A 288,358-nucleotide genomic window follows, 5' to 3' on the forward strand; every position below is an offset into this window, starting at 1 on the left:
TCCTCAATAGAAATAGAAAATATGCTTTTCTGAAGAGTTTTATTTTCCAAATTTGATAGTCTGCTTTGTTTATCTAAGGAAGCATATATACATGGTAAGTTAGGTTATAACCTACTTTTGAACAAAGACACTGTACTAAATCAAGCCTAAGATTAGGCTGGATTTGTGTTTTGCAGACTACTTACATTTTCACAGTTTTAAAAAGCAGCCTTGAAGACTGTGAGATGCCAAAGAGCCTGTATACTAATTTTATTACAGACATTAAGTAGTTTGTCTAACCATATGTTTGAAATACAAGATAATTGCTCATAAGAGGAGAAATTAACCTCCTCTGTAAAGATGGCAAGTAAGCAGTAGCAGAAAAGGTGTTCATTGATCTGGCTGTATTCCAATATAATTTCCCATCACTCTATGGATAAGAACAAATTTGTGGCATCAGCCATACACAAGTAATTCAAACACCATTCCCATAGAAATGGAAAAAAGTTAGATAACTGTCATATCTATACAAATTTGTCTACTAGGGAGCTGCACTGTATTTTACATCACTCATTTGCTCTCAAATCTTTCATGAACATATGCTTGGAAAATCTGAGATACTAAGCAAGAGGAAAGGAGGAACTCAGGTGAACAACCCACAGACAGAATTTTCTCTGTGACTATGGTAGCTCAAGTCATATTTGGATAAAAATTTAATGCATGTATAAATACGTCATGGTAGGTTTGAGTCATAAAGATTCTCTTTGTCTTTTTAAGTGCAATCTTGAGAATGCTTTGGTTTAAAAACCAATAATACTATGCTATTTTAAATTACTCCCAGAAGTAACAGGCTATTCAACGTCAGTTTCAAGCTGACATTAAGAAACTGGCTATTTTCCAGTATTTCTGACCGCACAAGATCCAAACCTATCTGTGAATGTACCAACAAAATGATGCCTTCATGGATCACTATTGATGTGATGTACTCAATACTGCAAAGAAGGATGAAACGTCAAACCTAAATAATGTATACATTTTTAGGCTTTTTCAACAGAACAATTTATCTTGATTTTTGAATGGACTGTCTCCCCAAATAAATAAGAAAACACCACCCTCATTGTTCTATGAATTAAGAAATGAGGACTGTTTGCATCAGTAGCAATTAAGCTTAACCTTGATTAAATAATGTTATTCCCGGAACAGATACTGCTGACTTTCATCCTTCTAGAATAGCTGGGAAGATAATACAACTTCATTACAGAGAAAAATCTGTATCATGAAATTGCTTACTATTGCTTTCTAACAGGTGTACACTTATCAGGACAGGTGGGCAACAGCCCTGCAAAAATCTAATTTGTTCTTTCACTAAGAAAATGAAAATTTTTCATTACTTCTAACATTAATCTGAAGATACAAGTCTCGCCATGGCAAACAGATGACTAAGCAGCCACCATTTATCTTAATTAAAGTTCATCTTAATCAAGGTTCTCTCTGTGAGATATAATGCTACTTAAGACTAAAATTCTTAGCATAGTTGCATAGTTCCCAGAGGGAACATCTATCAAGCTAAATGCATATTACAGGTTAGTCCTGCTAAAATCATAAAGAAAGGAAACAAAGAAAGGCAAAAATTAATGAAAGCCAACATAGGTAGTTTCTTATCCATTGCTTAACTCCTTCAAATAGCTACTATGCTACATTACAAAGTCATTTTTTCCTCACTGATAAACATACAATATATTTTCAAGGCCTTTCCCAAATACATATTCCTAATTTAAATAAAATTATTGCTGAATTCTTCAAAGAATAAAGAACAGAATTTGATCCATCCTAAAGATTTTGGTAAAACTGGAATTTAAAAATTGCTTTGAAACATTACTTCTCCATTTATGTAGAAGTACATTCAAAAAGTAGGAAGCAAGGTCATACTGAAAGAGAAGATGTTTCACTTCTTACTAAGAAGTTCTTTCTTTCATCTGCTCTACTTTTAATCTATAAATTACCTGGTTTTAACTTCAGAACTTATGAATCCTGTACCAAGAAAAGAGTTTTTAGATGATCAGTAGATCCTTTTTCAGAAGGATGAAAACCAGCTTCATTTGTTCAAGAATTTGTTCAAGTTTCAGAACATCAGCTGCTTACTAAGGTAATAACAGGCAAGGGAAAATTATTATTTCCTATTCTACTTGTTAATTTTTTTTCTTTTGCCTTCATTCCAGAAATCAATTTAAACCATGGTACATCTGTAAGGTCACCCTTTTCAATGAACTGTGCAGCTCAGACAATAGAAAATTGTCCTTGGCTGCATGAGTCTACACCATGTACCTGGAGTACATTCTTGAGAAGTGTTCCTTTATTTTTAGGAACACTGGAAACAATGAAGAGAGGACGTCAGAGAAACACATTTTTCCTAGGGACAGGGATAGTTGGCAATTCAACAATGAAGAGCTCGCCAAACAGCCTGCCTGATTCTCAAGAGTTCAAAATAAAAGAAGCTGATGAGACTAGAGCAAGTAAATTCCCAAAAAGGTCAAAAGTTTCTCTTTCTCTAAAAGAGAAAGTAGATAAGATGAACACCTAAACATGTATCTGTAAGCAGTGGATGCCAAAAGAAAGATGACAATCAGAAAGCACCTACACCTCCAATAGAACATTTAGGGGCTCTCAGTAGGTTTTAAATTTTTCATTAATTAAGAATTGGAAACCAATCTTAAAACTATTGGAGAAGACTGGCAAAGATGAACATGAAAGACTACAGGAGCTGATACTGGAGTTACTGTCTAGAATAAAAAAGAAATTAAAAATGAGCAGATGACAGATTACTGGTGTGTAGACAATTATCCAGCACAAGACAATTGTAATTCAACCTGAAAAGGAACTTTCTATTAGAAAGGAAGCTCTGGGCCTAAGCAAATAGTGAAAAAAATACTAAAAATACTGAAACAAAAGGATACCTAAAACTGAAAGAAACACAGATACAGATTAAAATCAACCTTTGCAGCTACACCTGTTGGAATAAGAGCAAGCACATTCTAAATACTGGCCTGTGACCTCTTGTCATTACTAGAAACAAACAGGCAGCCCTACATTCTGCAATTTCCACTATATTACTGGGCTGGGGCTGCAATAGCAAGCAAAGAATAACGGGATAAATCCGACCTAAGTTAACCTATATACTTTCCAAAACTGTTTCTCTTTGAAGAAGGCACATATCTGGATTTATATTTAAAATTATATTTACTCAGATTTAGTCACTGATTTCCAGAAAGCAACTAACAGAGACACAGTACTGAAAGCTTCAGCAATTACAAGGATTTGCAGTTGCCATTGTCATTTCCTGTCACTCTTCCAGCATTGACCAACTGCTGCAGATACAATACCAGCTCAATATTAATTTCTGAAAGAATCATATTCCTCTACTGCCTTTTTTCCCCCTTTTCCCTTCATTTAGACTTTACAGACACAGTAGAGGAGCTAGTGTCTCTCATTGAACTGGCTGTTTATTTAAAGATCTGAAAAGAAAAAAATAAGAGCAGCCACTGCCTGTTTAGGATGAGAAGACAGATCAATACTAATTTTTTGGCACTAGAAAAATTAATACAGAAAAAATTATTTAATCAATTAATCCTGGACTTTCATTTCAAGAATAAAGGGAAAAGACTCAGAGGACTGGATATATCAGGATAAAAGTTTATGTTGTACTGTCCAGAAACCATTTATTTTTATTGTGAATCTGCATAGAAAGAGGTAAAATTTACATACTAACAGAATCCTCAAAACTGACAAAAATTATATTGCTGCTAATTACTACAAATAAATTAAATTAAAGAAGTGAAAAGAGGCAATATTTTATTACTGACTTAGGAGGCAAACCTCAAATTCACAGAGCTATGACTTTCAACATAAAAGTCATATCAGAAAGTTAATATTATATTGGGACAAATTCTTAGCAAACTTTTTGGATTAGCTGTGCCAAGGACAAGACTGCATAGATACTTTTCTGCCCTTCATTATATATTAAATAAATCATGAGGTTTTGGCACATTAGGTTGACTGACTTATTAAAAGGCATGCCATCAGGTTTTCCTCATGAATTCCTAAAGGTTATTGTGCTCAATTAAAATATTACTTCAGAATTAAAATAAATACAGTAGTAGCACAAATAATTTAAAATTAAGTATCTTCTTTAAACTTAAAAAAATTAATTTAAACCAACCAAAATGTTTAATTTTATTTCATTGCACTGGAATGAGGAAGTTACTGTGGCTGTAACTCAATAACATTGAAGCTTTGGGAAGCTGGCAGGACCTGGATTTGTCATGGGAAAAGCAGGCTTGGTGTTCAACTCTGTGATGCAAACTTAATTTTTACAGCAGGTAAGTGCTGCTATTGCTATGGGGAAGCATAAATAAAAGAGTTTACAAGTTACATGATTTGCAAGTCTTCTGAGGCCACAGTAAATATTAAAATAGAGACAGATTTCAGCTTTTTTATTGTTGGAGATATTGTAGCACTGCTTAGTCTGTAATAACTTCAGCAACTTTCCCCACAGAGGACACCATCCTATTACTCAATCTGACTCTCTACCACATCAGTATCCCTGAACTTGAATACATGGTCTGTTGCCTTGGCAGGGACTCATGAAGAATTTAAAGAGCTAGAAGCTAAACATTTTTTCCATGTTTAACATAGGTACTACTATGCAGTAATAGACAATAGCAATAAAAACTCTTAAATCCAAAAAATAAGAGTTGATCAAGTATAGTCAGCAAGCCCTCACCCCCTTCAGGTAAACTTTACCCTGCAGTGAAATTCACACCCATTAAAGTTGGTTGGTCCTTTATCCTTATTAGACTGGATAGAGGTGATAATCTGGTAGTGAATAGGATTTCTCTCCTGTTAACCTGGGTGCTGTGGTGTTCTGCTAATGTAAACCAGTTCTAAGACAATAACATCTAAACTTCACTTTGCAAGGCAAAGACTGGCAGCTGGAATTGCACCACCATATCAGTCTCATTCTCTGGGAGTAAAAATGATTTTCTGAATTAAAATATAGTGGAAGGATCCTGGACTCAGCAATTCCTAGCAAATGGTTTTTGTAATCAATCTCTTTGCTCATTGTAGAACAAACAAGTTCTGATTTCTGTAATACACTTCCAGACAATTAAGCTTTTGTTAATGCAGGTATGGGTATGGAAATATAAAAACATGCAAGTACACAAAAACCCCCAGTACTCAGAAGACAGGAGAGAAAAAATAGATTTTTTTAAAACTGTATTTCTTAGATTTCTTAAAATTTAATCAAATTATGCGGTTTCCTAACTTTATTATCCCTTGTTAAAACAGAGAATAATCACATTTGTATGGCAGTTCTCTTTTAATCAAAACTGTTTGTACTTTCATCTCCTTCTCAAACACCTTTTAATGTGTAATAAGTCCTCTACTCCACCTCAGTGTTTTTTCACAATTTTGCCAGCAAAAGTGAGTCACATAGAGCAGTAAATTCTAACCTTGTCTCTAAGCTCAGTCTTTCATTCACCAGCCTCCAACAAATCCTATAATCCTTGCCCCCACCTTATCCCTATCAAAAACAGTATTGGAGTTACTCACAATCTTTATCACAGAAAGGCTTTAATTATTCTTCCTCTCTAAGTGCTGGAATCAATTTTTTATTGTATAGAAAAAGAAATACACCGATCAGTGATCAAAATTTAACATAAGTGTGCCCAGGGCCTTTGCCCGGTTTTAGTTCAAACAGTCTACAAGTGCTGTAGTGAAGCTCTAGCTGGGTTTCACAGGTATTTTTCTATAAAAAGGTGAAACATTTGGTGATGGTGCAGCTGGCTTGAAATAGTCAGCCCCTAAAAATCATGACCCTGTTTCTACAAAATCAGAGGAATAAACAGGAAAAAAAAAAAAAAACGAAATCAAACTCAGACCATGTCCCTTTGTGACAGCTCTATTTTTTGTTACAGATTAGCCAGTTTGTGAACACAAAGAATGTCCTCAGTACAGTATTACTTAGTACTTTTAAACTTTTATGTGCAACATGTTAAGGCAGAGGTTTCTTTTTTTGCAGAACTGAAGACCAAGGATTTTTGTGCAACAGCATTTCAGCGCCTGGAAAACATTAAGATTTTTAGTCATGAATGTTGCTGAAACCTGTACACTACCTCACCGAAGTGGATCTATGCCTGTTTTCTAAGCCATAAAGAAAGTCTTCCAAAATCCACTGAAGCCATGGCTGCAGTACCATCACAGCCTGAGGTAACATGGCAATTGCAGACCTGGGCGCTTCCTCATCACAGATCTAGACTCAAATACCAAAAGCAGCATCCAAGAGGCTCTGAGCTCCTGCTACACTGTGCAAATTTTGGCAGAAGGTCTGAGCACTGTGTGGTTTTCTTAGGGTATTCCACTTGGATGAGTCTCTTTCATAATTTATATTAATGCTTAAGGCATGGAATGGCAGCAGTGAATCTGACTAAAGACAACTGAGACCTCAGCAGGGTGATAAGAAAGAAAATCCCTCTAGCAGCCAGAAAAAGATAGGACATATAACTATGCAAAGCCTGAAATCAGGTTTTAAAATTCTATACAAAAATGGTCTACCTTGAAAACAGAGCAGAAAGTGAGCATGAATTAAACTATTATTCTAATAGACCTTGGAAATATTTAATGGAAGCCATGGATAAACATTATTGTGAATCAGGATGCATTTTTAAAAAAAGCAATAAAACATTAGGAGATTATAAAAATGCAATTACAGCCAACCTTTTTGAGAGATTTTTCAATGTTATGAAACAGCATGATAATATTATTAAGCTTGGTTTTTTTAGACATTTTCAGAATATGTAATATCTTTTTCTTAAAAATGAACAGTGTCCTATTTAATCTAGGTTATTAAAATGTATCCTAAATAAGTTTTACATTGAATGTTTCCTATTTTTATATAGAAGATATATATAGGTAATGACATACCCAAGAACTGGAAAAAAAATGACAAAATGTGTCAGATCACATAAATTTGAAAAATCTGTGTTTTGAGCATGGAGTAGCAAACCTTTGATCACTGAAACCCAAAACTTAATGAAAAATTATATTTTGTTTCTGTCTATTAATTTAATTGAATGCTCTTTTTCCTCTAGAAAGAATATGAGGTTGGGCTTTTTTGTTTTCCCCCTGTTACTTGAATCAGGTCTTGTCAAGAACAACAGGTACATGGCAGTGGAAGATACAAGAGGAGATCCAGTGCTAAAAGTCTGACTGCTAAACTTCACCAGCTCAAGAAAAGACAGTGTGGATTAGCTTTAGAGATGCTAATCTTCCATTTGAACTGTGGCAAAATTTGTTCAAAACTTGAATCACTATTTAAAACTTTGTCTTTTAGAAGTAGAGAGCAGGGAATCGTGCCTGCTTCAAAGTAGTTTGAAAGGGTTAAAATATGAAATCTTAATTTAAATCATGTTACCATTACAAAAATTAAAAAAAATGTTGGAAAATTTTGTTCTGAATTTATTTTACTAATTTTCTATAAATGTTTTATTGCATTTCTTAGATGCACAACTATACCCCAAGAATTGCTTGCAGCATTGCCTTGTTACAATATAAATAAAATAGGATGTCTCCAAGATTTATAACAAATGTCTTAATGAGTATATCAAATCATAGAACAATATCTCTAGTTCTTTCAAGATAAAGTTGTATAGATCAGAAAGAAACTCCATTATAATCAGAGCTATTACTAGACTATGAAACAAAAGAACCAGCAGTTAGGCAGTAAAAAACTCCATTTGTTGCAGCTATTGATCTATTCCACACGTATCAGGTCTACTCTAATGTTACTGCTTTGCCAATAGAATGCCTAGACCAGCAGAAGATGAAGCTGCTGGAAACTTTCCACTTGTGGAAGAGGAAAAAGAACAAAAGTGTCATGTTGACCTAGATCACATGTAGCAGACACAGAAAAGCAAACAAACATGGTTTAAAATAAGCCTGCTGCCAGGGGAAAATATGAGACCACAACCCCAATCATTCTCTACCAAAATTGTGTCCCTGCTGAGTCTATTGTAAACTGGATGAACAATTAAATACAACGCGTCATGCTCTACTTACAAATTTGAAATCTTATTGAAAGCTTACTTTGTTTTTATGCCTTTGGTTTTGTTTTTTTTTTTTTACAAAAGATATATTGTAAGTTAAGAGGTAGATAGCTCTTGCAAATTGATTAATTTGGCCACCTGAAAGTTAAAGTTTATTTTTATAAAGAGGGAAAAAGAGCAAAAAAGAAGAGAGGAGAGAGGAGAGAGGAGGACTCATAACTAAAAAACATTAGTAACCTGAGGCCAGTGAAAAGACCCACTTCAGGGATATTGACTTTACTGAGTGTACAGTACTGACAACATAAAAATGACAACTGTGTATTTGCCAATTTATTTCCCACTGAAAACAAGCACCATCCTTAGCTTTCAAACTAAATCTGCCTTAGAATGTTCATGAAAATATTTCTGTCTGTTCAGCCATTTCTTACCTCCCATCCCATAAATTCTGATATTTGGTTCATTTCAATCAATTTCAAAAGGAGGCAGCAGGAGGACACGAATTACTGCAGCATATTTCCTAATGGAGTAGAGAGGCCTTAGGTTTTTTTTTTCCCCAGAAGGCATGTGATTCAGGTTCAATATTTTTATATTCTCTTGACCTTTCATTTAGCCAGTCACAAAACACAGCGCTAATTACACTGCACATGTTTTGGGACATTCACTGCCACTTACCATGGCAGCACTCAAAGAACAAGAGAAATGCAGGAGAGTATGATAACAGGGTCTGGAAAGGTAATGTTATGGGAGGGGGAGAGGTTTGTGAGAGACAGTTGTTTGCTGCAGTAGACATAAATACACACAAAGTATCAAAACCATTGTTTAAACAGAATACTGCACAGGTTGATGGCACCAATACAGTATCTACACCAGCTTCCCTTTGAAATTTTTCCAGTTCACTTCAATATAATTTATATTTTTAACAGAAAAAAAAAAAGGAGAAATATTAATTTCCTCTAAAATCTACCATAAATTTAGCTGATTGTGGAAATCTGGCTGTTGACAGGATCTGCTTTTCTTCAAGGATGACATTCTTTACCCATACGCAGTCATACAGGATTAGAAGTAAGCTTTTCTTATGTACGTCAAGAGACAGAGTTTGCTGGGGAGTTCCAATCTTCTGTCTAACCCTAGAGTGGCACATCTGCCATTTTATGGTATTTCTTCCCATCTGTGCCATAATGGTCGTAATCCAGAACAAAATGCAGCCATTACAACTTGCCCTTAATAGAGCTGATGCTTAATAGAGCTGACTTCCACCAGAAAAGTATGAGAGAAAGAAAAGCATTTCCTGATAAGAACAAAAGTCATCTTAAGGTGTCCAGCAATAACCATTACTCACATAATGTTACATAAATAAAATTCCCTGCAAAATACTCTTTGAAAACAATAAACTTTGCCTGCATTGCTTTCCCTTCTTTTCCCCTGTATCCTTGCCCCAGCTTGCAAAGCTGCTTCTCCACTAAATATATTTAATGTGCTCAGGAGCATCCTCAGGCACTGCCACTATCTTGGCACTAAACTGCTTTCTCTGTAAACTCTCTTATGCTTTAAGGGGAGGTGACTATTTCCAAACTGCTTTTTGGAAGCAGCCACTGTAAATGCACACCCTCATGTGGCACCTGAGAACCATCTGCAAGCCTGTGGGTCAAAACTGAGGCAAGACTGTTCCAACAATTTATCAACAGTCAAGTTCCAGTCCCTGGAACATTTCAGTTTTTAATTTCCTCTTGTTTATATAGCCCTAATTTTAAACAGCCTGGCTCAGGTCCACATTCTTATACAAAGACAAGTTTTATTCCTAAGTAGTTATGTTTAACCATTAAACAAATGCCTTGAGAAATACATTAAATAAATAAACTTGATGACAGCAGAAATGTCACAAATCCATTTTAAGTAAAAATCAATATACAAAGGGGAAATCTTTCATGCTGCCCTTTAATTTTCGTGTATTGCCTTAGACTTATGCTCTATAATTTCAGGAGAATTAATTTATTTTACTGGGGCCCTCCATTGTAGGCTTCATCCTACTGATGGCCTATTGATAAATAGCCACTCCTGAATACACCGTTTTACTAAAGTTACTGACTAATTGCAAGATGAAACACTATACTGCCAAGTGCCAATGTAATTTTTATAATTCAGTAGAGAAAGTTTAGGAAATGAATAGTATAATTACTAAATCTAGCTTTCCTACAGTTGGCTGGTGTACTAGCTTTAGAAAGCTGGAGCATTAAAGAGGTAGCAAGAGCTGAAAGTTGTGCTAGACTTCAGCTAGTCCTTTGGATAATTGAGAAACTTATTTCCTATTCAACAGAAAAAAGGAAGACTGATAGTCTTTGTCTTCCCTCCACTGTGGTTAGGAAAATTAAATAAACTAAACATAATAATGATCCCCTTTTCCATATAAAAATAATGTGTTGAGAGTTTCAGAAAGCTGAATTGTCAAATTATTTCAATATACAATAACAAAAAAAAAAATTATTCTGAAAAAATAAAAAGGTCATTTTTCAAATGGGAAAATAGACAAGATATAGAGCAAAAAATTAATTTTAGTATTTTTTTTACTAATTCCCCCCAATTTATCAAAAACTCTCAGATTCAAAGTTATGAATATTGTTAATCTATCAAATGCCATATATCAATAGTGTAGTAAAATATAAATAAATATTTGGGGGAAAATATGTGTTTTTTACATAATTGAAGAGTGAAAAAAATGAGATTATTGCATCCATGAACATTAAACTGCAGAAGAATAAACAAGGAAAATGCACAGTGCTTACAAATATACAACTTATATCTTTCATAAATACTAATACTCTAGTTAGAAAACCATATCATACATAAAATATTACTAAAATTTTCTAGATAATGATATAGGAAAATATTCTATTTTGAAACCGTATATTCCACTAGGACAATTCTAACAGTAGTTAGTCTCATCAAACTCCCCAAGCATGCAATCTTTTATATTGCTACTGGTACTGGTTAGCCTCAATACAAACTCACTATACAAATATTTTTTTCCTAGAAAATTAATATTCACCTCATTAAGTGCAAAGTCTGTTCATTCTCACTCAAGTTGTGGAACAATTGTTAGCTGAAGTCAATTAAGTTCATTCAGTGTGCAAAGAAGGATAATATATGCTTTTAAGATTTTGACAGACTATATCAATCTTTTTGGCTTAACCAATCTTGTCACTGATTTAAGATTTGCTGGAGTGTCTTGTATCTTCATCTTCTTACATTTCTTAAACTTTAGGAATAATAAGGATTTTCCTTTCATTATGTACAGAGCAAGGCATAAAGCAAATCAGAGGTTTTCTTGCCTTGTACTAACTACTCACATGTTTAAATTGATATTTGTGAATTCATTTTCCTAAAACCCAGGTCTCAACCATACAACATTCTTCTTTTTTAGAACAAGCCACAATGCCATAAATTTGTATGATATGCATCACATTAACCGCCAGGCCGTACATAAGGAAGACATTCTGGATCTGAGTGCGTCTGCTTTCTTTGGTAGGGAAAAGTATACCACATAAGAGGAAAAGGTGAAACAATTTGCATTACCAGAAAATCCCCACTCTGAATCCCAAAGTTAAACTTAAAAACCTGCAGATGATCCTATGTCATCACGTCTGCAAATGCAATGTCTTCAGAGACAAAGTCAAGATCACGGCTAAACACAAATTTCTCCTTGGAGATTTTTGTTTACATTGCACTTAGTGTCTACTTTGTGCTATCTAATAAATGGGAAAACAAAACAAAAAAATCAAACCTGAAGGCAAGAATAAAAGTATAAAAGAATATAGTATAGTTGATGAAGTATAGTATCACTTGCATAGACAAAAAAGAGAAGCTAATTTTAAAATTAATTTGAATCTGCTAAAACATCATTTTAATGTAACTGTGAAGAATACATTACAGAATCAGAGTTCTAGCTTTAAAAACAAAGACCAAAAAATTCAACCAAAAACTCCAAATCATTAAAACAAATATTTTACGTATAGGCACTTTTCATACTGCTTTCATTTGAGTCCAAGACAGAAAACCTAAATTCTAAGACTGTTTTAAAAATGGAACTGTGACAAAACAGGCAGCCTATATCAAAATCTTTGTGCTTAACATACTTTATTTTGTTTCTCTCTATTGATGCAACCAGACTCCACTATGCATTTCAGAAATGTTCCCATAGAAAACCATTTAAATTCTATACTCACAGTAAATTGCCACTATACCAAAATTTATACCTTTATGGTTAAACATTTAATCACATGTTTTTGGATGTTTTCTAGCAATGTTCAAAAACAATGCCATTCCATAAATATTTTACATACAACACTTGTATTCCAATAGATTTGGAGATGTATCTGCTGTCCTTACTGGCAATAAACTAGCTATAACTATAGCTAGAAATGCAAAGACTCCATTCTTCTTATCTTTTCACAAATAGAATCCTCAACCAAGTTCTGATTATAGAATCTAGCAATGTTGAGAGATGGAACTGTGAGGCAGCATCAGACTCAGATCCTTGCTGAATTTGATAAGTGAGAAAATAACTTGCAGATCTGAAATCTGAGAAAAAAAAATCATGAAATCACTCAGTTTTCCTCACATACTGCTGAGATAGAACCCCTTCATAGGAGAAATTTTAACATATTACTGCAAGCCAGCACAGAATTCAAGACAATTCCAAACCTGACATACACAAAGAATTAACATTTAACTTGTATTTACTGAGACATTCTAGGGGTGTTTTCTTTTGTTATAAAATTTTACATTAGTTTTTACGTATATTGACATACTAATAAAGTAGAAACAAGGTGTGTAAAAGTATGTTAATGCAAATACTTCAGAAATTGTTATTGTTTCAGTGATATTTCTTGCTGTGAAGCCCCTTGACACCAGCTCAAATTTCCTCCTCACATCAAGTATAAATACAGGAACCCTGAGCATACTGTATCTATCAAGCACAATCTGACATGCTGCCATTGATTTTCAGATGTCATATCAAAGCACCTTCTCCACTGTAACATGAGAGTTACAGAAGCCACAGTTCTGCAGTGAAAGTATATGAAGTAATCATTAAGTACATTTACAGCGAAACAGAAAAATATGTATAACTGATGAGTTTCAGTGACAGATGGATTTGCTACTACACAAGAAGGCAGGAGTTAATAGTTTGGAGTTATTAGTTTGTCATGTGATTGCACATATGCTTGAGCTTATGCTTAGACTAGCCTAACACTCTCTGTATTTGCAGTCTCAACCAAAGGATATTACTGTGGCTAGAAGACTAGAGTGGTTCAAAAACAACTGGACAGGGAGACAAAGCACAGTCTCCTAAAAAGGCAGAAGTCTGCTTTGGTTCCATAATAGTTGATCTACAAATCACTAGGTGCTGGGAGAGTTATTTAGGGTAGTATCATTGTATTCTTGTTGCCACAGGTATCTGCTATTAGCCAAAGGATACAAGCTAGATAAAGATTTGTCTGAATCAAAACTGTTGATCTTATGTTCTTGTTTTCTGAGGTTTGTTCCCTGAAAGCTCAACTGTAAGCCAAGTCCTCAGAGACTATGTATGCTATCCTTTGAATAGAAATTGTTCCAGAAAGTATAGTCTGGAAGCAGAAAATCTGCACAATTATCCTTGCTTTCAGAATTTAAAGCATTCACAACACATATTCACTGCACATATCTTCTTTTGATTCCAGAATTATTAATAGTATGCTTTAGTAAGTGTTTATTATATGATTAGAAATGCTATTTCATGCCCAGGCCATGAGCATGGCAATGTTAGAAGATCGGAAAATTATTCAGTGTAAGAGTTGCTTTTTGATGTTGGTTTTGCTTTTCCATAGAGAACTTAAGATTTGTTATAAGTATAGGGAAAAAAAAGGATTCCTTATTCTGTTTTACATAAATGATGCAGAGAGGAGGAACTTGAGCATTCAAATAGCAATATCTTAGGGTAGCAAAGCTGCCTATTTGACATGCTCTAGCTGTATGCTTAAAACTACAGAGAACAAGATAATCAACTCTCAGGAGCAACTAGAAGAATATACAGAAAGAATGACTGAGGTTCCTTCAGACACAGCAGAAAGCCATGGGCAATAATGTGTTCCATGCACTGGAATCAGAGATATGTGGGGTGGGAGAGAAAAGATCAAATATCAACACAAATATATAGACTACACATTTGACAGCATAAATGTATATTACAATGTTATATAAGTGTTCTACAGTCAGTGCAGAAAAGCTCCTGGAGATTATGGGATATTGATTCTGTGGTAAAGGAGATCAGGAAAATGGTTGGGCTTGATGAGCTTAAAGGTGATTTTTAACCTGATTCTATGGGTTTTTATGAAAAAATATTAGACAACTTTTAAAAAAGAAAAATCTTCCTACATATGCAGAAATTGTCCAACCAAGACTTCTCATCTAGAATGTTCAGGGAAAACAAACAAAAAGCCCAAAAACTTTCACTTCCTGTTCTAATACTGAAGTTGTACTTCACAACTTTGTCATGTCATTTCAGTACATGTTCTTTGAGGACAGAAATCTTTCCTTCATCTTCACTTCCCATGAAAAGCTACTTAAGCGCATTTCACTGAAATTGACAAAAAACCTGTAGGGAAGAAAAGAACATTTTCTGACAGCTCTTGAGCACTGCAAAAAGGTAAATATCATTAGTGAGACTGTGGAGGGAAACTGCACACAGTGAGAAGTATGTTTGATAAAAAGGAGGTACCTTTCAAAAAAATAAATTTGAATGCCCTATTTTTTAATAAAATTATGTCTCTTAAAGGAAACAAGAAATAAACTCAGGTCCTGAATTTTTTCAGGAGGTATTTACTTCCCCATTTTACTAAAGCATTAAAAAAAAACGCCTCCCCACAGTTTCAGTTAGTTCTCAGACATGCTGACACACATCATAATCTCAGAGTGTTCCCTGCACTAAAGCCTCAGTCATAGATTTTTGATTATGTCAGCTGACATTTTGAATAAACTTTCTACTTAAGTACTTCTTTTTAGAAAAGAGGAAAGGCAAGCGTTGATGTGATGGGAAATGACAGTTATAAAAAACCTGACTGCATATGGGGTAGTGGGGGCACCACGCAGGACTGTGGCATGTAAATCTGCTTGAGGAGTAACATGCAGCTGCTACATTACACTTTCTAGGAAAACACAAATGTAGTTAGGTATGAATGATCGAAAGGAAGCAGGAATTAGAAACTAAGCATTTTTCCAGAAAATATGCTACAGCATCACACTACAGAAATGCTATACACTGGAACTTGTGTCAGAAAAACAACAGGAATGAGTTTAAATAGAAATAGCAGGAGTGAGCTTAGAAGAAACAGACCCAGGCAGCAGTATGCTGTATTCTAATCTCAGCTAAACGCAATTAAGTACAGAATAACAGCTCTGTTGACCAATTTTCCCCTAGAAAACTGTCATGTCCCAGTCGCTCTGCATGGAACTTACACAGCTGATTCTTGTGTCACACTCATTTGTAGCTGAACCTGTATGGAGCCTTTTTCTCCATAATTCCACTTATATGACATGGTTTAACTCCAGACAGAAGTTAAGTACCCTGCAGCATTTCACTAACTCCCCCATCTCAGTGGGACAGGGAGGAGAACCAGAAAAATCCTCATGGGTAGGGATGCGAATAATTTCATACTACTCAGAAAAAGTAATAAAGATAATAGTGAAAAAAACAAACACCAAGAAGAACAAGTGATGCAAAATAAAATTGCAATAACAATTATACTTCATGAAAATTTTTAATGGTATCAGAGAAAAAAATCTTGAGATTTGATCTAGCATATTCTCTTTAATTTACTTGCTTTTTTGGCTCACTTTCTATGAGGCTAACATAACAGTATATTCTTTGTTTTGGATGCCATGATTTTCTATTACTTATTTTTGTTCTGTCCTTGATTTTGTAGCTCATTTTCCCCTAATTCTTGTTTTTGAGAAGTACAAGGAAATAGAGAACTCACTCAGACAATTCCCTATCCCCTCTCTCATGCACTAAGAGTTACTAGGAAATTGTTTCATGTGTGGCATAGCTCAGGTTCATTTTTACATGTTGGGGAGGGGGCATTAGAGCTACACAGTTTGATCTGTAAAACACCAGAGCATCCAACACTGACATAAGAGAAAATGCACTGCTTATTTCTTTTAGTAAATTTAGCATAAAGCTGTAACCATAATGTTCCCAAAACACTAGATGGAATAGAGATGGGGATTAAGGTGTTTATGCTGAATAAAATTATACAAAGTTCATAAAGCCCTAACCTATTACTATTCCCTAACCCATTATTGCTCCCCTTTCAAAAAATGGTATAGACTCTATCTTTAAATTACCATGATCTGGAGCACATCAGTTTATTTCCCGCTCACAATCACAGAATCACTCGGTAGGAAGAGACCTTCAAGATCATTAAATCCAATCCATGCCCTAAACACCTTAAATAAACCATGGCACCAAGTGCCATATCCAGGCACCACCTCCCCAGGAAGGCCATTATAATATTTTATCACTCGTCCTATGAAAAACTTCTTCCGAATATCCAACCTATATTTCCCCTGACACAGATTGACTCTATGTCCTCCCATTCTGACATTTGTTGCCTGGAGAAAGAGACTGACCCTCACCTGACTACAACCACCTTTCAGGGTGACAATGGCACATATTATATGGAAGCATTAGTGTTACAAATTTCCATGGATGTTTTCCATCCAAGAGCCAACTGTGCCCAGTGTGAATGGAAGACAGCATTCAGTGAAATGCTGCTGCTGAAGACTCTTAGTTACTTTCTCATTTTTATCTATATTTTATTTTGATACAGGAAGAAAAAACAAAGGGATTATATAGTTAAAAAAATAAAAGACAACCTTCAGATAGAGACCTTCAGAAGGTCTCTAACAAAACCTAGTGGAATTTATTTGTGCTTTCAGTTTCACCAGAGCACAATGTAAACAACATAGGAAGCACACAGCCAACTTTCAAATTAAATCCTACAATGAATAATTTATATTTTTAAACAAGGATTAAAAGCTCCATTCAGTTGCAGAATATCAGGGGTGGCTTTAATAATTTACGTGCTTTCCAAAGGTGAATAAAATGCCCTGCTGAACAAAAATCAAACCAATCTAAATATTTTCTTTGTTAAAACCACACTGTGATTGACAAAAGAAAGGGTCACTGTCATAAAATTGAATGCATATTCTGTGGGAGATAGGCAGAGGAATTCAATAATCTTCAAAGTAGAAATCTCTGTATGCAATTCCTACAATCTAACAAAGGAATACAGAAAAATAAAACCCATTATCAACAGAAAAAAATCTGCATATAATTTTTGACCTTTACCAAAAATCTTGAAGTCTACTATTTTTTGTATGTGTGTGCAGGAGACCAGATTATTCCCTCACAGCTATTGAAAAAAAAATCAGGTCAAACGTGTCCTGTATTACCAGGGTTGTGTCTGACCTTGCAGAAAGATGTTAAATATAAAAGATATAGAGTCTGTGAAGCACCATCACCTGGCTACAAAGAACACATTCTGATTTGAGAGGAACAATTTAAACTAGAGCCACCTCACTGGACATTCAGTAGGTAAACTGGCTGCCTTTGCTGTAATTCACAGCCTGTGTTCTTTGCAGTCCTAATAAATATTCTCCCACTATCTTTACCCTGAACATGTGTACCCTGCAAAAAGGGCAAGGAATATTGTACCTGATGAAATAGAGTCCACTACTCTGGAGAACTCAATTCAATCACATCATGAGTGATCTATATCTTTAATGCCAAGGCAGCATTAAGGTAAAATTTAATTCAAGACAAATGTCCAGTGCTGCAGACATAGTTCATAAATTAAATACACATTCTCCTTTGGTTTTCATTCCCCCATGAAGAAATAGTAAAGAAGATAGCGACTTTCCTCAAACATACAATAACAGAATAATTATTTGCAAGGGAATACTCTGGAGCAGACATTTGTAATTTTGGTTTAAGACTTTTGAGAACAGTCAAATATTCTTAATCTCTGCTCACTATAATACTGATACTAATTAGATCTCATATATATAATCTGAAACAATATATGAATGAAACATAGTTTAATTTTTAACCAAATGACATACTTTATAATAGACCATTGTAACAGAAAAAAATAATGGCAGGAAAAAATTATATAATTTCAAAAACAGGTGACAGTCAAGATCAAAGTGAGTCAAGCTCAAATCAAGTCAAAATAAAAAAAAATTAGGTTAAATAATAGTCATCTTCAACTTGAATCAACAGACAAGATAAATGAAGTAGAATTTTTAAAATGCAGAAATGAAAGGTGGAAAACAAGTTACTCAGGAGAGCACCAGTAAATGAACACAAATACATTGTGTCTAAGCCTGCTTCATGATAAATAACTTTCTCTGTTAAAAGACCTGGTTATGAAGCAGGAATAACTTGCAAGAAATCTCAGGTATAAAGACAATGACTTTTAAATAAGTAACAGGCAAAAAGTTGTCCGTTGCACCTCCGCTGCTAAGGCAAATGATCTTTAAATTTTGAACACAACACTGAAACCAAAAGTAATTTTTGAGGGTTCAGCTCAATAGTGTGATGGAACACCAAAAGTCCAGCAGAAAAGATACCTGTATGGCTCTTAGAGATCATTCTTGATCTTTCTAGAGTTCAGATTAATATACCTGCTGCTAATTACTTTGGAAGAATTTGTTCTCCTAGCTTGGTCTGGAGACAGGAAGGAGACAGAAAGATTTTGAAACATATTTTATTGCCTGTAGATAGATATACATTAATTTCACCAAAGAATTAAGGCCCCTATAGTTCTATTGCTTTACTGTTTTCCAGCTTTGTTTATTTTCCAAACAAGACTGCAGGAGAGTTATTTGTTAAATTAGCTGCCAAACTACTGAACTAAGCTCTTCTGAATGCTGTAGGCACCTGCAATTTTGCTTAGGCATGGAAATAATCTTAGGACTCAGTACTGCAATGTACTGAAGCACTTTGTTCCCACTCATCTTTATCAAGGTCTATAAAACCTTATAATTAGAAGAAATAGCACTTAATTCTCATATCCCCACACAGAGCTTTTCCTCAACTCTAAAACGGTGAATCAGCGTTATGAGAACTGATGAAGAAGTTCAAGTGTGAACAGCGGGACAGCAAAAAATCCTGCAGAGTGCACATTCAGGAAGTGACACAGGCAAAAAAAGATACTCCAAACATCTCCATATCACAGTGTTCAATAATGTTTGATAGGCAGAGGGGTTTTACCACTTTCCTTCCCTTGAGTTCACTTTATCCACTCTTACTCATGTGTCCGTTAAAACTTCCTCCTGAAGAGCAATTATTTTTAGACAAAAAGGTGTCTGCACCAATGCCAAGAAATTAAATTATAGAAGGATCAAAAATTTCAGTCATAGACAGAAAAAAATCTCACACAGAACTATTAGACATTTCATTTTGTATGAGTGTGTGCAACTTGCAGTCTTCCTCAAACAAAAATATCTTCTTATTTACTCTCCTTTTCCACAGAGGTCTTTATTAGACTACATTGCTCTCTACCCATTAAATTAGGATCCTATCTTGTGAACTATCAGATAGCTCCTTTTTTATGCTATCCCATTTTCCATTCATTTCAGGCCCATAATATAATAATTGCTGCAAGTTTTTGTGAAGACATCTTAAATAACATTTTTCAACTTTTATTCACACAAAAATAGTTAAAGGGTTTAATTAATTATACCACAAGTTGTAACATGTCATGATGAGCTGCAATTTCTAAGATGCATTGCATGGTATCCTCTACTAATCCTGATATTTTGAAGAAGATTCACATCTCTTGTGAATTAGTGGAATGTTATGCAAGTCAGTAAAACTATAATCATTTACATCTACTAATATATAAGACGCTAATTATGGGATGGGGAAACAAAAAAACTCTTTTTATTTCAGTTTAGGTAGCAGAGCCCATTGTATCTTAAACATACCAAGAAATCTTAGCTTTCCACATTCTTACCATAATAAGTTTCTGGCTGTCCAGAATTCTTAAAACATAGAAATATTCTGTGAGAACAGTTGTATTACCGTTGTTTTCAACTGGATGAGAAAGGTCAAGCAGCATTCAGAAGTAATGCATTCACTAGTATAAAAAAGATAGATGAGGGTGGTCAGACCGAGGGGAGACAAATTGTTCAATATGCTTTCAGAATCCTCTACTGTGTGGTCAGAGCACAGCACCACTACCATGTCTTTCAAATACACTAATTTCATTGTGGAAAAATCTGACTGCTGTCTTGAAAATGGCAAAGTAGGAGGCAGATAAAGCTCAGATGTTTCCACCCAGTCCAAAATTTTGTTGAAAAACTTAATTAAGCCTGTCCTACTAGACTGCAATTATTTTGAGTAGTCAATCTCCTGTCTGGATCATTTTCAGCTCAATTTATGTAATATTTGCTTAAGTAAAAAGCTCTCATTTCTCCAGGAAAAGTATTCCTGTTTCGATTTATAAGAATTTTTATTATTGTTTTTAATATAATACCATGGTCAGCCTTTTTTTTTTTTCTTACTATAATGATATACACAGACTGTTAAATGAAAATGGAAGGGAAAACCTATTCTGCAAAGATCATTGATTCCAGTAAAATCTACAGAAAATTGCAGAAGACAAAATATCCTTCCAAGAATATTCTCACAGGGCATTTGTCCAACTTTTCCTTCAGCTCTGAGCTGTGAACAAGCACGGGCAAAGCTGCCATGGGACAACTCGTTTTAGAAGACAGGCTGACCTCCTGCAGTAACTCTGAAAATTCACCATATTTATCAAATGGTGATAGCAAAAAAAGAATTTCAAATTTATGTTGGCATATGTAATGCCATTTCTATTTCTAAAAGGCCATTCTGATCCAATAGGGAGAAAAAAGATACACAACTGGATCCATTTATCAGATTTTATCTAAAAGATACACATGAAAAACTGCTCACAGACAAATTACAAACAATAAATTTAAAAAAAAAAAGCACCCTGTAAATTAATCTTTGTGAGTTACAAGCAAATGCATCATTGCTCAAGCTGATGGTTATCACATACAAATCCTTAGGCCCACAAGGACAGAGAAGGCATTTATTCAGGAACTGGGCAACTTCCAAGCATGCACATCAGAGAGTTTGCTACAGAGAGGAAATAGCAGCACTGAAAATTGCTCCATTTGTGAACAACTGTCAACAAAGCGGGAAAAAACACAGGTGAACAAGGAAAATGTGCTTGTTACTTTAAAGTTTACCAAGGAAGCAGATACTAATGACCTGGCATTGCTGAAGCCATCCTCTTCCTTTCTCACTACATTTCTCATGCCTAACTTATTTTCAGGAGATTAATGAACATTAAGGTGAATATTGCCATAAGATTCATGAATGTACAAGGAGAAAAGAGAGTACATGAATTTACAGAAGAGAATACAAAGGTACTTAGTGTAAATACTGCCATTTCCCTCATGCCTTAAGTTGCTGTGTTGAGCTGGGTGGAGAGAGAAGAGGGATGCCTCTGTGTCATGCACCTCGTGTGCCTGTGGGGCCTGTCCCAGAGCAGACAGGGCATGATTCCAGTAGTCTCATTGTCTCTCTCTTTCCTACTTCCTAGTCTACTCACCTCCTCCTGGAGCTCTGCCACTAAATGGAGGAGTTCCTGTACCTGGGTGCAGCTCCCACAGCTCCGATTACTGCCGCCGTCCCTACCGGCATAGGAGCAAGGCCACCCTACAGCCTGGCACCTGGCTGTCAGCTTGTCCCACTGAAGCTTTCTCCTGGCATCTGCATCAGCCATGGTGCATGCAGAGCTTAGAGAGGCCATGACTTTCTGCTGGATCAAGCCCACTGTTCCCTGGTCAGGCTGGCTGGCAGAGCTGCAGGTCTGTCCTGCACACCCTGCTGCACAAACTGCCCCACCATCTCCTGTTTGTGATACCCCTGGCTGCTGATGCTCCCTAAGGGCTTCTGTCAGGTGTGGAAGTGGGGCTTGGTCACTGCTGCTTCTTTTCATCCTCAGAAGGCTGCACCTCAAATAGTCTGGTTTTGGGTACTTCACCACAAGCCAGACATTGAAGTGCTGAAGTGTGTCCAGGAAAGATCCTCCAAAATATTTTCAAAGCTCAATGAAGCTGGTGAAAGGTCTAGAGAAGGAACTCAAGCACATGAAATACTACAAGAGGAATATCAGTCTACCTTGCTTGTAACTAACATTAAAATCAACTTGAGTCAGAACAATCGATATATATTCTGATGGCCAGAATTTGTTTCACTTTCATTCACCATTGGTTTTCAAATGCATATGGTAAAGTGCTGAACACTGAAAGGTAAAATCTGGGAATATAGAGTAGCTTTGTGCATTTTACTGGAGCTGAGAACCTATATATTTTATTCTGCTTTACAATTTAATGGGGAAAACATAGACCATACTTTGAAAAGCAATAAGGGAGATATCTGAATCAGAGATTTTTTTTCTTTATCCCATAAGTGCTATTTTGAGGACCATGATGGCATTTCAATTTTTCCATGAAATATTTACCAAATGTATTTGATTTTTTTTAAACTTTGTTAAAGACCAAGTTCCCCAAAGCCTGTACTGTTATGGATGCAATTAGTCATCATTATAATAATTACACAAGACAATTTAGTAAAAATAATAGAATCTGGCCCATGTTTTTTAGTGATAAGTGTAATTTTTATCTCAAGCTAATTTACATGAGAACAATTTGCAAACAAATATATGTATCATCAAGTATTCAACAGATTTGCATGCAAATGATCCCACTTAAGGGCTACCAGCTTTATGACCTGAGGCTGCTCTACTGCAAAAATATTTTGCCAGAGTCCAAAGAACAGGCAAATAACTAGTTTATCTCTCTTATTACAATGAGAATAATTAATGAAGATAACACAGGCTGCCATGAAAAGAACAGGAACACCTTTGAAGACAGTAACAGGAAAGAAGACTGCTGAAGAACGAATACTTGCTTCACAGTAGCATGTGATCAACACAAAAACAGTTACATTTAGTTATACCAACAGGAACCACCAGATCCTAGTGTTTCCCAGCTAATACCCAAACACTGGAGATGTGAGTTAATACTTTTAGTTCTTTATATAAAAGAAATTCAATAATGTAAATAAAGAGGGACTTTCAAAGCTGTTACCAAACAGTATTTTTTTAATGGTATAACATTTCAGCATAGGCTTCTCATGCTGAAGTTCACTAAGAAAACTTCTTTTGGAGCATTGCTTTACTCTTACTGCTTCACCGAGGTGAAATGAAAGAGAAATTTTAATTTATCACAAGCTGTCTTGTATCTTTAATCTCATGTTAACCTAGATCTCTCCTAGGCTCTCATCTTCCATTAACCTCATCAGCCTTTATCAGCATTTCAAATATCTTAACTTTCAGAAATACTGAGACAAGATTTCGGATAAGAATCTTCTGGTAAAGTGTTTCAAGTCTTGTGTGTTATCAGATGTTCCTGATGAGGAAAAATATTAAGGCCACTGTACTTGCTTACATAATTTCCCCAAGATGTTTGAATGCCACTTGAAGCAATTTGCACTCTGTATTTCCCACCCACTAAATCTTTTGATCCCTTTCAATATCCTAGGGAGGACAGGCCACGAATTTCAGACCATTTACCTGAAAATAAAAGTGTATGTTGCTGACTTGCATATTATTTGTACATTTTCCTTCTAGTCAATCACACCAAAATTATTTCTTTCTCTTGACAGCTACTTTTGGAAAGGCATTTGACATCAACATGCATCTGAAATCCTCTAGGGGAACGATAATGTTATAAATAAAGGATCAAGAAAGGAAACATATGCACCAGTATGTTATACATTTGTTGCTCTATAGATTAAATCTTTGATTTTCAACTGGCATGACGGAAATGGTAACTCATTGAAGATACACATGATTTAATTTAGAGCATAAGAGAGTCCCAAAGGGTAGGAAAACTTAAGACACAATTCCAGTTAGTTAAAATATAATCTCACCATGGAAAATTGCTTTTTAAATTACTTCTTTCTTTCTTTCTCATAATGAGCATCCAGCCCAGAAGTACACTTTCTTTTCTTACTATTAATGTCAGCTTTTGTTTCTGATTTTGGAGTGATTTTTTGTTACTCTGCTAAATTTTGTGATGTAAAGCCTTTATCATTTAGGCCACACAAGTTCCTTTTTTAATCTGTCATTCTGAAACTCTTTTGAGTTTACCTGAATAAAACTTAAGAATAGACTTTAGGATCATACATACTGAATGTGCTCTATGTTCCTTTAAAAAAGAAAAACATAATGTTCAATGAAGAAAACATAATGTTCAATGAAGGAAAACAAATGTTCAATGCAAATATAGCTGTAAAAATATTCTCAAAAAAAAAAAACTTCTCAAAAATTTTTCACATATTTTAAAGGCAAATGTAAAAAGGAGGCAAAGTGACAGACCCCCCCCCCAGAAAAATCCTACATTTAGTATATTTCTACAAATGCCTATGGCTTATATAACAGTGCTGCAGCATCCTGATAGTCTTTGTTATATCCCATAAATGCCAAAATCTATCTATTTACCAGAGGTAAAGTGTCACCATACCACTGATATTTATTCCTTGGGTATCACAATTTTAATGAGAACAGATGAATAAGAGCACGAAACCTGCTTGGCCAGTGAATGTCTGGGCAGAATTTTAAAACCTGGCTTGCTTAGCATTGTTGAACAATCATCATACTGCACTGCTTAAAACTGGTGGCAAAAGTTCTGTTCGGCTCCTAACAGCAAGTTTGCAGCAACATCCTGACTTGTTACAAACTGTTCCAGCTAATTGCTTTACAAATCAGGTTTATTTTTTGAGACTGACTGTATGATATCAATAAACAAACTGTAGAAATGAGAGTAAATATGTGAATTCTACAGGTTGCCGGCCATGGTGGACCTCATGCTTTAACTATTCCTTTAGTTCTGCCATAAGAAATAGTAAAATAGAGCACAGTACTGAGATGCATATATCTTGGATGTACCACCAAGGTTAAGTCAGTCTATGCACTACATCAAAACTCTCCCATTAGAAAAAAAATTAAGTGTGTCATTGTCCTAGAAGATCTCTTTCTGACAAGAATAATTGTCTGAGGGTCAGTAAGGTGAAGTGCCAAGTCTTGTACTTGAGTCACAACAACCCTGTGATCTTTGGGGCAGAGCTGCCTAATGAAAAAGGACCTGGAGGTGCTGGTTGGCACTGGCTGAACATGAGCCAGTGAGCGTCCAGCTGGCCAAGAAGGCCAATGGTATCCTGGCTTGGATCAGCAGTAGTGCGGCCAGGGTAGGGATCATCCCCCTGTAATCAGCATTAATGATCATCCTCCTATACTCTGCCTTGAATCCTGAGTTCACTTCTGGGCCCCTCACTACAAGAAAGACATTGAGATGCTGGAGCAATTCCAGAGAAGGGCAGTGGAGGTGGTGAAGGCTCTGGAGCACAAGTATGATGAAGAGGATCTGTGGGAGCTGTCTTGTTTAGGCAAAGGAAATGAGGTTCAGAGGAGACCTTATCACTTTCTATAACTGCCTGAAAGGAGGGTGTAGCCAGTGGGGGACATCTTCTCTCTTCTCTCTATTGGTCTCTTCTTTCAAGAAACAGGACAAGAGGAAATGGCCTCAGGTTGCACCAGGAAAGGTCTGGGCTGGATATTAGGAAAAAATTCTCTATGGAAAGGCTGCCTGGGGAAACGGTTGAGTTGCCACCCCATAAAATATGTATAGTTGTGGTGCATAGGAACATGGTTTAGAGGTGAACATGGTAGTTCTGGTTTAATTGCTGCACTCGAGGTCTTTTCCAAACTAAATGATTCTATGACTGATTCTATCTGGCTTTCAAAAATGCAGTCTTCAGCATCCTAGGCCTAACTTGCAAAGGGGTATCCATGGATTTGACAATGCAATATTACTGCTAGCTGAGAATCATTTCAGCCTTATTGTATGGGAACAAGACATGGGATTTCTGAAGTATATTGTTTTCCTGTAAATTACCTCAAAAACCTTCAAAGGCATCATTCTAAGCAACAGTGAGTTCCCGAGACCCAGTTCTGGCAGTACCTCCATAGTAACAGTACTTCCCATATGTTGCAATAGGCAAACCAGCTCTGTGGCATAGAATATTTTTCTTGAATTTCCAACTTTTACTGCAGGGGTTAACATGAAACAGGTATTATCCAATTATATTGTGAATAATTGATAACATTTTTATCAATATTCTTTTAAGAAACTGTAAGAATTTTTTGAAAACAGTCAAATTTAGCTGGGCTCTCCCCCCAGCTTATGAAAAATAAATGTTTCTCAAAAGCATTATTTTTCTGCAAAAAGACAGTGTAGCATTCTACAGTTGATTCTTTTTTTGGTAAGCAAAGTACTGCCATAATATACTTATTTTTTTTCTTTTATTTTAATCACAAGACTTTTATACATTTGCTTACCTGTTACACAGATTATTCTTGTGTAAAACTTGCTTGTGCACTACAAGGCTCAAGAGGGGAAAGTTTCTTATCATAAATGGATTGCACAGATGGATTTCAACAGAAATGGAGACTGTAAATATTTTACCAGTTCTGGTTTAGTGCTCACTCTAAGTGTGCTCTAGGAAAAGGAGGTTACAGCAGCTCTGGACTGGTATGGTCTCCAGACTACTCATTCCCTTAAAGAACATCCAAGTGGAAGGGCAGGATGCACTGCAAGGATTACTTCCATCCAGCCTCCAACACACTGTCAGAAGGATGTTGTCTGTTGCATATCTAGGCCCCTGAGAATAAAATCAATGATGCAGAGAAATGGTAACTTATACAGGGATGAAAATGCTAAACATGGAGCTCACAAAGGAATTGCAATTTTCTTCTAAATTCTGCCTAGAGAAAGAAAAATCTCACACATTTTTTCAGATTGAAGCACTAGCAGAGGCCCACTAGGGAAAGGTTCAACCTGCGTGACTAATGCAGCAACCTAGTAAAGTGGCTAACTAGTGAGCTGGAATATGATAGCTGTCATCTATAGTGGTAGGATAATCCTGAAAGACAATACGAAACTGCAGTCAATGTTTTTCTAAAAGGAGATAAAAAAACTAATTGTGCAGAAGATATTTAAATTACTACACAAACAGGTTTTTTTTATCTAAGTGTTTCTACCTCTAAGGAAGACTTATTGAGAGATTGGTATAGTTATAGAATTTACGGAGTACCACGGGGAAAAAAAACCAAAACAACCCAGAGCAGCAAAGGAACACAAGCTCTTTGAAAAAAAATATAGGAAACAGGAACCAATGGCTGAATGATAAAATAGGAAAGAATGGAAATGCTATGAAGCTATGTCAGGAAAAGTTCAGACTAGACTTTAGGAAAAGGTTCTTCCCTGAGAGGATGATTGGTCACTGGAATAGGTTCCCGAAGGAACTAGTCATGACACCAAACCTATCAGAGTTCAAGGAGTGTCTGGATGGTGCTTTTAGTCATACACTTTTGTAGATAGTCCTCTGAGAAGCAAGGAGGACAATACTTATGGGTCCCTTCTAACTCAAGATATTAATGATTCTATGAAATTAGGCAGGTAGTTTTTATCATAATGATTAGATTCTGATAGAAATAAGATGCTGTTGGCAGTGGAATAATCCGTATTCTCTATGTCCTCTCATTTAGAGGAGATACATACGTAGAGAGTTATGAACCACATAGAATAAGTCAACAGAAACTGTCAGCATGAATCCAGCATTATACAGTGATTCTGGCAGCTTTAAAGGTCTTATCCTTAAAAAATAAGTAATGTAATTTTTATATACTTATGGCTCAAACATTGAACCTTTCTTAAAATTTCCCTTCCTCAGATTTATAGATGAAATCATTCTTTTCTGGGTTTATTACTTTCTATATCTCAGCACAATCAAGAGAAAATTCATAACTTATGTTCTGGTCAGTCTTGGTTTTGAAATAGTTAAAAATACCAAGAAAGTTAGATTGCATTTATGATACTGTTTTAAAGGAAATTAATTCTTTCAACCCATATCCTCAGCTACCAAGGTAGTGCATATCAATTTAATATGATTGCTATCAGTTAGTTACAGAAAATAAGAACACTCAACTCGACACTCAGGTAACTTCACAGAAATGTATATAAATAGCAACACAAATAAGCTCAACAGCATGTTCAATTTTCCACCAGTTCTGACCATGTGGAAGAACAGTAACCTTTAACTTATAACATCAAAGGAACCATCTATTTAAGAATGACTGAAACCAGAGATTAACCTACCTGGTTTAAGTTAATCCATTCCTCAAAAATGTTCATTTCTTTTGAAACACAGCAGAGGAGGTTCTTTTTTATTCTTTATAGCTTGGGAGTTCAAACTCAGAGTGGTTTGTTTCCCACTTCCTCTTTAGAAATTGCCACAGCTCCCCGCTAGTGGAAGCTTTCTTAAATACAAAATCCACTAATATGCAGTAACACGTTCAGTCCTTCCTAGTAAAGATATTCAAGTTCCTGTAGAAAACCTAAGGATTAGCTGAATCTGGGTAAATACAGAAGACTACGAAAGTCTAACATCCTCCTCTGCTTATTCGTCAGACATGCATAGGTGGATGGGAAGATTGAGGTGTCTGGATCAAATTTTATTACTTGTTAAGACTGGTTCAGAAAGACTTTTTTCCACAAGTGTGCTAATTGCCACAAAGTTAGCCATTATCTTTTGAAACAGTGAACTGGTCTCAAATTTCTCTCAGCAGCTCTTGACCCATTCTACCTAAGGTGGAGTTCTCTATGTATGGTTGTAGCCTCCCTCAGTGACCAAGCAGATATCCAGCACGTAACCTTCACCCTAACCATCTCTATTTTAAATCTAAAACACATACTATTTTGCGGTATACGTGCATGTCTCCAGAAAAATGATGTGAAAAGCTTCTTAGAGAATCTGGGATTAGGCTGTTGATGGAACTAAAACCCCTAAATTAATAAATTACCTCCCACGTCTATAGAACCCAGAATTTAAATATCTGCCTAGATATCTGACTAGAGTAGCCACAGTTGACCCCAATCACCTCTACACTTTCACATATATTCACTCAAAGACCTTATAGATGTTTTTCCCAAATGAGCTCTAATTTTCCCAAATTAGCTCTAATTTCCTGTACCAAATCAGGAATTTCTTTCTAATTGAATGACATGTCCAGTGAATTTCACACCAGACATCTGCCTGCCCACAATCTGCAAAGAAATAGCATCCATCACATTCAGCATTTCTTCATTCAATCAGTCTTTTCCATGAGTGTCCAGCCTCAAAACATTTGCACAGATTTACTTTTACACATCACATTATTTTCATTGTAAACTCTGAGGATGATCAGTGTCTGATATTTTATTATCAACATACTATTTAGAGATCAATGCTGCTTGTTAAAATTACAGCACAGGCAACTTCAGTTTAGAACTAGCCTAAGACTAGGCACAACTAAATCACAGCTGATGATCTCGCTAGGAAAGTAAATACCAGTACACATAAACTATATGGACTTCAAATTTCATAACATTTCCCAGCTTCTTTTCTAATTTTTAAAATCTCTCCTCAGTTTTGAGACTTCTACCAATTTTTCATAAAGCTTTTACCATTTTTATCATTATTCAATAAACAGAAACAAGCTTATCTATCCACCCAGTGTGATAATCACAGTTCTTCACTGAGCACACAAATTTGTTGAACTAAAGAATATTATAGCAGCACTGAAAAACAAACAAGTATTTCTTTAATAAAAAGTAGTACCAAAAAGGCAGTCAGCTTGAGTAAAAACTGACTAGGATGAAGCAAAGGACTAAAAATGATAGAAAGGATGAAGTAATGCACAAAAAAACTAGAGCACACTGATGTGAAGATGCCATGTTTTGCAAGTCTTGTCTGTGTATGCCAAAGGAGATGGGGCAGAGGAGTAGACCAATAGAGGGCAGAGTATATGTTTTATATTTTTCACATTTAGCTCCTTAGGTTATTTACTCTTTTTACATGTTTTCCAGTTGCAATATTTTAAAAGTTTGCAGTGCTTTTAAATTAATAGAAAAAAAAAAGGTAAAAAAAGTAATATTTATACAAAATAGAAGAAATAGGACACACAGTTGTCAAACAGTGTATTAAAATTTTGTTGACCAAATTACCTTTTGCCTGCCATACATCTTTTTTTTCACTTCTAAATGGTCAGCATACTAATAAATACAATCCCGACATACCATGAGGTTGAAGTTCCATTTTCTGTATATAGCACGCCCCTTTGTACATACTTATTATCTAAGTATGTATTTTACATAGTGTATTTAGAGTAACCTGGGAAAAAGAAGATGAAATAAGAATTTAAAATCTACAGTAAAATTGCTGAAGCCATTCTCACTTAGGAAAGATTTTAAGGCACAGCAGGTTTATACTTCACAACTTTCAACATGAGCTGAAACAACTTAGATGTGAGTGCAACTCTGGAAATCTTGTGAAAACTTCAGTGCAGAACAGTCAGAAAGCAAAGAAAGTGTTAGATTGCATAAGAGGTGAGACTAACACTAAACACACTAAAACTCCATTATATAAATTAATGAAACTGAAAGTCTATGAAAATTTGGTTCAGCTTGATTACCTGGTCTCTAAATGGTAAGAGTAGAAATAGAATAGTTCCAAAGAACACCCATGAGCCTGGTTAGAGCACGGACAAGGTGCAAGCAATGCTGCCAACACATGCTGCAGCCCATCTGTTCTCTGCTGCCCATCCCAGGGTAGTATGGGAGCTGTTGGTGCAGGGCAGGCTGGAAGCATCTGGCTTCCTGCTCCCTGCAGAGCTGCAGGTCCATGTGGATTGCATTGAGTATTCTGGCCACTGGTGAGAGCAAGACTTTTTAGGATACCTCAGGACCAACTTAGCCCAAACCTATTATCCATACAACAGGGAAAAGGTGAGTGATACAGGTGATTGATGAACAGATTAGAAGAGATATTCAATTGTATCTATTTCTCACAGGAATATGAGAGAAACTCACTGCTATATGGGAGGAATAAGAAGACCGATCACACCAAGAAAATAGCCAAAGCCTATATCAATCTGAAACTACCAAAAGAGATAAAGAATAATAGGCAAGACTTTTCTAAGTTCCTCAATGGCAGAAGGAAAGATAAGGCAAATGTGAACCCATTACTCATTGGGGCAGGAAATCTTATATGACAAGAGATAAGGGTGAGGTATTCACTGCCTTCCTTTACTCTGTTTTCACTGGTAAATCTTGATCTCAGTCATCCTCCAAGCAGAATCTGAAGGAGTGAAGTTGTACCCAGAGTAGAGGAAGAAAGAGTTATGGATTATTTCATTGCCCTGTACATATACAAGTTTTTGGAATTGATGTTTATGGAGTTGGTTGTGTAACTGTGACACTGTTCTCTATCATCATGGCAATCATCACAGGTTCCTGATGGCTGGAAAAAAAGACCAATGACATCCATCTTCAAAATGGCAAGGAGGATTCAGGAACATACACATTGGTCAGCCTTGCCTTGTGCCCCAGAAAGGTTACGGAGCGATTTCCCCTAGAAGCTATTTCTTAAAATAAGAGACAAGAAGGTGACTAGGAGCAATGAGAACTATTTGCTAAGGGCAAATCACATCTGCCTAACTCCATTGCTATCTAAGATGAGATGGATGGCCATGTGTCTAGGAACAGGGCAGTGAATACCATGTACCTTGATTTTATCAAGTCCTTTGATACAGCCTCCTATAGTCCACCTATCACTAATTCAGTGAGATATGAGTGGGATAAATAAACACGGTAGTTGGAAACCTGAACTGCCAGACTCAAAAGTTATTGTCAGTGTTTCAAAGCTCAGATTATACCTAGTAAAAAAAGAGAGAATTAAGAACTTGACCATGACTGTGACATTAGTTCTCAAAAAAGATGAAGGAGACAGTCATCCATTGAAAAAGGAGATCATATTTCTTAATTTATATGAAGAGATAACAGTATATTAAAGAAATCTTAAATAGCATCTAACATGAGTTTCCTACAAGGGAATGTTTGAATAAAAGAAAAAAATATCACTCAAATGGCAAAGATAAGACAAACAGAAGGATACAGTTGAAAAATAGTTTGAATTTGAAGTGATATTCTAAACAGAGGAAAATTATATTCAAATATTTCAAAATATTTCAGCAAAGCACTAAGCCTTTTATTGTTACCATTTGATTTTTCTGTAAAGAAACACAACCATACAATACTCAAAGTTTACAGTTAAAGTAAATTGTGATTTTTCATCATTTTTCTGCTCTTTGAAGAAAATAACAGTGATTTCCTCCTCTGGAAGTTCTAATGATCCTAAATACCCCATTTTCTGGTGCATTTTTTTGTGATGGTTGAACTCTACACTAGTAAACTAAATGTGCTCTAGTCAAAGAGAAGTACCATTTTTTTTTAGAAAACAAGAAAAGCATATTCAAGGAGACAGAATGAGTAGTAAAAATGTAATTATTAACAATGTTCCTGAGTGTGAAAGGAAATGAACATATTAGATAAACTCCACTGTAAAACTCAGATTATATATAAAGCAATGATGTGTAAGGGTATGTCACCTCTGACTAATGTCATGTCTACATGATGTCAAAAAGCAATCTTCTCCACCTTCAACTAATTCATAGAAGAAAAAGTTCATTTCAGTTTCAAATACCTGGAACTCCTCTCCAGAATTTTCAATTTCCATTTGGATATCTCTCAGTCAGATAATTACATAAAACTAGACAATTTGGGAGAAGAAAACAGTTATTCATCGTGACAGTGAGTGACAAGTGACATCTTTCTTTTCTTATTGTAATCATTTGTTGCTAGCTGGCTTATTGTTATTTCGCTTCTTTATGTTTGTTATTTTATCATCTGCATTTTTTTGACATCAGAACACTCATCTTGGAGTTTATTTTCCAGTTTCTTGAATACACTTTTATCCTGTTCCAAGGAGTTCTTTATTTACTCTCCCTCACTTCTAGATCTATTTGAACAGTTAATGCATTTGTCATGTAATTATTTTTTTGTGGTTTTGTTTTCTATGTTTTTCTTACTGTGCTGAATGTTTTAGTTCAGGACAGTATTTGAGACAAAGTTTACAGAACAAGTAAAGTGGTTTGCACTGTAATTTTAATCTAGTTAAGTGTAAAATTGTATCTACAGTAAAACCAAAGGGGGGGAAATGAAGATACTGGATGGCAGAATAACAGAGTTTAGGGGGAAAAAATCAGCAGGGTGAGTGAAATCAAGTGTAATGAAATGGCAGAGAGGAAACAGCAGAGAGAAACTGAAATGTGTATAATGAGATTAAAGTGTGCCCAAAGGATGTGGAATGCATAACATACAGCAATAAAATGAGGAGTTTAAAAAGCCAATATGGCCAAAGAGGGAAAATAAGAAAAAATAACAAGGCACACAGTAAGGAAAAGCAATACAGATAGAAGCTCACTGAAATTAGGTACGAAAATATTTGTGTGGTCACCTTCACCCACAGGTTTTGATAATATTGAAAACATCAAGTACAGAGAAAGATTTGAAGGAAAAGAAGGAGAAGCTGTGGATACTAAAACTAATTCAAAAACAATCCTGCAGTGTAAGACAGCTGTACTGAAAATAGATTAAGCATAACTATTTCAAGGGAATGATCTAAGAAATCTGAAGGATCTTCATTTTTCCTGTCTACACATGTTCCTATTGCCCATTAAACAACAGGGTCTGAGAAAACTACAGACATTCAGGGCAACAGCAATCAATGCAGTAGGCCTTGGGCTTGAACTGGAAGTGAAAAAACAAAAACCTTATTCTGTGAACAACAGTAATTTCTGGCATTTAAAAAACTACATTTTTTCAAAATTTGGAGTGAGATAGGTAAACACAAATTTTGAGCATATTTCTGTAAGAGAGAAAATCCCAGTTAGGATATTTATTTTTAACTTGCAGATTTAAAGAAGTGGCAATGTTCAAATAAATAATTCTTTGAACAGTTGGGATTGTTTTGATTTTAAGTTTTTCAACATCAAAATTTTCAACATCAAGTATTTTCCATATTAATCCACTGTACTGTGAAGAATGTTTTGCTTGTTATCTGCACCACCGAATGGGCTGGTCCTCTTATAGGTGTGGTGCAGATTGTTGCTGAGGAAGAAATTTTCTCCTCATAAGGGAGCTACAATATTCAGAAAATATAATGGCAAATCTTGATCTACAAACTCTTAGAGAGACTGACAATTCAAATAAGTTTTGAAACTACATTTTACTAGACATTAAAAAATTGTTATTTCAAATGATTTTTTTTTATAAAAAGCTAGCAGAAATCAGCAAAATTTATTTATTTTAGTTATAGAAAATACAATATTATTTTGGGGAAAAAAAGTAAGATTTTTCAATTTTACTGAAGAGTATTTTCTCTTATAAACCAATTCTGAAATATTAACTTCACAAATACTATCACAATTAAAAAGCACACAATAAAAACCCACCCTACCTCCCCAAAAAATATGGTTTCCATCTGAAAAATACAAAAAATAGTCTGTCTATTATACTATGTATCATTACCTTCCTCTTCACTTCTTTCTCTTTACCTCTCTGGCTTTCTCAGTATGAATTTAGTTCAAGTTACACTACACTGGTGACTCACACATATATTCTCACAATTTAAAGGCTTCTAATTGATCCTGTAGCCTTTATAACTAAGGATGATGGGTTTCTGGAAAGGTAGTTCAGAAAATCTAGGTTGTGATCCAACAGTAAATTGTCTTTTGAGAATCTGTTTATGAGTCTAGAGGAAACCTAAGCAGATTAACTGAATAAGTCAGATTGCTGAAGTTGAACAGGTCAACAGTGTTTTGTTTTCCTTGTGCAGTCACCTATCAGACAAGCAGCTAATCAGTAAACTTCCAGGAACACATATTTTATGCTAGAAGGTATGCATCAAGCCATCAATATAGCTGTGAGTTAGACATAACAGGTTGAGACAAGATTTAGTAATTTTTTTCAAATAATGAAATAAGATCTATTCAGACATAAGAATAATGAAGTACTGAAGCAAGTGATTGGTAGTAAGAGAAGTTTGGGTTTAGTAGGATCCTGATTCATACATTTTTCCTGACTGAACACTGTCAGAATGAGACAACTGAGCTACTTGACCTAAGAGGAAAGCTAAGAAGGAAAATGGAAAAAAAAACCACAATAAAATTAGAGCACAAGAGAAAAAGGACTAAATAGTTTGAAGATTTATAGTTCAAGTAATATCTGTTTCTGGAAATAATTTATCACTCTTGCTACCAGCAAGAAACTTTACAAGAATATCTGTACCTCTCCAGTCATGAGATTCTTGTAGAGTAAAGCAACTCAGATAATGGCATAGTCCCTGCCACTCTTTTCTGGCACTATAGCACCATTGTCTAGAAAGGGAACTTGACCCTTAGCTACCTAGAACTATCACCCAGAATACTTCAGAGGTAATTTAACAAAATTAACCTGGAAAATGTCCCCAGGGGAGGAAAATAGGGGTTTTTTTTGTAATTTTAAACAAAACAGAAATATGATTTTAGCAATACTGATTTGGGAAGGGGGGAAGTGGAAAAAGCTAAACTAAACTAAAAGCTAAACTAAATTTTTAAAGCTTAGATTGAAACAAGCTGTTTTTTAGGCTTACTACTAATTCTCAATTTTATGCCTGTTACTTATTATTTAAATGAACCTGATTGAAGACTGAGTTTCAAAGTTAGCTGATCATTAAATAAACTGGTTGTTACCCAAGTTGCTCTCCAACCTCCACATTTCTCAGCAAACCCTCTCAAGACATTTAAACATAGATTTCTTTGATGCAGAATAATCAAAAGTCAATCAAGGATATGACCACATACTTTGTTTTCTTCCTTTTATGCTATCAGTTAGGTCATCAGGGCAGCAAGTTGATCATTTTTGTTTTGATGATTTGGGATTTTCATCATAAAGGAGCATAGAGGCATTCCAAGCTGAAAACTGTCTATTTTAAAAAAGGTACAAGAATCCAGGTAGCTAAGTAATAAATGCATCTTTACCAATTGCACACTGATAGTGTTCAGAGTATTATTTAAAACAGCAGAAAAGGCAGAAATAAACAAAGATTCAAAAGTTGATCTCATATAAGATATATAACTCTATATAACTCTAAAACATGCTATGATAGTGAACAAAATTGATTGTGATAAATCAAATACAAGATCAGCAATGACAAAAATAAGCAGTCACTATAAACATTGCCTCTAATATGTTAGTAAGCTGGTATGATCATAAGCATGAATATTTCTCATGTTTAGTTGCACATCTCTCTGATGTGGAGAGACGTCTAGGATGTTAGTATATCTAGGAGATACTAGACATACTAAAGGCAATGGGAGTAACATGTCCAAGGCACAGACTTCGTCATTCCATCACATTTCCTTACTACTGAGTCTTTCACTAGTTCATTGATACTCTGATATATAACTAATTACACTCAGAATTTGTTCTGACTAAAATAGTGTAAATGTTGTGAGCTTTTCCTACTAAAATGAGAGATGGTGTTCAGCTCTCGTGATCTAAAAACTTTTGAAAACAAAAATTTTATAACCAGACCCTCCGCCCCCCAACAAAACCCAAAAAAACCACCCAAAAAACAAAAAACCCAAACAAAACCCAAAAACTAACAACAGCAAAAAAGCCCCCACAAACCAAAAAAATCCAAATATCTATTCTTAACAAAGAAAATTATGATGAAGAAAAAAAGTCAAGTTGATGCCACAGAGACTAAAAAAACTTTTAGGATTTTTAGTACTGTCAAATCACATATGTTCTTTTCCATTTCACTCAGTTGTGCTTCTATCTGAGTTGACAGAGCCTCACTTTTACATCTGCCAGAGGTATTGCTATTGTAAGTTTATCTAGAACATACTACGCCATATCCTAGTTGCCTGTCTTACACTTTGAATTCATGTTGCCTTAAGCAGAACACAAACCTGATCTAAGAATGGCAAAGAATAAAAAATCCAAAGCAAACCCAACCAAAAAAAAACTGTATTACTTTGATCCTCAGCTGCCAGTATTGCAACCCGAACTTTTAGTTCTGCATTCTCCAGTTAATGTCCATAAATTCTACACAGGAATCTGGAAGCACTGAGAGATACAAAAAAGGAACCATGAAACAAGTTTCCATTTAATCCACAAACAAGAGATTCATCACCCAAAATTAATGTTGATTTATGTATGACTAAAGTCTGATTGCAGGGGGGAAGAAAATGTGAAAGCAGGCACCAGAATGGAAACTGATATATCTAGTAAACACTATTCTGGATCCCTTTATGTAGAGAATTGATTTTAGGTGTTTTATTTCCAAACACCCCTGAAGAAGTGGACAACAGATTTGTTAGATAAATTAATTAATACAAATAACTATGGTCATTCAGCTGAGCACAGAATAATAATCTATAAATTTAAGAGAAAAGCGTCAAGAGTTTGGTCTTGCAGTTCATATTAGAACTCTTAAGACTGGTAAAGTAGTTCAACATTAGCCAGGACAAGATTTCTGCTCCTATGGAAGGCAGGCTGAAGAGAGCATGAACAGCAGTATGCATAGCTATTACAAAAAAATAAAAAAGTAAAAAGGCAAGACATGTACATGTAGCATGTGGACCTTGTCTAATATAACAATAAACAGCATAGTTAGAGAAATATTTGATGATGTGAAAAGTTGAATTCCTGTTGGAAAATTGGGAAAACATGAGAAGAAGCACTGAATGTGTTAAACCGGTATCAATATGCTTTTATATCTGAGGGAAAAGATGTGCTGTTTTGTTAAGATGTGTTAGTCTGTTAGTTGTTCCAAAGTCCAAAAGAGGTTAGGTTCATACATTTTGTCAGCAGAATGACAGACAAAGCATGTGCTCTAAACTTGTACATGGGAATGTACTTTGGAAAGGGCAACTTAACCTACTTGTACACACAGAGGCGGATAACTAATTCAGAGCCTTTTCACAGGAGAGATTCAAAAGTCCATGTGGACATTAGAAAGTGGCTGTTTAGCTGAAATAGACTGAGACAGGTCTTGAGAACAATACAAAGTTATCAACATTATCTGAAGTAAACACCTCAACAGTCTACAAACTCATTCATTACCTATGTCTATCAGAGTACATTATCACAAAGAAAAAAATGCTACTCCCAGACTCAGTGTTGAAATTACATATTTCTATCTGTATGTTGGAGAACTGGTTTTGTCATTAAAGACATAACAAGGAACAAGTTTACCAGAATAATAATTCTCGGTCATGTCTCTGTGTCATGTCATTTTTAATTTTTTTTTTTAATGCATGTGTCCGTGTGTTTGTGAAAAGAGCACCAATGCAGACAACATTGATGTACATTGAGTTTGTGTGATTTTTCTACTGATCAGTGTAAGTAGCTGTGTCCAGAAACAAGGTTTTGAAACAATCACTGAAATTATTTCTCTTTTATGATTTATTGGGTTAAACTGCCTTTATTATTAGGAAGTAAATAACTGTGAATTTACTAGGCACACAGCAAATTGGTTTACATAATTTTGTTTTATTAAAAAAGGCTATCTTGTACTAAACCAAGGTTGGATTTACCATTCCATCAGACTTACTGCAGAACACAAAGATGACTGGAACAAAGCTACAAAGATGACTTCCTGACTGGAAGACAAGGGAGAAGGAGAGGTGTGATATTTTCATTTATCTGGAGTCATGTAATCATGTCCAGTTATAAATCTATTGTCAGTTCCACTGATCAATAATGGGAAGCAATAAGCACCACTAGTCTCCAGCTTGACACTGATGAATGGTATAACCAAGAATGGGATAAATCTCCTGATAACAGCATCTAGATTCAAAGAAGTCATCCATCTTCTTCTTTCTTCCTCCTGTCCTTCATCCCAAGCACTTATTGCTCTAAATGAGTACTACTGCTTTTCTTCCCCGTCTCAAGATGTGCTTAGCCCTAATTTTGCTTCAGTGCTTTCTTGCACATATGCATCTTCCTATGCAACTCACTAATTACTCCATTCTTCTATAGCAATTTCTAAAATTAATAGCAAGAGATTTAAGTACATAAGTATTTCTGTTTCACTACAACAAAATTCAGAAGAGAACAACAATAACAAACTTTGATCATGCAGCAAACATACCTTTTCATGAATAAAAACCTAGCAATTTTTAAGGCTAGCTGCTGAAAAACTTCTTTTATTTTTCCTGGAAGAAGTCCTAGATTTATACACATGTGCATATATGGGACTGTACATTTATTCTATGTATTTATTTAATTTCATGTAGCTTTAACTTTAGGTTCTCAAGTCCACAGGAACAACATGGTTCACTACTGTAGCATTAACTTATGTCAGTGTGACCAAGAAAACTGAGTTTGGTTTGCACATTTATGCAGCACAGATGGAATCTATTAATCCAACATACTGTAGAAATATTGTGTTGAATTTCTTTTTGTTTTTAAGCTAATATAGTTACTATTAGTGCACATCCTGCTGGATTTTACAAAGACGCTTCACAGAAAGAATTGAGGTACCTTGAGAGTGGAAAATATTAATTCTGCCCAATTTCACCTAGCATAATATCTAAATTCTTATTTATTTGTGTAAAAACTTTTAAGCCAGAAGTTAAATAATGCAGAATTTTCATGGGATTTGCAGAATTTGATTATGATACACAGTATTATTGGAACGCAGGAATATTTTTCTGTTGAAATGCAATTTTGTGCAAACAAATGCCTAAAGATTGAAGTCAGGTGTCTATAAAACAGAAGAGCCTATTCATATCACAGAAAAAATATAAATTCAAAACATGATTTTGCTCTCAGTAATTTGGGTTGAGTTTTCTTATTTGATCTCAATATAATTATTTTTAAAAACCCTAGATTAATATTTAGAATTTTTTTTACTGGTTTTAGTTCAAAACAAAGCAGTAAAACCACATTGATGTAAAATCACAGAATTTTCTTCAACTATAATGGATTAGAAAACTGTATTCTCCAGATGACCTGGAGAGGTGCCATCTCACAAGGAAGGACAAACACACCCTGGATTAATAAGGGACAAAGTAATATTACAAGAGTATTACATAATACTACAAGACTATGTGTAGTCTTTCATTGTTAGCTTATGAAGTGAATCGTGTAAGTATAGATTCATTTCATGCCATCTCCTTGAAATTGCAATGTTACTTTGCAATTTATCTCACATTTGTTGAACATGAACACCCAGGAAACTTTCACAATGACACCCTCTGAAATTTCCATTGATCATTGCTATACTCAAAAATTCTTCTAAAGTACTACAGTTGTCCTAAATGGACCTTGTAGGAAAGGGGGAAAATGTATTATATTACAATAGCCTATTATTGTGGCTACTACCTGCTTAAAGAAAGGGTACTATTAACTAAAGCCTTCAGTCAGATTTAAAATGCACAATCATGCCCTAGATAAGCTTACCAAATTTCAACACAGCTGTACATAGCTCAGTGTTTTTAACATATCAAATAGACTTTAATTCTGTGGCTATATACCACTAACACACAGATCATTTTCTGGCCAATCTGCATTTTATATCACCTAATTATCCATTCAACCAATGAAAGAGAGCTGTCAATCAATTTCAGAGTAGACTAGATATGCAACTGGAGACAACCAAAGCAAAATTAAGATTTTCAGGACAGATGTTATACCTCTAAAGTCTTGTACAAAAGATAATGACAGGAAAAATTCATCTAGAGATGTTAAAAGTTCAGATAAGTCTTGTTCAATAGTCATGATGGCAATGAATAGAAGTGCAAAGATGACACAAATGTGCGAAAAAATATATGCATGTTTGCTGCTTCTTTCTTTTTTTCTTTAATTTTTGGCCTCTTCCTCACCTTATCTTTTTATATGAGAAATTTGAAGTACTAAATACCAAATCTATAACCATCCTTCAATACAGCCTGGAAAAGTGAATTAATTTGCTAGCAATATATTTCTCAGAAATCATGGCACTGTCATGAAATACTGCTTTCTAAATCCATTTTTAAAATGTTGCTACACTTCCCCACCTACCTTTAATTCTTTTATGCAGTGCTCTGGTGCAATAGCAATTATTTCTCCAGCTTTCTCACCTGTATTCTCTAAGTTTCAGGGAGGTATTTTGCATTTCCTTCGGACAGTCAGACAGGGAATAACATTGCAAAAAGCAACATTACTATGTGCCTTTTCTTACTGTAACACTCAAACAATATGAGCCCATTGATATACGGTCAAATTTACCTTGCTGTTTAATGTTAGAAGTCAGCTGATTAAAGACATAAGAAGGCACATTACTTACTGTTATGCAAATAGATACATCGGTAGTATCTTGATTACTATACAGAGTTGAAGGAAAACACTGTGGCACTCTATTTTCATTTTAAAAACATCCTTATTTTGTATTTTATATTCTTTGTATTTATGTAATTAGTAGTACTAACTAGTAGGAAAATTCAGCACTTTGGTAAAGGGGTGTAAAGCCACTCTTGTGGACACTGGGACTTTTATCCACTGGGTCAGGTTGGGACTGAAGAGCCTGGCAGGCTCTCTTTCATCCACAACACACCAAGGTGCTGATTTTCCCCGAGCACTGCTTGTTGAAGCAGTCTGTTCTGTCTTGCAATGCTAACAACACCCACCTGGCAGACCTGTCTTTCCAAGGGCACCAGAGTTGAGAACAGCCCTGGGAGAGATGTGGGGAGAAGCTCTCATCAAAACTTTGACCAGAAACTCTCCAAAGCACCCCTTTTCCAGTCCATGAGATGCTTGGTGCAAAGAGGGAAGAGGCCAATTAGTCCTATGGACGAGGTTCTGCAGGGCTCCCTTCAGAGTTCTTGGAGCTCCTCATCCTCTAGCCATCTCTTCAAAGACTGGGGGTCTCCTGTCTGTTCGCTGACATATTCTTTAGCCTAAACCAAGGTCTCATGCCTCAGGATGTGCTTACAGGACATGATTCCCTCCCAATGGATTGGCTGAATTCCAGTGAAATTTCTCTGGGAAATCTGGAGCTTACCCAATCTGTTTATTTGGATCACATTGCTTTGCAGACCATGGGTGGCATTCATTTCCTTAGTGGGAGCTGAGGACATGAGATGACCTTGTTTGTAAACTGGCCTCTTTCTCTCCATGCAAAGCTTTGATCTTTGCCTTCTCCTGATTGATACTGCCACTGTCATGTTATCCCTGTCCTACAGTCTTCAGTGTCTCTCTCACAGCTCCTACTAGAGTGACACAGTACTAAAGAAACCACCAACGTTTAGATACCTAGCTTCTGCACCACCTCATCAAAATGCAATTGCACAGCTGATGAGGAAGCTGAAATTAAGGTCAAGATCTCCAATTTCTTGAGATGGAATCCTTCCAAAAGTTCCCAAAAGAGGACTAGTGGAATTTCTTCTTGAGAGCAAAGGCTGAGGTCAGACATACTTCAGTGGGTAAAGAAATCCTGGTGGGATTGTGGGTGTATGGGTCTTGTCAAGATATAGGTAAACAGAATCAGAAAGCACTGATCAACCCACAAAGGCAGAATATAAATATAATTATTTAGAACATCTTTCTTATGTTAGATAAAATGCACTGATTATAAAGTAGTACATCCACCAGTATCAGATCTCCGAAGTCATGTGGAATGGTGACTATTTTGGCAAAAAGAGCTAGGGAGTCCAGCTTTCCATTATTAGTTCAAAATTGCAACCTATGATTTTAATTAATCCTAAATAAATCCTGGACTTGTCCTATTTGACTTACAGGATTTGGAAATATAAAACACCTTTTCAAATAATCCCTTAGTTAAAGCACATACAGAAATAAAGAAAGTCCAGACTCAACACACCACAGGTGTCAAGCTACTTCATGAAGTAAATATGAATATTAGTTCGAAATCTAAGAATAGTATATTTGTAACACAAACATCCAACCTAAAATATGCAGCCTTCACATACTACATCCCAGTAGTTGTCACTTAACATATCACTTTTTCATGGAATAAGATCAAATATCTTGCAAAGGTTCAGTACTACGGTTGAAATGCAAAACCACACGTATACAAAACTGCAGCGTTTCTAAAAAGAATATTACAGTTTAAGATCCTATTAACTTGAAGAATTTCATGCCTAGAGTCAAATAATAAAAATAAGTAAACACCAAAAAAAAGTCAAAAACTCCAAAGCAAAAACACACACACCATACTACTACCTTCAAGAAAAAGAAACCACAAACTCCAAACATTTGTCTATGCAAAGCTTCTTACTACAGCATTTAAGTACTTAGCCAAAATCACTATAAGCTTAATTCATTACTTCTCTCAGTTCTACTTCATTCCTTTTGTGTCACTGCTTTTATAAAATTGTATAATTTTGTATATGTACAATTTTTTTTCTGAATTTATTTTTTTTTCTCATGTACCAAATACTGTACTCACCCTATTTCTCTTTTGTTAATCCCTTAATGCACTATGGCTGTATTCTGTCTTCTCTTTTCCTCTCACTATAACCTAAAGTCTGAGCTCAACAGATGTTAATGTCTTCAAACTCAAACTAGTTTTTTGCCTAATTTCTCATTTCTTCCTTAATTTTTTTAATGAAATGTAATGGAAGCATTTTAATGGAGTTCAAGAGCTCAGGCTAATGAACAGTTATGAACAATTCATAACTGCTCTTCCTGAAGACAAACCATAAAAGAAGTTTTTCTTCAGATTTTCAGTTTTGTGAGTGCCTGAGGATAGCAAAGGACAGTGGGGAGAGCTATAAAGGGAATAAAATGTATTCCCTATTATTATAATGTTTCTTTCTGCTAATTAAATTCACCCAGGGGTAAAGATCTTCCAAAACCATTGCATCTTAAACTCTTCCATACATTGCATAACCATAATGCACCTTGGAACCCCAAATTCCCTCCTGTTTGTACCAACACACCCTCATTTACTCATATACTTACTGTGGATTTTACTGTCTATTTGGAAGAAACCTAGTCCTAAAGAGCTGATAAACTTTTGAAAAAGATTAAAGCAAAAAGTCAGAATCCAGGTTTCTATACAGCCTACTTAAAATACAAAGCAGTTGATCATTTGAAGTTTTTTAAACAAAGCAGAGTTGCTTCCTACACTAAATTCACTTTTAAAAGTAAAAATCAACTAAAAAAAAAATAAATATCCATTTAAAAAGGTCCCATTTTTCCTCTCTGGATTGCTTATTCAGTATTTCTGATGACATTTAAAAACTAACAATTTTGAGTATTCAATAGCTGGCTTTCTCAATATGCAATGTTAGTTGAGCTACATAACAAAATGCAACAGAAGAGAGGGATTTGTAAGAAGAAAATTTATAAAATGCTGAAGTAAAAGTTTTCCCTTAAGTCCTGTTATTGGTATATATGTCAGAGTATGGTACAAGTTAATGCAATTCCCACCTTGTATTGCCTCCAAAATGAATTATAGTGTTGTATCTTTCCTCGATTAACATGGGAAATAACTCCTTTTAACTGAGCAGAATTTAGCCTTGAAGAAAAGGGTCACACTGTCTTCTTAATTAGCCATTTCTTGAAAGCAGTAAGTATAGATAACATTCAGTCTTATGTCTCAAAAAAATCATTGAAACTGCAATTATACTACAGAAAAAAGCATTTTTATTAAATAAAAATTAGCTGAAAATTATCAATAATGAGTCTTCCATCTCCATGAAACTCTCATACTATCACAAACACAGGTGAGAGTATTTTCCCATCCATATTTCTTTTCATTACCGATGTTAAATTTTTATTATGAAGCAGCAGGGAAAAGGATGCATGGGGGGAGGGAAATCAGTCACCATCTTTTCATTCAATTGAAATGATGAGAAAAGAAAGACAATTTATCTTAACTAATCAAATTCCTGCCTCCTGAAAGTAATACAGATGTTCTTCAACCAGAAGAAAACATTCTCTCCTTTGTTAAAGAGTAAAAGCAAGTGATAGAAGACAATCATATATTTTATTAGCCATATCATGCTTAGCATGAAGTTCTTAGACTCGGCTAAGACTGATAGGAAAAAAAAAAAAAGAGATCCCAAGCAAAAAACAAACAAGGGACAAAGAAAATGGCATATTGATATTCCAGCAGTTTCATACCTAATACCAAAGAGAGACCTTAAGACAGATGGATAAAACAAAGCAGAAAAATACATATGGCTATTCTGAAAGCAAGTGAAGTATCTGCACTTAGCAGTAAATAAAGAATTTTGATTCAGTCAAGACTTAGGAAGGTATCTAGCCCAGAGCAGTCCTTACTCTGCAGTCTAAGAGCTCTTACAGACATAAAGACAAATATATGGGAACTGGGAGGGAAGTAAAGAGACCTGCAACCACCTCCTGACTGATGACAAAGATGAAGATGAAAAACAGCTTTTACTTGGAGAACTCTCAAAAAAAATATTGTTTCTAGAATATCAAGTTTTTGAAATAGAAAGTGCTGAAAATGTCATGATTTCCCTACCTTTTTAGACCCAAGTAATTTCCAGTGGCATGTTTATAATAAAAAACCTAAGGTTTTCTTCAAGTTCTTCCCTTCTTCTGGCTCTTTCTGATAGACTGTTGTGGGGAGAAAACACCAATTGGCCTTACTGGAATCTAGTGATTTTAGTGCTGTCCTATGATGCCAGAGAGAAGTCAGTGCTCTTGTTCCAAAAATGGCTGAAGCAGGGAGTTTCAGACTTCCCCACATTTCATGCCTTTCGTATTATTTAAAGGAAATCAATTACAAAACACTTCTGTTTCTGTAGAAGTGCTCAAAGCACCTAAAATCCTTCATCTATAATACATTGTTGTAAAAAAGAAAAACATCAGGTCAAGTAGAACCTTGCATCTCAGTATCTTCAGATATCTTTCAACATCTTCTGGGACAAGCTGGAGCCTGGCCCTTCTATTTTACCACATTATTGAGTACCTTTTGTGATCTTCAATCTAGCCACAGCAGATTAAACTTGTCAATTAGTCTGACCCTTCACTTGCCCTTCAGCCACTTTGGAACACTAGGCTTAAGAAACTCAGTATTAAAATATATTGTTAAATGAGTATCATTAATCTTTATCGTAAAAGAACAAGAAAAGGCTTCAGCACTCTGTTCTTTTCTGTAATGGGGTAGGAAACTAGTAGCAACAGGCTCAGGATATTATATACAATCTGTAGGATTTTTTATGTTCTTTTTTGGCTTAAGCTCAAGCTGTTGCTTCTTACTATAACTTTAGTTGCATATCTTCATGCATTCAAGCTATTTTATTATCAACAGCTCTGTAGCCTTTTAATATCTAGGAATATTCATGTTATCTTCTAGTCTTTAAGCTCTATTAACTGCTTTTTTATTCAGGCTTATGCTTTTAGTTTAGTATTTTAGAGTTGAACCCCAGAGAGAGTTATACCTATTTTACCTTTTTGATTTGTGATTTTTTTGCCTTCTGTTACAACAGCAACCATGCAGACAGATCAAAATGAAGTTAGGTATTCATGCCAATGTGCAAAATTATACACAAGTCCCAGGTATGACCAAAAATACCTTTTGATGTCTGTTGACTTCTTGCTCCTTTGCCATTTGTTGAAATAATCATTGCATTGTGCATTCTAGCTTCCCATATCACACCAAGACTGCTAGTGAAATTTATATTTTAAATGAAATACTTATTTATGTCACTTCAGTAACCTTTAAAATTCTGAAGTAACATGGTAACTACTGTGAAGCAGCATCTGAGATTTCTGAATGGCAAAGTACCATACTTTTTGAATCATAGCAGATCAGTTTCTTTACTGGAATCTGAAAAACACAGATCAAGATGTTCAAATTCACTCTGCTGCTGGGCTTTGTTATCTCACAACAGAGATAACAAGCAATAAATTTAAACATATCCTTTATGTATGATGTCCTAAAAGCATAAATATTGTCCATTTATTTGTCTGTGTGATTCCATTTTTCTCTCCTGGTTCCAAAAATGAAAAAAAAATCCCCCAAAAATATGAAGACTAACATGCCAAGAAAGAATCCCAAGAAAATAGGAACCTCTTTCCCCCATCAATTTCAGAGTGAGAGGACAAGTTAGAACCAGAGTAGCAATGAATGTGAACATTTCACGAGGATAAGGACATTTTTCATTACACAGTTTCTGATATACCACATATCAAGTTCTTAAAATTCAAAGCTGTTCAGATTGTATTCCATCCAATGTACTTGTTGGTTGTATTTCTTGGGTATGTAATTTACTTGACAGGCAGAGTTTAAATGCTTTAAAATAAACCATTGTACCAAGAACAGATGCAGTGTAGTAACAGAGCTTGAAGTTTAACTTAGCTTTAAAATGCAACCGATTTGTTAGGATGAAATCTTTAGAAATGAACCCTAAAATCTGTAAGTAGAAGAATCCATTTGCATTACCTTTTTTTCCCCTCACTGAACCACTCAAACCTTTTCCATTATTCATGTGCAGAGACTCCTGTAGCTTATTATCTGTAGTGTAGAAGACTTGGCCTGCTGCTGTGAGTGCAGCACCTATGGCTAATCTATATCAGGGGTAGGCACTGATGAAAACCTCAGTCAGCAAAAGATTCTGCTGAATACATCAAAAGAGATTAAAATATTACACTGTCTTTTTATGCCTACTTATCCCATCCTCTATTTCTTCTTATATATTAGGTAATCTAAAGTGGGTTTTGTTATGTTTGTTGTTTTATTTTTTATTTCACAGGTACTTTAAAAATAACTCCGTATCCTCCAAACTCTGTGATGAAGGTTGCCTCACTTAAATGAAAGTTGCACAAATACATTCTTAAAATTGTGCACTAGTCAAACATGAGTTTGATTCTTCTAAATCAGATAAACACCCTAACACACATTAGAAGTCTACTATTTCACACTGAAAATGGCATATCCCATTCCACATTTCAAATATTCCAACACAATAGTTATGTGAAACAGTTGATAGTTAAAATAAACAAATTAGAACATATTAATTTTGAAACTGCAAAGCAAAAATAAAAAATGAAAATAGAGTCAAGGTGATGACAAAAATTTTCCTTGACTATTTTGTTATCTCACAACAGAGATACAGAAGCAATAAGGTTAAATATAATCCTGGTTAAGTGGCATAAGTTTGGATACCAACTGGAAAAAAGACTGCAGTATCAATTAAACCTCCAATTTCTTTAATAAATACTTCATGCTCTAAAACATTTCCTTCTCCTTCTTGACTTGCTGAGAAAGGCTTTATAATTTTTTTATGTGTGTATTTCAGTTGAGTTGACAATGATTTTCAAGGTTACCTATTTCTCTTCTATTGATTAAGCAACCACTCAATTTTATTGCTAGATGAAGTTGTGAGGATTTGTATGCTTTTATTTTTTCTAATCACAAAATCTTGATCCTTATAGACAACTTTTTTTAAAAATTCTATGTAAGGTCCGAAAACTTAAGCAGACAGGAAACAGACCAGTATTTTCAAGTACCAAGTAATAACTTGTGAGGAAAGAGTCAGCGATCAATTTGTAACACAAACAGGTGGAAGCCATACAGAAATGAACAAAGTTGATTATATGCAAAGGTTCCTAGTCTCTTGTGGCCAAGCCTCTGGATTAAATATAAAACCTCAGAGGGAGTGATGTATTCTCTAAGAAAATAAAACCAAAGAAATTTCCCCATCCATTTTGTGGAATAATGTGTCATTTCTAGCAACAACCTGAGAAAGACAGAATTCCTTACCCTGCTGGAACAGATTTCTAGTTTACACAATGAAATTAGTAAATACACCAGCATACAGGAATGAACTCCTTATTTCCAGTTAAGCATACAAAATCCTGTATGAAGTTTAATCCTCTCAACTAATAATCATACTGGCCATAAAGCCTAACACATGCTTTATGAGGAACTCTTATTTATCTTGTTGATCCCATATAGCAAGTCTTTCTCGTACTGAGAAGGTGCAAATGTGTTCTACATTGTACCTTGCACTTTTCTTTGCCTTGCCTCATATCACTACCTGAAGAGCTCAGCAACTTAGTTGCTGAGTTCAAGGCATTGAACTCAGCAAGAGTTCAAGACACAACAAGACATTGCCATCCATTCTTTTCCTTCTTTTATGTTACATTCTGTCACTGACTATATATATAGTAAAACACATGTTCAGACCCAAATATTTAAAACTAGTTATGGATACAGAAAAAAAATCTGTTGGTTCTTAGACAAATACTTGAAATGATGCCTTAGTGAAATCAATATTGCTCTACAAGAGGCATAAGAAACCTGAAAACGATCACATCCCAGTCTCAAGCCAGAAATTGATCAAGACCTTTTACTCTTTTTTGTCAGTAATGGTGGTCTACAAGAGCTAAGCTATGCATCATTCATCTAATGGAAAAGGAGTTTTTCAAATCAACATGGGTACACTGCTTTTTTGAGATATCACCCTTATAACCTATTAATTTTTCTTTAGCAGTACGAAGTACTAAGCTGGTCTTTAATTAAGAAGTACTCAGTTAAAAAGGATACATGAAGGAACCCCAGAAATAGTCAATAAATATTTTATTTAAAGGAATTACATTTTTGTTACTAGAGCTCAAGTTTCTACAGAACTGATATAACAAAATAATTTGTAAAATGTGCTCAAGATATTCATATGTCTGTGCATTCACACTTCACAGCAGTGCTACAATGAAGTAAAATATAGGGATTCTCCAAGCTACTACCAGACAGAGGAAGACTTGAATTTTATCCAGGACAAGTCTGAAGTACTGATGTGTGCTTTCAAAACCATCTGTACTTTTTAACTTAAAATATGCATCTTTATCTATCTATACATAGTTTATCTGTACCGTTAACTAGCACTTCCTTTCAGAGGACTTGAAGGCAACTACTGTTGGCTAGCAAAGAATGTCAGTGAGAAAAACATTGGTAGATTCTGAATTCACTGCTGCGTGCATTTAGGTTTTTTTGCAAATGATGTAATTTTCTAGCTTGAGAGAGCACATCTAGTTCACTCTGTCATTGTTGGTAGTTCCAAAAACAGTACCTGTAATGTCAAGGGAATGAGACATGTAGGATGCTGAGATGAATTTAAAATCTAACAAAGTCTAAACTGGATCCTAGCTATCTTTCATAACCTAACACAGCCTAGGATGGAATCACATTGTATATTTTCATGTCACAGAATAAGCTAAAGTTGGAAGGGATCCAGAAATACCAGTGAGTCTAACTCTCTGCCTGGGACAGTACCATCCCCAAGAGTTACAACATGTGCCTAAGAGTATTGTCCAAACCCTTCTGTCCTTCTCCTTCCCTCAACGTATCCCCACCCCCCACATCAAGACACTGGTTTATGTCATATCAGCTAAAGAGTAGTGTACTACCCATTTTCAAAAATTTTAATAATCCTGTAATATCTTTTTCTTTCTTTTTCATCTGTTTCTCTTAAGGATCAAGCACAGTAAAAAAAAACTCCAAAACACTTCAAGAAAGGAGCTAGACGGTTTGCTCTTTCCCAGTTCATCAAACAAATCAAGAACTGAAGATCATGTACCTGTGATTGAAAATAAGATTTTAACAAGCAGGGAAATGAATTATTCATTTTCAATGTGATCTTTGGACTGGTGTCCCCTGGTTCTTCTCAAACTCACTACTTCAGAAGAATTACTCTGAAGAGATTTCACATGACACAAAGATTCCTTTGTACTTGTCAGAGAGGCAAGGTGGCCGCCCATCAACAATATGGCTTCAGGTTGATTTTCCTTCTCCTTTTCAGAGTCCATTTCCCTCTCCTGAATACTGATGAGGACCGATATCTGCTGTGTTTCTCTGACTTTTAACAGAATGAAAAAAAATCAGCTTTGTGAAGGCATTGACTAGAAACTCTTTGAGACAGGACTATGTGACCCATCTAAGACTGAAAGAATTTTCTGCCTCCCCACATCCCTTTTCTGTATTGACCCTCAAAATTGGTATGAATAAGATATATTTCTGTCCTTCCCAGAAACATTTTGTATACAACATTTGTGAAAAGAGCAACAAGATATCAATTTTTTTTTTATTATAAAGCCCTCTTCTTATCATTGCAATATAAGTGGAAAGCAAAGTCAAAATAATATTTAATGGAGCATAAATTACAGATGTCAAATTTAATACTTTTAAAAAGCAAAGTTCTTGGACATCAAGATATACTGAGATTTCAAAATACGCCCTTGACATGTGTCTGTATTATTCCTATGTGAGCATCAGTTGTTTTTTTCAGAAGGAAATATACTTTGGCAAGTAATTCTTCTGCTTATTTTTAAAATTATATATCTAAAAAAGGCCTTATATTTAATCTTCAGATCAGTAACAAGGTCATCTAGGAACCCAGAATTACCTGTTTTTTTATCAAATGTGCAATGTTTTGTGCTAATCACTATCAGAATGATAATACCTAGAAGAGGCTGTATTAACTGATATTTTCTATTTAGGATAGCAACAAGATCTGGGGTAAGAACAACTGGAGGAAAGGCAGGCTTTTCTTTTGTGAACAAAAGCTTTCCAGTATTCCCATCATTGGCTCAACACAAGGAGGAAAGGCATGGAGATTCCACCCCCCCACCCGGCATTGATTTAAGGGTTTTACCTAGCATATCAGAAGAAATCCATGCCAGAAAAGATTTCACTGGGAAAGAACCCATCTCTCCTGGAGCAAGTATTTACTTTTTCTAAAAAACTAGAAGTTTTGGGAAAACTGAGCTCACAGAAATCAAAAGGGAAATGACTCTGTGTTTAATAAGAGCTAGAACATCTGACTGGGGAAAGAATCAGGAATCTGTTTGAACAGGCATGTTCCTTCATTGCTTGTTAGTATCAGAGAGAGCTTACCCTGAAAAGTTAGCCACTGAAGGAGACAAAAAACTATTAAGGCATAACAGATCATGCATCATTTAAAATTTTATATATTAGGCAGGATTTCATAATTATTTTGATTATTAAAAAAGCACAATTCCACACTACAGCAATACAGAATCCACATTTGTTGAGCATTTAAAGGATAGCTTGGAGCAAATAACAGTATAAACAAAAATATCTGTACTCCTACACACATTTCACACAAGACCTTGAAATTAAATCAGCTGAGACACCATAAGGTCAGGTATTCTGTATACTGAAAATCTCTATAAATTGAAAGCACAGCTTAATACAAAGCTGAAATTATGATACTAGAAATAACGAAGTTATTATACCAGAAATTATGCACGATCAGATTCACTCTACAAGTATAAAATTAAGCATAAATATTTTCAGAGATTTTAAATTCTCTGAACAGAAAGCTTCATTCTAATATAGTTATATTATTGAAAGTTATACTCCTAAAGAGTAATTCATACAGGCAAACACTTCTACCTCAAACACCTGTGGTACTTGGAATTATTAATATGATAACTCCTATCCATTTCCAGATTTATACAGAGAGGAAAACACAACAATTATGGAGGGCAGGGAGAAAGCAGGGTACTAGAGGTAGGGCTATCAAAAAGTGTAATTTTACTATTTCTTCTCTGCACAAAATAAACACTCCCCTCTATCCCCAAGAGACAATTTACTTGTCAGCAGTGAAGTGACAAGAATGATCTGTTGGTTTGCCTTCAGTCAGTCTTTGTTCTTTACTACACACTAGATTTTCCTAAAAAAAAACCCCAAACCCAAGCAAACATCCCCAAAACACCATGCCCCTCAAAAACCGAACAAAATACCTAAAAAACAAAAAAAAAATCTACCAAAACCCCCCAAAGAAAACAAACAAAAAACTGAAAAGAAAAAAAAAACCAAAACAAAACAACACAAAAACAAATAAAAGGCCTACTAAGACAAGCATTAAAATAAATGTCCATGGTTTTCACAATACCATCTATATAAAATATACACACAGGCATATGGGCATTTATTTCTTCCACAGCACTTTTTGAGAAGGTGATCAAAAGAAATCAATGCAGATTTGCAATTCATAGAAACTGTTAATATGTAACAGTACAAATAAACTGTCCAGCATCTTGCACACATCTTCAAGTAACACATCTGAGTGGGAGCACATATCAGCCTTTGAAATGGAATTGATTAGACAGTGCTTGTTCCTCTAGTCCCTAGAGGACTACAGACCTATTTCTACATCAGTAAATTCAGTGGGAGCTTTCTTGCTGACACAAAAACTCAAATTGGGACACTGTAGCCTACAGTGTGACTCCAGGAAAGTTGAGAGATACAGATAGTATTTTAGCTACTGCTCTTACTAGTCAAGAGCTATTATACCAGGAGACATCCTAGTCCAGAAAGGCACATCAATATCAATTGCTCTCCCGTTTTCTTTTTCTTCAGGGTAGACTTTGTTGTTTTACAAAGGACTCTTGGCAATTTACCATTCACTAAATCTAACCTCAAGCCAATTTGGTGAGGAAGAAGGACAAGAGGCAGAAGAATAAGTATTAGACAAGGGCCCAAGTTGGAACAATTCAAATTATTATGGTGGGTTGAGACATTGGCTACATGAGGACTTGGGAAGTTGGTATGAACCAGTTGTGGAGAAAGACTGCAGGAGCCACATTATGCTGGGTGTATGGATGTGAATGCTGGGTAAACTCTGTCCCCTGTATTTCATGTCCTATCTAATGCCCTGAAGAAGTGAAACAACTACTCTGCTATTTTGTTTTCTTAGGTTTTTTTCCTTCTCTTTCTCCAGAGGAAAGACAATTACATTCAAATATAATGTCATATAAAAATACCCAAATTTAGTAATGCAATACTGAGTAATACAACTCTGCTCTTAAGCCAATCAAGAAGGTTTTGCCTCACCTGTGTGTTGATATCTAAAATGACCCCAAAAGTCACTCATCCTAAATTAAAGTGTACTAGTTAAGGAGTGGACATGCAATGTGAGATGCTCCTCACCTGGGCTATCAAATCCAGAGTCACAGCAGGAGAAAGAATACAGGCAGTGCTATGCTGTTCCATTAAAGAGGATGGAATACTATTTTAAGTGAAAGGCAATGTTAAGTTTTTTGCAAGCAGAACATAAAGGCAGAATGAAACAACAGCTCATACAGCTGTCCTCACAGCCCTTCAGTCAGGCTCTGTCTTGAGTCAAGGTCTGTGTCTTTCCTGGTCTTATTCTGTGCGTCATCCTTGTCAGCACTGCCTTGACCTCTTGTTTCTGAGACTGTGGAACAGAGGGTTCAGCATGAGAATCATCAAGATATAGATCACAGTCGCCACTCTCATCCACTAAGAAATGTGATCTAGGATGCACATAAATAAAGATAATAGTCCTGAAGAACAGGGTGATCATGGTCAGGTGAGAAGCATATGTGCTGAAAGCTTTCAGCCAGCCATCAACAGATTAGATGACAGCAAGGTTGATTATCAGCAGTTGATGACTAAATTAAGGAGATAAAGACAATGTAATAGTGTTCAGGATGCTGAGCACAAAGAAGAAAGTGGAAAGCACTAGCTTGCTACTGAGACCTTAAGCAAGAGCAAAACGTTCCTGTGGGGATACTACAGAAGTGGCAGATCACACTGGTGGCATGTTCCCCAGCACTGCTCATTCCCATGCACACAGTTCCACTGGAAGCACAAGTCCCTTATCACCACTCCTAGGGCTCTGTAATCTTGCTGCTCCTTAGGCTGTTCCTGCCTGCATCACTGGTGCCCACAAACAACAAAAGTGGTTAATGGATACTTGGAGAAATTTGAAGATTCTGCTTGAAAATAGCTTTTGAAATCAAACACTGAATTAACTTTTTAGCACTTAGGTTTTACACCTAATAAACACTAAGAATGAAAATAGTAACTGCACTTCCCTGACCATGTAATTTTTCTTAAAAACTACCTTAAAAACCCCACAATTAGTTTTCACTGCTATTAATCTGAACCACCCTTTAGTCCTTCCAAATAACTGACATTGTTTTATGTCGTTTGCTCAATGTTCTTTCCATCATTGTGAAGAGATTGGTAATCACTAAATAGTCAGAGGTTGCATCAGGGTCAGGGCCTGTGAGCAACCTGGTCTAATGGGAGGTGTCCCTGCCATGGCAAGGAATTGAAACAAGATGATCCTAAAGGTTCTTTCTAATACAAGCTGGTTTATGACTGAAAGCTTTTTGAAGAGTAATAACAACCCGGGTTAAGGAATAACCTCCATCACAATTTTCTAACATTTATTTTCCAACAGATAAGTAATGGAATATACACTGTGTGCTGTTATACCATGGTCAATCGAGCACCCCAAAAAAACACAGGTAACTGTGAATTCATACAGTTAACAGTAGATTTTCACCAAATATATTTAGTTCAGGTTTGTATTTTTTTAAGATGGCAAATATCTTCTACTAGGAAACATAAGCAGAATATAAATACCTGTGTTCAAGATATATTCTTAAATATACTTTTTAAAATTCCTCATATGTTTTTCCTATCTTTTGAATGTATATTAATAAAATGTAATTATACTCTGGGAGAAATATAGAGTTATTCTGATGGATCATAGATAGGGTTAGGCAATTCCAGTCTGATCTGGAGTTAATACCAGCAAGAAATGCAAAGGGAAATAGGAAAATATTCTAGAAATACATAAGCAGCCAAAGGAAGGGCATGGAAAAGACTAAGATACTCAAAGTCTTATTGGCCTGTCTCTACTACTAAAATAAACTTTCAGGAATCTGAGGCCTTGGAGACCAGTGAGAAAGTATGGAACATTCTTTGAATGTAATTTATGCCTAGAAGAACATATCCTAAAGCATTGTGCGAGGAGAAATCCTCTGAAAAACTCAAGACCACTTTGTTTTCACTCTAGGCATTTTGAAAGAGTTATATCTAATGCCTCCATTGTAATTTAATTGTTAAATAAATAAATTTAAAAGTTTATTTGTTGTATTATTCTTCACTAGTGAGGAAAAGAATCCTGTTTGTCAGTAGGGAAAATATCTATAAGGCTCTCTAGATGTAAATCAGTGGTTAAAATAAAAGGATGTATTTTATTAGAATGCTTTCTATTTATCTTAGGTAAACCAGAAGTGGAGAGAACAGAAATGTGAGTGATTCTGGCACAGCTGCTGCACCCACTCAATGCCTTTGAAAAGTGGATGCAAAATGCTCAAGGAACTTCTCCACAGACCTCAGTTAACTTCTATGTGGTGTCTTACATACTGAGACATACTGAGAGAAGTTCCAAAAAGCAGTAACACTCAAAAAAGGGTTAGAGATTTTACGTATAACAAAAACATCTATAAATGCAAGTTAAGATATATATACCAATTATTTGAGAAAGCTCCTTAAAAGGCAACTTTATGCTCTTGAAAGGTAGTTATATTATTTCCAGTATCAAATTAAATAATTTTCTCTGAAACAGTAACTACTCCTAAGCAAAGAAGGGTAGTCCTACTCTCATTGTGGCTTATTCCCCTAATTGATAGGATTCATCTGGATTTACAGCTACAAGAGGGAAATAGCTCATCTGGTGCAGAGAACAGAACTATAACTATGGATTTATCAATTTATGTAACTGAAAAGGATTATAAGTGTCAATATAACATAATGGTAGCACCAGTACCTTTTCTTCCAGTATCAGTCCTCTAAGATATCTTATAAATATATCATACATTAGTGTAAAATAAAATCTGTGAGGTCTTTGTTAGCTTTAATAGTTGATATTTACATCTATATTTGCACTTAGAGATGCCGCATCTGAAGTATGAAGAAAAGACCTAAAGTTAGAAGCTTACACATAGTATTTCCTTCAAGATTCCTACACCAATAATGTCAAAAATGAAGCATGAGTAAGTGCATATTAAACATTTATTTTTTAGTTTCCCCTTTAATTCTTCAGATGTATTCAGACACAATAGTCAGAGCCTATCCAAACATATTTTACTGAAGGGAATGCAGTAAGCTATGTTTCTTAGCTGCAATATCAGAGAACTTTGCGGAAAGTAATTAAGCAGCAAGTTATTGCAGGGCACTGGCTAGGATGGGCTGGAATTTCTCATCATTTTTGAAGAAGGGAGTCATGCAAAGGAAAAAATAAACTAAATCTAAGACTCAGATGAAAAGTGTTTGTGCAACTTTGATTCACAGAAATGTTCAAAAACATTATTTTCATTCTATGGTGGAAAGAATAGTAATGGCAAGACTTTGCAAGTTAACACAGATACATTCACTGTCCTTAGGCAGGGAGACAGACAGAAGTCAAAGCCTGGGGGAGCTTGAACTTTCTCCTCCCACATCCTCTCAATCTCTGGTTCCAAAAGGGGAGTGGAAGGAGATTCCCTTTTAGGAAAACACTAGATCATAGAAATAATGTTTAAAAATAGAAAAAACCACAAAGTTATTAATTTAAGTTCATAAATAAAGAACAAAGAAACTCTAATAGGAAATTAAAGATAATTTACATCTAATAATTCTATAGGAACATATGACCAGCTTTATCTAATAGCAGAGAAGTGTTAATAAAACAGGTTGGATTTTTTTTCCCCTTGAAGTGTGCTGTAAATAAGCAGCAGCATTCCTACAGCTGAGAGGAGAATTAAGCATGAATTATTTATACTTCCTGGAATAGACTTAGATTCTTTTAGACATTCAGTGAGTTTTGCAGTCAAGATGCAATCTTTCAATAATTCAAATGTCATCAGAAAAGAATAAGAAGTTGTGTTTGGAAACATCATAGTAAATAAGTTTGAAGAGTTGAAAATATACAATGCAAGGACAAAAAGTCATTGTTTAGCTAGTGTTTTAATTAAATTGTTTATATTATTAAGTTGACTATGAGCTACAAAAGAAGGGATTTTTAAATGATGCTGTCCTGTGGAGGAGTAGGATGAGCTAGCAACATTTATGAGTGTCAGACAGAGATGTCCTGAATGTAAATGTTAATACTGAGAGAATAAAACCAACATCACTGAATTTGTGCAGATCGCCTTTTTGACTTCAATTTGAACTAGCTCAAGACACATTTTTTTGAAGTTATATGTTGTTTTTAAAAGCTCAGAAAGGTTAACTATTAAGCTGTTACTGTGAAGTCTGAGTATATGAAATTATTTACTGATTTTATCCAGTAAATAGCAATTTTTTTTTTTTTTGCTAACATGGTAATTCCTGATCATACTTTGCTATTTTCAGTAATCCTCAATCTTCCCTTTAACAAGTGTGACTTTGAGGTCGAATTGTACTATACTTTCTTTAAGAGGAGTTCAAGATACCTTATGTGTTCTTACTCTAAAGATGACTCATGTCTCAGGAAAAGTGAAACAAGAGCACTCTAAATAACAAAGACGAGAACTCATTGATGAAGCAGATAAAAATGTCCTCTCTGCCCAGTATTGCTTAGGACCCTTTTTTCCAGTTCTATTTTCTTGTGTTGATACCTTCAGCAGCTCTCATGATTGAATTCTGAGTCCTCCTGAATCCCTATAAAAGTTTTATTTCTTCTGTCCTGTAGCAGCTTAGCTCTTGGTCTGCCCAGAAGCCTGTGTCTGTCTGCACTGCTCCTGTGCTTGCCTGTTTGCTCTATCCCCCTCTGGATGCTCAAATCTACACTTGAAAAATTTCCCTGTCTTAGCACTCACAGCTAAGAGGATCCTTCTAAAAGACCAGAGTCAAAATAGGAGAATAGCAAAAGCAGCCTCATTCATTCTAAAGGTATAGTTACTGTTTTTCAAAAATAACTACAAAAAACCATGCAGAAGCCCATTGAACAAGGTGATGAGTCATCCATTTGCTACACATGCACTTTTATAATCACATTTAATGACAATTGACCTTTATGTATTTCTGTCACATATATATTATATATAGAAATAGGAACTCTGAAAATTATCAAACTGCACCACTGCACAGAAAGAAGAATAGTCCAACCAGGCATCGCTCTCCATATCCTCCCATTCCAGTTAGCAGGACTGGGGTCTTTGGGATAGATCCAGGGTACAAATAGATTGCTGCTGAAATGATGGTCAGGGTCATATTTTATCAACCCAGAACAGAATAGGGAAGTTTGTCTTTTTATTTTTGGTCCATTTATACTTAAATGATATCCTTATTTCCTTTACTCTTGTACTTCATTTAAGTGGCTGATGCTGTAAAAGTTTTTCAGTCTCAGTGGTAACACAGTACTTCCAAGTGGCAGACACAGAGTGGGCACATTATAGTGGTTGTTTTTTACCTCTGCCTCAGGCATCATTAGCAGGAGTGAACATCTGCTGGGTTCCAGAAATAGTAATTCTTACAAGCCCATCTCTCACAAGACTACAGAATGTCTAAAAGGTTTTTAGAGAGATTCAGCTGACAGCACCAGTTACTGCAAAGTGTTTTATCTAATCAGAGACCCTTGATTTCTGGTCTGCTATACTGGTAGGGGGTGGGAGGAGAATCTGATTCAAAACTAGCTTGCCAACAGAACTGCTAGAAGTGCCTCTGAGCAATGAGTTGCACACACAAACTCACACACATTTTCACAAATAAAGGCTAGAAAACACAGTTCATTCCTCACGTAAACTGTTAGTCATGTCCATTTTCACCTCAGCTGAGAATATGCTTTGGTAAGCCCTGAGCCAAAGGACTCTGAGTGCAACACAGAGCTGTGTGCCAGGAAAGGAACTAAATAGTGGCATTGAAAAGCAGGCAACTTGTGTCAGATGTGTTTGCTTTGGGTAATCTTTCTGTCCTTGCACACCAAGGTCCTTTGAATTTCATGTGTTAGTTTTTTATTCCCCCAATCTATTTTTTCCTTCAAAAATAAACCACTGATGTAACTGCAATAAGAGCAAATTCTACAAAACATGGAGGAATTTCAACCCAATACTTTTTTTCCTTAACGGAGTAAAAGTAAATTGAAATATGTTAAAATAAATTATCACGCAGACCTCAGGTATAGGGAGTGCTAAATGGGAACATTAACTGAATACTGACAGCTTGAAAAAATATTCATTACATGGTGTCACAACAGTTTCTGGAGCACAGAATAGTGGAAAGATATACACTAATAATATCCCAAGGTCCTTGTAACCTCCTGCTGGTATAGGGCAGATTTCATCAACAGATGCAGAGAGCAGTTATTAGGAGACTAGGCCTTAATGCAGAAATAACAAAGAAAGACTTCTGCTTTTCTTCAGGAAAAATTTGTGTTAAAAGGCTAGAGCAAAAGAGAAATTACAGAGAGCATACACACAAGTACTCCAACATAGAGGAAAAAGTGACATCTCAAGTTTTGCCAGAGACAGCAGTTTATTTCAAACTTTCTTGTGAAAAGTGATGTAATCTGAACAACATGTGCAGTGTTCCAATTCCTCTTTGCTCACATGTAGATATATGCCACACCTCTAAAGGTACACATTTCAGCATGGTCAGGTACCTAAATGCATCTTCCTCCATCAGAAAAACCATCAGGATTTTGCTTACAATATTAAGTCCCACAAGAATGCACCACACAACATTCTTTTAGGGCAGCCTCCAAACCTGATTTTTGCCAAGTCTAAAAGTCTAAACTCAGCCAGTTGATCTGAATTTCAGGTTCTTTCTGTTCTTATGTCGGACTATGATCTTAAAGATCTTTTTCTAACCTGAATTATTCTGTTTTTTGTTTTTTGTTTTTTTTTTTTGCCTAAATCTTAAATGTTACTGTTTTAGAGTAATTTTTCCTCAAGAAAATAGATTTAGAGAAAAAACTAAACAAAAAATAAAACCCAAAATTTATCAGATTTTTTTTTGTGAATTAGGCACACCTCTGTAAATATAAGCTTTGAAGACAAAGTATTTGATGTCTGACAGTTGTGGTTTTTTTAAAAATGTTGTTATACAATTTATTTGTATCTTTGACTCCTTTCATTATTTCTGTGTGCCCAAGATATTTACAGAAAGGATCACACCAAAAATAACTTGAATAACAGTTAAGTGGGTAAAAGTCTTCCAGAAGTACATTTCTTTAAGTATTAGAAAAGCTTCTCTCTTCTGTAGTAAATGAAATGCAGTTACTTTCAGACCAAATTTCATAAAAGGATAGGCACCATTTTTCATTTCCCCTAAAGGATGAGAGTAGGAAGAAAGTGGGGGAAAGACAAAGCCATTTAATAGAACATAACAACAAAGACCAAGGATGAGAGGTTGTGTTTGAAGGGTACTTCAAAATATTGAAATGCACAGCAAAAATAGGCATTTGAGCAAACATAAGCATTTCTGCAGAACTCACTGTAAGATCATTCCTATGTGTTGATCAAGAATATTAATTAGTCAAAAGCCTTACTGAGGCTGTCTAGGCAGTTATTTAATTTTCAATAAAATTTGCTATAAGAAGCATTTCTGTATTTCTTATTTTTGGAGTTCTTACTTTTGTTCTGTTGGATAGTAGCATGGAAACAACTTATTTTTGTTAGAAGCTTATTCTTTACCTGGAGCCATAACATTTCCACAGAAAAATTACAATGATGTCACGGAGGCAAATCAAAAGAAGTAATTCTGCTTAAAAGCTGGTGATTACAGGGTTGTTCTAAAAGTGAGAAACAGGAGGACTCTAAATTATTGTTTCAGAATGGAGTTTCCCATATCTTAATTTTCTTTAAAATAAAAACCACTTTGGAATGTTAGCATTCTCTCCTTTGTTCTGTATACACACCTAACCTATAGTATTACTATAGCACTACATATAGCACTGCATAGCCCCTTTAATTCCTACAGATTTATGAGGCAGTGAAGCCCACCAGCTCACTTTTATCCATGTTACTGAAAATAAACCCCTCTGAATAGGACTTCAATACCTTCCTGTAACAGGAGCACAGACTCAACAGCTACTGACCGTTTCTTCAAGGTTGCTCAGGAGAATTCAGCAACTGAGTGGTGAGCAAAGAGCAACATAATACTGAGTCTAAACAGTACAATCATGACAAATAACAAAGGAAATCACAGAGACAAAGAAAATAATACTGCTGGTCTTTTGAAATTCCATTGTTTAAAACTATTTTGTTTTATAAGCCAATGTTCATGACATAGCTATTAGAACAGGGAGGAATTATGCCTGAAGTCAGATGGCTTCACAAGTACTCCTTTAGCCTCTCCAAAGCAACCGAGAACAGCTGCAGTAGACATGTTTAAGAGGGCTAGGACAAGAGCTAGTGAATAAAGGAAAGGGAAATTATTGAAAACTGCAACATAAATATTGCAATGGTAGATTTCTAGAACAAAGAAAGCTGAAAAGGATGAATAGGACCTCCACAGCACAAGAGATTTCATCTAGGTCAGAAGAAGATAGCAAACTTTGAGATATAAGCAGACACCTTAGAATCACTGAGGTTCAAATTGTAATCTGTACTTGTTCCACAAAAGTAGCATTGTGAGCCTCTAAAGAATTCCTTTTATGAACAAAACTTGGAGATCAAGTAATGCTTTTCATCTTACTAGATCACATCCACCACAACATCAAGCTAATAAAGGTACCTCGAATATATAAAACAAAACAATTTGGCAAGCATGGCAAAAACTCAAAACTAAGCTTATTTTAGAGTCTATTCATATGTTTAAATCAAAGGTGTGTGTTTGCATATTAATAAACTCACAAAAATCATATCCAGAGGGTGCCGGAATATTCAAATTAGGCTATCCTTATGGCTATCTGGAAATATTCAGAGATTCAGAGTAAAGAGAATCTTGGAGGGAAAATCTTATGGAGAACTGCATCCTCTCTTCTGAAAGATTCTTAGTATTTTTGAAGTATTTCAAGATTATGCTCTACCCCATCTCTTTCTTTTTCTTCTCCACATTCTTACAGCAAACCATTAGGCAAAAAAACCCAAAACAGGAAAAAAAAAAAAACACAACAAAAAAACCCCAACCAAACAAAAAACCACAAAACAGAATTAATCAAGATTTGGAAGTTGTCTTGGTTGAGAGAAAGTGTGGAGCTGAGCACTGTGTGAGCATGACAGAGTTGTTGTTCTAAACCATGCACCTTATCATAAGGAAGGAGTATTTTGGGGAGAAAAAGACAGATGCTACTCTTGAAATGTGAGATCTTATTTGAAGTTTAATTTCTGGCTGGTGTTAAAACCAGCACAGAAGTGAATATCTTCTGTCCCCTGGAGTCAATATACTTAAAATATAACAACTTACCTTTCTATTGACTCAGTCTTAATAAGCAAAATAACACTCAAACCACAAATTTAAAGCATCAGGTACCTCTGAGCCCCTTCTCCAATACCACCAAGCTATATTCAGCCTTCTTACAATAATGGCAACAGGTTTTATATGATCTAGATGATATAGAGATGTCTAGATGTGTTCATCTTTCTTCTAACAAGAATACTGAATAAAGTACAATACCCTATCTTTATGGATGGCTATGTCTGTATTTAAGGGGAAAATATAAGTAAGCAGTAACATAAAAGAGTTGTGAAAACATCACCTTATAGCATTTCTTATTGTACTGCAAGTTATGAGAAGTGGATAAACAAGGGCTAAATGGGATCCAGTCCCATTTCCTACACTGCAGGGAAGTTAGCAGGCAGCATAAGGCAAATTGCCCTAGTCATAGGTCATCTTTCATGTTTATAGAGCACTTTCCTTGTGAGTAATCACAGAGTGAATCATGAATGTTATAAACAAATTACATTAACATGCACAGTAGCTTGCACTTGACAGAAATACCAATAAAAGGAATTCAGTATGCAAATAATGCATATAGTTTCTTGGCTAAATAAAATTTTTCTTTCATAGACTGAAAAATTACAAAACCATAAATGGTCAAAATTTGATCATTCTCTACCATCTCAAACAGAAGTTAGTACCAATCTAAAAGAATCCCTGGCTCCTGGCCAAGAGTCACTATCTCTTTCTTTTCTAGCCTTCAGCAGAAGTTTGCTGTCCAGTTTAATCACCAGATATAAACCCTGAATTGCTAGTGTTCTTTAAACACCCTGGTTATTCACACTAGACTTTTCAGCTAGTTACTACTAGCAAAATGGGTTTTGTGTTGTGCTGTTTCATTTGTTGTTTTTGGTGTGGTTTGTTGTGTCATGTGTGTTTTCCACCTCCCAGTTTCACAAACTTCTACCACAGAATTATCACAGAGATGCACAGGATAATATTGATTTGGGGGTGGGGGGGAGCAGTGCATGATATGGTGTAAAGCACACTCAGGAGAAATGCATTTGCTTTCTATTCCCTGTCTTCTGAAAATAAATTTTACAAACTTAGAACCATTCTACTAGATTCTGACCAGGAAGGAACTGTAGGTTGCTTACTAAACCAGGTTTATCGTGCTCCCATGCAAATTCCCACCATCTTCTTTCATGCATGCCAGGACCCAGCCATATTCTGACTTATCCAGTGATGTCTCAATGACTCAGTCTATATATTCAAGCACAGACCCACAAACGTGGCAAGTGATTCAAGCTAATGGGTGTTTATAGTTTCATAGTCTTCATACATTCAGAGCCTTTATGCCTAGCTACATCTGTTATCCTTTTCACATCCCTAGTAATGCTTTGTTCCAAGAGCCTTTGCAGACCAGGTGACCATATACAGACACGTGTCTAAATTAATTTATGAAATGCCACATTCATAAAAGCATCTCCATTTCCTGTTGCAGCATGGAAACAACGCAAAACTTTTTGTTTGAAGAACTACTGTGGAAGGATGAAGTTTAGACTTTAAAGCATGTAATTTCCAGCACAGCTCCTGATTTTAGTGCAACCACACAACAGAATAGAAAACCAGAATTTTAAATGCCATGCCTCTCAGATGTATAAAAGACATGCTCTTGTTCAACAGCCTTTACATTACAGTAAGACAGTGTTAAATGCCCTTCTACAACACAAGTAAAAGTCAGTTTAAGCAGATTTTTGTCAGTTGTAGTGCTTTGAGCATATTCTTGCTTAGAGAGATAAAAAAGAAGAAAAAATATTAAAAAACAGACACAAAAGAAAGAGAGGAGAAACAAAGGTTATTTCCATTCCTATTTTTCACTATAAAATTTCAAAAATTCATTTCAAGTTGTGGATGATTTAAAAGAAGTAAACAGTGGAATAATATTACTGCTTTTCTTAGGGAAGTTTTTGGCTCTTCTATACTATAACATAAGCATCTTGCATAGCATTCCCATATTCCTGACCATTCAGAATTTACTCATATTCTGAAAACAAGATTCAGTGCTTTTTCTTTTATTTTTTCCCACAATTTCTGCTTCACAGATCTCTGCTCATTGCCTTAAAATCATCAACACTAATCAAAAAAGAGTAATACAGAATGTCAGAGATAAGAAAGTAAGTTGATACAAAACTCTCTTCATTTGTACTCTTCTGTCTGCAATGCACACTGCATTAAATTTTCATCTATATGAATACAGCATTGAAGCACTTTTCTTTATGAAAACATGACAAAAATAAAATCAGAACTGATCAGTGCATATGAAATATTTTGAATTATTACTATCTTAAAATGTTATTTCTCTGTAGACAAAAACCTCTCTAGTTGTTAGCACAAAACAAAAGCAAACAAAGTAATCTGTGTATCCTTAATGCACAATACCTATGCTGTTACTATAGGTAATACTGGTACTCCAAGCAAAATTGTTTTTTAAAATTTCCAGTGCAAATAAGTTTATTCAACACCTGGTATCATAACTGTATCATCATGATTTATTGAAATCCAGGAACTACCACCTGCTACAAGTAGATTCTTTTCCAAGTACAGCAGTGTTTTTATCATCTTGGAATTAGAGGATATGCACATATAAAAAAAATTTCTGATACTAATTTGAAACAACTTAAAAGATGCATAGCTCAAAGCAGCCCTGGGTGTTAAAGGCATTTGACTTTCTGATTGCTAAGAATAAAAGTAAAAATGTTTTTTCAACTTCTCAAATGAAGCACAAACACTGCTGGGTAGTATCACTCACAAAAAAGAAACATCTCCTAAGTAATATATGGAATTTAACTGGAGATTATACTTCTCCAGAATACCAATTAACTGTACCATAAAGTAATGCCAAGAGCAACATTTTCTGATTTTAAAATATTTTAACTGCAAGAGCATGCTGATTTGATATAATTGCATTATCACCTCTCCTCACAGTTTCAGGTGCATACAAGATCTAGAAAATCAATTTTAAAAACCCAAAAACACACAAAACACCTGAACACTCATATGTCTATGCCCAATCTGAAATTAATAATTTTTGCTTGTCATGAGAAACTAATCTGGTGGCATGGTCACTAGAAAAAAAAATTCGAAACCATAATTATACTACCTAACACTACACCTCCAGCAAGAAAAGGAACTCAACAAATAGGTAGAAGATCAATTATCAGAGCAAAACACACGGAGGGTAGGAACAAAGCCCAAATTCAAGAACAATTTATAGCCAGGCACATTCAAGGTAGCAACTAAATCCATAGTCAACAGAAGCACTCTTAAAAACCTCAGTCACTACTTAACCAAATTTCTCCAAGTTTCCCCACATTCTCATCCTTGAAGAGAAACACTAAACTCAAAATTTATGTTTATTTTAATGCAGACTAGAAAAGTAATTTCTAAAACCAGTGCTAATCAAGTAAATACTTCAGATGCCCATAGCAACAAAACCAAATGGTCAGCAGGCCCTCTGAAAGCATTCCAAAATGCAATGAGTTTTTAGACAATGGAAATTAAAAAGAAATACACAAGAACTCACTAAGTCAACATAAAACAATGCAAAAACAAAGAAAAAAACAAACTCCAAAGCAACAAGGCTACAAGTACACAAATAAACATGAAACATGATGTAGAGCCTTCTTGTTTCTATTTCTTACCTTTCTTCATCATTTTGAGGGTGTAGTCCAAGTTCTCATGAGCGTTTTGCTCTGATTTCTTCTCCAAGCCACAATGACACTCCTGCTAGCTTTAGAACACCTTTTAGATTCTGATCTTTTACTTTTTTTTTTTAAAAAAAGAAAATAATCTCATTATTAAGAGATTTATTAATAAATTAGTAACTTGAAACCCAAAACTTGAAACTGTAAAAAATCCCAAACAACAAAATACACACCAAAAAAAAAAAAGTTTAAGATACATAATAACATCCCTACAAAAAAAAAAAAAAAAAAAAAAAAAAAAAATCTGTCCTTTCATATCCCTAGGTCTTATCCCACTAAAAAGGCAGAAGGTTAAAGGAAAGTATCTCTTTTTAAATCTCTATTTATTTAGGCATAGAAACCTAAATAACTTCAAACAAAAAATAATTTTAGTAAGAAGACAATTTCAGCAGTGGGCAACTGAAAAAAGTTGCGCAAGTTCTCAAATGTTTTATGGTTGCTCTAACAGTGCTAAGAACTACCTGACTCTTGACAGCTGAAAGTCATCTGAGGTCATCAGAAGTTATCAGGACAGCTGGTCAGCAGAGAGGATACTCAGCTGGTATCCAGAGATGGATTGTTAGCTCACTCTTGGCTCACTGTTTTAAGACCCAGGGAATTGCTTCATAACACCACCAATCTGGCAGATAAAGGTCCCAAAAGTTTATTTGCTCAGTTTAAACAAGGATCTAGAAACAGATGTATACTGACTTTTCTTAAGTATTTTAGGACACTTCTGTAAAAATTGAATTTATTCCTAGTTGCACCAATTCCCTTTTATTCTTTTGTAGGTAGATCAAAGGGAATCAAGATCTTGAAGTGAAATTCAGTAAAACAGGGTAGGCAGTGTATGTACTTTATCACTATGAATTAGATTGCTAAACTGCTGCAGGTGCTCATCTCCAAGAGTTTCAGACTAACAGCAAGGAAATCAGATTTGTTATCTATTTAGGGTTTCTGGAATCCACTTTCCATGATGGTATTTGAAATCCAGAGTACTAAAAGTAGCATTGATCATTATTGCCTGTAATAAAAGTATTCTGAGATTTCCATGTATCTCAGTGAGTGGGGTTTAAAGGCCTTTTTTCTCTACTGCCAATGTCACAGGTGTACCCCATAAACAGTAAGCTGTTGCTAAGAACATCATTATCAGATGGACTTTATGTAGTATGATAAGCTATGATACTCAGATATTTTCTCCATGAGTATCTATATGATACTCATATATTTTCTGTATTAGTATCACAGAAATCAAATCACAAGGACAACAGATGCATGAAGATATTAATGAATTACAGCTTCATTGTTCTTACAGAAATCAATATATCCAAGCATATGAAAAAAATATAAGGTTTTGAAAATAAAAGTGAGCAAAAAACAACAATTTTTTTTGTAAAAAGTAAGAATTAATTTTAATCTGCATGTTCATTCTAACAAAGAGTTGTGACTTTTAGTGAGCCACCTATGCAGGCTCAGCAAGTCAATATAGCTTATTGACTAATTAAAGAATCAGCTCATTAATGTAGTCAAGGTTTACCTGTAAAAGTGTGACATGATAGCAGAGCAGCCACCTATTTTAGTCATTCAGAGATGACAAATGATAACATAGGAAATAGTCAAACCTGATAGTTAAATGGGATAAAAAGCGTGGTTTATGCCAACAGCATACCTGAAGATATGCTTACCTGACAGCCATTCACTGCTGCATGTAGAAAAAGCAGGATACATCAGAACCATTGCACTCTTTTTCCCTGGAAGAATTCCCAGAATATTTTTTCTTTTTGATGGCCAAACCTTTTGTTTATGAGAGAATGTCCTTATGTTTGTATCAGCCTACTGTAATTGGATAATCACAGATTTTAATTACTTTCAGGTATGTAAAGATAGATGAGAAAATGCATAAGTGCACTGTTTTTTTAGAGCAAGTATTTATTCTCGTGAGCTGTTCATGTAGGGTAGCTTTTCATGTGCAGCAGTAACACTGATGTGCTTTCAGCTATTTTCTTTTAAATTATTAAAAAGGCAAAAATGGACTAATATTGCCTGGTCTGCATCTGCAAAGTTTGGGAGTAGTTCCATGAGACACTGAAAAAGAGATGGCCAGGAACTAGACAAGGGTCTAACGCTCGTTAAGACAAAAATGAGGTTCTATTACTATGGCAACTGGCTTTGGTTACAAGTGGAGGTGGTTGACATTCTCTGCAGTACCCCTATAGGCCACACAAGAAGTGAGGAAAATACGTCTTTTCTGGAGGTACAGATTTGTGTTTCAAACCCCACAGAGCAATTTTATCAATCATGCAGCATTGTTATCTCCAGCTGGAAACCCAGGACGCGCACACTGCTCACTCGCAAGGGTGGCAGGATGCCTCCCACTTGGAGGACTTGCATTCATTTTCATGGACTGTGAATTCCAGACAATCTCTGTGGTTTTTGCAAATCAGAGGGTAGGTACCAGACCTTAAGTTACAATTAATTTCTTCCTGTTTTGTATTTTCAAAGCCACATTTCTGTATAGAATAGGCCTTCTCTTTTTATTTTCCCCTGCACTCCATGAGAGGAACTCAAAACCACTGAAATAGTTGGTAAACACTTTCCTGCAACAAAGGCACATGCACAGGCACATATTTAGCTATTCTTCCCTTCTTGGACAGAGTTAAATGCCCTATGAGGTTCATTTGCTTTTTCATTGTGAAAATGGGTTTATTGGCGTTTTAGCTAAAACAGTAAGAATGTGTTAAATTATTATAGAAGGTACTACCATGTAATTTATGAATGTCTCCTTCTTAAATGCATTCACATCCCAGAGACCAACTTTCAGAAATTACATAATTTTAACAGAGGATGCACAATAGCATTATATTTTTGAACACAGATTTGGTATTGAGTAAGGCTGATTTTAAGTGTGAATGTTGATTTACCACTGAATATATTCAGATTCCCTATATTAAACATACATACATTTCCTCAAAGTAGGAATGAGCTCAAATGAGCTTAATTGCTCATTACAAAATTAGTTTTGCATAATGCAGGCTAAAGATTGGAAAAAGACTGGTTTAAGTTTTCATTAATAATATAATATTTCATTTAACTATTATGTTTTTCAGGAAGACATGCATTAAAAAAATAACAGTTTTTCAATTAAAAAAATATTAAACTCAACAAAAACAGGTGTTGATAAACTAAAATCAAAATTTTCTCTGTGAGAAACATATTTTATTTTGCAGTAGTTTTTCTTTAACATTTCTGCTAGCATTGAGGTATTTCCATTTCATAAGGATTCTAAATGGATTCTATACCTAATTCTTTTGTTCTTTGGTTGGTCCAGGATACTAGACAGCTACATTTAAAGTAATCTGCAGGGTTTTCTCCATTGTTTTTCATTTGGCAATTCTTTTTTTATAAGGGTCATAAAGGCAACAGTCTGTAAAATCTGTTTCAGGTTTTCTCACTCAGTTGTACTAATCTTGCTATCTTATTCTTTTTATCAGAGGCTCATGTCTTTCTTTTTTCAATTAGAATTCTCTGAATGATCCTTCATGATGTGGAAAGTCTTCATCTCTTCAAGGAATCTGATTCAGTTAACCTAAAGTGACCTCAATTTTGAACACAATAGAAATAATTTGTTTTCTTTACCTCTGCTTTTTAACACAGTCATGCTTAGATGATCTTTTCTGGTAACCTCAGTAAGAACTTAAAAAGAGGATTTAGGTAAAACATTGTGGGAAGAGAAAAGCTAATTGAAATTTCAATAAAAAATTAATTGCCACATCCCTCTACAATAAAGAGGTCAAATCATCCTCTTACATTCATTGTGCACATTTGTCAGAAATACTTTGATGCAGAAAAAAGACCTGTAATGGTACCATTGATCTTGCATTCATTTGGAGTTGGGAGAAGGGTAAAATAAAGCATTTATTAACCCTGCTCTCATCCTAATACTGTGAATTTACTCAGAGGTACATGGAATGTCCAGTTGTAAGCTATCAGATGTACCCTGTTTTGTATACACTTTTAAAGTCATATAAGATCTAATTTTGGGATACATCACATTATGAATTTTTATCAGCTAAGTCAAGCATGGTCTGGAAAACTACCTGGAAGTTTTTCCTGTATTTTCATATCTTTTAGACCCAGTATGATGGGTCTTTTCTTCCTGGCTGTAATTTCTCCTGCTAAAATACATATTTGTTCATTGCAGATTACACTTTTAGGAATGTCTGCACAGTGCTTGCAGTTTTTCCTGACCTAAACTAATTCCACTCCCATGGTAATGTCATATCCTTGACACTAATGTTGGATGTTGCTGACAGGATTTCTGATGGATTTTCTTATTTTTTTCATACAGTAAATATAGAAAAGAAGTGTGATCTCTCTGTAGTTCTAATGGTCTACTTCTAGTACAACCTGAATTTAAAACATCTGTGACTCATTTCTCATAACTCAACCAGTTCCTTTTTATTTTGTGCTAATAGAGTTCTATCTTTCATGCTTGATTAATCTGCTTACAATAAATGAACAGCTGTGTAATCAGTAATTTTTACCAAATAATAAACTTTCTTGAATCTTAACTATAACAAATTTGTTGATGACAGATACAGTGAGATAAGTTTTCTTTAAGATACTTTCTATCCAAATGTTAATGTCTAGATAAACTAAATTAAGTATATTAATAAATTTTCCCAAAATGTTATAAGAATCTTCACATATAGACTTGCATTTCACCTGGTCTCCATCCATTGTAAATATAAACTTTGCTTTGTTGTTAAATGGAAAAAAAGAAAAGTTTCTAAAGCTATACTCAAATTCTTACACTAGCTCTGAAGACATGCTCCAATATATTTTCAAAAACCCTAAAGACACTGAATTCAAAAACATACCAGCTTTATTCTATACCATTACTTTATCGTTTCACATGACTTGATGTTGCATTTACATAAGATATATTTTGAATTAGTTTGTTAAATATTTGGGTTTAAAACAGCCATTTTCTTTTTAATTTAATGTAAAATAATATGTAATGGTCCTCTAGAAATCTTTGTTCTGTGATGTTAGAAAATGTATAAAATTGCAGTATCTGTAATTGTTTTTTGCAGGGAATGTTTGACAAACACTGTCTAGTCACAAGCATCATGAATGCATTGAGTGGAGTTCCATGTCCTTGCACTAATGATTTCAATTTCCTTTTAGAATTATTTCAATTTCCTTTTAGAACCTTACAGAACTGGCAAATACAAATCTCATGCACAAAGAAACTAGATCTGAATCATTAAGGTAATAGAAACATATTCTGGATCTAACTGATGCTGAAAATTACAAGACTATATTTTTGGTGTCTTAGAAATTTTGCCTAAGTACCTTTGGAAGCTGGACTGCATCTAGACCAGGCATAAAGATGGACTTGAAACATCGTCTTGAAAAATATTATACAGCTTTTGGAAGCATGGGGTTTTTTAAGCAAACTGAGCACTTTCAAAGTCTATTACTTGGACAGTCAATATTCATGTGATATACAGAAAATCACACATAGTTCCTAAATCAAACAGAAAAGATCAGAGGTCAGAGTGTTGTGGCTTGATGACAAAGGACCCCTCCATCTCGGGAGTCAAGAAGAGCTAATTAAGAAAAGCATTTTCTTTATTCTTTTTGAAGAAAATCTAATGTGTTTTTAAAAGGTTTGAGGTGAATAGTGTTGAACTTCGAGTGAAATGGTATTGAAATTGTCATGTCATTTCCAGCTTGGCACTCAAGACTGAATCAGCAGCTAATTGCCTGGTGTACCAACACCCCATGGGGAGGGCAGTACTGTGCTCTGTGGGTAAGAACTTTTCCAGAGCCAAAGAACAAGGGCAGAAAGCCAGCTACTGGAATTAGCACATGTTTATCTCAATAACAAAGGGAATAGGGAATAACAAGGTGATTTTCTATAATCACTGGAAACACACTTTCCTGCTCTTTTTTTACTTCCATTGCCTTCCCTCACTTGAACAAAACATGAAGTCAGACATTTTCACCTCAGTCTGCATTGAAAAACAGGATGAAGCACTGGAAAGACAATGACTCCTGCTGCATTATCTCATGTTTAGGAAAAAAGAATTAGTTTAGGACTCAAAAAAAAAAAAAAAAAACCTCAAACAAATAAACCAAGAAAAAACCCCAAAAAAATGCCCAAACAAAACAAAACAAAAATAAAGAAACTGAATGAAACTCACCAAATTTCCTTCCCAATTTATAAAAGTAGCTAATCCTCAGTTATTTCAAGGTTTAAGCAACACCTTCCATAGCCAATAGGCCCATTGCAAGGAAAGAAATGTGGAATTATGCTTAAACTTTAATTACACTTCCCCAGAAGGAAATTCTGCCTACTGAATACACAGCATATAAATATCTTTACCAATGTAGAAGAAAGTATTTAATAGATTTCTATATAGTGAGTGTATGAATACTAGGCTATTGCTGGCTTCACTGGGAGCAGCACTAGAACAAGGCAGAAAATCATATAAGAGCAGCAATGTTGAGGAAGACAAAGAAGGTGAAGAAACTAGAAGGGATATATTATAAGACTTTCTTTAAATCTTTTAATAACTTAAATCTGTTTATGACCACAGAATGACATGAATTAAGAATGGCTTTAATGAAGTCAGTCTAATACTAGGCTGTTTTGAATAAAGCAAAATTGTGTCCTAACCATTATACCTTCTAAGGCTACAGCAAAAAAAAAACAAAACTGTTATGATTTATTATGTAGCCAAGGATGGCTGGTGATTTTCCAAGTGTAAGCATTATTACAAGGAACATTATTCACCATGCAAGATACAGTGAACTGATTCACTTTTCTATTGACCAATTACATTTAGAAAACCAAAGAAGTTTTAAAGAATTGTTTTATTTATACATTCTAAAAAAGTGTCCTGGGTATCAATACTTACCCTTCAAGAATACACATACAAAGTCAAATTATATGTAAGGAGACAAAGTGAGAAGACTAAATATATTTCCAGTCCCTTTCTATTAAAAAACTAAACATTTTTTGCTAGTATCTTTGCCTGTTCAATGGAACAGGATCATAACATGCTATCAATTGCAATCAATGGTATTTGCTGACATGAACATTTTAATTATGCATTAGAGAAATATAGTCAATTCTGGAGGATCTTTATACTTGTATTCTCAACTCATAATTATTTCAACAGTTCCGTATGTCATAATTTGATCAATTGAAGGGCACGGGGAGCCCTCATGTATACATTACAATGATACAGTATCTGTAATAAAAATGCAGCACACAGCAATCTTCCTCACTGCTGCTTGTAATATTGTTTAGCCTTTGATATTAGAAATGACATTATCTACCTGGTGATAATGGCAGGCCCTGCTATCATTCCCTTGCAAGGACTAACTGAATATAACGACCAAGAAATAAATTTTGAGCTATCTAGAAACATCAATGGTCTCAAAAAAGCTGTGCCTGGATGAAATAATTTCCTCAATAGCAGAGCATTTGGATTGCCACTAAGAGATCGTGAATCAGCAGTGCTCTTCACAGACAACAGGTCTTTCCATCATGACTGTTCAACTTGAAACTTCCTGTGTAGCACTACTGAACCTTGACTATGTATTTTGCAGGTTCTTCCGTAGGAAAGAAAAGACTGTCATTGCTCTTGCAGCACTGGCTGTATGTTTATCATCAAAAGGGATGGAGGAAAGGTAATATGCCACTCAAATCCCCTTTCACTGGAGATGTGCAGGGCTTTGGAGCATAAACATGAGTTAGCCAGTCTGAATTTGAGTTGGCAGCAGCACAGAAAGTGACAGAAAGCAGCCTGACAGTGAAAGGTGAAGTGCAATGTGAAGATCTAGAAGGTGTCGGTTCAGGGGTGGTATTTAGTGATACCATCTGTGAATGGGAGCAGATGAGGTGGCCTGAGGACAAGCTGTAGGAGATAGAGAAGTGAGAATGAATCTCAGAGCTCTAATGGAAAGTGAAAGTAGATAGAAGCTGAAAAGAAATGCTGCTTGATAATAAGAACTGAAAGTAAGCTATCAGGATATACAATACTTGTCCAGATAAAAGAGCAGGGACTTGAGGATTATAGTATTTGAGAGAGATTAAGGTCATGATACCTGAGAAATTTTCCCAACATTGTAATGCTCTCTTAATGTAAATGGATACAATTTCTTAGGGGAAAACAATGAAGTATCTTTAAAAGAAAATTGAAAAATCATAATTGAATATAGTTTTGTAATGAAAAAAGCCAACTGCCCAACCCTTCACCTCCTCAGTGAAGATCAACTTGATTATAGGCCTTTGTACATCAGACACTAATAATGAAGGATGTTTTACTAGCAGCTTAGTATGTGTTACCATGTAACTCATCAACAGAGTTAATGAAAACTTCATTTTCTCTTGCAAGAACTGGGGTTCTGCATTGCCCTTCCAGGCCAGTGCTGCAACACTGTATGGGAGCAGATGTTCTGGGTGCTCTCCCAAAAGACCTAGGATGTGGATCTTGATCCATTTATGAAAAAAGGAGGTTTTAAATTTGTCTCACTTGTATTCTAGGCAAATGTGCTAACCACCAAATTACTGTGGGAGACTGAGACCACCACTGTGAAGGGATGAAATCCCCCAAGAAGGAAATCCAACTCCTAAATCATAATAGTCTTCTACAAGGTACACAAACATTGCAGAAAAAAAGAAGGAAAGATATATCCACATAATCTGCTTTTCATCTCCCTCTAAATGTGGAAGAAGTTTAAATGATGCAGTCCTGTACACTATGTACAAAGACCTTTGCTGTCTAATACAAGACACAAAGTTTTTTGTTGGATTTTAAATTCAATGTAATATCAACTTAAGAACCAAATTAAACAAACCCAAAAGTTTTGTATTATTTTTTAGACTAATTGTCAGAGTGTTAACAGATACCCTTTGATCTAGGAGGCCTTCCTGTCCTCTTTTAGCTAAAAATGTTGGATCAAAACTCAAAAATGTTTGTGTATGCTGAAAATGAAGCACATTTCACTATCCCTTTTCTGTTTTTGATTATCATTTTTCCATTAGAAACACTGCTGAAAATTAATAGCTTTGGGTGTGCTGTCTCCAAATTATTAACAAGGAAAATAGAGTTAAACTGAAAGATAAAATAAACCATCCACTAAGCATTGTGAGGCAGGGTTGTATTGCTGGTTTCCCCCTGAGAAAAATATTATTTCACCCTTTTCATAGAGCTTTTACCTCTGTCCTTTCAGTTCACTGACATCTTAATATGGAAGACCTATGGCAGGAGCTAAAAATAAAACATACTGTTATTTTTTTGAATCAGCTGAACCTTTGTCCTGTGAACCAATGTGGGGGGAGAGGATGGAGAATGTATACAGCATTCCAATGACATCTGATGGAAAGCAATGCTAAATTTAAAACCTCTTATATTTACCAGTAGCAAAATACCTTCTGTACGTCACCAAACTATCACGGCCTTGGACAGTGATAGAAAAATATCGTGGCTACTATTTTTAGCTAAAAATATGCTAAAAAAAATCAGTCTTGCTGAAAGGATTAAATAAATAAACTAAAGCACTGTATATAAATATCTAGCAATGACTAAATCTTGATAGGTTTGTTAAGCATTGAGATGCTCATAAAACATTTTGCAAATCACTACAGCTTAGGTACATGAATGAAACTATTAGCCTATAAAAATAGAATTTTTCACCTTTTCCTGGATATCAGTATGAAAGAAGAAACACAGCAAATTCTCTGCTGTGCACGCAGCACTTTTCATGCCCACTCTCAACAGGCTTTGGGAACACAGAGCACAGCCTGGCTGGCGCTGCCATCAGCACACCCCAGGCAGAGGCGGAGGAAGAAGAAGCAGGGGCTGTTTGGCAGCCATGCCCAAGAGAGACTGAAAGGGTGCCCTCCCTCTGGTCTCACTTGGTTGGGTTTCTGACTGGGTCTGAGGCAGGGGCTGTGATTCCTCAGTTGTGGGGACCACAACCACACCCGGGATCCTGGTGCTGCCAGACAGCGCTCCAGGCACTGGCACAGTCGCACATCCAAGTCTTGGCCACTGGACTGCTGCTTCATTTGCTCTTAGGCACACCCAAAGCTCCCTGTTAAGCCCAGATGGTCTCTGGTTCCACCTTCTTCCTGCTCCTCTGCAGGCCCAGTATGACATTCATTCTGTCCATTTTCTGGACAGAGAGACATAATTCTCTCAGGAGAAGCACAGAGAGAAGAGAGAACAATCTTTATCTCTGCTCCTTTGTTTTCCCCATGTGGAATGTGGTATGGAGATTGTTTATCTGAAGTGATTGCTTGATTGGATTCTTCTGAAGGTTGTTTGGGTTCAATGACCAATCGGATCCAGCTGTGTCTTAGACTCTCACCAGAGAGTCACGAGATTGTTAGTTAGGTAAGTAAGTATGTAGAATAGTATAGTATCTCTTTAAATAGTATTAATGTAATATAGTATAATTTTAACAAAGCTATTCTTCAGCCTTCTGATCTGGAGCCAGACATCATCATTTTTTCCCTCATCCAGGGTTCGTCTGTTTTTACTGTAGGCCCAGCCCAGGTGGGCATGGCTGTAGGTACCTCCAGTGCCCTGCAGAAGCCACAGGTGGGGTCCTGCTCTTCTGCCCCGTCCATGGCTGCATCTGGCAAAGAGTGAGCACAGCCAGGGCTGTGGGAGAGGCCAGGGATTGCAGCCCAGCCCTGTGCTTCCCCAGCAGGGACAGCCCAGATGCCTCAGGGATGGAGCCAAATTCATGTTGCTAGTAAATTATGTTGGGATTTTATAATAAATATTCTCTCTATTGTTCTTAACATCTTTATCATTATAGAACATCATAAAACTCTTTGAGTATAAGGAAATGTAGGGCACTGCACTATAGAACTGGATTTACTTTGCCTCAAAGTAGTTCAGTTTTAATTTTGTTTTAAACATAATCTCAGTATTTTAAACTGGTCTGCACAGACAAGATCCCTGAAGGCTTTTTGGTATTCCTCCTTTACCGTCTTTTTAACAATGAAGTTATCCATCCTGCAGTGGATTATAACTATCTTACAGTTATTTTTCTTTTTCTTTTTTTTCCTTTTCTTTTTTTTTTTTTTTTAGTTTATTTTTTGTTTGGTTTGGGTTTTTTTCTTATATTTTTGAGGCTAAGGAAAGAAAACAAATAGCAAAAAATGCTAAACTGGTATCTGAATATGTCAGAAAGAGTAAAGTAAGGCATAAGCTGTGCAGGGGGAAATATGGAAGAGCCTTCATACACAACTGTAATACAGATTTGGGACAGATTTCAAATACAAGACATGGTCCACCCAAATCCATGTTTTACTGCCAGAAGAAACAACACTAGACAAAAAGAAAAAAAAAAAGGAAAAAAGAAAGATGAGCTGGCACATAAACCATCACACAAACAGAAATAATGATCCAGATTTGGATGGAAGCAATCCAAGTTCAATTTTCATTAAGACACAAAGTAAAATGATAGAAAAGACATATCACAGGAAATGTAATAGTACATTTTGTATAGCAGTAAATTATTCATCGTTACCTAAGGATTTAGAATGTGTCTACTAGGAAATGTCCCTTATTGTCACAGCTACAAGTTTGAAGATATTAATAATCATCCTGTTTTCCAGACCTCGGGTTCCAGATTTTAAGGGATTTATTAAATTTTGTTCCAGACAAGAAGACATTAAGAAACTCTTTTTATCACAAAATCACTGAATCAATGAGGTTGGAAAAAGCCTCTGAGGTCATGAAGTCCAAACTACGACCAAACAACACCATGTCAATTAGGGCATGACACTGAGTGCCACATCCTGTCATTCTTTAAACACCTCCTGGATTCCACTACCTCCCTGGTAGTGCATTCCAATATCTAATCACATTTTCTGTGAAGAACTTCTTCCTAATGTCCAAATTAAACCTCATCTGGCACAGGTTAAGACTGTGTCCTCTCATCCTGTCATTGGTTGTCTGGGAGAAGCGAAGAAGTTGTAGAGTGACCAGGTCTCCCCTGAGCCTCCTCTTCTCTGAGCTGAACAACCCCAGCTCCCTCAACTGCTCCTTATAGGACTTGTGCTCCAGACCCTTCACCAGCCCCATCACCCTTCTCTGGAAACGCTTCAGCACCTCAATGTCCTTCCTGAATTGAGGAGCCCAGAACTGGACACGGAACTCAGGGTGTGGCCTCACCAGTGTTGAGTATCGGGGAAGAATCCCTGCCCTGGTCCTGCTGGCCACACTATTCCTGACACAGGCCAGGATCTCATTTGAAGACTGAAAAGACCCCATGTAGTAAAGCACGTACAAGGTGACAATCTAAGAAATTGTGTGTACAACTGTAAAGTCCCAGTGATGAGTCCAAAAGACAGTTTTGACCAAACTTGTTTTCCTCATGTGGTAACTGCACAAAAAGAATGAAGTCTGCATATGGTCTGACACTGACTGGAATGTTTCCAGTTATGTATGGGAGGAAAAGTTCTACTCAGTCTCTTTTTCTGGTCTTCTGCCATTGCCCAACATATCTCCTTAAACTTCTTGCCACTAAATGCATGTTGCCTAAAAGTGCTTTGAACTCTGTGGTTCCTAGAAGAAAAAAAAAAATCAAAAAACAAATAGTGTGAGGGAAAAAGAAAATAGCATTCAATCAGCATATAACAAATCACATTTAAATTTCCACCTCAGCCTCCAAATAAAGAGCTATCATGCCTCATATCATGCCTTTGTTCTGTGTCTCTCGCCAGTTCTTTGGGCAGCAGAAGCTCCTGCTCCCCATTGAACAACTCCTAGAGTTCTTTCTTGAAAAAATATTTCTCCAAATAGCTACTCTCCTAGAAAATAATACATTTTCTCATTGAATTGCTACTGATTTTAGTCCATTCACACAGAAAGTCACAGACATTTCCTACATCTTTCAAGGCACTTTTGTCTGTCCATTTTTCCATGAGCTTCCCAGAGTAAATGAATCTATTTTTGTTTCATGTATTACCAATCTGTTCATATTTAAACTATGAATTATTTAAAGGTTTTCATTCCTCTATACTGTAATGTCTGTAGGTAGGGTATTTGCCAGAGGAAAAAATGCATTTAAAAAACAGTTAGTTAGTAGACAAAACTGAAATTTCTACATTTAGAACCTGTTCTTGCTTTGCTCTATGCAAGCTGAAAAAAATAGCCACCAAACAGCACAACAGTACTGACTGTAAAGCACTGTGCTTTACACTGACAAAAGAATTTTTTTCACTCATTGTTTAGATATTTCAAGTTGACAAAATCAGTATAATTGGCATTAACTTTTCAGAAAAAAACCCAAAAAGTAAATAATAGCATTTTTAAAAAATTTCTAACATGAATATGTTAAAAATTTTAAAAAATGCATTGCAAGTTGTCAAAACATTTCAAGTACTTCGAAAAAACATTTTAAAACTTTATCTTCGGGGTAGAATCTAAGGTAATGTCTGTCTTGCAAATGGACTTATCCTCCCTTATAAAGCTACCCATGAATTGACACTCACTGGAGTATCATTTCTGCAGGACAAAGGATAAGAAAACATAAAAACTTTTCAAAAAAAACCCACTAAAAATTCTAAATGGTATTAAGATAACATAAAAAGCAACTCTTTAATAAAAATTTTCAGGTCCACAAATATGGGTATATGTACACAAGATAAAGGATTTCTGCAAGTTTTATAAGGTTAATTAATATATCTGGCAGGTACATCCAATAGCAGATCTGTTATTCAAGTAACTCACCCTTAGTTCAGTCCCTCTGAGTTAGTCCACAGTCTTCTTTGCCCCATTTCTTGTTATGACTCTTAAGTTCTGGTGCAAAACAAAATTTACTTGTCAAAAATTATTTTCTTAGGCATAAGACTAAACAGAATTTAAAAATTGTGTTAGTAAGGGTTAGCTTATTGTGAGAAAGGGCAGTAAAAGTACTAGAAACCATACAACTATATATTAAAAATCTACAAGGCTACAAATATATGAAATATATATAACAAGCTAAAAAATCTTTAGCCATCTATGGTAGTAGGAAGTTGACATGACTTACTACATCCTTCATAGGTATGTTGATTACCCTGCCTTCATTGTCTGATTTTGCTACCCTTTATGGTCTGTTATTGATACCCTGATAAGCTCCTGCTTTCATAAAGATCCCTTTAGGGCACCTTTTAGGCTTAGTAAGGCCAGATTCTTATGGCTGTAACAGGTGTTTGTTCATTTTCTATTCTTATTCTAGCAGGGAGAGAAAGAAACAAATAAGTAAGTTAGGCTTTTATTCATTTTTCCTTTAATAAAAAAAAAAAAAAAAAAGAGAGAAGCTCTGTGGGAGTTTGACTAGAGAGCGAATAAAAAAAATTCAAAAAGGGTTTTCTGTGGCTCAGTTGCAATTAATTACTTCAGTTTAGTTAGATCAAAATTACAGAATGATCCCTCCTTGAAGTGCTTATCTTTCAAAAGAGAAGTCAAATCTTAAGATAGTCACAAATAATGGTGTCTCTTTACTCTCTTTACATTTTCATGAATGTATTTTCATATATTGCTTTTACATTGGCCTTAGTACTTTCCAAGTTACTCTCCCTTCCCTTCCAATTTAAATCCATTCAAAGATTTTTGTATACATTTCTGAAGAAAGTCTGATGTGAGTTTTGATGCCATCTATTTGTTGTAATGAGAAATGCATTAAATAATAAAACATGAGTAGACAAAGGACAGGAAAAAAAACCCAAACTGTTAATGTAAAGAGTTTCCAGGAATGCAGTGCCTTAATTTCTAACATTTGTGTCTGTTTCAAGTCTGTCCTTTCTCAGAGACTTTGTTTATATATATGTAAATACAAAAGAAATTTTATTTCTGCTTCAAAACATTGTTAGTAGGAAGAAACATTCAAATATTTTCTGACTTACTAGCTGCAGTTTCAATCTCTGCTGCTGCTTGTTGCTCGGTCCACATTTTCAGTAGTCTTCATTATGCATTGATCAATGCACTGAATTGTGACACGGGTCACACACAATTTTGTATTTAAATTACAAAACACAAAGAAATATGCCTGCTAGCTGAATAACTAGAATTCATAGAACATTTTTTGATCCATAAATTTTCACATATTTCACACTGATGACTGACACTGTACAACAACAACTCAAACAAGAAAACAGCATGACAGAGAATGACAGATTTATTTTGACATAATTTATCTTGCTTAATGTTGAAATTTTCTATATAAGCAAATTCTAAGCAAGCAGAATCCTAAATGCTGATAGTAAATTTATACTGTTCATTTCAAGCACCTATTTTGATGGTTGTTTTCATCTTTATGGACATTTAATGTCTTCTAAATATACTCCACAAAGTCAAAGTAATTTTAATTTTTTTAAATATTGAACATTTAAACACAACCTAAGTACATATATGAAATAAATCCATCAAACAAGGTAGTGATTAGGGAAGTCACAGCTTTTCTGGTCACAGAAAAACTGTTTTTTCTTTCTAAGTGATAAGGGATTTAACATCCCTTAGAATCTAAATTAGCACTTTCCTTGTAAAAAACCTATGATCTTATTCAATACTACAACTCTGATAGAAACCATGATTGAACCAGCATAGAACATATTCAATTTGGAGTTCTCAGAAAATGCTTATATATGCAGACACTATAGCAGAGTGTCAATAAGGAAGATACTAATTAATGGACATACAGTTTCTCAACTTTTCTCTCTCTTGTCAAGCTGGGTTTTTTCACATAAGCACACAACTGTGAATTAAATATGGCATCTAAAGCCATGAGAGATTTCATTCCTCTTTTCTGGCAAAACCCCATATTTTGTCCTAAAAGTGAAAGTTCCCTTTAGCTACTGTAGTTTTTGGACCCATTCCTGTGTACTTGAATGGCATGCATCTTTCTCTGGAAAAAATATAGCCTCTGAATCTCAGGAAAAATTTATTTTATTTCAGTGTGACAGTGAAACTATAAAGACAGCAGTGTCATGAATTATGAGCAGTGTCCTTTTATATCAGGATAAGTGCAGTAGAAAAGTTGAGACAGTTGATAACACCAGACATAAAATACACTAGAGAATGCCACCTAATTCTTGTTAAGGTTTGTGACTTTATATATTGCTTACTTATTATTCCTAGTATGTTTTTAAGTGCATCAAATTAACTCAATCAGGAATGGTTTAATCTTACTGATAAGACATGCATAAAAATTACTAAGAAATAAATAGAGGTATCTCTATGCAACACCTTCAAGATTCATTAGGATGATTAGATGTTAAAAATACAAAGACAGTTATTAAAGTGAAAAAGGTGTTAGCAGTTCATATCTTTAGTCTGATAGTTTAATAGTCAGTTACTGATTAATAAAATGCATTTCCTCACCACTTAATCTCATGCTTCCTAGAACATGACCAGCAAAGTCTAATATTTCTGGTTTTAAACAGTACTTGAAGTCCTAAAATTCGCAGTAAGAGTTTCCAAACAAAATTAAACTGCTAGGTCAGTGAAATAGTAAGAAACCAAGGTGGCAAACTACACCCTCACCAGTATTCATTCACTCACCCCTGAGAGTGAATGGGGTGGGGAGAGAACTGAAAAAGTAAAATTAAGAACATTTGTGGATGGAGATAAGGACAGATTGATAGGTAAAGCAAAAACTACATTCACAAGCAGAACAGAATAAGGAATTCATTCACCATGTCTCACTGATGGCAGCTAGGTGTTCAGCAATCTCCAGGAAACATCCCCCTATCCTTTTCCCCCCGTTTTATAGACTGACCAATGCATCATATTCTATGCAATATATCTTTGATCAGTGGGGGTCAGCTGTCCCAGCTGTGTCCCCTCACACCTCCTTGAGCACCCTAAGCCTCCCTGCTGGTGGGACAGTGTGAGAAGCAGAAAAGTTCTTGACTCTGCACTGCTCAGCAGTAACACCCCTGTGTTATCAATACTGTGTACAATACATATTCTAAAGCACATATTCAATATTTGACTCATACCAACTCCTATGAAGAAAAGTATCTTTATCCTAGCTGAAAGCAGCACAGCCAAGAAGAGATTTTAGCTCTGTGTTGGTAATAGAGGTCACAGCCATTTTTTTGGGTATTACTACTACATGCAACTCTAATGGAGAGGTGATCCTGTGAGAGGTTCAACAGCTTTTCAGGAAAATCTTCAAAATGCTTTCACCAGAATTTGCTTCTAATTGTACTGATATGATCCTTTCCTTCAAGGGACCTTTGAACCAGTTACCTCTGGCATGTACAACCACTATGTACTCCTAGGAGATTTTAGGCCATGAGATGTTAAATAGTGTAGAATAGATATAAGTGTTTTAGTCACCATGACTAATGGAGTTTTAAGCAACATGGGCCCAATTTTGACAGTTGTTATGTTAAGCTGAGATAACAAGAATAACTTATTCTATAAAAAGCACTGAAGATTAAAAAATATATCAGAGCCTTACATGAGCCATAATTATTTAATAACAGTATTAGAAAAACTAGCTTTACTGAAGGTAGGTGTTTCTGTTCATTACACAAAGCTGTTAAAGTAGGTGAAAAAAATTATAAAACTGGGCACAGAAATTCAAACCATGACAGTGTTTCTCCTGTACTGTACAAATGTTCACAAAGAAGTACCTGTTTGTAGATACATCCCTAAAATGTAGGTGGTTGAGAAATTTTTTTTTTTCCCAAAGATGAGTCAGTTGTCAAGGCTTTGTGATGCATTTTTCTAAATGCAGAAATGGAGCCTTATAAAATCCCAGTCAGCTCCAAACAAAGTATCAACCTACTAGCTAAGGAAGTGACTTTCTGAAGCTTCCACTATAAATGAGGAGCTTTGCTTGGTTAGTTTTTCTAAGATTTAAATGTGTTAATGTTAAACAGCACATAAACATTACAAGGACACCATTTAACACAATGGGCAGCTTTGCTCTTTATAGCATGGGTGCTGTCTCCATGACTGTCGAGCATTTCTTTTGAAGATTTGATTCACTTAAAAGCTAGTACCACTGCTATCAGGTTTATCAGGTTTCTCTTGAAATGTGAGAGATCAGAAGTGAAAATGTGACTAGATCTTAACCTCTTAAAAAAAAATGCATCCTGAGGCAATCAAAAACTGGAGTTTCAGAAAACCTCACATGATTTTTCTTATGAGTGAGGAGTGCATGCCTGAAAGGTGCATGGCACATACTTTGTATTTACAGGCTCTCTTCAGTCTGGGCTACAGAGGAGGTAATTAGCAATTCTGGACTAAATCTTTAGAGATTTTAAGCATCTGCTAATTAACCCAAGAGCTATGAACAGCAGGAGACACTATAAAGTGTCAGTACATCCATAAAACACTGAATGAAAAGCCAGCGTTGCAGTTCATCATTTTATTGTATCATGTCATTTTGTAGTTTAGTATTTTCTTGCTTATTGTTGTACTTTTTCTGATTGTTTTATGTACTATTTTGTTTTTAACTCAAACCAAATATCCCATCATTTCAAAAAACTCACATCCATAGAAAAAGAGGGGGGAATTAATAATATGACACAATCAGGATGCTGACATCATCAACTCTACCATATTTGTCTATATACAAGTTCTTAGCTACTTCATTACTAGAAGCTACTTTGAGTAATTTTTCTAATATAGATAACACTTGAGGAGAACATTCCAAAAATAAAGTACCTAAGCACATAAACAAGGAACATCTTAGTCACCCGCCACATCTCAGCCCACATATTTAAATGAATTACTCATACGGTCATCTGATAACTTTTGCAAAACCCTTTTTTATACCTAAACTTATGATCCTCTTGTAAGAAACATATTGATTACTGTTTATGCAATTTTGCCTAATTTTATTTGCATTCCCCTAATATATCTACTTGTTTGTTTTATTGATTAAGCTTTAAACAGGAAGTACCTTCAAACATTTGATAAAATTCTATTCACATAGTAATTTTGCAGAAAATGTCATACAATAAGACTCGTCCATTTTTAAAAGTCTAATTAAAGACATCAGAAAGAAATTACCTGAGGGTAGGAAGAGCAATTAATGGATGTTTCTTGTCGGAAGTTGTGTTTTCCAAAGGGATTAAACATAGCCATTGAATTCATCATGTCATACAAACATCCATTATTTGCCAGTTCAGTCTGTGAGAAGGAGGAATACTTCCCCACATTCTCTAGTTATGAAGCTGCTACTCCTATGATGACATGATATGTCATTATCTATTTGAGAAAGAAGCCCCTCTAAATTAAGAGAGCCCAGTTTTATGTTTTCCTTAAAGTCCATAAGTTAACCTCCTCTTTTCTCAACTCTAGCCTTTCCAGGAAATCTCTCTCACAGGTTTCCTTGTCACCCCAGCAATAAAAACATGATGGCAAGATACTGCATTGACCTGCTGTATGTGACTAGCATGCTATGCCACAAACCTGGAAGATAACTAAGTCTTCTGAACAAGGAAGGCACTAACCCACTTGTTATTTATGACCTACTACAATGGTTTCAAGCAAAAGCCAGCATTTAAAAACGCGGGCTTATGAATATATTTTGAAAGAAAATAATTACTCAAGGTTTGTTTTCAAAAAATATTTCTGGTCTATAGATGCTAAACACAAATCCTCACTCAAAGTTATGAGTCGCTTGTTTATTCTCAAAGTTTTGGGTAAGATATAAGTAATTGAATTGTCATACTGGCTGTTTCTCTTCATGTCTCCGGAGTTCAAGTTCATCATGAGTTGCTTTCCACCATGAGACACTCAACTGGTTTCTGCACTGACCTCTTGAAGACAGAGCCCTGAGTGCTCTTAGGGGAACTTCCCTGTTCAACCATCCAGGAGACACCCTGGCAGCCACACTCATGCACCTGACACACAGTCAGACCAGGTTTCCTTGCTAGCTCAATCCTATATTTTCCATAGCAGAGTCTCAAATGTCTTTATCCTTTAATCTCAGTGCAATAATTGAGCAACAGCTTGAGTTGGTGCCTCTGAGGCAGGAACACAAGAAAAACCTGTGATTTTATAACTTCATTCAAAGGGGGCAAAAGTCTGGCTCCTTTGCTCCTGCTGTATCCCTGAGTCCGGTCACCTGGCTGGGCCCTGCAAAGTGTCAGCGCCTCAGCTGCCACCATCCCGAGCTGAACCTGCAGCTCCCACTGCAGCTGCCACCCTGAATGTGTCCCAACAGCGTTTCCCATCACAGCGCTGTCACTCTCGGCTCCAGCTGGCTCACATGACTCCAGCAGCACTTAGTGGTTGCTTGTCACAACAGGAATGCTCTCAGCAGCAGTGGCACTCTGAACCCCTCAGGAAAGAGCTGGGTGGAATGAGGCAGACAGATCCATATGGGACCTCATCAGGTTCCTGGGTTCACCTGGTGAGAGAAGCAAGGTATGAGAATGCTGCAGGCCGAGCTCATCACAAAGCACCACTGAGCACTGCGTGTTTCATGGCTCTTGAGGCTGTCAAGACAATTCTGCACAAATGGGATTTCATTTAAAACTAAAGCAAAAATGGAAATTCTCCAGAATAGGAACAGTGATAATTATTCAAGTATTTAAATTACAATCCAAATCTCATGAGGAAACTTCATGCTTAATTTTATGTATCATGTGGAGACTGGGTTTATTACTGGGTACCAATTAATCTTTCTGCAAGATTTGTTAATTTTTTGCAATGCCCACTGGACAATGCTAAATCATTGCAATTAAGATTTAACGAAATTATTCTTGTGGCTTCATTTTATGTCTGTTCTATCTCACATGGTTTTGATGATCAACTTTTAAATTTGGGGTGATGGCAGCAAATAGGCAATGTCACAGCACGGCTAAAAATCTTGTGTAATTACATGTTTCTTTTAATGTAATTTGCAATGTGTGAATTCACTATGTTTGATTTCTTTTGCCTGATGATTCATCCCAAAAGCTACTTTTAAGCATACCAGAGACTTCTGAAACTTCATGATACTGATTTACAACTGATCTCTAGGAATCACTGACATCCAAGTAGTTCTAGCCATTAATTCAGGGGGAGATAATCATACTGGTCATGGTACTGCTTCTGAGTATGCTTCTAGTCTCTTCCAGGGTCTCCATTCATGGAGTTATGTCTCTTCCTTTGGTAATATTAGTCTGCAGCTTATTAAATGCTATAATGGCAGAGTTACCAGCCTAAAGACCTGGACACAAATCTTTTAATGCGCACCTTGTACACAGAATTGTGCATTTTTCTTACAGGTTTTTGACTCTGCTGGATCTTTTCTCCAGTATGTGCATACATAATCTATGCATCCATATTCAAAGGTGTCACTGACACTTAAGAAGCTGTCCCAGAATTTCCTGAAAGCCTTCTTATCTCTTTACATTTTGATTATTTTTATGGACTACAAAAAGCCATTAATATCTTATCAGTCATGATCTATTTGTTTACCATCTCCTACTAATAATTTGACAAATACAAAAACTAAGAAATGTTTTTTTCAAGCCTGAAAAAGACAATTTTTTACCTTATATCTTTTTTAGTAAAAAACCCTTTTTGAAAATTTTTTTACCATTTTTAGTTTAAAAAAAATCCCCTTTATAGTAAAAATCCCTGCTCTTTTTTGTTTATTTGTAGGCTATTGAAAAAAAATAAAACTACAAAGAAGGCAAGCCTATTTTTTTTTTGTATATTTTTCTGATATATATGCAAAAACTCCCCAGGTTTACAAAAGCTGGTATTGGCACATCTTGTCCTGATAAAGTTCCCAAGACAACTTGCTTCATCCTAGAATAACAATCAAAAAACTTTCCATTCTGCCCATTCTGATTTTACATATCTTTTCCCCCATTCATTTAGTCTTGTACTGCATCTGCTTAATAATTCCAAGCAGTAGATACATATCAGTAAAGCATTTAGATCATCAGAATTTACAAAGAAATATTCCAAAACAGTTCAAAAATAGTCCAAGAATAATGCATTATATATCTGAAACACATCATCTGTCATCCATTTTATTAGCAATGTACTATGTTATACATGCTATGTATATCATACTATGTTATACATCCACTTTATTAGCAATGAACTAGTTCTTGTATAAAAACACCTTCTGGTCAATATGTAACACTCTCAGGCTTGAAACAACTTTAATCCAAATTTTATTAAACTGAAAATTAATAGAAAAAGAAACCTTAAGCAAATCAGTTTTGCATAAGGTCCATTGTTACAAATCCTTTCTGCCTTGATGGTCAGAAAAAAACACTTACTCCAAATCTCCCCTCAGTTAGTGCCTTAGTAATCAATACACAGAGTCAAAATTTTGCATGCCTATTGCTGATGTTCTTATGTGGATGTCACACATCTACAGAGCAACAAGACCAATAAATGAGTTTTAGTAGGGGCTGACAACATAATCCCTGAAAAAGCAAGTGTGGGTATAAAATGACCAAAAACACCAGAAAAAAAAACAAACAAAAAACCACAAAAACAAACAAACAAATAAACAAAAGAGTGGTTTCAGATTCTGAAGTATTTCAGAATTTTTCAGTAGGTTGGCCATGAGCAAGGGTGTGTGACTAAACACACACAAAATCAAAGTCCAGTATGCCAATTAGTATCAGCAGATATCCCAGAGCCAAGTGGTGTGAATGGACAAAGGGGATGAGCAGTTGTACACCTTGTAACTTTTGAAGACAGAATATGATAAGTGAACAATAAAATGCTAAATAATACACAGACCAGCATATGGCTTAGTGATTTTGTAGCTTCTGGTGTATATATGTTTATGCATTTGTATACATAAACATATCTGTTGCTATTTTAGTTACGCTCATATAGGCAATAGCATCTTGACAGCTTATTAGTAGCAGGTTATGTGTTTTTGCCTTCCTAAATGTCACCATTTGGTATTTAATAAATATCAAGAAATCTCACCAGGTGTCAAGTGTGCTGAGGGGTAACTTTGCACTGGCTCTTTATCACATAACCCCTACTCTTTTTAGTCTACTCTAGTCTAGACAACACATTGTCTATTTTTGACAATCATTCTCCTAATTTATCAAACTTCAGAAAGGAATTACATGTCTAGACCACTCTGGTACTAAGCAATGGATTATATCCTTACTGAAAAATGGTCTACTGACTGACAAAGCCTGATTTCTTAACCAACTCAGCCATCTGCTTAAAGAAACTATCCTAAAATGGAGTTCTCACAAAATTTTAGAGCTAGCTTCTCAATAAATTGTGATTTGAATCTAAATCAAATTTACACACAAAACATTGATCATGTTGAAGTATAGAACCTAAAAAATTAAATTTTTTGAATTAATAATCTTATTCTTTGAACAAAAATGCAGCAGGAGGTCCCAGAAAAACTGAGTGCCAGTATGAGCAATTCTATGGGAGTATCCAATTTAAATGAGTAGAATTTTATTTTAACTGCATTTCATTTTCTTTAACTGGACATGCCGGTCTTGTCTAGATCAACAGAACACTAAAGTATCAGAGACTGGACAGATTACTCATGCAAAGGTTATTAGAATTCACAATTTCAAAGAATGTCTTTCCGATGCTCTAGGCTAGTGGATTACAAAGCAAAAGCCTGCAAAATGGGTAATTTGGTTTGCAGCTCTCTGCGCAACAAAAAAAAATATTGAGTTCATAGATGTGATTATATCATACAGTTAGAAGCATTTTGAAGAGTTGAGTTCCATTTTTCAAAATCAGGAAAAAGGCATATAATTGTTTTTTCTTAGATTATTGCTTCTCCAAACAATAGCAAAAAGAAAAATCTACTAAATATTAGACAATATTTCAGTATACTGTAGGCTTTGATTCTGTATATTCTGCTAGAAATGTAAAAAAACCCCAAAAAACCAAAGAAATAACAGATTGATTAATTAATCTGTTTATTATTGAGCAAGAGGCCATTTTCATTTACATTTTAGTTAGAAGAAGGAATGTGTCTCCTTAGAGTACTCTGAGGAAGTCCCAACCTATTCATGGCAATTGAATTCATATTTGTTTAATTTATGTGAGCATTAAAAATGTTCCATTACTTGCCAGTTTTGTACAATAACATGCTACATGCTTCAGAATTTATTATTCTGTTTATTTAAAGGAAACAAGTATTTTATTTTTATGTATTTGCAAGAACACATAAGCACATTATGTGTATTCTGTGTTTCCTCATATATTTCTCAAGTTGCCTAGGTTACATCTGGCCTTCTAGGAGGACTTGTTTTTCCTCTTTTAATTGCTACTTTTGTTGCAGTAGGGAGAAGATCTCTGATAATCAGTCTTGGGCTGGAAGTTGAAAATTGTCAGGATTTTTTCTCTGAGGGTTTGTCTTCTCTGAGGGTTTTCTAAGTGAATGTGCTCTTGTATTGTAATTCATATTCAAAGTTGGGAACCAGTTTCTAGTTTTGACCATTCACGTGTGTCAGGTGCTAATGCTGGTCAAATATTGGAGATAAAATTGCTTGAAAGCAGATGAGAATTTCCTCATTTAGAATCTTTGCCAGCAATTGTTATCCATATTTTTTCTATCTAATATCATTAGGACAAGTTTTCCTTTCTTGGCTATTGTTCCTTACTTCAAGGGAAATTTATTAGCATACATTAATCTCTTACATCTCTTCTGCATAGTTTAGCTGTAGCTTTATCTCCTCATTTATATTTATTACCTGCTTTATTTATATAAGGTGCAGAATTGTGTTCATGATGTCACCTCTTATAATAATAATCACTTCCTATATTTTAGGCACTTATACATCTGATTATTTTACTTAAAATAGCTAAGAAAGGAGTTTTGTTGCTCCATCACTGACGGAAAGATGCTCTGTGTGGATGCTCTATGTTGAGATGAGGGAAAAGAGTAAGATCATTCAAATTTCAAGGTGACTCTTCCTTCCGTGGAGGCAGGAAACAAGCCAGAAGAGGAAAAGACCTGGAAAATATTTTCCTGGGATCTATGTACACCGATTAACCTAATGTCAGAAAGTAATAATTTATGATACTCTGGGTGCAAACAGAGGGTGATATATGATTTTCATGCCATTATCCTTATTATTCTGCATTATTGATGAGAATTGTTTCAACCTCTCCCATGAGCAGGGTTAAATCTTAACACCTGTACATCTATACCATTAGAAGTTGTAATAACTTTTTTCTCTTATTCCCACTCCAGATAAGCATTTCTCATTAAACTTGAAATTCTGTTTCATTCTACCAGTGAAATTGACATTTATATAACTGACCCTCACTTCTGATAGATTTCAAAACTCTATAGTCAATTAATAACAAATCTAGAAACCATATTTTGCGCCACTGTAAAATTTAACTAACCAAACGGAAGTCTGTTGCAAATGAGTGTTCCTTTCTTTACTGTGCTTAAAGAAACATTTCACTACTTTCCTTCCTTTCCACTCTCACTGATGAAAGTTAATTAAATTGTTAGTATATTCTCCAAGAGAGGCTATTGTAGATAGGACATCTTGTCCACTGACTAATTATTCCACATGGAAACTTTAACAGATTCCTATCACATAGAATAAAGAGCCCTTGATTAAGTTAATCTAGACTGGTTGCTTGCATAAAGCATACAAACAGAGTAGAATTCAAAAGAGAACCTTTTCTCAACTTTCCTAGGGAAATCTACCAGATTACCAGGAAACATAAACTTGATGCCAGCCTAATGATTTTGTAGTAATATCTGCTGATTAGTTCGGAGATTTTCATTGCATGAGTTAATAAAATTTGAATTTGTGGGTATAGTAGCAAAAGCTTCTTTGCAAAATGCATCTGCAACTCTTGCACATTGTCTCACAGGTTTTTCTTTTTTAATATCTCTACAAGCTCTTCCCATTGTTGGTAATAGTAAATTACTCAGCATTCCTACTGAGCAAATTTCAGCATTGCAGTCACCTTTTAATTAATAATCTCAGGTATTTCCACTCCACAGACTGTATCTGGTTCCATGATCTCCTGTATGAGAGGACTGATAAGAGGAATTCTCTCCCACAAGGAACAATTTGAACTACATGGAATAAGGAACATCTATGCAATTTTCCTTGCACCAGACCCTGTTGATGTTTTCCATGGAGAGGCTCTGTCTCCTTTTCACTCTTTCTTTAGATGATTATCTTTTCTCAAGATGTCAACTTTCCCGGGCAAGATTCCATTCTTCCTTTAGGAGAGGCATGGGCTGGAGTAGCTTTGTGGTTACTGGTGCTGCAATGGGAATGGACTCAGTGGTGATGGGGTGGATGCAGGACAGATGTGTCGAAAGGCAGCAGCTGCCCTGAGACAGCAGCCAGAGATGCCTTTCTTGGCATGTTGATGGTAGGCTGGCAATGAATGAATGATATGGACACAAGCTGTCAAGAGGGGTGCAAATAGACAGAGTATTGATTAAATAATGGTGATACTTACAGCATCCTGCAGTGAGTCATCATATAGATAAATAACCAGATATGGGGGTTGACAGATGGTGAATGACTCTTATATAATTGAAAAGCCTGCTGAGAATGTTCCAGCAGAAATTTTATTATTTCATTCAGTTTTGAGGAGCAATGAATGACTGGGAGTTTTCATAAATTTCACATTTGCTTGTACGCTTTTCACATGAATATTATAGATGTCACTGTGTATAATTCACAGTTACTTCTTCCTAAAATAATTTTCATATTCTCTAAAGGGAACTATTAAATCTATTTTTTTGAAATCTCATAATTATGTTTTGTGAGAGTATAAATCTTTGCAATGATCATAGTTCTAAATATAACATAAAAATAAATTTTTAAAAAATTAATGTTGCAGTTTTCAAAAGATACTTCAGTTTTCCCCAAACATTCTGCCAACCATTAAAAAAAAGATGGAAAAAACAGAGCATTTATTAATCATGAAGAGAAATTATACTATCCATTTTGTTTAGGGCAGTTAAACAAATCAATATCAGTTTATCAGGCTATTTGGATGTAACTGCCTTCTAGTTTAAATGTATTATAAATATTAAAATACCTGCTTAAATAAGCTCTGAAAATTATACGCTAGCTTTTTCCCTGAGAAATTATTTATGCAATTGCAGTATGTAAGTAAAAATATGTACTACAAAATCAGAGGGAATTTGATGTGAACAAAAGAACAGAAAGAGTTCATAATATTCAAGGCTGATGGAGGATTTTTTTTTTATAAACATCAATATTTTTCAATCTATGAGTAGAGAAAGAGAACCTAGCATTCACCTTGTAATGCAGGGCTTACACAAGGCTAATTAATGACCAGGGGCAGAACAGCTTACTAAGAACTGGTTTTACTTGGGTAGTTACCATTCTGTGATAATAAGCATGTTTTGTTTAGTCTTGGATCTTCAGTCTATGCAAACCTGATCTATCTGCCAAAAGTCTTTCTATTGCTTTACAGGAGTTTTGGAACTACTGTGCTTACACTGTTTCTCATTCAAGAGGAAAAAGTAACCCTGACATGGCTCAGAACAGCAGTCTTCCTCTCCCCCATTCATGCATTTACATTTACATTTAATTTAAGTTAGTTGTATTTCCCTTAATAGCTTCTCATGCACTAAATGTGTGAGCAGATTTTTTAAAACTGCTTTGGAGAACATTTTTAAGTATGTAAATAGATAAATTTCACACACTCTTTTTACTGTTTGGTGTATCTGTCCATATTTCTCTAATGAGAAATACATTTCTCTGTTTCCAGTTACTCTGCCTGTCTGCAAATTTCTAGATATTGCTGAATAAATCTTAGAGGCCAGCTTCACTAAGAATGTCCTAAATACAGAATGCAAAGGACCACTTTAAATTTTATGTTTTCTCAAAATGATAGAGTTGGGCATAAAGTCAACTAAGGTCCAGGTCCTGGCAACAGAAGTCAGGACCTTCCTCCTTGTGAGAAAAGGAGAAAGATTAAATGAATAAATCAACAAAAAAACCAACAGAGTTTAAAGAGTATAATACTGTAGGAAAGCCCATTTAAGATCATCAGTGTTTTGATCAGATTGAGTAGAATGTAGTGATAAACATGAAATAGAAACCCACACAAGTAGTGTTTTACATAGAGCAGATTGTGCTTCCAGCAGATATCTGAAGGGGGTATCTGATTTATAATCAGAGTTCCATACCTTGCCAAGTAGTAAAATATGATTCAACTGAATTATATAGTTTGAAACTAAATTTAAAAAAATAATGATAAAGTTATGCATTAGCAGGCAAGAAATCAATGTCCATTTGTGTAGTCATTCATAGAGTATTCACACATTTTTGCATCTGAGAAGCACAGTATATTCAGCTGTGCTAATGAAAGAAAACCATTCACCCTCAGATAAGCAAGTGCACTGAAGGTATGTGAAATAGGATTATTTATATTTGAGGTGTATGCTTACTTGCCTCAAAACATCATGCCAATTTCTTCTTTGCCGTGGGATGACAATCATTTTAGAAATTAAAAAAAATTAAAGAACAGTAAATATCAGAGAGGAAAATGTGAACAATGATTTATGGCTGATAATTCATGAATGTAGAGTAATTAATGAAGATTTGTGATTTACCAATACCTGTCCAAGTTGTTGTAGGCAACTGTATAAATTGTATGGAACCAACCTCTGTGTTTCTTTTCTTCAAATCAATTTGGTGAGTTTGGGATTAGTTCCTAATACTCTATCAGCTGTGCTTAGAAAGAACCACAAATGAAGAAAAGCAGTGCAATACATAATGATGTAAAAAATAAATGCACCTGGCTCATGGATGACAAATGCAGATGAATACAGACTAATGAGTTTGGATCGCAAAAAAAGTAAACGTGTAGAGATGCTAAATGGAAAATGAGCATCAGGGTATCAACCTAAATAGAGATTTGGGAACTATTACAGACAAATCCTTAAACGCTGTAGCCCATAAGTGGCTAAACCAAGAAATATAAATGTGACACTGAGATGCAGCTAAAAATGTTGAATATAAATCAAAGTCTAAACTTATTTTAGCTAATGAAGCAACAATTACAATGTTGTGGATACTAACAGACAAGATTTCATATCAATCCCCAAGCAGGAAAACTTTTAAAGATGGGGGAAATAATTAAGTACCTGGATTTAGGTCAATGGGTAAGAGACTTAAGATCCTGAGTGATGACCACTTAGCAGCACCCACTCAAGTAAGTACAGATGCCTAATCCCATGCCCTGTACAGACAATGCACACAAATAAATTACATTCTCCAGCAACTCCAGGTAGAGATCAAGGCTTCATGAAGTGAAGTAGTTGAAGTGCAGACTTGGAGTAATTAACAGGACTTTGCATGAAATCATAGCAGATTTCTTGAGGTGTCTGTGAACAAGGAAAGCTGCTCAGGTATTACTGTTGTGTGTTGTTGCTTTATGGTTGCTGTATATCACCTCAAAGTGGTCTTCAGCATAACTGCCCATTACATATTCTATGGCAGTTGTTGTAGATATCTATTTGTAGGCATGTATATACACAGAAGATGCTACACTATATAAAAATATATCTGTATACTTAATTCTATCAAGATTTCTGAGTTTGGAATAATGGTTTTGAGTTTTAGTTTTTACAATATATATATTCCCCAAATATTCTGAAAAAACTATTTTCATAAGAACATTAGTGAGCATAAACTAACTGCTTGAACTATGTAACTGGTCTTTGATATATTTTTACCCTAATTTTTTATTATCTTAACCATTATAAGTGAGGAAAATACCAGGATTTTGTTCTTAACTACTAAAATGTGAATGTTATTTCTTTCTCATTCCGTCAATAAGTATCTACATTACAAATGCCAGAACTGCCATGAATATTTGTAGCGAGAAAGAGAAATCAAAGAACTGTAGAGTGCCTTGCTCCTTAAGAACCTCACAAAACCAAACCTTTCTCTCTAGCCTGGAAGTCAGAGCACTTACAGGAAAGATAGTGAAGACTTTCAGACAGAAAATTGCTGAACCTTACCTAACAGTTAACAGTGAGTCTCACAAATACAACTTTACCCAAGACCAGTCTGAAGAGGAGAGGCTGAAGGAGAGCCACCAGGATGGCAAAGGGCCTTGAGGGGAAGCCATATGAGAAGCAGCTGAGGTCACTTGGTCTGTCCAGCCTGGAGAAAAGGAGGCTGAGAGACCTCATTGCAGTCTGCAGCTTCCTTGTGAGGGGAAGAGGAGGGGCAGGCACTGATCTCTCCTCTGTGGTGACCAGGGACAGGACCCGGGGAAAGAGCATAAAGCTGAGTTGGGTATCAGGAAAAGGTTTTTCACACAGAGGGGGGTTGAGCATTACAAAAGGCTCCCCAGGGAAGTGGTCACAGCACTAAGCCTGACAGAGTTCACCAATTGTTTGAACAATGCTCTCAGGCACATGGTGTGATTCCTGGGGTGTCCTGCACCAGGAGCTGGAACTCAACAATCCTGATGGATTCCTTCCAACTCAGCATATTCTGTGATTTTTATGATTTGTCCAACTGAACCAATCTCCGCTCCCAGAATATATTTTATCACAGAGCAACTCAGTCCTAAATTCGCAAGTCCAGCATGTATCTTACGTTCCCCTCTCCACAGGAATCTCTTGAAGGGCAGAGGGTTGCATTCAATGAGCTGCTTTTTATGTCTCAGTTTTGAAAATTGCATTTGACTTTTCTCAGTCACCTAACTTAACCATTTGGTTCTCTTATTTGAGAAGACATGGTTTTCAGTTAACCACCTTAATTTCTACTGTGATGCTGGGTATGTGATATGATCTGCTTGGAGATCTGCAGCTTTTGCAGCTTTCCAGGTAATACTTTTGATCACATTAAATTTCTGTGTTGCTAATATAATTGACCAAGATTTTGCTTAATCTTCCAAAATAATGTGTTTTCTTTAAGTAGCCAGGGTCCACATCTCTCATTTTCCATGGCTATGATAAAAATGTTAATTTCTTGTGACATGGGAAAAAATGCTTTCCTTCAAACTTGTAAATCCTCATTCATGGACTGTAGGCTTCCAGCAGCCTTCCATTTCAGTAGAATGTGGGATGTATATAAGTATAGATCGTATTCAGCAGGCTAGCAAGTGAAGGCAGGATAATGTCTAGAGGAAAATTACTATGTTTAAAAGCAAGACAGGTTTAAAAATATTCCTAATTATAATTAAATTTTGCCAAATTGATAGAACTCCATTTACATCTTCTAGAATTCCATTTACATCTGCATATGTAAAAGGTGCGTGTGCGTGTATATGGCGAGATAGATGCATATACTAAATTACCAGATAGTATCCTCCAACATAGAATCAGCTTCAATTCCCATCCATCTATAGATGTCACAGTATATTAATCACTGAGATTGAAAAGAGCTATCATATCTCTAATGGGACATCTGGCATAATAGACAGGCAGGCATATTTTCATTCAGCCACTGAGGCCTCAGCAAATCATCAAAGCTTTGGATTTTGAAAGTACTTTTGTTTAAATTGAGCCCATTTTGGTAATGATTATATGTTAAAGCATAATAAAGGAGTGTCTTTATAGTTCCAGTAGGGAAGCAAAGTACACTATATGGAAACATTAGAAGTATTCATGTCTAAATGTCACTCCGCTAAAAAGTTTGACAGTTGCACAGACTAGCTCAAATGGGAACTTGGGGAGCAATACAAAATCCTGATATTGGACAGATTTTGAAAGGCATGTGGGGACAACAAAACCACATTGTAATTACTGTCTGACCCTCATCACACAATAATTGTTGAGCTCTCTGGAACAGTAAAAGAAAGAAAATTAAAATACGATGCATTTGTTCAAATAAATATGAGTTCAGAAAAGCACAAATGGTAGGCTGCTTCTCCAAAATGTACATCTTTCCAAATCCACAGTCACATGGAGAAAAAGACAAAGCTTTTGAAGGACATTTGTATTAAATATTTGGGTAGCTACATATTTTGTATATTTCAACTGATGGAGCAAAAAATCTTTTACACATGCTTCGTTCACTTGAATGAGCCATCATTTGACTTCTACTGACTTTACTCATACAACTGAAGTTAAGAATACATAGATATGCTTTCTTGGATTCTTTATTCAAGTCTTGATCTTTATCATAGGCCTCTGTATGCAAACAGATTTTTTTTTCAATTGTATTTCAGCCAGGCAACTACTGTAGCAAAGCAACAGCCTCATCATTATAGCTGCCATTGTAATCCCCATTTTTCAGTTGTTTCTCCCATTTTTCATACAAATGTCTCTTATTGATGTTCAGTATCAATATTCCATGATCATGTATTATTGAGATTCAATGTGAGTTCTGCTATTGATTTCAGTAAGGGAAGACCCCTGGTGAGAAAGGGGGAAAAAAAAAAAAGAGTAGAGTGTTCTGTAGGTACCAGACCAAATTTCATGCTGAAATCAATAAGTTTATAGGTAGTGTAAAGCCAGTAGAGAATATAGACTGAATAATCTTGAGCAATTAGATGTACCCAGACTGCATGGATTCAGTCTTCTATTGATTTTGTCATTGCCTTACAACGTGTGTTTTAGTAGCAATTACACTTTCTGGCAAAATTATTTTTCTCTCTCAGCATCTAAATTGTTGCTTCTTGATTAATCAACAGGAAAAATCAGTGCTCTATCCATTGCAATTCCAAGCTTTAATTCAATTACCATCTGTGAACTAATCAAACATTGATCTTGCTATATCGATAGGCAGAAGGCAAATTTTTATACCACTATATTTCTTTATCACCAAAGGTTACATTTTAGCTCATTCATCACAAGTCTAAATATTTAGTGTAGTTCAAAACCAAAAATCTCCTCTCATCTTTAATGTCATTTAATTAAAAAAACATAAGACCTTTTATGTCCTATTGCCTATTTTCTGCTTTTTGTTCTATACTAGTGCAGGGTTATTTTGCAAACAAAAGTCCAAAATACTTTGCTCAGGGTGATTTTAATAGACTGAAACAAGAAAGAACAATTCTTTTTGTTTTTGTCAGAAATTACTGTCCATCATTTCAATTCTATTGCCACTGACTTCCTCCTCTCTTAACAGCTGTTCTGTGTATTCATTTAAGGTAAAAGGACTCTAGAGTTTTGGTTTTTTTTTAATGAGTAAATGAGTTAGGTAGTTTTTTTTTTTTTTCTTCTATGAGCTTCCCTGTCACTGCTTATATAATTTTGCTTATTATATGTCTCAAGATAAATGTCAAATAATTTTATCTGGAAAACAGCTAACAGCAGTTTTGAGAAAAGATGGGGTTAAGCTCTTATTTACTGTCTCTGTGGAAGCAATTACCAAATGATAACTCCACTATTTTTATTGCCCAGCCCTAGGGCTATCATGGTTGAAAGAAGTAAAGTAATCATAATGATCAACATTAGCCCTAGTAATATTACATTGAAAAGTGAAAATTTAAAACAAAATAGACAACAGAAAAGCAAAACAAAAACCCACAAAACAAACAAAAAAATTCCAGGGCCCTTTAATATCTTGGATTAAAAGACTTAAAAATCACAGAAATGTCTGCCCTAAGGGGAGAGGGATCTGACTGTCTTGCCTCCTATATAAACAATCACTACAAATAGCTAAAGCAAAAAGTAAATAGATAAACTTCCTTTATGTCACTTAGCTTTGCCTTAGGGAGACTGGATACCCTAAATATCTTTTAACAGGTCTAGAGGTTGTAGCCTAAAAAAAATTCAAAAAAACCCCAAAATAATAGTCAAGTAAATTACCTAGAAAAGGCACGTAAGGCACATAAGAAGTTAAGGCAAGTCTTTGAAGAGCAGGAGTCCTGAATTGTCCTGTCCCTTTCTTTCCACCAAATCTTAGCTTATGCCTCTGCTCTGAGCATACGAGATCTGTGAACAACTTTGTTTTCCACAGGAATTGCTTTCACTGCTATACTGCAACTTCAGTAAACCACATTAGCTTTACCTAAGTGTTTTAAAATTAGTCTTTAGGAGTGATTAAAACTTTTTTTCCCCCAAAGTTACAGATGACTTTTAAGTATTAGCTGTACTTTATTTCCTTTTACTAATTTAATATCCTGTTTAGGCTGTCTCAATTGGGTTTAACAAGGGCTTATTTTTATTTTATTTCAGAAAAAAACCCCAACTATTAGACTCTAATATAAAGCATCTCAAATTCTGAAATGGTATTAACATCCTCTAGAAAGAGTGCTCTGGCCTTGATGTGCTTGGAAGGAATTTGCTCAAGTGTTGCCAGGTAATTACTTTCTCCAGTTGGTATCAATATTCTTATATTAATAACTAGTTGTATTATCAAATGACCTCAATATATTTTTCATAAATCATGTAATTATTAATCTACAAGAGTATTAAGAAATTATTACATGAAGGTTATATAAAGATACAGAGCATTTACAACATGTCTTAAAAGGCACTTGTCATCTTAGCCATAAAGAAGAGCAAAAATTTATTATACTGAGAGGAATAATGAATCAAATAAAAGCTAACCAATGCTTTTACTATGTTCTTTTATTGAAAATACTTTTCTATGAATCATAGGTCTTCATTTGTGAAAGGAATAGAAGTTCATTTTGTAACAACGTTTACAGCTCTAATGAGAATTTCAATATCACTATGTTGATATGTTCCTTAGAAGAATACCATTACATTGTTCTACACAAAAGATATTTCAAAATCAATCTCAACCTAATTTTTCCAGCCAAAAATAATTCCAATATTCCAATTCAATTCTCCTAAATGGTCCAGTTTCTGAGAAAATGTTCTTTATTAAATTACTTTAGAGTTTTTGGGTATTTATGATTTGCAATTACAGAAAACTCACAATAATCAATATTTATTCTTCAATAGAACATAATATTAAGAATTAAGGGGACATGTAAATTGTGAAAATCTGCATTTTGAGCTCTTTATAAAGTATGGTGTTTTATGATCTTGAATTATACCTTCTAGACATTGCTTTAGCTATATACTGGGACACCAGAAACTTACTGCTGTGTTCTAAACCAGTAAAGTGATAACATGAACAGCTGAAACAAAAAACTACATTACTATACTGGACTTTAATTTCCAGATAGTGGGAATATCCAGATCTATCTCTCTTCAATATTAAAAAGACTTAGAGAATATTGCAATTACCTAATTTTACAATAAATACTGGTAATTATATTAAAAATCCAGTCTCATACTTCAAAATAGTTCTGTGCTGTGAAATTTTGAGTATCTTCAGAAAATATAAAGAAGGTACTGAAACTCCAGTACCTTTCTGTGTCCCTTTGTTCAGTACCTCACGAATCTCATAATGAAAAACATGTTTCATATGTAAAAGTAGAAATTTGTCATCTTGCTTCTGTGGTGACTGTGATTATTTATTTCACTGTACCTGTCTGGAAAGCCTGATCACAGCTCTTCCTTAGCTCCTAAGTACTGGAGGAAAATTAGCTGTTAGTACAAATATTTTTTCCAGGCTAAATCCCTGTCTAGAATCAAGTAGCCCAAAACTGAACAAGGTATACTCAGTGTAGCGTAAAGAAACCCAAGCAAAAGGGAAAAGAGGGAATATTCATGGCACTTAGCCTCTAGCTACTGAAGTTCTAATACAGCTCAATTGCTGTTAGGATTCCTCCACCCCAAAGGAGCATGGCTGGTTCATTTGTGAGATGCTATTCTACGTTTTACACCTTCAGCCAAAAAAAGTCCCAGCTGCAGCAGTCTGTGGGATAAAGGGAGCAGAAGAGAGTGCTTACACAGAAGCTCAAAGGTTAGTGCATGCTTCAAAGCCCCTTGGAAAGGGACTATATTTAAACATTGATGTATGTGTCTTCCTGAGCAGGCATCCCCAGGCGATAATATTTGAGGCAGGTTCAATTAAATATTAACATACCTGACCCTTCATTCAAAGGAATTGAGCATATTTCCACTTGTTACACTGGGAAAATATTATGGGAGCACTCTTCTATTCTCAAGTCTGAGTAACTATGGGACTGGAGCCAAGTGGCACTGCCACCAAATAAAGCTCTATCCTGTATTTGCTGCTCAATCCTGATGGTTTACCCAAATGCAACCCCATTAAAATCATTGTGCAGAAGGAAGCTCAGCATCATCATTTCCCTACATGACGCTTAATACATTTCAAAGCAATTCTTGCAGTATTTGCAGTCATAGGATACAATTTTCTCTTCTAGATTTTTCAGCTAGGTTGCAATCGAAATTTTAATTTCTTTTATAATTCTGTTGAATCAGCAAAAATTACTCAAATTGGCATTATGTTATTAATTTTATAACTTTTTCCAGAGCATACAATGTTCCAGTTTTCTTCTGTTTGTTGATCATTGGCTAATATGTTGTTAAGTCACAGGATAATGTTTGTTTTAGTTCTTGGGCCTTAAATTTTAAAATGCAATGCTGACCTTTTTGCTTAGTTGCTCTTTCTTAAGACACATTTTGTGGGAAAAATTTACAAACTTCCTTTCATAGCACCTAAAAATAATGAGATTTTTTCCTGTTATATTTTTTTTAATAGTGCAGCACACTCACCTCCTGCCAGGCAGCTTATACAAATTACTACAAACATAAAGGTAAATGTTATTTTAACACTTGTTTTGGACTCCAACATAGAAATATATTACATATTTTATTAGCTCATTTACCACCTACTAAGTTATATTATTAGCTAATTCACTGAACATGATATGTGTTAGGTAGATTTTGTTACCACTTTAAAGGGACTCTGAGTCTGGTCTGTGCTTTTCTGAATACACCAAATTTACTGTTTGTGTGTTTATAACTGAAAAATAAACCTGAGAGATGTAGGAAGGCATAAAATCAAAGGGTAGGATCTGCCTCTGTCTCACACACCATACCTTATTATTATAATAAGTAATTGATTTCTCATTGCCATTATTCAATAGCTCTGATTTACAGCCCACTATGGTTAATGAAAGAAAAAGGCTCATGAGTGAAACCTGAACTTCATTTAAGTACTTGTTAACACTTACAGTGACTCTGTAGGATTGGGAATTTGGTAAATGTCGAAGTGGCAGAATCTCAGACAAATTTCTTTGGTCTTGAATTTTGGTGGGACATGTAATCCGAAATTCCCAAGTTCTGTTGAAAATCATCATAAAAGAAATACCGACTAGGACTTTTAATAGCCTAATCCTACTGAGCATTATTATAGCCTTGTGTTTGTATAAGCCTGCTACAGTTCAAGTTGCCAGCAGTAAATGAGTCATGCATAGAGATTTTAGGGATTGTCACCTTGGAAAGCTAGTTCTGTCTTAATAAAGAAGTCATTCTATTGATGTACTACATATATTATATGTCATCTGAAAATAATTTGGGGTTTTTTTGCTGTATCTTAGAGAAAGATTTTTTCTTATAATTTGACATATCTTTTCTCATAATTTATAGCAAATATGTTTTTAATAGCACTGTAGTCCAACCTATCCAACACTTCATGGCTCTAACCAGACTTTAGAAATCTCCTGAGGATTTTAGTACTATTAAAAATGTGCAGTAAAAAGCCATAGTAACTGGAGTGAGAATAGAAAATGGGGAGCATTAGTTAGGGTAGGAAAGAAGAAAAAAGATATCAGAAAGAGATGTCCCAATAGCCACCATCCAGCAGGATTCTGCAGTTTTACAGCAAGAGGTAAAGACAATCCCATGCCATAAAGGGGAGAGAGCTTAATGAACGACACCAGATCAAAAATAATAGAAAAAAAAAAGTCCCAAAAAGTGAAAGTGGAAGGCTGAGGAGACAAACTGTGGCAAAGTCCCATAGCATCTAGAAAGAAGGTAATTTGTTAATAAAGTGGAACGAGAGGTTGAAGATATGGTAAGTAAAAATCATTGATGACCTAATATAAAAAAGAGGGATCATACCTCTGAATGCATGGTGTCTCTTACACTAGACAAAACTAAGGAATGAAGAAATAAAAGAATGGGAATCACACTTAGATCAGAGACAGAAGGGAAGAAATTTGCAAACAGAAAAATAAAAGTAGAAAATACAAGAATGGACTAAGGAGCAATAGGAGAAATCCACCAACATTCTTTCCCCCTCACCTCGCATCCCAACCCTGTGGTACTGAGACATAAAAAAAGTGAAAACTGAGAAAAGCAAATAATTCTTATCTATGATTCTGTCTCTCTTATCTGAGCTTCGTCCCATATGGAGGACTGAAACTAGGCTTAATAACTCCAGATAAACTCCTGTGTGACACAGCAGTATCCTTTCCTCTTTCAAAACACAGGGAACCAGTACTTCTTTACCATTTTCAACTCTCCTATGAGTTTAGTTTAGACTGGAGGAAAGCAGTGGTCCTGTGGAGATTATTTTTCTCTAATAGCAAGGCTAATCAATACTTATGGAAAATAAGGAAAACAGAAGAACAATGGTCAAGAAGATAACTCAGTCCTAGAGTTCACTCACCTATACTTGAAGGGTGGCCAGTTGTAGTCCATGGAATAAAATCTGCTTCCAAAGCTGTCTTCTAGTATGGTTGGCAGCCTCCAGTTTCTCAGAATAATGCTTCTATCATGACTATCCTGCACATTAAATATAAAACATCAACATGACAGGGGGAGACACTCAGGAGTTTAATCTACAAGCTGGACTCTTGTATTTCCAATTCTGCCCCAAGAAACTAAAGGTTTGCCAGCTATGCTGCTCTAAATTTCTTATTAGAGGGGTTTTGAGCCTTCAGTATAGGCTTTGGCTATGGAGAAACCCAAATTCTTCATGGTGGGTTTTCAACAAACTCACTTGGAACTATGAAAGAGAGATGGGCTAACTTTTCCCTAATTAGCAGCTTATCTTTAATATTAGTTGCAGCAATAGTATTGTACTAATAGCCATTATATAGGACCAACCTGATGTTTACTCAGCTGGCTTTTGTTCATCTAACAACCTTCCACACTTAGCACTGACCTTTTTTTTGACAGAACTGGGTCAGGGATAGGGTCTGAGAGAGCCAATGGGTATACTTCAAAGCTTTCTTCATGCAAAAAGAATTCCTGCATTTCTCTAGAATTTGCCCATTTGTTTTGTGGAACACAGCAGAGTGTATTAGTGTGACCCGTTATGCTATCAGTGCCAAGAAAGTTTTACTTTTCTGTTTGGCTCTCTTGGCATGCAATCAAGGCCAATTGCCTTTTTGCCTCATAGCTTTTTCTACAGAGATGAAAGTGAAGCCTTACTGACACACACAGGATGGCAGTGTGATCACTGAAACAGCTTCAATCTATTGGTACAGGCATGATTAAGCTTCTCTCTTGTCATTTCCCTTAATGCATGCCAATTTGGCCTTGTCAGTCATTTTATTGAGTTTGACAGGAGCTTTCATCCAAAGAGCATCTCCAGGAGCAATCAAAAAGCACTATGAGTAGGGCTGGACTGGAAGTACTTTTCCTGTACTGAGCAGTCTTTTTGTTCAATTAAAAAAATTAAGCATTCCCCATTACTGAATTGTAAAATGAGTTTTAAATTTTAGACATGATCAGCACATCCAGAGTAAAAATAAAAAATAAATAATAAAAAAGGCAGTATCCAAGCTAACCTCCTAGTCTTAAAAATAAACATAGATTTCCTTTAACTTCCAGGCGAAAAAAGAAAATTATTGGGGTTTTTTAGGCAACAAGTTGATCAGAAGGGTTCATTTTGCTTCTGCAACAGCCAATCCCTGATTGTTCTCTGCAGTGCAGCACTATATGTCTTTGAAGAATTTTTTCCATATTGTTAACTGATCTTCAGTGCATTCTGCTGGATATCACTTTGATAAAGATATAACTTGATTGCTGTACCATCAGGCAAATCTGTCTTTAGGTCTGTCCCTTCATTCCTCTTCATCAAAGCTTTATGTATAGAGGGGAAAGTAAAAGCAGGAAAAACCACCAAAAAGACAGTTAAAAATGAGAGTGCTTTTTGGGTCAATTTTTCTGATGGTTAATATTGCATAGCCATTTTGCAAAAAACTGGTCTTCTTGCTGTTCTTTTTCAAAGGGCTTAAGTTAACTGGAAGACACTACAAGTTATTTTTTCATTCATCCAAATGTTTTCCTTCTATTAAGGAAATTTTTGAAGAGTCCAGGTTATCGAGTATCAGGAAATCCTGACTTACATCCCTATTAGATGGAAAATGCCTTTACTGCTCTTTTTTAAAAATTAATTTTTAATTTAATTCCAGTAGAATTAACAAAGGTTGTGAAAAATGTTAGGATTTTTTCATATTGAGAATATAATACTGCCATATGTATTCTCTTTCCTTTTTTCTGTATTTAAAAATGTGGGAAGTTATTGAAAGGACAAGTATCACAGCTGAAGCTGACCTTTGTCTCCTAATGCTTACTGGGGACACAAGCTGAAGACTTGAAGAGGCATTCAATTGTCTGAACCTGTTTCACTGCACAAGACAACTGAAGATATATTTCAGGGTTAATGACTTCCTCTGTTTGAAAGAGAGAGAAAAACAACTCAGAAAGTGACCCCTTCAGGGAATAAAACAGGTTGGAGAGTAGATATGTTTTCTGTTTCTTTTTACATCTTCCAGGGTAAATCTTAAGCAACTCTGAATCTAGCCTTTATAAGACACCCCTGGGATTCTGAATGAAATACAGAGGGCAATGAATAGATAGCCGAGATGAAGAATTAGTCATAACTGAGCCTGTTGTGCAAGAAGAGAAAGTAGTTGAAGTGAAATTAATATTTTTTTTGCAGGATATGTAACGTTTACTCATAATAGGAGAGATTTACTTAGTCTGCTAATCCCTGTGACATTCGTGGTAATAAATAAGGCAGAAAATGCTGATGACATGTCCTCCCTTTTGTGTTTATGGATATGCAGGCATGTCATGCTTACTATGCTTGCAAAGCAACTAAAATGCTGAAAGCACAGGACGGATCCTTCCTGTTTTTAACTTAAAGAGGAAGATAATATAACAAGCTTGATTTGGAAAGGAGCCTGAAGTTTTTAATCTTTTGCTCAGTGTCACATGTATGGCTACGAAGATAACTTTGAATATCTGAAACTTTTAATTATCTTTCATTATGACTATAGTAATACATAGGACAATTTCTTGGCTGTTTTTTTTTATAAACTGACAAGCCAGTCCAACATCCCAGAGCAAGTACTGATGCACCTTCCAAAACTGAATGGCAGATGCTGTACTTAACCTTGTTTCTTGTTCTTAAAAGTAGGCTTTGCCAGCTAAGCTTTCTAATAGGAAAAGCTAAACAATATTATTTTGGCTGGTACTATATGTCAGTTATAGATCAACTGTGCTATTTTCTCCTTCCTGAGTTAAGTATTTTTGCAATTCTCCTACACCTTTAACAAGTCCCAACTAGATGAAAACATATTTAAATAGATTTAAGTATTTGTGAGTCTAAAACTCACATGGTCAATGTAAAACAAAGTATTATTTACACTTCAATGGAAACAGAATACCTAGAAGAAAAAAAGAATTGCAAAACAAGTAATGTACACATTGCTTTCCATTCCCAGTGATTTCCTAAGCAAGAATAGATAAGGTTTTTCTTATCAATGTTGCAAGGCATCTACAGAGTAGATGATTTAAGCACAGTACTAGTGCTGAAAAATAAGATAAGAAAGCATCTGCACTGGTTTGACAAAGAGCCAGATGGGGTCCAAAGGATTACAACTGTACACAAACAGAAAAGCAGACACTCTTGTAGAATCCTCCCAGCAGAGTTCATAAACATGTGGCTACTGCATGCAGCCAGGATTAAACCACTCTCTGCCCCTGAGCTGTCACATCTGGGAGGTAGCACACACTTCTGTGCTTTACACATTGCAAATATCTGTTGCAATGGTTCATTTCTTTGGAGGGCATCCTCCCATTCAAATTCACAAGAGTTCCTTTGATGCTCCATAGGCCTGTTATTTTTTTATTTGACTTATCTCTTGCCAAATATCCAGCACCCACTGATGGATTTTCTATAAACTAAGCCCATTCCTGCAGGTAACAGGCACTGCAGAGATAGCCCCCATTATATCACTACCAAGGTGGCTCCAGGTCTCCTCACCCCCTGCTGCTGCAGCTCTCTATCTCCTCTGCAATAGGTAACCTCAGGGGACTCACAACATTTGCCATAACTCAGAAATAGAGCTGGGCACCCGTAGATGGAAATAGATGGTGGAAGAGCCTTATCTGAGGGTTTCTGACATCTGCCAACATTGCACACAGCAAAGTCTTTTTTTTTTTTCCCCTGAGACACTATTATTAATGAAGAAAACTGTAAATCTTGTTTCTGCCTTCAAAAAAATATCAAGAGTCAAGTCTACAAATTAAAAGTCTCTTCCACTGAAGTAGCACCGCTAGCACAGTTTAAATTAGGCTATGGCTGGTAGAGAAGAAAATGTGCATATCTATTTATTCTGTCATCTAGATACTTTTACAGTATCTGATAGCAAATTCACTGAAAATACTAAAGGGATTGTAATAAAATAGTTGAATTAAGTTTTCAGGCAAACGAGGGGTCTTGTGAGGTCTTGGGGTCTATTTGGTTTTGATCAAATGTGCAAAGATTTGTTTCTGTAATGAATGTGCAATAAAGCAGATATTGTCTGTAGCATACATTCAAGAGAGATTAATGGTCACATTAACCTTTTTAAAAATGATGAAATAGATATATCTCTTTGTGATTGGTGTGACAGAGCAATAAAAGCATAGTAAAACACCATTCATGTCTGCTGACCATCAAATAAACAAGTAAAATAATCAAAGATTTACATCATGAAAACATGCATATAATATTTGACATGTCATCTAAGCAATTGAGAGGCACAATTAGAGAGGTGATAATAAGATGTTCTGAAAAGTGTTTGAAAATTGTTCCAAAACTAATTTCAGCATCAGAAACATTGGGGCCATTAGCTTTAATAAAATGCATAGACACATCCAAATCAATCTCTTGGAAGGTACTAAACTAAGGAACATTTTTCACCATGTTAGGAATGGCCTTTTATGTTTGGCACTATCTACATAAAGTCAAAGTAAGCTATAATGTGAAAGAAACTGACCAGAAATAAAAATAAAACCTGCTACATTAATGAATATTTTTGCAATTGTCATAGAAGTCAATACCTATCTGTAGTGTTGATTTTATGATCTTTAAAAGCTGGCCTCTTCTTAAGGTAAATATTATTAATATGGCCAGCTTGAAGACACTATTTTCTTTTTGATGTAAGGAACCTTAGAAAAACAGAAAATTCATCAAATACTGTTCATAAATCAATTTCTTTGAAAAAATCATGCCAGCACAATACCTAAAACTCATAAAAATCACCTTATGAATATCTCTGTCAAAACCAAATGCTTAGAAAAGATGAAATCAGAAATTGTTGGGAAGGATGGATAAATATAATTATTCACAATAGTACAGCCAGGATGAAAACAATCTCCCCTACTGGTTGGACAATGCCCTTACCTACAGATAAGTCCAAAAGTCAAATGGACTGTTCTATCTCAACCCCAAAATGTATGTATGGTTCATCCCACACCTGCAACCCTCCCCTGCAACATCAAGTGTCTGTGACCCTATTGGCCCAAGTCTTGTTCCAGCTCACCTTGAAGCCCCCTGATAAGGGGTCTCCGAGGGGCCAGACGCTCTCTTAGACCTTCCCTCTCTCTTGGAACTTCCCCTCTCTTGGATCTCCCCCCTCTTAGATCTTCCACCCTCTCCTCTTCCTTGTCTCTCCCCTCCCCCATCCCCTCATGCCTTACCACGTGCTGTGTCTGGCAGCTCCAAGCAAGACCTTTCTCCATCCCTAATAAACCTGATATCCTAAGAGCAGCCTTCAGAGATCTCTTGTCTCCATTTATCTAAGCTGTCCTGGAGCCCAGCGTTCCCTACAAGAAATGGCACTTCAGCTGTGTGTACATTGCTACCTACCATGAATAATGTCTCTGTCAGACAGACACTAAAACAATCTGGTCAGAAGAGCAGCTGCCTGGTCTGTGCACCTTCACCTGTTTCACCCATGCTCTTACTTGGACTCATTTCCACTGGACTGGACTTTCCATCAAAGGAACTCAAACTTATAAAGAAATCTCTTCACAGCTGAATTCTTACAGACTGCAAAGAATGGACCAACTTTGAAATGAAAGGTCTGAAAGGCCACAAGAATGGAAATTACGTGCTGTGCCTGGAGGCGTTTCACTGAAATTTTGATGACTGAAGGTCAAACATCTGGTTGAGGGTGGTTGTCTTGGCTCTTCTATAGAAAATAAAAGACACAATGACCTAGAAAATGTGATTCCCCAATTTGTGAGTGTTGACTTAGCCTTTTGCACCATGTCCCATCCTAACTGTCAATTAAGAGGAATGTATGTGAAGAGCAGTCGTCAGTTTGGGGAATTAAAGGAACAAAAATTAATATCTGTTTATAAAAGTAGCTACAGTGGCTTGAGCCTGGCTGAAGGCCAAGCACCCACCAAAGTCTCTCTGTGACTCCCCTCTGCAAATGAAGAGAAGAGAAAACATAATAAAAGGTTCATGAGTTGAGATTAGGATCAGGAGAAATCACTCACTAATTACTATCATTGGTAAAACAGACTCAGCTTGAAGATATTAATTGAATTTATTACTAACAAAGCCAGAGCAGAATAATGAGAAGCTACCTAAGACGTCAAAAACACCTTTCCCTCTTCCCTCTCTCATTCCCAGCTCCTAAAGGCAAAATGAATATCAGATCACCAAAACCAATATTTACATAGCAATGTATATGGATTGAAACAAAACTGATTTTTCTTTGTAACTTTATAACAGTGTTGCTACACTGGAATGTTAAAACAATGAGTAAAAAATTTTTGTCACTATTTCTTGCAGAATTACACACTGAGTAGCAGTCTATGTGTAAAAGATCAGTGCTGCATTTCAGTACCTCTCTGTTAAAATTAAATCTCAACAAAAGGACCTTGCAGGAGGTGATGAAAACAAGAAGAAACTGACTATCTGTAGAGAATTGCATGAGATATTCCCAACAAAAGGGCTATTTTCCACAGTGTTTGCTCCTGTTTTGTGCTCTACAAAATCTCTTTGAAAGTTTCCAAAAGTTTCAACATATTTTTTTACATATTTTAAAAAATAGTCTAAAGTGTCTTCTTTCTTATTTCCTTTTGAGGTAAAAACAAACTGCTGTTAAGGCATAAAAAACTTTAGAAACTCCATCACAAACTTGCAGTATCACATAAGTATATCTAAGTCAACATTTTATAGCATCAGGGACTACCTATGGCTCCTTTCTGCTGATGGTGTTGTCACTAAAATGTGCATTAGTATTGATCACTTATTCTACCATGATCTTCTTGAAGCTAAGTCAGCAGAAAGATAGACCAGAGTGAAACATACCTTTTTCACAGGTAAAAAGGAAAGAATTGCTCATGTGAAATATTGCATTTAAATCCACTGTAAATATTTCCTAGCTCTTGGAAATAATTAATACATATATTTGTATATGTATATTCCTTAAAAAGCTAGCAAATAACAATTTGATAACTGTCAAAACTATTATGCACATTATATGCTGGGAAAAAATAAAGATGTACCATATTTTATGCATTTATTTTATGTTAGCTGATTACTTTTAAATTTTTAAAATTATAATTTCTTTAAATTAAATAATTTCACAAATTTTAAATCTCTTCCATTGGACAATGCCTGTTGCTAATTCATTTCATCTGGATGTTTAATGTGCAATAACCACTCATTCTCTTAGCAATTATTCAGATGGTTGAACTGCTAAAGTATTTCCTTAGAAGTATGGAAAGTAAGGAAGAAAACAATAACATGAAAAGAGTAGGGTCAACAAAAATCATAAAAAAATTAGGAAAGCCTTGCTAGAGGAAGAGATGAAAAACCCAAATGCAGAATGGTTTTGCCTCAAGCAGAACCCTTGGCAGGTATGTCATGAATGTAGGAAATGGGGAGTCTGACAAAACCTGTCCTGAAAACAGCACAGGGTGTTTCCGAATAATTTCAGTACATGTGGGCTTCAGAAGAGGATGCATGTTTCTTGGAGCATCCAGTTGACTATCTTTTTGTCACAGCTGAATGATAACTTGATATCATTCTGTGAACAAAGGCACTATATTGAAAATTTCCATTAAATCTCCACAGTAGCTACCTTCCCACTAAGACCTTTTAGCTGATATTGATATTTCAAAGTCTTCTGAAAAAGTTTATGGCTACCTGAAGCATACACCTGCTGTCTAATCCCATAGTTTACATTATAGGCAGCACTTAATTATCTAAAACACATCAGGGAAGGAATTTAGCTATTGCATAAAATATTAATTAAGGATTTCTTCTCACACCAAGCACAATTTACCAGAAAAGGAAAGTCTTTCTGTTCCTCTGTCCCAAATCCTGGGAATTTGTACATTTCACTTTGAACATGAAGGAGTCACAGGAGGATGGGACCTGTAATATGGCAGAGGAACATTTTGTCTCAAAAAGAACACAGAAAAGATAACAACCACAATAGACACACTCACATAAACCCCTATCAAATGTGTATTTTTAATTAGTGGGTTGACCCTGGCTGGACACCAGGCACACACCAAAACCTCTCAGTCCCTTGCCTCTGCAACTGGACAGGGAAGAGAAAATGTAACGGAGGGTTCATGAATTGAGCTAAGAAGAGTTCATTGCCCAAATACCTTCACAGGCAGAATATCTTCAAATTGGGGATATTCATGGAACTTATTACAAACAAAATGAGAGCAGGATAATGAAAAGTAAAATACATCTTAAAAACACCTTCCCCCCAGTTCTCCCTCCTTCCCAGGCTCTAAGTCCTCTGCCCCGGAGAGCAAGGAGACAGGGAATGGAGGTTGTCAGTTCCACATAGGTTCCCCTTCTTCCATGTGGGGTGCCTTCTCTAGGAGACAGTTCTCCAAGAATTTCTCCAGTGAGTCCATCCCATGGGCAACAGTTCACAAACTGCTCCAGTGGGGGTCACTCTTCCATGAGGTGCAGTCCTTCAGGCACAACCTGCTCTTGTGTGGGTTCCCCAAAGGGTCACAAATCCTACCAGGAAACCTGCCCCATCATGGGCTCCTCTCTCTATGGGTCTGCAGGTCCCTGCCAGGAGCTGCTCCAGCAGGGGCCTCCCACAGGATCACAGCCTTGTCTCAGGCATCCACCTGCTCTACCATGGGGCTCCTCTATGTACTGCAGGTGGATATCTGGATCCCTGTATCCTTCCACAAGCTGTAGAGGCACAGCTGCTTCATCATGCTTTTCACCAAGGGCTGCAGAGGAACTTCAGCTCTGGTGCCTGGAGCACCTCCTGCCCCTCCTTCTCCTCTGACCTTGGTGTCTGCACAGTTGCTCCTCTCATACATTTCCATCCCACTCATCTTTGGCTACAGTTATATCTGTGCAATAATTTTTTTGTTTTTATCCTTGTTAAACATGTTATCACAGAGGGATTTTCATCATTTCTAACTGGCCCACTTGACCAGTGGCATGTCAGTCCTGAAGCTGGCTGGCACTGGCTTTGTTGGACATGGAGGAAGATTCTGGCAGCTTCTCACACGAACTGTTGCCTGGAATCAAGAGACAAAACCTTTCAAAACAATATTAAGAATTATAAGATAAAAAGCAGCTCTTTGTATGCATGCATCGCTAAACTGTGAGAGAGGACAGGAAAAGTACTTGAAGCTATGTAACTATATATTAAAAATCTACAAAGCTACAAATCTGAAAAAGGCTAAAAACCTTTAGGTATCAAAACCACCTCTGTAGGCCCTCTGCTACTAAAACCTGGCCATACAACCTCAATACAACTTCCTTCAGCATTTATTATATTTGATAGTTACATGATTAATACAGTACATTATATGGTTACTGATCAATAAGATTACTTGGCTCTCTCAAGTAAGATCACTAAAGTGTAAAGAAAAAGTGCTGGAAACATTCATCCTGCTTTAACCCCTCTGGGCACTGTCCAAATTCATATTTAATGATGTTATAGAATGATTGGCTTTGAAATGACCCTCAAGATCATCAAGTTCCAAGCCTTCTGCCATGGGCAAGGACACCCTCAACTACACCAGGCTGTTCAGAGCCCCATCCTGCCTGGCCTTGAACACAGTCAGGGATGTGGTAACCACAGATTCTCTCAACAATCAACCTCACCATCCTCACAGTAAAGAATTTCTTATTATCTAATCTAAACCTACTGTCTTTCAGTTTGATGCCATTGCCCCTTGTTCTTTCACAATCCATGCTACTACATATCACTATTTACTATGTAGTCTCTCTCCATCTTTCTCATTGGCTCCTTTCAGGTACTGGAAGACTGCAATTAAGTCATCCCACAGTCTTCTCCGGGTTGAACAGTCCAAACTCTCTCAGCCTTTCCCCATAGAAGAGGTGCTCCAGCTCTTTGATTGTCTTGGTGGCCTGCTCTGGACTTGCTCCAACAGGTCCGTGTCATTCCTGTCCTGGGGCCCCAGGGCTGGATGCAGCACTGCAGAGAGGCTCTCACCAGAGTGGAGCAGAGGGGCAGAATCTCTTCCCTTGACCTGCTGGCCACACTGCTTTGGATGCCAAGGATACAATTATGATTCTGGAATTCTGGCGTGTGTTGCCAGCTCATGTCCAACTTCTAATCTATCCAAGTCCTTCTCCTCATGGCTGTTGTCATCAATATGAAGCCCTCTCAGTTGCTAATGTGAGAACGTCCATGGTTATCACAGATTTTTCTGCACAACTTACAGTTGGTGGAGAGAGCAAAAGTCCCGGTGATTGAACAGAGCATTATCAATCCACACTATCACTCTTATTTAAAAATACACAAGAGCAGCTGTTTGATCATTCCTCTATCTTGAGCCAATGACTCAATTTGTGAGTAATCTGTAGTACAAATGAATGAAACTGCGTGAGACTAAAAGAATTACAGGAAAAAATACAGAATGTGAAGAGAAAACTGCAGCTAATGAACTTGGGGCCAAAGGAAAGGTGTCATTTGAAAAGAAGTTCTCAGAGTGAAAAAATGCTGTATACAAATACTGACGTTAAAGGAATCTTTTAACACATAGCACAAGAATTGTGATGAATAGTTGAGAATGAATGTTTCTTCAAATCTCCAAGAAATAAGAAAAATGCTAGAAAAGCCAGTGAGCTTAAAGATCTCTGAGGCTATTGGACATTTCTGGCACATCTCCTGGTGTATTTGTATCATAGCCAGAGTTTGTTCCCTGGTGTGTGCACAATGAACCTTATCTCCCTGCTCTCTCCATGGTTTCCTAATCCTCTCATCTCATCCATAAGCTGGAACAGAAAGCATCAAGCAGAAGATAATGCTATTATGAACATTTTAAGCTGCCACTTGTTTTTCCCACAGGGTATCCCCAAAAATCTGCTCTCTTTTCCTCTATATATTTCCATTTTATAGCTTACTTTCCACTGCCAGGTGTTTGGGGATGCTTATGCCTTTGCTATCCCTGGAGCATACAGTGAATGTATTAATAGTTTACAACTATTTTGATAAATATTTAGAAATATTTTTAATTGGGCAGATTATATCACCAAAAAGGGTTTAGGGAAAGAGCTAGGAGTTGTGGGGACAGGTATAGAAGTAAAAATGTTCTAAGAACTTAAAGAATTTGGGAAGGTGAATGGATAGAATCTTTGAAACAAGTAGGGAAGGAGGACAAAGAAAGAGAACTCAACTGTCAAGTAGTTGCAGGGTCAGGTATATTCTTATGAGCTAGTTCTACATAAATAGTCCAAATAATCCTGAATAACATGCAGAGTAATCAGTTTCAACAAAGATGTTAAATAATTATTGAGAGTTTTCTTCACAGAAAGCCAAAAAAAACACAGTGTAAGAGAAATGGAGCTGACATTTACCACTGGTTCTGTATTAATAATTTTTTTAAAAACTGTTATGTGCATGAATGCATCTTTATATTTTTGAATAATGTTTCCTTTAAATAATTACCATCTATTTTTACGAGTTTCCCCATTCATTTCTTCTCTCTTTTTTTATATTAAGTAAGGTGTTTATAGATTAGCTGGGATTTTTTACTAAGTGTACTGCTCCCTCCTTGTCTGTAAAGTGAGATGAGAGCTTGATGTTTATGTGGTTAAACACGATTTGTGCTTCCTGCCTTTGAGGCACAGCCATAGATCATGCTGTGCTATTTATCTTGCTTACTCTATCTTTTTGTGATGAATTATTAAAATATGCCTGTAAGCATGGAGCCATTTGGAAGAAGGGTCTTACTGGAGAGTAGAACAGATAAAAGCATTGGGATAAAACAAGCAACCCTGCCACCAGGAGATGCAAGCTATATTGCAGAGAAGAAAGAGACCATTTTATCGGTCAAATTCTCCTTACAGCCACACTAGTGAAACCTCAGCTAGTTCAGAGAATACAGCTGCCTGCTTGAATCCATCAGCTGCTTAAAAAACAGCATAGTGACTATCCAAAGGCAAAACTGTCACATGAAGCATGGGAATGTAGTTTACATTGTTAGTATACCTGCAGCAAGACTGAAAGATGACTGTAACAAGAGACCAGTCCAGGAAAAAAAACTCCTTCTGTCTCTGAAGTCTTCATAGAGTTTCTTTTTCATCTCAGGATGGGTAAAGCAGTACAGGATTTTTCTCCCAGGGGAGGTACTTGAATGATCATGTCATTGTGTTGAGTGAAAGTATACCTGGCTTTTGAAATAATCAGGAAATAATTTCTTTGTCAAACATTATTACTTCTAAGTTTTTCATTCTCCTTTCAATTATTCTTATTCTATTTCTATTCTCCTTTCTATTATTCTTATTTCTATTATTCTTATTCTATTTCAATAACTACAACTAATTTTGAAAAACTTAAAGCAATACATCAAACTTTTGCAAGCAGTATGTCTCAGATTTTTTGACAAATCTCGGGTAAAAATGCTCAATTATTTTTAAGAAAAATAATCAAAAATAAACATGTTTTTATGCCCTATTAAACTCTTAGAGCCAATTCACCTAGAAGCCCTAAAGCCTGCAGAACATGAAAAGAGGATTGACAAGAGAAAAAGATCTGCGTTTTCCGTATTTCCTCTATTATATAGCTATTAAAATGAAGTTTGCATATGCTGAACTAACATAGGTCAGAATTTACTGAAAAGATTTGCCTTCCCTTACTGTATTCCTGTGCTATGCAGGACATGCACAACTATTTCATTCACCACAGTCATGGTACTCCAAGAGGAAGTTACTGTGTTCTCTTAAGGGAAGGGAGATGCTTTGTCTCCCCCAGGTTCTCCAAGTCACTCTTGAACTCCAGCTGCCAGGAGATAACTTGATGCCTATCCATAATTAAACATGCCTGGAGAGAAAGGACAGAGGCAGAGGCTAGAGCATGAAGAAGCAGACAACCACAGATCATCAGACTGGGACAAGCTAGTTGGAATCAAGAGTAGAAGACAGTTTAGGAAAAAAAAATAAAGGGAGAAAATAGAATGAATAAAAGCATGAGAAAGAACTGAGGAAGTTACTTGGATCTGTTGGGGTATTTTGTTTGTTTGTTTGTTTTTTACCCCTAGTGATAGTTGACCATTACTATATTTTACATGAAAATTAGCTTTCCATAGGTCTGAGAACATGGGTATTTTTCCTGATTGAGCAATCAGGCGAGTTGGACATGAAGAAATCACTGTCAAGATAAAAGAAGATTTTCCATGAAGTTGAAATGGGAGTCCATTTACAGTTCAGATGCCCTTGGGATTAGGCAATAGCTCAGCAAGGTTTCCAGGACTACAGTTTTGCATTTAACTGTTTGTGGGCTGTTCAAATGGCTCTTTCAGTATCTGCAAACTTCAGATAACCCAACACACCTTTTCCATTCAACTTCTCCATAGATCTGATAAAATCAAGAAAGCCATGAAATTCTGAGTGGGAGTCATATTATATCATGTAGAAATAAAAGGAAAATAATAACAGGACAGAATTCTCTCAAGAGAAAAGTTTAGAAAGCCTTCAAAGCCCAACAATACCATCAAAAAATAGCTCCTTTTCAATAACTGAATGTAAATATGAAAAGAATTTTTGGTGGTAGTAACTTAACACTCTTGTGAAATGCACCCAGATGTGCTGTAACACATGCAGTGTGTTATACTAATTTCCAGTTTAGTGAATCATATATATTTCTCTTCTGTCAAAGGTAATAGGAAAACTGGAAAAATAATTCTGTACAAATGGTGCTAATGCCTTACTACACGACCTTACATACTACAGATTTTAGATGCAATGAGGTATCCACATTGAAATATTTAATCACCTTGTGAATACCTGAAAGTTTTGCAAGTGTCTCTTTATAACACCAGCTTATGAGGAGTGCAGCTGGAGCTTGCTTGGAATGGAAAAATAAAGAAAAAATGACAGGAAAATGAAACACCTGCAGATGTTAAACAAAGAGACAATAACACCTTGGTCACAGTGTTGTTTTCAGAGTCTACATGGGAACTCAGAGGTGCTCTTGCCAAACTAATATGTTTTAAGTGAAATGCCCTGGAACCCAAAAAATGCATTGCAAATTTTGTAGTAAATTAAAGGCAAGTCAGTTAGCATAGACAGTTTAATTAGCTAAATTCTACAATTTGTAAATACAGACAAAAACCTAGGCATAATTTCCCGGTGAAGTTCACTGCAAAAGTATGAATAATAAAAGCCAAGCAATTAGATTCCCAAATTAATATATTGCATGCAAAGCTTCAGGTGTATACAGATATGCAAGTAATGCTGCTTCTATGCAGCTAAGCTTAAAACATTTAAATACTCCTTGTTAGGATGTGTTTGCTGCCTTGAATTTCAGTCTAAAACCTATTAACATTCTAAAGAGGCTGCAAACAGATCACATCTCAGAACAAGTATTAGTACTAGTAATAGTGCCCCACAACCTGACCACAGCAGTGTTTGTAGCAATAGCATTTTTCAGTAAGCTTATGTAGTTGTGCAAATGCAGAACTACATCATTTTCATGATGGAGTTCTGAGGGGTTATCTATACTAAGCTAGAAAATCATCAATAAGATGAAGAAATCTGTCAGCAGAATATCTACTTATTCAAAAAAGATGCATCCATTCTTGATTTATTCAATTTTGATACTGCTGTTTTGCCTGAAGGAAATAAAGACAGAAGAAATGGGATGAAGCAGAAGAAATGGGGTGCAGAAAAGAGGAGTAGGGAGGAAAAAAAGGATCCATGTGGATTGGACAAAATTTTAACATAAAATTTGCCAGTAGGCATTTTCTCCATGGAAGACGACGTGAGATACAAGAAATGGTGTGTGTAAGCAGGATCTCATAAGGAAATCAGGCCAGGGTTCCCAGCTGATGAAAGAAAATATTACAATTTTATCTCAAATATCCAGTTTAAACTTGATTCCTTTTCCTTTCAAAATGGTGTTCTTACAGACATTTGTATCTATGTTGTCTATGCTGGAAAATGCAAATGGACATTTTTTTGTTGCATTTTTCCTTAGCTCAAACCTACATAATTTCAAGATTATGATTTTCCTCTTTCAAGCATATTGAGAGACTAAAAATAACAGTCCCAGAGCCCAGTGTCACAGCTTTCTGACATAAAGGTCCAGCATATCAAAGAAGCCTACATTTTTTTTATATAAAGTCTATTGGATTATATATTTTATCAAAGGGAGCAGGAAAGAAGTGGGGTAAGTCTCTGTCACAAAAGTTTTCTGACATATAGTTAAATGTTTGAACTCTGAAGGTTCAAATAAAGTTTTGTGAAGTTTTCTGTTGAAAACAAACCTTTTCTGAATATTTTATCTGTTTATATTTACTGACAGATAACCTAGAGCTCTTGATTTATGTTGTGTTTGTCAAAGTAAGGAGAGATTCCAACATTTCAGGATTTTTTTCTACCCTGTTTTGTGACGGGCAGAAGTTCATTCAAACAAGCAACATTCAATTCAGTTAGTTTCTGCAAAAGATTGGTTTGATGTCATATACAAGATTGAGCGAATAATTAGTTGTTTATTTTTTCTGCAAATACTGCAGGACATTAATGGAGCAAAGCTGTAAAGTTAGTCTCCCTTGCCTGCCATTAAAATGCTTTTGTTTGAAAGAACAAGTAATCTCATCACTATCTAAATACTTATATAATACTTAGAAACAAGTCATATAGAAAATAATTATTTTGAATTAATAAATACATAACTTTATATATTATCAACCAACCTTTTACACTCTATTATTTGTAAAAAATATGCACTTGGAAGAGTGTTTAGGGTTTTTTTTTAATCTTCTGCATTGTTAAAGATAAAATCCAAATAATGAATACTTTCATCACCTTAATAAGATCCTGGCTTTGCTGGAAGCAGAAATCTTAATTCTGGAAACCCATAACCATTGCTTTAGTATTATTCCCTCTGGGTGTTGTTTCCTCTCAGTATACTTGCAGTTAGCATTTTAAGACAAAATCATACCAAAAAAACCCCACCAGACATAGTTTTTCCTTCTTTTCCTTCAAAGAATAGATTGCATCTAAGAAAATATCTTTTCATTTCTAAGTTTAATGTGTATGTCTGTATTTTCATTTTCTAATTTTAAAAAATAACCCTAACTTTTCTGACTACAGAGAATATGAGAACATTTTGGGCATATATTCCCAGACCTATTTGCGATATATATTTCACAGAAAGGATGTGGCCTTTTCAAAAGGAAATAAAAAAGCAGATTGAGCCATACACTTTAATGAAAGAATATTAAAGAACATAGCTGTCCTACAAACCAGCAAGTTTTAGTTACTATACAAGTTGTATGTAATTTTATTTCTTGCAGAAAACTATATCAGATATATAGAAAACTATATCATATAATGGAACTGTTTTACATAAGACCAGTTATGTTGAAAGACTTTTTTTTTTTTTTATGAGGAGTAGTATTTGGTTCTAGAGGGTCTTCATGTGATGGCTTCTATAACCCTAATGGAATGTTATGGTTTCTACCAAAGCAGAACAAGGATTGGTGGCATTTCCATTTTCTTTTTCAGGAAATCAAACAACATTTAAAGAAATGCAGGTCCCACTAATTCACATCCTGAAAGGACCTCTGGTAACTTCATGCTGTAGTTTTGCTAAGCCCTGATGGGATATTTCAGTGCTGTGTTTGCTAATGCAGCAGCACTCAAGAGTTAAATGTTATTAAGAACTTCAATAATATAAATAGATAAGGGCTCAGAGTAAGGACTTGACCAGAAAGAAGTGTTTCCAGACTACCTACCCTCTCCAAAGCAACCACTTTTTCTTGTATTCAATCCCAGCTTCATTAATCTGCTCCAGAGCCCATATAAGTGTTCCATGTTTTGATGCTCCTAACCAGTTATGCTACCATTCCTCTAAAGATGCAGTTCACAAGACTCTTCTTCATTAAGTTTCATATTCACTGGGAAAAAATCAGCTTTAAAAGTAGGGGGATTGAACATGAGCCTTTTCAAAGAGACAGACACACTAAATTATCTTATTTAAATTATCTAAATTATATCCAAGGTATACGGCAGAGTGCAATATACTTAAGTTTGTATTGTAATCCAGCATTGTTGCTCAAACTGCTAAATTTTATTGGACAAGAACAGAAAAAAGCAATCTGACAATGAGCTGAACAAAAACCTTGTGTTTCTTGGAATGACTGGACCAAATATTATGTGGTATTTTAATATTTGTTACTGTTAGGGTTGCAATACAGGTATTCAACTTTCTAAATAAATTCCCTACCTACTGATAACACTCAATACCCACTTCCTTGAGTAAAGAAACCTTAATAAGCAACTAAAAATATTTTGCCAGGAAAATATGGAAAACTTTTTCTATGTACAATTATGTACATATATGTAAATTTCTACAAACAAGTAGCTGAGTAAAAGGGTGGAGTCTAGCTTCAAACAGTGCCACTTAAATTTTTTTTCCTAAGCAAATACTTGTCCCATGGAAATTTTTGACTAAAGCGTTACTAGTGCTAAGCCATGTGCTGAAGTTTACAACCATATAAATGGTTTGCATTCATTTCAGTAGGGAACCTTTGCTCCTCACAGGAAACTGTCCAAAGAAGACAAAGAGCAAGAGGCACATTGTATCTGTAACATACAGCTCAGCTTCCAAACACTTTCATATGCTGGCTGTCAGTTTGTAACTCCTGCCTTGCTCAGCTTAAAAAAAAAGACGTGCTCAGGCAACTGCTGACATAGCACATTAAAAGGAATAAAAGTAAATACATCCTACCAAAAAAGTCCTCACAGTATTCTGGGTGCTTTTCTGAAGGCGTGATCCCGTATCTAGCCCAATCTGTATAAAAAATTCAAATGGCCTGTGGAAAACGAAATAAATAATTTTTAAAACAATTCAATAAAGTTGTAAATGAAATCTACATCTTGAGGAAGAACAATGTGTGGTTCAGATTTCCAACTTTAATGCAATCCATCCATCACAGCTTAAGAAATGGTTTCCCTGCTTGATCACAGTAGAACTTATTTGTTTCTTTTTCATCACTGCTAGGGTTTTTTTCCCATTCCATTAAGAAAGCTTAATTCCAGCTTGGGCCATTTGATTTTTTTCTTAGTATCTTTAAATCTCTGTTGTAATGGAATCAACAGAAGTACTATCTAATCATATTGTTCTGCTATTTATGAAGGTTTATAAATCTCTCTGCAAGTAAATTAGTGTCATATCAAACTGCTGAGCCTGAATTTTGCTGGCAGAGACAGATATAGGGCACTTTTTTTTAGCAAGGAACAGCAAAACCTGTTTTAAAAATAATTCCTCTCTTCCCTCCTAATCCAGTGTATTCAGGAGTAGGACTCTTATGTGGGTCAGCTGCTACTAAGATGAATTCCTTAGGCTGCTGTTTCACAAAGTATATGTCAACTATTAATTTTAACATATTCATTACTGCTAATTTAAAAAACAAAGCATTTAAACTCCTGCTAATATAATTATATTAAATCTTACTGCTTTTCACACACACAAAAAACCCCCAAAACTCTTCAATTACTTTCAACAGAAATCAGCTTCAGTGAAAGAATTAGTAATACCATAACAACAGCAAATCAAAATCTTTCCTTACACAGTGAAGCCCATAAAGGAACATGCAATCCCAGATAACAAGACAAATTTGCTGAAGTGCTCACTGAGCCACTTTCCATCCTTTACCAGCAGTGCTGGCTGATTGGAGAGGCCCCAGTCAAATAAAATTTCACAAATGTGATCCCCATCTCCAAGAAATGTTGGAAGAAGAAGGTGAGAAAGTATAATCCTGTCAACCTGAACTCAGTGCAGGGGAAGCAGATCATTTTGATGCCATCTATCAGTATGCCCAAGATAATCAGGAGCTCAGCCCCAGGGGGTTTATGGAAGGCAGGTCCTGCTTGATTAACCTGATCTTTCTGAGACAAGGTCACCCACTCAGTGGATGAGCAAATGTTAATGGTGGGAATCAATGGTCCTTAAGGCCTTTTCCAACATAAACAATCCTGTGACATAGGATTCTACAAGTTACTTTTAAATAACTATTTAAACTTGTTATTTACACATTAGTATTAAGTATTTGCTGTTCAAACTCTTCCAAACCAAATCCTAGAATTTTTTAATGTGATATGCAGACAATTAACTCTAAAATAATATACTTGGACATGCAACACATACCATCAATCCCAAGCTGCTTTCACACATGTTAAAATTCACTTGGCTGTTGTAGGAAAATAATAAGATTCAATGCACTGCTTTTGCAAAGAAATAGAATGTTTAGGTTTAGATTGGGTTTTAGTTCTGAGTCTTTATGTTTGCTTTGTTTTTAAAGTGTATGATAATGTTCTGGTGTGTTTTGAGTTGTTTGACTTTATATCAAGTTATGAAAACTGTATAGTCACTTCTGAAAATACTTTGCCAGCCTTCACATGGTTTTTATATCTAATGTTTTGCCATTGTGTTGTTGGAATAGGCAGTCCTGCTTTACACAGCTTTATAGATACCTTGAAACAGTTCCTGTTTTACAAGATACTTGGAATTTTTCAGAGTACTCAAATCCCCTGACATTAAAGTTTTTAATGACACTTGGGCATTCTTTCAACATATGATCAAGGGTGAGTAATCAGAATATTTATGACTACTTCAAAACAGGGGCTAGAAAATGAATATAATTTTAAGAGAGAAGATTGGTAGGGTTGAACGAAGTCTACTAAAAAAGTTATTAAATCCCTCCTGGTTAAGAGGGAAAGACTAGAAATACTACCATTTCTATTTATAAACTGTTAAGTTCAGGCCCAGATTTGAATAAGTTACAGATAAATTTGTCTGATGTGTTAAGTTCTGTTGTCAAGGCTTACTAACAAATAAAATGCTTCTTTTGCTCCAAAAAATATATTTCCACAAAAATTATTTTAAGTTGTGTACTATGCTGATCAATCACAATAATAGTCCAAGGTTTTCTTTTGGGTAATTCCTGCTAGCATTAAATATTCTTCTAGCACTTGTCTTCAGGGGCGCTGTATATTCCATATACTTCTTTGTTACTCAAAAGATATTCCAGATAATTTTCTTTCACTTCTCTACACGAAGTTCTTTAGTAACACAGTACTGAATATGTAAATTTTCTAATCTGATTATTCAACTGATTATTCCACATACTAACACTGAGGGATGTCTATTATATGGAGACAAATAAACCAGTTTATGTGTATTAATCTTAAATTCTTTATATAGCCAATCTCAGAATTTTTACCTCAGTTATAGCCATTTCTTTAGATAAAACACCCTGGTAATAATTTCCTTCATTTTGAGCTTAACTAGGTTATCAGAGGAGATAGTTAATGAAAATAATGCCATTAACTTAAGCTGAAGTAGGGCCAGGCATTGTATATTCGAAATGAAGCAAAAAAATGTCTCACAACACTACTAATTATACCCTGGGGAAGACTGCATCTGAAATTCATAAGCAATGAATTCTGCTTTATATTTCAGCCATTAAAGTAATGCCGATTAATAAAAAAAATAAAATAAAAAAGTTTGAAACTTTCTACAATAACTTCAGCATTTCAATTGCTTCTCTAAGTGTGTTCATGTGAAAGATGCACAATACTTTTGGTTTTGCTGTTTGATGTTGGTGTTTTACTCCCTTCCTAGATCCCTGAGGGAGATTTCAAATTGTGAGGTAGCAAACTTCACCACATTGTACCTACCACCCACCTCAGTTGGTGGGGAGTACTTTTATATGCTACATTTACTCTAATGATTATGAATTCTTAATAACATGAAAATATATTCTATTTAGGAAACAAGGTGATTATATGCAAACCCAATGCATTCAATGTTTGCAATTCTATAAAGCAAAACCATTCCTTCAGTGTATAGGTCCTAAAACAATTTAAAAAAAAAAAAAAAAAAAACACGCCATTTGTTTTTCCTGCCTGTAATGCCAGGGAATGGCTTTGCTTAACCCCTTCAGTTTTGTTAGTCCTGAAGGCAAAGACATATTTTCAAAAATATGAGCAAAGGATTTTTATCACAAGTTTTCTCTTGAAAATTGTGGGATCTGTAATTACTTTGGTACTTATGAAGCATTACACCTTTTACAATAAAGCCACCAAATCTGAAGAAAAGAATACTACTAAACTATACTAAAGCAACTACAGATTTTCATATAGTTGAGGAAAACAAACACAGTAGAACCAGACCTCCCATTTAGAAATTCAAAATGGCTCAATGGATAAAACAGGAAACTAACAGTAAAAGTTTCTGTATTGCCTTACCACCCAAAGCACCACCATTTCTGATACTGAGAAATGGATTGCTAAGTGCAGTTGCAGAAGAGCTGATTATCCAAAACTACAAAATGTTACAAATGAAGAAGGAAATATGAGGACTACAGCTAATATGAGACATTATTAATAAATATAACAAAACAGGGCCCATAGCAACAAAGGTGCAGTTGACCCAAGCTACTGGAAATGATGTGTTATGGTCATGATCAATATAAACTAGGAGAGGGCCAGCAATTGAAAGAATAGTACTAAAGTTCAGTAATGACCCTCATGAGGTCTCTTCCTTCAGGACCAGAGTAGTAACTATAACACACTGATGCAAAAGTGTGGCAAATTAAAGCCTGGGAAATTAAATAATCACATCAGAGCAACCTGTCCACTACTTGGGCTCTTCTCTGACTAAGGGTGGAAAACAGAATGGGGTGATGAAGGTGAATAGTCATTGCTTTTTCTACCAGTCCTGTAAGCCTAAGGAGCAGGACAGTCAGGCCACTTGCTAAAATACTATTCAGGTTATTGGAGAAGGACACAGGTGGGAAACAATCTGACCTTTCATCTTCCAGTGACTATTTTAGTGATTATTCAGTGAATTCCACAATTGTACCAGAGTGTTCAGATATTTCAGAAAATGTACACATCTAGAATAGCCCTTTCTTTTTGCCTACTAGTTCAACTTGTGTGAGTGGAAAAGCCCTGCTCTTTGATTCTATACTATGAGTGCCTGTCTCAAGTTTCTGGATGGGTTGTATGCTGTCAGTTACTCAGGTATCAGTGCTGCCAGTCAGTGAGAGGAGTTGTCACAAACCAAAGTGCCTTTTGCTAGAACGTGTCATTCATCTCAAGTAACATGGCTGTGAAGGCCAGGAGACCATGCAGTGCAGCTCACCTAATGTGCTAGCACAGCTATGCTGCTTCTGGTACCCAGTCTGATACATGATTCAGCTTTTCCTCAAAGGTTTTAGCCAGAAGAAGGGTCACAGTGCAAACTAAATAAAAACAGACAGTTTCCTTCAGGAAAAAAACCAAAACAAAACAAAACAACAACAACAAAAAAAAACCTAACAAAAAAAAAACCCAAAAAAACACAACCCCAAACACTGATCAAGAAATTACATTTGTTGTTTGACAGTTTCAAAAGTTAGGGTTTTTTTTCCATAGGGTAGTGTCCATTACATTTTGCTTACTTATGGGGATATGTTATAAAAACTACAGCTGCTAATTTGCAATATATACTGACATAATGGAAAGTGGCAAACATTCACCATCTTTCCATATTCATGTTGTGTCATGTAATAGTTTTGAAATTGCGATATAACAAACAAATAAGAGATTATGGCAGTAAAATTTTACAACCTGGCTTCAATGAGAAAAAAACAAATAAATAACAGACTGAACATAAGGGACTAGGGTATTTTAAGTTTTAGATTGCTGTTTACAATACTGAAAACAGAAAAAAATGGAGCAACATTTAAATTCATTGCATTTCAGAAGCTTTTAGCTCCAGAGAACTTTAAAAGCAGTACTTTATCTTGAACTTTACTCACATTGACACTAATCTTAGTTCACATGCAACCTCATTCATCAATCTCCCTTTTAATCTTCTATTACAAAAATTGCATCCAATAAGTGTAAACAAATTACTGTCCTTTCAGGTTGGTTTTATTATATCTTATAAAACCTTTATTATTTATTTGGTTATGGAAGTTTGATTTTACAATATTTCTTTCAACTGAAACTATAGAAATATTTTCTGAAACTTGCATTTTCTCTGACTTCCTTTTAAAAAGGAATCAGTCCTTTTTCATTTTGTTCAACTAATTTTTTAAACTTTTGTGAACTCGAGCTTCATTTCTTGCAAACAATCCCACCATATACAATATGCAAATTATTCAGTAAAAAATTATATTCTACTTTTTTAAATCAGATGAATGAATTGAAAGCAAAGCAGTAATCCTAAATCAGTTCTGTATTTAACATCATAAGTACATAGAGTGACATTTTTCTGAAAACAGATATTGTGTGCAAAACTAGGGACATACTAACTCACAACAAATTCTTCTCTTTGTTAAAACATTAGACCTACATTAAACTGTTCAAGAAATGTAGTTTAAATGTCCTTCTCTTGCAGATGAAACAGACTTTAAATCATCTTTGCATAAGGTTATGGGGAGTTCAGCAGCTGCAAGGGGCTGTGGATGTTAGATTGTCACAGTTCAAAGCCACGCTGATCAGAGCCTCAGCAGTAATTTATCAATGCCCTGCTGATTCCAGGAGCGACCAGCTCAATACGCATCTCTTTTCTATGTTCATATGTCAAGATCTACAAGAGGGTTTCTAAATCAGAGTAATCCACCCTTGTCTGTACTCAGGGCATCTGCCAACAGTTTAGATAGTGTCTTTTATCTTAAACTCATTTTATTCTCTTGCTGCATAGAAAAGACTATGGTCACCCTCCTATTCACTAATGAAAGGTTCATTTGGGGATTGGGGATTTTGTCTTCCACAAGTATGTAAATGTTGCTCTGTTATACTGAAAGTCACTGCTCTAACATAAGTTTTTTTTAATAAGGTATAAAATTCTTCTCTCTCCCACTAAAGACTCCTTACTCTTCTTAAATGTTCTTTCTCTTAAGTTTCTGTTCCTGTATAGCTTATTATTGCGGCCCAACCACAGCAGCAAGCTACTAGGTGAACAAGCAGGTGCTAATTGATGCCTACAATAGTTTTTTAGGCAAATCACAAGGGACAAAAAAACCCCAAAAGAAAACAGACAGATGGTAAGGAAGATACATGCAAGTTCAAATGTTACTGACTTAATTTAAGATTTAGAGGTAATTGTAATTAAATTAATAGCCCTGCAGTAACAATTACAACATACACCTGTCAGATTTTACTCAAAAAAAAATGCATATACATTATTCCAAAGATGACAAATGGATCAGGTTGGATTGTCACTTCATTTTACTTTATTTAGCTCTGGAGCAAAACACCGTTACATCAGGAACATCTAACAACTTTGGTGGCAACAATTCAATGTAGAGTTTGACCTACAATGATCAAGTCTGTGTACCTCAACCTTCATCATATGCTCAGAACTCCGGTGATGTCTTTCAGACTCACAATGCACATATGACCTGGAAATGTACTGCAGGTGTTGTCACTCATACATTGGATAAAGTGGAAAAATACCAAGTTGTTACCAGACTTTTTTAATTTCAAGGTAAAAATTATTTTAATGCTTCCCAATCTGTCAAAATGTTGCAGGAAGAAACTTCTGCTGAGAGTAACAAATACATTGATGCTGTCACACAAACTGGAAAAGAAATTTGTAAAAGTTTCCTGTCCTTCAGTAGTGTGTAGGTGAAGACTGTTAATCTTGAAAATTAAAAGTACTGTATTTGATGGAGTGCACAGAATAGATATGGAACTGTCTCCTGAGAGTTTCCTACCTTCACAGTTTAAAGCACAGTTATAATCTTGCAGAGCACTCCATTTGGGCTCAAATAATCTCTTATCTTACAGCATTTCAAAATCTAACTGACTAACAATAACCTTACAGAGTTTCAGGCAGTGAACACACTCATCACCTCTTTCAACAGTAAAATGCCAAGCCAAAAATCAACTGTCAGTGCAATTTCACTCACTTCCAGGCATGCATTTGATATGCTGTAAAATGCCAGAATGGAGCTAAATTCTCCCACGATTTTTAAAGGACTAGCTTTTAATCTAGCTTTTAATATTGTAACTAAAATTTTCTTACCTTTTTCCTCATTAGTCATATAATGCTCCAAGGATCTCAAAGCACAGTTATTTTATGAAAGCCTTTAAATGGGAGGCAAACATTACATCAATATCTTAAAGCACAAGTTGCCCTCAGGCTCAAGATCTCCCTTGCTGCAATTCTGGAAGAAGATGCACCTGATTCATACCTTTTGCACTGCCATTAGGTGAGACATAGAAATGTAGAGAGCACAGACTTGCCCTGCCAAGAAGATGGCCAGATGTTGTCACAGATATGGGATATCACAGATTGTTTTATCCACTGTTAAACCTGGCAGTCAAGCAAAAAGTAAAGGCCAGTTCAATCACTTAGATGGTCTCAATTGCATGATCCTGCAGTCCATATATGCACAAGAGTGGCACAAAACAAAGAGAAAAGAGTTCATAAATCAGACCGGCAGGTTTATTTCCACTTTGCACTTAGACTGATCACTGTAAGCATCTCCTTACACAACTAATCCTGGTTTTAATTCAGTCTGCTTCTAATATTTCTCTGCATCTTTGCATTTTTAAGCTAGAATACCCCCTTAAGAGTGCTTTACAGAAGGGTTTTAGCATTGCTTGTGATGCTCCAAAACTTTCCTTGACAATGTCTGCTGCTGTTCTTTTGTATAAGAAATTATTGCTTTATTTATGTGCTCAACATATATTTGTGTCATTTAAATACAAAGCAATAGTAAATAAGCAGAACATACCTGAACAGCAAACATTGTCTATGAAGCACAGACACTTGAAAGCTGCTAGCAGAAGTGAAAAATGAAAATGAAGATAAGCAAGTCCAGTAGAATGCCTGCAAAGGACAGACAGAGCTGTTGTCAAACAAGCTGCAGTACTGAAAACACACAGAAAACAATTTCATGCAATACTTTGCATTCAGCCACTCGTATTTCTCTCATCACTCTACTGACAATAGAGCTAAATGCTTATTAACCAGTTATCACAGAAAAAAAAAATGGAAAAAGTTGTTCTTGGGAAAAAAGGTGGAGGAAAATTTTATGAGAGATCATGAGCCCCAGTATGCAGCTGGTAAATTAATGCATAACCATAAATTCATACAATCCCTTTTAAAAAAATATTTTAAAATTACCACATTTGAAATGCAATAAACAAGTAATTTTCAGTACTTTAATACATATAATGAAATACTATAGTACAAGTAATTTATAGATACTTCTCTTTTGACTTCCTCCTTTTCTGATGGATCTGGATCTAAAGCCCGTAGTTACTAGCCCTGACAGTGCTGTAGCCATAAATGCAAGAGGGACATTTCACAAAACCCTTAAAACAAAGGCCAAAAGATTTGTAAAGAAATTTATCTGAAAAAAAGATCAGGATCTCACCTAAGGAATTGAATCTTCAGGATGTGTTACAGTAAAATGCCATTGGTTCTAACTGTGTGGCACTGCTTTTGATTTGCAGATTAATTACTTCTATTCCTGTAGCTGGAGCTATGTATTTGCACACCCAGACTTTTTCTGAGAATACTGAGAAATGACCTATGTGACATTTGCAGTAGGAAACTCATTTATTACATCAGGGTCCTAGAGATAAAATCTCATATTGTGAGGTAATGAATAATGTATTTTATTTAATTTAATCATCTTAAGGAAACAAATAGCAAAAAATATTAACTCCCATCATGAGAGACTGAGGGGTGAAAAATACACAGCATAGACTGAAGAGAATTATGCGTAATGAATACAATGAAAGATAAAAGGAAAGTATGAAGTTTGAGTACATGACATTACAAACATCATTTACAGAGCTTGAATTTTGACAAAGTGGACTGTAGAATAAGCATATGGATTTCTTTATTTTTATTAAATTAATTTTTAGACAGTGATAGCACTATAAAATAACTGTCTTGGAACACTGCAATATTATTTTGAAAGTTGCAAGGGCTCAACATGATGATAAACGTTTGAACCCCAACACAATTTTTCTCCTTGATTATATTATTACTCCTTTAAAGGAAGAGGAAAGCTTCTTCTCTTTTAAAACAATCAATTATAGTACTCTGGACTATCTTGTTCTGCATCATACCCTGCTGGGATGAGCAGGGAATGTTCTAGTCAATCATGTGTCACTTGAACCCTACAGGAAATTTCTGTCTTTATGAATGAAAGGATTAGTGAAACCAGTAAGGACACCAAGAAACACAGACAGGAGGGGAGAAATGCAATTCTCAGTAGACATAATCCACTCTTGACTCAGGACTTCAATTTGAGCTTGCAGTCCTTGCAATGAATAACATGCATTTGATAACATCCATTAGATTGTCAGCTTCTTTACTAGAAACTTTCTTTAATGGACATTTTTTCTTGTTTTGAAGAACCTATATGGATAGATTATGATGAATAGGATAAGATACAATGAACAAAGACTCCAGTTAGATGTTCTAATTTGATTAATACTTACATCACTCAATTGGAGTCCAAGGCATTTTAAAGCTATTAAAGAAGACAAATGGGTTTCTCAGGAGTCTGAGATCCTAAATGCAAGATTTTCAAGTGTACAAGTTTCTTCCTATTTTTCTGGTGATAAAATCCCACCAAACCCTTAAACTTTGAGCTGGCTGCTTTCTCAAAAATATTTTTATTTTTATTTAGATCAGCTATAGATGTATATATAAAGATATATATATTTCAGTCTTCTACCCTTTATTCCTTTCCTAAGTTTTTTCACACCCTAATTTGCAATGAATGCTTATGTTTCATACACTTTCCAATGCAGAAGTTATCACATTTTTCTGTTTCTTAACTAGCTTTAAATGTAAATCAACACTGATGCATTAGAATAAGAACCCCTGGACAGAAAAGCAGGCAAGTGGTCTACCTCAAGCCCCCAGTGTGACATTGGAAGGCCAACCCTGTCCCGAGGTGCATCAGGCACAGCATCACCAGCTGGGCAAGGAAGGGGATTGTCCTGCTCTGCCCTGCACTCAGGTGGCCTCACCTAAAGTCCTGTGTACATGTTTGGGTGCCACAACATAAGACACTAAACTTGGAGAATGTCCAAAGGAGGGCAACAAAGATGGTGAAGGGCCTTGAGGAGTGGCTGAGGTCACTTGTTCTGTTCAGCCTGGAGAAAAGGGGACTGAGGGGAGACCTCATTGCAGCCTGCAACTGAGAGTCTACAGAAGGCTGAGTGGCAGGCACTGATCTCCTCTCTGTGGTGACCAGTGACAGGAACAAAGGGACAAAGCCTGAAGCTGTGTCAGGGCAAGTTTAGGTTGTATATTAGAACAAGATTCTTCACCCAGAGGGTGGCTGGGCACTGGAACTGGTTCCCTGAGGAAGTGATCACAGGACCAAGCCTGATGGAGCTCAAGGAGTGTTCAGACAATGATCTCAGGCACCTGGTGTGACTCTTGATGATGGTGCTGTGCAGGCTTGGGATTTGGACATGAGGATCCTTGTGGGTCAGCTTATTCTGTGATTCTGTAATTAATAGTGCCAGTAGTGCCTATAAGCCACATCCTCTTTAAGTAAGATTTATTAAAGATCTGTTAATCTTATATTTTACACCAATAAATATCAGGTTTGGCTAAAAAAAAAATAATAATAAAAAAGTCTTCTTTCATGTTATTTATTCTGTAGAACAGTTTATGAACCTTTTTGATTTTTTTACTATCCATCTCATTATCATCTTTCCATCATCTGGCTTTCATTCTTTATCCAACATAATTATAGCCAATTATTAATACCTTGTTATTTGAAAAGGAGTTTCCACTTTATTCCCACCATTAATTCTCTCTTGTACTCTCACATGCATACTCAGATATGTTTATAAAGACATGAATAGGATGTGAAGAAACTACTGTTAGATGCATCCAGTAGATTTTTAGGCTCCCTTATAGCCAACTCCTATGGAATACAGAGAAAAGCTCCAGGAGAATTTATAGTCTTCATTTGAAATCTGTAAGAAGCAATAAGCTACTAATCAGAAAGTTCCAAATAATAACCACCATCAGAGTACACAGAGTGATTCAGACCCTAAAGAACAGGGAATAAACCAAGCCTCCACAATCAAGTACTGCCCCCAAAAGGTCCACAATTTCTCACTCACTAGGAAATTGTGCATCAAATTTTAGACACAAAATAACAATTTTCTTCAATAAAGGAGTGGGAGAGACAGAGTATCACAAATACCCCAGGTTTCTCAAACTGCTATTATTTTCTATTACATTTTAAAATATTTCCCTCAAGGCTTCTTGTTTTCATTATTAGTATCTCATTGTATTCCCAAGTGCATAAGAATTTAGGCTGGCTTCATAACATGTTTCTCAGAGTTTCTTCTTTTTTTTCTTGAGCATTTGAAATATAAGCACAGCTAAAATTGTAAATCCCTTCCTCCACCATGCTCTGGCAGTACCTCAGTGAGAGAAATAGAGGAAAGATGTCTGGTTATCAAGAGAGAAAGGAACTACAGTAATCCAGCTGGATATAAGGGCTGTAGCAATGAGGTGCAACAATGCTGGCAAAGGTGTGCAGAATGTGTAAAAGTTGACAGCTCTTCTATCAGTGCTTAAGGAGCAGGAAGGCAGCTACTGGAAGTATGGGCATTGGATAGCACATCTGTAGTGCAGAAAAACAGCTATGCAGTTAAAGCAGGAAAGAAAGTTCATTATATAAGAAAATCAAATCTACAAAAGGAAGGTGAAAAAATGGGAAGGAGAAACATCACAATATAGAAAGAGTCAACAAAAGTTAGGAATCCGCATATCACAAAAAAATTTCTATCAATTGAGCTTTATTCCTACAGAGACCATTAGAAGCTTTGATCCAGACAGATCAGAAATCATACATTTTGGATGAGAGCCTCATCATTTGTCATTATTTGCTAGATATGCAAACTGAGGAGTCTAATAATTATATTTTTTACAGATTCACCCTGGTGTTGCTTATCTTAATATTGGTTTTGATAGCACATTTGAAGTATGTCAAAGGAATGAAAATTGGAGATTTCTTAAACAGCTACCAATTTGTTCATATGCAAATTAAATACTTAAAAAAAAGCTTCTATCTGAAAAACAAAATACCATAACTGATAAACTGGTAGTGTTAATTCAGTAACCTTTGGATTTCAGCAGGAAAATTACTCTTTCTAAATGTGAAGTCCACCTTTTGTCACACCTTGGATAGAAAGAAAAAATATTCAGACAGAAGAAATTAGAGTTACTTATCCATCCCTGACAGCACCTATGTGTTAAGTTGATTTTAGCATTTGTCAAAAGAATGAAAATAGGATGGTACCATTCTCCAAAGCTGATGATCTGAAAACTACTAGTGGATCTCCCTGGCTGATCACCCAAGACATAAATACACTCTAAAAAATAATTTTTCAAATATAAGTGGACCTTAAAGAACAGACTGCAATGACTTACACCAGAGACTGTAAAAAGAAATACGTGCTTATTTTGCTGAGCTTTATGAATTACTAAAAGGATGAATGTACTATAATTACATGGATTTACATTAAACCAATACCTTATAATAAGAACAGGACAGAGCAGAATATTCCCCATGTTTCTGTTGTCCACAGAGTAATTTTTGTGGCAATCTGATAATGATGTACTAGTGATTTTCCCCCTTATCTCTACCTGCTTTTAAAAACTTACATGTTGCTTTATTTATATTAGTACTCAATTATAATTGCACATGTAGTAATATCAACTGGTACCTGAGATGATCTTTCTACTAAGATGGAATCTACATTAGAAAAGATTTGAAGACACTTTTGCTAAGAGTGTGCAACACCATGGCAAAAGAATAAAACCCCAAAGACTCCTGGCAATCCAGGACACCACTCTATCTGTAGGTTTCTGTATCCTGTAAGCAACTATAAGGTGTTCTTTGGTAAATCATATTTTCACAGAAGAACTGTCGACAAATAAGAGCTTATTTTTGCTTAAGCCCTTGTCTGTGGTAATTAACTGTGAAAACTTGCCACTTTTAAAAGTTCTTCTGACAAAATATGGGAGAGAGAGGCTCTAAACTGCTTCCTAGTCAGTGCTGGTTTTAGATTAAAATACATATTTTCCTGTTTCCATCAGTCAAAGTGACAAGCAGTGAAAATACAAGCAGACTTAACATTGCTAAGATGCTATTCCATAGTTGCTCATGCTCAGATAATGTATTCCAGAGAGAAAAACTAAGATTAGAGAGAGATTTATATTTCTCTCCTGACTGCCCCCCAGGAGTAGGTAGAGTAGACAAAAGATGATGAAATTCTATCAATTACAGGAAACTACATAAGCCAGCCTTACTCATACAAAAAAGGGTATTTTCAAGGAATTATAACTTTTCTTTCTAACATATGAACTGAGATGAATAGCTATAATAATACTCCGGACCTTGCTAAGATAGATTGTCTAGCTTTTCTCATTTGAATTTTATCTAGCACATAAATATTGATCATTTTAATATGTGACTCAATTACAATGCCTTTTAATATCTGTACTTCTATATTCTGGATTATGCTGCAAAATGTCTTATCTGTTGTATGTGGCCATGAAATATTTCACAACCTTCCCTTCAGAATACTTTAGGTTGGATAGGCTTCTCAAAGCTTATCTCTGATTCAAGGTTTGTCAAGGGGAATTGAGCTATTTCTTAGTGGATTTCTGAAAATTTCTACCAAATACTCTGTTTCTCACCATGTCATAAGTTACTGGAAGAAACATCAGTCAAAATGCAACAGCAGAGATGAAATGTAGTTTTTTTCACTAAACTGCTTCTTAAGGACCAACCTGTAGAAAGTTTAAAATAAAATGTATAAAGCTTTTGTGGAAAGCACGGAATTGGCCCTATTGATCATCCTCAGTGATTTAGAGCTGTTTATTTGGATTCACCTCGGTCGTGTCCCAATAGTATCTTCGTTTTTTTATGCTACATATTTTAATAAATGTCCATAGAAACATATGAGCAAGTTGCTCAATAAACACAGCACTGCCTTCCCACAGATAAAAAATAAGCTTTTTAGTCCAAACAGGTTGAGCTAGCTGAGATGAAATAATATAAAACATAAATGAAAAGGGTATAGATGGGATTCTATCTCCTATTAAAATGGTCCAGGAAACAGTTTCTGTCCCAGAATAAAATGAATTATTTGAACTGCAGGCTGAACTTATATGTCAAAAAGGCCAGTTCACTCATCCTTATCTAAAGAGAATTGTTTGCAAGCATTTCAACCTTTGGTGAACAGCCTGATGCAGTACGAATCAAAAGGTGTGTGGTTTCCTTAGATGTGAAAGATGGAGTTTTTTGCTGAAAATGTCTGATATTCATTTCAGCCTCAAACTGCTGGTAATAGATTGCCACTAGCCAGTAAAAAGTTCACTTTAAAGAATTATATGTCCTTTCTGTCCTTGGTCACAGTTACTGTGTTATCTACAGTTGGCAATTTTCTCATGTGTTCTTCAGAAGGTCATTCAAAACTCTCTTACTTGGCAAGATGATTAGGATCTAAAAATATTATGATCTCCAGGCATTTAGCATTAGTTAAATTTCCCAGTGTTCAGAATTAGATGAAAGTCAACCAGAAAGGTTAAATTCAAACAATCTGGTGCTTATAATTTATATGCTATAACCAGAGCCCAATTTTGTAATTTTTTTTCAGGAGTTTGAACAGTCATTGTTAATAGAAGTACCAAGGATACAATACATACAGTCCAATAGATTCCAGTATATACACTCCAAGAATATACCTGCCTCTTAGATATATATAATTCTAAATTAAATGCATATAGTTTGTACTTTCTAGCTTAATTTTTCAGTAACCAAATAAGCAAATAGCATGGGAAGTTGAGTGTTCATATTTCATCTCTAAAAAGATGCCCTCATTATGTACAAATCCTACTGCTTCTGAAGCATACACAATAACCTTGGAAAAATACATATAGAAACAAAAACCCAACAAACATCCAGGATTATTTATAGAAAAAGGCCTCAAGCTGTGCAAGGTTTTATGAAAGGTTCGGTGAAGTTTTTGGGGTTTTTCAGGCCACAATTACAATATATGTATGGTACAAAAACTTCAACAGCTGTCATGTTCATATTCATTCATTACTTCTTTTAAATAAATATTTCAAATTATTCCTTGATAAATCAGTCAATGTATTTCCCTATTTGCACAGAAATGGCTTACATCCAGCTTCCTTTCAAGCCCACATGATTGTTGAGAGCAACAGCTTCATACATAAGTTCCAAATTTACAACTTTACTACTTCCCATAAGGCCAGAATAAAAAAATACCATAAATACAAAAGAGAAGGGATGCAAAGACTTGCTTCAGCTAACAAGGACTAAAAGTAAATGAGAAGGAATTTGTATTTTCCCAGTTATCTGCCCTTTTTTTGGCTATGAATGCTCTCCTGAAAGGAAAGTTTTACAAAGAGATAGTATTTGGGTGGTTTATAACTGGTAAGAAAAATATGTAGGAAGGAGAGAAAAGATAAAAAAAAAAATATTAGAAGTAAAAATTTTCTCAGGTGTAGCACATATAGCTGTTCCTCAGCTATTGAGAACTATTATACACTCATCCTCTAATTTGGCCTCTTGGATTACAGTCAGTCTTTAATCTTTAGGAAATAAGTGTCTGAAATTTGTCTGACTGGAGATTTTAGGGTGTTATTGGCCAATAATTTTGCTGGTTAGTTTTAGGGCAAGGTTTATTATCTATCTAATGGGACCTCCTGAAGCAGAAAACCTAGTAACCTCCTAAAGCTCATCAGATAAAAGGATTATAGACTGATCCACTATCTTTAATGAAGCTCAAGAGCACTGAAGCCTTACTTTCTATGATGAAAATTGTGCTTGGGCAGGGAACAGATCCCTGCATTATCCAGCCTCTGCCATTTAGTGATGGAGAAATGGAGAGACCAGGCTGTACAACTGTGGTAGGAAAAAAAGATGATGCTCACAGGTTTTGATAAATTTATAATTCCGCTGGCAACATCAGTTGAAGAACCAGTTCTATTAAATATCACAGCTGTGAAACTGAATGCTGTCATATTTCTCCCAGAATTTTCATAATGCTGATGTAAAAACAGTGCCAGAGTTTAAAATTTTCAGCACCAACTATTTTAAGGAATTCAGTTTTACTGAGATTTACAGATGAATTTTTAAGTTGTGCATAGAATAAAACATGCCTGAAAATACTTCCTTTGCTCAGGCCATTCACTCCAAGAAACAAAGAGTTAAGATACAGGAAAATTCTCAAGTGCAGTCAAATTGAGCTGTCTGTGGCTGAATTTCTGAGTTATGTACTACTAGCTCCACTTTCTCAAGTGAGCACACAAAGTTGAAAAGCACTCTGTTGCTAGATTAAATACATGCAGCTTTGACTAAAGCAGGTGAAAAATGAGGAGACAGTGGGCAATGGAAAATAAAAGATCCCATGATAATTAATTGAGCATCATCCTTATCTAGTTCTCCCTGTCTTCACTCTTCACGTCCATTCTGCTGAAATAATTGCTAAGGCACAGCAGACTTTCAAGTATTGATACAATAAATCTGTTGCAGCAGCTCCCCAATGTCCTTCACACATTCTATCCCACTAAGATCACTGTGAACCATACAATCACCCTATTCAGATAGCATTGCCATAGTTCATTTTCTTTAGGGACATATTGTGGAATTAGTAGTCAGGATCCTCTGTCTGCATTTTATCCAGCTACCCACTGCATCTGTGAGCCAAGTGACTGCAAGTGCATTCCTCTAATGCCAGTCTTTCCATGGATTCTCAGGTCTTTTCTATTCTCAATTCAAAGTCTTAATTCTCCATGTGATTCATGGCTCAGGGTTCTAGCTACTCAGTGACTGTGATTACAGCAGAGCTTTTAGCTTTGCAATCAATGATCGCAAACAATATGAGCTTTAGTCTGAAATTTTGGATTAAGCACAATAATAAAAGGCAACAAGAACAAAGTGATCTTCTCTCTCAAAAGGATATGAAGCCTTATGGTAATTCCCAAGGAAATTAAGCTAACTCATCGTAGAAGAAACTATTTTGGCAAAAGTGTAGAACTATAAAACTTTAAGGGATTTATGTAAACTGTAGAGTATGTATTAGCAAAAGGAAAGCCTGTAACTGAATGTCAAAATTAACAAAAAATTAATATAAACATAACATTTGTGACAAATCTATCTAAAAGAGGAACAAAACAAAAGAAACACAAACTGTTTTGAAGAAAAATATTAATACTATTTTGTTGGGTTATTGTAGATAAAACAAAAGGCTTTGATGTATTTTGATGTATTTTTTTAAATATCCTAACCACACACAAGAAAAATTTTATTTAAAGAAGTTCAAGCAATTTCTATAATTTAGCAAAGTGTCAATGAAGAAGATACATATGAGTAAACTAAATGTTTCCTTCTTCAAGTCTAGCTTCACAATCCTTAACAGCAAATACTATGAGTTATTTGTTGAAACATTACATGGGAAATTAGGGGAAAGAAAAAGATATTCCATTTTCTCAAATAGGATTGCAAAAAATTAAATTAATTAATTCTCACCTATTTTCTTTCTACTCTACTTCAGCTATCTACATATGAGATAACTAAGAGAATAAATGAGTAAACTGCTAGTGTGTGCAATGAACATTTCCCATTAAAATAATGAGGAAAAGAGTATATCTCAAACTCTGAAGCTTGAAGTATAAGAATCTTTGGGGTCATGATAAATGGTTTGTAGGTGGTCCCTCAAATGGCATTAAACACACAAAAGTTCAGATTTAAGAACAGTAACTATGCAAATTCACGCAATTTGGGAGACTTACGTCAAGAAGAACTCCACTTAAAAGGAGTCAACTGAAAGAAGCACTACAATATTTTAGAAGGAAAGGATCCTACTTTGCAGTTTCTAGATGACTGATGTGAGTCTCACTAAGAACACCAGTGATATAGGGTAGAGTGGAAATAACTGGATGATTACAATGATCACATAATTATACAGAGTGGAAGAATAATAATTTTTCCAGCCATACACATGAATGCTTTCTAAGCATTCTACTTGAAACAAAGGGCCATTGTCTATGCTTACAATCAAAGTGCAGATCTGCAGTGTTCCATTAAGGTCTCACAAGCTTCTCCTACAGGTGAAAAACACCTTTCATGAGGAGTTTCCAAAAGGCTTCTAGGGGCTTTTATAGCAGTTAAACACACCATTCCTTTTCATTCTCCAAGATAAGACAGTTACTTTTTGATGATATTTGGTTAAAGCTGTTAGTATTCAAACATGGAAATTACAACTGGGTGAATCTTCATTATATTCTCCATACCTCTCTACCTACCAAACAAAAATTCAGTGTTTTTCAAGATTTAATCAACTGCATTTCACACCATTCTCTTGAGATACATGAGGAAAAAATAAAGAATTGTGAAGCAGAATCATAAGGATGATCATAACCACAAATATAATCAACATATTCATGTTATACATTAACTTTTGCTAAAAGAAGATACAGTGAACTGAAGCACTATTTCAATTTCAGGCAACTTTTTTTTCAGTTTTGGGTTTAATTTTTTTTAATCTTTGGATTAGTTTCTTTATTTGATGGAAGTTACTTGAAAAGTGAAAAATTCCTCAAATCAGCATCCCAGAGGTATTTTTAGAAACTCTGATGACCTTAACTCTGGTATTATTTATAAACAAACATAAGACCTAGAGATAATAAAATCATACTAAGGAATAAGGCAATTAGGATCCACAGAATTCACTGAAAGTATGTAAATCTGTCTTGTAAGTAGGTTTTTTGGGTTTTTTTTATATTTGTCATAATGAGATGTTCCAACCTGCTCCTACACTTGGTGTATCTTAATGTGAGAAAAGACTGGCTTTATATAATGATTCCAGGAAAACATAAGAAAATATAAGAAGCACAAAGCAGAAATGCTTTCACCAGAAAAACAATTTATAGAACAATAAAAAGTAGTTCAGCTGTTCTTGATTGGAAAATTCAAGGAAAACAGAAACATCCTATCCAACTCCAGTCACAAAGAGTTTGTCTACTCAAACTGGAACCAAAATAATCAAATGCACTATATTCCATAACTGTAGTTATCTTTGAATAGTTTAAAACTTTTCTCCCTTAAAAAACCCAAAAAAACCCACAAAAACACAAAACATCTTACCTACCTTTAGTAAGAGAGGAAATTATGTAAGCAGAAGCATTACTTGCTAATTAAAACCATAATTAATTGCTTTGCAAAACCTATTTTGCTGCTACAAAACCAGGAGCACCTTTTCTCAGAGTTATTAATAGGTATTGACAACTGAAAATCAAGGAAAGACACAAGTCAGTGGTATAAGATTAACTAACTAAATATTTAGGCATCAAAAAACAAATAAGGAAACAGAATGACTCATCTTATCATGTAACTCCATAGGCTGTAGGAATTAATTTTTATTGGATTCTATGATGAGACACCTAGTCAAATAACTAACCTATGAGGATCTTCAAAGATGATGCCTCTTATCCCAGTAAAAATTTATTATTAATCAATGGAGCAACAATCTCTCGCTAGCTCTTGTAGTTGTAACTTCACACACTTTGAAAGTGCAAAAAAAGGATTTAAATTTATCATTGCTCATTAAACCTGCAAAAGCCTGTGTTAATTGGATGTCTCCCTAATTCACTTACATGTTTCCTGACAATAAAGACCATATGATTTAAGTTCAACTGATTCTAAAGTCATTATTTACTGACTTCACTGAAGTTCATAGCCTGAAGCTGAATTAAGAGTGGTAAGAACTATTCATGAGAAAGGAAAAGGATCAAAGAAACACAATTATTCTAAATTAGGAGGACTGAGGAAAAAAAAAAAAGTAGAACATACACTAATACCTTTAGTATTTTTAAAGCAAACTGTGATGCCCTACCTATTCTGGACCCTCTTGTCTGCTCACATTTCCCCATCACAATAGTGAGAACACTTGAGACAAAACATGCTTAGATCTGGGCCTCTACAGTCTCATTGTGTTACTGACAAAGTATGTTCATTACAAAATAAATTATTGATCTGACATGTTAAAACCTCTACAAAGCAAACTATTTCTCATTCACTTTTAAAACAAAATAATTGGAAACATTAGTGAGATGTTCATTTTGGCAGCCTTATGGTAGAGAGATCATGCAAAACTCTTTTTAGATTAAGACACACTGGACTCTTGTCCAGAACCTCTTAGAACATTAATGTGAAAAAGAGTATGACCAGTGAAAGAACAGTTTGCAGTGTAAGATGGATATTGAGAGATTATCCTGTATGCACTGCACTACAAAACAAGTCTATCAGAGGCAGCTGGGATATGATGCAAACCCATTGTAATTGTCTGTGGGTATGTGAGTGACAGATGGCTGAATTGAGTGGAAGGATAGAAATAGTGTATTCTATTCAGGGGTAAAGGGAATACAATAAAAGTAGAAGTGTAATTTTTGCAGCTGCAAAGGCTTTTTGACAGCAATTTGCTTCCAATCACTTTCCAGTAACACATGACTAGGACAGTAAACATCATTAAAGTAATCAACTAGTCATCAGGAAAAATAAATTAATAGAATAATTTATTGTTCACACCCATCTATGCCTAATGCAGACGCCTAAAATATGTGGCTAGACAGCACTCTGAATGTTAATGTGTCAGATGTAATACTGAAATCCATTCTTTAGTGCATGGCTTAGACAAGGATTTTCAGACAAGAAATAGTACTGGAAAGAGCAGTGACTGGAATACCTTCAGTGGTATTTCTCAACTATTTGCTGATCAATTTCATCAACACACTGTTGCGAAAATGAACTTTAGAATTACTAAATTAAATCAGATGTTAACTTGAGGTACTGCAAGCATGATATGAAAGAATGTAGACCTTTACAGACAACCTGTGTATTAAAAGGAAAATATCTGTAGAAAAAGGTTTAAATCTAATATTTGTCCTTCCAAGGACATTTAATACATGGCTGCTGATCTCTCAAACAACTCCTTAGTCCGTTTTAAACAATTTAATAGCGTAATAATTTTATACAGGAAGAAATCTGTATTCACAGGGCAGTGGCTGTGACTGAAGCACCACTGCAGCCCAGCAGCAGTACTTGTCCCTGCTGTCACAGTGGCTTCTGCATACAGATGTGCACAAGATGATCTTTGGTAGCAGTCTATAAACCTGTCCAGCCCAAGGGACCCTTAATCCCGGCTGTTGACTTTTTCTGTAGAGTGAAAAAAGTGCCTGCTTGAGCAGAAAATGCTGCAGGACAGTGGAATGACTCTGAGGTAGACCACAGACCCTCTCACAGCCTTTTCTTGCTTCTGCAGCATCTTCCTTAGCACCAGTTGCCCACCTCTGGTGCTCAAAAACTAAATCAGCAGCCATAGGCTGTGCAAATCCACTCTTGCGCTTTTCCCATGCTGGATTTAAAACTACATCTAACCAGATAACTGAGATTACCATAAAGGGATCAACTTCTCCCCAGCCTACTGAAGAAAATAAATTTGCATAATAATATCTGCATATGTTTATAAACAAAATGTGTCTAGATACAGTGCTGATCAGCTGTGTTACAAACCCTCAATAGCAACAGTAAATCAGCATGGCTTTTGGGGCTGCTAAAGAATCATTAGCAAGCCAAACTATGAACTTCAAGCATTCAGGGGTGCAAAGCCTACAGTCCTCATTCTCACTTTACACAGATCATTGCAAAAAGCAGTCATTGAATTCAAAGGATGGATGATTTAATAAAAGAAATTTAAAAGTTTTTAGGGACCTCTGGATTTTATTCTAACTTTTCAAATATTTTTTTGTGTGCAAAAAGAAGAAAACATTGGCAGTGTCACATTCTCATTATCTTTTTTTAAGCTTTAACTTTATTTAGTTAATTACCTAAAGTAGAACTAAAATTTAAAAACATAAGCAAAGCCAAAGAACAGGAAAGGCATTATGCCTACTTTGTAAACCTATCTTGTAAGGCATTATGCCTACCTTGTAAACATACCTTGATGTCAAAATGCATATTTTGAGTACCTTGCTCTCCAGTGGAATCCTGCCTGCCCATATCCTGAATTTAAAGTGGAGATTTAAGCCCACTTTTAAGTTATTTATTGTACATGTAATTAGCATAGGATCAGGTGGACATTATGGAGCTTTACCACAGCAAAAGTATTGCTTCCATTGTGAAAAACAGTGCTTGCAGTTTTCATTCGAGAGGAACATCAACTTCCAGACATCAAATTCTCCTTATGCACCTCAGAAGAGGTAATGCATTTATTCAAATAAATTAAACACTATATTCATTCTGCCTTATTTAAAAGAATATGTTTCTTGTACATGACTCAATGAGTTATATTCCCAATACTGTGACACAAATACAAGAAAAATGTTTAATATTTTAAATTTGTTTTTTTTTTAATTATCAAGCGATGATAATGAGTGAAACAAAAAGTAAAAACACAATCTTAAATCATTTTTTTCCAGTTAGTTGTCAAATATACCATGATGCTGCTCTCCATTTTTCATCTGAAAATAAAACTCAACCCAAAAACAAGAAAAATACCTTTTTGTGTAAGTTTATACTTGGGAACCACAAAGAGAGGTCTGAAAAAATTGTAGTTTTTTTTTTTTTTTTTTACATTATTAACAAGTGATTGAAGAGCAAATCAGACTTTGCTAGTGATTATGGTGGTCACTGTTCCCATAGTAACATATTTTTTTATATTACTTCTGTATGTATAAATAAATATGCATCACAGTTCTTTTTGGGTGCTAAAGTGAGCTAATATTAACTAATACTTCAGATAGATATACTATAAATTACCTAGTGACTGCTCAAAGTTTCACTTTTACTTTTAATGCAAAGGCCAAATCAAATCACTTTGAACATATTCTTCTGATTAAAAGTCAGTATCACCATGAAATTAGCTTTTGTCACACAAGTAAATCAAATCAGTTATTTTTACCTTCTTATGCTTTATTACTAATTTGAAATCTTCAGTGTTTTAGAGATTTTGCTAAGGTACTTTTGGTAAATGTCAGTTAATGGGATTATAATGAGAATTTGAGTAAATAATAATTCTACTTAAGAAAAAGATAATAAGAATCAAAGACTAACTTAGTAAGATTTAAAATCTTTGCCTGTTTGCAAATTCAAAACACAGAAAACTAGTAAACAAAAACATGTTGTTTCTTATCTTGGTAAATTCATATTAGAACACTAAGTATCCAATACCTAAATCATAATGAAAATATCAATTGTATTGGAAGCAAAAATAATGGAGATTGGGACAGATATTGCTATAATTATCAGCAAAGTTTACTATTTAAGAAATCTGTGGCTGTGGACACAAAATAAATATAAAATTCAATATAAGACCAATTTTATCTGAATAACAAATCCAAGATAAGGGCCAACATCACAGATTGAAATTCTTGAGACATACTATCTTTATTTCACAATCAGTATAGACAAAAGAAAGATATATGACTTATTAAGTGGATGTTCTCAAATTGTCTCCTGTATAGAAAATGTAATTTAATTAAAGCGTTCCTGTGTGCACAAAATACATATTTTGCAAGATTGTGTTGCTTTTAGATACTTATTTAATATTATATCTGGCCATGGTAGGTTTGATATTATATGTGGCCATCATAGGCATTTTCCTAATCTTCATAAACCTCAGAATCCCTGTAAAACACAAGGTAATTAGGGCTCAAGTAATTTACCTTACACAGGCATCAAATACCATCTGAAATGCATGTGGATGCTTTAGACAACCTCCCCTATCAGCTCCTGAAGTCAACAGCTCTCCTACAGGTCTTATGTCACATTTACCAGCTACGTTTAGACCACCTTGAAGGTCTCAGATGATACTTCTGGGCTGGCAAGAAAAAAACAACATGTTACTGGATTCAGGAAGCACAAAGCCTTCCTGCACCATTAATGTATCAGATAAAAATGCTGCCAAAATGCTGCTCAACACATTTGAGGGGATTCTCAGGCCCTCAGAACAAGCCCAAGTCTCAGAGAATAAGTATAATAATGCATACAATTTCTTGTTAAAATTTTAAATCCTATTCATACAATAAATATGAGTCTGTCCTCAGCTGCTGTCATGAATTTTCTTACAGCTGTGACAGACAGGGTGTCCAGTGATATGGAAGAATACACTCAAGGAAGATGAATCTCACAGCAGAGACTGAGGAATAGAGGGTGGTCTCCTCAGCCTTCTCTTTTGTCAGCAAGCATATGAGTCATCAACTAACAGAACAGGGTATCAGATGCTGTATCAGCAATCTTATCAGCAATTCAAAGTTCTGTCCATTAATTCCAGATTTTCCAACACTTCAGGTATCATATTAGACCAGGCTTCGTGTAATGATGTCAAAGAGTTATTCATAGCCAGTTTTCTAAAAAATACCCAGTAGCAAACACACACAATGGGCTACTTATCTTCTGTGACTAAAGTTCTTTTGTCTTCATTGGTACTTTGTGAAACATACTCCAATTGCAGCAGATTAAGACTGCACATTAAAACTATCAGGTGAAAAGGGCTTTCATCTCATTAAATTTAAGTTCTGAGGTAATACATGATAAATGAGAGCATACAGTGAGCTTCATGTCACACATCTTTAATACATTTAATGTTTTGAATTAGAGTTCTCTCTGCTGCAGAAAAGAAGATGTCGAACTGGACATCCTGCTGATATCTCAGCAGGAACTCCAGTTGGTCATTCCAAGGGTATTGGTTGTGTATGAATGTCCAACACAAACCCTAAGCCTAATTAATTATGAAAACTCATTTTTCATTGAACTTACAAGGCAGGACTACAGACAAAATAAATAGGTACATTCAGTGTATACATCAAAGCCCTGACACTTCAAATGCCTTGTTTTTACTATTTGTGGGCACTACAGTGGGGTGTGCATCATTTTGTAATAGTGATTTTCACAGTGCCCATGCCCCTGAGTTTTTTGCTAATTTAGTTCTAAGTTTTCTTGTCTTCTGTGTGAGCCCACACAAGTCAGTTCCTTGTGTGTAATCCACAGACTGCCAATGCACACACCTTGGAAGATCTGGCAATGTAACCCAAAGAATACATGAGAATGGATCTTCCAACCAAACCTGAAATGGCTTTTGGAGGAGTTTACAGTAGACAATGTTTCACCTGAATGGTGGATTTAGCTGCCTTTAAAGAACAGTTTAGACAGAAACTATCAATGAGAACAGAGGACAGCAACTGCATGGGAGAGTATCCCATGCAGAAAATAAATAAATAAATCAGAAAGAAGGTCTAATTAAAATGGAAGCCAAGGCAAGCCAAGGCCATGAATCAGATCATTGGAGATCTGCAAATGGAGCCAAATGGCTTGGCTTTTACATCATGGTCATACCACTTCTGAGGCAATGAACAGATGAACCAATTATAGGTTTATTTTCAGAATTTTGAGTCATTAATTAAGGGATCCAGAATATAAAATCCATTTTTCTTAAGAAGAAATGTCACGTAAGAAGTGCCCTGTACTTTCCTCACAATTAGATCACTAAAATATGCTGTAGCTCAAGACCCTGACTTTCTTTCCCCCAGTAATTTAGAAGGGGAACACCTTTCAGACAAAAATACTCAGCATCAGATATACTACTTCTATTTAAAATAAATTAAATCTTATTCTGCAAACGGAGCATTTTTTTCACAGTTGCTACCTGAATCATCCTGTCACATGATTTATCACCTACTGCCTTTATATTTGTCATACTATTCTTTGTTACTAAAATACAAATGACCATCATCTCTGCATCAATGTCTAAGACCCATAGTTTTTCAGCCCTTAGAAATGACAGATCTATCAATCAATATTTTGCTCACTAATATATATCCTTTATTCACTACTTTTTCAAAACAAATATTGTGGGTCTGAATAGTTCTTGCAAAGATTTATTAGTTTATCTTTCATTGGCTGTTTGCAGTATGATTAGTTTTCGTGTGGATGAGGATTAAACCACAAACACATTTGTCCAAATACCTCTACAGAGCCAATCATCTCTCTCAAAGCATACAGCAGTTTACATTATTTATATATTAGTGGTCAGGGTCACACTGCCAACATATTTTTAAGTTCTCACTCTTAAGTTCTTTCTCAAAGAAAAAAAAAATGAAGCATTAAATAATTCAGATATTATTTAAGAGAAATTGGAAGACTTGTTGGGCAAATATCAAAGTAATCTAAGGCTGGTATGTGTAGAAGACATACTGTGCAATGACATGAGCAGAGTTATTATTTTGGGAACACCTCTGCTTGCACTGCAAAGTTTAACAGACCACTGACTGTGAAATGAGATGTCTTCCACTTACATTTTTCTTCCTTCCACCTCTTTGTAATTCTGAACCTTCCTCTTTTGAGTAAAATTTCTTAATTCTTATTTGGCTTTACTAGCCTCCCAAGTGCAATTAAACAAAATTAAAACAAATTAAAAGATAGATAAGCGTTCAAATGATATGCAAAAACAATGGACAAATCAGTTGAGAACAAATTGCTCAAGTACCCTGTACTTAACAGGCAGTGCATGCTTACTTGTAAAACAGCATGAAATAGTTCAAAAGACAGTATTTCAAGCCTAAAAAAAAATGCCAGGAGGGAGGACAGCAATACTGTAATTGAAAATCTTTTGCTTTCATACAAGATTATTCTTCGTGCTTTTTAATGACATCTTTATTAGGTGCAAATTTAAATTTTCTTGGGGGAGTTATGGGGGGAATTAAGAAAAGAAAGCAAGTAATTTTTTTATTAATTTACTTTGTGTTATGCTGACCCTGACCTCAAGATGAGACACTCTCCTCTTCTATGGTGTGTCACTTGGAGTGACATGTGTTACTTAGCCTTCACCTTAATTGCAGAATCTTTGACTTCACCAATGCAAACAAAGGCACAGCTCAGGATGTACAACTTAAAAATTTTACTTTCCAGTTCTGTATGATAGAACAGATTGTGATAGAAGTGACCTTAAAGACAATCTAGTTCCAATCCTCCTACCACAGACAGGGACATGTGCCAGTAGATAAAAGCCCCATCTAACACGACCTTCAGCATTTCTAAGGATGCAGCATCCATAACTGGTGATTTCAGTGCCTCACCACCCTCTGAGTAAAGAATTTCTTCCTATTATCCAACCTAAACCTACTCTCTTTCAGTTTACAACCATTCTCCCTTATCCTGTCACTGCAAGCCATTGTAAGAAGTGCCCTCCAGCTCTCTGGCAGGCCCTCTTTATGTACTGGAAGGCTGCTCTAAGATCTCCCTGCAGCCTGCTCTTCTCCAGGCTGAAAAAGCCCAACTCTCCCAGCCTATCCTCATACAGGAAGTGCTCCAGGCCCCTGATTATCTTTGTGGACATCTTCCAGAGCCAGTCAAGCAGCACCATCTCTTTCATGTGCTTTTTTTTACCTTCATGTTCTGCTTCCTTGAATGATCCGATCACCAGTTTTAAGACCAAAAGCACTTGGAGGCCGATTTAGCTATTGGCTCAGACCTACACCTAATGTTTATATTCTACACTATTCAGCAATATTCACAAGCCCAAGGAAAGGATGTGATCATCTCACTGCACAGAAGAGTTTAGGTACTATTAATAAGAGTCACAAAACAGAATGAAGAATAACTTGCTGCTTAAGCATCCACCAGAAGTGATGTAATTCAGAACCCTTAAAAAACCCAACCAACCAAAAACAAACAAACAAACAAACAAACAAACCACAATCAAAACACATACATATGCAGAATAACTCCCCTCCAGACACATCTCAGGACTGACACCCAGAAACTCTATATTGTGTCTACATTAAGTAAATAACAGTATTTTTGTAAAAAAAATGGAGGAACTGTGACAAATCATATCCTTGTCATACTTTTACTCTCTATACACATGCACAGAATTTTTTCTGAAGTAGGTAGAATAACAAGGTTCAAACTCCTCTTCTATCTTTCTGGATTTAAACAAAAATTACTCTAAACCTTGGATTAAAAGGGAACCTGGATTCAAACGCTTCTTGGTTCTTCTGCTGAAGGTGTTGCCTATGCAAATATACCACATTTATTCAATAGCCCTGCACAGCAGGTCAAAGAGATAAGCATGCCTTCCCTTTTCAGGCAGTCCAGCTTTTCAGCTTTCCAGGCTGTAACTCCACAGATTAGCACAAGACAACCTTCTATGTATAAAGCAGAACACCAACCTCTCATATTCCCCAAAAGTTTTCTCAAGACACTAACAGAAAGGCCAGCTGGTGATGTTAAATGTTGTGAGTTCAATAAACTGTGCACTTCAGGAAATTACTTCACTAAAATGGATGGTTTTCTGCTCCTAATGCTGACCATATCAAAAAGGAAAATGTTAGTAGTCCTGTCTCATCAGTTTTGTAATAAAATTGCTTGCTTTTGTAACCTTTAGCCTTAGAAAGAGCTTCAAAAATATCTCTCCCATGTTTTCTCTTCAGTAATAAATCTGACAATAATAAATGGGTCCTGTTTGCTGTCCAGAGTCTTGTAAATCACAGTCTTAAATAAAACAAAAGGTTGGGCTAAAGAAATAAGATTAACAGAATGACGTGAGTCTCATTTTAAAATTAAGTAACCATAGTTAGAATTCCTTTTCTTAATGTAGTGGAAGGCTCTAGCACACTATGGGAGACTAAAATATTCATAAATACTTACACCATTTCTCGCAAAGCCTTAATAACTCCTTTGTTTGCAGCACGTCTTTGAAAATTATGCAGCATAAAAGAGAATAATAACAAACCTTTTACTCCATATTTATTTCTAACCTTCAGCTGTAGAGGCTTGGTGCTGTATTAGGTGACAGTTAGTTTTATAAAGCTGTGCTAATGCATGGTCTCACTGTTCTAAGAGTATGACCCTGAACTTTTGCACTACACATTTTTCTGAATAACCTCATATTTCCCTTTCCATATCTGACTCTCAAATTTTACATTGAATTTATTATTCATTTTGGGGCCATCTAATTCCAGATACTTTGAGTCCCAAATTTTTTGGCTACTGCCAGTGGAGGATAAACTCAAGTTGTAGTGTTTTAAAGCAATTGCACTTGGGCACCATCTGTCTGCCTCCAGTAAGTACTTCAAGCCTAACAGTAGCACATCTTTCAATTAGTCTATTTAAGTCAAGCTGAATGTCTGAAAATGAAGAGTTTTAGCCACTTGTGACAGTATACATTCATGTAAGACCAGGCATGTCACCAGCCTGAATTGTTTCCAGCCACTCATATCCTGTCTTTCATTCCAGTGAATGGAAAATAAATATAGAACTTTAAAAAACTTTGCTATATTTTCTTATTTTTTTCCTGTGAGAAAAGACAAAGACTTCTCATCTTTAAGGATTTAATGTGTGAACACAGACATTTAAAAATCAGGTTTCACTTGTACAAACTGTAAATTTCAGCATCTTTACCATCAGATGTTAGTGTCAGCCAGCCTAATCCTGAGACCTTTACCCGCACCTTTGTCCTCTCTACTTCCACATAATTGACTGACTACTTTCCTTTACAAAAGCATTAATGCACACATTACTGGGGAGATTTTTGACACCTTAAATTCTGTGCAGAACTTATTCCCAAAAAAGCCCTCTGTCAGCCTTAGACCTACTAAAAATTAGAGTTCTCACTATTCATTCTCTAAAACTTTCAATCTATTTTATCAGTACAAAACTCTATCATCTTTGCAAAGACAATGAAAATCCAGCAATACTGCACATAGCTAAGGTTGTAACAACCATTCATAAACTATGAATTTCGAATCAAAACTACATATCTAATATATATTAAAGTCTAACATCTTTCCTCTTCACCGGCCATAATAATGCTTTCCTTGCATCACCATTTTCAAGATTTATTTTTCTTTTCAATAAGGACCAAGTCACTTTCTCTGTAGCAGAGATACTGGAACAAAGAGAAAGAGCAGTTCTGCTAACCCTTACACAAAGGAGGTGTATTACATTTAACTTTTCATATAAGAGTCCCTGTGACTATGGAAAGAGCATTGCGGGAATAAAGCAAGGATCAAAATTTTTGTAACTTGCTAAACTTAATAAGATCACAGAAAAGCATTTATTTACAGTCTGATAAAGTAGGGGATGAAATGCAGATTGTTTCTGGAATGTTTCTCAGTGTCTGACTGAAAAGGAAAGTAATAGCACAGGAGAAACTAGTCCACATTCCAGATCCAGGATGAACACTACACTGTAATTGCTAATGAATTAAACATAAACCTCTGAGAAATTGCTACATAGTTTAGGATTTTGTCTGAGAAGTAACTGGCATTTTAACATATGTTTCTTGAAAACTGATTTAAACAAGAAAAATAAAACCAGCTTGCATGTCTTCTAAAAGCAAAAATAGAAGCTATAAATACCTTCCTTTGGTTTGTGATTATTGTTGCTCTGATATTTAAAAAGTGAAATTAAGTCTTTTTAATCAAGTCACTTGTTTCATATATATCTACAGATGCAAAGGATCATTAAGCACCCCCAAATGATAAGGAAGTCAAGATCATATTAAAAATATCATATATGTGACATATTTGTTTTTTCCCTTGATATTATTTACTGCAGAGCTACTAATCCAAGAATTTGGACATTAATATTTTCATTTTACATCCATGAATGCAACCAACCTCTATCATAAATTGCACATCAATTGTTCTGGGTACATGCCAAGAGGCCAGAAAATATATTAATTACTTTTTGCTCTAACTTGCACTTATACCATCTAACAGTGATGCCTTGCACTTCACAGATCATCAATTTACTCATTCAGTTACAGTAACTCCTTTAGTAACATTAAGCACTATGTAGGAGAATTAATGTATTAATATTTCATGAAAACATTAATTAATTAGGAATTTATTGCTTTAGAGTTGGGGTTTCATCTCTGTGTGCAGGCTCTGAGCAATGGTTCCTGGGAACCACACTCACTGCCACATAGCATGGGCAGAATAATATTGGATACTGTGATTGTTTTGATGTTTATATAAAGCACCTAGACCAAGCAGTGATGTGACTGTCCTATATATGTACCAATATACATGGATTACAACATTTAAGCATGATAACAAGTATAAGCTAAATAAAGCTGCCACTCTTACATGCAACTGAATACATGTGCATTCACCAAACTGCTCCCTGATGCTTACATGTCATGGCCAAGCCTAGAGAGCCCCAAACTATGGTTACAGAAGTCACCTGCCACACCCATCCTAGCAGAAATTGCTGGCTGTGCATGTCAATGATGCTGGGCAGAAAAAGAAACCTTTCCCTTATCTGTGCAAGCACAGCTCAATCACTCCGTAAAACAGTGAGAACAGAAGCTTCAGCAAAGAGCAGCTAAGAGCTGCAGTGAAGTCCATAAACCAGGAATACCCAAGAGTGTTCTAAGACTCTTTGTTACCAGGCAGCATCACAGTCCTTTACACAGACTGGTGAAATCACTTAAGGATATGCTGCCTCTTTAAAACAAATAGTTGACTCAGTAGTCCTCTGATTTTCTTTGCAATTTGTTTTCACTTGCTTATTCAGGCACTGTGAAAGTATGAGATCTTCATTAAAGCCATCATAAACAACATTTTTGCCTGACCCCATTAATGAGCTCTGCATTCATGTAAAGGATTGTTAGGTGATAATGGTTTACCAGGAAGAATAAAAAAGTGATTGCTTTAATGATTCTACAATCCAGCACAAAGAATTGTTGGTGAGGTTTTTCCTCAAAGTTAGACACTTTAAAAGCCCAAAACTGTAACAAAGGGCACTTCTGTATTTATGCCTGTGTGTGAATTTGTATTCAAGGTTAGTAGCAGGAAATACTCTCAAGCACTGAAATATACATATCTAGCATGCATAAATTAATGTTATAGAGCTTTTGTGTACATGCCAGGAATGGTACAAGCAGGAAAAATGACATTAATATGTTTTATTTGATTAGTATTGGCATAAAAACATCACATTACCATTTGTTTCCTTTATGAAACCCAAGGCTTAAGTGGAAATCTAATATAATATATTTACACCCAAGGAAAGTAAACGTGCAAGTTAGGACTAAAATAACAGTTACAATAAAAATTATAAGAAAATACCTTTTACTTTAAAATATTATGTGCAGTAAGAATATTTTTAGGGAAAATATGCAATAAAAAAAAAAGAAAAACAAGCTTTCTGATGAAATCTGTGATTTTAATTTCATCTGTTTATGCAAGATGTCAAGAAAGTTATTGTACTTGAAAGAGGAATATAATTATTATATTATATTGTAATTATTCAATAATTATTCTATTACTTTTTCCTATTCTGTGTACCATTGTGACATTTAGATACGTATTAGCTTATTTTAAGCACAACTAATATAATTATTATATTATATTGTAATTATTCAATAATTATTCTATTACTTTTTCCTATTCTGTGTACCATTGTGACATTTAGATACGTATTAGCTTATTTTAAGCACAACTAATATTTCCCACACAATTTTTATTCAGTGCAATACAGAATACAAAATGCAACATTTCCTCCAAGTACCTTCTGAAAAACGACTGTAATATCACATTAATATTCAGAGCTCTGACATTCAGTATTCAATAGTTTATATTCCTGGTTTCTTTTCAAAAACAAGACATGGGCTCTTGCTATCTTGCCTTAACACCTTGGACCCACAGTCACCTCCCTTCACTCACATGCCAACACTTCACATGACCACTGCAGTTTGTTTACCAGCTCTTCTCTCCTAGCCACTGTGCATCCTGCCAACCTGGCCACTCACCTTTCCAAAGGTTACAAAACCTCACCTACCAGACTAAGAAAAACCTGGCATACCTTACATTTACAGTTCTTCAGAAAATTCCATTTGTCGGGCATGTATTATTTTTTTGCATGCAAGTTTAGCTGTATCAAGAGAGCTCAAGAAGTTCAGTGGAAAATTCTCTTCTTTGACATATGAAAGAATAAATAAGAATGCTTAATACTTTTGAAAAGTGTAGTCTGTAGACTAAAACCCAGCAGGATTTTAGCCACCTATTTTATACCTTTATATTGTTAATGAGAATTACCATGGAGAAAACAAGAACAACTCATATTTTTAGCCAATTAGCATCTGACAGATAACACAGTAGGAATTCAGTTTGCAGCCCTAAATTGTAGCAAAGAAAGTGCTTTTGACATCAACATCCCTGAAATAAGCCTCAAGGCAAAGTTAATTTTTAAGCATAGTTGAATCAGATGCTAATATATAACACAGTGTATGCCAGATATTTTTTTTATTTTAATCAAGCTACTGCCCTGACAAAAAGCCTGATTAGTAAGCAAGGTTTGTGGTTTATAAATTCTAATTTTAAAAAGTGTACTTCTTGTTAGACAGTGTATTTTAGATTCCTTTCAGTTCTGCTGGCTAATACATACAGGACCCAGTATCAACAAATTCTTTCAACAGGTTAGAAAATTCATTTTTCCCAGAAAAACTGAGAAATTACAAGAAACAGAGTACAGACCTATATTATTCAGCTAAAACAGGCACACTAAAAGTAATGGCAGATATTTTTATACACAAAACTGTTCTAAAATAGTGCCCTCAGCTAAGGTGAAGGCAGGGGGGAAGAGAGAAAGAGGAGGAAGAGAACCCCAAAACTTCAAGCATTTATATTTCAAGAGTGTAATTAATTTAGAGGAAACTCTAAACACTCCAATATTCATTACACACAGGTTATATACACTAAGAAAAAAAAAAAAAACATGTAAAACTACTCAAAATATCTGGCTCAGATACAAACTCTGATTTATGCATTAGTTTTCTATGGTAGTAAAATTATTTTCTCTGGGATCAGAGGCAGTGTTTTCATTCCAAAGTCAATACTTTCTGTTTTCTACTTAAAAAATGGTCCAATCAAGCTGGCATTAGGTTTGCACAGCCAAGCTTTAGTAGCAGGAGGGCTACAGGGCTGCCTTCTGGGAGAAGCTGCCAGAAGCTTCTCCATGTCCAGCAAAGCCTATCCCTGGCAGCTCCAAATATAGATGTGCCACTGACCAAGGCCGGGCCAATTAGAAATGGTGGTAAGGCCTCTGTAATAACAGACTGGCCTTCTCCTGGGCTGCTGGTGGATTTCTGCCTCCCCATGGTCCTGCAGGTCACAGCTGCTTCACCATGATCTTACAGGCCCCAGAGGAATCTCAGCTCTCGTGCCTGAAGCATCTCTTGCCCTTCCTTCTCCACCAACTTTGGTATCTGCAGTTTTCCTCTCACATTTTGTCACCCCACTCTTCTCTGGCTTCAATTACATCTGTGTAATAACTTTATTTTCCTTCTTACATCTGTTGTCACAGAGGAGCTACTCTCAATTCCTGATAGACTCAACCTTGGGCAGCAGTGGTTCTGTCCTGGAGCTGGCTGGCATCAGCTTTTCTGGACATGGAGAAGCTTCTGGCAACTTCTCACAGAAGCCACCCCTGTAGGCTCCTGCTACCAAAACCTGGCCATAAAAACCAACATATAAAAGAAAAACTAAAACAAGATAAAGGTTTGGAAATGCCATTTAAAGTTTTCCAAGCATAGGCTTTAGAAATATCTGCTAGCTCAGCTAACCCATTTTCCATTTTCTCCCATGTCTCCCTTCATTTTAGGGTAAATCAATAAACTACCTTCAGCCAGAATACTATTCTTGTGAAAGAGAAATGTTAAAACATTGAACATCTATAATAAAACTGAAAGGCTAAGTCTATATTATACCTGAAAATGCAATTTCCAAGAGCTCTCAGCTTGTTTTCCCAACATGCAGAAACAATTTTCATCCATTCTTAATTCCTAACCACATTTTCAAGAGATACACCACCTATCCATAGCTCAGTTCTACTATTATGATAGAGAATAACACAGTGTCATTTTATACCAGGAGTTGAGATCATGTTTTTTCACTTAAATGCTTAATTAGAAATCCCATCACTGTCAGGGAAGGGTGTTGGCTTAAGAGAGAGTGATACAGCAAGTAAGTGAAGTCTAGAAACAAACACTTTTCTTATTTCAGTAGAATTCTAGAGCACTTCTTTTGTTTTTAGTAACATCAAGGAGAGTGTTTGATGGGTAATTCATTCTCATAGCTCTAGATTTATAGCTGTCTCAGTCTATTATCTGTTAACAAGACCACTGCAGAAATGGTCAATGTTTTATTTGAATTGGGCAGCCCTTCTCAGTGAGATATACATCCCAATAATATCATCTGTACTTCATTCAGTTGGTCTCTCAAAGGAGAAGTCATTCTCAGAAAAAGTTCAGGAATATTTCCTTAGCAGCTTATTGTCAAGGTATAGCCATAAAACTTGATGAGTACATTTAAAACAAAACTAAGTATATTGTGGTCACAGATATAATCCCCTATCCACTGTGTCTATCAACAATCTATGTCACATTCCGATTCAGAAGCTAACAGCATTTTGTCACATTTCAGTACTCTTTATTTGAAAAATAATAATATAATTAAATATAGCTTCTAAATACTTATGGAAAATACAAACATTATGGGATAGAACAAGCAAGAAAGGCAAAATTGTAGTCAGGAATACACATTGCATCTTACACACACAGCAAATGTGAACAGGCTGCTATTATCTGCAAATTCCATTAGGTTTATATGCTTTTAATTGCTAAACAAAATAAAAGCATCAAAAACTGTATGCTAGTAAGGTTTATGCAGGCTATAGATAAAATATTTTGCCTCAACCATTGCTGTGCTAACTGGCGGCTACGGAATGGCCTGCTGGTCATTCATGAAATAGTGAGGAGAAGGCTAGAGAACATTAGCAGCCTAACATACCCAGACTACTGAAACAGTTACATAATCCCCCTTTCTTTAAAGTAGGGACAGTTCTGAAAAACTCTGCTGCTTAGATTCGACATTCACTCATGACAACAATGTTCGTGTACAACAAATGTGTATGAATTACACATTCATTATACCAGAGGCCTGGCTGAAGCAAATCTCTGAGCTGTCCTCAATACTGAGCACTAAAAAGTTCAAGATTGTGATAATGGAATCCAAGAGAAGTAGTTCTTGAACAACAAACAGAAAAGAAACCACCTGTTGTTGAATTTTCCTTTGACATTTTCCAGCTTTTGAATATTTTGTGGTCAAAGGTTTGCCTACAAGCCTTTTAAAATGGCAAGTTTCACTTCCATTAAGCTCTTTGAAAAAAATACTGTGTTAATAGTTTCATTAAATCACATTATCCACATGTACAGTGAATGCAGACATCAAAACACTAACAGAAAATTACATAAAAAAGATTTTTACTTGCCTTTTTCAACATTGGAATGTGTTTCTTTAAAGTCATATTTTCATTTTACAGACCTTACTGGATAAAGTAGTAAACCTCTATATTCTGCCCTAAAGTCCATTCCTTCCCTGCCAATTCCACCAAACTATTCAAGGAAATACACAATGTAACCAAGATATATTAAGTTTCATCCTGCTAGGCAAAGCCCTTGCTCACAGGTATAGATGTGTAAGTTGAAAGGAAGAAACAAGATTGTCTTGGAACTATTCCTTATCTCATGCAGCCAGAGCTACAGTTAAGATGATTTTGGAAGTATTTTTTCAAAAAAAAAAAAAAAAAAAAAAGTAAGATGAGAGTCTGAAATTAACTTTGTGGATTACTGTAGGTTTAATTTCTTTCTCTTTATTGAGCTGTTCCATGAAAGTCAACAGCACAAAATTCCTCAGGTTTGCTCATCATGATAAACCACAGAAGAGGTTTTCTTGAAATGATTCTTTGTTTGAGGGGACAAAACTGAGGTTGGCTGATGTTTGAGCACGTGCTTCTTCTGCTGCAGTCAATAACTGTAGGTGTCAGTGTAGTCCGAGCAACAGCAGCTTCTGATTTGTCCATAAGAAGCCACAAATGAAGCAAAACAGAACAGGCCAAAGCCAAAGTGACTATAGCTTTAATTCTACCTTTATGTGCCTCTAGTAATAGCAGAAGTTCTCAAACAGACATGTAAATACTGGAGTATCAGTAGGCCTGACTTGCAAAAGTGCAGCCCACTGATCAAGGCAGAGTCGTTCTTCCCCTCTGCTCAGCGCTCATGAGGACACAGAGGAGATGGAGACAGATCCTTCTTCATAAGGATGGAAGTAGGACAAGGGGCAATGGTCACAGGATGAAGCACTTATTAGGTATCCCAAAGAGGTTATACAATCTCCATCTCTGGAGATAGCCAAAACTAGAAAACAGGGGCCTGAGAGGCATAATCTGATCAGACCTGGTTGGACTAAATGATCTGCAGAAGAGGCTCCTCCAGCCTAGACTTTGATTTGTGCAATTTGCTAGCAAAAAGCATGAAGACACATCAATGGTGAAGCAAATCATTGCCTAGTAAAGGGAAACCCAAGACAGAGCAAAGATAGTTGATTGGCAGCACATAGACATGTTAGCAAAGATTAGGCTGGGCAAGACAATATTATGTGAAAATAGGAGAGATAAAGGCAGTTACCACCAAAACAAGAATGGTGACAACATGCTGTTCAAAGAGTATTTAATGAATAGAGGTTTAGTCAAATTCTTGCAGAGGCCAATACGGACAAAATAAAGTAGACAACAACAGTGGGAAAACATGGTTCAAAACTATCTGGTTTTGCATTTATGTAGTGATGGTCAAATAAGAATGTTTGCTGTTTATAATCATGCTGTGATCAAGTGTGAGTTTGGCACTTTACCACTAAAAAAACATTTTATATTTGTTACCATCTTTCCTTGAAAATCCACACAATGATTCATTTTTTTGATTTGGGGCTAAAATGAGACATTTTAAAATTCAGATGTAGGGTTACATGTCTCACTTTTTTTTTTCCACTTTTGTTCATCTGTATATCTTAATTGCTCACTTAACATCTTCCATTAAAAATAGTAACTTCAGTCAAAAAAAAATTTTCAAAGGGAAAAGAAATTTAAAAATTAAGAATGAAGAAATCATTAACAATAAAAAAAATAAAAGTTTCTAAAGCATTTTTAGCTTATTTTTTTTTTAAGTTTTAAGTCTTAACATTTTTATAAATCATTTCTAACTCAGCTACTTTTACTGTGGTGCTGTGAGTTTGTCTGTTTATCCCTCCTACCTAAGGTTTTGAATCTATTGCAAATTTCAGCCATGTTTGGAGTAAAGCACTTAGGGTTGGTTTCCTATGACAGTCCAGAGCCCAGGTCTCCATGGGCACATGAAGCTGTGAGAAGCTAAGATTGCAGTGTGCTCTGCTGACTGACAGCCAAAAGGTGGGAGCCAGTTTGCATGCCAGACACACTCACTTAAAGTAAGGAAGACCCACTTATTCATGGCCTGCCAGCAACAGAAGCCAGGGAACAAGATCCTGGATTAGTCCCAAGTTCAGGAGTAAAATTTTACTTCTTGAACAGCCATTTAGGAGCCTAAGCATCCAAAATATCTGCAATTTGAACAACAGCACCTTAGCTCTTTTGCACAAAGAGAAATAATTTTTAGGAATCTGTCTGTCTCTCAAACTCTGGAAAGAAAAATTACCAAAAATAGTCCATTCATAACTGAAATGTCTGGTGTCTGTACATAACTCAAATCTTCTCTTTTTATGGACACATCAAACTGTGATTATAAATATGTAGCAGAATTGAAAATGTACCTCCTTTACAATTTGCTGTAGATTTTTAACAGTGTTATCAGACAATTTAAGTCTGCCTGGACTTCATTTAGACCATATCTACTTCTAAAAATGTTATTATTATGATGTGTAAGATTATAAAATCAAGTCAACTATAATTACATTGGATAATAACAGCATATGGCAGTTTCAATATCAATAGTATTTCAAAAGAATCCATAATAAATTTCTAGACATAATCCAACTGATTTCCTGTCTTTGAAATAGGATTTTCTTCTTTTCTGAAGGTGAAAAACCTATTTCCATTTTTTAGGTTCAAAACTGAGTTTTACTGCATTTTTAAGGTAATTTGTTTTCTTAGTATAATTAAAACTATAATTATCTTCTAATAAATGAATTAACAATTCAAAATGAGAGATTTATTAACATCTTAATCTCCAGTCATGGTTTTCCAGCTACAGTTTTTCTCCTTCTAAGTCATCTGCGAGGAAAATTTGTTCAATTGCATTTTAAAATGCCCTTAGGGCTGGCATAAGGACTGAAGATCCTATTGACAAAAGCCAAACCTTTCTGTACATCTGCTTATTTTAAGATCCTGTGTATTGAACTACTCCAATCCTACAACATTAATGACTTCGTAATTATAGTCTTCTTTTGGCTTCCACTCCACTCCCATCTTTCTGAATTCAGGCCATTGACAGCCAAATATTTGCCCACATGAAGAGCTCTCCATATAGAGAAACAGGGAAAAAAATGACAATGACTCGGTGCTGGTTGTGGCTGTGGCAGAGTTAATTTTCCTCATAAAAGCTGGTATGGAACTGTTTTGGATCTGTGCTGGAAACAGCATGGATAACACAGGGATGTTTTCATTATTGCTGAGCAGTGCTCCTCACCCCACCCAGCCAGCAAGAAGGCTGGAGCTGCACAAGGAGTTGGGAGAGGACACTGCTGGAGCAGCTGACCTGTACTGACCAAAGGGATCTTCCACAACATATGGTGTCAGGCTCAGCATCTAAAGCTGGGACAAGAGAACAGGGAAATGTTTAGAGTGATGGTATTTGTCCTCAGAAGTTAGCACTACACGTGACAGAGCCCGGCTTTCCTGGGAAAGTTGCCTGTCCATGGGAAGTTGTGAATTAATCCCTTTCTTGGCTTTGTTTCCATGAACAGCTTTTGCTTTACCAATTAAACTGTCTTTTACTCAACCCGTGAGTTTTCTCACTTTTACTCTTCCAATTCTCTTGCCCATCCCACCAGGGCTGTGAGCAAACAGCACTATAGGGCTTGGTTTTTCCTGGAGTTAAATCACATCAGATTTACAGAGAGTTTCAGAGGTATATTTCCATTCAGCCTGGTGATTTTTGCATTCAGTATTAGTGAGACAAGCATTTTAACATTGTTTTATGCTTTGTGATTTGCAACAAGCATTCTGGTTTTTTGCAGCACTAGGCTTGGTGCAGCACATAAAGTCCTTGAAGTAAAAATACATATAACTTTTCCACAGGGAAAAAAGTCTGAAAGAATCTATCAATCTCATGCAAGAACTTTAAAAAAGAAAAGGCAAGTATTAATAATTCTGATTTTCTGAAGTCTCATATTGCCCAGACATGATTTATATATTGGAAACAGCATAAGCAATATCGTCTACATGGAGAAGTCATCCTTTTACATAGAGCAAGCTGAAATTTTTGCCAGCTATCCCATATAACTTCATTCTCATAATTGTTCTAGGAAAACATAATAGGTCTTACTTTATTGAATTCCCTAGTTCTGCTAATACTGACTTTTTAATGATTTGTCTTGTTAATAATTTAGAGAAAAGCTTTAATATTTGTGAATCCCCTTTAAAGCTACCAACCACTATACAGAGCCATTTCTACAGGCAAATTACTCTGATTCTCAAAGCAACTTATACAAAATTTACATAATTTTTTTATCTACTTACATGACTTATGCTTTATGATTTGTTTTGCAGTCTATAAACTGCTGTAATAAATATGAACGAGACCATTAGGATCATTTGACATCACAATTCCATGATGTATCCATGTGCTAGTCTCAAAAAGGTGTCAAAACAACAACAAGGAAAAATATCTATGTTCCCCTTTATGAAATATTACTGAAATTAAACAATATTTCTCCAGCAATTTAAAAAAAAATCTGTGCTGGCTTTACAATGATCATAGAATATTTAGAAGAAAAGTTCCAGAAGTAAAACTCTTAAGTGCCTTTGGATATCTACCCAGTTTCCTAGCTTCATGTTTCTGTGATGAACAGAACAATTCAAAATACTACAAGGAGATGAGAATGCTAAGGAAGTCCTCTCTATTCTAAATATTTCTGATTCTTTTAAACAATTATGACATAGAAACCTTCCAATCCTCTTAAGGCAACTGGCAGAATGCTCGAAGTTTTCATTTAGTCATTATAGAAATCAAATTTTATTGGTAGGGAATTTTATTCTGAGCCTTTGCCTTGACTGTGTTTTGCTAGATTGTACATTTTCACATTTACTTTGTTATATGCAGATCAAGCACTCTTTTTTTTCTCTCCCTCCCAGGTATATGCCACACAACTACAGCTTGTCCCCAATATCATCTCTATTTTGGTGAGATACAGAGACTCAAATCATCAGCGAGGTCTTTCCTGTGTTAGTCACTCTGCCACCATGGAGAAACACCTTATAAGCAATAGGGTTGCTCAAATTCAGAATAACCATTATGGAGTAATCTATTACTGAATTTTCACAGCTCTTCTGAAAGTGAGGGGAGGTACTGAAACATCAGAGTAATACAAAGTTTTCACTTATGCTTTGCCTCCACATTTATATGATCAGCTGATACATTTCCACAAAAGTGTGTAGGAGCTGTGAATTGCTGTTGATCACAGTAGTCTCTTCTGCAGGACCAACCACAATGTGCTGCTCTCCTGAGGTATCCCACAGACACCAAAAGGCAGACCACACTGAAATGTGGAAGCAATTCCACAAGAAATATTACCATTAGGAAACAATGGGCATTTCTCTGAAATACCATGAGGTATCATGGGAGCTCCTTAAGCACAAGATAATCTCAGAATGACAAAAAAATCCCAGTTTCTCAGGAAGCCTTAGAGCTATTCTGTTTTTTTACCTAACACCACACAAAGTCTTATTGCTTCCATTTCTAACAATATAGCATTTATTATTCTTCCATTTCTAACAGCATTGCATTTATTATTTTTCTTTCAGAAAAGGACATCTCCAAGCTCTTCATCATTTGTTTAAAAAATATTTTGGAAGCAGTAAGGCTTATGAGTAAATGCGTGCTCTGGGACAGTGCTTTATTTTAATAAATGAAAGGAGGAGGTCTTTGTATGAATTTCAGTAATACTGAATGCAGGGAACAACATATTGTCACTTCAAATTACTATAATCCAAAGGTATTTACGGGCTTCAGAGTGCCTTCACACACTAAGCACATCACAATTTCAAGATTTTCTGCAGTATTAATAGTATTCCCCAGGGCCGTCCTAATTGTGTACATCAAAGGTTAAAGTTTCTCTTAATTTGCAACACACTTTTGAGTATTGGATTAAAAACAGGTCCAGTTTATGTCTATTTACAACCGACTCCAACTGATCTTTCTAATTTCTAACAGCTACTATAATAGATTGTGTGTTACATCATGCTACAAACCTCTATTGTTTTCAGCTGTAGAGATAGGCATTGTCATCAATATTTTACTTTTTATTTCAACCGCATGATTTGACTGAGTTTCTTAGTCTGTACCCTTCATTTTACCTCTGAAAACAAAAGGTATAAAATGGATTTTAGGAAGGGATTAAAATATTTAGTCTTGCAGAGAGCATTAAAGTTAATTTATTACCTTAACTCATGTGAAACTCAAACAACTGTAAATCTCTCACCATGTACCAAAGCACAAATAGTGACAGGAAGCAAAACTAAAAATCACACAAACTACCACAAAACATTTTATTTCAAACTATATGTGATGTAATGTCAAATAGCTCATCTACTATGTTATCCACATCAGCAACTAAATTAACCAAAGTGGCACTAAAATCCAAAGACTTTTCCACACAGAACCTGAGACACCAGCCAGTGCTAGGACTACAAACACCATTTTCTTCAATACTATTGAGATGTATCTTTGTCTTTTATGGACAAAATATGAATTTTTTACTATCTAGATAGCAGGATTGATAAAAAACCTCAGGTTCTAGTTTACTGTTTGAAGCTCTTATCCTGCATGCCTGTTATCTTGTCCAGTTTTCTATTTTCTTTGAAATTCCTTTTAGGAATTTTTGCAAAATTATTCTTGCAGGAGATAATCTGCATCACATTTTTTAATATGAAAGACTATACTGAAATTAATTTTGTACATTGAGTGGTGGGTATTCAGCACAAGTCTTTGCTTAACAATAATATTTCCTCTCCTGACAAGGAATGTGTTCTCTTAATGCCTATTCAACAATAGCTAATGGAAGAAAAACTGGTGGAGAAATTCCAAAAATTGGCTCCTTTGCTGAAATCAGAGCATTTACAAAAACTGGATTATGTTGCAATTTAATATAGCTAAGAAGTTCTGGCCTTTAACTATCAAATCATTATTTGTTCAACATCACCAGTATAATAATAAGTATAATATATAATAAGTATAATAGCATAATAAAAAGTCTAATAAAATTTTAAAGTACAACACTTTTTTTTTAAAGAAGATACATTTTGATTATTCTAAATTAAAAAAAAAAAAAATCTAGACTTTCCTAGAAAGAAAATTTTTAAATGTTAGGACTTGCTCCTTAGGGAGGCAGGAGGGGGTTGCACAAACCAAAACTCACTTCAGTGTCTTCAAGTCTTTTCAAAATTTTTCTTCCCTCCCTGTGTTTAGCCTGTTCTGCAGATACTGTGGTAAAAAAATTATGTTATGACACAATTTAAACAGTGTCTTGGAAAGTGAGTGAAAGGAAAAGAAATACAGTGGAAATGTCAGACTACTCCAGGAAATCAAGTAACATGAGAAACTATTCTTGAAGGCGAGAGCTACAGCGAGGTTAATTGTGCAAGACTGAAGCATCACACATCGCTATAGCTTAGCTTTTATTGTTTCTGGGCAAAACTGCCTTAGTCTCTGGGAGGTATCTCAGCTCTAGTCTCTCTCTAAATGCCCTCTCCCTTTTCCAAAGAAACAGAACTTTCAGTTCAGACACCAACAGCTTCTACCTCAGTTTGGTCCATAAATGCCTCAGGACAAACTTGATGAAACAGATCAAACTTTCTGAATCATCCTGGTCACATTTAGAAATCCACAGGGGAAATGACAGTACACAGTCTAGAATCAAACATGGCTGCTGGATTTACAGAGTGGTTCAAATGGCTTGTAAAATTCTTTTTTAAAGAAGTTTCTGAAAGAGGAAAAGAAATAATTGCAACATTGACATAGCATCAGCATTCAATTAATGTTGAAAATTGTATTTCCAACTTAATCATGAATCAGCTCCTTCTACAAACACAAGGAATTTCTGCTGTCAAGGTTATCTTTACTGCTTTATTCATCACCATTCTGAAAGCATTGGATGAAACTCAAGCCACACATTTCAAATTTCCATATTAAGGAGCTGGGATATGCACTGACAAGTAACACAAACATACAGCTGTAGAATTTACAGACTGGTAAACGTGCTGGACCCAGGACTTGTACTGGAACAATACTAACTGCACAACTTTTTGAGGTCTCTTCCAGCCCTGTTTTTTCTGTTATTAAATATAGTCATGCAGAGCACACATAATTTGCTCAATACTTTCTTATGAAACTCATTGTGGTTTTTGTTTTTAGGCTGTAGCTGCTGCAAATGTTCAAGGCAAATTCTTAGTCATGTGCAGTACTGGTTTGCTCCATATAGCAACTGCAGCAATGAGCTCCAGACTTGGATCTACACCCCTGCCAGAGTGCTCCCTGGGGATCTCAAGGCCGGACAACATTGCATGCAGACAGCCTGACATCTTACATTTCTTCTTCCAGAAAAACAAAATAATAAAAAGTAGAGATGAAAGAAATCCTGAGAGGTTACATAGCCCATTTGTGCCTCCCAAGATGAATAAGAGACACTCCAACTGTTTTTTCCTCTAATGTTTTGTGGCGGGGGGGTTCTTCTTTGTCATCAATAATCCATCCATCTCAATAATCAAGGTTCCTTGGTGGAAAACCTCCTACACCCTAGCACAGGCCACACCTTAGCTCTGCAGCCTGGAAATCATTAATCACATACATCTTCAGGAGAGAAGACAGGGATATTATCTGTGCACATGGTTCCACTCTACTCTTGGGTGAAGCACACAGAGTATAAAGAAAGCTGAAAGATCGAAGACAGATGTGAAGCTATACATGCCCTAAATGACAAAAACTTTTTTTTTCTTTTCTGAGAGTCTTTGGATTCACTAAAAGCAAATAAAACCCAAACCTTAATCCCATTGTCTAGGTCATTGTAAATCTTAGATGATTAAGCTTTAACATACCACTGTGTGCTTATTATAATGGGTGAGGTGCTCAAGACAGCAGTAGACACCCCACCAGCTGTCTCTGGTACTTTAATATGTGAAGTACAAAAAGGCTGCTGAAAACAACCAAGGAGCCTTCCAGAGGAATTCTGAGATTTCTGAACAGCAACCATCAAAGAAGGATTTTAATTTCTCCGAAATTTTCATTCTTAAACAGAAAAAGCACAGTGGAAACCAGACAAGACACCTTTGAAGAGTATTTCAAAATGCTCCTGAAGACCTAATAGGAAGAGATTTCACAGCATAACAAAAAGTTAAATTTTAACTACAGACTGTGTATTTTCAGAGTGGAGAACTGCCAAGGTATTTGTGACTCACTTCATCATGTCAGATGATAATAGCTCACATGAGTCAAGGTGCGCACCTGTTTAAATGCTGGCAGAATCACAGCTTTAAATTCTAGAAATGCAACTAAATATCAGGAAATTTTAATTTATTTTGATTATAATTAACTTGACATTTCTTCCAACATGGAAAGAAAAATGCCAGTCTTGCAGTAGAGACAGTAGTCTCAGCTACTGGGGTCTTATTCATAAATTGAATAAAGGCTTCCTATGAGATTTCGGATTGAGATTCATAAATATGTTACAAAAGCTGCAAGAGTCACTCCTTAAATTCAGATATATATACACCTTCCTTATAGCCTCTTTTGCTTAATGTCTAAGAAAATACAGGTTGAAGTTAGGCAGGTCATATATAGCAAGACACTCCAAATGCTACAGCCTAATGCATCTCACCAAATCCTCAAGTTTTGTTGCCTATCAGCCCTCATTTCATGTTTAGATTCTAAATTGTTTGACAGAAGATCATTATTTGGTCTTTCTAGTATAGTGTGTTATAGGATAAAATTCTAGCTGATCGTAGAATTTTCTGTACACCAGGAAATGGCAAAATTTAAAGCAATAATACGTGATTTACTATGCAAACCTCTGCCAAGTAATTTTCATCATATAGTTCACACTCAGTAGCATAATACTCTTTGGCTTCTGCACAGTAGGATATGGTTTATATTTTATTTTAAATATGTTTTATTTCATGATTTTTTATTTAATGTTTGTGTACATCTGGAACAGCAAAACACAATGAAAAGCCTAAGTATTATTTTCAGTCTTTTATAATGATATTTTATCATTCTATATTCTGTAAAGATTTGCATACTGAAAAAAAATTAAATTTATTCTTGGCTTTTTCTATATACTATTTCTGCTTAGTGGAATGTAGCTAAATCCATGAGTGCAAATATTAATATTTTCAAAAAAACTTAATATAAGAAACAAGTCAGAAAAGGAAAGTATCTGGGGACACCATTCATATGCAACCCTCAAAATCTATGAACCAAAGAGCAGTTTGGGGCAGGAAAGCTGTGTGACTTTTGGTCAGCCTGCTGAGAAAACTGCTGAGATGACTGAAAAGAAGTGAAAAAATAAAAGCTATGTGAGTTAGGAAGCATAAAACACAGTAAAAAACAAAAATAAGTCAAGCATGGATGCGGGGATAGTTAGCAGTATGAGAACTCAAGAGGAAAAATACTGACATTAAAAGGTTTAAAATGCTAAAAAATAGTAGAGAAACAGACAATGGAAATTCAGCAAGATTAAGGATCAAATTCAATCTAAAAGCAAAGATTATTGACCTCTCCTCACCTGAGCAGCAAGTGCAATCTCATCAGATTGGTGAGTATATAATGCCTGTCTGGTAATATTAACACTTACCTACAAGCTCACTAGTCCTTGCTATCAACAGTGTGCTTACCCATAAATAAATGCTCTGCACTCTTCCGTTGTTTAAATCCTGACCTTTATGTTCACAGTAAAAAAAACAAAAGGAATAAAAGTTGTCAAAGTGAATCAGATAAAAAGGGTTAAAATTTTAAGACAAAAAATGAAAAATACCTCCATAGAAAAAGAGGGAGGGCAGAAAAATGAGTTATGGTTGCATACCACAAGCCTAGTAAGCCCTGAAGGTATTTTCGTATACAACATGCTACTAGGAGCCTTTATATCCACACTGAATAGATTATTATGAGATATGCCATCTCCTAGAGTTATTGTGCTCATTCCATATAGAATCCATGCACAGAAATTTTCACCTGCAAAAATTATATGAACATAAGATTGACATATAAATAGGCAAGTAGAAATAGGGTTTTCATATTAGAAAATAATCACAGCGTTGCAATCAGACTCAAAGGGTGGCCTGGATGGTACTGAGTGGAAGCTTTCTAATCTACTTCAACAGTAATGTCTATATTGCCTTTGACTTGCCTAGATTCAAGCTTCAATTTATCAAGACAAGTGCTGTGCCTCAGCAATATGCATTCTGTAAGCTGCCTTTGCCCCCAGGCTCAAGAGAACAGAACACATTGCAGAGGACAGTCCCATTATTGAGCTGTCCCCACCAGTGCAGTGTAAATTGCACTCCTTGGCTGACATGCTGTGTAGTTCCCACCACAAGGCTCTCCAAACACACTCCCTCAAGAAGGGGCTGCAGCTCATCATTATCATGTCTCTGCTAAATTTTTTTGCAGGAGCTTTGTACCGGCTGCTGGTGAGTGATCAGAAGCCATTCATTAGAAAATCACTCAAGCCTGGTTCTTTCTCTGTGCTGAGGCCAAAGGCAACAAAAGTCTCACATAACCTTCTGGCATTGGAAGGCAATTCATGCATCCAGCAAAAGGATGTCTGTCCTTCACCCCTACATGTTACAGGAGACAAGAAAAATGAGAATTATCATCCTGCCTTCTTCTCAATGTCATATGTGAAATTTGCAGCTCTGGCACATAATGTTTTAAATCCTCTTCTAATTCATAAGAAGACATTATCCACTAGATTTTGGTATTTCATTGAGGCTAGTATGTAAAAATGCATCACTATGTCACAGAAATAGGAATAGTCATGCAGCACATCTTCCATCCCTGCATATTTATGTCGAAAATGATGCTATTCACTCCTCAGCTGGCTGTCAAAAGGTGTTCACCTTCCAATCCACTGCCCACTGAAAGCATCTATTCAAAATTATCACGGTATTCATGCCAACATCGTCAAGCTTACTTGTCCTTGCTGTTAGCCTCCTCACAAGTGGAGAGTTTTCACCACAGGTATTGTGTCTGCTCCTGCCACTGCTGGCCTCCAGACTTCACTGATTTTCAAGCAGGTGCTGACTCTCTGCATGGGGGTAGGAAAGATGTGCATGTTTAGATGGCTACCTCCAGTGGAGTGAATTTCACATTATCACCTGGAGACCAGAATCTTGACAGACAAATATCACATTTTGGTCCTACACCCTTGTCTGTCAAAACTGATGTGGTGTCTAGTTTTCCCCTATTTTTCAGCTGAAGTATAGTCCAAAATAACTGCGGGTCAGCTTCAGCACAATTTTTGGTCTGTAGTGGAAGTCTTAGATGGTTTCTTCCACCCACAATAGTTTGAAGCTCTTTTGTGATCCAATTTATTCAACTTATAACTTATGAGAAGTACTCAACAATCTGTACGAAATAATTACTCTTTGTAGAACTTAGACCTTTGTTTAACCTATGACAGATGAATTAGCCCACACTGGGCACCCAACTTGTCCAACAGATAATGTTCTGAAATGAATCTGCTAAATACAAGGAGGAATGAGATAGTCTCCTAAAAGTTTCTACAAAATCTCTCTAAATTATAGATAACATATGGGTTCAAAAACCATGGATTTTTCCTCTCCTGACACACAAATATATACATTTCCTTACTCAGAGAGCTAAAAGCAGATGTTTCACATAACCAAGACAACCATTTGCTTAGCTAAGTAATGTACATTATAGGCAATTGATGTAAAATTGACCAAACATAAATATCCAGTATTTACAAATTACCTCCATTTCAATACCTGCACTTCTAAGCAGTTTTCATGTTCTAACATATCTGGATTAATACAGAGAAAGGAAATAACATTTGGGCTTAAAATTCACCATCTCTTTAAATGTTTGCATTCCCAGAATCTTATGCACATGCAAACAAATTCAGAATTAAAGCACCACAAAATGCTTTCTGTGGAGTTGTTTAAATTGCTGCAGATTTTCTGAAAAGAGTCGAATAGGTACACAAGTACTGGGGAAATATGAACTTAATTTACACAGTGGTAAAACTGGTCTCAGTATGCATAGGGAAAAAAATTGTTCTCTAAAGTACAGATGCCATCTATAATTAATATCTTTTAAATTATACCATCTTCCTCAGAAGCATTAATTATGAACCAAAACATATAATTATAAAAATCAGTTGGCGCTAATCTATAAGAGCAAGCATGTGTTTCAAAATTCACACCAACTACAATAATTTTCCTTTTTGGCAATAATAAAACTAAGTTTAATAATTCCAACTCTCACATATTTTGATATATTATGTAGGTCTTAGTTTGCAAAGATGTGAAGTATGTTATACATTCACAATGCATGTCTCATCTACGTTAATAATGAAATATAATCAGAAATAGGGCCAAATGGGGAATACTATATAACAAAGAGCAATTACTTTCGTACTTTTTCCACATTTAGAAATGAAAAGAGAGCTTGTAATCACCTTACCTCTACATATGAAGGAATCAATAGCATCATTTTCTCCTGCTTGCAATAAACTATCAGGCCATTACAAAAAAAATCAAAATAATTTTGATAGTCAAAGGGAAGTTTTCCAAGGACACCATGGTCATCCAAGTAGTCTCTGTCATTAGATATGGCAAAAAGATTAAATTAGGAATATTAACCATTTCTGCAGATTTGAACTCTGTGACTTTAGGATTCTAATTTAAAAAAAAAAAATAACTATGTACCCCAGTTATGTCCACATCAATTATTAGTTCTGTACTACCACAAAAGAGTTTTCAAACCCTTTGCATTATTAATTAATTTTTTCTGTAGATGACAGTGCTGTTCGGAAGAGCAATTTCTAGCAGGTACCTAAGTGTTTTCCTGAGTAAAAAATAACTGTTACAGAGGTTCAGGTTTTATAAATAAAAGAAAGGAAGACAGTTCCTTTAAGTTCACTTGTGGGGACAGGCTCATAACAGTCACTAACCTGAATGGTCAAATCCAGGAGGAAGAACTCACAGTGTGTCCCTGAATTTTCAAAACAGAAGTTGCTGTTTCATATAGATAAATTGGAAAATAATTTTTCCCTGAATTATATTAATATTCTAGATATTCTGACCAACTGTGATTTACTGTTTAGATGTAAAGTACTACAACCTATTAGGAAGGAAGCAGATGAATTTTATACATTATGTGCCTTCTGAAAACTGGGATCTGTTACCATTCATTACCACTCTATGTAACAGCTGTCCTGTTTCCAGTTGTAGGCAGAGAAGAATAGATGCCTCATATGATAGAAATGTCTGGAAATATGGATGGCTGTCTCTTGCTGTCATTGCTCCATGGTCCAGGATGGGCAAGCTGGGCAACACTTGCTATTCAGAGAAGCAGAAGCTTTCCCTTCCACATCCTTTCTTTGGGAGGGAAATAGCACCAGGGAAGTCTGGTCCCAGCCCTTCCATGGAAGAAACATCCCAAAATCTGGCTCATCCATCACCCCAGGCAGAGACATTCATTTTGCTGTGTGGCAGCCTTGCCTGGAGGCATCTCCAAGAAGGCAGATCTCTTCAGTGGGCTGAGTTCTGACCTCTGTGAGTTAGGAACAGATGATGGGACTGTGGAAGCTGAGTTTTAGGAAGGGGAATAGGATGTCTAAATATGAACAATAACTCCAAATCAAAATTGTAGCTACTACAAGAAAGGCATAACTATGTTTAGTGGGGCTCTATCAACTTACATCACCCCAGTTTAATGTTCTTTGTATATCCAATTAAGATGAATAGAGTAATTTCCAAAGTTTTCCATGTTTGTTCAGATGATTTCAAGTTTCCTGGGCAGTTTTCAAACTGATGCAATGCTTACCTCTTAATTAGTAGTAAAATGTATTTTAATAGTTTCCATTCAGTCAGGTTTTTTAATGAGTAAACAGTAGTCAGGATCCTGTTAAGCAGAAGGATAAGAAGATTTATGCACTTTTTCTATCAGACCCTACTTTCCAGTCTGTAGGATAACCCTGAATCTTCTGACAAAGCCAAACTTTTCACAGTGCAACTGATGGAGTTTCAAAGACCCTCCACAGATGGGTCTCTCCCATCTGCCATGAACCTGTTCTCCCATTGGATGTGCAACCTCTCTTCATTTGCAAGCCTGAAGGCATTTTGACTGTTAAAGTACTAGGTAAATCTTAAAAAAACCCAGCTGGGACTCCAGAAATGGAACACATTCATTCCTGATATATTTACACAAGCAGAAACTCTAAGTGTAAAAGAGTCAAATACTTCTGACAGTTCATCTCCCCTGACTCAAAGCCTTAGCCAGATCATGTTTTATTGGGATATAAAAGAGCATATTACTGGAGAAGAAGAGATGCTGTAACATCAAGCAAAGTTGTTGCTTTAAATCTATGCAGTGACATTTATTTTGCCACTTCATGTAAGAAAAGTGAGAGGAATTATGGGGGAAAAAAGCCCTCTCAGCCGGACGGAGGAGTTCTGTCTTGACATGGATGGGAAATAAAAGCAACTGTGTCCAAGATTTCTGTTTCACTTGGCTCTGAGGATAGTGATATGGGGGAGTCCAGAGAGAAAAATAACAACTGGCACATTCTCTGGCTTGCTTGTCTGTATGTTATAATATTTCAGACATTGAGTCATCTGTCCCTCAAACTCACAGTATTAGATGGAGGAAAACACAAAGAGCATTTATTATACTAGAACCAGGAGCAGTTTTCAAGGCATTGCAGCAGTAACAAGAAGGCTGGAAGCAAGCAAAATGTTGTGAGGGGACACAGCTGGGCTAGCTGACCCAAAGTGGTGAAAGGGATATTCCATACAGTGTAATGTCATGCTCAGCAATGGAACTGGGGTAGTGGGAGAGGAAAGGGAAAGGCAAGCTGGCTTTCAAAAGCAGCCATCTCTCAAGGAATGCCTGGTATCACTCTGCTTGTGCAAACAGGTAAATGACTGCTTTTGCTTCACTTTCTTGGGTTTCTTCCCCCTTTTTCCTTCACTTAAACTGTTATCTCAACAGATGAGTTTTATGAGTTTTGCTCTTCCTAGACTTTCCCCTGTCTTGCTGGGGTAGGTGTGGATGGGGTAGATGAGCAGGCAGCTGGGTGGGCACTGGCCAGAGTTTACCCACCACATATTAACTTCTAAAAAAATTGCCCTTACTTCAAGGAGGAGATTTTGTCTCAGAAAATACATTCAAGCTCTTACAAAGACCTCACTAAAATATTTATTCCAATGTTTTCACCTCTATAGCTCTCATTGCACAGAGAGAATTATATTAACACTAATAATGGAACATAATTTTTAACTTGTAATTTGATTGCACTTCCTTTATAAAATCATTTCAGACCTATACCAATTATTGTAAGATCAATTTCTTTTTATAAACAGAGCTAAATAGCTGACTCCCATTTAAACCTTGGAAAAAAATTGCTGGAGTCTCCAAAACTGTACCTCAAGGAGAATATGTCATCATAGTGGCAAAGCAGAAAACAGCACTAGCTACTGCCTAGTATTCCACAGACTTCAGCTTCATTAAATAATGTAGCAAGAAGAATCTCATTTTTTTACAGGAAATTACTTGTCCTCTTATAGGATTATTTTTATTAATAGAAGTGAACATAACATCTGAAATTCACATGTAATCATATGGTTGCACCAATCATTTCTTATTGATCAAATAAAGCATTTGAAAACATGATTTACTCTGTGTGGAGTTTCACACTCATCATTCTTAACATAAGTATATATCATGATCTAAAATCTCACTGGTATTTGATAAACATAATGTTTGCATAACAGTAAATATAAAATTTTATTTCAATTTGCTGCAAATTAAAGTGGAGAATTTGTAATAATTTAATATTCTTGCTTTGCCCGAAGCTTTTCCTTCTTCTCTTTCCAAATGAGCAAAATTTCTGCCCAAAACCTATCTGCTCTTGCAAGTTCCCTGACTTTGATATGTAAGAATTTTCCAGACTATGGACTGAAAAATGAGATAAAGATTCCCCGGAAAAAAAAAAAAAAATCTAGCAGAAAAAGCCCAGCTATCCCAGTCTAAACTGTTTTCCTGTGCTTGAGCCAGAATTCTCATGCAGAAGACTGAATGCACTGGATTTACACCACTGCCTAATTTACTTAAGTTCTCCAAGCCAGTTCTCACTTATTTTTATTAATTCACTCCCATGTTTTTTCCCCATTCTCATAATGAGGTCAAGGGCTTTTTTGCAATACTTCTCACCTTCCCCACACTCACCAAGAAAAACACAAAAGTGCTCATTTCATATGGCCTGAAAAATCCATATTATTTCCCTTTTATTGCTATATGCCTTCTCACTGCTACCCGATGCTGTTATTCACTGGGAAGTCCTCTGATAAAAAGCCTGACATCCTACAAGTTTCTTCATGCAAGAAAATAGCCAGCAAGTCAAGATCCCTGGGAGTATGTAGATAATTAAATAAGTTAAGTTGCTTTTCAAAACTAAGTTGCAATCAAGCCAGTACTGAACATCAATTTTTGCAATAGATGCAAAAAAATAGCTTCCTCGATTTAAAAACAAGAAAAAAAAATCTAAATGCATGATAGAATGATTCATAATTAGGAAAAATCAGAATTAGGAAAGATAATCAAAAGCTTTTGCTTTCTTCCCCCAAAAAATGGGTAATTTTAGTGGTTTTATTAATTTTTTTCCTCTGCCCTGAGAAGTAGTTAGCACAATTTAAGTCTCTTCCTGCAGTGCTTGTTTATGTAAAGGAATAAATTGGAGCCTTTTTCCTTGAATATTTAATGGGATTTATATCATATTGAGAGGTTTTTTGATGATTGTCTTTTTTAATACAAAATTAACAATGGTTTGCTGAAAATACTATTGTTTTTAATTGTGCAATTCTACAACATGAAAAATCCATGACAAAGATTTCAGTGAGCTGTGTCTGTACTAGAAAGGCAGCCTGGCTGCCTAGGAAATAAGCCAAATGTAAACAAACCCTTCATGGTAATTTGATAAGGCTATATAATCAATTTCAATACATTAAGTAATACCATCTGCTCCTCTAAAGATTCTTCATCTAAATGCATCTTATTTTGACAGTCATAATGTTTACTTACTCCATTTTTCTAATGCTTACTCTTTATATGACTCAGGGATAAGTACTCGAAAGGTCTAGGTAAAAATGAGCCCTGCTTTTAAAAGAATATTCATTTTCCCATAATGATGATTTATTTTTTAAGTTCTCTTTGAAAATGCAGCCCAGGCCTCCTTCCTGCTTTGGCCATTTCCATGTCAGCTTCCCACTGTTACATATCAGCATGCCCAGACACAGAAGCATTGGAGTGACTGACAGAAGCCACTATTCTGAAAAAACATTGATTCAAGACAACAGGGAGCCATAAGTAGGTTGAGATAGAAAGAAAAGTGTTGAAAAAGAGATTTGATAAATATTCAGATTTTCACTATCTGTGATGCTTGAAAAAACAAATACTAGTATTTTTGTTAGTAGCTAAGTCTCTGCAAAAAGATAAGAAGTAGCTCAAATCCCCTTTAAATCTATCTCCAGTTTGCCATCAGATATTTGGTGAGGGTTTTTTAAAGTCTTTCTAAAGATTAGATAGGATTTAGTGCTCTGACAGACTCATTAGAAACTAAGTGTTCACAGATCAGGTAGAACTGCAGAACAGGAAAACAGAGCTTAGTATCTTAAATTATTCCATCTTCATCAGACACAATTCATTCACTTTGGCATAAATTATTTTTGGCCTGAAATAAAAGGATTTCCAAGTTCTCTTCACCTTAACTCACTTTTACCAAAGTTAATTGCAAATTTCTCATTATCTCTAATAGCTGTGAGTTTAACTCCATGTAAACCAAAAAAATCTACTCTGCTTTCTAAAGCAAAAGGACTTATTTTTGAGAATGGTACTGTAAATAAAATACCCATTCTGAATAACTTCATTTTATATATAATTCATCATTGCTGTGATCATAAATAATTCTGGGCCTGCTCAGGTATTTTTTATTGAATCCTTTACTTTGATTTTATAGACTGGATCCTTCTTCTAGTGAATCGACAGGAATTTTGGCTGAGTTACTGTTTCCATTGCATCAATTAAAGCTTAGCTAGTAAAAATGTATATTCCTTTTAAAATATAATTGTAAGAATCTGAGATCTTGGCATAAGGATGATAAAATCACAAAGATAAACAGGAAAGTCTGGTTAATAGCACTAATTAAACAGTAAAAAAAAATTACTATAACTTTCCAAGCATAGGAATCATTGTGTGTGAGTTTAAAGCCATTTGGCAAAAAATGTGCATCATGAAAATCAGCTTAAATCCATACAGACAATTCAGTGCAACACAGTTGCACTGTCATTTAGTTCATTTGTGTATTAATTTGATTCCTTTACTAAACTGTAAATTTACACTTGAAAAAATTATCTCATTTTTGTCATATTCCAGTGAAGTGCTAGTAAAGTTGATAATAGTAAATAATCAAATAATCAGGATTTTCTTCCTTCTTGTTTCAGCCTTCTCTTCATACCTAAAGATTTTTGAAATCTTTATTCACATTCTGTACATGTCAAAGTACTTTGCTTTACTGCTCCAGCTACTTCACAACAAACCCAACAAAACAGCCACTTAAGTAATTTATTTGACAACAAATTCTTATCTATCCACTCCATGAGAAGTCAAATCCTAGTCCTGAATGTCCTTGAACTAAGAGGAAGCTTGTCTCCTACGTTCTCCCAGTGTTTCCTTTATTTAACTGAATTATTGTTATTATTATTAGCTTTGCAAGTCTTCTACTCTGAAATTTTCCAATGCTCACTCACAATCTTATTGCCTCAAAACACCCTGCAGTACCTCATCAGCATGAAGAATGAAGTCATTAAGGCACACATTCTTTATCTTGCTCAAGAACTCTCCTTCTCTCTCTCGGTTCTTACCCAAACAGTCCATGATCCAGAGAAGGCTGCAATAATACAGTGGAAATCCATGTTCAGGCACCCGCTTCTGCCAGTTCAAGGCCAGAAACAGAGGATGTCCACACTGCTCAGGGAATCGGGACGTGGAGATGCCCATGCTGGCAGTGCACGAGCTGATGGCTCACCTGGAAGTGCCCATGGTGCCCAGTGCAGTGTGGTGCTCACCCTGCTCTTCCAGTCTGAGGGAAATACCCAGGTGCCAGTGAGTGTGATGCCAGCCCCCTGCTCACACTGTTCCACCCTGATCTGCTCACTCTGATTCAGACAGTGATTTACTGGAGTACTAGAAGCGTAAAACATCAGCCTACTTCCTGAAGTAATCTTAGAAAGCAACAGGATTAGCTTAACTCTCAGCATTCACTGAAGACAAGAAGCTCCCCTCAAGCAGAGATTCAGGTTTATGTCTTTGTTTTCATTTTGGCAGAGCAAGGACTTGAATCACTCTCTTCCATTACCCAGGTAGGTATCTTTACTCCCAGTTACAAGTTCTTATGTAATGGCTCACTAGGTATCCTTTTGTTAACAGAAACTCACTCATCAAGACATGTAAAATTCTATTAAGCAGTTTTGATATAACAAGAAGTTCATCATGGCTTCATACAGATATATATATAGACACATACACTCATTCCCACAGGCTGTGTAAAAATATCAACATAAAGCTCACCAACCTACCCCTGGAGGTGTGAAAATTCATCATAATTTTAAACATTCAGTGCTGGAAAGACATATCCTCTGCAGAGACCATTAGAAAAGCCCCTGCTCAATTGTTCCTTATGGTTTACACCATGGAGCAAAGACAGGGAAAATAGTAATTATACATTTTGATGAAAACTATTTTCCAGATGAAAGATGAAAATGAAATGCAAGAACACAGTCAAATACCTAAACTCAATTTTTGGGTAAGCAAATGCTTCCCATATCAAATATCTATTAGTATAATACTGGTATTGGTCTTAAAATAATAAATTTTCAATATTTTATGTATTAAAATGTATTCTTATCATGTCAGTTACTAGTTTTTACTTACTTATGTATTCTTATCATGTCCTTTACTAGTTTTAAACACAAAGTTTTATATGAAACATGTTTGCCTATTGATATACAATGACTGATATAGAATATATTTGGATGTACTCCAATACTTAAGCTATCAAACTCTTTCCACAATGAAAATATTAAAAACAAGCAGATACATTATTTCATAGTGAAGGAAAAATTATTTCAATCAATCATTTGTATAATGTTTTTACCACCTTTGTTTCAAGAAACACTTTCAATAAGTGAGCTGACATTAATAGCTGAGGTGGGACTTCCAACTGTGCTGATGCAACAAAACAGTTAATTGTGAGGTTTCAATTAACAGGAGGGATGGCTTGGCACAGGTGGCGTGCAGGTTTAGGAACAGGCACCAAGACAAAGGATACCTACTACAGAAATAGGCAGAAGCAGGCCTGTGGGGATGCTGAGAGCACTTTTGGGAACACAGATTTTAACTTCCTGTTAGAAAAGCAGAGAAAGTAAAGCATCACAAAAGTCAGCCAGATTTTCTCACCTCCCTCTTCCTATCTACACACAAACTCAGTAGGGGACAGAATATAGAATCTCATCATCACCATCTGCAGTCAGACTACAATACAATTCTTCTTTCTGGCACTTGGAACATATCTCAGCTCACTAACCTCCCCAGTCTTAACATGTCTGAGTGAAAAACTAATATGAGAACATAGAAGAGGATTTTTTACCATAAGCCTAGACAGATATTTCCAAGTTTAAAATTTCAAAACTTAATCTTATTATTTAAAAATATTCAAGTTTGTTATACCTGTAACTCAGTGATATATATTCTATTTCTTCCTGAAATACATTGCTTGATTCTACATTCTGTCAAGATATATAAGAAAAATTAGCAGTTGTAGAAAACAGTTCAAAAGCCAGAGAAGAAAGGATACAGGTGGGAGTAAAGTTGTGGTTAAATTACTTCCAGTTTTGTTTATCTCATTAGACAACAGTGTGACAACATATCGCAGTTCCCCTGAGGTAAAATATGTTACAGAAATGGGAATTCAGCATCTTTCAGGGGTTGCTGGAGACTGGCTACATTACAAGAAATTCTGGCTCAGACCTTTAGCAGTTGTAATAACATTCTTGATCCTCTTGTAAGCAGCAGATGTTGAATATCTCAATTTTCAATATTAAAATTAATCTTATTACATCATTATCTAGCTCAGAGGATAATCACAGTCTTGTGATGTAATTCTGCATTAGAAGACTTCATCCTCTCTTTTGCTATGTTATGTTAAAATACAAGGTAATTAAATCATAGGTATTTATTTCAGAAAATCTGTTTAGTAGACATAAAAGTTAAAACATACAACGACAGCTCTATGAATCTACTTCCACACAAAAAAGTATTAAAACCAGTAAACAATTAATATATCTCCTGATATCTTAGGCTGAGGTGATAACATTCTAAAGACCCATACCTCTTATAAATGTGATAAATGCCATAATAATCTCTTGTGCCCCAGTCTACCTTCTGTTCTTTGAGTCACAGGGAGCACTATGTCATCAGAGCCCATGCCCTTCCTTCCAACACAAACCATTCTATGATTCTGTGATTAATTCAGGTGTCTTGGCACTTTTGAAATATTTGAAACATAAAGCTTTAACTGAGATAGAAATTTCTTACCTTTTCTTTAATATATGCTTTATTGCAGACTGAGGGTGAAATAAGAAAATAAGGATTTCCTTACACAACACAAATGCAGCTTAAAATTGTTCCATATTCTCAATAGCTTAAAAGTATTGCCCCACACATACCAAGTATGAATATAGCAACATCTTTTTGTACATTTGTTTGGTCAGATATAGTCTCTGTCTGGATGCTACATTATGTCCAAGATGAAAAGAAAGTATTAAATTATAGTGTGATTAGAACCTGTTCAAAAAATAAGAAATGAATTAATATTGATGATTTATTTGCTGATAAACCCAAATCAAGTAAAGAAATCAGACAAAGTGCTACTTTGTGAAAGTAAGCAATTGCACCCACAAATTTTGTTTAGGCAAGAATTTCATCTGGAAAAGTCTTCCATTACACAAACTTTAAGAAGAATGCATAGAGAAATATGGAAGAATGTTCATGTGTCATGTTGTGTTATTGAACACTGCTAACTGTGTTCAAGACTGTGAAGCAGAATTCTCTTAATCCTTTCTTCTTTACCAAAATGCAAAATATAAAATTAGCAGGGAGATAACCACTTTGGATATAAGTTTTCTCCCCTTGCAATTAGGTTATATTTTCACCAGAAAAGCAAGAAATTTACATTATTTAATGAAGTGGAGATTCCAGTGAAAACTGTCATTTGCAGGAGCTGGAGCTCTGGAATTACTGCCAGACTGTCAACTAAAAGCTGAGATTTTTTTTAATTGTCTGGCAGGGTTTTTTTGTTTATACTCATTTTTAGAGAATAATTTGAGCAAAAAATAACACTACAGATATCAAAAGTTTGAAGACAACTGCCTGCCAAGCAAAAAGAAAATTGTTTTGAAGGCGTTGACTTGTTTCTTTACAAAGAAAAAAATGGCAACGATTCATAAACACTATGGGATAGGATTGGCTTGAGGGGATTGTGTGATTTTGGTTTGTTTGCATGATAGCAGAGGCTTGGTGGACCCAGAGAAACATCAAAGGACACATACAGCAAGTTTTCTTCCTAACTGCCTCCCCTTTAACCTTTTAGGGTTAGAAACTAATTTTATAAATAGCGTATAGTGTTTCATGCAGCTCCCAATATAAAATTATCTTAGTTTCTGAAGATTGAGGTGGTTGATGAGAAATGTTTAGGTGCTCAATCTCAACTTTCATTTTCAAAATTCTGCAAGATTTAGCATGAAATTCAGATGGACTTTGTGTCAGCAGTTGGTAATTCATCAGATTCTATTTTTTGTCCATATGGACCAAGACCTAACTGTTACTACTAAAATGAAACAAATAATACTAGAAAGGAACACCCAGGCAAAGGAGCAACGATAAGATGTTTGGTCTAGTTTCTTCTTTTGATCAGAGCAAGCATCAAACCCTTTTGGCACCAAAAAGCTAGTCTAAGCAGCCCTGTTTCAGCCCTGAAGGGGTACTAAAGAATAAATATGTTCTATCCTGTTGAAAAAGTCATTATAGAAAGATGACTACTAATGAGTCAGGACAAACAAAACCAGAATAGTCTAAAAGAAAGCCTTGAAATTAATAGTTTCACTGGAAATTAGTTTATATATTAGTTTATTAGTGATATAGTTCCAACATGATATACAAATATATGAAGGCCATACTACTTATGAAAGATACAACAGAGCACAGATTCGTTACCTACTCTTTTACAGCTATCTCATCTGTACTATAAGAATTATCCCAACTAAAGACTTGCCTTTATCCAACTTCTGATGATAAAATAGTTTCTTCACAGACTAAAACCACTAAATCAGCTCCCTTTCTCTAAAATATCTGAAAATTACTGCTCCTTTCCAGGTCCTTCTCCCTAAAGATGCTCTAGGGAGAGTGCTTGGCCCATCACAAACACAACATCAAATGAGGATGTCAGAAAAGGCCTGCAGAAGACTTCATTTGTATTTCCTCACTCCAGAATAAATCTAGAAACAAATCGTTCCCAACACATAATTGGCAATACTACTCAGTAACAAATGTGACCTTTCCAAGAGTGCTCATATTCCAAAGGCATTCCTGATTATTTCACTTTTTTCTTCCACCACTAAGACCTACACAAATATTTCCTAGTTTGGAAACTTTTTTTTTTCTAGAGCACTTTTGATTAAAAAAAGAATTTGACTTTTTGACCCAAAAAAGTGCCTTATTACTTCCACAATTCTTGAAACATTTTTCAGAAAAAAAAATGTTCATTGATTAACATTATTAACAGAATGACTAACTACTATTTTGTTTCAATCATCACATTTCTAATATGTTTTCCATGTCCTCAGAGATACCATTCTACAGCATTTCTTCAGCCTACATACAGGTTTTATGTTCTATTTTCTTTTTACACGGTTCTGTGATAACCATTGTCATGCTGTCTTTTTATTATTAATGCTATTTCTTATCCAGATATAGAAGAAAATGTAATGCAATTAATGGCACTATAAAAAATATTATCAAGCCATATCTCAGCAGAAAAGACTGACTTCAGATTTTGAAAAGATGTTAAAATATGTTGCTTTGTCTATTCAAACTACAGAGCTAGTAAAACCTTGGTATGAAAACAGGCAAAAGAGGAGAGTATTGCAGGTGATCAGCCTTCAGGTTACCCTGAATATTACTATATTTTAGTGATCAAGTCTATCTAGTAATGCCCAAGTCTTAAAACTCAAGTGCCCATACTATCTAAATATTAATTCTGTGCCACAGACTCTCAGTGAGTGATTTGTTAATTTTTCAATTTCACTGCAACTTCCTTGTGAATCAATGATATTCCATTACAGATTCAGGTATGTTCTTTGAATAATTTTACAACATCTGCAGAGCACAAGAAACTGACTCCTATTGAAAATCAATGGGAATTAGGTACAGAGCATAGATTTTCAATACTCTTTGCCAGAATAACTCTGTTACACATTCACAGACACAAACATTTCGCCTTTGGGCTATAATTTAACCAACATTTAATGCTCTTTAACATACATAGTCCTATTTTAATTTTTTTTTTTTTTTGGTCAGGATAAATGGTGTCTGAGTTGAACAGAAAAGCGTGACGTAAATAAAGCAATATATGAAATACAGGATTTGAAATTTAATTAGAAATACTCTGGACTTCTAGAATAAACAAGTTCAAATCACTTTTACTTATCTAGAGTAAAGAAACATGGATTTATTAATGCACATTTTTACAGTTAATTTAAAAGCCATAGGGCAGAAAAATTTAAAATTATGACATATAAAATAAAGTCTAAAAATTAAAAAAAAATTATATGGAAATTTTCAAAACTCTTTGCAGTTTAGCAGGTATTTTCATTAGACATATTGAGGCAAAATCTATAGAAATGTACGAAGGGCAGAGTTAAAAATACTTTCTTTGTAGTTACCAGTACAGAAAAGTTTTGATTAAATGCATATAAATTTGGATCAGTTACCACTAATTTTTCCTAAAACACACAGAAAACAGAGATAACATTACAGTTTATGTATTATTCTAGACAGAATTTGTTTCAGGATTTAAATCTGAGTATGAAGCAAAGTTTCTGCTTGTATAGTTCAACATTGCTGACACATGTTAATGCTGAGCAGAATTCTACACAGTTGTCTCTAGTCTACATGCACTGAAATACTTTGTGAAGTCAATTTTCAGGCTCTTTTGACTTGTCAAAACTTAGACTGCAAAAGAATGGCCGAGGGGGGCGGGGGTGGGGGAATGTGTAACATTTGTGTACTGGATTTCCAGAGCAGAGAGCAGACAATCTCTGTGATGAGTATTCCCTAGCTACAAGCCCCAAACTGCATGTTCCCTTTCCACCTAAACTGACAAGTTAAAACCATGCATTTTTAAGGTCCAGCATAAAGACTTTAATCTTTACTGAAAAGATCCCTCTTGGTTCAACTAATACAGACCTTACTATCATAACAAAATAGTTTTCAGTCTAAATGTTCTACAGTTTTCACAGAAGACTACATTTGGGTTCTGCCCCTCTCTGTAGTAATATTACTCCACAGAAACTCTTGGACATGTTAAATCTGCTACAGCATATTTACATCTGCTACATTCTTTAAACATGAATATAGAAACTATATGATACTTCATGCAAAAAGATGTCCTTTTTTTCTTGATCAAAAACCAGAAGATACTGTTTGATAAACTAGTTACTGAAATGGGACACCACACACACATCTAACATTAACGAAGTCATTAATTTTTTTACATTTAATTTAATTTTTTACATTGGCTAGTTTATTCCTTCTAGCTGATATATATGTAAAAGTATCAAAAAAAATCAGAAAAAATGTGGGATCTAATTTGTAAGCAGAATTTATGTGTTGTATCCCAAACATTTCCAATGCACTGCAAATGTAATATTAGGTTATTCTGCATGTGTTCACAGTGTCTGCTTCTCTAAAATGTAGAAGAAACAAGAGCATTTTCAAAGATAGAGAAGACTTCTGGTGATTAATATTATGGCTCATGTTGCTCTGTTAAAGTTTTCTTCTTTATCAATGGAGAAAGTTGTTAATAACATTTCCCAGCCTACCAGGTAAACTCTGCAGTAGCAGATCCATATCTACACTGAAAATTGCACTCATATCTTCTAGAGAAGTGTGCATATATTCTAGAGAATAACACATGAAATACTGTGCTGCAGTACTGAGGGTGCTTGAAAATTGGGTTACTCCTGCAAGGAAAGATTAAGTTCAATAAAATTTCAGAAGCTGTCATAAAGATGAATATTTTTTAAATCAAATTTATTTCCTCTTAATCTTTTAGGATTCCAATTTTAAGACATGAGTGAATAAATACAAACAACTGATGACTCATCTTTAATTGTAATGCAGCTTATCCACTGGGCATAGACACATTTCATAGACACCTTTAGCTCTGCTGGCTGAGATCAGCACATATTAACTGCCTAGTACAGAATGAGAATAATTTTCTTCCAAAGATGTATGTCTTATAATTTACAGGAAAATGAAAATGGTTATAAGCTAAGAAAAGCCTATTTAAGGAGAAAATATTTTTGAGAAATATTCTGTTTAAAACCAAGCCACTAATCAATTCCTTCCAGAGGAGACCAATAAGGAGTTATCTTGAAAACTACTACTTGGCAAAAGCCTGCTGAGCTGCGCTGCAAGAATTACACAGATATACTAACATTGCACATACCTTGGAAAAGAAATACCTAATTTTGAAAGGATCCTGCAGTAAAAAGTCTCCTATGGGGCTAAAAAGCTAAAACACAGCTAGAGCTGACTACAAAGAAAACAGTAACATCTTTAAAGCTGCAGTCAGGAACGGATGGATATTGTTTCATGACACCAGTTTCTGCTTGCTCACTTCTTTGTATTCTATACACCTGTGAAACTCACACTACATCAGTTTCACAGTATGTAACTGAAACAAGGAGACCTCACAGGTAAACTAGACAAACAATCCTCTCTCTGTTGATAGCATATTACTGCTGCCTGCAAATATATCTGCACATAGACCACCATGAAAAGATCCCAGTAATAAAGTCATAGTCCCAGTTCACTTGAGAAATTATATTTTATCTAAATATATGTAGCTGAGTAATTTACAAACAAGAATTTTCTTGCCATAGTGCATCTACATTTCACCTTTCCCTTAATATCATCCTGTTAACTCTATTTGAACCACTGGGCTTTTTTGTAAAGGATTCTTCTTCCTCATTGTTTTTAACCTTCAAATATTTATTGGTTATTTTCATTCTTCCCAGAACTATTGTGGGAAAGCCATACAATTTGCCTTCAAAGTATGCAAGGTCAGGAAATGTCAGCTGCAGCATCATGTTCTGGAGTAATGCCAGCATTGTTTGGAACTCATCAGATTTCTAGGCAGAAGGTCTCATTATTGATCCACTTTTTAATAGTTTACTCAATTACTCAACATGGTATTAAAATAGTCTCCTGACATTTCTAAATTTCTACATATAAATATGCTTTTCTTTAGATGTTTAGGGGTTTGGGGGATGGAATGTGTAGATATAACTCTTATCTGATATGTAATATTAATGGACTTTTTTCTGGTTTATAATGGATGTCTCTCATGCATTTTAATAAACTTTTAATGGCTATAAAGGAACAGCTAAACTGCTTGCAGCAAAAACAACCCACATGGCACATCAAGTGAGATTTGTGGTTCTTTTCACCTCTGCTTCCAGATTGCTGCTACACTAAATGTTGTGAGTGATGAGTGAATTATGGAGAACCTCAGCAGGAAAACCTTTCTACATGTGAGCTTCTCAGAAATGCTTACTTTAAAATAGTTTTTTCCAAAACACCAGTCCCTAAATAATTAATCTGTGAATACTCTTGGTCCGTGACAGAAGTGCCACATCTGGTTTAACCTGATGGATTTTGAAAGCCGTTCAAGATAAACCATTGTGGCAATTCTGTAGCTCATAAGGACTGTTATTCTAGGATAATTATCCAAATCCTTTTCACAGAATCATCAAGGCTAGAAAAGACCAGCAAGATTATCTAGTCCATCCATCAACCACCATAATCACCCCTAAATCATATCCTCATCCTGTGCCACATCCAGACCAACTTGAACGCTTCCAGAAGTAGTGATTCTACCACTTCCCTGGGCAACTTATTCCAGCACCAAATCACTCTTTCAGTGAACATTTTTCTTCTGATATCTAATCTGAACCTTCTCTGGTGGAACTTAAGGCCACTTCCTCTCATCTTTTCTCTTTAGATATGGCAGTGGCATTAGGGACCAATCTTACATTGCTACAACAAGCTTACATTGCAGTTGTAGAGAACAATAATGTCCCCCTGACCCTCCTCTTCTGCAAGCAGAAAAACCCCAGCTCATTTACTCCTGGAAAGCAACAGCATTGTGGTAATTTGCAAACTTTAACAACTCTTCTTTTGGCACATAAACACATGTGATTTTCTGTATTTGAAATTCATCACACAGAAGAAACCAATGCCTTTATATCCCCTTCATTGTCTGGCTTCCCTTTTCCCAGTTTCCTGTGATGTTTCTATCATTGCTCAAACTGAATATTTATGTGCATATGAGTCTTAGTTCTGTTTTGTTTCTCTGATTGCCTCACATTTTCACTATTTTGCATGTTAAATCTGGAAACATGGAGCTGCCATCCCAAAGTTACATTTGTTTTGTATAAACAAAATCTCCTCAATTAACAGAAAAATATTTATTTATTGAGACCTTCTAGCCCCCTTGATCTCTGAGAAGCAGCTGGACTGCAATGGGGTTTATTTTCTGCTAAATTTAAACACCTTTATGCAACACTGGTCTCCTCTGTGCAGTCCTTTTGACTATAATTGGTAAGAGAATCACTCCAGTTCAGCAGCCAAAGGAAAGGCTTGGGCTGTCCTGCAGTCACAGAGGATGGCAGTCTGTGGAGAAGGAGCAGTTTTCTTCTGCAGAGGTGGGAAGGGTGCTGGTGAGCAAACCCTGATCCTTAGGGGAACCTGAAGCACTGGCACACTGCTGTGGGACTGCTGCTTAATCTTCACTGCCTGCAACTCCTACGTCTTTTCTGAAAGTTAAGTGGTTTGAATATAATCAAGGTGTCAAAAAAACACCACCAGTCTGGAGGGGAAGCCTTAAGATTTGGGTCCTTTTCAAGACCAGTTCAAGACAGTACAGTTTGGAAGGGACAATATTGAGAGCTTCTTTTCAAAAAAATTCATTACTTGGGAAGGTTCTTAATTTTATTTTCATTATAAGGGATGTGAAAATCTCTTTGTGTTTAATTCAAACACACCTTGCCAAGTAGTCAATCTTTTCAATTTTAGTACTAATCTAAAATACCTTTGCAATTTTTTTATTGCTGTAACCACAGTCTGCTGAGATGTGAGGCAGTGCACATAGCTGAAGAACTCTGTAACTACGAGTATAAAGTACAGTATAAACAATGCAAAAGCAATATAAGCTACATAAATCAAATGCATAAACAGTTCAAAGCATAGTACCAGAATAAGAAAGCAAATGAACTGTTATTTGGAAATCTGATGAAAGATTGGAAAGCAACATTCATGAAATCTGTAACAGCAGAAACATTTCCACTTGGACTAGACTGATGCCAATTAATGTATTTCTGCAGGTATATGTCTCTATAAATAATCTGCTGATGTGCACTGGGCAGCTGAATATTTGTAACATAAGGTTTGCATTCCCTGCCTATTTTGTGTACAAAGGCTTGATCTTTATTATGACAAACATGGCTTTTGAGAGCATTTTTCCAAAGTAGCCCAGACTGGACACAAAGCATGGAAGAGTATTTTAACAGAAATCTTTGGGCAAGAGCTCAGATCCAATTCACAGTCACACAGCCAGGGTACCCTGGCTCATGAAATAGACAGTTACCTTGAAAACAGGAGGGGCATGTGGTTTCCTTTGAAAGGAAGAGTGCTGTGGAAACAAGTCTGGAAATATTTGTCAGGAAAATATTCTAGCAGAAAGAAAAGCTGTTTGATTTTTAAAAGAAGGATTTGAAATGGCTCAGGACATGTTTGAGGTGCAGGGTAGATTCAAAACTCCCAGGCCTCTGGGAGCAGGAAACACAGTTCAGCTTGCTGAACTGATGAAACAGTGTCATCTCTGAGTGAATGGTCTCTCAGCTGCTCTCTGGTTATGGGCCCTATGTGGTTTTGCTTAGGAGACACAAATTAGATTGCATCCTTCGAAGATCCAAAAGAGAAACTAAAAGGGATGATATCACTGAGCTGGGAACAATGGTCTGGCATAGGTACTTTTTATTGCCTAGTAAAGCTAAACCTGCTGCCTGTAATTGAAGGGGCTTTTAATATGAGAGAATTGTTGCAAGCAGGGAAGTAAAACATTATTTCTTTCTGGTGAGAAGGCAGAATTGGTGTTTTGTAAGAGCCAAGTTCTGAGCAGGTAACCTTTAGGAAAGCTCTGATGGAAGCCTTGTGAAACTTTCTACTGTTTGGGCTTTATTTCTTATGATTGTTATATCTATTTATAGAGTTCTTTTTGTAGAGAAGTAGGAGACAACAGGAGTCCAAAATAGCAACAGTTAAGTAGGGGCACATGGGAACCACAGAAGGGCTAACAGAGCTGTGCCATGACAGAGTAGCCATACCATAAATTAAATCCTTGGAAAAGTAGCAGAGGAAACTGGAAATATGATTCCTCCCAACAACAGGTATGTTTGAGTGGGGCTGAGCTGTGGTTTCATTGGTCTGGGCAGAGAGCAGAGGCATGTCTCCAGCCAGCAGAAGTCTGGCAGAGAGAGCTGGCATATTAGAAGCCAAGGGTGGGCATGGAGGACATGTGCCACAGCACAGATCCTGAGCAAGAAGAATGGATCTGGGAAGTGTGTGAAGGAATAAGCAATCACTGACCTCTCCTTTGGCCACATCACATTGCAGTAGAAGCCTAGATCTAAACATGGAGATGATCCAGTGCCAGAAACATTTTGACAGACAGCAAGTTGCTTCTCACTTTGGTAATGGCACCTCATCCCTCCCTCCCATCTTCCCACCATGAACTTAGCCAAATGGCAAAGTAAACAAAGCAGCTGTCAGATTTATTGTTTAGGAACTTGGAAATCTTTATTGTGCCTTACCTAAGGGCTAATCAAAGTGTCAAGCACTACTCGTATTTTGTATCTCTAGTACCAAAGTCAAAAGGCAATAGAAGCCAAAAGAAATGTAATCTACAGTAATAGCATTTAAGTTTCAATACATTAAAATGTTAGAATCCTAAATATGTTTGCTGATGACTTGAGAGCTGGATTTATAACCTATGGCTGAACATTTTTTCTTGCCTCAACAGCAGAAGATCAGATACTTTATTACCAAGTCCCACATACACTATTCATAACTACAGGTAGCCTAATAAAGTGCAGATAAAAACTCATACTTGCTTTTCTCCTCATCTCTGATTTGATTCTCTCTGACAATAGTTGCTAATTTTTAGCTACAAATATTATTCAAAAGAGATAAATAGTGATCTCCAGCAGCTCTAACCTGACAAATCCTTTTAAAGTCATCTAATTGGTGCACTTTCATGTGCTTTTATCACTCTGACCAGATACAAGTGGATTTTTTTTATTACTTGAAAGCTGTTGGTGACAGGTATTTATTGCTGCAATCATCCACTCTTAACATTTAGACTGTAAAAATTGACCCTAGCCTGTCAACCATTAAGCACCAATAATTATTTCTGAAGTCATGAAAGTGAAGTGTGACAGCCATTTCATACCTAGTGCTTTAACAGGTCTTATAACTTTCTGAAATACTTTCATTCTCTATTTTCCATGCACCAGTCAAAAATATGAGTATTCTTAGGGAGAAGTGTAAAGTTTGTGCATGATTAAAGAGTAATGTTTCATAACACTATCATTGTGAAAGAGTATTCTCATGCATCAGGTGGGTGTTAAGTTACCAACTCACACAAAAAGGTTTTTCATATGTAAATATACCTATAACCAGGATTTTTTTTAACTACATACAGTGACAATGCACAAGGTCTTTGCTACCACTGCTAAGCAAGAATTAACAAACTTTGTATGAATGCCAAAAGTGATACACTAACAGAAATATTTTTGTGAATTGTTAGAATTTATTAACCACATTATTTTGATCACAAAAGCAATTATAAATACCTCACATAAATTTTCTGCTATGTAAGGCATACATCTCAAGCACAGTTTATGAGGCTTTTTAGAGCCAGCTTATTTATTAAGCTGTAAAATCTCTTTGGAACTGCTTGTAACTCGTTGATGCTTGCTCATGTTCTACTGGTACCACTCCTATGGTACATATATCTCTTCTTTTTTGTCTCTGGGCACTAGAAAGAAGGAGGGAGATAGTGCTTCAGTCATTCATTTGCTACATTATCTTGAGCCTGACAATGAAGCACTCCTTCAGGTAAAATTCCTGGCAGATACATCCCAAGGACTGCAGCAAGATCTCCACTGGAGAAGCATTACAATCAAGGAAATTATTAACAGCTGTTATATAGCCTGAAGCTATATCATTAAACTCCCTTCCCCAAGTTAAATGGTTAAAAACTTAACAGTATAGAAGAATGAAAATAATTCACGTGTTAACAATGTGCTGCAAATCATTATGCAAAATCCAGAGACACTTTCAGATAGTTTGATTTTAAATTATTTTGGACTAATACAGTTTATTTAGAATGACTGACTCATCATGGGAGTTTTGCTAAGCTTTTGAAATTAACTTTAATAAATAAAATTGTTGAAATTGTTGTCATAACTTGAGAAGTTCTGTAAAGTTCTGTACTGACCTAGTTTACATCTTGCTGGTATTGCAAATGTTAATGGAACAGAATGACAACAATATTATACATGCGTAAAGTGACATTTGGGTTGCCTGTTTATATGTATGACACCTCAACCTCTTTCTGAAAGACTTCTTAAGAGGCTACTTCCGTTAGCATAAGACATTCACAATACATCAGTAACAAGGAACTGATGTCTGAAAAACAGCTGGTCAAAAATCTAGACATGATGTTCATAATATAGAATTCAGGAATAGTAAAAAAGATATAAGATTTTTTTTCTTAATAATTCTACAGGAAAATTCTTTAAACTGGAATGTCCTACATTTTAGTAGAAAGTGTGCCCCTTTGAATTAGGTAGGCATCATCCTCACAGTCATATATACTTGCCAGGAAACAAAATTGACAGATTACTAAATTAGTCTAGCCACCAATACCAGATATTATCCTCTGAAGACCGTGCACAAAGCAGGAAAATTGCACTGCATTTATCTTTTCATCCACTCATATATTTTCTCATTTATTCAGAAGACCATTCACTGAAGATCAAAGTCTCTAATACTTAAATGTCATTTAACTATCAGTGCAAGTTGCAAAACAAACCTAAGTATTCCATAGAAGAAAACCAAATAAAGCCAGAGGTCTGAGAACTTACATTTCATGTTTTTAATAGAAAAACAAAAAGGAAGTATTTTTACAAAATCTTCCTAGCAAAGATTTTGAGGTTTAATCAGACATGAAGAAAACAAAATAGAACCCTTAAAACTTTTGAAAGGCTGCAGTAAATTTATAAACAGCATTCTGATAAGAGGTGTCAATAGGCAAAGTAGCAATGGGTATTGGCAAGGAGTAAGAAGTGCTAAGAATAAAGCCATTAAGATAAGGCTGAATTATTTAATTTTTCAAATCTTACTCAGAAAATTTAAAAGAAATTCAATATGTTCAAGACTAATTGCAGGAATCACAGACACATAACAAAGTACTTCAAGCTGAAGTCAACCTGCTTTCATATATATATAATGTACATATGTATTTAGTTTATTCTCTCATCTTATTAAAAACTTTATAGCTATTCCCAATACTGAGTGATAGTCTCTAGAATGCTACATTGTTTGGTTTCATAAAACTGATTTTTTTTAAACCCACCATAAATTAGTTCCTGAGGCAGGAGTTACCTTTCCTTTCAGAGCTTGACACAGTAGATACCTACTCATTGCTGCCTGATACAGCAACACTGAGAATATTGAAAAGACCTTTTTTCATTGCAGTTTATGCATGAGCACGCACTTTAGAATGAGAAGAACATATGGAATACTTTTTAAAAGCTTTAGAGTATTTTTCAGTCTGTGCTGTCAAAGGTGCTCCATTTTGTGCAAAACACTTCAGTACTCATTAAAGCAAAGCCCAGCATCTACATCTCTCAGATCAATATGATCTCTACCAGGCTATAGCTGTGCAAGGAAACAGTGTGCTGGTATTTGAAGAAGCAACTACTTGTTTTCTGTTTTTATTTAATGGCAAAATTTTAGAATATCTTTTTCTATTGTGAAAACTGATTCGGGTACCTAGCATATGCCTTCCCCAGTAAAGCATTCATCAGTACACTTCAGAAAGCTTTGGTTTCTCTTTAATATAATTCTGTACTTGTGGTCTCATTTCCTTTCCCTAAAAAACATTTTTCAGCAAATTATTGACATCGGGGGTGCTCTATCAAAAGCAAACTGGAAGTATCTGAACAATATGTGAGTATTTCTTAATGCTGTTTTCCATAAAACAGTACAAGACAGACACAGAGATTAATGAAACACACAAAAACCAGAAAACAGAATAAATTCCAAAGGTTTCCACACAGAAGGAAGCATATTTTTTCTTCAGGAGGACCGCATAATACTCATATCTGGTATTCAACTTTCTAGTACCATGTGGGAACAAGCATCTGACTTAGCAATGGTCTTAGTTGGTCATTTTACACTGAAAGTAAAGGTACATTAATATGATGGTTTTCAATTATATGACCACTCATCCTCAAACACCCTGTTCCTAAAAAATTAAATTTGTTTTAGAAAGGATTTCAGTAAAGTAATTCATGCATTCTGCCATCAATATCCTATGTGCCAGTGTGCCAGTCTCAGATTTTTCTGTAAGTTGTGCCTTGGAAGATCTGGGGATAAATTAATTGCAAGTAAAATCCCTCCAGTCAAGCAGGAGTTACTTATATGTAAATCATTCTCTTCTCACTGAAGAAGAGGCTCAAATGCTGCAGGGCACTTCTGTCTCCCTCAGATCTGACTTGGTAGAATCCTCATTTATGTCAGATGACAAAGACTTAGTAAGCCAAAAAAATTACTAAGCAGGGCAGGGGCCCATCAACAGTTTATGGTCTGGCATTTTCACCTACATGCCTTTGCAAATTATCTGTTCCACAAAGAAAATAACCTCCAAAAGCAAACTGATTCAGCAGCAATGCTCATCAGAGCAAGTGCCAGCAACACAGCAAGATCCAGAGTACCCCTCTACCTCTGACCCATTGTAGTTTATTTGCTTATTTCCTATAACTTCTGCATTTCACCATCACTTATACCAAAAGCTGTGAATTTGCAATGGCCCACAGCTATCTATGGAAGAGATAAACACACATATTTTTCTTGGATTAAAAACCGTCTTTAAATAATTTTACTTTTCTAAGGAATTGTTATGTTCTAAATGGGTGTATTATATATATATTGATTAATTTTGACAACTGCCTGGATACCAAGTTCAAACAACAATGTAAAAAGTTCCTACAAATGGTGAAGGCCTAACATGGGGGAGGCCTTAGAATTCTCTTTCCTGACTGTGTGGGGATGGAATAAGAATATTTGCAAGACACCTGTGAACTTGGGATAAAGCTATGCATTCACACACATAATTGTGGACTGGAGTTTCACTAAGTTCCCAACACAGCTTTCTGGGAAGACAGCTATGCTCATCATAGGATATCAGACCTGGAGATAAGCAGTGTCTGCTCCAGGAAAGGGTTGAACCAATTGGTACTTTTGATGAGCACACTAGTAAGCATATTTGTTTTAAAGCACATAATTTTTTTTTTACTAGTCCTAACGTTCTTTATCTTCACTCTAATGATTCTCACCAGTTTCATGTCATTTGATCTTATGAGGCTCCTCAGTTTTATTAGTGTAGTATTCCTATACATAGTACTTCTTACATGGAGCTTTTATGCTGTACCCAATCATTTCAGAGAAGCTACCTTGGAATTTTAAGGCCAGCCAGTGGGTTTGCTTTTGGTACAACATATGCTTACACTTGAGTGTTGAAGTCAGTTTTGGTCAACAAAATGAGTGGTGATGTTGTGAAATGGGAGGAGAAAGTAATACATGTAATTTTTTAACATTTCATTTAATTTTTGTTTAAATCCCTGAATTCCACTAACATATCATAGATGGGAAGTGGTAAAACTGACATACTGAAATAAAGACAAAACCAAGGGAATCATGAGAACAGAAAGAAACTAAGTTACACTTAATAGAAAACACAGGTGGGGGAAAGACCCTCATCTTACCATAAAGAATTTGGATTCTTTTAAAAATTTTTTGTTTCTCAGAGGATGTGTCTAACTCAAATGGGTGGACAGAGTTTAAATTATCTGCATCTATATGTAATGTACAGGAAAATACTGAATAACTAAGTTGTTAAAAAGTGAATATTCTGCCTTAAGGGTTATGCAAACCACTACAGAATGAAGAATTTGCTACAGTGTAATCAGTGTGGATTTCACTGCTGTAATAAAAATGAGCAAGATAAAAAGAAAAACAATGTTCTAGACTGTGCTAATCATAGAAATATAAAGGCTATGAATAAATAATAAAGGGGAAAATGAGAAATGAAATATAGAAGAAAGATATTAATGGTGAAATGAAAAATGTGTCTTAAAATGAACAGGGGAATCTTTGTAACTGAAAATAGTATTAATGTAGCCATCTTAAGCACCTATATCATTTACAGCAGTTTAGACTTCCTGAATTATTTTTCTTGAGGTTCCAGTGCATGAGCCAAACTTCCCCTCTATGTTCTGAACAACACACAGTGCACACACACTGTGTCCTGAACATTCCCTCCCATTATGACATCCAAGGGAATGAAGAGGTTGTCCATTCTCATTCTTGAATTAACAAGCTTATAACGGGAGTGAAGCACTACAGCAGCAACAGAAAAAGTAAAAAAAGAAAAATAACCCATCAATTAAAGGAATTAAATGATGCATTTACCTGTGACAGAGGAGGACTAGATTCAACAGAAATTTCCTATGTACAAAATCCCTTTGTGAAAAGGCAGGTGAGCAAGTTATAGAAAGCAGAAATTTCAATTCTGGAGTCACTGAGCCATTCAAAAGGGATTCAGTTTGCAATGTGGAAGTCCACTTCACTGTGTGAGGTAATAATCTCTTCTCTTTTACACTTAGAAGGCATAACAGGAGAGTAATGGCTGACAGGAAGCTTCTACTTTCAAACATCTCCCCATAATCACACTCACAAACCCTGGCAATTAAACCACAGGAAATCACCCAGTAGAATTACACTTCCACGTGGAAGGGAAGTGGAGGCTAGCTGCCCACAACTTGAGTTTTATTAATGCTTGCAGCATCACATTAAACATTGACATTCTCCAATCAAGATCAATTTTGCTGGGTTGGGGTTTTTTCCTGCCTACATCCAACAAGTTAAAATTTCTTCTTCCACTTCTATGCTATTCTTTTTTTTTTCTTCTTTTTTTTCCTTTTTTTAAGGATAATATCTGTAGAAATTTCCATCCCACTCTTGCTTTCAGAAGATTGCTATCCCAGGTAGTCTGTTTTATGAAGCAATTTCTGTTTCAAAAATATATAACAACTTTCAGTCTTTTGTACTGGAAATCACGGCATGTTGTAATTTAATGATGTTAGGAGATATTTGTTCTTAAACTACATAATTCTTTAGGCACTCCTCTCTTGATGCCTTTGTGAATGGTGCCATCTGTAATTTTCCCATACACTTGAGCAACAACTGCTTTTGGTTCTATCTCAATATTTCAGGTGGAGTTTTTCAGCACTATTCATGGAATTAATTTCAGGTATCTACCTAGAACTAAGCGTGCCAAATAAGCATGGAAGCAAATATCCATTGTAGCAGAACTCCAATTCTTCTATCATTATATTTGACTGGTGTCAAAAAAACAAGACAATTTCTACTATTATTTAAAATCCAATTTTAATAATGCCCTCAGGGCTTTTTATCATTCTATAACATATTTGGTCTGCTCTATAGCAGCCTATTTAATAACATTTTAAAAAACAATTTTACTTTCATGACTGCTGCTATTTTCCTCAAAAAACTACTGCACAGAGTTTACATCCCCAGTTAAATTCCATTAATATTTTGAACTCTGTGCAAATTTCTGTCCATTTTTCCCTTCCAAGTTTATTAATGACACTCCTGCCCACTGAACTCTGTTAAGCTTACTTTAAAGGGTTTCTTAATTCATGTAGACATTTCTGACACTCAAATTACTATCTGTAGTAATACACAGATTCTTCTCAAGTCCTGCTTTATCTCAGCTGCAAGATTGTCTTATTCTTTTCATAGATTACAGCTAATTTCAAACTAAAAATGCCTTTTTGTGATATTCCATTTCCGACTCCATTAGAAAAATCTTCAAGTGAGAAAATGATAGAAGGAAACTGAAATACATATCAGTATAATGTGGTCATGAGAACTGAAGAGAGTGTAAAAAAGATGGGAAACTGTGAAAACTGTCCATAGTTCTAAAGATCCTGTATAAAACAGACTTAGCATACGTGCTCATAAAGAAGGAGGGAGGGAGCTAACTGAATAGAAAATTATCTGTGGTATGGCAAGCAAAATTATGAATTATAGAGAGAAATATGGTGTCAGAAAATTATTAAAAAATGAAAAATTCAGTATTCATTGTAATAGAACAGAAGAACTGAAAATTAACTTTAATGCCTTCAAAGCATAATAATGCTGCACTGCAGACTCATTTCCTATCAATAATGAAGTCTGAGTTTCCAAAGAAACAAGCATTTGTTATATAGAGAGAATATAGCAGAGAAAGTCACTTGCTGAATAAACTAGGAATTTTCCATGAATCTACAATATAAAAAAGAAGACAGCAAGCATGCTTTACATATTCATGAAATAGTATCTCTAGGACTACTCCAAGATAATACATGAGTAAATCTGCAAATTCATCCCAGAAACTGTTTATGAAGAAGTAATAGCTGCTTTGTAGAGTTTTTAGATTTCAAAAGTAGCAGGAAAATGAGCTAAATCTCATATTTGCAAAGAAGTTTTTCCAGGCTATTAATAAGACATTAGCTTCAATGAGTAACTTAAAAACATCAATGAGTGTTTCATTCTGCTTCTTTCTCTTGTTAAAGGACATGAATATATAATAGAGAAATTGGAGGATACTTAACCTTAGCAACATAACTTGTTGCATTAGACAATCTGGCATCTGAGGAATTCAGAATAATTTGCAAACATGAATTTAGCCATGCAACAACCCTTCTATAGTAACTGCTATTAGTATTTACTATTATGAATGGGAGATGAGTGGAACGCAGATGACATTTCCAAAACCCAGCAGCCAGACAGCACAATTAGTAATAGACACAATAATTCTCCAACTAAACAGGGACTGTTAAGCTTCCATTTTTGCTAACATCATAATTATCTTGACATGCTAAATGAAATAAACCATTCAGTAAGTCAATATAGCCACAAGCAAGAGATTCAGATCAAAAATACTGAGAGAGCAAATTATTTATGAGGATTGAAGAAAAACCTCTTCTGACTGCAGTCAGTGCAAGGCTATATGACAAAACCAAATCTAATAAACCCAAATATAAAATAATTATGAGAAGTTATTGAGATTCGCACCTGTAAAAAGGGAAAGCAGATGGAGCATCAGGACAAGTAAGCAACTCCATTAAAACACTGAGAACACATCCAATACCATTAAGCCAGTCATTGCTCTTTCTTGTTTTCTTGCCTGCACGCTCTTTTCCTACAGACTCCAGCTTCCCCACCATCAGCCTGTGCCAATGCTTGATAAATCAGACAGTGAAACTTAATTTTTTAGTAAAACATAAAACTTCACATGATCCAAACATAAAAGAGTAGGGATAGGAGCTAACATGGTTGCACTTCAGTTGGACCAGCTCTTTTACCCAGCTCAGTGTTCAAGCTCACCAGTACTCTCAGCTGGACAGCACATGCAGAAGAGAGAAACATGATCAGATAGAACCACATCAAGTATCTCACCATGGCTTCTCACATAGCCCTCATCTCCCACCTCCAAAACCTGCTGGCTCTTGGTTATCTCTATTGAGAAAAACTAAAACCACAATCAACTCCATTTGGGCAGTTCTGGCAGCTCAAAAAAATCTAATTGGCTACGTCTTCATCCTTGGGCCAACACTTGAGGTGTACCCATGCCACTTGGAGGTGGCTAATAGCAACACCCCCAGGCCTGAGTGGGGCATATAAGCTTGGTAAGTGCATGACTGGGTAGAGCTACACTGCTCTGATTGACCTGCCTACACTAACTCTGAAGCCAGTTAGAAGGAAACACTTATGACCATGTATTTCACATCTCAACTTGCTGAGATTTGGCTTCTTTATGTCTAGGTCAAATCTCTGAACCTTCTAAAGAGAATCAATCTGAACAGTAAGTAAGAATGGATATCACACATCAGTCATCACTGAGCATCCTAAAATCCCTTTTATTCCCTCTTAGAGAATACCTCGAGGCTAGTAAACCACAGAATGAGTTCACAAGTGGGGAAAAAACTGATAGGAAGCTTTTCAGACATAAACACTTGTTCAAGACTTTAGCTCTGTAAAATCTGTACCAGGCCCCTGAAATGAAAAAAGCAGAAATCTACATCCTGAAATATTTAATCATTACCCAAAAATGTGATCTCACAGATTGCTTAACTGGACTCTGTTAAGATAGTTTTACAAAATACCACAGAAATGAAACTACAAACCTATTTCCATTTGTTAGCACAACTATAAGCATGATCCACTGTGTTATATGGCAGAACATATCATTCAGCAAAATCAGTTCATTTTGGCTACTTCATAAAATTGATACAAATGAATACTGCTATCTACACACACTGCAATAAATACAGCTTCTATTTGGAACAGAACTTCTGAAACAGACAAACTAAGTCATAAAGGTAAATTGTGTCTGATTGTCTTTTTTATTATTTCAAATAGTTACAGCAGTCACAAAGAAGTTATTGGCAGTAATAGCCAGAAATTATCAAATCACAAAGGTAGTGATTTAAAAAGTGGAGCTTTCAGATGTACTTTTCTTATGAACATCCTCTCTAGCTGAACAACCTCTAAACTGTAGATTTGAGGGAAAAAGCATAAAGGCCAAGAACAATAATATGGAAAAGTAATACTGCACAAAATATATAAGCAAGTTTTTAGGATAGCTACATGTACTGTACCTCTAATAGTTGAATGAAGTCAACAGCTAACTGAGGAAGAGAAAAATTAATTTCTCATAAAATAAGGCCATAGAAATATGTCAAAAATCAGAGACACAAAGCCAAACTTACTGCTCAGCCATACAGCAAGTGCCTTTACTTCTAGACTTGCATCAGCTGTGGTCTGCAGCAATAGCCCATAAGGTAAATGTATAAAATGTACAAAAAGTAAGCACCTGAAAAACTTTCTTCAGCATTTGGGGGGTAAATTCAGAAACCTCCTGCTCCCTCAACCAGTTGATCCTTTTACCTTCCTTTAAATATTGCCATAATTTTTAGACTTACCACAGAATATGCTGAGCTCTAAGGGACCTGCAAGGATCATTGAGTCCATCTCCCAGCCCTGCTCAGGACATCTCAAAGAATTACACCATTCACCTGAGAGGGTTGTCCAGACACTTCTTGAACTCTGTCAGGTTGGTGCTGTGACCACTCCTCTGGGGAGCTGTTCCAGTGCCCAACCACTCTTTGGGTGAAGAACCTTTTTTTAATATCCAACCTAAACCTTGCCTGACACACTTCAGGCAATTCCCTCAGGTCCTGCCACTGGTCACCACAGAGAAGAGATCAGTGTCTGCCCCTTCTCTTCAGTGTAGACAGATGCATAACCAGCTCTAATTTAATTTATTTCACCATCTCATGCATGTGTATAATCTGTAATTTAAATCAACAAACACTTATTAAGCAGATTGTCTATTGAGTCACAGATGCTCTTGCTGCAGTTCATTAGGCCAGCTCATGTTCCAGAGTGCCCAGTGAGGGCTGGAAGGATAAGGTACAGAAAAGTAAGTGATAAATGTCTAATGCCTCCAACTCTTCAAGGAGGAAAGAAAAAAAGTATTGCAGTGCTCAAAAGTTCAGTGAAGCAGTATTAGGAAGCAAAGGGACTGCAACTCCAAACTGGAGTGCTGTAATATTTGATATTAGTTGAAAAAGGATCTAGAATAATCAATAGAGCACTGCAAGATTGAAACTACTTCACAGGAAGAACCCACAAAACCTCAGAAAACTGAGATGTTTCTCTGAAACTGTAAATGCATGGCTACATTGCTAGTCAGTGACAGGACTGGCAACATAGAAATATCATATGCAAACTTCAGATGTATCAGAATAGTTCATATACACATACCACATTAAAAGTTAACATGAAACCTAATGACTTCTTTAAGATGACTGCTTTTGCAGATACAAAGGAAATCAGTATTATATTCTCACTAAATAGGGTATTTAAATTCCCTATAATGAATAAAAGCAGACAGAAGAGCAATAGAAACAAGCCCAGCAGACTGTAGATTAAAAAAATGTAATTATGTCCAAGATGATTATTTAACTAGTAGCTGACAAGCATATTGATTAAGAATATCAGGAAAACTACTAGATGTCACTGCATATGAATATAAGTTTCTATGAAAGCACCTAGGGAGAGTTCCAAATAAAATGCATTTAAATTAAAAAAACATTCCTCCAGGGCATCATTTATTCCTTGGGGCTATAACATGCATATTTGGTTCATTGCTCTTTGACAAAAGGTGCATGTTCTAGATGTCCCAGACCATATATTCTTTCAGGAAAAGATGAAAAAAGCTTTGTCTATAATGATGCAGTTAATCCTTAAGAAATAAGGAGTTTTCCACTGTTCTTGGTACTTTTGTCCAGCTGGTATTCTAGGTAAATATCTTACAGTTGTTAGAAAGATATTCACCTGCAAATTATTTGGGTTATTATTTGTGAATCCCCAAAATGTGGCCACTTAAACTTCACAGAAGATAAAGGAATGTCCACCATAGAGGCCAACATTTAACATTCCTACCCAGCACTGGTTCTCTTCCTCTGAACACAGTGACTCACATTAAGTTTTGCATCAATAGGTGAGGCTCAGAAATCCCAAACAGGTCGTGCAGTGAGACTTCCACAAGGCAAAATTACAGAAGTTAGCTGTTGTTGAAAAGGTGCAATACTACTGGCACTAGCAAGCCTTAAGGAATTACCTGAACCTTTACCCTAGCAGAGTGAGGGGATGGAGCCTCAGAAAAGAACCTGCCCCTTCACAAGATCATCCAACAGAGCACTCAAGACATTTCACTCCTGACAGATGAAGTTTAGCAGATGGGGAGCAGGAAAGGTGACATGAAGCAGGTTAAGCTAGACAGTCACCCTTTGAGCTCAGATCATATTCATAGACTACTGTTCCCAGGCTAAGCCATCTTTGCCCCTTGCATATAAAATATTGATTTTTTTTTTTTCTCCATTGTTTCTTTCCTCTCTAAATGTGCTTAGGTTTATATTCTTATTTTTTCTGTAGGGTTCTTCTAAGCAGAGAAGTAGTACCTACTAAAAGCACTCTCAGAACCCACTGTCAGGAGCCATTTGAATTGATGGTAGGTTACAGATTAAAAGATAAAAAAAACCAACCCAAACATGAATATAAATAACATATTTCCACAGAGAAAATACTGAGGTCCTTTTATACTTAAATCTAAAATGCTACATTTCAACAAAATGTTTGTGGCAAAGACAAATCTCAAATTTAGATAGCATGACATAATTATAAATAAAGGCATTAGCTAGTCCTTGAGGATACTCCATTAGTCCCTTCTTTTTCTATATTTAAATTGTATTCAACCATCCAGTTAAATTATTGCACCCAAGTGCATCATAAAGTATAGTTTGTGCAGTGTCATTAACACGTAAAGAACACAAGCAATCATTTTTTGCATGGATACTAAACAAACAGAGGAATAAGATACTCTCCTGCCACCATACAAATGTTTCTTAACTGTTCAACAGCTGCAGCAGAGATGATGTGAATTTAAAATTTAACATTTTTCTAGCCCCTGGTCCCAGAAATGCCTTCAGGTAATCTGGAGAGGGAAGGAGGGACATACATTCTCTATCCTGAAGCCTGATGATATGCCCACAAAGAGAGACTACATTGCACACTAACCTCTGTGAAACACACAATGCACAACATGCTTTGTGAGAATTCCCTGTTTAACAGCCCTAATTTAATCTAAGCAAGATTACATACTCTTTTACTGACAAGCATGCAAAGAGCCTTCAGCAGCACACAGCACAGCCAGCCTGCAGCTATCTCCAGCAAAGCTGGCACATGAGCATGACACAACAAAGAGCTATGAACCAGCTCAACCTAAACGGGGCACAGCTACATCCATGTCATTGCTTCCATTTCTAGGCAGTTCTCTGCTATGCATATTGGATGTGTGCTCTACAATTACCTATGAAAGGGGCTAGGATAAAGAGAGAACTTAAAACAAATTACATAGACTAATATATATTTTTGTTTTCAGCAATTCTCCCTTGTAGACAAGTCCTGCTATTCCACAGGGCACACTTAAATCATGGTTTGCATTAAACAGCCATGAAACTGAATGCAGAAATCTGAAAAGTTTATATCAACAACAAAGACTAATGTCATAGGGACAAAGACAGGAGAATTTAGTTATTTTTCAGGCTTTGGAGGATTTTCGGGGTTGCTTCTTCTCCTTCCCCACTCAAAACCAGTAACATACAGTTACAGTCTAGCAGCTTTTAAGCACAGGTTCCTCTGTTGTCTAAATCTAGTGTATGCAGCATAAGGAGTCATAATACTAAGTGAAGACTGTAAATTGACAGATTTGCTGATAATCTACATGTGCTTCAACTTTATTGATTGAACACAAGTCTGTGTCAGGTAACAGAGTTTAGAAGCTGTCCACATGGTGGGAAGAACTTTAATTGTAATTTACCCAGTACTCCATGCAACATATAAGGACACAGTACCAAGAAGAATTCTCACAGCTACGTAGCAGAGAGAAATCAAACTTTTTGGAACACATGTAACTTGACATAAAGTAAACAAAAGTATCACAGAAGAGCTTTCAAAGTTTAGTGGGAACTGGACAAGAAACAAAGACCAAATTCAAGGATTTTCATTTTGAGAAACTGCTCATTCATTCCTTTTTACCTGGAAAATAAGAAAAGTGTTTTGTACCATTTATCAATTAGATAGATTGAGAAGGCGTGTGAATTATACATCTCTGAAGAGTGAACACCTTTCTACAGTCTGGTTAGCTGTAGTTTATTTATATGCTCTGGATAAGAAAGCTGTCAAATTCCCTTAGGTGCACTATGAGTATTCCTTTGCAAGAGATTTATGCAGTCCTCCCAAGGGCAGCCGTAGTAAAGCAGGGATCCACACACTGGTGCTCAGAGTATGGAATTCTTGCACCATTCTGTTAAATATAAAGTCCCAAGCAATCCAGGTTTCTGAAGAGTACTGATTTTTCCAAGACCTCCAATTCTACAATTCCAGTCCAAAAGAGAACCAAAGCCACCTGACTACAGGTCTCATTACCAGTGGGGTAAACCCACAACACAGATTTCATCAAGTTTCAGATTCTAAAACAGCTTCTGAAAAACAGCAACCTTGAGAGTGATTGGGAATTCCCACACTTATTTTTTCCCCACTTCCATTTTGATAGAAATTTTGACTTCTAGTTTGAATAACCCACTTAAAACTAGCTGCTGTAATACCTATCCCACCTACTCTTTATTTAATTTATAGAAAAAATACTGAGTATAAATAACAATTTTTCACCTGCACTCCCCCTCATTTCCTTCAGGTTGAAAATATCAAAAATTGTATGCTATTTCTATCAAGAATCCAAACTACCCTCAGCACACAGTATTGTCCATATAAGATAGAACACACTTAAGTGAAAGAGAGAAAAGCATACAGCAATGCAGACTAACAGAAAGAGGGAGGTAGTGGAGAATGACAGAGGGAAAGGAGTGTCAAACAGGCTCTATTGAAGAATTTCAGCATGAAAGCCACCAACTAACAACACGACTGCTTGCCCACTCCCCCCTGCCTCTCAGTGGGATGGGGAGGAGAATCAGGGAAAAAAAGGTAAAACTTGTGGGATGACATAAGAACAGCTTAATAACAGAAACAAAGTAAAACATAATAATAGTAAAAAAAACCCCAATATTTTTAATAAAAAAGAAAAGGGAGGGAGAGAGAGATGAAAGCTAACAAGTGATGCATGATAAAATTGCTCACAACCTGCTTGCTGCCAAATGAGCAGCTCACCCCCAAGTCAGGCCCATTTCAGGGGACTTCAGTTTACACTGGGCATGACACTTTACAGTGTGGGTTATCCCTTCGGTCTTTTTGGGTCAGCTATCCCAGCTATTTTCCCTTCCAGATTCTTGTTCACCTCCTCACTGGCAGAGCACGAGACCCTTAAAAGTCCTTGATTTGGGTCAAGTACTACTAAACACCAACCAAAGCATCAGGGTGTTTGTTATTAACATTATACTGAATCCAAAACAAAGTACTGTACCAGCTACTGAGAAGAAAATGAGCTCTATCCCAGCTGAAAGGAAGACAGAGGTTGCTGGGACTTTGCCAGTTAGTACATTCTTACCACAGATAATTGAGTACTTAGCTTGGTATAGCTAACCAAGAAAAGTTATTAATAAAATGTATCACAAAGTTAGTTTTTTCATTCACAGAATTCAAGTTTGTCTATCTAAATAAAGCTCCCTTCATGCAGCTGTGTACTGGGACTGAGCATTTCAAGACCAATCAAATCTGAGCTCCCATAAAGTGCTTAGTATCATCAATGCAACCTCAGAAACTACAGTAAGAGTGTTCTGTATCACAAGCTAGTGGAAAAAGTCTTGAGGTTATAAACACAAGATGCCTCTATTTAATTCATCCCATGTTCGGGAATACAGATTCTATAAATAAAGTGACATCAAGGAAACACATCCAATTTCTCCTTATAATGAAATAGGCTTGAATGTTGTGCTGCTCGGGTCAAGAAATGATAATACTAATATTGCCTGTAACACTTTCTATTTTGTGTTACAACCTCTGAGGAGCAAATCCCATCATGGTGAATGCCAACACTTGAGATTGCAACTAAAGAGGTCTGAGCCCAGGGAGAAATTATTGCCAGTTTGTTCCATTTAGCTTTAGCATGGTTCACTATTAAAGTAGAATATTATATGCCTAGAGAAGTTGTGGATGCCCCAGCCCTCGAAGTGTTCAAGGCCAGGTTTCCTGGAGCTCTGAGCATCCTGTCTAATCAAAGGTGTCCTTGCCCAAGGCAGGGTGGTTGGAGATGGATGATCTGTAAAGTCCCTTCCAACCGAGACCATTCTTTGATTCTGTAATTCTATCTGTACATAGAAATTCAATAACACATCTGTAAAATGAACAACACAGACACAGATAGGAGATCTTGAAAAGACAAAGCATAATCCAGAGGATGACACTGCATTACATCTCATAAAGTAACATTAACATTCAACAGCAAATCTGTTCTTTTACTAATTTTCTGAAAAAAAATTAATAGATAATAGTAGGCACAGGCATACAGTACTGGAAGATAAATACACTACAGGCAAATCTGAACTGAATAGAATTTAATGTTGAACACCAGAGGTTTTAATAAAGAAAGAAAGGTCTTCCTAAGTACAGGGCTTCCTTTCTCATAGCGAGGTATTTAGACAGGATTAAAGTTTTTCAGGTGACCTTGGTTACCACAAGACTATGCAGACCTGTCACTTGAAGGAAAATGTTATTACCTTTGGGGGCTGAAGCAATTACAATCCATTTGCTGTGCTGATGGGCCAGTAACCTCTTTTTCAACTTCTGAATTTGGAACACAGAGAAAGCTCCAAATGAAGTGAGTGAAGGCCCATAAAGTAATCTGATAGTCTAAGAAATACAGCCGCAACACTGCTGAAAACTTCATTTAATATCCATTTGAATTTTTATAGGCTCTGTTATTTCCCTCTTTTGCTTTCACCTGCCATGACCCTTTAGGAGACCAAGCTTCAGTGTCACCTGAAAGACTGAAGGATATTATTAAGAGTAGTCACTTGGAGCTACTCATATGAGGACCCAGAACTAATTTCAAAGTTTAACTGTTCATCTGGTTATAGTCTCACACCAATCTGCAACATATTTTATAGATATATGGGGAGTGGCTGTTGCTTGACAGCTTCATAAAATACTAGAAAGCACTATTTCATTGGTCATATATCATAAAAACAAAATGTAACTAATTCAAAAAATAAACCCTTGGAAGCTGAAAATGCATATGTTTGATTAATTACCTAACCATATCTGGCAGAATGAACTTCTCTAATGATTGCTGTGTTCTCAGTTCTTGTCTGAACTCTTTTCAGAAGAAAATTGGTATTTGAGTTTACGACTTCCACGGCAGGTTTTATTCAACTGCAAGCTACCCTAGCTGAAATACATAAACCACTGAAACAGACTTTAAAGTCAACTTTAGTCCTTAATCTGGCAGTACTGCTGAGTCTGCAATTACTGCTACACCAGCACTTCATTTACAATCTCCTAATGCCCTGTGTCCATTGCTTTCAACAAATTATGAATTACTAGCCCAGTTGGTTGCTGTCAAATATACATTCTGTCTAGTGTTCAGACTAACAGCCTGCAAACAATCGACTGGAACTATGTCATGACAATACAACACTAATAGGAATAAGGGGAACTAAACACAAATGGGAAAACCTAAAGTGAAAGGTATGCATAGACTATCCTTTTGAGATAATAAAGTTAAGTTTATTTGAATCAAGACCAGAAAATCTGGAAAGTGAGTAATGCTTAACCTACCTTTTTATAGAAAATAGGTTTGGGACACAATGTTGTGGAGTTACAGCTGCATAAAACAGGAAAACCAGCTTTGTGAAATTGTGATTAATGGATGGATTTCAGAGACACAATAATAGGAGCAAATATACCCGGATATACCAGCAAATATATCCCGGATTAGGAATTTATGAGGAGAATTATATAATCTGTATCTATTCTATTTTATATAATGTTTCTGGTCTATATGAGAAATTAGACTCTACTCTGCCTTTTGGAGACCACACCCAGAGTACTGCATCAAGGCCTGGATTTCTCAGCCAAGAAAGGCCTGTTAAAATAAGTGCAGTGGAAGGCCATGAAGATGGTCAGGGAGCTGGAACACCTCTCCTATGAAGAAGGCTTGAGACCTGTGGTTGTTCAACCTGAGCTAAAGAATCCAGAGACCTTAGAGCAGCCTTACAGTACCTAAAAGGGGCTTACAAAACAGAAGGAGAGGGACTTTTTACTCAAGCAGATAGTGATAGGACAAGAGTCTATCACTGGTCTTAAACTAAAAGAAGAGAGATTCAGATTAGATGTTGGGAAGAAACTCTTTTCTCAGAGGGTTCTGAGGCAAAGGGACAGGTTGCTCAGAAAAGTTCTGGATGCCTCATCCCTGGAAGATCATTCCCTAAGCATTTGCCACAAAGACAGGATACCAGACTAGACGAACATCTGACTGACCCAAAACCACCCTTCTTACATGATTATTAGTAGGTATAGGCATTCCAGATGGTGACAGCAATTAGAAATTTCCATCAATGACAGACTGAAAACTGAGCAACACGCACAGCACATAGAGACAAAACCTCAGTGTATCTGAACTGCCACAATTTTCTTGCTTTCAAAATTTTCATGTTGATTTATATCTTCCCTTAAAGATCTGTTTGACCAATTCTGTTTTATCCTGCTATTAGGATGGCATTTCCTAAATAATCAAAAGGATGGAATACCGAGCTATTAAAATAAATGGAAGTGCAACATTTAATTTAAGGGAAAAATATTTGCAATGCATAACGAAATCTGAAAATAAATATTTAATTTTAAAAAATACTTTACTAGTATCCTTCCCTATTTCAAGACATGCCTTCAGAGCCCATTTAAGATTTTTTAGCAGCACAATATTATTTTTTTCCACTTTTATTTAATGCTTCTGAATTAATGCTACCAATTCTGGTAATGACACTTTCTCTGAAGTCATATTTCATAAAAGCAAGAAAAGTATCTGAAAATAAGGAACTTCTGCAAAACTTTCTCTATAAACATTTTGAGAACTCAATTTTTATTAGAGCACTTAGATTTCTAGTAACTAAGCAAGGAGCATACTTAGACAAATAATGACTAGAGATTTTTTTGAAAAGGTGCTACACGAAATACATTTTGCTTTTGTGTTTGTAGAGAACAAAGCACTATAGAATCCCAGAAAACAGAAAAGCTTCTAGGACAGGGCAGAATATCTATAGAGGGCAGTCAGAAACAGTTTATATTTAAATACAATTTTTTATTAATGTGAAACTGTTTCTCAGTTGTTTTCTTGTTTGCACCTGAAGGAGTAACTGTTGAAGATAGATGGAAAATGCATTTACTCCTTAAGAAGAATGATTTGTCATTCTACTAGGATTTAGTACCAGCAATTGGCATATGGGAGCTGAACAAAGGAGGCCGTTTCTTAACAAAAGCAATAATGTAGAATGCTAGATGTTCTCAATACTCGTGTGATGTTGAAAGCTGATAGCCTACCACATGGGTCAGCTTCTTCAGATTTTATAAATATGGCTTAAAAGGAACAAAAGCTCCTTGTCTATGACCCTCAGAAAAAATCACTGCCCAAACAATTCTCATGGAGAATTCTGTTAGCTGACAATGTGTTGCCACTTGGCAAGCCACGAGGGCACAACAGATAAAAAGATGGTTAGTTTCTAAGGAATATAGCAACTTTGAAATGTACTGTGTCCCAGCTTGATAGCTATTTAAAGAATTTCACAACTACTGTCACATTTCCCATAGCAAGGAGAGGATATGACAAGAGAGGAGTCTCTCATCGTTACCTACATTCTATGAAAAAAATCATACAGAGTATTGGACTTGACCTATGGCTCTGAGAAGGAACAATTACCTCCTTGGAAATGCTGACATCGTTTTTACAGGAGCTGTGCCCTCTCCAGTACTGGCTAGTAGTGATCCTTGGGAAATTCTTAGCCCAGCAAAGAATAAAATGCTGTCACACAAGTGAAATAGCACTGGGGACAGCTGGGGACACTGCACGCAGATCATCCTGAACTACTTTTGTACACTCTGGGCCCTACACTTCATTTTGGAATTACAGTTATCAGTGTGCATGAAACTGAAACACACAGCTCCCTACTGGAACTTGACTGATATATAACTCTAGCAACCAGCTGGTTTGTATTTCCACACAGTTCCAGTTTTATCTTGTAAGGAGACTGTTGAAGGAGAGGTAATAAAAATAGGGAGGAGAAGAAATGCAGGAAGTAATGGAAAATAAAGAGAGAGAACTGTCTTCATAATGGTAAAGTACTTAGAGCAGTATTTCACCTGAAGCAAAGTAACTAGCTGGTTGTCAGTGAACAATTTGTTTTCATTGATCTCTTGGTTAAATATTGAAGACATTTGCCTACAGGGTACAATGAATGAAAATAAATTCCTTAATCACACTACTTTTTGTGCCTGTGCTTGTAAATCAACATGTGTTGCATGTGGAAAACCGTTTAGGTTTTAAAGAATGTTCTGCCACTGCCAGCTGCACCTTCCAATTGCCCATACCAGGAACCTCCCACAATGATAACCCTTCTTTTCTGGTCTGATCTTTACTTTTTTTATAAAACAATATTAAAATAACAAAAAAATTAAAAATATAAAATACATGTATCCAAGTTGAACATGTTCCTCATTTTAACCTGGCAATAGTGTCAGAGCCATCTCAAACTCAACTGCAGATTTCCAGCTAATTTCTGCAATATACTAAGACTATGGGTTGAAAAATATTCCATGTAGTTATGTGGTCATATAATGTGCACAATAGTGTACACAGTACACCAAACATCTTGATAATCTTAAGTGTTCCATCTTGATAGCCTTTTTATAGGGAAAAAAATCTTTCTTCAAAAGATACAATTAAATATGGGTTAATCTTGTTATGTTTTTCACCATGACTGACTGATAAAACTTAACTTCTTTTTTTCCCCACTGAATTATCTCAGTGAAGTTCATACAAACCAAAGGCTTGCAGTAGAAGCCATTTTAGCCCATTATAATATACAACAGTGGCTAAAACTGAATGCTTGAGCAGTAGCAGAGTAGCAGAGCCATTTAAGTATATTTGCAAAGCAATCTCGCAGCTTCTGATAATTTTAGCTTGCAGACTTTCTGAGACAGATACAGATAATTTTCATTTAGAGGTTAACTAAACTCAAAGGTTAGCTGGGATCAGTTTAACTTCATCTAGCTCTTCAGCTCTCCCTATCTTTGGCATGAGCTCTTCTGTTTCTTTGTCAAATAAACTTCCTCAACCCACTCTTACTTGGAGTCTCTCTTCTGCTGTCTTCATGTGATGTCCCTTACTTATAAGAATCTCCATTTTTATGAAATGCCCTTTTTATTTCCTAGGTAGTCTAGATGAATATGTTACTGGCTATTTGTATTATTCATCACATTTAAAGGATTATTACATTCATGGCAGCATTTTAGGATCTTTTTAAGGGCTACTTCTGCTCTGAAAAAGTTCACTTTTGTTGTCAAGAGATTTCATGTTCCCTGCTCTGGTAGTACCAGTTTTCAATGTCTGCCATTTGCACACTTAAAGTAGCAGAGGGGATGTTTCCAAAAGCCAGCACTGCAAACAATATAGAATTTAAAAGCCAAGGAGGATTCCTGCCTACTCAGCCATCACACTGCTTGGTTTTGCTGCCCAATCTATAGTTTCAATCAAATCTAGTCAATCTATGTCTACCTTAAAGGAGGCAAAATAAATAACATTCTAATAATTAAAATTTATTAATTAAAAATTAATAAAAAGTTTTACTGACAGCAATGTAAAAACAGTGCAAAATAATTAATAACTCTAATTGAGGAGGATTATCTCACAGACCTTCAATCCATTTGTGCCTGATTTCCATAGAAGTCCTTGTGACTGAGAGCAAGTGTCCCCTGGATAAAACTGAAAGAAAGGTCTTAATGGTCTTAATTCAGATTTCTGTGCTGCATGAAAAGTTATTAAAAAGACATTCACCCCAGAAAAAGTATATTATCTTGCAAACTAAAGCTCTCTTTGTTTTTAGAAACTGCAGTCTTCTTCTTGCCTTCCACATTTCACTCAGGATTTGGTGTTTATAACTAAGGGATTAAAATCATGCACACTGCACTTCTAAAGGGTTACATATGCCATGACTGCATATCCTGTACTGCTTTACATTGTCCACTAAATAATATGGATCCTTTCAGGCAAACTATTGGTCAGGGAACACTCCCTAAATTAATAAGGCTCAGGATCCTTATTTCTTCTATTGAATGTAAAAGTTTATATTAGTCTGACAACATGCTCATAAAAAAGGCCTCAGCAGTTTATTGCTTCATGTAAAATCACACCAGATAAATTAAGGTCTCTGTATGACAATAGAACAAAACCTGTATTTATACTTTAAAATGAAAACAAACTATTTGCCAAAAGCCCCTAACATGCTATGATTTTTATAGCAAAAATAAGTACATTTTAACTCCCTCTCTCTTCAGTATGTCTCCATTCTTCCTACTCACTTCATCATTGTCGGGCTGCAGTTAAGAGGCCTGGGAGCTCCTTCAGGGAAAATGGGGAACTTGCTAAATTCTGCAAAAAATTGTATTCAAAAAGCTAAGTATGAACACTTCTAACACAATAAAAACCATCAAAGTATCCAAATTTCATCTTTTACTGTTCTTCTAGATTCGGATAAACAAATTGTTCATCAAAGGACACCTGAATTACAAAATCTCATCTTAGTTTACTGTCTCTATCCATGAAGGGCAGGTAAATAGAAGGGATCAGTGCTTAGGGAGCAGAGGGTTTATGTATGACAGGCACTAGGGAAAGTATTTAATAATGCAGGCAATATCATCTTGCTAGAGGAAGTGGTTTGGAATTATGCCTTTTCAGACAAAATTAATGATTTAGTTCAGGCATACTCAGTCTGATAATTAATCAGTGAAGTCCTGTGAAAGACTGTCAAAAGAAATGGTGGATGTGAAATGCTTCAGGGATTTACCACACACTTAATTTCTAGAAAACAGCAGGTTGGCATACTGGTCACATGCCTTAGGCTTGAAGTCAGAGGTTCATATAGTTCTGAATGCATTTTACTACTGTCATCAACAAAAAGTGGACTATATGCAATAACAGAGTTGATTTCCCATTTGCTACAAAGGCATAATATCTGGTGTCTGGTAATGTAACAGTAATTTTAATTTAACAGGACTGTTTTAGTACAACTTTTATGTTACATATGGTCCACATGAGGGATTATTTTTCATTATCTCATTATCATATGGAAAATGTGAGAAATAGTAACACCAGAGTGATAAACAAAGGCAATCATGCAAGTACTTGGGAACTGTGGTAGAGTTCATTGACATGGGATTCAGTGAAAACAAGTTATCAATACCTTAAAGTAACAATTTCTATTTAACTTTCACATCTGCTTTTCACACATGGCCTGAATTAACTGAAAATTGCCTTCCTAAATAAAAAAATACCACTGACTTCACTGGAGTCTGGATCATACACTTCATTCGTTGCCCACATTTAAATCTACAGCATTTTTTTCACAGTCTGACAGTGTAATGGAAATTACAGTAATTGAAAACTTGTTGTTCAGTGTATGTGTGAGCGTCAACTGAATATGGAGATACCACATAGCTTGTGCAAGTTCATAAGACTCTCAACAAATGTGAAAGCCCCAAAGAGTTGTCCAATAAGCACAACTGTCTCCAGTGTGTTTGCTTAGAAATAGAAGACATTTCAAGACACAGAGTAAAAGGTGAATCCATTTTCTAAACAAAAAATATGAGAAAGATTGGATCAAACTTTGATGTAAAGGTTTGTATCAGTACAATTTTAACCTGGCCAAGTCTCATTTGCCACATCCAACACGTTCATCCACATCTGGATGTTTCATTTACCATAACTATTCTAAGTGAATTTCTTTTCATTTGGAAAAGTTTAATTATTGCCTTTGGGCTGTATTAAGAGGAATGAGCTTTACCCCAAATTAATCTCTTTTTATGACTTTGTAGAGGCTTTACTGGAATAAGGCCCTATAAAGCAAACAGATGTTCCTTTACAAAATCAGTTTGCTTATATACCACACTTTCACCTGACAGTCAAAAAATACAGCTCCTTACAGCAACATTCTACATAAAAATCATAGAATCCATCATGATTCTGACAAGATGAGTATTTCATGCACTAAATATCTGAATAGAAGGCATCACAGATAAGATTTAGGTCTCACAAGATTGCTCCATCACTTCCAAGAGACTTATTGTACTTCAGTGAAGCTGAACCTTTAAATCACTACTATTTTTCCCAATTCAGTTAGACTATTTATTTGTTTGTTAGCAGAAAGCTTTTCTGCAGCCAGTATGCCAATATTTTTTCATTAGGCAGTCAAAACAGCATGACTTCTGCTTCTTTTTAATGTCAGTACAATCAGTGGACCCACATTTACAAAAGCACCTCATCACACCCAGCAAAGGATTGCTATCAGATACACCTAGAGGAAATGAATATACCTTTGGGCAGAGACGTAGAATAAAAAATACTACAATGTTAATTTAAAAGTGGTTTCAGTTCAGAAAAAAAGTGTTAGATTTCTAAGCAAATGCAACTGAATACTCGCTCTAATAATATTAATGTATGGTAACCACTTTGTGGCTCAATCCCACACAAAACAGGTAACCAAGATGTCAACAGGAGTGTTGTGCCTAAAACCACAACTAAGCAAAAATAGAAGCCATATAATAGGGAGGAACCACTCACAAAGGCCCACCAGCACCCTGTATTCTACTTAACTGGAGAGTAACAATTCTGATGAAAAGGACTGAGTTCTTGAGACAACAGTTGCTGGCAGAAGCATCCAGGCATCCATACCAGCCATATACTTGCTTATTCTTTGATTAAGGTATGGAAATGTATCTCTGGGCAAAACCATGACTTTTGGTGTAGGACTTGTACCTTGAGCCCAGCTATTAAAGACTGTGTTTAACTTGTTCTCCTCTGCATTCTATATTTCCTCCCGAAAACGTATATTTCTTAAAGCACTTAACATGTATTTCTTGAAACACTTAACATCAGCATTTTAGGAACACTGAATATTAAGTTTATATGGCCATAAGGCCATTAAGGCAAAAAGAAACATTAATCAGAAACAAACCCAGGATCTACTTTTAATAATTTCAGTAGCGAGCTGGTGCATAATGAGGGCGAAAGGGAGAAACACTGTCTCCAGAGCAGCTTCCACTTTCCTGTATGCCCTTCTCCTGTCTCTTTTCTCTTTCACCCATTCTTGCCTTTTGGAAGTGAATTGACAACAGAGAATTAGGCTACGTCATGAAACCAAACAGTAGGAAAAATTGTGATGGATATACCTGGAGGAAGCAGGATAAAGGCAATTTGATAAGGAGAGATTCAATTCTCATGTACTATAACCTTTCATGCAAGTTTTACAGGTGTTTTACTGAACTCTCCTTATGAGAAAGAAGCACATATCACTTTCCATGCTTCAGAAGAGGCTGAGTGAACAGAGACACTAAAAGTACAAGAGTCACAAAATCTCCTTTACATTATTCTTCTGACATTCCTGAGTATTTCTCAGGAATGTCAGAAGGAAAGATCGACAACTGAGTTGGAAGCAGAGCAGAATCTAGATAGTGATATGTAGTGATGATAAAATAAGAGATTTTATGTGGTCTTTGATACAAATTTAAATCACTTAAAAAGAATTTACTCCTTCACTGACGGTTACCATTAAAACCAGAATTTTTTTCTGTTATCTGTAGGGTTTCTAGGCTATTGCTTCCTATGAGAAGGCATCCAGAGAGTTTAGTTCTCCTTAAGCTGTGGATAAAATTAATCAGAATATAGTAAATAATAATAGAGTGTGTTTGGCCTCAAAATGGCTAGATCAACTATAGGCAAAAGTGGCTGTTGGCACTGATTTTAAGACTTTTAAATATGTCATTCAGAATAAATTCTTTAAAGAATGATTGTTCTGTCTACTGTGGTCATATTTAAATGCCAGATTCTGGCCATCAAATGTGACTGGACTTATCAATGAGGCAGAATGATACAGAGGAAATTGAAGGGCTGCAAAATACATTATTTGGAAAGTTAATTATAAATAATAGGATCTCTATATGCAAGTAATAAATGAGCTTATTTAATTAAATCACTGCAGATTTTAAAAGTTCTTTTTGTTGACTTTGGCATATCATCACATCAGGCTGTTTCTTGAGGATATAATTATTTAGTTAAATTATTAAATGAATTCTGTTATACATATTAGCTGTTCTCAGCTTTAAACATATAAAAGTGTTCTGTCAATACACTAACCAGGGAGCAATTTAATTTTGGAAGGTGCTATTCAGGAAGAAGAAAAGAGTCATTATCTAAAAAGCAGTATCCAACAGTTCTAGCATGCCATTCACATTTTCAAGGTCATTTGTAACTTGCACACATAGTACTATTGAGTCACTCAGTCTCCTTTAGAAATTTCTGTTTCACTGGCGTTGAAACCTAAAACTCATGGCTGAATCTCATTGTTCAGAGAGCAAGTATGCAGAGTAATTTTTACAGACTGATTTTGGAAATGAGCAGGGATGAACAACCCATTGTTTTCATTTGACAGAAGTAGTGAGAAGTAATGATTTTAGCCACTGTTTACCAGCATCACTTCCTACCATTCTAACTCAGCCCACATTTTGCAACAGATTAGATGAAATAAAATATAAATTCTAAGAATTTTATACATTTTCATGCCTCTTCCTCCAACAGGACAAACATCAGCCCGACCAACTATATTATCCACAGATTTCACCCCTACCAGGTGAGTTACCACAGTAGTGCTGCACAGCAGCAAAGACAGGACCTCACATAGCTCTGCAGGCTCCCTGCTTTTCTCCCTGGGACCAGCCCTTCATTTTTGTGACATACCAGACAACCACTGTCAGTAGAGACTTATTTATGACTCTCATATTCACAGCATGAGCCTAAATCTCAATGTAGTTTTAACATTCAGCATCTTATTCAGATGGCCAAAAACTGACACATAATAAATGTGTTGCTCTTTGATGGCCTGTCATTGTTAATACACCTGGTTCACTATTTCAGTTCCTTGGTCTCCTGGGTTCACTCAAGCATGGATTTGCAGATTATTGCAGCCAAGACATCCCCTCTCCAGTACTTGTAAGTTTTTGACAATAAGCATAGATGATTGTACTCAAAACACAGTAAGCTCTTGTGTTTTATTACTCTTTCAAGTCAATTCTGAAATGAGGTAAAAACTTTTAAAACTGTTAATTAATAATTTTTATTTTCCTTGCAACAGTATAAACATTTCTCTATTTTTTTTTTTTTAGAGATATTGGCAATGTCTAAATGAGCTATTTTTCTTGGTATCCTTAACTTCTTTCTTGTCACTACCAGCAAGAGTGCACTGGAAATAAAAAGAGTAGAATACATATCAAAACTATGTAAATTATTAATCATAGCTACCTTTACATACTCAAAATTGTGCTGCTATATTTGCTATCACAGAGTGGTTTCTAAGGTAAACTCCTTTCAGAATCTTTAACAGCTTTCCAGAGCAGTCGTCATTAAGCAGAGAGTTTCCCTAATGGTTCTAGAAATGGAGGATTTTTTTCCCTACGTGTCAGGAAACCTCTTTGGCTGTCTTTAAGAGACCTGACTGATAAAATATTTCTTTTTTAATGGATATTTAAACTTATATACTTCAAATACCTGTGAATGCATGAATTTTGATGCATGTTCAAAACAGAACTTTTTCATAGGTTTATTAAACTGGGAGAGTGCTTTTTGCTACTTTTTAAAACTAACAACCAACCACAAAAAATTCTTGCATTTTCATATTACAGATATCACCCCAAAGAATATTTATTAGTGGGGGAAAAGGATCTCTGCTTTCTCAGCTAAATCTATATTTGTACTATCACAAAAATTATCCCAAGAAATTATATCCCAAGTATATCAAAATCCAGAGCAGCATAAGAACTGTAAAACCAACAGGGCAAAATCCTGTTTTACTAATCTATGTCTTTGCTAATGGTCTTCCAGTGAACCACAAATATAGTAAGACTGTAACATCTACAGAACAGTCCCATATATATATATATATAAGACCATGTCTTGATCATTATCAGAAATGTAAGTGCAGCAGCAAGAGCAGAAGAGCCAGCAGAGTGGGGCTCACCGCATCCCCAGTTGCAGAGTGAATTCCCCACTGCTTTGCTTACTCCAGGCATCACACAGTAGTGCTCTGAGCCATTGCTCAGACACTGTAGACCAGCACTCTAGGGTGCTCATATTTCATTAAGAGGCATTTCCTTAATGACATCAGGAACACCATCATGGTGGAAAGGAAATTTAAGGTCTTATAAGTTAACCTGTAAGTAAAGATGACTAATTAGTATGATGTACAGATTTTTCAGTAAGCATATACCTCTAATATGATAGGATAGGAGTATGCAAGTTTTTTTCTTTTCTGGAAACAATAAAGGGAACAATAAATTATGCAAGAGTCACTGCTGACAAAAGACATATCAGTGTAAGTTACATTACAAGCTCCCTTTGCCTGTTAGAACTTGAGAATCTCTGTTTTCATTTACCTTTGCATTAAACCACCTATATTCTCAGGCAAACACAGCCAAACAGTATGCAAAGAGAGCATCGCAATTCAGGCAGTCTTTTAGTATCTCTAACTCCCAGCTACAATGATTTATTTATTCAGTGTTTACTACCTTATTTCATTCCATCAAACAGCAGCTGCAATATTTTTCTGTGGCTGGTGCTTTCTGATACATATTCCATATTTCCACATCTGAGAGAGGTGAAGGTAATGGATGAGGTGGAGATAGAAAAGCCTTTATGCAAAACTGAAAATTTGAATTTCTAGAAAATCAAAAAGCAAGAAGGATTCATAGCTCTGGCACTAGATCAGGTATTTTTGCATTTCTTGTACAGGGTTACCTAGTAATCCAGTCTTCTAGCATAATTGCCAGTAGATCAGCTTGGTGAAACTTCACTTTTGTCTTTGTATATCCCCCTGGTTTTCTGATATTCCTTTCCAGTGTGCATCTGTTCTCTCCATCATGTTCCCATCTCTAAAGGCTGCCTCCATTCCAAATGTGAGAAGTGCTTCTGCATATACTGCTTTTAGTACCAATTATCTTTCCACTCATATTTACCCCAAGGATTTTTTCATGCCTATGATTTGCTTACCCCTAAAATTGCCACCAATAAGCACAAAACTATAAAAGGTCATTAGAATGGTCATTTGTGTTCTGTGCTCATACAGGACCTAAGAAGGAAAGACACTGAGCCCTTAAAAACGCAATAACAGCTTGCTAAATAAAGCACAGTAGTGCCATCTCTTTAGGGTTTATGTTAGCATTAGCATTCCTCTTTGCAAATGAGCTGGGAAGCTCTTGTTTCTTCTTTGTTTTCCTTTTTGTTTCCTTTGTGTTCAAAGACCAAAGATACTTTCTGACTACATAGGAAGTGTCATGCAATCTTTATTTGGTATTACTAATTAATCTATGCTCCCCATAAGGAAGGATTCAGGAAAAGACATTGCTGTCATGAACAATGATCATTTTTATCAGATATGGTGATTTTTGTCTTTACTGGAAAAAAAATGAGACCACCAAGACATAGCTAGTTTAAAATTGGCCTTCCTTACAATTAAAAGGCATCTTCTCCCATTTATAATCCACTGAGCTGTCCATTCTTCTTCTAATTAACTTCTTTCTCAGCAGCATTGTGCACCACATATTACAAGCAACAATTTGCATCATAATAATCCTTTAAAAAAAAACCTTTAATGAATTTTCCCCTCTACGAGTTACACAAAGCTGTAATAAATGGTGTCTATGAAGAATAGATGGAATGGGAAGAAACTTTCTCAATTTAGAATTTAATTGTAGAAGTCCAATTATAAAATTTTAATTTCCGCTATAATCTGTCTTGAATATTTATCTTATCTAGCAGCTATTTTATTCCTAATGGAAAACTTTGATGGCTTTTTTTGTTAAGCTATTCTGAGTCATGGATAATATACAGTACACTGGATTAAATTTGTATGGAAACTAGGCCATGCTGGTTCATGTCTGCAATTAGATACAGGTAGCTTAATTTTGCTGACATATAAAAGAAATGGAGCTTTGTTTAAAAAGATAAACAAAAGAATAAAGACTTAAACTCATGAAATATTTCACCTGATATTGTATCTGCTAAAAATATGAAATCTACACGAGCTTAAAACAGCAACTTACTGAAAATCAGAACAGGACACCTGGGGACACTTTCTGATTAAGACTGCAAATATTGAGTAATAATGATATAAATTTAATGTTATAAGTGGTTAGTATATTTCAAAAAGCTCCTTTTTTTTAAAGCTGGAAAGCTCACTTGCATTTACCCACAGACACAATCTTCAACATTCTGAAACAATCTTAAACATTAAATACTAAAATCTTCAAAAAAGAAGAAAGAAGGACAAGGGGTAGATAAGAAAAGATATCCAATTACAAGGCTATTGCAGTAAAATAGATTTTCTGAAAGATAAAATAGAGGATATACATATACAGCAGGGCAAGGAAGCCCTGCTTTAATTACTGTGGGTAAAGCAAAGAAATCACTGCTATTTGCACTTCAAAAGCATGACATTTTCACACAATTGGAAGGGCTATAGATTATGCAATACTATCATTTGCAGAAAAAAAAAATTGTCAAAAGATCCAAGTCTCTAAACTTAACATGATCTTAACCTAATCATTAGTGATCTGTCCTTTTGAGTCAGTTTTAGTTACGTGGCAGACTGTTAACATTGAAATGTTAGCTGCATTTACAACAAGATGTGTTTCTATGCTTACAGTCAATTGCACCACATTTTTTCCTCTCTTAATATATGTTTTCAGGTTTAACTCCATCGACACATTCATACCAATCACATTTTACAACAGCAAATATGTTAAAAACAAGAATCTGGAAGGAAAAAACTCTACTCCCTTCTTTCTCCCACTCCTTTGTTTAGGTGGAGAGAGGAATTAATGCAGAGTCAGCTCAAAGTAGGACAGACCTGCAGGATTCACACCGTAGGATCTCAGCTCTTGGTCACTTCAGGGCTTTAGTGCTTTTCCATAGCTCTTTTGCTGCCCCCCTCTTTCTTTTGACTTGAGCCATTGCAATGTCAGAAAAAGTCAGTGCAGTTTGTGACAAAGACAAGTGTTGATGTAAGTAGAAGGAGGAAGGAGAAGAAGAAAAAATTGTGTTTGACATAAGACTGGCATCATCTATTTTTCCCCCTCTTGTGTCTGAACAAGTTTGAAATTCTGTGACTGAGGCATTAATGATATGATTTAAAAAAACTTAGTAGCTCTTCTAACAGTTCACAAAATGTAAATAAAGTCTCTGTTTGGTGCATGAAAAAAAATCAATCGGACCTGCTACTGAACATCAACTTTTAGGTCACAATAAGACAAGGCAAACCCTTTATAATGCAGAGATAGTAATGCATCTTAATAATTTTTTAGCAATGACAAGGTGCATAAAGCCATGCATCACATCCAAACTGTGTTAAATATTTCATGCCACCAAGAGTGCCATGGCAGTTTTCTTCAGAAAAAATCAAAGATGTTGAGCACTTGAGATGATTCAAGCTTCTGGCCTTTGAGAAAGAGAATATTGTCTTACTCAGTGCAAAAGCATAGGTGACATGAAATTGGCAGTGCATTCTAGAAAACCATTTAAAATAAACTTTAGTAAATATTAGTCATCACCCATAAAACCCAGAATAATGTTCTTCATAGTTACAGAAAAACAATGTAGAATTATTAGCACAAAAAAAAAGGATTGATTAATTAATGGATATTTTATTTTTTTATAAGAGAGAGCCATATGTCATAGAAGCAACAGCGATCTGAAACATGTATTGAATGACTCTAGTGCTTGTTCAGCAGTGCTATGTAACCCGCAGCAACAGCAGGCCAAATAGGTTTATGAAGCCTCATTCAATCAGTGTGAGATTTACCCAGGTTCCTGCTTGGAAAGCCAAACATATGACTTTGTCCACCTTTTTGGTGATCTCACAACAAAAGGAGCTACTCTTGCCTTTCCCATCTTGGTACATGCAGACTGGCAGTGTTTCAGAGGAGGCATCCTGAATCTTCATTCTCCATTTGGTAACCCTTTTGTTCAATGGAACAGCCCAGATGTGCTTGAAGAGATTCTGTTATTGCTCATTGTTTTGCTCTTCTGAATACACAGATAAAGAGCATTTGCTATTATGACAGTTGATGAAATTATTCACTAAGCCAATGGAAACCTTTCCACAGATTTCTAATGGTGATGGATTAACTCATTAGCCTGTTTAACTCTAGACTGTCACCTGAGCAGTGGCAGCTGTTGCATTGACCATGGAGATATAAAACACACTAATAGCTTTGTTTACACCAAAAATGTTTTGTTGCATTGACAGTATTGAGTTTACATGTTGAAGAACTCATTGGTATTCACTTCAACAATGATTTTTACCTACTATCTTTAACTTGCAATGAAAATTAAAAACTGGTTTTCTTCATAGGCAGAGAAGTCTGGTTCATAAACAGGATTCATAAACAGGGTTCATAAACAGGATTCCTGGGAGGAATGAAGAGGATACGGCCTTCTGCTTTTTTATGCTGAAGCCATTGCTTTAGTTTGTGGATGAGTGGTGATAGAATGTTGATTTCACACTAGCAGTTGCAACTCTAAGTTTATACAAGAGCAGCCATTATCAAAGAGATGAAATGTTGTACACATGTAAATGTGTGGTATGCACAGGTCTAAGCTTAAGCACTAATTCTGGTTGTTACAGCTCCATCCTCTGCCTCCAAAGAGCTGGGCATTGCCATCTGTGCAGGTCCTTCACTCTGGCTGGCAGGCAGAAAAGATCAGTGCCTGAGCAAAGCGGCTGGACACAAGTCATGCACCCAGAAAACAGGGATCTTAGCTCCAAGGCACTGCCTACACCACTGGTGAACATTGCATCAGTGAAGAACAGGAAGGAATTATGAAAATTACAATGTTTTCATTCATGGCTCTTTCCCCACCTACCCACCACCACAAAAATTACTAATTCACTAGCTCTGTCTGTAAGACTGAACAGCATGCAGTACCTACTATTAGTATATTTTATTTGGTATCAGTATTTTGAATCATGTAAATGGTCTTTTCCATCACTGTATTAATTCCTTAAAGGGAGTTATTACTAATGCTTATTCTGGATGAGCTTTGGTGATTATGATGGAAAAAAACCCTAAGCAGAGGACTGAAAGGGTACATTGGTCATCAGTGTATTTTGAAAGCAATTTAAAAGCTAAGTCAGAAGATTCTTCATGAGGAAATTATCTTCTCTGAATCCTCACACAAAACAGAGTTATTGATTTGAATGAATGATCACAGTTTTTTCAGTAAGCTTCCAGTTTAATCAGTATACAGGTCATCTAACATCAGTCAGTTTTAAAAGACTAAGTATGAAATTAATTCTTTAGATACAAAAGTATTCACTGAATTTTCAGGATGTGGGATTTCAGTATGCTTCAGAAACACTGTAAGAAAATAAATGTCCTTAGTTTCTCTTTCAACTGGCTTTTTGTTATGCAAAACCAGTTTTCACCTAATTAAATTGTTGTTTGTTTTTTTTTTTAAAGTTTCTAATTCATTAAACTGCTAAGTCCTTGAGCCACAGGAATGTCCCACACATCCTTTTTCAGGCACTGCCCTCCTATGTTACTTTTAACTTATTTATAAATACAGCTCTCCTGCAGCCTCTACCAGCAGGGCACCTTCACATGTTGGAATTTAATGAGGCTCAGGCACAAGTCATGAGTCCCTGAAGAAAAGTGTTACCTGATCTACTTCATTTATTTCTACCAATAATCATACCATTACCTACAGCTTCTGTTTTTAATTAGTGGTATCTAATGATTAACACTGGCCAATTTGCATCCAATTACGTCCCCTGAAAAATTAGAAGTGGATGAAAAGGCTGAATGCAATTAATCATTCTGCAATGTGAATTTGCTTAAATATCAAGGATGAATGTGTTGTACTTTCCTAAATAAGTTTTTATTGAAAATATACACTGTCTGGTTATGAAGCAAAAGCGTGACACTTCCCATGACAGTATGAAATCTGGATTTTAAACCCTACAGAATTACCGAACACATTCACACATATCCTTTTAATAACAATGAAAAAAATGGCATGGCCAATTTAATTACACTCTGGATTCAGGTACTGCCAAAACAACTTAATGCAATAAGCAAGATAACTTTTTATAACAAATAGATCTTAGCTTTGTCTGAGGAAAACTTTGGGTTTAGTATGCAATCTTTAGAATCTAATTACCACTTATTTTCTTCCACTCTTAAGAAGTTTGGTTTTAGAAAATACTCTGTTCCAGCCTCAAGGCAAACATTCAGTACTACTTAGCTATGAAATATTTTGGACTACCATAACATCTTTAAGAAAATATAAAAATCATAGGAAACAATTATTTTTAAAAAAAATCACCAAAACCCCCATCCACAAAAAAAGAGCACCACCACAGCACAAAACCAATTTATCTGGTATCTTCAGCTTTTTCCCTATTTTCAGAGACCAAACTTTATCAGTCAGTTTCATAGACAACAAAGTGCTTTTTGTGAGTTCTCCCTCTTCAATCTGAAAAACTCTGAAGAAACCTCACATAAACACAGAAACTTTTTTCATCTATGATGGTGAAATTATTTTGTCCATAGGATACCTGACTATCTAAAAGGTTAGTACTTGTAGAGCAACTTGCAAGCATAAAACCCTCTAAGCGTAAACTTACAAAACCAGATTTATTACATTACATATCATCATCACAAATCTTTCATTTAAAGCACCATTCCTCATATTGTTGAAATGTTTAAAACACAGTAAAGTCAATAGAAACCTTTTGAAGGAAGATAATCAGGAAAATTGAGTTTAAGTGAAGATCCTAAATGACATTCAGTTTATCTTTTCTGACCTTCAACATGTATAAAGCCAAGCCCCTGGCCAGCACCACTTTATTTTTGCACAAGATAAACCAAAATAGTAGGCATCCAAATAAAGTATCAATTTCAGTGGTACACAAACTACTTCTACCTACATTCTCCACCTTTTTCATATCTCCTGTGTTGTTCTTCCTCTGCTTCAAACATTTTTTTCAGTTCTTAGCTTTTTTGGTCAGGCATTTCATGTTGCTCTTCATATAACCTGAGGCATTACTTTCTTCCCTTTATTACTGTGCTCCTCCATCCCACTTTCTGTTTAAGACACAGGCCCATTTTTACTCTCTCAATGTTTTGCACTGAACTTTGGGAAGATCAACAAAATTTACAGGGGAGAAATATTATATTGCAGATGATAAATGCTTGGGGTTTATTTAAAGCTTGGAAGAACTGTTCAATTTTATTTTGCAAAAAATATTTTTCTTTAAAATATTAAGTTCTTTTTTGCTAGGTTCTGGTATTCATTATGCCAAACATTCCACAAATAATTTGGTTTCAATGTGTATGGTGTTTGTCATCTGTAAACCCTGCCAGCAGCCAAGACCCACACAGCCACTCACTCCTTGCAAACAGGATCAGGGAGAGAATCAGAGGGTAAAAGCCAGAGAACACATGGACTGAGATAAAAACAGCATTCAAAAGCTGAGCAAACAAGCAAAGCCAAGCAAGGAATTAATTCAGTGCTTCCCATGGGAGGCCAACGCTCAGCCATCTCCAGAAGAGCAGGGCTCCATCACAGGTAATGGTGACTTGGGGAAAAAAGCACTGTCCCTCCAAATGTATCCCCTCTTCCCCCTCCTTCCCCCCAGTTTATATATTGAGCATGATGTCACATGGTCTGAAATACTCCTGTAGTCACTTTGGGTCACCTGTCCTGGCTGTGTCTCCTCCCCAGCATGGCAGGATGAAAAGCAGAAAAGGCCTTGGCTCTGTGCAACCCCTGTTCAACAATAACAAAAACATCTCCACATTATCAACCCTGTGCTCAGCACAAATCCAAAACACAGCCCATATCAGCCACTGTGACAAAAATTAACTCTACCCCAGCCAAAACCATCACATATCTCTGCTTCCACTCCAGGCAAAATCATCAAAAACTGCTGCAAGATGATACTTTGAAAAGTATAGCTTAGTGGGACAAGTGCTTTAGTTTTGAACACCAGATTAATTTACAGAAGATGTACTGAAAAACATTGCAACAGTACTTCAATTCTCACCATCTGCAAGGAGCCCAAAAGATTAGAAATAAGATCTAAAGAATACACTGCACATATTTTTCCCCCTCAAGGATCATCAAGTTCCAATTACAGTGGATTCATTATTGTAGAGTGTTGGTTTACACTTCATGAAGCAACCTGCAGTGACTACCAGCAGACTTACAGCTTCAGACATAACAGGCTATCAGGTTTTTTAGCAGGAAAAATTTTATTCTTTCTCCCTAAAGTTGTATAAATTCATAGTATCCTAAATACTATAATACTAGCACTAAAAAATCTGGGAAAAAAAAAACCTTCCTCACACTGCTGTGCATTGAGATCATGATTTCTTGATTAAGTCAATGGCTGTATGCTTGTGTAATGCAACCAATTGACTGACACTCTTTGAGGCTCTTTTTGAGGTCCAGCCACCTAGTTAAAGTTTTACATGTTAACTCGTTTAATTTCTCTATTCACCACCACTTAGGAAAACAAGTAAAGATTCATGCATTTCATGAGGAAAGGTAGTCAGTATTGCAGTACAATAGCTAAATCTGTGACAAATTAATGAAGTTTAAAGACAGCAAGCAAAATATATACTCCAAGGGAATAAGTGTCACCAACCTCAGAAAAAGAAATAAAGCTCTATGCTACAGGTCTGAACTGTGGTTTGGAATTAAACTTATTTCAGCAAGAATCAAGACAATCTTGCTTAACTGTGCTTTCTTCAAAGGACCTCCTTCTTTGAGCACCACTGCAATGCTATGCCTGGTGGCTTTTGGAAGCAGCTTAATTTTCTTGAGACTTGTGACATAAGTGAGGAAAGCAGCCCTTATATGCGTGGTTTATTATTAGCATTATACTTTACACGCTATAGTATACGCACTACCTGCAGTCTGATTTACATGCGTATTTAGTCATCAGTGTTGACCATGTTGGCATCATAATGAGCACAAACTGTGAGAAGATTCTCACTCTTGAACAGAAGTGAAAGACCCAAAGACTGAATGGGTAACTTCAACCAGTATCATGAAGTGTTAGTCTAAGGCACCTGATACTTACCTTCCTGCATTCCTTATAGATGGCCACTTGAAGAACTACTTTTCCAGTTCTCCTACTCTGCATTTCAGCTGTCTCACAAGCACAATCTTCGTGGCACTTCACTGTCAATAGAACCAGTCTGGTCTCATTGGAAATATTTATCTTTCTTCCTATACTCCATCTACTTCCTATACTCTCTCATTTCTGATAACTTCCTTGACTTTCCGGCCAGCCATTTGAGTGCAAGGATCTTTGACATCCCTGCTCTACTCCCCTCAGGCATCCAGAACATGACCATATTCGGTATGTATCCAAAATTCACATTTTTACTGTCAAAATTTTCTTTATACAATTCTAACTCTCTTTTAACTTATCTCCATAGAATTCAAACTAATAGCAGTTTCCACAGTGCATTTTCCCAGTCCCAGCTGTTTTAAGTGCCACACCATTTGCATTGCTCCCCTCTTCCAGGTATATAAAGTTCAAAAATTGTTCTCTTGTTTTCAAATCCTTTTCCTAATTGAACATATTTTGTCTCCCCTATTGCTCTGTCCACCGTGCCAATATGTTTAATGATGCCCATGCCTTACTTGCCCATTTGACCCATGTCTTCTCATTGCAGAAACAGCAGTTTCTTCTTTGCAACCCATCTCATGCTTTTTCCACAGTGATAACAAGTTAGCCATAGGAGATGATACAGCTGAATCAATTACAGCACAGCAAAGCAGTCTTTTAACTCTTTCCTGATATTTTTCTTACATTACCTTTTGCCTTTTTTTGTGGCTGATGAATAGAGTGAGAATTCACTTGAATGGATGGAAACTTTCTCTGCTCATCACTCACTGATTCTTTTGCGCTTCCTTCCTTGTCTTCCATCAACATGCCCAGAGCAATTTTATATAATATTATAATACAGCTTTCTTATACTTCTCAGACACTGATAGCCTAAAAAATACTCTAAGTGTGAGCACACACACCAGTTCCAAGAATTTAAGATGCAATTTTACCATAAGGTATTGACAGAGCAGAGCCACCTATGTTCCTATAGTGTCAGAAACAAATACACATTCCCCTTGGCCTGTGACAGATTGCACATGTGTCCATCCCCTCAACAATAGCATTTGCAAAATAGTAATTGAAAATTAATTGGACCCTTTGGGAAGAACTGCCTCTTTTCCTAACTTCTCAAAATATAAATTTTTGTTTGTAATTAAACTATAGGTAAAAACAAAAATTAAATATCTGGATTGTTTGGATTATCTGCAAGAGAAGAGCAATTTAAATATTTAAGCCTCATTTAATCAGTAAAATAAGGTCTCTAATCAGTCTTACTCTAAGGATCAAGTTCATGAATGGAGCCATATGTGCAAGCCATTTTTGCTGAAAACATTACTAGGCATTCTCAACAACTGAGGAGCCCAACAAGTAAGCCAAGTGTTGCATGGCAGATCCTTTCAAGTGCAGTGAGTTTCTGTATTAATAGAGATAGAACTTTATTACATGTTACCAAAGAAGATTTTGCATTGAGTATCTCCACATTTTTTACTAGTCCTTCCACTCCTTAAAATTTTTATTAGGCCCTAAAATTAAAATGTTATCCTCGACCACAGATACATCAATAATTGTGAACTGGGGAGTGAATCATGTCCCAGTAACTTCTTCAGCAAATTTCTTAAAATACACCTAACAGATCCGTGTATATTCCTAAAAATATCAAATCATCTACAGTGAAAGTTTGACTATTGATTTTTCTTGAGTATTTGATGCCTTGAAGAAATTGCCCAGAATAAAAATTAAGCATGAGGAGTCAGTGTACCCAGGACTGTAAACCTATTTAAGTCACTTGATCACTATGACCTTGCCTGCAGTAAGAAAATTTATATTGTTAATTTAGTATCAGTGCAAGCATCTGGTCATAGACAAAGCCAAGGTGGGGGTGCTACTAAGAGGGCAAGGTTCTTCAAGGTGCTTTAAACAAACCCAACTCTTTCTGCTCTTATTTTCTGTGTTCTTTTTATGAAGAATTTTACTGTAAACTCAGAACTCTAGTACAGCAGCTGTGTACAGCTGGTGTGCATAAGCACTAATGAAATAGCCCAGGATCAGCAGGACATTGCATGCCCTTCTTTGTTCTGTAACTTAAGAACTGATGGGCATAGAACAGATATCACCATCACTGAAAGGAGCAAAATAGCTGCAAACAAAGCAACAGAAAGCAGTAATAGAATACTGGTATAAGGCAACACTGAGGCACCAGCCTTCAGAATAGAAAGTAACCAGGAGAAGGATTGTGTTGTGCAGGTGTGTTTTGAGGTCAGTACTTCCTGAGGCTATTTATGAGCAGTGTTTCACTTGCTTGGGGCTGTATTTAAAGTCAATATCTAGCCTGTAGGCAGCAAGGACTGGCTTTCCCTACGTAACTGAATTTTTTTTTAAATGTATCAGAATTTTGTTATATGGTTTATAGATCCAAATGGGGCTATGGACTGGGACCCCTTTCAAGATCAAGTACCCAAAAGCAGGAGGCAGCAGCAGAGAACAGACCCTTGGCAATTCATTCTCTCCCCTACACTCTGCCCCAGAGACCTCTCCTCCTCCCTGTCCTGAAAGGGACCAGATAGGCCAGAGATGTCACTCAGGAAGTCTTAGCCTGCAAGTCAAAGGATTTTAGATGAAAGAATTCTTTAATGATTGTCTTTATTATTAATTAGAAGTATCACAGAAAATCACTGCATAGGAATTCTCCAAAGATGGAGATCTGCTGAGCCCCAAGTATTCCCTTGGCACTGACAAAATAGATGTACAACTGAGCAGAGTCTGTATGATGATGTTTGTAAATGACATAAAACAGTTAGTTAAGCTTTCTACTCTGATGTGAACAGAGTCTATTCATTGACCTAAATGCTGTTTTCTTTTTTGTTCTTTCACTATCTTTAGAATTAGGACTTTTAATTCTACTGTTTTAGGAATTATGACCAATAACTTGATGACTTAATACCACCTCTTATTGAACTCCACCCCTACTGCCCACCAGCCCCAGCCAGTATTACCACAGATCCCCAAATTAGATCTTCAAGTGACAATGGGGCTTTCTCTGTAAGATGCACTATTCCAGAGAGCCTCTGGCCTATACAAGAATATTCACAGCTGCTCTACAAAGCACACATATGTGATGTAATGGTTTTCTAAACCATGCCTATGTACCTAAAAAGGCAAATAGGTGCAATTTTTGTGATGTTGACATTTTAAAAGCTGCTGACAAAGCATACCTTGGTACAGCTATTTCTACCCATCTGCATCCTCAAGTTACCCTGAATACTGTTTGTACCAGGCACAGGGATCAGAAATTCCAGCCTTCAGTCAAATTTCCCCTCTTCAAGTACCTAGGAGTCTGCTGGTCCCTGAGCATCTCAGCAGCATTTTACTGAATGGAGAGGTACCTGTCCCACTCAAGAGCCTGACTACAGCATCCCATATGGCATCTGTATGGCCATATGCCCAACTTGGGCATACAGACCCAAGAGCAGCCTGTGAGTGGGAAAGTGCTCTGGTCAGCTAAAACACCCAATTCACCTCCAGTCCTATGGCTTTAGCCAAAACACCAGTTACTGGGACAAATCTTTGATTTGTATAACTCAATTCAAGACAACGTTCCCATACCAGAATCTTCCTAAAAATGGGTTGAATCAGCTGAAGCTCTTAAGAATTACCTTCAGGTCTACATATTACCCCAGTAATGATTTCAGTTATTTTCCACAATCTCCCAAAAATCTGAGTAGCATGTTGATCTCCAAGCTCAGGGCTGATTCACCTTTTGCTCAGCTTCACTGCAGCCTCTAATTATGCCAGGAATCATTTCTATCCTTTTTGTATTTTGTGTCTTCCTCCTATTAAATATATAGGCATTGCAAGGATTTTTTTTTTTCTGGTGTGTCTTTGCCATAACTAAACATTATTCACAAGGTAGTTTGTTTAAATGTGTAGGAGTGCTGCTTCTGTGTCTCTCCCTTCCTTCCATCAAATTTTGCTACATAAACAACCTGAAATTTTCAGAGAGAAACATACACCACAGTCCCATCTATAAAGAATATAAGTGAAAACTGGAAATATTCCCCCAGTCCACTTCAGGAGTCCTGCTCATGAGATTTTGCTAGAAAGATTGTTTCTCATTTATTTCTTCCTCCTGGATTCAACCTGTTAGCAGTTAGTTTGATGTCTTTATTTTTTATGTCAGTATTTTTGACCTTCCAAACTTCAAATGAAGTTTAGCAGTGCACAAATAACACTAACACTCCAAAATGAATTGCATGCTTTCTAAATATATAGTCACCCCAAAATATTGTATCACAAATTGAAAATATTTCTTTTTTGGTGATGCCATAGTGGCAATCAGCATCCTTAATAGATGACTCTATACTTATAACTGCATATGACTAAAAGGCTTACCCAACTTGACCTTTCTCCTAGACTATTGAGCCATTTTAATGGTGACCTACACAGGAATGCAACTCAGAAGACCACACAGGAATTACTTCATTACAGCATCATAGACTGGCCTGTGTTGGAAGGAACCTTTGAAGATCATTTAGTTCCAATCGCCTGCTGTGGGCAGGGACACCTTTAACTAGATGAGGTTGCTCAGATCCCCATCCAACCCGGCCTTGAGCCCTTCCAGGGATGGGGCAGCCACAGCTTCTCTGGACACCCTGCTCCAGTGCCTCACCACCTTCATAATAAAGAACCTCTTCCTAACACTTAATCTAAACCTAATCTCTTTAGTTTGAAGCCATTCCACCTCGTCCTGTCACTACATGCCCTAAAGAGTTTCCTTCCATCTTTCTTGTAAATTCCTTCAGATACTAGAAGGCCACAATTAGGTCCTCGCACAGCCTTCTCTTCCCCGGGCTGGGCAATCCTAATTCTCATAGCCTTTGATCTGAGGCCTTTTTCCTCTTCTATCCACTTTGAGAAAAATAAGCCAAGAGACCTAGCAGCATGTGGGGGGTAACAGCATAAAATTGAACTAAAAATGTCCGAATTCTGAAACTGTGACCAATTAGGCAATTGACATATAGCCAAGATCAGGAAAAACATGCATGCCAAATCTTTTATTTAAGCATGTAAATAAATTGAAATTAAACTATTGGCCTGTCCTGAAATCTGAGACGTCTACTGTAAGGAAAGTTCATCAGGTAGAATTTAGAGGGGCTGGAAGGAGGAGAGTGGATGTTGGAAAGCATGCTAAATTTCAACAGAAAACAAAGGTTTTAAGGTGATGGTTACTCAACTGCACCTCCCCTAAGGAACCTAGGAATTTAAATTTCTACAGGAAAAAGAGGAACTTTGACCTGCTGAATACACTGGTTGTCTTTGATATACAAGAAAAGAATATTTTATAGTCTTATGCACTCCCCCCAACCCTTTTCTTTTTTTTTTTTTTTTGTTCCAGTGTAAGTAAAAAATGGAGAAACAAAAGAAAAGTAAAAATATTACTTCAAACCAATTCAGAAAAACCTGGAAAGCTGTAAGGAATAAGAGTTGAGGGGCTTAGAGAAGCATTGAAGTTGGGTGGGGGCACATAATACAAGCACCAATTTTCCTTTAATTCCTGTGCTGCGGTGACCTTGTGAAAGTTACAACATCTTTTATGCACAGTCTCAAACAGACTTTTTTTCTCCTGATTTTTTTCACCTGAGAATCGTTCCCTTTTAGAGGGGAGGAGAAACTTGGGGTTTGATGAATGGAGATCTGAATTTAGCTTGCCATACACCAAAACCAATTAAATCAGACTGAGTTGCTCAAGAGACATTTTCAGTTTTCTGCTGAATAATCAGAAAGTATTAATAGTACTTTGAACGAAAAATATGGAAAAAGTGTGCTCAAGGGAAAGAGAAAATTTTGAATTTATGGAAATTTAAATTAGGTGAGTGGTTTCAAGTAACTAGGAAAAAAAAAAAAATCACGATGCAGTAACTCTCTGATACTGCTATCCCTGTGTATAGGGGACCTGTTTCCAAAATAGTGTTTTATAACTGAGAAAAAAATTTGCAGCATTTAAAAGAATTAGAAGCTAGAATAAGAATGCAGATCTTGCAGACAGATAGTGCTGCTGCACTGTTGAATCTAAAAAGTTTATTTACACACTAAAGCGGGGGGGATAAAGAGATAAGAATAAAGTTTCAAAAAGCAGACAATGCAAAGGAAATACATAAACCTTCTATTTATTGGTATTATGCAGGACAGTGAAATATTTTGACTCCTCCATCACACAGCTTTTAATCATAGCTGTGGATTTTATGACAAAAAGCATGTTTCAGATGGTGCCATGTGCTGGTTAACAAACAGATGGAAATTTACCCAAGCAAGACTGTACTGCAAGAAAAATCCAGAAGAAAGTTTTCTTCTGGCACTCCAGAGGAAAGCATTATTAGACACTTCTAGGAGCACCTACACTTCACAGCAAATATTCTAAGAGGTTTTCAGATGACCTATGACTAGTATAGGACAGATCATACCTCTAAAAAAAGAGTAGGTCTGGGGAGTTCCTTTGGGATTGGTTATGCTCTGACATACAGAACTATTTTTCACCAACATAACAAAAAATTAATTGATACTTGCTGTCATTGTAGCCACAGTAGCAGAAAGCTCACAAATCTGTTTCTATTTTTCATGTCCATTTTGCAGTCTGCAGTGCAGTGCACTGTACTTTATTTCAGAAGTACATCACTGCCCTGCAAGAGCCTGATGCTCCCGTGTGATCATCGCTCATAAAGCACACACTCAATACCAGGAGTTACACCCAGCCCTCCTGCTGCTCCTCCAGAGCACATACACAGCATAGGGAGTTTCGTGCACTTGAGGTAGCAAAGTGAGAGACTTCTAAGTCAGCTCGTGCAGAAAACTTGTAGAATAAGTCTGAAACTTACAGCAAGCTTAAAAAAACAGCACTTGCAAAATACTCCCTCAAAAGGAGCTTTACAAATAAACAAAAGCCAATAAAGATTAGAGGAAAAATAATGTATTTGAATATATATGCTATATTTGCTGAAATTTTAATTTTTTAAAAGGTCCAAGTCTAAGCATAGTTGAAGTCAATACCACTTTATAGATCATTTGTTAGTTTTGCCAGTATATAGGCAGAAAAGGTTCTGTAATCAGTTATTAATTGCAACTTCAAAACAATGCAACAATCATATACACTTAAAAAGTCTTCTTTAAAACATGTTTGAAGTGTCTGAATAATGCCTCTTCTTGTAGAATTACATTTTAAATTAACAGTAATCATTTATTTCTTCTGCTCCTTGCTTTTTATTGTGTCTATGTCACTTCCAGTTTTATCCATATAAAGAGTCTGAACTAAGTATCTCCTGTCTTTGCTGGATAGCAGAGTTAAAACATGATGATGTATAGAGGATGCAAATATTTCCAAGTTATGTCCAAATGGAGATTCAGGGAAAACACTTATTTCTCTCATGAATGACCTAATAGTACTTTAGATCTGCCAAGCTGAATATTTTCTCCTTAAGCACTAGCTCTCTTATTCACTTAACACCCTCCTATAAATTCAAGCATTTTCAGTAGAGTGATAATAAGGAAGCCTGTTTGCAATAAAGTGAAAAATTTCCATACATTCTTGATGCGCCAAATAAAAATACCCCGGGTTTTATAAACAATACTGAGATCAAGATAAAAAAGCTTTTCCTGCTATAGTACAGAACTGTACAAACCTATTCCTAACTAGTTTAACTATTCCATCAATACCTTGGCCATTAACTTTTTCAAATACATTCTTTTTTGTATTTTAAATCCATGCAAGGGAGTTAAGTACTGACTGCAAGAGCTTACTTCATGCTGCAGTCCTTTAGCAGAACCTCAATAAAAACAATCTGGCTGTTGGCTCACTGTTTAAGGACAGCAGGAAAACCTTCCCACGTTCCTCCTCATGCATAATAGGATAAAGAGATGGCCAGAACAGTCTCCAAATTCAAAGGTTTTTTATTCCAACTGCCAGCTCAAAGAAACAGTCAGATTCTGTCCCACAGGCTGCACAGATCCTCTTGCCAGCAACTCCAGGCCCCTGCCTTGGCTTTTCCTGTTCATGCTTTGCTCTATCTCAGATTCCTTTCAGGATCTCTTCCTTGCTCCGTGCTCACATGATCCTGTGACACTACAATAAAGTGAAAGTGTCACAGGAGAGCAAACAAGGAGACATACAATAAATGAGAGCATCCTATCTTTCCTAGGGACATTTTGTGGAGAAAACAGGGAGCCCCCTACAGAAACAATTTTGTTTTCTTGCCAGATTCCATGAACAAGACAGTTGGTTCTTATTAAAAAAATAAATAAATAAATAAATAACTGATTTCACCAATATGTGGTCTTTCCCAAATAATTTCAGCCTATTTCTGGATTTACAGGACTCCTAACATGACACTGTTTCTACAGCCAAAAAGAGAAGATAAAACTTCTCATACATTCCTTCTAGGGGTCTCCTTCATTTTCTCCAGAAAGTAAAGGAAATAATGCGTCACAGGTCAGAATAATTCCTGTTGATGCTTTCTGCTATTTTTCATTGAACTGTGTCTCTCTGCCTGACTGACCCAGCTTCTCTCCTCTTTCAGCCTCTGCATGATGGAGAGGACTTCTTAACATTCCCAGGAGCCATTTAAACTATCATGGTTAAGTGCTATTGCTGACCAACTGTGAAGTTCATTTCAGGAGCTGGGAGCGTAATTATTACTACTCCATTTAGACTGGATTGTCATTTCAACTACTCTCCTAGGTGCTTTATGACTATCCAACTTCAAAACAGCCAGAAAAGGGAATACTTTTTCAGACCACCTCTTTCCATCTAGAAGCTGCAGTTCTAATTGCAGAGGACTGTGGCAGTACTTTTTTTAATGGAAAAATTCAAAACAGTCAGAATTATCTCAGTTCTTAGTTTGAGAGACTATTTCAGATTAGCTTGATTTGAGACTTTAGGAGTCCTGTTTATGGTATCAATGTTTGTTTTTTTTTCCAAAATGAGTAAAATATCTCTGTAGATACACATATTTAGGTCTTTGCTCACAGAAGAAACAGAAAAACATCATTACAAATATTTAATCTATGATAAAACTGTTCATATCTGTCAACTATGGAGATAAACTCATTTTACATATCCTTAATCACAACTAAAGTTTTGCAATACAGTGGAGACTGAATTTCTGCAACTACTAATATACAATTTGCATGACGATTAATTTTTTTTAAAAATTGATTCTTCAAGTAGAATACCAGGAAAATGCTTCACAGAGGTGTATGATCCTCTAATTCAGATCCTATAAAGACACACACGCAGTGTAATTTATTATTGGGAACAAGAATAAAGAACACATTTTCTTCTCACTTGGATAATGTTATAAGAAATAGCATTGTGCTAAATTTGCAATTAACATAAATAATTGTCTGAGTTTTAAAAAGTGTCTCCTCATTTATCAGTTAACAGTATTTTTATTGCTTTATATATGTTTAAATTTTCTAACTGTAAAATACTCTACCATTTTCCTGCTTTCTAGCTGCTTTGACAGATAACATTCGCAAGAGCTATGTATGTACTTGGAAAATACCAAGTAAAGCATTATAATTTCCTTCTTGCATATAATACAGATTGATTGTTCCCAAATACACCTGACATTTTAAAATAAGTATTTTCTGCAAGTAGCAAAGAAACAAGTGGGAATACTCCCGATCTCACTTTAAATCCAAGCTCAGGCATTCATTCAATGTGTGACCTCAGGCAACAGATTTGACCTCTTTCTAGTTCAGCCAATTCAGCAGGCTAAAAGCAGGAAATCATTGAAAACCAGATGCTGCATCTAAAAGCAGATCTTCCCCAGGTAAATAAATTACAAGAGAGCCACAGGGATGGAGGAATATAGTGTTTCTTATTGTAAGAGTCAGGAAGGCATATGGATGCAAACTGGAAATAAGCCAGAGGTCTTTTAGCCTCAAGCTTTACTTTGATATCTGAAAAATGGCATTTTTAATGCTGTACAGATACTAAGATTTTCTTGCTACAACTAGACTACAAGACTAGATGATCTTTATTAAAATGTACTCAGTTCATGAAATTGAGGTGGGGCTTTTGTATTTTGCCAACATTTTTGTCTACAAACATCTGAAAGATTAACACCAATGCATGGTCACATCTGCAATCATGTAAGAGAACAGCCAAGATGCAGATTTCCAAGGATTTTGGTAACTGCTTTAAATGAAGTCTGTGGTAATTGTGGAATACTAGGAGATTTTGGGTCCAGTTCTCCTGTGAAAGGGGAGACCAGTCACATCTTCCTAGCATTTCTTCCTTTTCCTCTCCATTCAGCTCACATCAGACCACTTTGGACTATGGTTGTGGCTGCCAGAGTTACGAGCAAAAGGTTCACATAGGTTTCAGATTAGAAGCAACATATCACACCAACATAAAAGGGAAAAGGAAGAGTAAAGGTGGAAAGGTTTCTATCTGGTTCACTTTCCCTACATCCAGTAGAATGGCTGCTATTGCTCATCCAGATCTCTCACCCTTTAGGGCAAACAACTGACACACCCACACAGTCAACTTTTGATCTGAACATTGGACAGACATAATTGAAAATATTAATGGAGATGACATAATCCTGCAGCTTGGTTAGAGTACTAATAAAGGGGCTAGAGAAAAGAAGAATATGATTTGTTAAGTGTGGCTTTTAGAATGTGATAAAACATACAGGAAAGCATCACAAAATATTCAGTAACTGACAGTAGAGAAGGTTCTGTCTACAGTGACAAGGTAGTAGGACATAGAAACTTCTCAATGCTCTTGACAACTATTTACACCACATTTGTCACAAAGATCAAACTACATCTACCAAAATCTGAAAGAATTTATATCTACCAGCAGCCTGGATATGAAGAATTTAAACACTTGTTTATAGTTCTTAACTTTTACAGGAATGTAAGTAGCACATCGTTACATTCTAAGCATTACACTTAATCCTATAAACATTTTAATGTGTTACTGGTTGGTTTCTCTGACATTAAACTGTTCTGAAAAAAGTAATAAGTTAAAAGCCCACTGGTAATAAATGTAGACTTTTTTATAGATTATTTTGGTATAAAAATACTTAATGAATAGATTTGTTTATTTATGCCTACTTAACAAAAGAACAATTTATAGTGGAACATTTATCTAAGAGGGCTGAGAGAACAGACTTACTTAGAAGGCAAATGAACAGCACATGGAAAAAATGTCAAAAATCAACCAAAAATCATAATTTTTTGATTTTTGAAAACAGAAATTTAAGACCAAAACAAGCTAGATGTAATAGCTGTAACTTATGAACTGTGACCTCAGAAGTTACATGTCTTGTGGTTCTCATCACTTCAATTCAGAAAATATTCTGTGCTACACAAACAGTGGCTGTGCTTTTGTGTAGCTACAACAGCTAAGCAGATATGCAATTTTTCCACAGGAGTCACGAAATAGAGTGTAAGTAAGAAGAAAAAACAGTGCATTTCAGGTAACACACACTGAGAAGATCTGGGTGCAATATTGATTCTCATTCAAACTTACTAGCCCAATACAAAACAAATGCTCTGGTTTAGATTAATGCCTTCATATAAAATTCTGATAAGTACTGTTATTACTTTGTCTGGAATTCTAAATTCTCTACCAAATATTTTCACTGCCACTGCATGTATTAAGGAAGAAACGCTGAAGGATACATCCCTCATTTGAAACTGCTGATACAAGGTTTACCATAAAAAAATTCTGATCAATGTTGACTGGTAGAGAAAGGACAATCAAAAAGTTTTGGAAAAAAAATCACCGCTTACTTAGCAGAAAAAAATGGAGGAGAAGAAAATGGAGTTTGCTTCTTATCGTAAATAGATACGAAATGATAGAACTTTTCCTGTAATCAAGACTGCAGATAATACAAACCATTATCTTTCCATATTAGATAATCCAGTAATGCCATTAACTGTTTAGTTTTCCATTTAAATATCAGTTCTTGTACAGAAGGTCAATACAAGCTTTTAACATAACACTAGATATAAATGACAAATCTAATATAGGCTTGCAGCATCCCACTTTCTGGAAGCACTTGATTTCCTGATCTCAATTAAGAAAAGGCAGCATGTCAGTGAAATGAGTGTTTTTACTATAGAACTCTTTGCAGGAAGGTCCAGAAATCAATTAGAACCACAAAGATGAATTTTTGTAGTATTTCTATGTAAGCATTAAGCACTCTAAAATTCTCATGTCAGACATTCAGGCTTCCTATATAGTTTATAGAAAGAGGGATCCTAAAAGAGAATCCAAATAGTCAGTAAAAAAAGGCATTAACTAAGTGAAAAAAATAAAAAGAGAATATCACCTTTATTCTCTTATTTATCCTGGTTTGGTGTTACCACCTGGATCCTGCCTCAGCTCAGAATCCCCAGCCTCATACTTGCTTCCATCTCCTGTACTTCTTTCAGGGATTAAGCAAAGGGTTATCACATGTCATTTTAGAAATAAGATCAGCTCCTTTCTTTTCTGCACTGAGATACAAACTTCATTTCTGTTAAAACCTGTATTACCAAGAGTGCAGAACACTCTTCTTGCTAGGTTGGGAGCTTTTCTGGAACTATGAAACCTCACTAAATCTTTGATGTGAACAAGCCTGCAGAAGCTTTATATACCTGAAATACATGGGAGCGGTATTGCTTTTGTTTGTTAAAATGTAAAATTAGTTAATTCATTCTTCATGAACTAATTTTTCCTTAATCTTGCAGCTATATGGCAACTTATGTCTGTTCATGTATTTAATAAACCAAAAAGTATAATCACATGATAAGCAGCTAATAGTTAAAAGGAATCAAGAACAAGCAACTGTAAGTTGATAAGGACTGCAAGTAATATAAACCTTCATTTGCATTAAAATTTTCCAGTCTTTTTGAGATATACTAAGAAAGTAAATACCTGCAATTACCAATGAAGCTCCTATTCGGACTTTGTGCTTTCAAGGTTAGTCAGTAACCGAATTTCAGGTTTCCAGGATTACACTTTTGGAGTTAAGTGCATGCATTTCACCATATTTTCGTAAATTCCTCTTTTCGTTAATTTACTAGCACTCAGGAAAAAAAATTAGACCATTCCCTTTCTTTTTTCCCTGATGTGTTCAAATCAATCATGAGAGAACCTTGTTCAAAGAAAAGCCACTGACTGAAGTCTCCCCTGGGTTGTACTGCCAGACACATTTGAAAATATGTCAGTAAGAACTCTAATTTATCACTGAAGAATAATGATTGCAGGTACTTTTAAGTCCTGCAAGGTCTTTGAAACAGCTTTGCAATTTAGTGAATGGGATAAGATGTGCAGGCTTTCAATTACCACAGAACAAGTAGAAGAACTTCCATTGCAAGATTCAAGCCCCAGCTACATCTGCAGAGAGAAAAAGAGCCAAAACCAGTATTGTGGAAATAATCAGAATGTGACAGCAGTGTCCATCTTATACATAGCAGTGGTGTACAAGCAACAGTCTCAGGGCTGTGCAAGAAGGCAACAGGCCAAAAATCACCATCAGTATTTTTTGAAAGCCAGTAAATTTTGAATTTAAGCCCTCTGCAAGTCATAAAGGTCTATAGTCAAAACAGATTTTACAAAAAACAGTTGAATGTGAGCAGGGAAATATTATAAAAAACAATAGAAGTCCAAAATGAAAAGAGTTTTATATTTCTAAGGAAAAAAAAAATCAAAGTTAATTAAACAAATGAATAGTAGCAATCAAAAGCAACAACAGCAAGAACAACCACAGCGACTTAAGGATACCGTATGGTTTCAGAAAATTATATCAAATTATATTCAAGCAATGAGTTAAGACCAAACAATAACAGACCATTAAGAGTAACCTCCAAATTGTTTCAATTACTTCCTAATGTCAACAAAACACTAATTGAATTATGTGAAATGGCATTGCCTTAGCACCCAGTTAACACCTTGCATCATAAATTCAGCACTATCTTTGTATCAGATAATTAGTGGCAATGGTAAGAGCTATATCAAGCTGCACATTAAGGTTGGCTTAAAAGTATTTCTTATTAAGGAATGTGGGTCCATACATGCAGCAGGTAATTTTTCAAGGTAAGAAATGAACACACTAAATACTTCTATTTAATATAACAAGCTGAAATACTGACAAAATTAATAACTAATCTACAAAAATATTCAACAATATTATCCAGGCTGTTCTGCACTTCTACAATGTGTCACATTCTGGTTCTGAAGAAGATTCAGATGCCATAGCTGCTAACTCTAGTGAATTTTAAGACTGGTTGATGGAAGAGCTTGGAAACAATTACTTTACCTACAGAGTAATAAGAAAAATCCAATGTGAACTTTCCACTACCATGGAAAGGGTTACTTGTCCATGAAATCCAGACAGGCACAAATCTGCTCCCCAAAAATTATACATCGCAGTATTCACCAAAGAGCAAGGCTCTTAACCAATTCAAGTTTATTTCAGAATTGTGAAATAAACATTTGCAAACAAGTCAAAATGTCAAGCCTCAATAACTGACAGAAAACTGACAGTTTTGACTCTCAGAAATGGAAACACTTATCCCCATGCTATCACACTCTGCGAAGTACTGCTGCAGCCAAAATCCTGCTGAAACCAAACATCTGTGAAAGCATGCAGACATAAGACACATATGAACTCTGGAAGAATGAGTACCCTTCAATCTTCCTCCAAATTCCTTCCTCAATGCAGGTACATTTTAATTTAGTTATGGGGACAGTACATCATTTTTCCTCCGCATAATAGAAGAAGAAATGACAATTTTTTCAACAATACCATCTGGGAAGAGAGCCAACCATCAATTAATAACTTCAATAACTATTTTAAACAATCAAACTAACTTTTCTGATTTACTACCTAATTTTCATATTTTCATTTTCCATCCAGGTCTAATAATCATGCTGACTTAACTAGATTGAAGGATTAGATCATGTCTAATGATGGGTCTTACAGTTGAAAGTTCCTGTCTTCCCACCCTTAATCCTCATATGCAAGAATAAAGTTATATAGCAAAAACACAATTCAGACTCTGACTGAACTGTCTTTGGTTATGATTTCAACTGTCTTCAATATGTTATAGGTTATCAACTGCCTGACATTCACTATACCATCAACTTTTGGCAACTCTTTCTTTTTAAAGACATTGAACAGACCATTTATGAACACTGGATTTAAGTCATTTTTTGAGAATTGATGTTAAAAGTCTAACAGTCAGACACATACAACAAAAAGGAAGTTACTATTTCCTATTTCCAATACAAATGAGATCATGCATAAGCAACAGGAACAACAGACAAAATCTTCCTCATGCACCTCAGACACATCACAAAATGAACTTAGTTATTACAAAATCAGGAGCCTGACTCCCAATATTTCTGTTAGTGCTTTCTAATCTACTTATCCATTTTAAGTTATAAAATCCAATCCAAATGTCCTCTTCACATCCTAAGAACAATTACAGAAATGCCAAGCTTGGAAGGGATAGCTGGAGATCATCTACTCACATCTGCTTTTAGACTGCCTGCTCACACCAAAGTCAGCCACAACAGGCTGCTCAGGACTGTGCACAGTCCTGTTCTGAATATCTCCAAGTATGGAGACTACACAAGCTGAGAAACTTGCTCCAATGTTTGATCACCTTCACAGTTACAAAAAAAAAAAAAAAAAAAGAGTTTTTCAGTTAGTGCCCATTATCCTTTTGCCTCTCACGGAACAAAACTAAGGGGAGCCTGATAGCTCTTTTTTTATTTACCCCCACCAGGTATTTATACACTTTGGTGATATTCCCCTCTGAGCCATCTTCTTCCCAAGGAGTAAGGCCGAGCAACCTGTGGATCCTCCTTCTCATCCTATCCAGGAATGAAACAATACTATACAAATAAATTCTGTTTCAATTAGGAAGTTTATCTTTCTAAAATCTGTAAGTACACAAACTAATATATTTTTAATAAAACTTATGCAGTTCAAGTTAATTTTATTAATAAACAAGTGATTATGAAACTGAAGCAGCACAGGTGTACTGATCAAAAGAGTCCAAACGTTGCCAGTGAAATGCCACTTAAAGTCTGGTAAAGTTCAGGCCAATATCAGGAGTAGGACCTACTCCTGTTACAGAAGCCACTGATTCTCTCAATACCAAAGCTTAACAAAGAGTATATCCATTTCAAGATCTTCCTGCAACAGAAATATACAGCACTGAGAATTGAAAATCCTGACACTTCAGTCAGGATTGATTTATATGCGGGCCCAGCATATAAACAGCAATTTCACAAATAGCATATTGTCCTTGTAGTTTGGGAAAACAGTAATGGCCACAAGTAAAACACACCTAAGTACAGATCAAACCAATTTATTGTTTTCTACTGGCATCCAAAATACCTGTTAGATCTACAGAAGACATTTAAAAACTTGTGTGTTTATATATATTTTTTTCAGTCTAGGCCAAGTAATAGAAATAACTCTGACATCTTGCAATATAGTTGCTAAGAAGATACAGAATTGATTCAAACTTGCACGCACCAGGATGTACATTGGTACCTGGCCTCTCCACAAGAAAGCATTTTTCCAAGTCTTGTTTTACTCCTGTGAGGGCCTAGTCATAACTGAAGAGGTCCAAGACCACTAGAAATCTATTTTTGTACTCTTCTTTCCTCTCAAAACTGTAGCTATAAAGCTACTTCAGTGCACTATTTCAATAATTAGTTAACCTTTACTTCTGCAGGCTTATTTGGCAAAGACTGTCATCACAAAGCACACAGCTCACAACTACAAGAGGATTCTCAAAAGACTGCAGGAAAATATTACCTGCTGCTGGAAACATGTTTTAATTAATGTCTTGGAGAATCCATATGTTAAGAGCAGTCCTTGTTTGTGCTTTATGCTCATTTTAGTTAGGATTCCAGGTACAGCAGCATTCTTGTTTCCAGTGAGCCTGCTGAAGTCAGAGGCATAAGAAGAATCCTCTCATTTACGATGTATTAGTGCTAATACATTTTTCAACATTAATCCTTTGAGAAAATGACACATTGATAGTCTGGGATACTTAATAGGATACATTAATTGCAAGTAGTATAAGCAAAGAGGATTACTAAAATGCATGCTGGAAACAGAAAATTAGATTAAAAATGGCATTTTGGTTAAAGTTCTCCAGGCTATTAAAAAAATACAAGATGATTAGTCAAGGAGGAACTAGAAAGACCATAAATAAAAAATGCTGAGGGTCAAGGAGAATCTGGGAGAGGGGATTTATTGCTAAAAGCAGGAGAATAAAGCTAGAAACTAAAAGAGAGATTGGGGAAAGGATGGTATTTCTAATACTACAAATCTGTATGCTTTAGAAGAGAGGGAAACAAAGCTAATGCCCAGATATTGCAGATGTTCAAGCACATGAATGACTGTGTGGTTATAGCTAAATACTTTCTTTAAAATAAAGCCAAGCATAGCAGATGTAAAGGAGACACCAATATCTTCATCAGACAATGAGAAAAAGACTTGACTAATTTTTGCACCACAAGAAGATTACTGCAGTCTGTGTGTGCACAACCAGGGGAATCAAATCAGGGTGCTGAGGCAACACTAACAGTGTAATCAGGACCAGAATAATGTAGCTCACAGTATTAAAATTCATAAGAAACTGTTCATAAGTGATCCACAAGGACAAATTCTACTACCAGAAAACAGACATTACAGAACATCAGGAAGAGACAGAAGAAGAACAATCAAAAAGCTAGTTAAAAAAAGGTATATAAAAAGTGGAAGGAAAATTTGACAGTGGACTCTACAACACTATAAAAAAAGAATTACTATTAGATTGACTAATCCAGATATTTTTAGAGCAAAGACTTTTAGGATGGTTTCCTAAACAAACCATTGATTTTCTGTCCTTGGCTATTCTAAAGTTAATATTGGACATTTTTTAAGTAATATTACCAAGGACACACCAGGGAGAATGCAACTTCTGTGTATCCTGTTAGGAAGTCAGACTAATCATTCTTTTTCTACAATCTACTCAGGGAAAAATGATCCTGGGTATATCAATACTCAAGGTGAAAAATGAGAAACCTGCATGACTCATTTTATTTTTAGTAATTACAATCTGTGAACTACCTCAAGAACTTCTCTCATTTGGTAATTCTTTGGTACTGCAGTTGTAGCTGACAACACACCTCTCCCATCAAAAATGTAGTCTTGGAAGTTTCTGTATCACAGCAGAGGTAAGAAAACATACTTTACATAGAATTGCAACTGGAAGCACAGGAAAGCTAAAAGAGAGCCCAGAAAGCTCTTGTCTCCCTGATCTTCCACTGCTAACTACATATTGTGATGAGAAACAGCAAAGGTAGAAAGTGCTTGGAGATAAGGACATCTTATCTCTCATGACTGTACCAACATGCACTCTGGTGACAAAGTATTGAAAATTCCTACAAGAATTCACTGATAAAAAGTGTGTATAGGTGTCTATATGTACAAAACATACAGCAACCTCAGAAGTGGCATCAAGAAACTACCCAGTTTCTTCTGCCTTTTGACAGCTTTGTGAACCAGGGAAGACAGCAACACCAAGAGGAACGTTTCCAATGCACAAACCAAAATGATTGAACTTAGAGCCTTCAGAACAATTTTGTCTCAAAATGCATTATCCAAAATATGACTAAATTGCTAGATCACATTGTTTTGTTCTGAATGTACTCAAGTCAGAGAGACATTTCAGTTCTCATGACAAGTGCCAGTCACAGTGTATTTTAGCTGTACCCAGAGGTGCACTGCAGCCTACGGAGTAACACCTGCACTGTCCAGCTATTTCACAGTAGAACTGATTATCTGCCTGAAGATCAGATGTCCTTGCTCATTCTTATTTGTTAATCCATGGCTGTCAGAGGAAAATAATGCTAAGGAAAGTCCTGCATGCAATGACTAGCGGGATTAACACAACAAAAATAAACATACATAACCAGTGCAGCATAGACTTACTAAACTGAAAACTTGGACAAATACTCATGCTTTCATCCCTCTAAAAAAACTCCCAGAAACCAGTTAAAGATTTATTTTAAAATCAGAAGGAAGAATTTCCATATATGTTGTAGAACTTGAAGAAAATTGCTTACTGCAGTTTCTACTGACTTCTGACAACATCTACCACCAAACCACAAAGATAATTTAAGAAACTGAACATTTTTTACAGGGTTATAGTTAAGGCCTTCATCTACTCCAAGTAAAAATCTTCCTTCAAATCTCCATGGTTATCAGCCTATATCTCCATCTCTGTAGAAGTAGAATGGAGCTAAATTACTCAGGAAGAAGTCTTGCATTACTTATATTGGAACAATTCTAGAAAGGATTCTATTACCTTGTACTTAAGAACTTAGATGACTCCCCTTAGAAAGGAGTTTGGATTTAATTCTATTGCAGCACGTATAGAAGCTGGAGGTTGGGGAGGGTTTTCAGAACAAGTATGTTGAATTCCTTTGAGGTTTCTTAATACTTTTTAATACCTGAGACAGGAGGTAGGAAATAGGGGAATTAGTGATGAAAGCCCTGTGGAAATCAGTGAAGCACTTTGCTTTGTACCCTCTGAGAGTCTGATCTCTTCTGTAGTTTGCAGAAGAGAGATCAAGTCTGCTCTGCAATGAACCCAAGCATTCTCAGCAGATAAGTGGTGTTTTAAATACACAATTAAATTGAGATTTTGGTACCTCAAAAATAAAAAAAATCTGTAAGAGACTGAAATGAGTGTAACATTTTCCTAATCTGAACAGATGAAGCAAAAGACAAACAAGATGATGTTTGCAGGGGAATCCCCTAAGCTACCTCAGGCCAGATTCTAGCTGAACTGCAAACATTCAGTTTCAGAAAACATGATCCAGATTATATAATTTAAACAATATGATATGTGATACAGCAGGGATGAGCCGGAAATCACTTGGGAGAGGTTTTATTCTCTTTATGAGTTCAGTACTGTTGCACATTCCAGGCAAAAAATCTACAAATCCTAGCTACTTTATCCCAGTACATGGAAACTTTTTATAAAAGTTTACCAGTGGATCTATCAGTGCAAATAAAACAGTATCTGTTTATTCTGTCATAAAATTTCATGATGAAATATGGACATTTCTCACCTGGTGCATCTTTGACATATTCTGCTACACATATCTTGATCTTTCTCTCATTAATTTACTTTTTATTAAAGAAGAAATATGACCTTCACCATTTCCTTGTTCTTTCTCTTGGATCATCTGGAGAACCCATGGAACAACACAAAAAAGTATAATAAAGAAAAGTAACTTTCAGGAAATTAAAGCTTGTGTAAGATACAGAGTATCATAAAGGACTTAATTTTTTTATTTCTAGAACAAATATAAGCAACTAGATGGAATCTGAAGTCAGTCATCTTCACTTTTAAGGCAGGAAAAATATTTCTAGTTCAAGCAGTCTATCTGCTGTTTTAACCTTAGGATACAGTTATTTCCTAGAAAATCTGAAGTATTATAATAGAGATTTGTGCCACAATAGGAGTTAAAAAGGCAAATGTTATGAGTACCACACATTAATTTAATAACTAGATATATTTGAAACCCCAATAGCGAGGAAGAGAGAATTAGTATATATAAAACACAGCATCCTTAGTCCTCAATTCTATAATCTTCCACACAGTTTGATACCCACATCCCACAGATTAATTTGCAGCACAAGCAGCTTATTATATAATATGCTGGTAAGAGCTATGCTATCAAGAAGGTCTAATGGAATCAAAAGTATTGCAAACACACCTGCTGGTCTGACAATTTTTGTAGCAATCTTGAAATAAAATACTTTAAATAGTATGCAAAATTTCATATTTCCCTATCAAATATTATTGTTCATCTATAAAAAAATTCATATTTACTGAGAGTAATTGGAAAACTAAACACTACAAAGAAAAAGTACAGGGCAAGGCCTGGCCTTTCTTGCTGTCTCACAGCAGGCTTTCATCCCTGTTAGAAAAAGGATGCAGGCTTTTAGACTTAAAGTGGATTTTTTTTCCCCAAAAAGATAAAACCATTCTTTTAGCCAAAAAATAAAAGAAAACTCTAAGAAACTGAAAGGCTTTCACTTGAAATTCTCATATCCAAAATGCTTTCTGAAAGAAGATTAAGCTTAGGCTAGTTAAATATTAGCCAGAAGTTAAACTTTTCCACTCAATTTAAACCTAAATTCTGGTGCACTTATACTCTCTGTGGCCTCCCTAAAAGATTCTGAATGAAAAAAACTCCTTGTGAGCATTGTGTTACCTGGGCTTAAAGGATGTCTTAGTTATAGAAGTATAGCTGTATATTTGCACTGTATATTTGTCCCATCCATGACAAGTCTGGGATTCTGCACTTTAATTTTTAAATAACGGTATAGGGCCTCTTCTGACATGGAATTATGATTATATTTTTTATTCAATTCCACATGCAAAGCAATTCCAACCATTGTTCATAGAATCACAGGTGAACATTCAGGTAAAAATTACAGTCCAAGTGACACAATAACTTAAGCCTCTCTAAAAACAAATGGTTTTATTTCCCTATTAAGTAAGAGTTATCAGGACTGCTTGCAAATTTTCTCATACTTTTCATCCCTGTGAACTCTAGTAACTTTCATCGTTTTAAAGGAGAAGCAGCATAACTTGATACCCATGTAATTATTCTCTCTCCCCCAGGTGGTCTTCACTTGCTTGCCTGCCTGTGCTCACTCAGAGACTTTTATGTGATGATAAGGATCCTCTTTGATCTCCAGCTGCCTCCTTGGGGGCCTAAGACATTCTTTTCTCTATGGAACTACCCCAGTAATTTTGTTCCCATTGATGGTACAACCACAGTCTCCTCAAAAAATTTTATCTATGTGATTTTTCTCTTACTCAAACTTTGCACTAATAATTTTAATTTTAATTTTATTTTATTTATTTAATTTTAATTTTATTATTTCAAGGTTACAGAAAATAAATTCATATTAATTTTAGGAGAATCAAAAGTGATGTATTTGTGTACAATATTATTTCAGGCACTGGTATCTTATTGGTGGTGTAAGCCTTCATAGAAGCAAAATGGACAGTGCACACAATGTGGAAATGTGTGCCTGTATTTTGTTTCTCATGCTCAAAAGTGTCTCTACTGGATTTCCTACAAGAACCAATATGGAACTATAGTATTTAATTATCCAGATTAATGAAATTTTCCCATTTTCCCAAATGTTTTACTTTTGGGTTTGTTGTTTTTGTTTTTATTTTTTTTTTGGGGGGGGGGGTGAGTAAGAATAACATTTAGGAAAACATTTTAATCATAAGTCCTTTGCTCAGTTCTAGTCCCAAGAAAAATGCCACTTAGCACACATCTATTTCTTTTTCATAAAATTTGGTGCATTTAAAGTTTTTTCTATCACTCTAAGTCTATACCCCTAATAACTGGTGTTCTATCACAGAATGAAAGCCTAACTCTAAACAAAACTAAAAGTAGCCTGACAGCTGCACAAAGCCATAAATAGGAACCTCTGTGTTTACTTTAAACCATGCAATTGATGCGGAAATGTACAAATCAGATGGTATCTTTATAATACCCTCACAAGACTTTCAAAGTCAATTATCATCACATTTATTTCAGATCATTCAAGAGATGTCATTTTCTCACTCTCTGAAAAAAATATATATTTTGGGGGCCACAGTTCAGTTTAACAATTTGTTAGTAGATCCTTGGAACTGATGCCTGACAAGGCTTTCACAACTGTGAGGATTTTTCTGTTTCTATTCAGTTCAAACTCCATATTCTTATTTTCAGTCATCTCCAAATAATTAACCATATCAAGAACCTGACAGCTTGTATACCTGCTTATTTTAAAACACTGTGCTTATGTTCATCTTTTTGTACATCTTTTCTACAATTCCCTGAACTGCGGCTTGCACTGGAACTACCTTTAAAAACTTGGTAAGTGACATAAACACACTGGGACTAACTTGGGGTTTGTCTTCTGTTGTGTTCTTAAGAAATACAGAGGTACTCCACAGAGCACAGAACTTAGAGAAATTACTTAGTTTATATTGGCAAGAAATAGAATTTCCCTATGGCCCTAAGATAATAATTTGTAGGAATTGAGAAAAGTTCCTGTAAATAAAAAACAACCTCCAAAGAGTGGCATGATATTGCAAAAAACCTACACAGCTGTATAAAAACAAAACACCAGATTAAACATATTTAAAAGATGATCTAGCCTCAATGAACTCTTGGTCTTTGCACAAATATCTATATTTTCTCATCCTAAAGATGTTTCTTTTCCCTGCTGCTGCACAAAACTCTCAAAGAAAAGTTCACCATTTTCAAACAAAATGATGCAATCACAAACCACAGCATCCTATCCTGTTCTGTCCTGTCTTTCCCATTCAATATATTTAGACTCTATCCTGCCTTTTTTCACACCAGTGTCACTCTGTTTTTGTCACCTCTAGAACTGCAGGACTGCCATAGCATAAAAAGTGACATTGACTATATCATATTTTACTTCAATTACAGCAAAAAGATAAAATATTGCATTAGTTTTCTTTTGAATACTCAGTCCTCCTCCTGCAATCCCACAAATTTTTGGCTGGGAGAGAGAAAAGCTCAGTCCACAGGGAGACTCTAAGATGACAGATTCATCTTTTAGATCACTAAATCCAAAACAATTTTAGAAAGAACTTACAGCTGCTAATGATAAAAGATTTTGATATGACTGGCCCACTGTTCCCATAGAACAAAAAGCACTCCGAATAGTACATCAAAATCCTCTACTACCTGAATCTACTTCAGATAATTGGATATTACAACTTGAAAGGGAGATATTGTCAAGGAACACAAGAATATGGCAAGATTTAATTATTCCCTTACAATATTTTAAATGCATTTAACGGGCTATATAAGCTGGATCCAAAGATTACAGTATTCTGTGAAAAGACTCCTAGTGACATTAAAGGTGCTATGAAGCAATTATTCACCTACTTGAAATTCTTTTTCTATTTCCAAAGCCATTCAGTAGACCTGTCACAAACTGTCAGCTCACTGTGCAAGGAGCAGGAGTGCAGAATTAATATATTTTTATGAAATGCATAGTCACGCAGGAAACAGACTTGTTTTCTGCCATGAAAGATATCCACAAAAGAGTTTTGATATCTTTGCAAGTCATTTGTCAAAAATGTACCATGAAAGTGTGGCAGCAGAAAAAACAGATACGCCATAAACCCAAAATAAATGGTATAAACCCAAGAGAAACCAAACAGGCATACCTTTAATAGCCACAGTCAAAATTGTAAAATAAGAATCTGCAAGTATGAGCAGGCAGGTGTTCCCTCTAATTTTTGAAAGGGGAAAAAAACCCAGAAATCAGAATACTGCATTATCAAATATATGACTCTGCCACCAGACATTTTCATCTAAATAACCTTAGAGAAACATTTTACTAAACTTGTGAGATATAATTGTCAAAATATCCTTCCCTATTCTCTAACTGCACATTGACCAAATTCCTTATTGATCTCAATGGAATAGCAGGACCCTATTGCATTATAGCAATGATTTCATTGATTTTTCAATGTGCAATATGCTTGATGCAGCCATGAGTTTTCCTAAATTTGAAACTATTCAACTGAGAAACTGGAAATTATATTTCATTGAGACAAACTGACGAGGTTTTTTTGGTGAACTCAAATTTTTTTCCCAGTGTCAGATAGTCTGATTATAACATTCAGCCGCAAGATCTTTTAACTGAAGTAAAAGCCTCATTTGATCTGCTGCAAATAAAAAATTACTCCTTTATCCTTGTAGTCCATCTAGTACAGAATACTACATTTCACATTATCCTTGGAAATTTAAGTAAAAGCAAAGAGAAGTACAGAGAATTTTCTCACATTGTATCAACCAATAGAGCATGGTTACATAAACACCAGGTCTGTAGAGCTGCCCAGCAGATTTCATTTATGCACCAGATCTAATTGTCAAGCATGGAGCCTTAAGGCTTCCTCCTTGCAAGAGGCTGTGAGGGTGTAAAGACCACAGTTGCCTGGCTCCCACTGTGACAGACTTTGTAAAGAAACAAGTGCTCGTCCACAACCACCGAAGCCCACCGGTCTCCCCCAGAAATGCCCCCAAGGATACCTGGAACTTGGGCTGAAAGCTAAGTCACAGTGAGAAGATTAAGGTGATACTGCTGTACAAGAGTTACCTGAGGCCTAGGAGGAGATAAACAAATAGGAATAGAAGAAAAATTTGCACACAACTCACCATCTGCAGTTCATTTCAGCAGTGAGAACATATTTTCAAAAGCACTTTGATGTACTCGGCATGTAAGCATAGACCTGTAAAGCATTAACGGCTTTAATTATGTCAAACTTCAGGCAAATGAGGTTCCAATAGTTCACAGGGAACATTTGAGACATTATATCATAAGACATTTTTAGACTATTTAATTTCAGATTTTATTCAGTTTTTCCTTAGTGATTGGTCTTAAACACTTATCTGAGAAAAATTACCCTGATTTAAGCATAGAACTACCAAGAAAGATACAACATATTTTATAGAAAAAAGTGTAATATATAATTAAACTCAATTTCTTTTCAGCTATCAAATAGTCGCACTGATGTCAGTAAGATTATTCATCTGCTTGGATTGAAACAGCTATCTTGTGCCCTACAGAAGCAGTGTATTAGTCACTGTCTCTTTTCTCCCAAAAACTAAGGAAATAGAAAATGTGCTGTAGTACAAAGTCAAAACAGGAGCAGATGTAATATTTGACATAGCTTGGCTTTGTTTTTAAGTCAATACATTTTAGTTTGACTATATGCTTCTAATGCTGAGTTTGTCTCAATCACTGAATTTGAAAGTACAAATTTCACACTGTTAGGAAAAGTAGGAGAGCAATATTTTAAATCATGCTTTTAGAATACTCACTGTAGTTTTCAAATAAATACTGCAAGTTGCAATTGAAGTAATACAAGTTCTCCTGCTACCAATTACTCCCAACCAGGAGCTCCCACTAAAAAGCAAATTGCTAGATTGTTTAGATCTCTTCTATGGGTTTTCTTTCAATAACTGAAATGTTTTGCCATGCTTTTTTAACCAAATCCCTCAATTTTTTTCATATCCATTTATACAGATTACAATTACCACACTGACAAGATCATGGAAAATAATTAAGTAATAAGGACACTGAGTTAAAGTCTTGAACTGCTCTCAAAATATTTTTAGCAATGATTTTAAAAGCATAGCAGATCATTCTCATTAATACAGATAAGGATGTGGAGAATTTTGTTTACTCCTTAAAAATATAAAATACCCCAAATCATACCACACTCAAATGAGGGGGAAATCTTTTATACAAGTTATACAAAATACACAAAAGAGGACTAAGTTCATATCAGCACTTGCCAAGTTGGACAGCAAATGTTAGGCAAATAAATGTTTCTCCAAGATAACAGAGGTATGGGCTTATAAGTCAGAATTTTTAACACCAATCAGAAAAAACGTTTTTAATTCAGGTCATTTTTCCACTGTCCAAGAGAAGGCTGTACACTGGTTATCACTTGACACAGAATTATGTGAAGAAAGAGATCTGTTACTGAGAGTACAGGACATAGTTAGCATTTGCTGACAAGGATACAAAAATTAGAAATTTCAAGTTGGAGCTTACTGACTTGAACTGCAGGAAGTACAAACTTTCCAAACAAATGGTGAAAAATTATTAAACGCTGAAACATCTTAGACTCATATGGTGCATTTATCATTTTTAAAGAAGAATTTAAGGTTTTTTTTCTTCCACTAAGAGTTATGTTTGGATCCAGCTTTGCTGGGGTAGCCTTTGGCCTGCTCCTTGGTCAAGGAATCTCAATTCCAATCTCTGCCCTAATTCTCTTGTGTCATTTTGGAAAGCAGACTGTTCATTTGACCCAAAATGGTCATGACCTTATAAGTTGTTGAGACAATTATAATAAATATTTTATTAAGTCTCTACCAAGGAATGAGGTTAATTTCTGATCTCTCTCCTCTCCCAAAAATAACTTCTACTAAAGCACTGCTGTGAGCATAACCTTTTCCCCACAACCATAAGCAACAGACTAAAACTTGAACAAGGATACTGAAGCAATTGGCTGTCTAGAATGGTGTGTAGAACTTTCCTTCCTGTGATTAAATGGTGTTCCTGCTCATATATTAATATGCACACAAGAAGGAAGTCTTCTTTTCTCTCTTGTACTATTGCAGTGTAGCAGTATACAGAAAAGAGGTACTTTGGCATTCCTTGGGCTCTCTCAAATACCAGGTCTCAATAAGATTAGCATCCCTACCAATGTCCCGTCACCTCATTATGGATTGACTACTTCTAGATCCAGACAATTTTATTAGCCCAGCAGAGCCAGGGCTGGCATGAAATGAGCAGTTTTTGCCTGTTAGCTTTCATCAAACATGGAATTACTCCTCCAACCAAAGGTAAGGACATCTACATTGCTAAGGCTTGGCAGAAAATCAGTTCCAACACCCAAATGATCTTGATAAGTACCCTCAGAGGGGTACTCAGAAACTCCACTCACCATCACATTACACATTTTCATTCTTGATAATTTATGCACTTAATTTTTTGATAGTAAATCTTGGAATAATTCTCCCCTTTCCCTCATCATCCTTCCAGATCTGCTGCAATTGTTTTGTTTTGAAAACCATTCCTGCAACTACTAAATTTCAGACAAGCTTCTTTTTGATAGCCTTGCAACAGAGTAGAGCAACGCTCCAAACCCAATATCAAAGCATTTATCAAGACAAAGTCCTTCTGCCCTGCTAGGCTGTCATGGGAACAAAATTCTTTTAAGGGTGGATTTGAATCAATGATTTTGTCACATGAGAACACACATTCTCAGCTAAAAAGCATCATGCTGATTTATATTACTGAGGAAGCAAACTCTTAGTGTGAAACTATAAATAACTTACTTATTAAAACTTCTGACATAATTGGCAGGAATTTGATTTTTTTATTGTCAGCCTCACAATAAGAAACTATTGCTGCTAAAAAAGGAATCCCATTTGCAGCAGATGTTGTAGGGAAGTCAGTTCATGTGCAACAGTAAAACCATGCAAATCTTCATTTATTCCTAGAAATGTGCACTAAGGTTGCAAGGAAAATCAAAATGCTAAGATCAGGAAAGCAAAAGCATGCTACTGTCCCTAGCAGTGAATGCTGATGAATTACCAATTATATTCTGCTTCTAGGTCTCATCATTTCATAAGAAATAGGCTGCAACAGAAGAATGTAAACACTATTCCTGACATTATTCAGATTTTCCCTGTTCTTTTGTGTAATTCAAATTTCTACTACACCAGAATTTGTAAAGAGCCATTATACTCCCAGATCTGAAAGAATATTTTGGCTATTACTTTGGTTTCCCAAAGCAAAACAGCAGGTGTTGCATGGACTCAACAGGCAGATGTGGTCTTTTAGAAATATCTTAGTACTGCCAAAGATCAATGGAAGACAAGCCATAATACTGATTTACTAGAATACAGATATAAATTTGAGCATATAAAGCCACAAGTTTTCTCAACAATTTATATTTTTGTTATCCATAAATGATAAAGGAAAGCAAAACATTCTTCCCACATTCATGTGTTCAGATTTTGAAAAGGTTTTAAGAGATTTTCTAGTTTTTCTTTGCTTTACTTTTTGATTTCAGCAAATTTCCCTCACAGAGGAAAGAAGCAAGGAAAAATTGCTGCAGCCACAAGAATTAAACTTGGTTAGAAAAATTTCAAGGGCATAAACACATCAGATATCTAATATATTTTAAAATTCTCATTGTTATAGATACCCAATAATACTTCTAAAGATATGTAAAAAGTTACTAAATTTAAATTCTTTCTTTTAAAATATAATTTAAATTTAAAACCACAAGCCACTAACACATCATGAATATCTGAATATACAAGAATTTCACACAAGTTTAAAATACCTTCATCTTATAAAAAACTTGGAGATGGTAAAAAAAAGAAAAAAAAATCCATCAAATACTGCATTCCATCAGTTTAGCTCATAGGAAAATTTACTCCTTTTCCTTAGTCATATAGAGCAGAACTTGATTCTTACAAGTCAGGATGCAATAAACAAAATATCTAGAACTGTATTCAAATGGTTAGCATTGCATAATTCTTATAAGGTAGATTATTGCTGACAAATATATTTTCCTATGTTTTTGTACCTTCACCATGAGAAGTTTAGTCCCATGAGATCAAGTCCGAAGATTCAACTGTGCTGAGCCTGTAAGCCCAACTGTTAACACTAGGCCTATCAGTGTATTCACATCAGCCCACAAGACAGACATGAGGATGAATAGTACAACCTATTCAGCCTAGGCTGCCAGGCTTACCTGGAGGCAGCCTATCTTGTCAGACAGCATAACAAGGCCAGCTGAGCTCCATCAACTCCACCTGCTACACTCAGGACAGATTCAGCCTGTACCTTGTGCTTGCGGTGTTATTTTTATTTTCTGAACCAACAGAAGTCTCTGTGGATTCAATACAGAAGGATTATTATGTATTTAAAAGCATTACTTAATGCAGATTAGAATGGGTAGGATATTTATGGTTCCTTCTGGCATTACTGGACTGAGAAAGGCTGTAGCATCATCCTACTCCAGAGTTCAAATGTATCACCTTGTCATTTTATATAGTGATTTCACTTTATAAAGTTCATACACAACTGAACTCTTCTGTTCTCATCTTTAGCAGGTAGGTTGAAATGCACCATTGTGTGATGATGTTAATGACATACAGTTTTCTATTTAAATATTACCTATGGAACAAAACCACAATGTACTTCTCTTTAGAATTTACAGTACTAAAAGCACCGACACTAGCACACTTTGTGAGAGTTGTCTGGGTTTTTTTACTGCTACGTAATTATATATAGTGATTTATAAAAATCAAAACAAGCCACAAACTTTGCCTGGCTGAATCTGCATTCTTGTACAGAAAAGAATATGCCTAGTGTCATCATAGTTACAGGAAGACATCATGCTTTTCATGATCTCTTTCCTGTTTGTTTTTCCACAAGAAAAAAAAAAGGCTTTTTCTATCACTTGAAAATGTGCAATTGTAATTTTCATACAATTTTGTTCACTTTTCTATTCCTTCTTTCACTTCCCCCTAAACACCAGATACCCTCAAACTCTCTTCTTCCTGCTTTGAAATCCCCAGTGATTAATTCCACCAAGATGAGTATCCATGGTGTTGAGCTCCTCTGACTCATTTTCCTAGCTGCTGGCACTAAATCTATAGCTGGTACTTCAGAATTTAGCTAAGGATTCTGGCAATGCAACCTAAATAAAAAGCAGCATGCTGCAGACTGAATAAAGGGTGTCATTAAAGATTAAACCCTCTCTGCCTCTTTAAATCCTTGAGAAAATATTGGGGAAAGAAGAGAAGAAAACAGAAGTGGTCTCAGTAAAAGAACCATCACATCATTTTGGATCCTGTGAACTGTAAGTGAAAAGGTGTGGCAAGACAAGTTTCACTACAATCCCATTACTAAGATCAGTTGTCATAAGTCAGTTTCTTGAAATGTGCGTTTCCTGAATACCCCATTCTTCCTTTCCATTTTAGGCATGAAAAACATCTCTGCCTAAGCAAATAAAATTTCAGACGACTTAAATGGCTTTGTATTTCCAAAGTAAATATGTGATTCCAGTGTAAATTTAGGCTGACAAATACATAAAAACAGTAATACTTGAGGTAATGAAGGTGATGGCACATGGCAGCTCTGACAAAGGATATTCAAAACCATTCAGCTAACTTCTAGTCCAGAATTACCCACTTCCTTGCAATTTTGATTAAGCAAGGGAATGCCACTAAGAAATAGTGTTCTCAGAAAAACCACATGATGAAAATGAAGGTTAATTAGATTACAGCTTTAATTATCACACAATAATATGAAGGTAATCGGTTTTTTCTCACTCACTGTTCCTTGCTTAAGGGACGCTGTCAGTCATAGCCACATCCCAGGCTCCAGCTGAGATCACATGGCCACAACATAAAAGAGATAAAGAACAAAAAAAGAAATCCCATCTGAACCAAGAACATTATATTCAAAACCTTAAATCACAAGCAGGAAAGTGCATGTTAGAAAGACTTTTGAAGAAACACACACCTCTTTCCATGCAGTATCTAGATTTTGAGGAACCTCACTTAAGACAAATCCAGTAAAATTCAACATGGTTATGATGGAGATAAAATCAATTCTATTTCTCTAGAGCATAAACTGTTTGACTTCCCTGGTTTGTCTTTACTACTTTTTCCTAAAAAAATGTTTGAAAAGAATGGCATTGCATTATTTGACATCCTCTGTCTCACAAAGACTGAGACCCAAAGCTTTCACTCCACCACAAGCACTGGCTGAGCCTTACCCAATAAACTCCACAGACACTTCCCAAACATAGCCATGCTGTTGCTGCAGCCTGCACTTCCTTTGACTGGCCTCCCTCAGGCTGAACATTAGAGAAGCTCCAGAAATTGCCAAAATTAAAAATTCCTCCAGATAACTCCACTGTGAAGAAACTTTCCATCTGTATGATGATTGTTGCTGGATAGCTTGTACATAGCTCAACAATTGTTAGGAAAATGTTTGGTACAAATTGTAAGTGCCCCAGGGTCACACCAGGGAACACACAGACCTGCTTGGAGCACTGCTGGCTGCTACCCATCTTGCCCTGCCAAGAACAGCCCCTTCCCCAGTTCTGACTTCTGACTGCCTGACATCCCATGTCCCCAAACTGACTTCTGAAAACCACCACCAGGGCATCATAATAGATAGCTTTATTTTAATGTGAAAATAAAGCTGTAGTGGAGGGGCAGCAACTTGCATAACATAGTCAGCTCTAATGGCAAGAACTCCAAATTCAAGAGCACGGTTTAACTCGAGTATTCACAGTAGCATAATGCTTGTTTACCATATCCTAACAGCATTAAGTGGATTGTAACTCAGACTGCTGTTGTGCATTGAGCAGCAAGCACAAAGTTCGAAAGTAACTAGCATGCAGAATTAACTATAAATATTTTACAGTATTAAAGTCCATTACTCCCCTTATTTCTGGAGTCATATGCTACACTAGTTTTAATAGCTTTATCTTCCATTGACATCAATAGCTCCCAGAAGATTAAAAGAGAAAAATAAAGGACTACACAAAATTACAATTTTTAAAACTGTAAGAGAAGTTAATTCAGATGGATATGCAAACATGTCCTATATTTGTTCTCAACCCCATCAATAAAGACAATCTTTATGGCAATAGACTTTCACTGCAATATTTTTCTTGTATATAAAAACTTAAAACATCTGGGATGCAATTGTATAGATGCAGATATTTCTCATTTCTAGAAATAAGATAAGCAAGGAAAAGCAAAAGTGCTATTGTCATAATTTTTTGCTTTAAGGCAAACCTAAAAAAAATATTGTGTTCTGAGCAAGGATTTTTTCCATTTCATTTCCTGAAATCATGCTGTAGACCTCTAGCATTATGATGAATGCCTTTTAGGTAGTAGGGTAAGTATCTCAATGGCTATGTGCAGGCAAAAGTCTGCCTGTGTAGCTAGTTTAATGGGTGCAACTGCATGCTCTCAGTAAAGAGCTCTTATTTCTGGAAATTGGGCCATTTAGCTTCATTTTGTGGTTTTGGGTGAGTCAGTAGCCAAATCTTTGCTTGTTCCTGTACACTGCAATTATCTGGTCTTCACCTACACTGGGGTTTTCTACATTTTCACTTGCCATTTCTAATTTCTCCAGGCTCTGATTAAGCAGACTACGTCTCTGGGGGAAATTCCCTCAGAACTTTGTTTTCCTTTGAGACACCTGAACTCAATGAGAAGAGACAGCCACAGTAATATTGGTTGTAAAACACATGAGCAGAATAGTGAGATGAGAAAAAGCTTAGGTCAAATTTACATTAGCATTTTACCACCGTCTTTGCTGCCTCCTAGCAAAGAGGAGTTTGACATCTGACACTTCAGTGAGATAGCAGCTTGTTCAGTTCTAAATGGGATTTCCCTGCTCCTGGAGTTACAATTATCTATGTTTTCTAACAGGAATAGTTTGGATCATTACTGTGATAGCACAGATATTAACTAATGTTCATAAAAATAAGGTGTAAGCACACATTAGAACCTTTTTTTGTGTATTAACCTAAAAACCAAATGAAGAAGTAGACTCCAAGAGAAGTTAAATCTGATACAAATTGTTAGAAGAAAGAAAACTGCAATCACAGTTGGCATTTATTCTCCAGCTCAGCCATAAGGCTGTAGATATTGTAGCACATACAATATTATATCAGGTTCTCAGTACCTTGTAAAACTCAGGCACAACAGGCTCCTTTCAGACATGCGTGCCAAAGAAAGACTGAATTATCTCATTATTTCTCCAGAACAAGACTTCTTATCCAGTCTTTTATTGATTACCTTATTATTCCACTTATTTTGTGGTGGCATAAAGCAATAAGCTGACATGGCTCTCCTCCTCTAAGATCTGATTTTAGTTTTTGATGAACATCCTGAAGGCCTTGTTCATTCATCTTAGGGTAAAAAACTAGCAGCTCACTGCTACTGCTCACCTCTGTGGAGTGGTAGCAAGACTTCCACACATAGAAGGTCTACAGCCAATAGGGTAAGATGGAAACAGAACATTGCTTCCAGTAAGTTCTAACATTTACTGTAATAGCTTGTGTTATCTCTCTTTGCATTCTCCTCTTTGAGTGTAATATTATAAATAATTAGCCAGACACCAAGTTTATGGGCAACATTGTTACTATAATTCTTTTATCTAACAACTAGCAATCATTTTCCTAGAGGCTTCTTCCTTCAATTTTTTGGACTCCTAATCTCTTAATAATGATTCATCCAGCAGATTCTGTTAAAATCATCTATTTTATTCGCACAAAGCTTATCTAAGGAACACCAGCTGCCCCTAGCTGCATGGAGTAGCAACACAATATTGCATCACTTGCATATGATGAATTACATATTAAATTTTCAGTACTCTATAATATATAAACCAACACGGAATTACATTTTCACAACAGCAGACCTTTCTTAGTGGAATTCTATAAAGCATATTTCTTTTTAACCAACAGATTGTAATATGGCTTTGGAGCCCCTGAAAACTATCAGGCAAGTCACAATCCATTATTTCTGGTTATGGGGAAAAACTACCCTGGAAGACTTTGGGTTTTTGTTTTGTTTAGGGCCTATTGGCACAGCAAAGCGTGTTGTGCTGAGTGCACTCACTGGGGCGCACAGCTTCAAACTTTCCTCTGGGTCCCCAAACTGCAATTTTTTTTTAGAAAAAATACATGTTTGTTCTAAATATAATTTAGAATGGAATGGGAATGGGACACCTGGGCCACCTTCACCTTTCCAGTGCATTTGTGTACAATCCTGGTATACATAAAAATGCCAGAGTTTGTGTGTGTCAAACTTGCCACACAAGACTTCACTAATTCTTAAAAACACTGGGACATTGTTTGGGGTTTTTTAAGTTGCTCTTTCTTCTCATCCTTTACTCTTGTGTAGCAAACTTGGGTCAAGTCATTTTATCCACCATAAGGATTGAAATCAAGGTTTTTTTCTTCCAGGTCCTCCATCCAGTAAGCAAAGTGGTTCATGAGTTTTCACTAATGATTACAAGAGACATCAAATAAAACTCAAGCGGTGGGTCAGAAAAAACAACCAAAGAATCAGAAAATAAATTCTGAAAAGTAACACATATGAAATATTTGACACCCTCAATCATGCCACACTGACCATGTCTCCTCTGCTCAGTCAGACAGACCATTGCCAGGATGACTGATTTGCACTGACAACACCCTTAAGACCTGTAAGAGTCACTGGTCTCTTTCCTGTGCTTAAAAGAAAGGGCACATGAAAAGTGCCCACAGGCACCATCCTCACAAAAATTTACTCTGATAAACATTTAAGCAACTTTCAGTATAATTCCCCCCACTTTCATTTCAAGGCATCATATCAAATTCTTTCTTCAGGTCGCTCTACACAGTAATACATACTCTATGATAAGTCTATAAAGGCCATGCTTTACCACTCAGCTGCCTTGAAAAATCTAAGGCACAAATTTTTGTTAAATCTCCTTAGATAAATGATGAACTAACAGTGGTACAAATTTTGTAGGAGATATTAATATAATTTTTTATCTTCACCAATAAAGAAGAAAAAAGAAAATAATTAGATAATTATATTCCTACCACAATATTAATTTATGAAACTGTTCTCCTGTAGTTCTAAATAGCTGCTCTATTGGCTCACAAATCATGTCATTTCTTAATTCTACACTTTATCTTCCATGTTTTCCTTATATGTATATAGAGAGGCAAAGATTTACATTTAAAAAATTCTTAAAACAATGAGAGACTTAATTAGATACTTCATGAAACTATAAAAATTCAGTGAGATTACAGAACAATTTAATGATGAATTATAGGTACCATCACCAAATTAATCTGTATGTATAGAGCCAGGACTCCCAAAGGTAGGAGAAATTCTCTACACCACATCTGGTATTTATGTCTCTACAGCACATCTGGTATTTATGCCTATAAGAAATGGTATAGCTAAATAGGAATTTTCCAGGTTAGTTTTCAACTTCTCTTCTTGTAGCATAGAAACATTCACTTCTGGGAAGAAACTGAGAAATTTGGTGGAACAGTGTCTGTGGACACAGTTCTAATTCTTTGAAAAGGAAATTTTCTCTCTACCTTACTCTAAAATTAAGTCAGGCCACAAAAATGGTAATATTGTTACAGATTATCAAGGAAAAACAGAAAATTTAAAAACGGAACAGGAGATACTGCTCACAGAACTTTTGCTCCATTCTCACTATTGTTTGAGAAAGATGGAAAGCTAGGATGAGAATAGGAAACTTTTGTTTAAAAAAATAAAGCATCATGCTACAAATTGTATAAGTTTTAGAAAAAGCATATCTCAAAGATTAGTCCTGAATGAAAAACAGTGCAAAATGTTTTAGAGTTTAGGTAGAACATATCTTTTCAAAGGGTCAACAAGTTTGGTTCAGATTCATAGCTTCTGAAGACAACAAAAAGCCGGACCCTAACTTTGAGATTGTCCAAAGTGAAAAGTTGTTAACTGGTATTACACTTCTTCCCAGTTAGTAGATTTGATGAATAGTAATCAGTGAAAAATACAAAGCACAGGTAGGTAACATAAATGACACACTCTATGATCTCCAGGCAAAGCCAGCTGTGGACCTGAGCAAATCCTCCTGGAAACACCAGGCTGAGTTTTGCCTTGAGAAGATAACCCTCATTGAGCTGAGTTTTTTTCAGATCAAGATTTTCACATATCTTTTACTATTAAGATGTTACATTTCACCCTGCCACCTAGGGGGTATGTAAGGAGTTTGTCAGTCTAAGCACTTTATACACACTGCAAGTAGAAGAGATGGTAAAAGGGGTAAGCATTTCTACTTTTTCTTTTTCCAGAAATAAACTGACTGCTAAGTCTAGTTTACTGAGCAGTTCTTCACACCAGTGGGGAAAGGTTGCATGAGTGGGGAAAAGTTGCAAAGAGATTGTAGAAACAATATATGGCAAAGGCCTGCACTGATGAAGGATAAAGATAGAAGAAACAATAAAATATGGCCTAGTTTCTATGCCCTTAGGGGAGGAGATAGTGCCCTGGAGAGAGCTTGAGCACAAGGACAAGGTTCAAATAATGGGGTAGGAGGTGTAGTTTAATCCCAGCTGGCAACCAAGCATCCCATAATCACTCCCACACCAGCAGGATCAGGGAGAGAATCTGAATAGTAAAAGTGAGAAAACTCAGGGGTTGAGTTTGGAATGCTGCTTTGGTCAGCGTGAGTCAGCTGTCCCACGTGCGCCTTCCCAGCTTCTTGCGCACCCTCAGCTTCCTCACTGTTGGGGTGGGGTAAGGACCAGAGAAGACCTCAACTCTTGTGTTCAGCAGTAACTAAAACATCCCTGTGCTATCTAAACTGTTCCCAGGATAAATGCAAAGCACAGCCCCATATCAGATACTATGAAGAAAATCAACTCTACCCCAGCAAAAACCTGTACCTCAGCTACAAAAATAAAAATATCATTTCAATGCTGAGAAGTTTATTTTATTCTATATGAGGATAAAACAGATGTTTTCCACAAAGCGTAACATAAATTTAAGGAGAGACTGCTGCAAGAGCAGCAATCAGTACTGGTTCCAGACTTCCCATAGCTTAACAACTTCTGCTTCTTGACCAGAAGCAAAAACACAGATCAGGGTCACCAAAGTCCTTGATGAATACTGACACTATTAAGCCCTTTGTGATGAAAAATCTTCCACCAAAAGTTCCCTGGTGTTTTCTATTTTGAACTGACTTCTTGATAGCTTTCACAAGATCCTGGTACCATCATGCTGTATTTCAGACATATTTGGTTTCACTTATGTTAGCAAAAATAAGATATTTTTTAAAAGGACCAACAGTCTGCTTTGTACACATCATAAAAAGAGGAAATCAGTTTGTAGCTTAAAAGAAGATACAGTAAAGTCAGGAACTATACTTCCTTGATAAAGATGAAACAAAATGTCTAGAGGCAGCACATTGCCCCTGTTTCCCATAATTTTGCTCCATGATATGAGGGTAAAAGGCTGCATGACAAAAGCTAACCCTCTTCTGCTATTCCCCAATCACGAGTTATATATACATGACTAGCACTGAACATGTCATATATAAAAGATATGAGGGTAGTCATATGTTCCTTTCATATAAATTTCATCATAATCTGTTTAGGGCTTAATTTAACAATTTTTTAGGCTTTGGTACTACAGGTTTTCTGAATAGTACAAGTAAAGAGAAGCTTCCATATGTGAAAAGTATAGCAAATATGGTTTAAATATTACATTCTACATTAATTTCCTTTATTACAATAAGATCTGTTTTTCTATTTATCTGCTAAATATATTGGTAAATGTTATTCATGGATTTCCTTTATTACAATAAGATCTGTTTTTCCATTTATCTGCTAAATATATTGGTAAATGTTATTCATATCCTAAAATTATGAAGAACACAACTGTAGTGTTTAGTCATTGATCACTACAGTCAATCCCATGCAATAAAACCTGGTGGACTTTGTCAGATATGGCCAATGTCAAAGGAGTTTCACCAAGATAAATCTGATTAAGTAACTTTTTTCTACAAATATTATTTCAATGAGGACACTGAAATGTGTCTGCATAAAATCAGAGTTAGTTACTGTCTAATAAAAAAAAACAAGTAGAAAAATATTTTAGTTAATGGACTAACATTAATTGAGAAATAAATTAGTCATGATACATTTGCAATCCACCTGCATGCATAAAATATTAAGAATATTTTGAGCAATCAAAACAACCATGTTTGTTTAATAGCTCACTTGTTCCAATTATAAGAATCTACCATGAAAAGGGAGGAGCAAGAAAATCCTGTTCTTTTGTACTGTAATATTTATTGCTCTGCTAAGTCCCCCATTTCTTTCAGATGTGTTTAGCCACAAAATACCCTGAAATATCTGCAACCATTTAGTTTCATACATAATATTCCTGAAGCAAATGCAAGAACAAAACGGGATTTTATGTCCTTCAAAAAAAAGTCCAGGAAATGTGTTTACAAGCTGGTCTTACAACCACAGCCTATCTACCATAATCAGGTAAAAGAATAAATACTGTCATTCCCTAAATAATTTCTGAGAATTTGAGAGCATTTCTAACAGTGACCACATAAACAGTACTATCATTAAGCAGTATTAGGAATAACATGTACACTTGACACCCACCTAGGGAAATGGCTCTCAAATTTACCATCAGTTGTGTTACATTAAAGAATATTAGTCTGCATTTTTAATACTCATTCTCACAGTTTCAGACTTTTTTTCAGTAAAAATGGCACCACTAACCTCTTTGAATGTTCCCTCCCTTTCTGACGATGATATTAGCATGGCTTTGAGGCATCAGTGTTCAGCTGATTTGGCTAAAGACTACTCAGGAGTGCGTTTGTATGCTGTAATTACAAATTCTCTCTGCAATGTAGACTCAGATACAATATAGGCAATATGAACATGGTGCCTCCCCACCTTTCCTCTAGATTTTCTCTCCCTAGTCTTCTTCTAACTGCAACTCAAAATTACCCTTTCTGCAAGTTTTGTGCAAAGCTTGAAGATAACATAATTTTACCCCTGCTGCAGGCAATCCTGTATGTTCAACAGTTAATTTGTTTAGTCATACAGAAATATTTCAGCTTTGTTCAACCTTATCTAGACCTCAGTCCCCTTGGCTGTACCAGAGACACGTGATTTTGCTACATGAGCTCTCCCATAACACAGAGGCATTTGAGAACCTGTATATGTGGGGCAAACAGCATGCAGCATGAGTTTCCTCAGATAATGTTTGACATGGGAACACACCTGTATGATTCAGTAACACCAAATTGGCGAGAAAAGGGTAGGGTGTTTGCTCTGTTGACCTCGCCCCAGTCATAGCAAAGCTAAAAGCCATCACCATGAACACTTTTGTGGAATTCTTCACATAAAAACCTGGTTGCACATGTTATGAAGGCAGGCACGTCTGAGAAGAAATGTGTCATTTCCCTACTTGTCATAATCATAATTCTTTCCCCATTATAACACATTTTTGGAGGCCTTTGTACCAAAGGCCTATGTATCCAAAGAACATACACTTTTAAATACTAATGCATATATTAAATATACACATTATATATAATATATGCATATTAAAATGTACATATTAAATACATATATGCCAAATAATCTGGGTTATGTACTTTCACAAAAACTTCATGCACACAATGGCAAAGTTTTACAGGTACATTTCTCCAGCTGGCTTTCATCTCAGAAGGGAATTTTATAGCTGACAGCTAACCTGTTTGAAAGAAGAAATTTTCTGCAGCAAGTGTCACCAATTATTCTTACAAGACTTTGATCACCCGTCTTGGCAATAAAAGATGCAGATTTTCTGATTGCCACATCTCTATTTTCAGACTGAATGAGGAATGGCTTCCTCCAGTTAATAAATGAACAAGCAATTGGCAACAGATTTCAAGACTAATTCTTCTGGCAGTTCTACAGGAACAGACGCAGAATGTCTCTCCTCTCACTTTGCTCTAACCACAGAAAAACAAGCTGCAAAAAAAGTTTTCTCAGACTGCCTTTACAAATTCAATAGCTTTGTACAGCTTTTATCTTTACACTGTGGAAACACTAACAACAAACTAAACTGAAGAAATATGATTATCTAGTTCCAAGCAATGAAATTGGTCTAGGCTGCACATGTAACAAATTCTAAATATGATGTAATTGCTCTTTTATCTTTTTTCCTTTCTCTGCCATTTAATCAAGGTATTCCTCATTTTCCATGACTAATAAGAATACCCTTCTCTGCACTGCAGTGACCCTCTGAGATGGGGGAGGTGAGTATGCAGAAGCACTGTCTGACTGAAGGAATTTCTCCCTGTGGAAAACCCAAAAATGCACCACAGACAACACCCAGAGGATAGACAGTGCTCTTGAAGGTTCTCAGCAGTAAATTCAGTCAACTTCAATCCCTATGTCACCAGCCTTGTTTCTTCCAATTTTTTACATAACCAAATATTGGCAATATAAAATTCTTGGAAGACATATGGTGATATTTGAAGAATATTTTAAATTGCAATGCCAAGAATTAATTTCCTGACAAGATTAACAATAGCTATATATTTTTAAGGCTAAACCTTTATCCTTAAGGGTGTACATTTTTTCCTTTGAAAATTTCCTCTTTGATGAATTCTTGGTTAAAATAATTTTATTGGATAAAGCCAGACAAATGGTTCAACAGGCAGTGATTACTGGGAACTCTGATCTAACGTTTTACATACACATTTAACATACAGATTTATTAGTCTGATTTGAGAGCTTATCAGGCAACACTCAGTCCTTCCTCAGGGAGCAGCAGTCCTGGACTACCTGTCTCCTGGCTTTCTTTCTAAACCAATGCTGCCCCCATCTGGGAGTACAACCTGGAATCTGCTACTGCTTACAGCACTTACTCTATCCATACAGAAATGCATTAATCATAGGGATAAATTTACTAATAATATATATTCCAGTATAACACACTTAAGAAATTCTTCATGGCTCAAAAGACTTCAAAATTTATAGACAGTGATCTGAAAATCAGGATTTTTTCCTACTGGATACATGCATACTGACTAAATATAAGGTGAGCGTACTTTGGAGCATGTTACGGATAAGTAGTGCTAAATATTTTTAATTCCAAGTTTATTGAAAGCACGTTCTTCTATATGACAATATCAGAATCAAGTTTTAAAAGCACAGAATGCAATTCCATTTGATACTACATATAATCATGTTCTATAATCAATATAAAACCATATTTGTTGATATTTTGTGATGTGTATAGCGCAATACCAAATTCAATTGATACAACAATTAAGTCATAATGGTATACAGAGTTAAGCATGATTTCCTGTTTTTAGTTTCATTGTATGAGCATGACTCAGTAGCTAGTATGAATGTTTACCAAAGATTTCCTCACACATTAATTTATCAAATAATAACACACTGCAACATATGGATCCTAATGTTGCCTATGAACTTAATGCTTATTTAGGCCTTTTTTTACTCCCCTTACCTCAGCTCAAGAGCCATATATGTTATCCACAGAGATACAATGAGTATTTGGAGAACATGGTAGAAGAAACTCCAATCAGACTTTTTAACGGTCATTGGACCCAAATCACATTGAATATCTGTTATGTTCCAATTCCAAATTTTACCAACCAGATAAATAATATTTCAGAGGAATGTGGAATGGGATAAAAACATTGTGGCTGACAGATATCAATAAATTATGTGATTTGACCAGGGTCTGTGTCTTTCCCATGGCTATACCTGTTCAAAGTAGGATAATAACTCTGTGCATTAACTGGCAAGAAAAGCTCACCTACATGTTGTTTGAAATATGAATTTTTATGCACTGAACAAATATTTAACTACCTGTGCTGAGAACAATGCATACTGCATAAAGGGCAGTAAAGAATCTAAGGAAAAGACAAAAACCCTAGCTGCCTCTTGCAAGGGGTGCCCAGGGTGAAAGATCAAATTCATTACTGCCATGGTCCAGACTATCCCAAATAACTGCAAACTAACAAAATATTCCTTTACACTGACATAGGCAGACAGAGACTGAAATCTAGATTTTTCTTGAAGCTGCCTGCCTTTGATGTATGTCTGACATCTTCTGATACAGTAAACTCTGACAAAACTCGAGAATGGTCTATCCAAACATGTAAGGATAGCCATGGATAAAAGTAGCAAGCTTTTTTGTATAAAGCTAAGCAGCAGAATACTACAATCTTCAATATTTTAAACTGTGACTAAAACATTGTTAGAAGATTTATTTTTTTTTTTGTCTCTTAAGAAAATCTAGGTTTTAATTGCAGTACAAGTTCATTTACTGTTACATGCTAAAATCTACATAAAGTTTATGGCCTTTTTACTGATACTATGATAAATATTTGGTGCCACATGATAAAATAGCAAACAAATGACAATTTTACCTTCTGTTCTGTGCTGCTATAATTACTTCCCTTAGGAATTCAACCTAGCCTTTGTCACTTTGATAGCACTGTTATTTTCAGACAGAGACAGCAGAGCAGCTAAAGGAGATGGATGCATATGTAAAAAACTTTTAATCACAGGCATGAACATCCATAAAGCATCAGTGTGATTCTTCTTTCAAATAAGGTGTCTGTGGCTTCAAATCAGACACATTTTTAAATCTTAAAAATACACCGTGAGAAAATCTGAGTTCTTACTCTATTCTAGACCCCTTCCAAAAAAATAAAAACCAAAAAAACCCTCTAATATACTAGAATTCCAAGCATCAAAGAGCCAGTACTGATGCAGTAATAGCTGTGAAAGGAGTCTTCCATTTCATACAGAGTATATTTACCCTTTATCATTTTCACAGTGAGGTCAAAATTACTGTGAATATGGATAAAAATCAATGTCTTTTTCACTTCTTGACAGTCTTCTGTTCAACATTCCAATACAATTTACTTTAATACAAGCATTAGTGCCAATCTCTACCACTTAACTCAGCTTGAATGGGGGTTTTGAGGAGAGGGGACACACTTCAGTAGTATTAGATTCTCTTGATGGAGGTTTGGTACTATAAAACTGCACTCTGTTAGCAAAGTAATTATTCCCACCTTTACCCTCACCCCCCTTTAAGACACTGGAGATCACAGAAAACCACCAGTGCAAGGCTGCTGGAGTCAAGAGAAAACTACCCATACAAATCCACATTCTGTACATACATAAAGTGACAATCTTCATAATTTGACTGCAATAACTTTATTTAATCATAGTTCATTTTATAAGCAAGATGTAAAGAACTAAAAAGCATCAATATAAATTATTTGGGAAATAAAAAGTTCAATTTGCAGGGAGTTTATAAGAGATATCTTTTACAACAATAAGGTATACTTTTCCCCTTAAGAATATCTGCATTCTTACTTCTTTGGATTCTACACATCGCAGATTTTTGCATGCAACCATGAATTGTGAATTATACAAAAGACCAAAATCTTGGGAAAAAAAAGAACAAAAGCTTGGGGAAAAAAAATGTAATCAATAAATTAAACTGCTAAACATCATATGGCACGATCAGACAGTACATATATACCTAATTAGGAACTGTTATACTACAACACAAGACTAAGATCTGCCATTTCTTTGGCTTCTGATACTTTGGCTGAGCAACATAACATTATTTTAAAGTCAGTCATGCTGTTAACATATTAATAAGTGAACATCAGACTTAACAAGTATTTCATCTTCTCACTTAAAATTTGGCCCATTGATTTCTTGCTTTCATACAATATAATTACTTCTTATAGGAGGGTCTAGTAGATAAGAGATCAATTTGTTTCAAGTCCATGCCAACACTGCCACTCATCTCTGTGGACAGAATTTCATCTTGGGTATGACAAATATTTTCAACAATTGATAATATATCAAAATACTATGAACAAGAAACTGAGTACTGTAATTAAATACAATTAAATCAACTAAATTGATTTAAATCAATAAATTAAATATAATTAAATGAATTAATCTTCATGAAAGCCAAAAATAGCAGCACTTGGGATCTCAGAATACTGATGTTTTATAACCTTTTGAGGGATAGTCTTTGGCATTCTGGTTTCTACTCTATTTCAGTTTCCCAGAAGACAAGCATTTATAGTTAATTACCAAACTCAATCATATTTGCATATCATTTTTCTTAAAGCATCCTTTCAAACACTTCTTCCAAGATGAAATTCACTTTTTACTTTCAGCTTGAGCAAACTGTAAAGTGCACTTACAAAATACACATTTTTTTTTTGGCAATGACTTGGTCATTTCTGATTTTACAGGTCTCTGAATGAGAACTGTGATGAAAAGACCTGACTAGACCATTGCAAGTAAGGACATTCCCCACAATCTGTCATTTCCTCTATCCCAAAGTATGCGAACCAGCATCTTATATTTCTTTCCCTGGACTGCAGCATTCTGTTATATTTGTGGTTGCACAACAAGACCACACATATCCAGGGAATCAAAGAAAATAAATGCAGTCCTTGAGCTTTCTCATCTTTAAATTCATCTTCTGACAGGTTCCCTGCACTGAACAGTGGACTATGCCATTGCTGTTACTTCATAAGGCCTCCCAATGAACCTTCAGAACAACAAAACTCCTATAAATTTTTTTTCCACTACCCTAAACTGTAGTAATATGTGCTTAAAATATGGCTTTCAATGTGTAAACATATGCTATGCAATCTAGCAGCTTTATGATGCTTCCTATTTAAAAAAAAATCAACTTATCATCATTCAGATTTTGTGAGAAAATGTGGTTTTTCTTCTATGCCACCCCATGAGATGGCAAGTGACAGATTAGGATTCTGTTTGGAGAAAAAAGTTTAAAAGCTAGATGAGATAATGGTATCAATAGGAAAAGTTCTAGATGCTAGTATCTATGCAGATTTTTAATATGTCTAAATGTAGATCATTTGGGGGAGAAAAAGGTGATCATGACATAGTCATCAGAATCTGGAAGTTTGCACAGAAAACCCATCACATAGAAGGTGAAACTTCTGCTAAGTTACCCAAGTCTGAAATGGTGGGATTCTGCATTTCTGTGTATTATGACTGCATAAAAAGCATTTGGTGAGACAGATTAGAGATATACTACCAAATTATCATAGCAGAGGATTAAGTAAACAGTGGTATAGAAATCAAAATTCATTGGCTTTTCCTCATGGGCCAGGAGAAATCTTATCCTCAAAATAAGAAAAGTAGAAACTTTGAAATGTTTAAGTATCCCAAATTTAAGTATTCCACTTTCAAACTTCTCTCAGGAATTTGCTTGATATTTGCTCTTTGAGAGGGGCCACTCACAGGCCAAATTAATCTCAGGCAAACTGAACTGCCATAAGAATTAACAATAATGAAGAGAGGTAAAAAGATTTCACATCTGTCTCTTATAACATTTTATAGTAGCAGAAGCAGTTAGCCACTTTATAACTAGCAGATGAAGCAATATTTATTGGGTTTTTTAAACAGAAAAACAAAGTATGGGAGAAAAGTTGATGTAATATCATTTTTATACCATTGATTAAATTTTCAAAGCACTTCATTGATATTTAAAAGGAAATACAAATGAGAAAAGAACACATCCAATTAGCACTGTAGTATTAGATACGAGCCTTACAGAGTACATCTGCAGTATTTTAGGTGAAAGCAACCAAGAAAAACACTTGGAATAATCTTGTGATTATGATTTTTATATATTTTTATTGAGCACATAAACCAAGATTACTTTTGAAAAGGAAACATGAGAAGCAGGGAAGGAACTCCATCTGTCAGGCTCTAATGAGCTCTAATCATTCCCTTCTTTGAAAGAAAGGAGTCTTGATAAAACAACATGTAAATCGAAGTCATCGTGCAGTCACTTGCAGTGCCATCCATATTAAAAGATGTTCCTCTGCATATTTCACCTCTGATGTTTTGCTCAGCCCTTCACACTCCTGTCATGTGGCTCCCCATCAATAATGCCCTCCTGGGTAACTGGAGTTCCAGGTACTCCTCTAACATCTCCAGTGGTGAAAAGTCACCAGGTGCCCTCAGGTGCAGCTAAGGCAGGTCACATCAACCCTGACTCAGCACAGGATCTGGTGGAGGTTTCTCCTGTTGTAACAGGAGTGACCTCACAACATAAAGCCTGATAACATCTCACACTAAGCAGTGTTTCAGCTGACAGCACCACACACTAGAACATCCCCTGGATGCTGTATTTTGGTACAGCAAGTTATAAGGATCAAACACATCTATTATGCAGTTAGCACCTTTAGTATTCAGCACACAGTCTGTTGCTCAAACAACACGTTAAGGCTCTCTGGTATGTTATTCCTAGAATGTGGAAATAACCATATGAAAGACCATAGAGTAATGATTGGATGCAAAAATGCTTCAGTTTTAGACCAAGTCCTCCACCTTTCTTTAATCATCTTAACATGTAATAATTCTTTCTTACACTGATCCATGCGAATATTAGTTTTACCCTTTGCTCAATGGCTTCCTTTATGTCCTTTCTGAAAATCTGACCTGTCCTAGAGTATTTCCTATATTTTCAGTTAATTTGGCCTTTTTCTCCCCTTTATCTACAACAGCTAATGTTATTCTATGATAACATATCTTTCTGAAATAAATAATTTTCAGCCCTAGAATACATAGTGTTGTTTCCTGAGGCTAACCCATTTAGCAAGCATGCTCTCCCACAGCACAACCTAAGACACAAACCTCACCTTGGATCCAATATGACTGAGTCATATATCCTTTATCTTAAATTTCATTACAGAGTATTGGTTTCTGCATGACTGGGCAGAAACTTAGATGCTTCTGGGCAGAAGCATCTAAGTTCCATTTTTATTCAAGATGATTGTTTGGTAACTAGATAGCAAGGTCTGTGGAAAAATTCCCCCAGTCACTGTTCTTTGCTGAACAAAATATATTTTGTTCTTCCTCAGGTACTAGCCTTACTTTCATGTTTAGTACACCTCTCTCATTTCTCACAGTTATCTTTCCAAAGCCTGGACACAGATTAAGATAGATCATTCTTTCATGATTTGTGAAATTTTATGCATTATTTCTTACAAGCTTATGTTAATTAAATTATAAGGTCCTTCCTAGATTCAAAGAAATCACTGTTCTATTTTCTGTCCCAGTTTAAAGCCTGATTTACTCTGCAGCATGTGAATTCTCACTGCTTTTTCCACATCCTGCCAGAACATGCTGGCAGTCTTTTCTTACCATGGTGCTCCATTATAAGACAGTTTCAATTAGGAGTTCCACCAACCTAAACTTTGAGCAAGTCTCAGATCTTGCAAAATACCTCCTGAGTTCATCCAACTTTCTTTTCTAAATCCTCCTCAGCAAGTTATTTCCACAAAGCACATCATTACCATTTCTTGACCACAGTTTAATAAATGGATTGTGTGCCATTGTACTATTAAGCAAATCAGTTTCCATAACTTCACTGGCTTGAGACTACTTTTATTCTTGATGCCTCTCCAATTGTCTCCAATGATTCTTGATTATGATACTCAAAAGTCTGTTATCCATTCTCTTTCCCACCTACTACTGTTTCTGCTTCTAACCCTGATAATGGCTAAAGAAAACTCAGAGTCAGAACTGATACCAAAACTAGTATTATCCTACTTACAGGGAAGCTAATAGTCAAAAAAAAAAAAAAAAATCAGAAAATAAATTAATGTCTCTAGCCCCACAGCTGCTAGTGTTTCCATCCAGAATGTTCCTTGCCAGTCAACACATACATATGTGTCACTTTCAAATAAGCTTCCTTCAAAGAAAAGTGAGCCAGCCAAGAAAGCTAAAAAAATCTAGTACATCTTTCAGGCCCTATTCCAATGCTACTCACCAGCACTGCTTATGCAGCATGAAGGATGGAATGTGTCTCTTATTTGCCTTCAAACAGATGTTAACCAGTTGAGGAGAGGCTTTCTGCTGGTATAAATCCCACCATCCCACTTTGCTGGGGCCTGTGAAACCATCACCACACCTTCTGCAATTATTCCCTTCCGTGATCTTACAGAATCTCAACAACCAGTCCTAAACAAAGCACAATGCAAATGTCCTGTACTTTTTAAGATTATTACCTCCAAGTTGTGCATAGGAAAAAGCAGAATTGCTTTTTTATTTTGCTGACTTTTCACTCTAAGAGGGCATACTGACTAGTAAGTCCATTTTAAATGATGCTTTTCAAGAGACAGTGTCAGCTTTTCAGAGGAGAGCTGCACGTCAAATGTAGGTCAACAGAAGGTAAGACTGCATAGGAGGATCACCACTAACAAATGAAAGCAGACTAGATTTTATTCAATCGTAATTCCAGGTAGTTGTAAATATGATGTGGAATTACAGAAAATAATGAAAGGAGAATTAAAAGTTTGTGGACTTCAAGCAATACAATTGCTTATACAGGAATGTTTCACCAGCAAAATAGCTATTGTATTAAAATGTGTAGCTAGCTACTTTTTTAATCCTTTTTAATAGTCTATGTCACTCAAACATCTTTTTTGCTGATCTCAGAGAGCTTAGTTCATCTTATTGAACAACAGCATAGAAAAGAGGCTGGCTGCTCTAGGAAACATGAAAAATATTGTCACTTTCCCTAGGGAAAACTTGCAAAACAAGAAGGATTTTCATTAGCTTCCACCAACAAACAAGTGATAGAAGTTAATCTGCATATTCTACTTCAATTATTTAAGCTAAGGAATCGAGTAGCTAAGCACATAATCATTAAAACCAGTGTTACAAGCTAGCTACTTAAAGGGACAGCATGTCCTACAACACCACAACAGCAGGACAACAGTGACATGTTTCTGGACACCCGCATATTTTATTGTTGCACTGGAGACAAGCAGGTAAGTAAATCTTACTTGTGGTCAATGACTTAATGATACTGGTTCACATCTGGACTTTACCCTCACTGATTAACTCCAAGTATCATTCTGAATCACAGTTTTATGTATTATGAAGAGGCAATGGTACTTTTCCCATTGCTTCCATTTTTCAATTCAATGCTATAATCTGAGCAATACAACCTCATAGTGTGTATCTACAATAGTAGAAAACTAAAAAACACACACCATCTGAACACAGAAATACATTGTACTGGTTTAAGTACATTCTATTAAGTTCAAGTTCTCTTCCTTGTTACATTGCACTCACCCATGCTGATGGGCTCACCATAAGATATAACGGGGCTAAGCCAGAAGCATCAGGAAACAGCCTTGACAGTGCTTTAAACAGAGCATTTAGTCCATATCCTTGTCCAAAACCAGAAGATAAAATACCTGAACCATTCTGAGTTGTAAATCTAATCTCTTACATCCCCCTGTGGGCCCAGAGCTTCCTCAGACAGTCCATCCCTTTGATTCACAGCTTACAACTAGAAATTCATCTGCTGATTAACTTGTACTGTCCCCCCTGCAATGTAAGACACAATGAGGAAAAAGAGAGTAGGATGTTGAATGGCAGCCCCATTGGATGAGCTTTAAATGTGAATGCTCAGCTGAGATGCCATTTAGGCAGTCTTGGGTTCACATCATTCAAGTCATATACTCACCATACATCACTCTTCCTACAGATTGGAAGGTTTCTTGTATACTTGCCAACCTTCATTTGCCTGGAAAAATGAAAAAAAAATTAAAAATTATTAAGATAATTCATTCCTGAAAATCTATTAGAAGTAATTGGAATTGTTCAATATTAAAACAGTACTGTAAGTTTATGGTCCTGACAGACATTCCTCTCAGCTCATTATGAACTTCAATGTATTATTCAAACTGAAAATAGGTCACAAAAAAGGGTTCTTCACTTAGAAACTTTTACTGCAACAGTTCAGAATCAAACAAATCTGCTTAGATTCCAAATGTTGCTGAACAGATGCTGGGAGAGATATCCTGTACCAGTGTTTCTGTTAAGTAGTCTGTTTGCAACCAGCATGTTTTTCCATGTGAGAACAACCAAACAATCAAATCCAGAAAGTGCTTTCCTATGGGAAGAACTAGTTTCCATCACCACAGACAGTGCAAACTGGCAGCCCAAAAAGAACTTAAGAATTTTAGCCAAAAAACGAACAAAAGAATTGATATTCAGTCAGAACTTGGATTTTGCCTGGGGAAAAAAAATGTAGCTAATGCTGATTTTGGAAGTTTTATTGTTTTATACTAAAACCAGTGAAATTCTTACAGGAACAAGAGATTTGAGCACACAGTTGTTGCACAATTGTTGGTAGTATTTTATGTTGTTTTTAAAGAGGAATTAGATTTATTACTTGTACAAGCTGTACGGTAAATGAGCTTTCAGTGTGGAAACACAAAACCACCTACAACTTTGTATGTAGCAACTTTAATCCACACAAAGCCAAAAATCAATTTTTAATTAGTGAAATAGCTTGAAAAATCATGTTCTTATACTATGTTTTTGATCTTGTGGAAGCTAAGAGCAAAAATACCATTCACTTTAAAGTAAATAAGGTTGAACTTGGCATCCTCAAGCCCTTTCCCAAATAACTTCCTTAAGGCTGGGTCTCAATGAGGCAAAAACTCTATGTACTTTTATGCTCATGTTCTCAGTTGAATGGATGTGGTATGACTGAAAAATGCTGTTTAGGAGCAGGCTAGAAAACCTAAAGCTACATTAGCTGACCAAACTAAAGGGAACACTAGTCATACTCAGTTCATGCAATTTTGTTCTACAAGATTGAAGGACAGGTTACAATCTGCTTATGAAGACATACCCTAACTGTTTAACAGTGGCATGTCATGCTAATTCACTGGAAAAGAGTGACAAAGACAGCACAGAAAGCTATGATATTTATATTGCATCCAGAAAGCTATTCTAGCCTCTTATACACCCATAGATTTTTTTTCATCAGCATTTCACAGTGCACAGCAAAAAGCAGGCTGTGATGAATAAAAGTCTATGGACTAGTTATAATCTTGGTTAAAGATTGAATTTCCTGCACTGCTAAAACGATAAATATTACTTCAGTTATGTTAGTGGGGTATCTTTATTTATATCCATTTTGGATCAGGAATTTAAAGAGTAGCAATATGACAAAAATTAATATCTTAAGATACAAATTAGAAGAAAGGAAAATAACTAGCAGTATTACTTCCCAGCAGGCAACCAAGATCCAATGTTCTTCTATTTACTATTCATCAGTCATCAATTTTTTCAGAAAAAGCTATCTGACTTAGAAGAGAAACCACAGGTAAGGGAAAAATAAATCTTTTCTAGAAGATGTATTTTAAGTGAATCAGACCAAATAAAAATAAATAGTGAAAAAGGAAACAAAGCATATACTGGCTCCTACTGTTCGTCTGGATCTGTAGGTGTCCTCTACCAGCTGTATCACACAGAATAATCTCTTGCAAAAGACAGAAATACTTATCTTGAACTTTCTATAGCCCACTCAAAAGTAGAGAAAACTAAGCAAAAGGTCTGAAAAATACATGCTTCAGTAACTAAGACACTGTGAGGAGAGGATCAGCACTGGTCCTAGAAGCCTGAAGCAATAAAGGCACTTCATTTCTCCACTGATGCAGGAGTCAGGGTACACCAAGGATACAAGGCAGGGATCAAAACTGAGTTCATGCTGGAACATATCTAAACTACAGTAACAAGCTCACATACATATGGATGCTAAATGCAGGGCGTCTGCTGAGAACTTTGTCTCTTTACCCATCCACTTGGATGCCTGGATATCATGCAAATAAACCTTTATGGGGGATAAAGAGGGTGGGGAGAGGAAAAAAAACCCAAACCCCCAACATTCAAGACTACCAAGTACCTTTGGTTAAAAAAATATCTACTTTATTTTAAGATACATTGAAGTTAAGGTTCAAAGTTAAGGTTCTTTAAAAAAGACAAAGTCCACATAAAACCAGGGAAAACAGTCTCTCCTGCATTTCTGAAATCCAACGGCATGCCTTCGGAATGCATGGAGGAGAAAAAGACTATATAAAAACTGCAAAAAAATCCCAAAAAGGCAAAGTTATAGTGCTATTGAAAAACAATCATCATTGGGGTGTTTTGTTTTTCATAGGGTTTGGGTTTTACAAAAAAACCCTCTAGCATTCATTACAATTAGCTATATGATATTTAGAACCCTAAAGGACTAGGGATATAATAATTTATCAGAAAAATTGCCCCAATATTTTCCCCTTTTTTTCCAATATCTTTCAGAGAAAAGTGAAAACAAGTCCATAAAGGATTAAAATTAGCTTTAGGGCTATTTTCTCTACTTAAAATTTTCAGATCAAAAATAACATTTTAAAAAGCAGGGGTTCAAAAGAAAAAAAATTCCTCCTTCCCATCTCCCTTTCCAATCTCAAAGAATAGAAATTGTAACAAATAACTGAAAATCCTTAGAAAATAATTATTCTTAAAGTGAAGGGATGCTATTTCCATAGTCATCAGCCTTTTCACCTAGAGTCAATGAACACTGTGGTCAAGGCACACTGAGTTGAGCCACCTAAGAGACTTCATCCCCAGCTTTGCTACAGACATTTGTGGATGAATGCCAAGGCAATTATTTCATCTATCAATTCCTATTTATTATTCAGGCTATACAATAGAGTTTGCTACAGCAAAGTTTCAAGTCCTATTCTACAAGAATGAACTTGCAGCAGTTGAAGAGTTGGTGTGAGACAGATAAGGGCTTGAGTTTAGAATGCTGTTAAAATAAACCAAAGGAAAATTTAACTGTAAGGAAACAAAAATTCTTCTGCAGTCAAAACAGGAAACAGCAGAACTACTTAAATTACAGCGATATTTGAAAAAAAGGGCATTTGTTCATCCTGTCTTGGTTCAAAGCAACAGAAATCAAAAAAATAAATTTTTATATGGGCTTTTGTACAAGGATACATTTAATTTCATTTTTTCAGAATAAAAAGGGAATGCTGCCTTGTACTCTGGTTACACCAAGGTCTAAAAGAATCAATTTATTATGTTAAGTATTCTCATATTGAATCAATGACAACATGGGATGACATTATCTCTAGTGTTATACATCAATAATAAATGTGGCAACTCATACAACCACCACAATGGTATCACTGTGAAAAGCACACACAGTTTTGCAGCACATAAATATTTTTGGTCCATCACCACCCATGGCAAGGGAATATCTTGCAGATGTTCATGGTTCCTTATAATCCATTGGTCATAGTTCATGCTACTTCAGAGAAACAGAGAAGCTTGACTTCACAAAGTGTCACATAGAAATTGCTATTAAATGATACTTATAAATAACTTCATTTAATCTTTAAAAGATGAGAATAAAACACACACACTGGGACCAGAGAGAAACTGATTCTTTTGCCAGGAGAGGGCAATTCAGAAGACAGTGGTGTGCGATACACACTAGAGACTAGTTCTCTTCAGAGCCCTCATAAAACAAACAGACCTGTAAGTCTAACATTTTTCAGAAATACCTGCATTATCACACTACTTGACATTATTTAGCATGATAAATTAGGACAGCAGAGGAGATGCAAAACTATGCAAACATGTACCATCATCAGTGAGCATAATTACATTATTTCAAGCTTTAATGTGACTCCTATAATAGCACTCTTTAAACATTGGCTAATAACATTTTATGTTTCAGTCTATCCTGCATTACATGCTTCCTAAAGCATATGGTACTCTACAGGTAACAGCCCTTAAGCTCTAAGCTGGGGTTTCTAAGTTATGTGCTTGCCACTTCCATTCCTCCTTAGGATCTATGTCACCTCAATAAAAGTAAAAGTATAAAAACAATTCTTTCCTTTATGAACTTTCAAAGTTAAATATATTTGAACAGAAGTAATTAAGAGTATGTTACACAGTCCCTATACACCACACAATTCATCAGCAGAAAAGCTCTTTTGTTTCCATAGCTTTCAAGACTTCCAACTCCATCATCTCTTTCTGCTTGCTAGTTAAACAACCTCCAATGCTGCATCTGTAAAAGATAGATTAGTACTATATTGCATGGAAAAAATTTAAGATGTTCCCTTCAAAATTAGCTGAAGATACAGTAAGTAAACAGTATTTTTTTTAATCTATAAATAGACATCAGGCTAATAGTTATTACATTCAATAATTTAGCATGATGTGCATGACAGCTTCGACCTCCAAAATAATTTAGCGCCTTGAGCTGAGATTAAATGCAGAACATTAATTTTTCCCTCTGGTTGTCAAGTCAACCAAGAGGCCCGTCAAATCTATTTAAATTAAGCCTGCATCATGTAATGATATTAAAGGGGATAAAATATTAATATAAGTCTGTGATAGAACATTGGACAAAATAGCTGCAGTAAGGCAGCTTTAATTTACTACACCAACAATCTGTCTTCATGCTGAAAGCAGGATTTAACAGTCCACAGAAATACATATTTGAGTTTATATTATATGCTAATTTATAAAATTATATTGATTCAAATTGCTGAGAATATTTAGCAGTATTATATAGAACAAAAAAAGTTATGATTTCCAATTTAATTCTACTGAGGTAGGGAAAATATAATATTGGATCAAAGCAATGATGTCTGTGTGTGTCCCATAAGCAGATGTTATGTCAGCAATAGCAGTATGGCTGCATCCATTTATTGCCAGCAATGCAATTTCTTCCTTCAGCTAAAGGATGATAAATGTCATTCAAAACTTCAATATTTCATAATATAAAAAAGGATTGAAAGGGTAGGTAGACTCACGGACCAAAGACAAACAACTCTGAATATTTAGGCTATGGGTATTTTATGAGAACAGTAAGGTTTCTGCTGAGATCAACTCAAAAGAAAGAATAGTAAAAGGAAGCAAAATAAAACAAGTGTGTGCAGCTTCCCACTAAAAAAAAAAAAAAAAAAAGATAATCCAAACCCTGTAGATTTAGACATGTTTCATTTCAATGATAAATGGGATTGGGCATGTTTACAAACAATACCAGAAACATCCAGAATATATTCAATGTCACATTCTTCCATTCCATCACAGTTACTTTTATTTTTTAAATTTCCAGATCATTTACTTTCTAATCTTTGGGATCCCAACAAGAATGCAGACTTGAAAATATATTCTGTGTCACCTAAATTCAGAAAAAATATTGCACACTGTTAGTTTACAAAGGCATGCTGTTCTGTCAAAAACTGGAGCAAGGTCTAAATTAATTTTATTTTTAACATTTTTTATTACTGTTTTTTCGTAGGATGGTGTGCCTCTTGTACAAAATCTTGTTTCCTAGAAGAACTGAAAACCTAAAAAATAAAGTCTCAATCTTGGTGCACTTTATTGCTAATCAACAGAAAAACTGAAAAAAAATTATAAAAAAAAAAGAAATTAAAAAAGGATGTATAGACTACTTCACATAAAACATGGCAAGTAAGGAAAATGTTGAGATCTACCAAGGCAGAGTGGACACAAGAGGATGTTTAGGGTTTGAAGGTGTTTGTGGCATGGCTCCAAGTTACCTCCCAGATATGAAGTTTCTTTCAGAAAGCCTGTCCATCAAGCCCAGTCAAGGTTGCTAATTGCATTTAACTGAAAGTCAATAACTCTAACAGACCAAAACATTGGGCTGTGTGGTATTCCTTAAACACATATTCAATGCAAGCTCATTCAGCCTTAACACATTATAGACTCAAAACTGATAGATGAGAATGCTCAGGGTAAGCTGAATATCTAATAAATTGGTTGCCTAAATGACTGCTGTAGAATGACCTCAATGAGCATTTCACTAGATATGCCATAGTCAGTGTCAGTTCTCATAGCAGCTTTTGTTTTTTCCTTTTTTAGTCTTCACCCATACTACACCAAATGTGGCATTCATATGCCATAGCCATGCCACAAACCCCTCAACAAATCCCTTTCCACACACAGGAAGGACATAAGGTAAGTGGTTATGAAAAAGGAATTAATTTACGGCTGAGCTGACAGCTTTGATTCAAACTATAATTTCTACCAAAGGAGGTCTAGACCATACTAACCTTCACGCTGCAAGACCAAAGCAGTTACAGCTTTGACTCCCATGTTCCTCCAATGAAGGAAAGGCTTGACACTAATATATTTCGGAAAGTATTGGTTTGCTAGAAAATCAGGCACTTCCTACTGCTTGATGGAACATAGAGGGCATAGGCCATAATTTACTAAGGATCCTCCTTGAAGTTAAAAATTAGCATTTTAGCAGAATACACGTGGCTAATTAGAGAGTAGAGTGAAACTAAATAATCTGAATCCATTTTACAAAGCAATTGTTCCCATTTAAAGGCTGGTGAAACTGATACATATTGAGCAACATGTAAAATATTCAGAAATTCCATAAAAGTAAGATGTGTTGGGACTTATTTGTTTGCTGACAACATTTTTTGGGGATTTTTTTGTAAGCTTACTTCGTTGTCTTGTTACCCACCTATCCACCTATATTTTGGTCCTTTTGTAGCACTTAGCATCTTTCACAAAGTAAATTTAAATGGGTTGTGAAGCATAAAAGATGCTATGAGCATGTAACATCACATACGCATAAATAAATTTTTAAAAACTCAAAAACTAATGCACCAGAAGAAAAAAACAGAATGAGAAAAAACTACAAAAAAAAAAAAAAAAAAAAAAAAAACAAGAAAGCAACTACAACCTCACACACAACTATATAAGAAAAGGACCAATGTAAAGATTTCTAAGCTTTCAGATACTAAGTTTAGAGCAGAAGAAAAACACAAGAAAGAAATGTAGCACAGAATTACCTCAACCTTCTCTAAATATTTACTTCACCCTCATGCCCTGAGGCAGAATCTGTTCCATAGATAGTTTTACACAAACACTATATGACCCTACACTTCACATTTTAACTCCTGTGTAAAGACCACAACACCTAAATAGAAAACAAACAAACAAATACAGAACCATTTGCTTGTCAATTTTGCTTCATTAGTAACCTGTAGGTTGGAAGGATACTTTGAATTTTCTTGGGAAGTTTATGTTTAGCAATTTTTATATTGTGAGAATGTTTAACAGTTCTGCTTTCACTGAGCTCACGTTTGAACATCAGCACTTGATCTCTCTGAGGGTTCTCCCTCCCCAGTGCCATGCAAGAGGAGCACAAGGCTGCACAGTGTTTTACAGCTTATCTCAGTTTGCATCCAGAGACAGTCCCAAATTGCGTGCCCAAAAGACATCAAAACAGAACTGGAAGAGCTGAACCACAAGTTTCAACACGCAGCATTTTGACTGTAGAGAGCCAGGAATCAGCAAATTGCAGTAAGTTATCTGATAAAAGATTATGGGTTTAGTCTCAAAGTTTAGCAGATTCTTGAGTTTACATTTTTAGAACAAACTAGTGGAGTGCTCAGTCTTGCAAAATTTACAGAAGACACTGAATTTTTATCTGCACTTTCTTTTGGAAGGTGTGAAATAGTCTTGACCTGCTTTATATCCTGGATTTCTGGGCATTTTAGTTTGTCTTTTCAGGTATGATACCAGGTTTATCATTAGGGCACCTCCACATTAAGAGCATTATTAACATCTGGTTATTGCTTTTATTAGGAGACAAGAGTGCATACTAAATTTTTTTTATGACACATTGACACCAGAAAAATTATTTTAAAGAGAAGTGAGTTTTATACTATGATCTTAGAGGCAGTGGATCTGCAGCTGTCCACAGTCATGCCAGCAATAAAGCCCATCAGCTGTCCTCTTATGAGATTTGATGTTTTTGTCATGATCTGTTGCAGAATTTTGTCAGTTGGATACCACATCAAAGCAGTGCCTCCTTGGACACATTCCTCCTGGATGCTTTGAAGAGAAGAATCAGAACACTGAATATGACCCCATGTCAGAGGGGTACCTGGGACAATATCTTCAGGCAAAGAGCTCAAATCATTATAAGGCACCAAAGGAAACAACTGCTGCAATTCAAACAGCCAACTTTTTTCTGAGCATACCTGAAAGCAACAGCCATCCTAAAGCATGACAGATTACCATTACTCTTTGTTCTAGTCTTCCTTTCAGTAAGAAATTAAATATCAAGAGACCTGGAGCTGGCAGAAAGCCAAAAGCAACTTCAATGGTGATAGCTAAGAGCCACATCTCTTGGATTTGTACAAGACCAGCATGGATAATCTGTCCTGCACATCCCTGTGGAGAGGATGAGCAAAAAAAATCAGATTTCCCTATTCTGAAGGCAAAATGAAAAGCGGAAAATAATATCTCTTCTCTGTACTTGAATTAGCATCACCAAATATAATTAGTCTGTATCTTTTCATTTACCCCATACACACAATTCCAAGGTAAGGAAACAGCAAAACACAGGTAAGCACAGTAAAACACTTTTGTGCCTAACAATGCAAATGAAACACCCACTGCCATTTTTATACATTTTTACAATTTAATTG

The 288,358-nt window shown here is 35.7% G+C and overlaps 1 long non-coding RNA gene across 2 annotated transcripts; it reads right to left on the reverse strand.

The window, feature by feature from the left end:
- Positions 1–85,445: 85,445 nt before the first annotated feature.
- On the reverse strand, positions 85,446–217,971 carry LOC110467584 (uncharacterized). Of its 2 annotated transcripts, none has more exons than XR_014954782.1 (3): positions 180,014–217,971; positions 105,475–105,590; positions 85,446–87,452 (listed from the first exon to the last, which is right to left on the reverse strand). It is a non-coding gene; the product is annotated as an uncharacterized LOC110467584 (long non-coding RNA). The 2 variants fall into 2 exon arrangements; XR_014954781.1 differs by lacking the exon at positions 180,014–217,971 and adding an exon at positions 117,560–119,858 and having other exon boundaries at positions 105,475–114,614.
- Between the last annotated feature and the right edge of the window lie 70,387 nt (positions 217,972–288,358).

This window comes from Lonchura striata, chromosome 4 (genome assembly GCF_050655825.1).
Source record: "Lonchura striata isolate lonStrDom1 chromosome 4, ASM5065582v1, whole genome shotgun sequence".
Lineage (NCBI taxonomy): Eukaryota > Metazoa > Chordata > Aves > Passeriformes > Estrildidae > Lonchura > Lonchura striata.